The sequence below is a fragment of the Lichenostomus cassidix genome, chromosome 1 (genome assembly GCF_008360975.1).
Source record: "Lichenostomus cassidix isolate B80296 chromosome 1, HeHo_3.0, whole genome shotgun sequence".
In the NCBI taxonomy this organism is placed as follows: Eukaryota; Metazoa; Chordata; class Aves; order Passeriformes; family Meliphagidae; genus Lichenostomus; species Lichenostomus cassidix.
In genome coordinates, this window is record NC_139479.1 from 100,215,562 (window position 1) to 100,498,376 (window position 282,815).

The 282,815-nt window shown below is 41.8% G+C and overlaps 1 protein-coding gene, 1 long non-coding RNA gene and 1 pseudogene across 6 annotated transcripts; 2 read left to right on the plus strand and 1 right to left on the minus strand.

Moving 5' to 3' along the window:
* Positions 1-4,369: 4,369 nt before the first annotated feature.
* On the minus strand, positions 4,370-8,122 carry LOC146445452 (uncharacterized). The gene is made up of 2 exons (XR_014855101.1): positions 7,927-8,122; positions 4,370-6,159 (listed from the first exon to the last, which is right to left on the minus strand). It is a non-coding gene; the product is annotated as an uncharacterized LOC146445452 (long non-coding RNA).
* Positions 8,123-8,343: 221 nt separating this feature from the next.
* APP (amyloid beta precursor protein) lies at positions 8,344-240,600 on the plus strand. 5 transcript variants are annotated; one of them, XM_085074611.1, is made up of 17 exons: positions 8,347-8,451; positions 53,414-53,581; positions 91,131-91,260; positions 121,818-121,930; positions 123,390-123,583; positions 141,377-141,570; positions 151,429-151,596; positions 157,906-158,039; positions 174,938-175,012; positions 176,159-176,317; positions 186,299-186,427; positions 188,511-188,610; positions 212,454-212,675; positions 218,624-218,677; positions 230,095-230,195; positions 233,246-233,392; positions 239,347-240,600. In XM_085074611.1, exons 1-17 carry the CDS (start codon positions 8,395-8,397, stop codon positions 239,446-239,448), a joined length of 2,247 nt encoding a protein of 748 aa, XP_084930737.1. In that variant the 5' UTR covers positions 8,347-8,394; the 3' UTR covers positions 239,449-240,600. The 5 variants fall into 5 exon arrangements, with proteins under 5 accessions (XP_084930747.1, XP_084930756.1, XP_084930737.1 ...); XM_085074635.1 differs by lacking the exon at positions 8,347-8,451 and adding an exon at positions 9,327-9,461; XM_085074621.1 differs by lacking the exon at positions 218,624-218,677 and having other exon boundaries at positions 8,344-8,451.
* Positions 82,444-84,355, plus strand: LOC146445454 (dnaJ homolog subfamily A member 4 pseudogene; annotated as a pseudogene).
* Positions 240,601-282,815: the final 42,215 nt, after the last annotated feature.

Sequence of the window (282,815 nt, forward strand, 5' to 3'; positions counted from 1 at the left end):
CCAAGGGAGAAGGAAATTTCACCTATTCTCCTACTCTCAGAATGTTTTGGTGTCTTTGCTATAAGTCAGAGAACAGTGCGTCCAATTTTTTGTATGTAAAGGCAAAAGACACATGTATGCCAAATCAACTTGAACAAATATTATTAATTCCTTGTGCTGAGAGAAATTGTAGGGTGATTACAAAACACAGAGGCTCTAAGGATAGCATTGCTCTTAAATACAGAACAGGCTGTGGTTCTTCATTGCAACTTCCCTTCCCCCTTTTTCCCCCACAAAACCATCCATTACAAAGCTCCTGTAGTCACTGATTTATGTACTTGTGATCAAACTTTCCTGCTTCAAATACTGTGAGTGTTTTATAAAAGATGGTTGCAATTTTAGATGAACTGAGCATATCTGTTCCTGTGCTGTTGTGAAGCTGCTTTGTTATGCCCCTGGCCTCTCATCAGTGATTTCAGTCTTACTATGAGACTCTACAGAAATTATTCTCTTAGAAGGGTTCATTTATACTTTGATGATTGCCAGATCTTCATTGCTGCACTATCCACTATGCTTTTGATAACAGTCCATGATACCAAAATCCTGATAACTGCCCTACAGCCAATTTTTGAGGGCCCATGAGATTATAAGGGTCCTTGTCCAAGAACAGTATCAACTGTCTCACCAAGCTATCTGATATATACTTTCTAATGTGTGCATATTAGCCCAGGCACATTATTTTGAGCACCAGCTAATAGATGAGAAAATGCCTCATGTTTCACATTTGCATGTGAATTTCTGAGGACACTGAGTCAGCTTGCCTGGCAAATGTGAACTATGGCTGCAGAAGGGTCCGTAAAAAGACTCAGCAAACTATGTGATATTCTGAAGCTTCCTTCTCCTCCTCTTCCTCCTCTCTTCTTACATTTTATTTTGCAAAATAATTTTGCTTCTGGTTGATAACCATGGGAGGCATTTGCAATCTCTATAGCATGTAAAAATATAGAAAGCCAATAAGAAGCAATACTTTTAATTTAAAACAAGTATGTTTCCTTTATTTTCAGGTCTACCACTTGGCTTGAACGATACATCTTGAGGAAAAAGACCTACCAGAATTTGGGAATAGGAAAGGAGGGAGAATTATTTTTCTTTCCACTTTGTTTTCTTGTTAATAACAACCTCTCACATACAGGCACTGCAGGCTGCCCCATAACACTTTCACAGTCTCTTAAAGTGAATTTCCAAACAGCGAGCTAAGAGAGTTACAAATGCACACTTTATCTTCTGTCTCCTTCTTCTCTCACTTTGAATGCTGCTGCAGCCCAGTACTGGGAATGCAAGCATACCGTCGCTGTGGAGGGTGATGTTAATTGTCAGAATGAAAGCCCCAGTTGCGTACAGAGTGAGCATATGGAGCTACAGCAGCATCACCATTCATAGCTCCCATTGTGCTCCGCTGGAACCAGAGACTTTGAGACAATGCCTGTAGTCTTTTGAATGGCTATACAGGGAATGAAGAGACAGAAAACTGTGGCACCTACACACTCCACTTCTGCCGAAATATTTGGTATGGAGTGATGTCCGTGTATATTCACATCCTAATCACTGGAGCAATTACTGTTGCTCACATCTCCATTTCATTTCCTTGGCTGAGCATGCCTGGGATTTTGGACTGTGATTTCATTATTCACTTGGCTCTGCCATTTGTATTGTGTACCTGCAGCAGGTATCATCAACTCCTAATACTCCTGGGCTATGCAGAACAAATCATTTGCATTTGACAAGGTCACTATGGCTACTGGTTACTTAACTGTGTACTGCATCTGTAAAAGCCAAAACTAAAGGTGCTATGCAGAATTCAGAAAATGACCAACTGTTCACTATTTGAAATCATATCTATATCCATTGCTGTGGCTAACAGCATGTACTTTTGTAGGGTTGATTAGGTACAATTTCTCTCTTCCTATTTTGGATTAATATTTAGACAGCCTTTTTCTCAGGGCCGCAGGCTGACTCTAAAGGAAAAAAGTGTCTCTTGAGGACACTTGCATAACAGTGAGCACATTAGTTATACCTGCAGTGGTTCAAGGTGTAGCATAAACCCAAAAGGTTTTCCATTAAAAATATTGTTGTGCTATTCGAAAATACAATTCCTCCTGGAGCTGTCTGAAATAAATTTGGTCATTGCCGTAGGTTACAGAAGGAGAGTGCCAATATGGGGTGTAACTGAACTGTGTATTCTTCTCCGCCCCCCCCATGCCATTTCTGACAAACTCTTAATGATGGATGGTTTGCAGTAGCTGCCCAGTGCACCTTCAACCCCTCAGGCAACAAGCTGGGTATTAAATAAGAGGCAAACCCTGCAAGACAGGGAAGTGTTTCTTTGTCTTTACAAATGACTCAGCCTTGATAACTCCCTCCAGGGAAGCACCAGCATAGTTACACCCATCCTGAGGGGGTCATCTCTGGTAATGGGCCATAATGACTCAATGGCACCAGCAGAACAGGGAGCTGTAACGACTTAGACCATCAAGGACTCCCAAAAATATCCTATGACTCACAGCATGACATCTTTCCATTCTGAAACTCCCTGCCTTGGGGGAGGTACTGAGCATTCCCACCTGAGCCTGACAATATATAATTGAGGACTTGGGACACCATCAGCACCACCACTGGACAGATCCAGAGGAGAACCACAACTTCCACAGGACTGCTGCTTTTCAACCACTTGACAGGACTGTGACCACTACCCTGACCAACAGGGTGACAAGTTGTGCACTGTGGGTTTAAGCTAGTTTCTGCTTATCATCACATTTATTGTAATCTTTCCATTAAATTGTAACTCTGACCTGAAATTTCTCTCAAGGTAATTGTGTGGGGTTCATTTCTCTCACTGGTTCACTTTCAAACCAGCACAGTCATTAATGCTGTAGTAGTTTTCAGAGTACAGAAAAACTCCTTAACTGGGACTAACACAGAAAGTGTCAGCTCAGTAGGATCTGAGCCTTTAGCTTGCAGAGGTTTATTCAGAAATACTAACCCTAGTGCTTTGTTCTGTTCTGTACATGCATCACAAAAGCAGGCAAACAGTATTATCCCCTGTGAAGAAAATGATGAGCACTGAAATGAAGCAACTTCAGAAGGAGACAGTGAGTCAGCAAAGTCTGGACTAAAAATCAAGTTTGCCAACTTGGAGCTCTCTTTCAGAGATGAGAACAAATGTAGAAATTGTCTCAATGAAAGCACTCACTGCAGCATTGTTCCAAAAGGATCTGAGGAGGTATTTCCCATACAAATAAAATATAGCTGACAAATGCAGTAATAACTTATATTTTGTTGGTGTTGTGAAAAACTCTTCTGTTAGGATTTTAAAAGTTTAATAAAGGAAAATGGGGGGCAAAGATAATAAAGCAAAGTAACAGAGATGGGTGCTTGGCCCTCAGCCAAAAGCACACAGTGATTACAGGGTTCAGGCTTTACATAGTTAACTATTGCATCATCCAAATGCATATTCATAGACAATTATTCATATTCAAACATTTCTTCAAACTAGTTTGCATGTTCCAGGAACATTTTAGCATGGCTCCTCCTCTGGAGGACTCTGCCTCTTTGGAGCATACGTGGTCCTTTTGGAGAATCGTCTATCTCCCCTCAGTTCCATGATTTCAGCAGGTGACTGTCGCTGATAGAAATGTCAGAGGCAGAGATCCTTGTCACACCTGCTTTTCAGATGTTATCCAACTAAGCAGGTGGTTTAATTATTGTAGACTAACTATAAGTATTCTCAAAAAACTATATTAGCTGTTTTAACAATGTATCTAAGTTAGTTGCAGAGAAAAATAAAGGTATTTAGTTATTATATAATAAAGCTACTTCTATAAGAATCAACACCGTACACATAGCATCCATCTCGACATTTGCGAAAAGCCAACACTATAATATATATTTATCACAATGTGAATGAAACAAGTCTCGAACATCAGAAAATTCAGTTAACATGGGTAAATGGTAGGTATTCTGTAAAGGCACTTGCACATATTCAGAGATATCTGGCAATGCTGTAATTTTGTCCCTGCTACAGGCTGCCTGTCCTTCTTCAGAAACCATGGTCAAGTTCTATTCTCTAATTCATTGGGTTATGAAGCAGTCTGAGGTGGTTTATTACCTATTTTAGAGTAATATCAGCATTTGTGGTTAAGGTCATGAACCATTTGCTTCATGAGTATTCAATGAGAAACTGAATGGCTGACTACTGTTTGCATATACATGTCTTGGTTTGAAAGGCAGGTGTCTGCTGAGGAAGGCAGGAGCCTCCTTTGCAGTGGAGAATATGACCCCTCTTTTCTCCAAATTATTATAACTTTGAAATTAAAGGTCTTTCAGGTAAAGATATTGGTAAAGAAATAACAGTTCTTTACTAGTATTTATACCAAAGAAATCAAGCAACGACAACGGCAGCAACAAACAAAACCAGAAATCCAGTAACAGCCTTCTCTGGGCTGTCAGGCACCCTCCTCTTTGGTGCAGTTACTGTCACAGCCGGCAGGGGCGCTGTGGGCTCCCGGCTGGGGAGGGCAGGTGCGATGATTCCCTCGCTGCTGCAGGGGGCGCTGTGGCGCGAGTCCCGTGGAGTCTTCCACGCAGTAATGGCGGGCGGGCTGGAAAGCAAGATGGGCTATAGCTGGGACCTCAGAAGGTCCCAGCTGGAAGGGCAGGGCTGGCTCACCCGGGGCAGCAAGCAAGAGATAGCAGGAAACTTCGCGGCTGTGGCAGGAGCTGTAGGCATCCAGGCATGGGGTGTTGGGTTACAGCGTAACAAAAAAGTCCCTAAAACAGCGGAAGAGAATAGCTGGTGCTGGACAGAGGATCGCTCCCTGGGTGGTTTCACTGGTGATGGCTGGTCCCTGGGTCTGGACTGTGAACAAGGGGTGGCCCCCTGGTGGGGAACGGGGTATTCCCGGGTCCCGGCGCTCCACGCAGTGGCTCCGGGCTCCCAAGCAATGGAGAAGCAGGGAAGCAAGCCAGTAAGTTCTAGTTACAGTATCAAAGGGAAAAGGAAGAAAAAACGGGTAAAACCCAAGCGGCAGTAGTAGTGCTCAGAGAGACCTGTGCTGCCTCGCTGCCCGAAATTGCCCATGAGGATGGACGAGGCGGAGCTCCCTTTGTCTCCACGCCAACTCTCACAGGAAATTCCTGGCTGGCTCGGAATTGTTGCGATATCCCTGGAGCCGGGGCGGGCGGGGAGGGGAGGGTGGCAGTGACCATCCCGGACACCAAATAAAAAGAACAAAAACCCAAAGTTGGGATGGGATAACAAGATATCCTCAAGACAATACATAATATATTAAAATGACGAGGCTGTAAAATAATACTAGACATAATTTGTGCAAAAAGATTCACAGGCAGAGCACAGAAGTGGCAAAAAAATGAAACATGAAATGCATGTTTGCTCATCACTGGAAAGTTATCACATTAAGATTGAAGAATAAAGCAGTTAAAGGCAAAACCACATCTGGGTATAGTTTGGAATTGTTTGCATTGTATTAGATTCGAATGTAAGCCCTATCATTTTGTGAGCCAACCTGTGCTGCCTTCTTCTCCAGGAAGATGATTTCCATTGTTGGCCATTCTGTGAGGCAATAGTGGGTTTTGTTGCACTCCAACAATGACAGCTTCTGAGGTCTGGTAAGAATAGATTTCTATACTAAGATGACAAGTAGAGAAAGCAAGGAAAAAAGTGTATTGGACCTTCTGTGCAGATGCTGAAAAATGATAAAGAGTGGAAAATAGGACACAATCTCTGTTCTCTATCAGCAGGTCATCTCCAAATTTTGTAGACCTTAGAAACAGCTTTCAAAAGCGTCTTTATTTATGACCTTTCAGAGGTTAACTTAATGAAGTATTAAGCAAAGTGTCACTGTATTTTGGATATACTGTATTTTGGATATAACTGGTGTTTAGTGGCTGTAAATGGAAACACCTGTTTCATAGAGGTCTCCTCGTACCGTTGATTTTTCCCCATCTTTTCACTTGAGTCTCTCCTGCTCTCCTTGAAGGTGTGCAATCCCATGGGACTGCCCTACTCCTAGCCATAGGTGAAAGAGACCTCCAGCCTTCTTGCACATCCACTGTGACAAAAGAAGCAGGCTTGGCTGATCCAGAGAAGCAGCAGTTGAAATACTGTTTGATTTTAGCAGATTACAAAGAGCTTTTAGAGATTTTAGAGATTACAAAGAGCTATCAAGCCAACTTATAATAAAAGACTTATGTGAATCTATTTTGGTTTTCCATCCATCCCATCTGGAAGTTTAACTTTTTTTTTTCCCCAGAAACTTGTAAAGAGCTTCCTTCTGATTGCCTCCATTGTTTCAGGGAAGAATTGTTTTCAAATGATTTCCATCAGCTTTAACAGGATGTTGCTTATTTACAGCCATGGAGTTGCCTTTCCAACTCAGTTGGCTGAGTTTGGAAGCCAACTGGTTAGAAAATTTGCACAGCAAATCCTTTGTGATCATTATCCTAACAAGCAGAAAACAGTGTCAAGTTATTGCAGCTAAGCCTGCCATTGCTACTGTTCAATTAATTTCAATTTACAGGTTGTGTCACTGGTGTGTTTCCGAAGCTCAGCTGTTATCTGCCTGTCAGAGATCTGTCAAGTTCATCAAGTATGATTCAAGAAATTCCCCAAAAACCTCCATACATAGCCAGTTCATAAGCTCGTGTAAGAAGATTCACGCTTGTATGAGACGAGTCTTCTAACTATAGGGCTTAGCTGTAGAGGTGAAATGCTACAGCATTACGGTCTGTTGCTGCATGTTATGGCCCACCTGACAGGCAGCTCCGGTTGCTTTCACCTGGAAAGCATCCTTCCATGTCTGGACATGGCTTTAGCCATGAGTCTCAGTAGATTACAGTTCTGACTTCAATGGATGATGAGTGTGAGAGCCACAGTGAGCACAACACTGCGCTTCTGTAGTGAGCCATACACCAAGGCCATGTCATAGAATCATACCACAGAATCAATTAGGTTGGAAAATAACCCTAAGATCATCAAGTCCAATCATTAACCCAGCACTACCAAGTCCACCACTGAACCATGTCCCCAAAGTGCCACGAAATACCATATCTATTTTAAATACCTGCAGGCTTCATAAGTCAATTAGTTCCCTGGGCAGCTTGATCCAGCCTAGATCTCCCCTGTTGCAGTTTGAGGCCATTTCCACCTGTCCTACCACTTATGACTAGGGAGAAGAGACTGACCCCTGCCTTTCTTCAACCTCCTGCCAGGTAGTTGCAGAAAGTGAGAAAGTTCCTTCTGAGACTCCTTTTCTCCAGGCTGAACACCCCAGGTTCCTTCAGCTGCTCCTCATCAGACTCATGCTTCAGATTGTCAGCACGTGCCCCTCACACGGCCTGGCTGCAGGTTTCTGTAACAGGGTGAGCCAATTAGCTGCTGTCTCGGGATCCTTGGTGGGAGCAGAGATCCTCCCACAGAGTTTGGGCATCAGTGGCAGAATGGGTCAGGCTCTGTCACACTGAATTTTGGCTACAATAGCAGCTGTTTCAACATGAAGCTCCTAATACTCCTTTTTAAGTTCTCCTTACAGATTTGCTATACCAATTATAACCAATTATTACAGCGCTATTGAGAGGGTGAAGACTGAGTTTTCACTGGCCTCCTGATTTGATGGTATTTGATGAAGTCCTACATTTTAATTTGATTTCTTCCTCATTCATCTGCTATAAGCCCCAACTCTTCCAATGTTCCTGCATATCTTTATTATGGACTGTGGGTGTGGTGTGTGAAATGGCTGTGCTGACTCATCACCTCCACCTCGAAGGGAAGGGGAGATCCCGGGTTCCTGTGCAACCTTGCGAAAAGGCAGAGTGTGTTAAATAGCCTCTAAATAACACAACACGGTTAGATTTGGATGTTTTTGTGAGCACCTTGCAACGATGGGGGTTGAGTTTCTGAACGCAGTGCTTTAGCGAGGGTGGACAGCACATGGAGGCGTCGCGGTCCCTGCAGACGCGGGCGACGAACAGGCGATGCGGTGCGTTCGAGGAAAGTTATCGGTGGTACCCGAGCGGCCGAGGAGGGAACGGGAGCTGCAACTGAGAACCACCAAGGGCACGGAAGTGTCGGCCCGCCTGCCCCGAGTCGCGGCCGTACCGCCCGGGCGCCACCGCCAGGGGTCCCCACGGGCCGGGCGGGCGCACCGCCCTCTCGGGGGCGGGCCAGGCCATCAGCTGACCGGCTCCGCCGCGCCGCTCCCGGAGCCGCTGCAGATCCGTCGCTTTCCTCGGCAGCGGCTTCGAGGATTTACAGTCGGACCCCGCCGCGTCTCGCCGGCCGGCATCCCTCCCTCCTTCCTTCCTTCTTTCCTTCCTCCCTCCCCGCTCCCGGCCGCCACGATGCTGCCCCACTTAGTCGTCCTGCTGCTGGCCGCCAGCGCCGCTCAGGCTCTGGAGGTAAGGGGGTAAGGAGGCGGCCGGGCGGGGGCTTCCCCGCCACCCTCTGCCCCTTCGCCGAGGCATAGTCTGTCCGCAGTCACCCCCGCGGCGTGGGCTTGGCCGTGGCGAGGTGGGCGGGGGGTTCCCTTCCCGGGTGCTCCATCCCTAGCTGCCGCCGCTTTCCTTCCGCTGAACAATAGGAGCGGTGAGCCGGGGGGTGGCGGAGACGTCGGGTAAGGAGCTCGCGAGGCTGACGCCCCCGGTCCTACCGCGCGTGTCCGGCTCTCTGCGCTGGTTCGGCCGCCGCCTGCCTGCGGCCGCCGCGGGCAGGAATCGGCGGGCAGTGCTGCGTGGGGAGGGCAGGGGTGCCGGCTCTGCCTTGGGGTTGTTTTCGCCGGGGGCGGGGGAAGGGAAACCTCGCCCGCAAGCGGGCACGCCGCGGGCGGGTGACCCGGTGGCATCTCCCGATGAGGTGGGGGCTAGGGGTGCGGAGCTAGGCTGCCAGCGGGGGACCCGAGGGCGTCCCCCTGGGGGTAGCAGAGCAGCTGGCATCCCCCCGATGGGGTGGGGGATGCGGGCGGGGGCGGTGTAGGTGTGCGGGGTGGCGGCGGGAGCTTCCCGCCAGTTGGCGCAGTGGCCCCGCGGGAAGGTGGTGCCCAGGGGGCGGTGGCCAGGGCCGGTTCGAGCCCCCCCGCATGCTGGCGGCGCGGGAAGATGGCGCCTCTGCAGTGCAGCAGAGAGGAGGTGCCGGCAGCCCGCGCCCCTCCACCGCCGCCTCTGCCCGCCCTCTTTCCTTCTATCCTTGGGCGCGGCTCCGCCCGCCCCAGCGGGGCGCTATCTCCTCCGGGTTCCCCTCTGGGTGGGGCGGGGGCTGGAGGTCCCTCTGTGCCCTCCGTCCCGGAGTGTATGCGCACCGCGGTTCCTGTGGGGTGGGCTGAGCGCAAGCTCGGACCCTAGAGGAGGAGCTGGCGCGGCTGGGTGTCGGTTCTTCCCTGCTGCCAGATCTCAAAAAAGAAGGCGTGGGAGGGGTGAGTCACCTCCTGGTCTCCTTGGCTCCCTGTTTACCATACTAAGACCTGAAGACCTCAGCTTCTGTTCTCCGTTGTTAATCTCACCTTCTCTCGGAGGGTCAGGGGCTGGGTAGGGGTGAGGTGGATGACAGTATTAAGTCTGATAGCAGAGACGATGCTCACGGTCCCCCCCAGGGCATGGGGATGCAGGTCTGTGGCTCAGGTGCCCTTCCTAGGAGGGACCCAGTACTTGATGAATAAGAGGAGACAGCTTCCTACCAGCTCTGTTCCTGCAGCCAGCGTTGCCAGTCACAGGCTCTTGCTTTGAGGCATGATCTTGCCAATATGGAGCAGGATGTATCAAGCCGAGCAGTTCAACAAACGCTCAGACGTTTAAAGCTTCCAGTTATAGGACTTGTTGGGGTTTTAGCAGCTTCTTGCAACCATTTATTATCTGAATGCAATAGAAGGAATAGAAGGAAATGTCTGCCTTGGGTGTTTAGCTTAAGTAAACAATGAGATTTTAGGATTGAGACCATGCTTCAGGATAGACCACAGAAGGATGGACGTTTTTGTTGGGTTCCTGTAGCCCTGGCCTTGCAGATAGGTGTGTAGGTGTTACCACTGTAAAGGTGCTGGAAGAGAGGTGGCTTGGCTTTTGCACCAAAACTGTTCAGGAGGACTCAGAGACCTCTGTAATGGTGTCTGCCTTAGTGATTGCCAGAATTTTGAGAGACATCCTCTGCCTGGAAGCATTTACTGAAATGGGCACTGATGTTTCTGCAGAAGCTTTCTGTCTTGTTCTGTCATTCTGTATGAATGTTTAGGGCTTGGCATTTTTCCCTTTTCTTTATGTTTGATGGTGGAGTAGGTTATAACATCTGGTCTTCTTGTGAGAAGGCATTTGTCAGTCTTGATACTGTAAGAATAATGCTTTGAGTAAGCCATTTGTTTTTATAGCACTAAAATGTTTCATAATTGCATGTGTGCATATTCTGCACTTGAACTATCTTTTTATGCTAAAGGGTGAAATTTTTGTGTTTGAATTAGGTTTTCTGTAGATCTCTTTTCTGAAATGAAATGCTTTTCCTGCCATTTTAACAAATGTTTTCTGGAAAGTAGCAAAGAACCTGTACTTTGCTTTCCTTGGGAAATGGTATAAGGTAGAGAGAAAGCAGGAGCGTAACAAATTCTTTCTACGTTACACATGAAGAATTTCTAAAATTACAGATAGATTAATGGTGATTTAGCACCTTTGAAGGAAATGTTCTGTGGTGATGTCTTGGTGATGCCATGGTTGCTTAGCATATTACTTGTGACACTCATGTGAATCATACTCACTGGAGTTAGGAAATCCATTGGCTGAGAGCTATCATGATTTGTGAAGCTGCCATATTCTGCAGCAGCTATTTTTGCATTTAATCACTTTAAGTAATTGTCTGATTTTAGGTGATAAATGCAACAGACGGTAACTATCCTTGTGAATTTGTGTGAATGATTCTGGTTTGTAAATCAAGATTTCCTCTCGGTAGCACTCTGGGTTCTAAGCAAGACTCCTTTACTAGCAGACTGAAATGAAGTTGTTAAGATACTGGTATCATACAAGCTGACCCTCAGAAAAAAGACAAAAAGGATGTTGCTTTACAGGATTTTTCTTTAAACTGGATAATGTAGTACTTTGTAGTTCTTACTTTTGTTATTTTGGCATTTTTGTTTGTGTTTGTTTTTTAGTAGAAGACCCCAAATATTTGTTTCTTCATTGTTTAGTTTCTTAGTAGATCTTCTGAGAAATGACATTTAAATGTGGGAAGAGGAGTGAAGCCTTTACTTTGCTTCTGTTACAGACTTTCAGTTCCTTTTTCTGTAGATTCTGTTCCCAAATTCCCTTGGAAAAGGTTTGCATTTTTTGCAGGGTCCTTTTTGCACTTTTTTTTAAGATGCTGCCATGGGGTGGATAGCTGAGTGAGTACACAGGACAGGTTCTCTGGGCTCTGGTGCACCATTAGGATCCTTGGCAGACAGGTGGTCAAATGAGTGAGTAAAAAAAGGAAGCTTCTCCCTTCGCTTTGTCATTTGTCTTTTGTTTGATATATGAGCCACAGATGATTTTGAGACTTGCATGATTTTCTGATGCCTTTTCTGTGGAAAAAATGTGATCAACTACAGTGCTTCTTCACAAAACCTGAGGAAGCTGACAAGAACTTCATGTCTTTACATTCTAATTTTTTTTTCCCCGTGAGCTGTTTGTGTGACAGATGTAAACCATCTCCCTTATCCATTTTTAATTGATCAGTGCTGAATTATAGGGCAGACCCACAAGAAACATAGATCTCTTTTGGATGTTCATGACTTGCTCTTTGCATGTGTTTAATATAAACTGTGAAGGATAATAAACAGTTTGATTTATAAGTTGTATGAAGAAAAGGTGTGATGATTTCTTTTAATTAGTAGTTCTTTTCCAATACAAAGCTTAGCAAAATAGCTGAAGAGTGTAGTAACTTCATCTGAATGCTTCACAAAATGACAGCTGTTTCTCTGAGCAGAATAATTATTTTTAGTGACTCAGTAAAATAATTAACACAAGCTGCTGGGTGTGGAGGCTTGGTCAAGAAATTGGTAGATAGGGTCATGTGAAGGTGGTCTCTGGTCTGACCCTGTGCCCAAAGCAGGGCCAGCTCTGGGATCAGACCAGCCTGCATAGGGCCTTCTGTAGTTGTGTCTTGAAAATGGAGCTCTAAGGACAGGGCCTGGGCCACCTCTCTGGGTAGCCTGCTCCATCCACTGTTTGGTTGGTTCACCTGTGTTGAAATTCTCTAGGCTTAATTGGCATCCTTAATCCTGAATATGCTGAAGGATGTAATTTTGACACATTCCAAAAAAGGTATGCAGTAACCAGAAGTTGAAAAAAAAAAGTGTTTGGGTTTAATAAATAAAAATCATATTTTTCAAATGTCCATGTATATGTATATACATGTATACATCCACATAATGCATTTAAAACACCTTATGTATCAAGGTAATGTATGCAAAGATATTTAATCCCTGAATATATTTGCATGTATAATGTATTACATCTAACATTACTATATGCATACATCTGTGTCTTATTAGTGCATAGAATGTGTTAAACCAGAAGGTGCTTACATACCTCCTTACATCCAGGCAACGAAGCGATGAAGACTGGTGCTGATAAAAATATAATTGGGTTTATATATGGTAATAGATTCATTGAAGTTATTAGGTGAGATGTCTGGTGTGGTTTTAACAAGTAAGTCTAGTGCTGTGTTTTGTTGGATTTAAATTCTGAAGATTTTGAAAAAAATTCCTGTGGTATAAGAAGATTAAAAGTAAAGCAAATTGAAAAGACACTGAATGAGGACTTTCTGTAAGCGTGACTAACTCTTAGAACGTCCTCTTGTGATGAGAGTTTACAACAGTTGCTGCCAGGCTGAGGAATGCGAGGAGCAATGTTGATAGCAAGCTTGAGCCTGGAATAATTTGGAGTCAAATGACTTAAGAGAAGTTAAACTTTCACTGTGACCTGGTTTTTGTTTAAAACTGAATGCAGTCTGATGAGTTGTCATTCTCACCACCTGATCTGGAGTCTGCCTGCTGTCCCTTAACTGTCTTCAACCTATAGTTGAGGTTTTGAAAGCACATTTTCTGCTGTTTGGAGATACAGGCCAGCTGAGAATATCAGCCAGTAATGGCTGTGTCTGGCTTTGAGTCTTAAGCCCTAAATAAATCACTTTTCTGCCCTTGATTGTAATGTGACATTGGTTCTGAAAGCTAGGTATTAATATTTTTTTCTTCACTTGGACTAAGAAACCTTTAGAGAGCTACCTGATTATTAAATCATGATGTAGATTCCAAAAGCTCTCCAGGTGCTTCCAGTCACTGAAAATACTTATCTTTCTGTGTGAGAATTTACTCGTAGAACAAAAGAGAAATAAAATAGGTGGGGGTAATGGCCTCTGTTCAAGGAGATCAATTTGAATTACAGCAAATTAGTATGTTTGTGTGCATATATATATATATATGAATGCCACTGCTCAAGCTCCTTGCTGTATGGAGGGTATAGGACTGTTTTGATTCTGCACTTTTTATGAGAACAATGATTCAGGTAATTACAAACCAAAAATTTCACATGATGGAAATTAGGGTAAGGGGCAGTATGCTTCACAGGTTGTAATCAGTGCAGTGGCTTGCAAAATAGGCTTTACAGGTGAAAAGTACATCTTTGGGTTTAAAAGTTAAGATATTAAAGTAAGTGATGTTTGTTAGAACGGTGGAAAACCTTACACCAGGTACTGACAGTGAGGACACCACTGTTCTGTGGTTGTGTGCTGCAGGTTTCTTGCCCTGCATTGATTAACAGAAACAGGACTGAGTAGTGTGGATGTTGCTGGTTTCTTTACTGGAGTTCCCAGTGTAACAGCTTTGTGAGTGCTCTGATTTCTTCGACTGGGACACAGGACTTCTGAAGACACCATTGTTTTCCTGATGGTCCTTCCAGCAAGTTCAGGAGAACTTCATCCTCTCTTGGGTGTTGAATATTAAAGGATAAGTAAGTATAGATCAAGGCTTTCCTAAAGAATCAAAGCTTCTGGCATTCCATGGACCATGGGACAGCCAAGCTTTAAACAGAGGAGCACATGAGCCAGGGTGTGTTGTGGTATTGTAGTCCAGCTGCTCTTTCCAGACACTAATTAACCACTGGTCTGCAAGTGAGCTCACTCAGGAGCTGGCTGGAAAGAGCTTCTCCTCCAGTGGCCACCACTCTGTAGGTGCTCTGTGACCCCACTGTAGGCTGGTTTTACAATCCTGTGCTGTGCTGAAAGGAATGAGCTGTATGTTTTTTGGTAGGTTGTCATCTTCTGGTTGAATGTTTCAGAAACTGGAAACAGGCCACAAGCAGTCAAGCTGGCCCAGCTGAAAGAGCAGGCAGCTGCTTTGGGGAAGCGGGCAGTCTCCAAAACCACATTTACTGAAGTGTGTGCAGTAGCATTTAATTAAGGCGTTGGCTCCTTTGCCTCCGTCTGGTGACTTGCAACAGGGTATTAACAGTCTTTTCACATATCACTCTTCTTGCGTGTCTGGTTGTTAAAATTTAGTGTCAAGTTACTGCAAAAAGGCAGAAATCTCCAAGGGAGGCAGGGATGGATAACTCCACTCAGTTCCTACTGACCCATTTTGAGCTAATCCAGATAGGAATTCCCTGTTCTTCATCTGGTCTTGTATTCCTCCAGAGCAGAGCTTATCTATTCAAGCACAGCAGATAGCATATGTCAGGAATGGGCAAAAGTGGTTGTACCTGTTAGTAAAAGCATTTTAAAGTGGTTCGTTTTCAAAGCAGACTACTGAAGTGATCCAGTATGACAATTTGTGTGATTTACAAAATCTGTTTGGAATTGCAATAATCAAGGAAAGCACATGTTTAATAGGAGTTCAAGATGAGGGAGGGTGAGAAATTCCTGTATTTTTGTGGGACTGTATTAATACTGGACTTCAAGCTTTTTGAAACTATGCAACAGGAGTTTACATGTACACAGCTTAAATTTAGGTAACAGTTACTTGATTCTAATAGAGTTGAAGTATACCATCAGCTTGTTGCGGTGAGATTGCGGTGAAAATTGCCACCTCATGCACCTCTAAAAGTTAGTGTTCAGTGGACACAATTATTAAAAAAATAGTGATGGGGCAGGATTCTGGAATTGTTTCCAATTTCCGTGTCATGCTATTACATTGTCTTTGAGCCTGCAGCAAACCTTCTTTTACCTTATCAGCACAATTTTAATGTAGAGATTGCTCATTCTGAAGATTTAACCCTGTAAAATTGAGTTTACTCTAAATTATGGTCTCTGGAAAGGGGTGGGTTTTTTCCCCCTAGTCAGATACCATGATACAGTTTTGTGACAAACGACTGATGGCTAATTTACTCTCTTTTCTATGCTTAGTTATGTATATTTATTTGTAGCTGCAATTTTGGATCTGAAATATGGAGTCCTGAATTGATAGAATTATTGCATTCTGCTTTCTCATCATTCAAATGGTAACTACAAGCTATATGATCCCTGTGCCTTACCTGAAGACAAGGGGTGAGAAGATTTTTTTGAAGTATTGTTGTTAAAGGTTTGATTGCATTGTAGTTATTTTTTAAAGCTCCTCATAAACTAAGTCATGGCTTCTAGTTGTCTTTTCCCTTGGAAAAATCTCACTTATATATATATATAATATGTACATGTTTGTTTATGTAAACAGTGGAAAATACAATATTATTAGGGGAAGGTAAACTGAGGAAGGAAGAAAATGCAATGCAATAAAAAGGCTGTGGCTTTAAAAGACCATTAATTATTTTGGGTGTTTTCTTTTGTTTTTCTCTATAGGTGTTGTAAATTTAAATGTACTAAATGTTGATTGATTGTTGTCTAATTGCTGAATGCTTCCAATATGGAAATATGAGGGGTTTGTGCATGCATGGTATTAGTGAGCATCTAGACCTGTCACATGCATTTAGCTGTTGGGTTGTTTTAAAGTTTGATACTCTTTTGCAGCTCTGCCTTGTCTGTTCTCTGCCCAGTTCTTTTAATCATGAAGTGGAATAAAATTGCTTTTAATTTTAAGACACATATTTCAGCATCGATGTCGCTGTTGAGCAGCTAGCAGAGTAATGAAGGCACCAGTTCTCAGTGGCAAGAAGGAATGACCTTTATTGTTTTGATTTCATCACATATATAGAGTTCTCAAAAGTCACCCAGATTGGTCAGTCAGAAGCCTTCCCCCAGGCCTGATTGGCCAGGCCTGCACTGTCCAAGTTCTGGGACACTGTTCCAACAACATGCAAACTTTATTTATAAAACACAAGAAAATTTCTCATGGGAAAAACCTGTGCTAGCCACAGATCATAATTTCATTGTTTTCTTTTGCCAGTTCTGTCCTCTATTCCATCACGTTTTAAAAGGATGATGGTGCTGAAGATGCTTCAGAACAAGCTTTTTAAACAGAATTTTGGAACTCCAAAATTATCTTTCTTTCAGTGTGGCTTATCTCTTAGTACTTGATTGCCAGCAATTTGCAGATGACAATTTGTCTGTAATCCCAACATTCAGATTTATCATGAGGCTGTCAGTTTTACTTCATTAAAAAAAAGACAAAACAAAATAAAACAAAACAACCCCCTCCAAATTACAATTTAATACTTAAATTTTATGCAGAAGGGTAAGGCGGGCAATTAGAAAGCCTAAAAGACCAAATAAGAGGCTCAGAAACACAAACATATGTGTGAGAGAATTGTGAAGTCTTCTGAAGGGATCTGAACACTGGCAGTTTCTTTCACTTTTGTGTAGATTCGTTTCTACTTTGATATAGTCTTCTTTTGTTCTCATAGTGGTAATATAAGTTGTCAGTATTCTTTTCCTTTTTCCTGTCAGTTGTAGCATCTGAAAAGCTAGTTTCTCATTTTCCATGTGCAGTGTTCTTCGTAGTCATGGTCACGTCTCTGAGCTGTGGAGGTGGAATGCCTCACCTTTCCCTTCCAACCTCCTGCTGGAATCCAGGCTGAAGCAATATTTCTGACAGAAGTCTGCACTTGCCTGCATGGGTTTTATTTGGTGAATGGCCAAGATGAGATGGGTGGGTGGGAGAGGGGCAGATGCTGTTCCTGCTGTGCCATCAGGGAAGGAGGTTTGCTGGCTTGCCCTGGCTGACTGTCTTCATTACATTCCACCTCCAGTTCAGGAAGTGTTCATTTGGTCAGAGGAACTGTTGCCTTTCTGAAGGTATTTGCAAGAAAATCTAGTGGACAGCTGAGCCTGGAGAGAAAATGTGATTGCAGAGCATTTTACTTTGAAATTGGTCTAAACTATTTCTGAAAACATGGTCAAAAGAAACTTAGGCTTTGTCAAACACCTTTAAATTAATTCATAGCTATAATACAAATGCTAAACTGTTTACAGAATTGCTATGGGTAGTGGCAAAAATACTGAAGGTCGAGGTTCAGGCTCTAAAAATTGAGACTGGCATAGGTTGCTTGCCTCATCTGAAGCATCCGCTCTGATTTGAGTGAGGCTTGGCATGCTTGAATATCAATGCACGGGTAAATGTTTGTAACATTGTTTGTAACAATGTGTTTTAAGGAAATTGTATCTCTTAACTGATAAGAGAAAGAAAGCTTTAATTAATCTCTGTCGCTTGAAAGAAAACTTTGAAGTAACGAAAGGTTGTTATATACTCCATTTATGAGCGGAGAGAGAAAATGTGACATATACAGTGCTGTTGACTTGTGAGGCTCAGTAGAAGTGAATGGAAGCCTTGAGTTTTCTGTTGTTGCTGTAAAACTTGTGTTTGATATTGAGTCTGATTGATAATCAATTGACTGCCGCCTTTTTAAGAGGGATGTTGGGGCTTGGAGGCTGTATTGAGAGTAGGCCATCCTCTCTGGGAAGGGCATGGGAAAATAATGGGTCAGAAATTGGTGTCTCTGATGGATAGAAGTAATTAAAAAAAAAGTTTTTGAATTCCAACTCTGGAGGTAAAACCAGATGAGAAAAACAGTCTGATTTATCAAAATGAAGACTGAAAAGTGCCTTATTTGCCTCCACAAAGAAGAAATACCAGGCAAGAAAAGATATGCCAAGTACCCTGTCTGGAAGACCTGCAGATAGGAAACTGGGGACATGTTTTTGGCAGTACAGGCTTGGGGCAAGCTGAGAAGATAAATAGATTTTTTGCCTTCAGATGTGAAGACTGCAGAATTAATTTTCCAAGGAGGTAAATACAAGATGTTTGGCTTCATCATTGTAAACAGGAGAAATGTAATAATAACCTGTAATGTGGAAGAGGTCAGATCACATGTCTCTGTTCTAATAATGGGATTTGAATTCTGTTCCCACCTGGAACTCCCAATGCCTTAACCACACATCCTGAGGGGAATACCATATTTTATAGACAATAAGACTGCTTGCAAATACCGCATAATTTTTTTTAATTGATTTTAGGATATGAGATTTAGTATTATAACATAATTAAGCCTTAAATTTGATGTATTTCTTTTTTTAAGCCTGTTGCAAGCAAGCATTTTCCTTGAAAAACTGGTTACTATAGTTAGGGATTTCACAGATAAAAATGCAATAATATTTGCAGAACTATTAAAGGAGACAGTTTGAAAGTGTCTGTTGATGGTATTAAATTGTGATAAAAAGTGAGTGATAAGTTTTTTGTACTCTTTGAAAGATTTTGTTTCAGTAGGACTGGTAAATAAACGAAAGACCCTGGATGCTGCTGGCTAGCGCTGAGCAAGTTTGCATTTTATCTACTTATGGTTGTCTTTGCTCCATGTGTTCAGCACAGCTCTGTGGCTCTTCAAAACAGAAATTTTCAAGAAAGAAAGAAACAGTTTTTAAGAAACTGGCTCTAGTTTTAAATGGCCTTAACAGATAAGGAGTACTTAATGCATTTTCATATCTTCTCATGTTTTTAGATGACTGAGTCTGCAGAGGAAGATCACTAAATAATGTGATAGGAATGACAGCTACCATGTTCCTGTGACAGCTGAGGCTGGTGTACAAGGCCGCAGGAGCCTTTGGGGAATACTGTGTTTAAACTGGAGAGCAGGCTTTGTTTATGTCCATTACTTGCTGCTTTTTAATTCCAGAGAATAGTTCCAGAGAAATCTGCAACTTAAATTTCAGTATGATACCCTTGCCTTGGCTACCAGCAGTTTTTGCTGGAATTAGGCTTCTGGCAAGGTATGAGCTTGTCAGGGGGATGAAAGAAAACAGAAGTAATTGTGGGTGTCTGCACCACTCCATCAGAGTATAATTTGTTTTGTTTGTATTGTGCTTGTCCAGAGTCTTCAGATTTGTTTGAATTCTTGCCTTTACTTTGCCCTTTGCAGAAGTGTGGGTGGGGAGACCTCCTGGGATCTCCGTCCCCTTGCCAAGCTCTGCGGTTCTGGTGCCTCTCCGCTGCGGTTGTCCTGCCTGTCTGGGTTGACGGGTTGCCAGGATCCATCACACCGGGTCCAGAGGGGCTTGTGAGTGTCTTCTACATCAACGAAAAATCCTGTTCTCACTTACCGTGCAGTCAGTATATACTCTTATAATTCTTGTGAGGTTTGTTTTCATGTCTGTGTTGTCTGTCAAGTCTTTTTTGGCATTCAGCTACTTTTATCTTACTCCAGCGGTTTTAATTCTTATTTCAGGAGGATCAATGCAATATAAGATTCACTTAGAAAAAAAATCAACTACACCCATCAACAAATCCCCAAAGAAATACCACCACCACCCCTAATTCTCACTCAGCCATCTCTCTCTCAGCCATCTTACTTTGAGAAGCATTGTGTCACTGGTTTCCTAGCTCAAAGACAGCTTTTAGTTGTGTCAGCAGCTAAGTTTCTGGTCTGTCTGAAGGTGATCTTCCAGGGTAAGAAAATGGAAGATTTTACTTGCTGCTCTGTGGCAGGTGTTGTAAGAACCAGATTTGAATGGTTTTCCCGAGTTGATGAGAAGAAGCAATAAACAACTTAATTGTGTGTTTCTCGAAAACTAGTGATTCTCTTCTAAGAATCAAGGGACAGAATAGAGAGAATGTCTTACAAATTAATTTCTAGGTGGTTTAGAATTTTCTCATTAAAAAGCCTATAAATTTTGGTAGTGTGTATCTTCCAGATTCATCTTTGGCTTTATTGTGATGAACAGTATATGTCACAGGATACAAGTTTTCTTCCTAAGCCAGGTGGTACAGAAATCTAGAATTGATGTGTTTTTTTTGAGTCAAAGTGTTCAGAAAAGAAAGGAGGAGTATGTTGAGCCAACTGTTCCCATGACTTCAATTACATATGATAAAAAGCACATAGAAATTCCATTGGGAAGCGTGTCAACATTTCTAGCCTTATGCAGCCAAATCACTTAATGACATCTAAATTGGTATGGTGTCGAGAACATGGAAGGTTTTGAATTTAGTGTGCCATGACCCCCTTGTTGTTCTGCTTGTGCTTTGAAGGGAGAAAATGCACTTGGGGCAAGAAGGGCATGCAGGGCAGTAGAGGCCTGCCCGCCTTGTTGGGATGTGGCTCTTGAAGTCCATAGGAGATGCTGTGCTATGTATGAATTTTACCTTTTCCTTTATGAAAGTGGGGAGGTCACAGCTTTCTGGAGATCTTCCTTTACAATAATGTTTATTGTTTCTGTGTTACTTTGGAGACTTTATTTAAATTGTAGGTGAGGATGGGCGTGGGTGTCACTAATTGCATATGGGGAATTCTGTCTATACAGGTATATCTTTCAAAGAGGATTTATCTTTGGTCAGTGGGTGAGTATCAGAGCCAGAAGATAAAAGAATGTAGAATTGAAATAGGAGTTAAACTAAAGAGAGTTCAACTAAAATTGTGCATGTCTTTAAAAAAATAATTGTACAGATTTGTGCTGGTGGTTTGTTTTAGTCTGTTTAGAAACTTTCTTTCCCCTCTGTTTTTTCTTGTGTCAGACCTCAAATAATGCTTAGTTTCTTAATTAAAAAATCAACTGTGAATTTTTTTTTTTGAGGGGGGTGGTTTCTTTTTTTTGAGTGATTTTGTGTGTGTGTGTTTGTATGTTTCTGTTTTTATTTTTACAGAACCCTTGGTTCCCTTGGTACCCTTCTTCAATGTACTTTTAAGAGATATTCTTGAAACTTCCCATATTGAGTCTCCCATTTTTTGGTGCTTAGAATAGTGACTGTTGGTCTTTCTGTTTTTGGTATTAGGACGTTTATATACAGTATGGGGTGTTAGTTACGTGCAGTGCTTAGATTCAGTTTAAGGATGCAAGATTAGATTCTCTAATAAGGAACAATAATGGGCAAGTGGCTTGTAAAGCAACAGTTGACAAGTTAATTGCATGAGTTCCATATTGCTTTAAAAAATCCCTGCAAGCAGCCAAGAAATGGAAAGGATGTAATGGCTTTATTTTTAAAAGCAGCACACCAGTTATGAATTTGTGTTTGCGGAACAAAGTCAGTAATGCAGTTCTACAGCTTGTGTTGTTTTGATTAGGTACTCAGAAATGCTTATCATAATTGCTGGCTCACTGGCACTCACCACACACAGCTGGGATTTTTTGGGAAAGTGCTTGCTTAGAGCATACCACAGGAGTGCTGGAAAATTGAAATTTTGTTTTGACATAGCTAAAAATGCAGTGTTAAAAAAAGAGATGGTAATTTAGAATGAGTGTTTCATCTCAGTGTCGCCTCAATTTTCAGTAAACTTTTTAGTTTTGTAGTTGGTTTACTTGCTAATGGGAGGCATATTATGGCTTGTGTGACGAAACGTTTTGGTATACACACAGATTTATTTCTTTTTAATAAAATGTATGCTTTTATGTAATGGTGGTAGTTACTGTGTTTTTTTATTTATTTTTCTGCTAGTGGGTTGTTAGATCCATGTACTACATAAATCGTTAACACCCTCCTGCCGCTGACACATTTAGTAGTTGGAGTAATCTGCAGAACTAATTCTGAGTTAGAAAATGGGTTTGGTTGCCTGAAACTGTTTGAAATATGTAGCCCATTTATACTTGAAGGTACACATACAGCAAATATTTTATTAATGCTGGCTTAGCAGACACACCTGTTATCTGGGTGGATTTCTCTCTCTTCCCAGTTAATGATGGGTGGCGATGAGAAAGGAGAATAAAAATTACATGCTTTGGTTGCAATGATTCTCTAGTTAAGGTGATGCTTCCTAGGTGCTGGTGTTGGCTTTGATGGTGGAAAGTCTTACAGACTCATATTCAGTCTTGTGTTTAGCATTTCCCCCACACCATCACTGCTGCGCCCCCCCCACCTCTGCTTATTGGTCTTTGCTGCCCTTCTTCAGTCCTCGTCCTTGAAGCTGCAGTGCCAGACATGGGGTTCAGCTGCATGTGATAGTTATCTTCCAGAAGCAGCTCTTCTGGGCCCTCTGCTGGGATGGTATTTGCCATCCTGCTTTAATTTTTGGTTTGCAGTAGCATATGGGTATATTTGACATGGGCTGTTGTTTTCCTGTCTCTGTGCAGGAGTATGTACAGTTCCTACACAGATGATTTTTCTGAGGGGTCAGAAGGAAACAGTTTTCTCTGAATGAAGTTTAGCTCTTAAGATGATGATCTTCTGGAGTGGTGGTGAGTGAGTGTCTGCTGATGCCCTTGTCTCTCCTAGGGAGGTCATGACATACCAAAGAATAGGCTCTGGGAAGGCACGGCAGTTCCCATATTAGCCACGTCTTTTTGTCAGCTTTGCCCACACCTTTATGAGGTGAGGCACTCCCAATAGTTTTGAACAATTATTATGGCTTTGAGGGACATATCCCCCTCTCCTCTGCAACTGATTCCAGTTTTGAATGAGTTCATACTTCAAGTCAGTGGTGGTTGGTCTGCTAGCAGTTTAATAGGTCTGTGGACTATTTCTAATAACTGCCAAAGTAAGTGAGGAAAAAACACCAGCTTCCATAAGCCTAGCCTTTCTGGGCTAGGATGTCCATTTTGTACACCTATTTTTAGAGCCTCTTGGAACATGGAAGCAGTCATGCTGAGCCTTGTTTGGCTGTGTGTCATGTGCTGCTATCAGTTGATAAACCCCGGTAAAAAGGCTTGTTAAGTCTTGAAGGGGAAAATACCATAGTGAAACCTTGAAGATGAAGATAGCGCAGTGAGTGCACATGATGGAGTAGGTTGATGTTGTGGTATGGGGAGGATTGGTGCAGCACTTTGGTTTCAAGAAACTGTTGCAGCCTCACCTCAAGTCCTGTGTGCAGCTTTGGGCACCCCAATATAAGAAAGATCTAAAGCTTTGGAGAGCATCCAGTAGCTGGGATGAGGGCTGTGAAGATGCTGAAGGTTCTGGAGAGTAAGCCATGTGAGGAACAGCTGAGGGCACTTGATCTGTTCAGACTAGAGAAGAAGATACTGAGGAGAGGCCTCACTGCAGTCAACAGCTTCCTCAGGAGGGGAAGATCACTTCTCTGTGGTTGACCATTGACAGGACCTGAGGGAATGGCTGGAGCTGTGTCAAGGAAGGTTTAGGTTGGATATTAAGAAAAGGTTTTTCACCGAGAGGTGGTTGGGCACTGGAACACACTCCCCAGGGAAGTGGTCATGGCCCCAAGGCTGCCAGAGTGCAGGAAAGATTTGGACAATGCTCTTAGGCACATGGTGGGATTCTTGGGGCTGTTCTGTGCAGGCACAGTAGTTGGACTTTGATGATTCTATGATTTGGTATTTCCTTTTGATTAAAGTTGGTGACTTTATGCTGTGCCTACACTGTCATTTATGCTTGAATCATGAGCATGTGTGAGGAAAAGGTACTGTTGAGCTGGTGCTGGGCTTGAATGCTGTGCTGCAGAGCACTTGGGATCACATCTTCCACGATGGAACTCAGCTCTTTAGGAACACACCTGAAACACGCTGGCCCTTCACAGGTGCCAATGGCACATGGCTGGACTGTGATTGGAAATGAAGCTCACTGAGGACTGGTGGAAGTAGTTCTGCTTTGCACATCCTCTCCATGTCTAATGAAGTTGTAGCTGCAAGGTGGTAGGATGGTCAATGCCTTTATAGCTGTGACAGCTTGTACAGGTATTCTCTTTGTCTGAGGTAGTGTACCTGCCACACTGTAGTCAGAAATGTAACACTGCATGCTGAAAGAAAAACGTTAGTATCAAACTCTTTCGGAAAGTTCCTTTTGATGGCTTGGTTATTGTAAGGAGCTGCTGGCTCTCCTGTTTCCCAGTCTCACCCGTCTAATAAAGGCACTAGGTTCGCTGTCCCCATGGCCAGAACCTGTGGTTACACACCACTGTCCTTGTGCTAAGGCTACAAATAAAGGAGATGAGGGTATAAATAGTGTTTGCAAAGAGAGAAGTTCAGCTTGAAGAGAATGTTTCTTGGTTTTTCTTCATCACTCCCCTTTTTATAGGTGAAAAAATGGTATGCAGCCATTTGGGGAAGACTGATTAAAGCAATCCACATTTCTTACAAAGCACGTCGTTGACTCCTTCGTGTAATTTATGAGCACATTCCTCCAAGGGCATGGTAACATCTGCTGTTGCAAATGAAAGTGTGCTGAGCTGAGTGTGTGTCTGGGACCCAGGCTCCCCAAGCATCCCTTCCGAGCCTTAGGGGCTTTGAGATTGTCTGTTGCTTAAAGGAGCAGTGCAAGAGCAAGGAACAGTTCTCTGCTTTGCGGTAGCTATTGCATGTCTTCTGGCTGCGAAGCAGGTGTTTAAAGGTGTGGTTTGTGTGTTATGGTTGGATGTAGGATATAGCTGGCAAAGCTTGATGCCTAACCTGCCCCTATGTGTGTGGTTTTGGTTGGGTTTTTGGTTTTTATTTTCTCATAAGTGCTGATTACTTAGAATTGAATGAAATCCAGAGAAATTATTAATCAAAACACAGAAAGTAGGTAAAGTTTTCTTGTGCAGTTTGTTTTTGATGAAAATACTGGACATAGATGTCAAAATAAAATGACCCTTGCTAAAAGGGGTAATGATCGTACAGTAAATATGAAATAGGTGAAATCCAAGTCTGAAATGGCACTGCAGGCTGTTGAGGTAGCAGGTTGTGTGCTTGTGTGTTGTGTATGCATATTAAAGATAACTAATACTAATTATGATTAGCTGTCTAGTGCATGTCTGAGGAGAGAGTCAGATGGACAGGGCTCATTAGTACCTCTGAATCTGTATTTGCTTGAGTGGAGAATGGAAGTTTGGGGTTATCTTACACTCCCGTCCCTTTTAATAAACATTGTTATATTCATCCTGCTAATATTATCCTAAAGTTTACCTCTAGAGTAACAGAATGAAAGGTGGAGAGTAGCAGCTAGGGTAATACTGCGATCTGACTTTATTTCCTTTGATTGTCTCTGCACGAGAAAATGTAATGTCAGCTCCCTGGCGTCAGGCAAGATCACAATAGTGACAGCTCATGTGTAGGGCTGAACACTCCAGCTCTTGGTGGTAAAACCAGCAAGCAAAAACATCTCTAGAAAAGGAAAATATGACACAATTAGAAAAATAAATAGAATCCACATTGACACTTTTATATAGGTCAGTAAAGATTTCAAAGACTATGTCTGTATTTTCATGCTCTTTTGCTGAAATTTGTGGTGCTTATAAATTACTATCCAATATTATGCTGTTAAGTCTTCTTCACTCGGCACTTGAATAATTTTTTAGTTTTTATCTTTTACTTCCTAGGAACAATACAATTAGATTTAGCAGCAGAGTTCAGATGTTATGCTTGAGGTAGTTCTTAATAATTTTTTATAAGAATCACCAATTTATAATTAAATTAATTCGTGGTCAAATACTCTGGTGACTTGTAGAAGGGCTATTGCTCTAGCATCATGTATTTTTCAGAATTTTTATGAGACTAATTTAAATGCTACTCTTGTATTCTTACATTTTTCTCAAACAATTTGTTAAGGGTTTCCAGCTGTCTATTATTTTTTCTCTTAGATTTAATTAAAATAAGAATTAAGAAGAAGTATAACTATTGTAGTTTCTCTAATTTCAAGAACTTTTAATGAGCAGCTCACTTATGGCCCTTTATTAGAAGTGTTTTTTAGCATTGCATAAAAATTTTACAATCTTGAAAAAAGAAGTTTGGACAGAACTGCAATGTCTTCTTTCAGCAACTGCTGAAGTATTTCCCACCGTGATTCTCAAAAGTGCAAAAATAATCAAGGTACACAATGCAAGAAGAGAAAACCATGGTCAGCTATTGTCATATAGGTGATAGTCCCAGTTTGATGTTTCACTGGTATGCTCATTTTTTCTTGATTAGCTGGAGAGCTTCACTTTTTATTCTGCTGGGAATAGTGAATGAATGTGCATTATGTGGGATGCTGTTCTCTCAGTGCAGAGTATTTCTCTGCTAATTATCTGTTCAGTCAACCAGTGGTACGTATTTTAAAATAGTGAAATTAAATGAATGGCAGTTAGAAATCTGGTCTTGCAGATGGAATAAATGATCAAGTATAATTGAAGCAAATACTGCTTTGACTACTCATTTTGCATATCTTGACGCTGAATGTACTTAGAGGAGCAGTGACTGTGTACAGTACATGTACCTCTCTAGCCAGTGCAAAACTGATTGCAAACGTGTCTTCCTCAGTCATTGTTATTGCTGGAAAAGATACTCCCTTTTACCTGTAATTGCAAATAAATCAGGCTGACAGAGATGCCACTACACTGAGCTCTGCTATGTGTCAGGGCCTTAGAAGCAAGAAAAGGTTGGAGCTGTAAGGGTATGAAGAGGAAGACCTGGATATGGCAGCTCACATCTGAACAGCAGGTTTTTCTTTTGCAGAGAGCAAGCAATGTTTTCAGAAGTGTAATGAACCTTAATGGGTAGCACTAATATTCTCACCAAAGCATTACATGTGGCTTTCAGATGTTTGCTGAAATTGCTGTTCCAGTGTTAGGTTGGCAGCAGAGGGGAAATGTATGGAGGTGGCTGACAAAAACCCAAGTGTTGAGTTGCTGCTCTTGAATGAGAATGAGAGGACAAGTAAAATGTTCTGCCCGTCGTGGAGGGAGATGGCTTAATTCTTTGGCATTGAAAGCTAGGCTGCTGGCCTTGGTCTGAGGTTGGTTCTGTAGAGGGTGATCTTTTGTCTCCACAAGTTCATAGGGGCAGAAAATGTGTGTAAACCCAAGTTCATGTAGTAGCTGTTGTATGAATAGCATGAAGTTATTAAGGTTTTATGTTGATAGGCGATGATGCATTATTGCAGGGATGAAGAGACTGAGGCATGGGCTTTATGCAGTAGTTGTGATGGGTTTATATGTGTGTCCCTCTGTCATCTGCCACAATTAGATTTGGAGAGCCTCGTGTAACATAGACTGAGGTTGCTTGTGATTCAGGATACAGAAAAAGCAGATATGAAATTTGATGACAGAGGAAATGTTTGACTGTGATAGCAGGACTCCGAAACCTACATGTACTGAAATGTCATCACTCTGACGTGAAAACACTTCCTATTTATATTACATTTTAGGCTTTACTGTGTCACTTGATACTATGTGCTTGCACCTTCAGCACTTACAATTTATTGATGTTACCATTCCACATTTTATAGTAATGTCAAGTCAGGCAAATAGCATCAGTCGTGCTCTGATGGACACAGGCCTGGAAGCAGGGCAGGGTGTGTGGGCCCGGGGTGGTCCCAGCCTGTGTGGTTCAGCTTCAGAGCTCTACTGCGTGAAGAGTGAAGACTATTATATGCGGGCCATCTGGGAACATAGACTACAGGCAGCTAGTTTTGGGGTTTAGGATAAATAAGCATGTTGGCTTTTTGGTCAAGGGAGAATCCTGCCAGCCTGGGAGTCATCTTTTTTTTTCCTGCACTTCTACTGCAGCAAGTTCATCCTGAAATGGAAGAAAACTGCCCTGAAAATAAATACAGCATTGTTGTGTGCAAGATTATATGCTGTGCTTAAACTTGGGAGTCTTAGGGTCCTGTGTTATGCAGTAAATTATGCAAGAGGAAGAATTCAAGGTATTTTAAGTTTTTAGGTTTTAACTAGCCAACACTTGTATAGTAGTCACTACTAATAATTTTATTATTCTGTCATAACTGAAGTTAAAATGAGTGTAAATGAGAAGTACTAGGAGCCATTTGAATTTTTCTGCCTATCAGGCACTCAAAATAATTCTGTTTAAAAGGTGGGTGGGGTTTTATGTGGCTGCTTGGCCTTTAAGGATTATAGTTCTTAGAAAGAACATCTGTTATTGCTCTGTCCTTACAATTTCTGTTGATTTAGGATAAAAATTAAGTGCTGGAGTTGTGTTTATAACCAGGAGTAGTAATAAAAAGAGCAGCCAAAATCAGGCTTTTTTTGTCATTGACTTCACTTTCAGTGCTGTAGTTATTAAAAACCCACAATATACTTGTTTTCAGTTATTTTCAGTCAGTGTTGCATCTGCACAAGAAGGGAAAAGAGGTTTCTTTTATAATATACTGTGCATTTCCATGTGTGCTTGCTAACAGTTCCCACAGAAATGCCCCAGTTCCCAGGTGTCCTGTCATAAGAAGGACAAGGCTCTGTGAAGGCAACTGAATAATGAGGATAATAGCTCATCTAGCATGGAGGTGTTGCTGAGGTGGAGTTGGCCTATGCTGTGTGTCAAAATTTGTTCCATAAAGGAAAAGACATGGGACAATTATCCTCTAAGTGCAGGAACAGGCTGTCCCAATGTGCTGGAAGATGAGCAGGTGGGGAAGATCAGCCAGATGGAACAGAACAGCTGGAACTCAGGTGGAAACAAAAAGAGTTTATGACCTTTTGAAGAAAGGGACGGCAACTCAGGAAGACTGCAAGGATGTCATTATGGGAACAAAATTAGAAGGGACACAGCCCAACTAGAGCTTAATCTGGCTACTGCCATAAAGACAATAACAAATGTTTTTATAAATATATTCACAAGAAAACAGAGGTTACAGAGAATTTTCATCCTTTATTGGATATACAGGGAAGCATGGTTAGAAAGGATGAGAAAAGGCTGAGGTACTTAATGCCTTCTTTACCACAGTCTGTAATAGTGAGATTCATTGTTCTCTGAGTACCCCCAGCCCCTGGAGCTGGAAGATGGGGAGGGGGAGCAGAATGAAGCCCTGTAATCCAAGGGTCACTAAGCTGCTACACCCCTTAGAAATACACAGCTATGGCACCAGATGGGATCCAGGGGAGGTTCAGGGGAGGCCTTGACACTCTGCCTTTACAGGAGGTTGTAGCCGGGTGGGGGTTGGGCTCATCTCCCAGTAACAAGCCATACAACAAGAGGAAATGGCTTCAAGTTGAACCAGGGGATGTTTAGATTGGGTGTAGGAAAAATTTCTTCATTGAAAGGGCTGTCAAGCACTGGAACAGACTGTTCAGGGCAGTGGTGGAGGCATCGTCCTGGAGGGATTTAAAAGATCTTATGTTGTGCTTTAGGAATGATATCCCCCAATTTAGTGCTCCCATCAAGACTCTCAAATCAGATACAACTCACTGGCTCCCCCCTTCCACTCTGTTCTTGCTCTGGGGTGGAATTGAGAATTGGAGCCACAAAAAGGTGAAAATTGTGGGTTGAGATAAGAACAATTTACTGGAAAGAGCAATGAGATAAGAAATATAAGCAGTAACAGCAACATTATTAATATCAAAAGGTATTAGGACAAATGATTTACATGAAAAGTAGAACAATACTGGACCATTTCCCCTGTCACGATGTGAGATGGTATCAAGTAACAATAGTCTATCCATGCCCTCTTCCTGGTTACTGTAAAAAAAAAACACTGTCCTGACTGAAACTAGAACATGTGTAGATGGATGTAGCACTCAGGGGATCATTCAGTGGTAGACTTGGCAGTGCTGGTGGAATGGTTGAACTTGATGATTTTGCAGGTCTTTTCCAACTTAATTGATTCTGAGATTTTATAAGCACTTACATCTTATGCCAGTGTGTTAAGGGACGATGCCACAGCCAGTTACTGTCTGGAAGCCTGTCCTTAGATTAATTTGGTGGATTTGATTGATTTTTCCGCAGAAAATCCCCACTTCCGTAGCAAAATAAGCTTAGAGTATGCATATTAATCAACGCATACTCTTCTGTTTGTCCTCGTTGCAGTTGGTGATAATTAGGCCATGGCTCTATGTCATTGTTGCTGACAAACAGGTTTTGCACAGACTCTAGAAGTGTGTTGCTGTGCTGTGGCTGTTCAATGTCATGTACTGCCAGCTTGGGTGCTTGTGGATGCCTCTTAATCGATTCAGCCTCAATGTGACCCAGATCAAATGTTGCATTCTGTGATCTTGTTGTGTCTGCACCCTGTAGCTTGCATCGAGTGTTTCGATGCTTTTCTGACCACACACCAGTTTATTTTTTGATTTTTGTGAATTGTTTGTGATAAACTGAATGGAGAATTAGAAAACGGGTTAACATTTCTGTTAAAAAAATAAAACTCCATGTTATCCATGGGCATGTGTACCTCAGTTATGATTCAGTTAGGTTTGTGTGGTAGTTGAAAATTGGTTATCTTGGCCCTTCACTGTGCTGGTGGAAGGAAGGCCAGGCTCTCAGGCTGATCTGGTGGCCCAGTTCATCACTGTATTGACTTTTAGAAGCTGGCAGTCCCTGGGATTCTCTAATAATCTACATTGTTTTTCAAAACAAGAGGTCAACAGAACATCCTCTTGGTGTTGGTCTGTCTTGTGAGTATTCTGTTTTATAAGTAGTTTCTGTGGCTTCAATGGTAACTGGTTTTGCAGGAAGGCATCATTCTGCTCCAGGGAAATGAGAGACACTCCTCACCAGCGCATTGATCTGGTTGGGTGAGCATCATTTCACACTTCTCGTGTGGGTCTTTGTGAGACACTATCCTGAATTTACTGTTTGTTTTGTTCGTGAGAAAATAAATCCTGCTTTTACTATTTAAATTGTGTCCTTGGCAAACTGGCTAGAGGTCTGTATTCCCCAGTGGATTTAGCTGGTGTATGAGATGAAATTGTCATTGCTGTACCAGTATATACATAGTATACAGTACTGCAGTCTTTTTTGTGCAGGAAAAATAAAAGGCTTGTTTTTCTTTACCTCTTCTCACCTCCTCAGAATTCAGAGATAGGTGTTGTAAACAGCCTATGTACTGTTTTTAATAAGGAGTAATTGTGCTTTGCATTCTTTCATTGATTTTGTGTTACTTGAAACTTGGTAGGCATTTACATTGAAACTGTCTTTGTGAATGGTTTCCAAAACTGAATGCAGTATTTTGCATTGACAAGTAGCAAATGCTTTCCGTGATGCTTTAATCTTATATTTCCACTTTTCAACAGTCAGGAGAATTGTCTGGGTAAGGCTTGCAGATGGAGTGGACTAAAAGGCAACAAAAGTGGGAGTCCTTCCCCTCATTTGGCAGCCCCGCATTCTTGTGCCCCTCTTCCTTATAGCATTTTTTCTCTTAGAAGAGCCAGATTTGATTTCTTCTGAAGGAACCTTGTGTTGTAGAGGGTATCTTTTGTTACATATTATCCCATATTACTAATGGCAAGAAAAGAAATTTCCTCTTGTGGTAGAAGGATCTGATTTCCATCCCTTGTGAGCTGTCCTAGGCAAAGAAAGAGGAAGAATTTGTTACCTTGCCTTCGCACATATTCATTTTTTTACATAATAGTGTAAACAAATTGCCTGTGCAGGCTCAGAATGAAAGCATCAGGCATGTAACACTGATCCCTTCCAGGAATAAATGCTTGAGTGTTTTTGTATTGTGCTGGAGATCTGGAATTCATGAAGGACTGAATGGGAGCTGGGACAATGCAGGTTTTGTAGCCATGTGCTGTTTTCAGTAGAATAAAGAATGAGGGAAGGAGTGCTCAAATGGTGGTATGAAGAACGTATTTGGTAAACAGAATTGATTTGGGATGTTTGCTTTTCTAATAATTTGCTGTTAACTCTCAAGTGAGTTTCTCATAAAATTTTAGCAATAGTAAATTGCATCATAACTTTGATTATTTTTTTCCTGACAGACTTTACAAGCAGTTTAATGTACAGATAGCACAATAATAATAACAACTCCATATCCTCAAATACAGATTTACAGAAGTTGGGGTTTTTTCAGATTTTTCAGTTCTTAAAGTTTCTGTCTTCCTCAGTTGTGTGTTTGGAGTGAAGTGATGCCAGTGTTGGGTAAAGGCTCTGATTATTTTTAACAAGCTTGCTACCTGACTGAGAAAAGAAAGGGAAGAAGAAAGCTGAGTAATGTACTTTCTCAAACATTATTTTACAGTACCATGTTAATGCAGGGTGTCTGCATTGCTGCATCTCTCAGGGATGCCCCTCCTGGGAGAGAGAGTGGAGAGAGCCCTGCATGGCAATGTTCCCAGCCTCTACAGTGGCCCTGACACTTGGTGCTGTTAGGACTTCTAAAAATGACTACCTAATTTTTCTAGTAAAAGATAATGTTTTGAGGGAGCAGGAAGGAATTCCCTGTAAGGACTCTCACTGTAGGAGCATTTTTAGATCTGTCCACCTTGCAGCTCTGACCCAGATTTTCAACATACTTTGGTAATACTTAAACATAGAAAGTATGATTTAAACTCTTGAAGGTCTTTAATTCAGTCTCCTCGTCAGTGGTAATGATGGCTCTTCAATGGTGTTGTTTGGACATCTCTTAACACAGTAATCTCTTAACAATGCAAACAAACCATCTCTTAACAATGCAAAAGTACTTGGCCAGTGACCTGAATGGTGCTGAACCTAGAAAAGAAACTTCATGGTGGTTTTGACTTTCCCTTGTAACTGCGTCTGAAACCATCTTTGTATTGCTGTCCTGTACCTTGTTATTTCATGCAAGCCCTAGTGCAGGAGGTAAACCACGTTTTTAGTGCTTCAGGTTTTGCTGGTTGTGTAACCATATACATAGGTTGTGTATCACCGAAATGGATTTATAGGGTTTGTTTATTCAGGGTAATTGCGTTTGGCAGATGTTAATAAAAATTTTTGAATCATCAGTTGGTAGATGCATGTTTGATAGCTCATATCTTATTTCTAAGAAAGTTCCCAGAGCTAGAGGCAGAATGTAGTATCTGTGTGAGGAAGAGAGTTTTGCAAGTCCTGTGAAAACAGGCCAAAAAGGTCTGATCACGCGACCACCCTGAAACTTTGCAAGCTCCAGAAAAAAAGCTTTAAATCCCTTAATTGTTTGAAAAAGCTAAGAACTGATGGTTTGACATTTAAAACAAATCAGCATTTAATTTATTCTTCTCTGTAATGTGGGAAGAAATATATGTTGTAGACTCTAAACTTGTCAGGCAAACATATTCTGAAGATTTACTGAGATGGTAGAACGCATGGGTATATGGAATCTAATTCACAGTGAATGTGGAGGAAAAACATTAACTGTGTTTTTCCTGTTAAAAGATGAGCAATTGTTGTAGGAGTACTAAAATTCTCAAAATAGTTTGCATTTGTAAATCAGTACGGTGAACAGATGTTTGCTAAAGTCAGCAGATGTTTAGAGGAAGAAAAACGCCTTTGTGTCAATTTACCAGTATTCTTTATGAGCCTGGGATGAGCTCATTGTTAGTATAGATACTTATTTTCTACCTTTCTGTTGCAAAGGAAAAAGTAAAGTGTATCTGAAACTAAGTATGTCTGCTTCTGATGATACTCGTGGTTACCTTGAAAGAACTTCAGCTGTCCTCATGGTTCTACAGTGCAAGTAAAACTGTTGTGATAATAGCTTCAGGTCCCCTGCCTATTTCATAATGAGTGTACTTGTCACCTATTGCCCTGCCTTCCCCACCCCATGTGGTCCTGGCCACGCCCTTGGGTTTTCCCTATTGATTCCTGTACCCTAACTCAGCCCATGTACCTCCCCTGTGCCCAGAGATCATTGGGCCAGTGTGCTTTCTCCACCCCTCTTTGTTTCCCTATAAAACCCCTCACCCTCCTCTATCTTCTTGTCTATGCAGCACATGTGTCTATGTATGTGGCTGTCTATGCAGCATGTGGTCTATGCACCCTGTGTCTCTGGTGCAGCCATGCGAATAAACATCTTCCATGGACACGACGCATAGACCCTCCTCGCCTCCTTTATCATCGCCAGTTGCGGAAGCGGACAAACCAGAGCAAGCCTTATGGCTCCCCTGCTGGTGAGAGCGCAGTGGCCAGGAGAGTTTGGTGCACTGAGGCACTGAACCGGGCTGGGCAGAGAGCTCTTGGGTAAGGTCTGCTATACCATTCCTTTAAACCGCAACATAAAACCAGTGCTGGTGGTAATGGATGATATTCTGTATTATGTTAGCGGAGGAAAGAACCATGTAAGGTGTACACTGGCTGACTGCAGAGGGTGGGGATGAAAGGCCATGTGGCCTTGTCAGCAAAATGGAGAGCTCTGTTACTAGCTGAAATGAGTTGAGGAACTCTTAAAAATGCTCAGTTCTCAAAATATTGTGGTTGTGGGTGATTTGCTGATGTAGAAGTATACCATTAGTAAAGTCCCCTTGGTATGTATGTACATACTGTGAGTGTAATACTAAGAATTGCTTTATTTTGAGTGAATCCTCAGTTTGGGGCCCGGTGTGTGGAGTGCCTCACCACTGCAGACTGAGCATGATGAGGAGCACTTACCTTGGCTAAGCCTAGGCTGGGCACAAGTAAGGGAACTGCTGTGTTTTCTCCTGATGGTTTGCAGGGCCTCTGGAGCCAGACACTGTTGCTGCTGCTTCTGCTGTGCTGTTTTAAGCTGAACCTTCCTGACATCTTGGGAAATGCTGGGAACTGTGCCCATGTTGCTGAGCTTGTGGACAGGAAGGGGGGAGCTGGGAGAAGGTTGCTTTCTTATAGCTCACTGACAAGCTTGTCTCTTGCTGGGAGGTGGTTGTTGCCAGCTGGAAGGATGTCTTGGTTTGAAAGACAGGTGTCTGCCAAGAGAGGTTGACCCCTCCCCTAGAGCAGAGGATGTGATTTTCCTTCCCCTCCTCCCTCCGAATTATTTAATTTTGTAAATCAAGGGCTTTCAGGCAAAGGTATGGGAAAAAGGAGTATCAGTTCTTTACTAGTATCTATAAACAAACAATAACAATAATAGCAAACCACAACTAGAACCAGAAAACCAAACAGCAGATAACGTGAGCTGCTGAGCCTTCTCCTGTGTGGTGCAATCACGGTTGCAAGCAGCAGGGGCGCTGTTGAGCTCCCGGCCGGCCAGGGCAGGTGCGATGACTGCCAAGCAGCTGCAGGTGGCGCTGTGGCGCAGGGTCAAGTCACCGTCCGGCAGCTAGTAATGGCGGACAGGCTGAGAAAACATGCAGCGCAGCAGGAAACAGCTCAGGGCAGCGAGAGAACAGGGCAGTAGGAGCGGGCGCTCTCTCTCTCTCCGGCCAGCGAGAATTTCTGCAGTCACAGCAGACGCCGCGGTCTCGTGCGGCAGAGGGCAGGGGCAGGCAGCAGGGGCTGCGGGACTCTCCCGGCAGCAGCCACGAGGGAACGCAGCCCGGGGGGGGAAAACGTGCCCTTCCCCGTGAGGAGAAAAGTTGAATCAAAGCTCACCCAGCCAGGAGAGAAGAGAAACAGGGCACAGTTGGATTTCCTCTGGTAGCAGCTGGAAAGCAAAGAGCCAGCAGCCTCTACCCTCAGCGTCCGAACCACGAGAGAGTGTTCCCAGGGCCGGCTCTTCCCTTACCTTGCCCTGCCCAAAAACCTAGCTTTTGTCTTTTACAAAAGCCTTGATCGCTCTGAACATCGGACTATTTGTTGCTTAGTAACAGGAATGGGAAGAAATTCTCAACCCCCGACAAAGGAGGACCATAAGCTCCTGTGCAGATCTCTGGCCTTTTCCCCTGTGTTGGGTTGAAAGCACTAGGTAATTCTTGGTGTCTTTCTTTATGAAGGTAGTGCTTGAGATGATCCCAAGGCTCACATTAAGATGGATTCTTCCCTACTTGGACTTTTCAGCTCTGTGGTGTATTTTCAGGTAGTCTTTTTACTGTTTTCTTAATTTTGCTGTGCCATGCTCAAGGAATCCTGCCAAAATTACTGTGGCTGCTGAGCATGGCTACTGCTGCTTTCCACAGCAGAACAGGGTAGGAAATAGAAGGTGAACTTGAAGGTAGCCTTCTGAAGGTGGGAATAGGAAGGCAGATGTAGGTTGCCTTGGATTACCTTAGCCTGTACATGGAATAAGAGTAGGATATTAAGGTAATTAATGATGTCAGCTGTATTTTGTGCTATGTTTTTAGTGGTACCGTTTCTTTCAATGTCTCAGCATAACAAGTGAAATGAAGTTGTGTAAGACATCTTGGGTTTAAAGGTTTTTGCTCTGAGTGTGAAAAAGAATATGTGCAACTTTCAGAGAGCATGTTCTTTCAGAAGAGGAAGAAACATACATAAAAGAGGCTTTGTTGCAGCTTGGGGCAACTTTTGCCAATGTAGGTTGTAAGCACCTTTTAATATCTGCAGATAAATCTGTGTGGAGAATTGGAAGAGAAATAAACTGTTGTGTTGTTGCTCTGTAGTGTTTGGATTGTGGGCAAGTTGTGTTGCAGTCTGTGCTCCACATTCAGTACTCTATGTCAGGGGTCAGCATCCCTGCTTATAGTCCTTGGATGTTGCATCAAGCAAAATAAAACACATTATTTCTGCTTTCACTGCACACTGTGACCTAGCTAGTCTTAAATAAAAGTTGATAGCCGTTGTGGATGTTTCTCATTAGTGTATGGAAATTAAGGCTTCCCTGTACTCCCCGCACGCGGCATTATTAGTGTTCAGTGGGATTTTCTGTAGTAGAGCACAGGGCTCAGTAATCAGATAAAAATTTTTCTTCTCTTCCATTGTTATAGTGTGTATGACATCTTTCATGGTGTAACTCTTTCTTGCTACATCTCAATAAAGCAACAAGTGGGAGGTGGGAAAGCATGGTATTGTTTTCCCTTTCGTGGTGATGGTTTATCAGGATACTATAGCTGACGAGTGTCAAAAGAAGATGATGTTTTAATCTTCCAGATTATTAATTTAAAAGACAAATGAAAAAAATCCCCAAAAGTAAGTCATTCTTGAAGGATTTATGTGTTTTAAGCAGCAAAAATACAATGGTGCTATTTAGGACAAAAAATGCTCACTTTTCAAGTATGTAGTTTGAACGTGATGAAAAAACTGGAGGGTTTGTTGCTCTTTTTAGCAGAGGGCTAATGCTTTGGGGGCTTTTTATGTAGTCTACTTCTTGGTAAGGACACAGCACTTCGTCTTTGTTATATCATCTTCTTTGGATCAGTTCTCTTGTATCTGGCAGTAGTAGTTACATGAGATTATCCATTGTTATCTTTGTCATTTGAGGATCTGAAAGTTGCCTCCAAGTTCATCTTAATCTTTTTCATGGAAATCTGTTAAATTCAATTAATACAAATTTGAAATATAGTCTTTAAGGATGCTGTGTTTGAATGCAGTACTTCTCATGAGCCTTCAAATCAAACACGTGTGAGCATGTCTATTCTGCTATGACTGTTGTCAAGCCAGAGAGCAGCTGCTGTTAGTGGGTGGACCTAGAAGAGGACTCTAAGGACTAACTGTAGTTGAAAAATCCAGAAACTTATATTCTGAATTTTTGGCTTCTGGTTCACCTCTTTAATCACTTGATTTCTCTATCCTTGTCTGAATGAGAGATGTTTGTGTAAGATTCTGGCAACCACAATAACAGCATGTTTTCCCATAGAAAAGCAAGAGTTGTCAGGCCCAGTTTTTCTTTTGTTTCAATGTTTTGCATAGCTAAACTTTCATGTGGTACCTACTCCTCTGTTATTAGAAAATTACTGTAAGAATACCACACTGGAAGAAAGTTCTTGGATTGACAGGATCTAGTTTCCCTGGCCCCCACACCTAACCAACAGTCAGAGTATTTCAAAACACTCAATAAGATCAGAAATCTAGAACTCACAGTGGGAGTATACCTTCTGAATAGGAAAGAGTGGGAAAATAAACAGTTACTCTGCTGTCGTTTCCGTTAACATTCCAAATATTGAAATCAGTAAAGCTTTTGCTAATGACAGTGTATAGGGTCTGATTCAGGTAAAGCTCACAGCCCTCCCTGTGCTGTTCTTTGCATTAGTGGCTGGAAGGGTGCTGGTAATGGAGCAGTGTTTTGGCTACTGCTGAGGAGTGTCCCTCTGACATTCCTTTCCCCATCAAAGGGATAGGAGTGGGCAAGACCCTGGGAGGGGACACAACCAGGCCAGCTGACCCAAATCAACCAGAGGGGTATTCCATACCATTTAATGTCAACTTAGATATATAAGCTAAGAGAGAAAGGAGGAAAGGGGAGCATTCAAGAGTTTTCAGTGTTTGCCTTGTGGAGCAACCATTGCACATGCTGAAGCCCCACTTCCCAGGAAGTGCCTGAACATTGCAGCTAATGGGAAGTAGAGATTGACCTCTTTTTCCCTTTAGCTTTTGCATGTGCAAATCTCTGTTTATTCCTTTCCTTTTACTGTAATAAAACTGCTTTATCTCACCCTGCTGGCTGTTGTCCATCTTACTCTCTCCCCTGTCCCAAATGGAAAGGGAGTGATAGAGCGACTTAGTGGGCTCCCAGCACTTGCAGTCAATCTGCTACAGACAGTCTGTGGAAGAATTCAGATGAAGGCTATGTCTTTAGAGAGAACAAAATTTGCTGTAAGATACCAGAGGTAGGGTTTGACATTTTAAATGTATATATTGGAAAAACCAGTGTGCTTCCTTAGGGTAGCCTTCATGTATTGGGAAGAGTGACTTGATAGTTTTATTTTGCCTTGCCTCATTGCTTCCTGCATATGTTGTTTTCTTGAATCTCATAATGGATTTTGGAAAGTCATAGGCTTAAAATAACTGTCTTTCTGATAATTGTGTCATTAGAGATTTATTTTATTTGAGGCTGACTGAATTCCTTTAAGTCCAGTTTTGTGTGGTTTTGCTTAGCTTTTTAAACTGAAGGGTTGTGTTCTATAGAACACAGAATAACTGGCTTGTGCGGTCAAGCCGGTAACACATTTGGTTTGTTATTTCCAATAAAATTGAGACTCCTGGCTTGTATAATCTGTTTTTGTTTGTCTATCATGATTGTATGTATGTATGTATGTCTATCATGATGCAGAGGGGTATGTATGTAACGTACCTGGTGTGTGATCCCTGCTGAAGGGAGAATTGGTGCATTCCCATTATATATTACTGCCGTGCAGCCTGATGAACAAAGTTGCTGGGTTGTTTCTGTGAGGACTTCACTCTTTCTTCACATACTTGGCTTTTTCCTTACTCTTTTTTCTTGTTCTTAGGTCCTGAAAAGGAAAATATTCTTGGTTTTGAGCGTTAGCACAATGGTATGAAGGTCATGTACAATAGCATTTAAACAGTATAAGAACATGCAGGATGCAAACTGTATAGGTGAAACCTGAAATGTTCCCAGTTGAGAGAAAGAATATATTAATTCTTCCCCAAACTGAGGAATCCTCTACCTTTTTCTGCTAAGGACTTCTGAAGGTCTTTTTCTTTATTACTTAAATTTCTATTGTTAATATTTTATGTGTGCAATAATGATGGTCTAGTCTTTGGTCTGGTGGATGAAATTAAATAAGCTGTCCGTGTCTGCTAGGGCCAGGAAGCAGAGAGATGGAGAAATGGCTTCATCTTGGAGACCATGGAAGTATGGCATAGCATCACAGGTTGAAAGCCAGACTTTGTTTTGAATGTGCTATGTGAATATTATGAAAAAAAACTCATGGACATGGACTAGCTGCTCAAAAATCCACAGCTGGGTGCACAGTGATACAAAAATAGCTTGTATCCAGTGGGACAGTGAGGTTTGGGTGGTAGTTTTTGAGGTTTTTTTTGTTTGTTTGGGTTGTTTTGATTTTTGTTTTTATTAACAGATGACTCAAGTACCCTAAAAAGAGATCCAGGGCAGGATATGTTTCAGCATGGGATGCCTAGTAAAGCTGTATTAATTCTCTCATCACAGTTCTCATCACAGTGTTATGGAGAGATAAAATTTCACAGATTTTTATAGAGGAAGGATTGAAGAACTGGCCCTTCAACTTAATATGAATCAAGTCTGTCAACCATCTACTTGACTCTGTCAGGCTTTTGTATATGCCTTGAAAGTCGTCCAGGTAATGTTACGTTGTTTAGTCCTGGTGTTGATAGATTAGTTTCTTCTGGCTTGCTTATAGTGGTGTTTTTGTGTGCTAAAAAAAGTTTGTCTAATTGGAGATGTGTTGGCATCTTGGGCAGCATGAATATTTCAGGAAGGATCTTCTGGACATGTTCTTCCTTGTAGCAGTCAGCGAGTCCTCATCATGCCAAACACTTGATGGTTAAAGTCAGCAAATGCCAGAAATGTCTTGTTATTTCATCTTCACATTGTTTGTGAAATGAAATTGGTAAACTGTTATTTTTCTTAATGTAATAATAATAATAATAATTCTAGGAATCCAGCTAGTCAGGCAGCTTGTAGAGAGGACTGAGTCACAGACTCACTGCTTGAGCAGAGAATAGTTCTGCATCAAAAGAAGATGAGAGGGACCTTTGGCATAAATGTGGAGTGTTGTCATAGTGCAAAATAGTTGAAACACTTCATGTTAAAACTGGTGAATTACATCAGACTTCTCACATGGCTCTATTCAGATGTTTGTGGCTCAGCCCAATAGCAGCAGAGGACGATTCCATTCTGCAGCATTTGGAGAATGTAAGTAATGTGGTACATGGAAGAGTTGCTTTAGCAGTGTAGATGATGCCTCTGTATCAAGGGTGGATAAAGAACTGTATGCAAGATAAGTAATAATGAGAATAAAATATCCATCTCAGAGCTTCCTTTGAAATCCAGTTGATGCAGGGCGTAGGCCCTATTTCACAAGGGAAAATCAGCTCTTCTGGGTGTGGTGAATTTTACGCAGGTAGAGAAGGCTTTGTTCAGACTGGAACGTAAGAAAATTGAGCAGTTTGGTTTCAGCTTCCGTTTTTTCTTGGAGAAGCTTGCAAATGCGTTGTATAGCTGCTGCACTGCAGTAATAATTCTGCAGTAGATTTAGAGTAATTAGTTCAGTTATCTAGTGTTGTATTTCTACAATAAGGAAATGATGCAAGCCCACAGGATTTTCCAAATCTGCAAAATTCGGTATCTCATTTTCAAGAAGTTTCTTTAGGAAAACTCATGTGCCTTGTATACTTTAACTCACTTGGCCTAATTACTGTATTGTCAAAAATGTAGGATGTTAGCACTGTGTAATGAATCAGTCATACAAGAGTCATTCTTGGAAGTATAACTGCAGTGTTGTGGGTTTTGTACTGTTTTTTTAATTGTTATTGTTAGTATTTATTTTATTTAGAAAGTTTCAAGTCCAATTACTTAAAACAGAGGTCTTTGAAATCATATTGTCATCTGTACTGTAAGCAAAGTTTACTAATTTGCCCATAGGCATCTAAAAGGATAAAAGAGTGCTGAAGAGGTAGATACCTAATTTCCTTTCTTCCTTTTTTCCTCCTTCAAAATGCTTCTAAAGATCCTTCTAGAACCTGTGCTAAGGCACGCGGAAGACAGGGAGGTGATTCAAGACCACCAGCATGGCTTCACCAAGTCAAAGTCCTGCCTGACCAACCCAGTGGCTTTCTGTGGTGGAAAGATTGTATCAGTAGATGAGGGGAGGGTTACAGATGTTGTTTATCTAAACTACTGTAAAGCCTTTAAATTTGTCCTCCCCCTTCTCTCTAAATTGGAGAGACATGGATTCAATCAGTGGACTAGTAGATGGATAAGAAAGAGATTGGATGGTCACATCCAGAGAGTGGTGGTCAATGGCTCAGAGTCCCCAGTGGACATCAGTGACTAGTGATGTCCCTCAGGGGTCTGTATTGGGATGAGTGATACTCAATATCTTCAGTAATGACATAGCGGGATGGAGTGCACTCTCAGAAAATTAGGTGATCACACCAACTTGAGTGGTGCTGTTGCCACACCTGAAGGCTGGGATGTCATCCAGAGGGACCTGGACAAGCTTGAGAAGTGGCCCATGGGAGTCTCACGAGGTTTAACAAACCAAGTGGAAGGTGCTTCACCTGGGTCAGGGCAACTCCCCATATCAATCCAGGCTGGGGATGAACAAATCCAGAGCAGCCCTGCAAGAAGGACTTGGGGATGCTGGTGGGTGAGAGGCTTGACATGCCTCAGTCTTATGCACTAAGAGCCCAGAAACCTGTCATGTGCTGGGCTGCATCCAAAGCCCTATGGACAGCAGGGGAGGGAGGTGATTCTGCTGCTCTTCTCTGCTCTGGTGAGACTCCACCTGCAGTGCTGCACAGGAAGGACATGGACCTGTTGTGGCAAGTCCAGAGGAGGGCCACAAAAGTGATCACAGGAATGGGACACCTCTCCTATGACATAGTTTGAGAGAATTGAGATTGTTCAGCCTGGGGAACAGAAGGCTTCAGGCTGAACTTACTGTGCCCTTTCAGTACCTGAAGGGATCTTGCAAGAGAGATGGAGAGAGACTATTTACAAGGGCCTGGAGTGGCAGGACAAGGGGGAATGGCTTTGAACTGACAAGAGAGTAGGTTTAGATTAGATATGAGGAAGAAATTCTTCCCTATGAAGGTGGTAAGGCACTGGCATAGGTTGCCCAGAGAAGCTTTGACTGCCCCATTCCTGGAAGTGTTCAAGGCCAAGTTGGATGTGGCTCTGAGCAGCCTGCTCTAGTGGAGGGTGTCCCTGGTTGTCCTCAAGGTTGTTCATGGCATGGGTTTTGGAGCGAGATGGTCCTTAAAGGTCCCTTTCAACACTAGCTTTTCTATGATAAGTTAAAGAAATGACTCTGTAAGAGGTTGAGTAACAATGAATATTTTGGGATGGAGGCAAAATGTAAGCATCCCTGAAATGGAATGCCATCCTTGTACAAACTATCCTTTTGCATCCCAGTTTTAGCAGGAAAAGTTGGAAAACAAATAGCTTAAAAAAGGAGTGAGGGTACTATACAGAAAAATTCTTTTTCCATGAGATGCATAAGCATGATAGTAGAAATGTGATAAAAGAGTTGTGGGGCTATCTTACAGTCATCAGCTACTTTGAATTAAAAGTAAGTCAATAAATTACTGAGCACTGACATTTCAGAGATAAAGTTCATTTAAGAAGCTGACATTGCTGAAATGTTAACCTCTTTATCAAGTTCATTGAACTAGGATTTTTTTTCAGTTTTTGACTGAACAGATTGAATTTCAATTTGTTTCATGTTACTGAGTCTGGTTCTGCGCGTAGTAATCTTCCTTTTCTCATCCTTCCGAGGTACACATGTATTGAAATAGGCTTAAAATATAATTTACACCACCAGAAAAAAGGTGCTTTAACATAAATGCAAACTAGAAGTTAGGGCTTTTTTTTTAATACTTACTCTCACCTTGCTTTCAGTTTTGCAGCCGTGAGTTTCATGGGTGTGATAGGACCCCAGAAGTTATTACTGAGCCTGGGGTAGTTCTGTGGTCTGTTGCATTGCTGTGAAATGTGCTCTTACTTTTCTTCTACTTCATGTATTTATAAGTGATAGTGGCTTTGAGTGTTGGAACAGAAAATACCATGCTGGAATTAGATGGTTTACAGTGTTTTATTTCAGTGCAAAACCTTGATTTGCCCTGTAAAACAGTCTTGTGTTTGTTTTGAGGTAATGACAGCCTTGCAGGTGATGAAATTTAAATGCAGTATCATTAGCATCTCTGCATGTGTAGACATACAAAAAGAAATCATAACACTTGTCATATTTATTGGTATCATTAAACACTTTGTCACACTTGCACACTTGCTGAATTTAATCTTTTTTTTCTTTCTATTTTTCCAAATGAATAAAAGATCATTAATTCTGACAGGATTTGTCTTTTTCTTGTTTACCCTACTGCTTTTAGTCAACACATATAGCTGCGTAAATGACCAAAGACTGTTTCAAAGTCTAAATGAATAGATTGGGAGCAGTATTAGCTTTTTGGTTTTTTAAACTTTCATCTTCTTAATACACTTTTTATTCAGCTTGTAAAATCTTGGTTTTATTCCACCCCTTCTACCTCAGCGTCCCCTATGTTAATGGTTAGCTGGTGCTGCACTAGATTTAATGCTTCCTGAAGGTCATTCCAGTCTTGGGGATAATTTTGGTCAATCTGCTTGTTATAATTTTTCTTCCTGCCAAAATGGCAGTTTTTATTAAAAAAATGTGACTAAACTGTGTAGAGATACCTGCAGGCTGGGGACATCTGTTAGCTGTGAGGGTTTTCAGTTACTGTTATATCGATGGCTAGCTGCAAGATCTGTAAATTTACCTAGGGACTCTTAAGGTAACTCCAGAGAAGACCTGATTTGGTTGTAAGTTGTCCCTGTTCCTCCCATTATCCTCCTGCCCTTGGTCGTGCGCATCATTATCGTACCAAACTGTTGGTGCTTCTGGTCTGGTTGTGACCACAGTGACATAGAGGCTAGAATGGAAAACAGCTGCCTGACCAAGTTACTGCCTGTTACCTAAGGGCATTGCTCAGTTGCTACAGACAGGCTTGGGGCATTGCTGACTTCTCCAGGAAGCGTGTTCCCAGAGTTTTACTATCTTCTTGTTAAAAGAATGCTTCCTAATGCTCAGTCTGAACCTCCCCTGGCACAGGGTTGAACCATTCCCATGCATCCCATCACTGGATGCTAAGGAGAAGAGTTCAGCACTTCCCTCCTCAGGATGCAGTGAGGTCACCCCTCAGTCTCCTTCCCTCCAAACTAGATAAGCCCAGAGTCCTCAGATGTTCCTTATGGGATGTCATTTCTTTCAGCCCTTTCAGCAGCTTTGTTGCTCTCCTCTGGATGCATTCAAGCACCTTCTCATCTTAAATTAAGACATTCAACTTGGAGATTGTGAGAGTGTGGCTTTTAGGGGATTTTTTTTGGAAGCAGATGTGTTACTGATAGGCTCCTTAATGTTGGTGACAGGTAAGAAACTCTTGACTCTTGTCACACTTGTAGATGCATGTATTTTTCTTATGTTCATGTATCTGATTCCAAGATCTACTTGCTGGGGTACTCCCCCATGATACTTTCTCACATTTATAACCACATTCAGAGATGTCAATTTTTGTAGCTAAATTTTAGTTTTTAGTCACTCTCACAGAACCATGGAAATGTGCGCAGGACGATGCCAGAGAGGTTCAGCACAGGAGCTAGGCTTCTACTGCTCTTGTGGTTCTCCTCATTGCTTCCTAGTGATTCCAGGGATCTGAGGGAGGAAAATCTCTTTGCTCTTGTGTGTGTGTTCACACATGCACATGCAGCTCTGCTGTTCATACAGACACTTCTGCTCAAGTCTTGTAGATATCTCTTGTATGCACTTGGTTGCTGGTTCACTCAGGTATTTGGAGAGGGGAGCACTCACCTCCCTGTTGCTCCACAAGATAGCCATGTGAACTCAATCCTGGCATATTTTTGTTTTACTTTTGATGCTTCATTTCAGAGTAGACAAATGCCTGGGGCTGGTTGGGGTGTCACTTGACAAGTAATGGGAACATGACCTGAGGGAAGCATGAAAACTTAAGATGTATAGAAGAAATACAACCTGTATCTCAGGACCTTGTGAAGAGTGTGGGTGAGGAGAATAGTTGACTGCCAGAAGATAGTCTTGGAATACTATATGTTCCTCTGCAGACTTGCTTTTAATTTATTTCTGGAGCAGTTGATCCTTAAGCTGCTCTGGAGATGTGGGTATTGTGCTGTTGTGATGCATTTTGGCATCACTGTTTATGAAGCAGGCCAGGAGGACAGTGCACAGATATTTAGGTTAAATAGGTTGTAGTCAGGGCAAATAAACTTCTCTAGTTTTCCAGAAGCTTTTTGATGGAATCTGTTTCTCAACCAAATTTTGGATGATGGCTTTTTGTAAATTAGATATGGGTCTTCCCAGGGTTTTCTGCAGGTTAGGAAGGTGGTTCTGTCTGCAACTGTTTGCGATAAATGTTTGTCTTCCAGGAGAAGCAACTGTACTGAACAATATTACTGAGTAATCAGTAAAACATTTTTCTGACCTGTTTCTATAGACTGTTGGCAGCAGTAATTGGAGCTGCTGTTTCTATATGAACATTATACAATAAAATACTGTTTCTAAATTATTCATGTTGATTTTGACAACGTCTTGCTCTTTTTCATCTCTAAGGAAAAGTGAGAATATGGAATATTTTCCTTGGTTTGACAAACAGCCATCCTAAAGTTGTGAGGAGACAATAATTTGGTATTTCCCCTCTTCTTATTTGGGTGGTGCTTTATTTTTTTAAAATCTGATTGCATTTTTAAGAAAGGAAGAGATTTTTTCGTTTTTTATCTACATGAACAGGTTTTTAAGTATAAATAGTCTTTAAAGGATTTGTGTTCTGTGTGAATCTTAACGAACCTAGGAGGAGAAATATCTTATGGCTTAAATAAGTTGTCTAGAGCAGAGTGTAACAGAATACAGTCTGCCAGACTTGATAGCTAACCAATGTGCAAGAAGTCATGGATTTGTGTGGTGACTTCTAGAACTGAGCAACAGTCTTCACTTGTAGGGTGCAGCAGACCATACAGTCCAGTGGAACAAATTTGGTCTTTCCATGGGGAATAACAAGTCTCTCTATCATGTTTTGCTTACTGAATGTGTAAGGCAAGCAGAGAGTCCTTTTATACTAACTCTGTTTTCACCTTTGTTCTTTATAGGAAAATTAGTTATGAGTGGCTTCAAAGACAGAATTTCTTTTATTTTGTTAATAGTCATACAGGAAGAAAACTGCTATGTATGCAAGTTGGTGCTGCTTTAGTTAATGAGAAACCTCAGATTTCAACCCAAATTTGATAAAGTTTGGAGGAACACAGCCATGGGTTGGAAGGGTGATGATGATTGGATATGCTAAATTGTTCATATTATTTGAGCCCGTTTTACTGTTATAATCAGCAGAAGTTGTTAAACCTTAAAACTGTATTCGCTGACTTGGTTGAAGGTTTGAACTGGTGTTGGCATTAAAAATGAAAATCAGAGAGGGATTATTTAAATAATCTCCTAAAATAAGGAGGACATTTGTTTTTCTTGAGCAAGTTGGGGTTGTCATTGAATGTCCTCTCCTTGAAAGTAATTGCAAATGAAGTAATTAATGCAAATTAGATACACTTTAAATGTTTATAAAATGGCTTCAGGTTAGTGTTTACAGAATATAGCAATACAAATCACGGAAGCTGTCTTAGGGACTTCTGGGGAATGATTTTTGATGTTTCAATGGTTAATAACAGCGCATAAAAGGTCTGATGCTTATTTCCCTGTTATTCCTTAATTATAAGTCAATAGCAGAGCTATCTGAAGTGGTGCTACTTTGGTTCCTTGATGGAAAACCTCTTGAGGGTAAAACCTTGCAGTCTGTGTTTTCTGAATATAATGTGGATTGTGAAAAAAAGCCAACACTTGTTGGTTAAATAGGGATTATGAAGAGATATTAGTAAAAACAAAGGCCTTTTGATATTATGATGGAATGGCAGTGAGCTAAAAAAACTCCACACGCTTTTGTTAATATAAAGTATTACTTGTTATAATTTTGCAATTAGATAAACTTCTTCCAGCTCTCTATATTCTGCTATCAAAACACTTTTTGAGTGTCTCAGAAATGGTATAAATGGCATCCAGCATCCCTTGTGGATGTGCATCTCTCCTCCAATAGATGTGTTAAACTGCCAGGCCTGGAAAACAGGAAAGCAGGGACATCTCTACTATATCTTAGCATGGAAAGGAAATAGACTTCCTACATCTTAGTCTTTTAATGCTTGTATGATTTCTTACTTTTTTTTCTGTAATGTATATAAGTCAACATTTTGAAATAAATGAAATACTTACTACTACTACTAATATGAATAAATGAAATAAATACTTGTAATGACTGTCTTCTCTCTAAAAACAAACAGAAAGATACTATGAAACACCTATTTCTAAAGACAGGCTCCAGTAATTAAACAATGCCATTCAAGTGGTCTTGCTGCGACTGACCTTGTTTAGGCCTAAATTGACCGATCTGAGCAGAAAACAGCTGAATTATGCCCCTCTTCTTTCCATATCCAAAGCAGTGATACACTGGGTTTTTCTTAGCCCAGTTTTTGCTAGTGGGTTGAGGGGGGTACAAAGATGGCTCCTGTGTGTCCTTTGTGAAGGTTCTGGAAGTTTTACCATGTCCAGCAGAGCCAATCTCTGATGGCTCTGAAGATGATGGACATTCTGCTGGCCAAGTTTGGGCCAATTAGAGATCTTAGTTACGCCTCTGTGAAAACATATTTAAGAAGAAATCAAAACAATGTAAGCATGCACTTCTTTTTAGCTGGAGGAGGAGGAGGTGAGAATATGTGAGGGGAAAACAACATGGAGACACCAAGGTCAGTGGAGGAGGAGGTGCTCCAGGTGCTGGAGCTGACAATCCTCTGCCAGCTGTGGTGAAGTCCATGGTGGAGCAGGTGGTCCCCCTGCAGCCCATGGGGTCCACGGGGGGTGCAGAGATCCACCCGCAGCCTGTGGGGAGGTGCTCACGCCAAAACAGGTAAATGCCTGAAAGAAGTTATAATCCAGTAAGAGTCCCATTAAAAAAAACCAAAACCTTGCTCCCGAAATAAAACAGCCTGGCCTCAGCTCGAAAGTCTGCACCTGGTGGACAAAAGACTCATGCTACAGTAGATTCGGGTGGGCTGGTGCTCATAAGATTTGGACCTATGCCAAAGAAGTTTGCAGGAGACTGTCTCCCGTAGGAGGGACCTATGGCTACACAAAAAACTAGTCTTCTCCCTGAGCAGCAGAAAAAAGCCTCAGTGATAGACTAACCAAACCCCCATATAGTATCCCTCTGCACTGCTAGGAAAAAAAAAAAAGGGACGGGTGGATGGAGAAAGAGTGTCTTAAAAGCTTATTTTTACTTCTCATTGTCTTTCTCTGACTCTGTTTAAAGTTGTTAGCAATAAATCACTTTACAGCTTTTAAGTTTTCATCCTGTTTTGCCCTTAGTGTGTCTATCTCCCAGTTCCTTATCAAAACTCATGAGCTGTGTGTGTGTGAACTTTTTTCCCCTCTCCTCTACACAGCTATGACAGGGGAGGGCAGAGAGAGCAGATGTCATATGTGCCTGGCATTTAGCCGAAGTAAAGCCCACCAGATGTATGTTGTGGTTTGATCTTACAGAGTTGTCTTCTGATTTCAGTCTTCAGTGTTGGTTGCATTTTCCTTTCTTTAATATCCTCACCTATAAGAGTATGCAAAATACTGAAACCTATCCTTGAAAGGTATTTTAAATTTGTTTCCTTTAAAACAATGTTTTAAGCACTTTATCATTTATCTGCTCCTAAGAAAGAAATGTAGCAGAGGATCATGCAGGAAGATGCACTCAGCTGGAGGTGAAATGAGTCTTGAAACTGGAAGACAGGCCTCTGATATGCTGGAATTCTTTCAGGATTGAGTTTTACTACAGCTATGGAACTTTTCTTTCAGAACTTGTACCCTTATACTTTTAAATGTTAATAATTCTGTTTTCTGTATGCAAATATGTCAGGCTGGTGCTTGAATGTCTTGTGACATAGTAGACTAATGTAGAGATCTAAATAGTGTACCATCAATTGAGGTAACATTTTCCAGAGTCTTGTAGATGTCATTTTTCAAATTCAGGTAGTTCCCATTACAGAAATGGCTCCCTGATCCATATGTCTTATGGAAGTTGATGAGTAGTGCTCTTACTTGGTCTTTGAAAACAGGATATACTGAGAAAACCTGAGCATAACATCTGAAGTTACCTTGAGACGCTGTGCTAACTGGTCTGTTACTTAATGATTTGCCAAGAGGCAGGAAAAAAAGCACTTGCTGCTATTTCGAGGTCATATGCAAAGTAGAGAAAATAATATATGATTACAGTTCCATTAATACACTTGGAGTTTTTGCTTTTGCAGAATACCAATAAAGTAAATAGTTGCTGTTAATGTAACTTGTGTTGCATGAGTTAGTCTTTGGGAGACTAATCTGCCTGAGAGTTTTAGGATTAGTCAAGGAGAGATTTGCAGGTGTTATAAGAGGTGTTATTGTAACAAACTGGACTGTAGCTTTATGTTATTCAGCATTACTTCTCTAGAAGCTGCTTATTGGTGCAGATTGGTGCTCTAGATTATTTAATTGCATTGTAATGTAGATATCTTTTTCTTGTCAGGGTATGAACGTAAATGAATTAAACCATTGGTTATGAAGAAAACTTGAATGATACATAAAATTTGTCACCAGCTCACTTATTTTGGCTGGATATACTTTAGATGTTACCAGCGATTAATTCATCCAAATGTTTAAAATGTTATGATAGTATTAGTCTGTGACAAATCACATATCACCATGTTGGTTTTACTAACATTTTAGTCTCCTGGGGTTTTTTTGAGTTTTTAATCTTTGTAAGTGTGTGTGTTTTACAGGAAGGGCAACATTTTCCCCACCCCTTCCCCAAAACACTGCTGTTAGTCCCTTTTGTGATCAAACTACTGTTCAATGTTTCTTAAAATCAGTAATATTTCATGAGGTTTTACGTTATCAGGAGCTTGCACTGCATAAAGTTAGTTCTCTCAGCTAAATTTTATCTTTTATTTTTGGCTTTTATTTTGGTTTAACTTGGCAGTGTTAGATTTACAGTTGGACTCAAAGTCTCATTCTGTTGCAATGTGGAGTGTTAGGATTCCATGTGCTCCTTTGTCCCTCTGCTTTGTATACCATTGGTTCATTTTGAAATATGCTTTGCTGCACCTCAAAACCTATTGGTGTGTACCCTCCTGCCCATCTTCCCTTCATCCTCCTGGGACTGGCTCAGAGAGAGCCAGCCCCTGCCCCCTCTCCTTCCCCTTAAAAGGCAGAGCCTGGACCAGCTCGAGGTCTGCATCTTTGGGCTGGCACCCCTTATCCCGTCCCTGCCTTTCCTCCCCCCTTCTCCTCCCCTGCAACCCCCTTTTCCCCGTTACCCCAAATAAACCTTCGTGCTAGAAAAGAGATGGAGTCCAGTTCTTCCTTCATCTCACGATATTCCTGCTTGAATTGACGTGGTTTGAAGACTGCCGCCATGCTGCAGAACCTCGGGGGCCGCCTGCCCCGAATTCGGTGGGATTACACGAACCAGAGACCCGGTCCGGGGGGGCAGCCGGCCTGTGCCATCCTCCTGGACCGTGATACTACATCATTCAAACTAAATGAATCTTTGATTCTATGATTCAAATATTTTAGTTTGGTTTAAAATATCTGTTAATTGCTCTAGTATTTCTTTATAATTAGGAACATTTAGCAGTCCTAATCAATAAGATGAAGTACTATGCCGAGCAGGTCATTAGGCCCCGACAGCTCAAAATATAGAAGGCTAAATGAGATCATGACTTGCTCTGGTAATTTCACTGAGGTGGGAGATGTCATGGGTTTTCTGAAGGCAGTGGGGTTTTAAGTAGACAGGCATAGGTTGTTGTGTTTTTAGAGTTAAATTGATCGCACTTTAAATTTCCCCCAAACTTTGTCTTTCTAGCTAGGACAAAAAAAAAAAAACTGCAAAAGCTCTCTGTTATAAAACTGCAAGGCAAGTTCTTGATAAATTTACGAATTATGATTTTGAGTGAATAAAATTTAAAATCTGCCACAGTGTGACTACTGTGTGCTTTATTAATTTAATAAAGATCTCAGTTGGAGGAGCGGAGTGGGAATAGAGTTCTCATCCACACATCACCTGTGGAATGGCTCACTTCTATTTTTATTGAAATTTTGATAGGGTTATGTTGCATGTATAAAGAAAAATAAAATAATTAATTTGGAGGATATTTTGCAGATTGTTATAGATGCATCACATTTGAGTTGCTCTCCAGAGTTTCTGAAAGTATTAGGAGTAAGCATATGATAGTTTTCCTGATCAAGGCATGCCAAGACAAAGTGTCATGCCAGCTATTGAAAAATTCTCTGATTATCCAGTAGAACAACAATGATAGTTGACTGTTAAATTGTACAGAATGTACTCGTTTCACAGGAGAAGAAAAATTGAGATAGTAAAGGGAGATCTCTGCGAGTTGAGGTGTTCCTGTCTTTTTTTTTTTTTTTGAGCTGAATTGCACTAACAAGTTAACATCTTATGAAAGCAGGAAAAGAAATGTTCTCTCCTTTGTCTAAAAAATCCCAAATGAAACCTTTTTTAGATTTGCACTTTCAATGCAAATACCATGGGTACTTAGATGTTTGCTCCTGCAATGTTTCTTTGTGTGGAGTTTGGGGTTCTTTTTAGTACTGTAGGCACATAAAATTCTTTAAGTCTTTTTTGTGTTTGTTTAAACAAAGAGTGTTGAAACGAATATCCTGGGTTTGCATACCTCCCATAATACCGTAATTGTGTTTCTTCAGGATTTTGTGACTTTTAGTAATGTTTTTAATTTTCGTCAATATGCCTTCTAGCTAAGAAGGCGTCTCAAGGGCAATGTTAACTTGTTAAAAGTTACAAACAGATATTTAAACCTAAATTAATACTCTGCTGTACCTTGAAAGTGAAGGACTGGCCTTTGGAGCATGAGGAGCAATGGACAGCTGTAGACTTGTCTCTTGAGGTACCTAACCCAGAGAGAAGGTTTCTCTTTGTGTCTTGTTCCTCAGATGTGAAACAGGAGTCCCTTCAGCTTATATCTTCAGGGGTTGGCTCTTGATTTGCTGTCAGTGCTGTGGTCCCATGGAAGAAATTTAAACCTGTGCTGAGGGTGCCTCTGATGTCTGGCTCTGTGCCTCAGCAGCGCTTGGTTTGGGTGTCGTAGGCAATGCATCTGTGGTTCAAGAGGAGCAGTACCTCTCTTGAGCCTGGTATTTTAATGCTTGTTGGGAGATAATATTCTGTAATTCTTGGTTGTGAGCTAGAACTTTAGCAGACCCATTTTGATGCCTCCCCAGCCCCTCTGCATTTTGAGGTTCAGTCCAAACAAAGCTAGGTGGAAGCTGCTTTTAACCCATCATCTTTGTAAAATATGATGAAATAGAGCCTGTGTGCTCAACAAGATGAGCTACTGAGAGGCCTGAAAAAAGATACACTGTGAGTTTTTTTAGGAAACTCTTGCTAAAAACTTGTTACTTTTTTGTTTAGTTGTTAGTAAACCTGTCTCCCCACAGTTTAACAGCTATGTTTGGAAAATTAAACATCTGTAATTGTGCTCAACTCTGCTTGTTGTTCCGTGTTTAGCCCAAGCGAGTAAGAAGACAGTTTTGTGCCACAAAACAGTATGGTTATAGCTTTAAAATTGCACTGTTGTAATCTGTATTTCTATGAAGACCCCATTTACATTTCTCTTATTTCCTTGAATCAAAAATTTTGGTTGTTGCTGCAATGAGTGGATGAATCTGGAGTTTGTTTCAGGCTTGCTTGACCTGTTGCTGCTTAGGCTGGACTGAAATGTCAGATGTGAGATCAAAGCTTTTCTTCTCCTTGCAGGTACCTGCTGATGGAAATGCAGGGCTGTTGGCAGAGCCTCAGATCGCCATGTTCTGTGGCAAACTCAACATGCACATGAATGTGCAGAACGGAAAGTGGGAATCGGACCCCTCTGGCACCAAGACCTGCATTGGGACGAAAGAAGGGATTCTTCAGTACTGCCAGGAAGTAAGTGCTGTCTCAGAAATAACTGTAGTGGTTGATCTTTTGAAAGCCTAAGTGCAGGCATGTGCTGGAGAGCTTAGTCTGTAGGGATCTTATCTTTCTTTTTTGACCTCTTCTTAATTGCCTTTTTGTCCTTTCTGAAGAGGTTCTCTCCAGCACCTGTTAAAACAGCTTCAAGAACAGATTGCTGAGGGAGTCATTGGGACTGTTGGACAATTTTGTCTCTCTCTTGTACCCTTGGGGGATAATTTTTGTTTTGTGTGTGTTCAATGGACTTGTTTCTTATAAAGTGTTTTGAATAAATCTGAGGTGACAGTTCATTATTTAAAATGCCCTTGGTTTTTTTGGGCTGATTTGGAAAAATCAGCTGTAACATGTCTTCTGTCATTCTCCCATGACACTGAAAAGCTCTTGGGCAGTCCAGAGTTACTAGCCTCTGCTGCACACTGAACCATTCAGAGTTTGTTAATAGAAAAGCTTCCCTTACAGACGAAGTCACAATGACCGATTTCATATTTGAGAGCAGAAACTTCTTACCCACTTGTTTATATCCTAAGAACAGATTGTGGATAGAATTTTGTTTTGTCTCCATGATGTGATAGTGTGATAACTTCATACCAGTATGTGACAATTATAAAAGAAAATGCATTATTTCATGCAATGAAACAAAAGGGCATGGTTTGAGTTGCTTAGTCCTTACATTTGCTATGCCATCTCTTTTTTTTTTTTTTTTTTTTTTTTTTTTTTTTCTTTTTTAAGTGAAGGCTATTGCATATTGCCATAGCAATAGCTGCTTTGTTTCCTTAAGTTCCTGTGGAAATGTTTTTTTAGAAAGCGAGATAATTTATTTTTCAGGTCTTTGCTCTCTTAGCATCTTTATTCCTATCCTTTCACCCACTGATTGTTCTTTCTGGTTTTTGCAGTGCTTTGTTTAGTTTTTATTGCATTTAGGCAAAATACTCATTTTAAAGATGATATTGTAATGGCAATTGAAATTGATTCTTCATCAGTAGCTTTGACTCTTTACTAAGAAAATTGCTTTGTGAAACTGATATTTTTGTTTGTAGGATTTCTTCTGGTTTTCTGTTGTTTTCTTTGATTTATCTAAATAAAGTAGATTTATGCATAATGAAATTATTGAGGATGTGGAAAATAATAATAAAAGAAAAGAAAAGCATCAGTGACTAAAAATGCACAAGGTTGTAGGGCTGTCTAAAGTTACAGAAGTAAATATGTGAATTTATGGAAATAAGGTTAGAAAGTTGGGGGGTTTTTAAGGCATGAATATCTCAGTATGTTGGGGGTTTAACCACAAATGCTGCAGGTAGGGAGGGATTCTGGAACAAAGTCTCAGAGCTGTAACTGTCAACTAACTGTCAGGTGATTTTGAAATTTGGGTTGGCATTTAAAAAAAAAAGCCCTCTCAAAAGTAAAGGGAGGAGGTAAGCAGAGCAGTTAGAAGGTAATAGACATAGATTGTTAAATGACAAAGAGAACAGTAAGAAAAATTTTGACTCCCTAAGAAAAAAATTTGTTTGCCATGCATGGAGACTGGGAGATCTTAACTGGGCAAGGGCCTAAGCCTTTGGTCTGGCATAGATGTGAGTCTTGGCTAGAGCTGAGGAAGGTCTAAGTGACCACAACAGGTCCCTTAACCTGAATTTTTTTGCAAATCTGAAATTTTCTTATGACTGAAACAGAGGAGAGACCTTGTTTTACTTGGGTTTTTAATGGCAAATATTTAAACTCCAGTGTGTTAAGCCCTATTTTGTGTGCTTGACAGTTTAGTAGCTTAGTATTAGAGGATAGTCACAATTTTAGAGTGTCTCCAGCTCCAGTTAAAATTATGGCTTACGGGGTTCTGCTCTGTTGTGGGGCAAAGTGCAGGCAAGTCTACTTCCTAAAATGGGGTGGGCATTTTACAGATTTTAGTTAATCTCTGTTAATCACTGATTTGAAGCAGTGTGCTCTCACCAACTTGAAGTGAGCAATTCTGCTGCGGTGTGCTGAAACCATGGGAGTCTGGCAAAAATCCCATCTCTTCTTGCTCTGCTCACCAGTATGCTTTTGATTTGTTTGCTGGAACTGCTGATGTCCTGCTGTGTGCTTCCCACACTCCCCCTTGAGATGCACAGTGCAGCTGCTGTAGGCTGCTTATGGAGAAGGGACAAGGTGGTATGGAGTGTAAGAGCATGAGGCAGCAATGGGGTCTCTGCCAGCAAGTGTTTTGGGGTGGGGTGGAATAATGTGAGCCCCAGGTTTTTAAATGCTGGTAATAAATTTAAAAGTGGATATAAAATATTAGGAAGTTCAGATCTGTTAAAAGCAATTAAAAAAGCCACGTGTAAGTTGATCCAACCCAGCAACTTGAAGAGAAGCTTCCAGTTCTGTATGACTCTTGCCCACGGTCCTCTCTGCTTCCCCACGCCCCTTTGGCCAGGTCTATGGCATGCTAGGCTTTTGCTTTGGCCAGGGAATGGTACTGATGCTTTGCTGTTATTAAACTTGCTCATGACCCCACAAGAGAAATGAAGATTTGGACAACAGCACCCACTTCTACAAAAATACATTAATTTGTAGAGGATTGCTAGTAAGTGCAATTCAAACTGGCTTCTTAGCTTTGGGGAACTCTTTGTTACTGTGGTTGGTATTCCAAATGTGCCTTGTATTTCCCTTGCTTTCTGTTTACCTTGGCTGCAAGATAGTGCTTGCTATCAGGGCATGGGACAAATTTGTGTTTTCCCATTAGCAGGAAGCAATAAGCAGCAAGGCTGAGATGTGGTACTTCTTATGTTGGAATAGTATGCAGGTAAAAATGAATGCTGCCTTCCAGCTTCCTTGACTTCAGTTGAACTCTGACACTGAACTCACAGAAAGTGGTCCTGGAGGCACATCTGCATGTTCTCCTGTGTTCAGTACAAGCTGGTGACTTCTTCTGTTTTTTTTTTTTAATGTCACAAAATGAAACTTTCTTGGGTGCAATGAAGTGCTGGTTAGGAAGTACAATTTATTAGTGGTTTCTTTTACTGTCAGGCTACCTGGTGTGCTGCTATATGGATTGTACCTATTGCTGGGAATTAAAACTGCATGGGCTTGATCTGCAAACAGCTGTCAAGTGCAAGTGCTGCAGGTGCTAGAACAATGGGCCGTTGATGTAAATGGGATGGTTTACAGTTCTGTGTGTGCCAAAATCTCTAAGATGTTGAGTGATCTAGGTGACACTTCAGATCAAGCCATTGGTCAGCGACTCCTGCTGCTGACACTGCAGCACCAGCTTATTCAGAGGAATGTTGGGAAAACCCTACCTTACTATGCGGTTACCTGGTAACTACCCCTGGGGAAAGTTTCTTCCTAACAGAGCCTGATGGGTGGTTAGCTGATGTCCCAAAGCAGGTGGGGCCTGATGGATGGTTAGCTAATGGCAGGTGGGGACCACTGCTCCTGGATTTGCCTTTTGTTGTTTTAAGGAAGGAGCTGGGTTGCCCCCACCTACAGATATTGAAGTGCTGGGGTTGAGAAAGATATGGTCAAATAGAAAACCCAAATCTATTTGCACTTCAATCATCCTTGTTTCTCTGAGCTTTTGCCCCCCTTCCACAGTGCCTGTCCGAGCTGAGGGCTGAACTCTTGATTCAAATTCAAATTGTAGGTAAGAGCTCTGGCCTGATGGCTTATCAGCTAAACATGCATTTGAAACCAGCACAGAAACCTTCACCCTGGAGGGGTCTTTGGGGGTCTCCAAAGACCACCACGACATATTAATGACTCCCAAGAAATGATTTGTATAACCACTCCTATCCTGAAGAATGTAATGAATATTCATGAATTTTACCTATAACACTGTGTCTGGGGGTACTGAGATGTGTGTGTTCGGTGGAAACAATTCCCACACAGCTGGTGCATCGAATAAAGCAAATACCCACTTCTCTGACTTGGTCTCTGAAGTGTCTCTGGGCTCGATTGGGGCGAATCAGGGTGGCACATTTTTGTCGTTGGAAGGTGCCTTTGGAGGTCAGTCAGCTCCTGTCTTCCTAAATAGTGCTCATAAAAACCGAACTGGAGCCTGCCCTTTGGCAAAGTGTGCTTTCAGAGTGTGAAAAACAAGGTCCACTCCTGTTAGGATTAAAAAGGTTTAATAAAAGACAGTAGGGGACAGATAAAAGCAAAAGGTCAGTGCTGGGTGCTCTGGCATTCAGCCAAAAAAAGCACACCTGGTATGGACAGAGACACCCTTTACATACTCTTCAGCCTAATGCATATTCATAAACAGTTATACATATTCATATTTTTCTCCAAACTATTTTGCATGTTCTGGGAACTGATCCGCCTCCTCGGAGCATGCGCAGTCGTCTGCCATTGATCCTGTTATCGCTCCCAGATTGTGGTTCTTGCAGGCAACAGGTGCTGATAGTTGGAATGTCAGAGGCAGGGTCCATTCGTGGGATGTTATCCAGTTCAAGCACACAGTTCAAGCATTCTAATAAAACTATAACAGCCATTTTACTACTATTAAACTCAGCTAGTACTAGAAAGAAAGACCTTAGTCATCATTACACAGCAATTTTTCACAACCAGGCTACCTCTATAAGAAAAGAATTAAAACAATACACATAGTATCCATTGTAATATTTGCGAAAAGCCAACATTATGACATGTATTTGTCACAAGAGTAACATGAATATGTATAGTAGGAAGTTAATTTAGGTGTGCTCCATTCCCTGTTTAAAGGGAAAGACTGTTCAGATGGAAGATATTGGCAATTTAGAGCATCTACTATGTGCAGATTTTTATGTCTAGTAATTAGAATATGCTATATGAGTTCCTTGAAGGACTGAAATTATTTTGCTATCTGTGCTGAACTCACATTCCAAAATGGATTGTAAAACAGTCACAGCTGGCAAAAAAAGATTTTGTCTAATGCATGTTTTTTTTCCCAGTTAGTTTCGTTTGGAGGTGCTTATTTTAATTTTAAGTATGCATATAACCGTTGGCTTTTTTCTTTTCCCCCAAGACCAAACCACAACTATAATAAAATAAGTTTGGGTCTGGATATTGTGAGGATGAATGAAACCTGGGAGTTTGGAGATCTAGTGCACTTTGTAATCAGCAGCTTAGTTGCTTTGCCATATTTAGCTAGATGCTTAGAGTAACTTTCAGATGTAAAGTGAGTGTTGGGTTTGGGAGGTGTTACACTTGGCATCTCTGAAACCACATCGTGACTGCTTGGTTCTTTTTGAAAAGTCATAGCACGTGTCTGCTTTCTTTTTAAACATCACTGATATGCAAGAGTGTCTTGTGGTCAGTGTGTGTTTCTTACAAGAGTCCTCCCCAGAAATAACAAAATTGTAAGTGCATGTTACAACATTCTTTACTATTATCTTTGTGTTACACGGAACAGAAAATAGTAGGGTAACACGTAACAGGTAATTCATTATAACTGTTGACAGAACACTGTTGACATTTCTAATCTCTAGTCATAATGCTTCCAGAAATTATCATCTTGTCATTTTGTCAAATCTCCTGGGCTTGTGCCATGTGTTTAGGTATGTTGCTGGTGAAACCCAAAAGCCACTTTTAGCCAGGCCCAGTAAAAGCTGGGGTATGACCATACTAAAGCTTTGACATTAATTTACCCCACCCCAGATGTCCCCTGTTCTGTAGATGGGCTAAAAGGGCCACCAGATTACTGTTCCATCTCTTTTTTTATTTACTTGCTTGGCTCCCTCTTGTCACCATGTCTGATAATCCTACTGTGCTTGTTGTCCTGGGGCCTACACCAGGCAGCACTGGTGACAGCAGTTCTCTCCCTCTAGTCTTTGTCTTCTGGCTGAAGAGTTCGTTGAACTGCCAGTTGCTGTTGTTTTTTGAAAGGAGAAAAATTGTTTGGCTTTTTTTTTTTTGAGAATTTGAGACACAATGACAATGGTCTTGCTGCTTTGATAGTGGTTTCTCTACACCTTGTAATTTTCATTGTAATATGAATTACTGTTTTCATCTAGGCTGCATAATGTGCCCTTTCTAGTTTCTCAAAGCAAATAGCCGCAGTATTGAAGGTGAAAATGAATTTGAAACCTGCACTACTTGAAATTCAGCGGACTAAAAAGCCATACATTTTGCTCTGAGGAGAATGATCTGTTTAATGAAACGTCGTGGAAAACATACAGGTTTTTGGCAGCACAAAATGTCCTTAAAAACAAATGACATTTTCAACAGAGATGGGTGTTGGTATATTCTGAAATGTGTACAGTCACGCTTCAAAGTTTGTCTGAATGGTATCTTAGCAGTCTTTGCACTGATTATTGAGGTCTTTGGTTTTACTTAGATTTTGGTCCACAACAAAGGTTGAGCTAGTTAACTCTTTCTGCCGGTGCTTAAATTTAATTTGCTTGGAAATAGAGGGACTACTATTGATGATATATTTGTCCTGCAGTTAAATCGGAGTATACTCACCTTCTTGAGAAAGAAGGCTGGGATTTTTAGGCCAGACTGTAGTCTACCACTGAAATATATTTCAAATCAAATGAACTAATAAAACTTGGAGCGTATGTTGCAAGAGGAGTCCTGTCTTTCTTTTGTTAATAATAAAAAATCCCCGCTTGTTTTTCCCTACACTGATTTTTTTTGCATGTCTCAAAAAGAAATGAAAAGAAAAAAATGAGAACTTTTCCAAAGAGTGCTTCTGCTTTGAGGCTGAGGGAGGAAAAAGGATGAAAAGGGATGAGGATTATCTGCATAAATAAATATTTAGGTAAATATGTACTGCAGTGTTTAATGAAGCTGCAATGCTGCATTTCCCCCTAGATTAATTTTGAATTCCACAGATATGATGGACAAGATTAATCAATGGGTTCCATCAGCATAATGTTTGTGCCAAGAGTACAGTAGTTTATTCTATCTTCTGAAAGACACGAATGCAATGCATGAATGAATGTAAAGTATGCAGGGCAGCCCACTTGCCTTGCTTGGTTCATAGCTGAGACTACCATTTAGCACATGATTGAGAAAAAGTTCTACTTTATCGTTAGCAAGCTGTGTTCTGTGGTTGTGGTTTGCTCCTTCAGGGTATAGAAGGACCAGCCACACTTGCACTAGATGCTCAGCATGCCCAGCCAAAGGACCAAAGCTGAACTGACCCAACTCTTGGCCCAAGATACTTCTGAGAGGGCTGCGTGGTGTTGGATGTGGTCTGTAGAGACGTTGCCTTTCCCACAGAGGTGGTATCCTGGTGGGGACAACACAGCTGACCTTTACTGATGCATTTCACATTCTTTTTTCTGTCTTACATAAGGACTTATCATAATATGTGATCTGTTATTTTCTTTACAGACACATCTCCCAGTCTTTCACTGTGTAACTCTGAGATGGGCTTGTAGCAGCTGTTGCTTTAATAAATAATAAGCCTAAGACATAATAGGCATAAAGTGTGATGGTTACCTTAAGTAAAGAAGAATTTATTATAAATATACAGCTGTTATGTTTCAGCCATTTTGAGGAGGATAGAGAAACTATTTGCAAGAGCATATAGTAACAGGATAAGAGGAAATGGCTTCAAACTGACAGAGTGGGTTTAGATTAGATATTAGGAAAAAATTCTTCCCTGTGAGGGTGGTGAGGCACTGTCGCAGGTTGCCCAGAGAAGCTGTGACTGTCCCATCCGTGGACATATCCAAGGCCAGGGAGGTTGGAACAAGATGATCTTTAAGGTCCCTTCCAACCCAGGCAATTCTATGGTTCTTTTAATGCACCTTTTTTGAGACAATAGTTGCATGGGCGCTTCAGTCTGGCACAGATTTATCCCGCTTTTGATAAGGATCAGTCTGGGTCCTCTTGAAGTCCTGGCACTCTCCACTGTGATGCAGTTTTTATTCTTAGGGGAATGTTTTCAGAGATAGGTCAGTTCCTTGATCCAGCTTCTGTGCTAGTAGTGACTCTTGGAGGGATTTTAACAGTAAATGGACAAGAGATTGAATAATGCAGGAATTGTGCCCTGGCAGTGTCAGACTCGTGTCCAATTCAAGGCACTGAAACCACAGCCCTGGCATCTGCAAGTGTACCTCTGCAGATGGATGGGTGATGTCTCCTGGCAATGGTGCTCCTGAGAACTGGAAGGCTGCCTTCAGGGTTCAGGTGGTTCAATGGTTTTGAGTGTTGAGGGGCTTCATTTCCTTCTGGTCTTCCTCGAGTCTCTGTGCATGTTTGTATCTGTATGAGTAGGTAGTATGCTTTGTGTCATGTTCTGTATTTTTTTAATCATCCCCATCCCTTATGGATGGGTTTATAGCTTTCCTGTGCTATAGCATGTTATTGTCTTAATCTTAACTTGTTATTGTCTTCTTATCTTGCGTTTTTTGTGCTGATAGTGTTACTGTATTCTGGTTTGGTTTTGGACCATTTTTGTGGAGGCAAGTTTCTTTTTACTTTTTCCTTCCCATTTCACCCTTGTCCATCTATTTTGGAAGATATGGAAATGAAAAAATACTGGCTACGGTGGTGATTGTTTCTCTATAGCAGTGTCTGCAGCTTGTAGTAGGAGCAGTGATAGGCATCACAAATCAAGGTCATGTTCAGAGGTCTCTCGGTCGTTACTCACAGAGTTTCAGTTACTAGTTCTGCAGGCAAAAATAAAAAATGGAAAAAACAGTTTCTCTTATTCCATAGCTTTGACTTTGTCAGGAAGTACCTGTTTGCTTGAATTCATAGCAGGGCAATGACCCAAGGTTGGATGAGGGAAGTATTTCCATATGGCAACATTATCATCCAGTTAGCTTTTAGCCAATTAAAATTATTCTGTAGCACTGTATTGAGTGGCTGCTTTAATCTTCCAAATACTGTATGCCTCTAGCTAATAAAAAGTCCTGCTGATAATCTTTTTTTTATAGATGTGTGCTCCTTACAGAAAATTGTTCTAGATTGTTGTGGATTAATTACAATCATGGAAAGGTTTCAGAATGTCTGTCCAATTATTAATGGTTTTAACCACCTTTTCCCCTTACAAGTATATAACATGTTTTTAACAATTTAGGCAGAATTTTAGCTGTTAATTCTCGGGTTTTTTTTTACTTGAGTGGGACAAGATTTTCACTAGAGGGGTGTTACTGCAAACAAAACTAACAAAAAAGTTTGAAAGGTGAGGATTTTTGATTTTTACTTTTTTTTTTTTCCAGAATTCTTGAGGCATTGTATTGATTCTGCATGGCCTGGTTTTTGGTAGTGGGGGACCATAGAGGTGGCTTCTGTGAGAAGCTGCTAGAAGCTTCTGTCATGTCTGGCAGAGCCAATTCCTGATGGCTTCAAAGATGGACATACCACTGGCCAAGGCTGGACCAATTAGAAATGGTGATAATGCCTCTGTGATAACTTATTTAAGAAGAGAGAAAAACAAAGGTTGTTGCACAGTTTTAATTGTAGTCAAAGGGTGGAGTGAGAATATATGAAGCAACTGTGCAGACACCAAGTTCAGTGGGGAAGGAGGAGAAAGAGGTGCTCCAGGAACCAGAGCTGAGATTCCTCTGCAAGCCATGGTGATGACCATGATGAAGCAGGTTGTTGGAGATTCACAGGGATGCAGAGATCCACTTGCAGCCCATGGAGAAGCCCATGCCAGAGCAGGCGGATGCCTGGGAGGAGGCTCTGAACCTGGGGGAGACACGTGGGGAGAGGGGCCCTGTGCCCATGCTGGAGCAGCCTGTCCTTGAAGGACTGCACCCTGTGGAAGAGTGACTCATGCTGCAGCAGTTTTGGGAGAACTGTTGCCCGTGGGATGGACTCATGTTGCAGTAGTTCACAGAGGGCTGTTGCTTGTGAGATGGAGCCACCTCAGAGAAGTTCATGGAGAACTGTCTCCTGTGGGAGGGACCCCACGATGCAGCATAGGAACGACTCCTCTCCCTGAGAAGTGGGGAAAGCCTCAGGTGATGAACTGACCATAACCACCATTCTCTGCCTCCTTGTGCCAATGGGAAGTGGGGGGAAAGGTGTTTTTAAGGGCTGTTTTTACATCCCATTATCCTGCTCTGATTTTGTTAGTAATAAATTCACCTTATATCTCAAAGCTGAGTCTGTTTTGCCTGTGATGGTATTTAATGAGTAATCTCTCTCCTGGTCCCTGTCTCAACCCATTAACCCTTTGTTAAATATTCTTCCCTGTGTCTAGCTGCAGAGGGGAGTGAGTGAGTGGCTTTCATGGGTGCCTGGCATCTGGCCAGTGTCGACCCATGACAAACATCTGGCTTCGTGTTGAGATTAAAACCAACATTGGATTTAAGGTCCCCAAGACTGTTCCAAATTGTTTTGAATCCTTGTATGGAAAGGGAGACTGTTCCTTCTCTTGATCTAAGACAGGAGATTGTACTAGAAAAACATTGTATAGTGTTTAGAAGATGCATCACAGTATCTATTAAACATCAGCTTTGTATTTTGTGAGTGCCAATAGCTGTTGCATATATTAACAGAAAAAAAGATTATTTATTTGTACAGTAATGACAATACCATGTTTAATTTTGTCTTCTGCCCAGATATGAATATCGAAACATGAATGCTTTTCATCTGCATATGAGGAGGTATTTTCCAATATAACATTTGTTTTACCAGCATAGTTTCTTCATATAAGTATCATTGTAGGTTAGGAAAGCACTGATCCCATGGGAATGTAATAATATTCAAGATATCAAATTCCAGCTGTGTGAAGAAACCACACAATGTTTCCAAGCCAATGCAATTTGTTTTCTTTGATTCATATCCTGAGTCACAGGTTTTCTTGAAGACCAATGATTAGGCATTTATAAAACAGCTGATTTGTCCATTCATTACTCACTTCCACTTGGCCTGAGAAGACATCTCTGCCAGAATTGTGGTCAATAAGTGGCCTCCTTGTAAATTCAGGTTCTGAGGAACTATAATTTTATTACGGCACTATCAAGATCCTTCAGTATTTTTTGGCTTTTTTTGTTTGAGCCAATTGCAGGCTTTAAAAAAAAAATTGATTTTGATGCGTGTTTGCTAAAACATCTGTGAAGTTTTGCAGGTAACGTTGCTTTTCCAAGTTCCCACATGGCTTGGCCAGTCTGTACAGTCCATCTAAAAAATAAAAAAGATTAATCTAAAAATCAGGAATTACATTTATGTAACTCCTACTAAATAAGGAATCTAGGAGGATTTGATTAGACTAGTCTTATTAAAGCTAAACTTGTAATAAATACCATGTAAGTTAGTATTGTTATAGATTGGACTCACAGAACCAATACAATTGGAGTCAAGCCAGTTAAGAATTTGTAATTTATTAGGCAAGCGATAGCAAGGGCAGCCAGGCTCTGCTAACGGTGCACCCCCCCCCCCCCAGTATTTTATAGGCCTTATCTTCTGGGTTACATGTACTCTGCGCTCTGTGCCTCTCTTGTGGCTGAGGCCTGCTTCTGTCTTCTGCTGAGACAGTACATCTTGCGGAATGCCAAGGTTACAGATTACTCTCTATTCCCCCCTGCTAGCGAATATTTTCCCACCCAAAACAACTTCCCCTTTGTGTAAGCAGTGTTAGCAAGATTTGCAATTTCCTTTTGTCCAAGCTGCGTTAGCAAGATTTGATTAACAAACAGTATCTCTTCTATTACAGTATGAGTATATTTTTTAGTATTTTAGAGGAGATTGTCATAGAAACTTATTTTAAGCTATTGCTGAGAGCACATCTGTGGATATGCTGGATATGCTAACAGACAGTTACTTGCTTAAGTCTGGAAGATGACTTCTAGTATTTTGGAGCCAGTGTGGATTGGAGTCATTCTTGAATAGTGGTATGATGTGTTCCTATCAATTTTGTTCCTTTAACCCAGGCATTTCTTACAAGAGCATTGCTCTGGTTTGGAGTTTGGAGTAACACAGAAGACTGAGGAGTCTCCCATATTGAGCCGGGCTTGAAGTTTCTGAATGTCCCTGCATTTGCAGACTTTCAGCTTAAATGTCTTGAGCTGTTGTAGCTTAGGATCTGTAGCCAGATCAGAGATGGTCAGATTTTGTGAGCTGATTTTAGAGTTTCTTACCAAAGCAGGAGGAGTGCTGCTACAGAGTGGTTTAGCACAAGTATTAACCTTAAGCAGCACATGCTGTTGCAGAAAGAGTCAGTTTTCTTATCTTCTTCCTCCTCATTTCTTCTCCACTAAATTTTAGCATATGTATGATCTTACAGTGAGGAAGTTTAGGGAGCTGAAATGGCACAAAGCAGGCCCCCCAGCAAATAGAAAAAGAGTTGGTTTTCCTCTTAGACCGTCTCCTCAGATGAACTGGATTGGTAATGTTGGAGGAGGTGTGAGGGCAGGACTTCTCATGACAGCTGACCAGAGGATGGCTTTGCTGTGATCTTTAATCAGCCTGTGAAGAGATTTCTAAATATTTCTGAAGGCACTACATCTTTCTGCTACTTGATCCTATGTGTTTTCAGAGGAACACATGCTGTTAATTCCTTAATTTCCCCAGCAAGCTTTCTCTGGCAATAGAAAAAGACAGCACAAGCAATTTGAAACGGAAAAAGCTCCTGATATTATTAGGTCAAGAAGACAGATGTCAAATCAAGTCTATAATGAAGAGCGGGCCACATGTTAATGAGAGATGCAAATGTGGATTTGAAATTTGAATGTGAAATGTGTCCAATTTCATTTTGGGCAGCAGTAGAAACATAAGTGGAGAGCAAATACATTCAAAATACCAGAATCTGTGCAGAAAATGAGGAAAAAGGCAGGTGAAAATAAAGAAATATGGAAAAGACTGGTGGGTTTAGGCAGAGTGATGACAGCAGGAAGGACAGAGAATTGACAGGTGAATGAAAGACTGAGAAATTTGATGTAATACGGTATCCTTGTAGTGGTTATCTTACCTGAAATTTAGTGTTCTTGGGTCATTTGCTGAACAGTTCCACAGACTTGCCATAAAGATTTTGAGAAAAAGCATGTGGACCCTCCATCTCAAGTACAGAATCCTAATTGCTGCTGATTTTGCTGTAACTTTGGTTTCTGCCAGGGTTTTGCAGCTGGAGGTACAGGAAGAGCATCAGTATTGCATGCTGGTTTCTAAGATAAGGATTCTTTGTTGCTGTTGTTTAACAAACTAAAATCCTGTCTTTTTTGTAACAAATGGATTTGATATTTGTAAATTAATTTATCATGTTCTCTAGCTGTGTCATGGGATTTCTGGTTTATGGGATGTAAGATTGTCAGAGGGTCAGCCTAGTGTTTGTCACCGGGCTTCAGCAACAGAGCAGTGCCAAAGTGCTTGCACTGTGCTGTAAGTTAAATACAGAAATCTGTGCAAATTCTTACCCTGACTTTGTTGCTTAAATTGATCTTTGGAGAAGGAACTTCATTCTAGTTTACTGTTTAACTTTTTTAAATACTAAAGTAAAGGTTATCTCAGTTACCTCACTAAAAAACAGAAACTAGTAAGCCACACAGCGCAGTAATAAAGTAGATTGCATCATAACATAATCCTGAAGATAAGAGCATTTAAAGCTTTGATCTGCTTTTTTTGGTTTCTGAAAGTTTCAAGAGAAACGTGGTGCAGTAGGTGCAGTTCTGAGAGGCAAGAAGTAATTTCTTTCCCAGGATAGGCCAAGGTAGTATGGAATGTTAAGGATTTCTTGTTTGTTTTTCAGCAATTTGAAAATCCTTTCAGTCAAGAAGTCCTTGATTAGAATGGTCATATTTCATTTATTTCTGTTTACTTCAGTCCAGTTCAGTGAAATTGATTCATATTGGAGAAAGGGTGCCAAAGATAATTTTAATTTAAATGTATTGTTTGCTAGCATTACTGTGAAACAAAAGTTTAAAAATACAATAAATTATCATAATTACTTTGAATATTAAAGTATTCTTTCTGGTTTTTGAGGAACTGTCAATCTTGATGATTCTGTGAGTAGGCTGGGATATGTGCTGGCAAGATGCAGGGTGAAGGGGGACATGTACATGGGCAGGTTCCAGCTTTGCAGTGGTTTGTATTGGAAAGCAGATGCAGGGTTACAGTCCTACTCTGTCCTTTGAAATTCAGGATCAACACATCTCAGAAGATTTATAATTGACTTGGACTTCAGTTTATTCTGACCTTCTTTTTGCTCAGTGTGCCTTTGAATGCACATCCCGTTTCTGAGAATAAGATCTTAAATTTATTGGTATGGTAGTTTTGTGGTGTATAATTGGACTTCGTTGCACTACAACAGCGTTGTTCCCTAGGGATTGGCATCACCATGGTCAGTTGAGTCATTGGGAGCAATTTGAAGTGGTTTCTCCATTTGGCAACCATCCTAATCCTTTTGGGACTGTTCTTTTGTAGAAGGAGGAGAGAAAAAGCTTTTCATTTTTCAGGTTTTCTTGGAGTTGGATTGAATCTTTCTGTTAGAGAAATTGGTGTCAGGGTTCCCATGGACTTCAGTGGAGCATGCAATACCAAGCCTCAAAAATTGTTTTGCTGTTTGTATGGGAGCAGACTGCCGGAAGAAGAAAGCTGGCAAGAAAATGTACAGCTTCTTTTTTGATGGGGAATAAAGCACGAAGACAGTATGTTCTTTGGTTTGCAGGCTTCTGGGCTGCTTGTGGTAAATGTACAGATGCCTCTAGTCAACCCGGTGACTAGCAACTTTGTGCACATGGAGAGTTGGTGCTTATGTGAGTTTGTTGATGTCAGAACCTTTCTCCTACCTTGTGTGCACAAGGTTCAGTAGCCAGCTCTACAGCAGTATTTCTTACCTGCAAGTGGAAAATATGACCCAAAAACTTTGGCAGCTAACCTCTCCTCTACTTGCATGTGCACAGCTTGGAGCCTGTGAGTAGTAGGGCTTGCTGAGGAAGTGCAGAGGTGAACCGTGGGCCTGAGAGAAAACCCTCTGCATGGTCTCACTGCTGGAAGATAGACCAAGGTGGGTGGGTCTAATGTGGTAGTGCAGCAAAAGAGAAGGACTTTGTGGTGCATGTTTTTCATTCTGAAAAAAACATATGGTTTTACTAAAAAAGAGTGTATAGTGAGTGTTTAGTAGCTAAATGACCCTGGGAGATGCGTCATGTGTACTCCTGTTTCAGCCCTAGGGCTAACACAGTCTGCCATTACAGACCTTGTGCTTGTGTGTGTGTGTGCAGTCCATCAGTCTTAGAAGTCTGGTGTAGGAGGATGGTAGGATTTTGCTGCGTAATGCACATTTGATGATGCCCACTTCATTTCTTGCTTTCCTTTCAAACTGGCGTTTGCTGGTGGACTCCAGGGCACAGCTTCACTGGAAGGATCATAGCCAAAAGCCCTTGTTTTCAAAAGTGAGGAATGACTGGGAGGTCCTCCTGATAAATACCCACATAGACATCATTCAGGGGCTCAGGATGATGGCTTACTTCTTTTAGCAGCCACAGTTTTCAGCAGAAAATTTGGATTAGTTGAATTTTCAGTCCAATTTTGTTACTGGAAATGAAGACATCAAGCAGTTTACTAGTATAAAACAGAAGTTTTACATGTTTTGTGGATAAATTTTCAAACTTTGTTGCAAAGATCTTTGCAGGTGGCAGTCTTGATGAGCTCTCTATATCTTCCTTCTCTTTGACCATGAAGCAAAATTGGAGAAACACTAAGTGCAATTTGTGAGTAAAAGTGAATGGTAGGTGATCTGCAGAGCTTTGATGCTTTTACTGGTTAATGAAGACTTCTTAATATCCTGTTGAGACATCAGCTTTCAGTAATGCTTGTGAGTGGTATCATGACATGAGCAGTAGATATTGCTCCCTATAAAACAGGATTTGCGCCATGTATGTACAAACTGCTCCTTGGCAGATTCTCTTTGTGTAACCCTGCTGAGGCCTCTGTTGCCTGATGCTCCCACTGCCTTTTGCTGAGTTATCCCCTTTCTCTTTCCCTGCAATGTGGGAATGTGAAACAAATTGCTGCGGAAGTCTGTCCTGGTTTAAATAGAAGGTGGGAACCTTCCTGGAATGGAGATGACCCACTCCGTCCGAATTATTATAACTTTGAAATTACCGGGTTTGCAGGCAAGGATATGAGAAAAAGAGTAACATTTTTTTTAATACATGTGTATGTATAAAACTAGGCAGACAAACAACAACGACAACAGCAACAACAACAAAACAGAAAAAAACCCAGTAACAACCTTTTTCCCACCCAACAAGCGATTTCCCCTTTGGTGCAGTTATGATCACAACCGCCAGGGGGCCTGTTAGCTCCCGGCGAGGCTGTAGGGCTGTGACTCCCCCACAGCTGCAGGGGGCGCTGTTGGCTCAGGCGGCTTCAGAGGGCAACTGATGAAAGCTCTGAGCCTCCCTAGGAGGTAATGGCAGCCTCAGGGAGAGAAGGCAGGGGGTGGGGGGGTGGTGTTTCGGTTTTCCCCTCGCTCTCACTTGTCCTGAGGTTGTCTTGGCGATGAGGCAGCAGCCGAGGATCCAGTAAGCAGCTGGGAGGTGTTGCCTCTGGAGGGAGGGAGGAGGTGGGGGGCACGTGTTTCCCCTTAGGCACCCATGCAGATGGTGAGGATCTCTCTCCCAGAAGGGGCCGGTGTTGAAAAGTCCCAGTCCAATGGTTGCTCCTGTGAGCAGTGGCGCACCAATGGCAAGGAAGGCTCAGCTGTAGCAGGAAGTCTCCTGGGCAGTAGAAGTCCAGCACCAAAACCCACTGCCATCCACCCTGCAAGCCCGGAAAAGATGGAACCACCCCCAGCTAAAAGCTTCTCCCCCTCCCCCAGAACCATTCCAATGGTATGCCAAGGCCCTGGCTACATCTTTTAAATCAATGTCCATTCATCATCTCTATGACAACAAATGGAAGGAAAATTCCCTAAAGAAAAAAAGAAAACCTAACCCCCAACAAAGTCTCCGCAATGTTTATGATTCATCATATTATTCTTCTTTTACGAAGTTGTCAGTTTCCTTAGAAAAGAATTGTGAAAACTCAGTCAAAGGAAAGAAGAAGATGGTTCTTTGAAAATATTCCTACTTTGAACCTGAATACATGAAGCAATTTGAAGTGTAGAAGTTTTTTTGTCTCCTGGAGTGTGGTATCCAAATTTCTGAAATGTTTCCAGTATTTTTTTTCAGGGAATTTCTTTAAGGGTGGGAGGGGGCACGTCTTCAAATACATTTGTATCATAAGGGGTTTTCTGCATTTGAAAGTTACTTCAGTATAATGCAAGTTTAACATGAAGTCCTGAGTAAGTTCATTTGGGTCTGATTAGAAAGAAATAGTTTTTTAAAGCTCATTCAGGTTTTGGAATGGAATTAATTGCCTGTGTTTTGGAGCATTGTTACTTTGTAGCATCTTCAGTTTGAACACTGACACATGAAACTAGAAAGACTAATGAACTTCTGTCTTGGTAGTAGCTCCAAATTTCAGTTCACTTGAGTAGACAGGGCTTCAGAAAATGCTTAGTAGCAATTTTTATTGATAAGCTTTCATGGTGAACATCATTTAATCTGAGATATAGTTAATAACGGTAATGAACATAGTGAGGCGTGGATTGACTCCAAAACTCAAATAGTTATGAAGTAGGTATGTGTTTATTCCAGCTGGGGTGCATGGGGGGTAGCCAGTCCAAAGGCATGCACACCGTCAGCAGCACTTCACTTGGTTTATATTAGGTTACAGGTTACATATGCACAAAGTTACACAATGCTCCTATACATATTCATTACCTATCCACGCTTCGTATTATAATGACTTCAAAGTTTATTTAAATATGTTCCTGCAAATGCAGTGTCACAGATTAATTGTGGGCAAGGGTCCCAAACATGAAGTTAGTAGTCTTCCTCAGGATGAACTCTTCACCCTGTTCCCTTGTGCATGCTCCCTTGGTTCTTGGTCCAAGTCCAAGCCTTAGAACTAACTTGTACCAATTCTGGGGTCCGAGGGCAGGATGTTCAGTCACACTCAGTAGTTTTTCTCAATTATTTGACTCTCTTCTCTCTATCCTCCCTGATACTAGGTAGGCACAAAATCATTAAGCAAATAATAAATTGTCTTCAGCAAGCAAATCTTAGTAAATCATTATCCAATGTCTGGCCTTCTCAATCAGTTCAAAAATTATTATTATTATCCAGCTTCTAGTTCTCCTGAATTAATAAATTCTAGCCCTCCTAAATCAATAGGAAATGCCTGATTTTTCTTCAGTCATATATTCTGCAGGTTCTGTCCTAAGAGAGCAGTTTCCAGGCTAAATTGTTATGTCTGTGCAAGGCAATGAATGGTAAGGCAATTCTGATTATTGTGGACAAAAAAAGGTTTGAGAAAAAATTGGAGGAAAACACGTTTATAAATATTTCTCAATTACTGATTTATTTCTTAAGAAAGGAAATTTATATCCTGTTTTTTTCTTGACACTAAATATTCTCTGAATGTATTTTAAAACTACAGTCTGTATAATGTATATCTCGTCCACGAGAACAAGAATGATTAAAAACCATTGTTAATTGATTATATTACAAAGGAAAAGAATGCAGTGTCATCTTACAGCTGCTTAGGTAATTACCATAGGTATCTTGTTTAAAGGACCAAGACATGCAAATATGAGACACTCAATGCATGTTTCTTTTCCGTGTTGTTCACAAACAATAAATGTTACTGATCTGAATGTTTTCTGCAGGTGCCCTCCCTATAGCTTCATTCCTCATTCCTTCGCTCAACTTCTGATTTTCTTCCTTTCCCCTCCCCCCCCTCTTTTGAGGTCAACTTTTATTTTAGAACATCAGGTAGTCCATTTTAACTTGCAGACTTCCCTGACTTTTTCTGTATAGCTTTCACTACTGGAACCATGTGTTGTGTTCATTTGCTGGCTATGGTGCTAATGAGCAATGCAGAGACCCCAGAGGGTGCCAAAGGAGAACCGTTTATTGGAAAAAACCTGATCTTTTAAAGCAGTTAACTGGTTATCAGCTTACATAGTTTTAAGGCACAAGCCCAAGTCAACCAACCACCAAACACCATGAGGTGGACACGTGAATGTCATGCAGCAGTCTCTCAGGTTCTCACGCAGTAATCTCTCAGGTTCTCACATCCCTCTATTCCAGCTGAATCATTCTCCCATAGTTCCCTTCTACTTAGCCTAAGTGACAGGCTGGAGCCATGTTACAAGGCTTTTTCCTTTACAAAGGAAGGCTTTACAAAGCCTTACCTATCACTAACAACCGTGCATGATTTTAATGTGTCCTGGATGATGGAGTACAACTACTGTTTCAGAATATGACCTTGTATTACCACTTTGCATTCTTGGTACTAGAGCCTAAAGTTGATTTCATGGAAAGGGAGATCACAGCAATGTTGGTCTCTTGGGACATGTGTACAAGTGAATCTAGGCTCTTAGATTAATAAATTACCCTTTGGCTAGATCTGCAGTAAACTCAAGAATGCATAAATGAATTAGATTATGAAAAATGAGTTCCTGGGCCTGTTAATTTGTGACAGTTCTTGCATGGCCTCAAAGACAACTTTGACATAAAGTAGGTCATTTTGTAAGAAGTAGAACTTGGAAATATTTCAATAGAGAACAATTAGGTTTTTTCAAGTATATTTTCATAAATTTTCTGCTACAGCTTAGGTGTATTTTGTACTGTGATTTCCTCAACAAGCATAACTAACAACTCAGCCACATATGTTCCCATTTTATAGAAAGGTGGGAGGCTTTTTCAGGTAAGGTTTCAGTGAAAGTAATTCAGGTGGACGATTTGATGATTTAAAATATGCATATTATAGCTCACTTGTATTGATGATTTCTTTGGAAAACTGGGGAGAGGGAAATAGTAACTTCCTATCTGTGGTGATTTTCACAAAGCAGTTACATTCTTTATTTCATGCCTTCAGAATGGTACCCCATCCTTAGGCAGAAACTGCTGGCAGCTCTGGGGCAGATCTGCTTCTTTTCCTGCCAGCCCTTTTTGAAACATACCATACTTGAGATGAAATGCAATGTTTCATCTTCATTATGATAATATCACAAAAAGAAAGCTCAGACTTTGTTTGTTGTGTCTTTGTGGGTTTGTTGTGGTGTTTTGGTTTTGGGGTTTTTTTTTTTGTTTGTTTGTTCTTTTTTTTTGGTGGTTGTTGTTTGGGGTTTTTTTCCTTTTTTTTTTTCCTTCTCATATTTCCTTTTTTAAAAGAATAGTAAAGATTGTTCCTGAAGATCTGCATCAGGTAGCTGAGCCTTTATTGCAGTTCCCAGGATGCTGGCGCTGTAGCCAGCATAATTTTGTTTAGGCACTTTCTTTGTGCATTAGCTGTCTTATATGGTTCACTGGCATTTCATATAGTGATGTGACTTAGGAGCTGCTGCCAGGAGAGCATTATTCCTGACCTTCCTCCCATGGACTATGCTGTTGGAGGGATGGCAGCCTGCAGGGGAACTTGGAAAACCAGACCTTGGCTCTCTCGCTGATTACACTGTCCCACCTTCCTTGATCTGGTGCCACAGTGCCTGAGGCAACCCTTAACGAGGGAATTGGGTGGATGAAATATTGTATCATGCCTAAAGAAGGAGATTTTTATTATTATTTTTAAATTATTTCTGGGTGCCTTTCCACTTTCCCCTCCACCCCTTTTTTGGGAGGACAGAAGTCCTTGTCCTTTGTTATGTTATGATATGTTACTTTGAGATAAAAATACCCTGTTAGCTTGATTAGGTATTGTACTGTCTCACTGCTCCAATACTTAACCTTATTCATAGAGAAATTCAATTTAAAAGTGCAAGCACAGAAGCAAAAAAGAGCAAGAAAACCCCCAAAACCCCCAATCCCCAAATGGTTAGTTGCTTCTGTTAATGGTGTAGAGTAACAGGTGTATAAGGTTGCAACTCAGGCAGAGTGAATCCATGAACAGGCTTGTGGTGTCGTGACACGGTGGACTTTGCTGACTTTCTGTGAATAAAATACTCTGCTTGTGGAGATGTAGAAGTGCTTGTTGTGCTTCAGGGGGTTAGGGAAGCAGCTTAGAAGAGGCTGTAAGTCCAGCCTTGTTAACGCTGCGATTTTACAGTATGAGAAGCTGGATATCTTCTGTAATTACACAAGAGAGGCTTGAGAGACCTGATGTGGTATACAGAATATTCTTGTCAGGGCTCAGGTTTTGGCTTGGTTTTCTTACTGCATACAGATACTAGTGCTGTAAAATCAAGAACTTGAAAGGCAGTGAGGAGAATGTGTTTGACCATGCAGCCTTATTTCTGCTTTCATAGGCTTCTGCCTTCCCAGTGTGCAGAGAAAAACATTCTGAGAAAGCCAAGTACGAGTGTTCAGTTTAAGTCTGTGGTTTAAGCATGGAGCCCAGTGCATGGACTAGGGTCAAGCAGGCTGCCTTGCAGATGGCAGTCTTTCTGAACAATTTAATTATAGCATAAGTGGCAGACTTGCATGAAATTCCAGATAAAAGCACATTAGGGGATTTTAAGAGAAGAGATCATGTATATATGAAGCTTCATATAGGTGAACCAACCCAACCTGTCACTTCATTAAAACCAGCTCCTGTTTCCACCACTCTCAATACCCAAGGCCATTGGGGTGATATACCAAGAAGTTGTATGTGCCCTGCTCACAGAGTAAAGCAGTGAGTGCATGTTCTCATGACCAGGAGTAAAAACTGCAGCAACATCTTTTCCCCCATCTGTGGTTAATGCCTAGAAGGTTCATCATCTCCCCTCTTTCTCTCACACATACACTCACACCTGCATGTTTTGTTTTGCTTTGCTTTCCTTTTCATAGGAAAGGATCAGTAAGGAAGGAAACTAATTGGAGTGTTGAAATGTTTGCTGACTTTGTATGCCTAGAGAAAAAAGGAAGAGGACTTGAGAGGACAGCATTTGGCTCCTAGCATGGAATTTAAGAGTCATTGTGTGGGCAGAGAGAACGGAAATTAGAACTAACGTGATGCCAGGATGAGTGGATTGGAGATGCAAGAGTAGGGGTGAAAGGAGTTGAAATAGTCGGGTGTTTTGTTGCAGGAAACTCTTGGACAGCAACTCTGTCTGTGAAGCAGCTGAGATGTTGGAAAGGAGGATGGCTTATTAGCTGGTCCCAAAGAATTAAGAGCAGTATGTGAAACTGCTAGGTGAGGCTGAGGGTTGACTGCAATAGCTAGTGAGGCTGGAGCTATTAAACATAAAAGGATGTTGTGGATGGATGCAAGAGGATGTGGCTGAAGATAAGAAATAGTATGTCTCTGGAAACTTGTCCTCAGGATTTAATTAAAAGAAAAAATTTCCTGGCTGGTTTGGAAGACATTCAGCCTGGGATTATTTGTTTATGCTAAGTATTTTGGTGGGGGTTTTAGGAATTTTAGTTTAGGAATTGATTATTTTTAATCCTTTTCTTCTAACCTGCAGGGTTAGAAGGGTATTTGCATACACTCTTCCCAAGTGGTAGTTGGAAATTAGTGCAAATACCTGAGTGTTATTTGCAGCAGCAGATGGCTGGGAATTGTGGAACTAGGGTAGAGCTCTTCCTTCTTGGTTGCCTTGCTATTTCTCATGTTGGCCCATGACAGAGAATTTCGAAAGTGCAGCTAATGCTAGGTTTGGCTCTCATAATTCTCTTTGAGCATGTGAAGGCATTACTTGGATTACAGAGAGTGACAGGAAAAGCTTGGATGCCAGCTTCAGCTAGCCCTGTACCCTTGCTTCTGTGTGTAGAAGAGCCTGATGGTGGAGGAAGCCAGGAGCAAGTGGCTGAGCATGATCAGACATAACAGGACATAGCTTAAGCCACAGAGACGTGGCAGAGAAGGAAAGGTATTCTGCCAGTGATGGGAGTGTGCTGGGTTGGAGGGGTGTTGGTTCCTGGGCAGGGGGCTTCCACAGGGAGAGCGATGGAGCTACTGTAAAGTATATGTAGAATAGTTGTCGTTAAAAACAGTAGTAAACTAGGATATTTTTACATGAGAAATAGGATAACTTTATTCTGCATATGACTGTCTATTTTCCAGACACAGACTGCAAGACTGAGAACAGGACATTTGTTTCAGGGTTGATGGTGTGTGGTAAGATAGGAAAAGGCTGCGGGCAGCCTAGACCTAAATAAGTTACAGCTGTGCCCTTAAACAAGCGAGATAAACAACTTCGTGAGAAAAAGAAGCAGAGAATGCAACTGTGTATGACTAATTAGAAAAGGCACCTGCAGATAATGTGCTAACCAACTGTAATGTAATAAGGAATACCTGTTACGCATGTGAAGAAAGGGTATAAAAGAGTGTACTGAGGGATAATAAATGGTTGATGCCTGCCACCATCTACGGTGTCAGCCTTGAGTCCACCATCAAATAGTGACCCCGATGTGATAAGGGTTGAGACCACAGATCAGAGAGTGGCCGGTGGTGGAGCCCAGCCAAGAAAACAGGTGGAATGAGAGGCTGAAGAAGTGTGGACGATTTAAGAGAGGAGGAAAAAAAACGACACACCTGACCCCAGGTGAGCGGCTGGTAACATAGAAGTGGGGGCTCAAATGTCAGCAGAAGAAAACTCTATTTTGGAAATTTTGCTGCGATCTTTACAAAAGAGAAGCATTATATATGAAGACCGGGTATTATGCGCCCTGCTCATTTGGTGTAGAAGAAACAAGTTAAGAGCAGATGTACAGACTGCCCCTTTGGTTGAAAGGTGGGAGGAAATAAGACAAGTGTTCTAGGAGGCAGCTACAAGGGAGGATGAGATAGCCACAAAATCATTAACGCCGTGGTGCTCGGTTCGGAACTCGTTGCCGCAAATTGCCGAGATACGGAAGACTTGAACGCCCAATATGAGTGTACAGCAAGCTTCGTTTATTGGGTTTCAGCATACATACTTATAGTGTGGCTAATTAGATAATGCATATTCTGTAACCGCGCATCACTATTGGCTATTTGTTTCAACGCCCTAAGTTTGGCTGTTTGCCCTATATATGGATACATACTAACTTTTATGTCTGATTTCTGCATTCTTGCTGGCTATTCTACATTCCATTTAACTACTACTATCTTAATGTTTCAGCAAGGGCATCATGTCCTTGCCACTGATTGGGCATAGGGTTGCCATTCGAATAATGGTTGCTTACTGAATCAGTTATACTAGCTGAGTACGACTATTGTTAAAAGACAGCTTGTCTAAGTCTACATGTCCCTTTTCTATTAGCCATTCTTCAACAACATCTCCCCCGTTTTCTTTACGGGTCTGTGCAAGCCAAAGTTGGTTTACTGTCTGCGAGAGTGATTTCTTTAAGCATTGCAAAGCACAAGGTAAGATGATAGCTATGCCAACAAAAATAAGCAAGGCCACTAATCGTATTTGCATGATATAGTGAAGCCATCCCGTTATACCCCAATCAGCCCAGGGAATTCCGAATAGGCCATCGTCGTCTTGCATGGTTATCTTTGCTGTATGCTCTTTAAGCCATTGTAGCTGTCTATGGATTGACTCACCATGATTGCTGAGGTTAAAGCAACATATGCCTTCAAATTCATCACAGCCATGCCCCTGAGCAAGGAGCAGAAAATCTATGGCAGCACGGTTCTGCAGTATGGAATGCCTTAAGCTATCCATGTCTGCGGATAGCTTTTCTATTATTTCTGTGGTAACATTCGACTGCTTGCTTACCCAGCAGGCCAATTTCCCTAAGGTATTTAATGCGTGTGCGACTCCAATGTGTGGTATAATGGACGCAAAGACCCGAGATGTTGGATTCCACAGTGCTACCTTGTCTTTGCAGTTTGCATCCAAATTAAGACTGCGTCTCTTTCTGGAGCGTGTTAAGTTGGCCGCGATGGTTTTGTTCATGGCAAGCAAGGTGAGTTTGCCCAAATAACATGGTCCCCCGTGAGCACCTTTAGGGATTCCCTGCCATGCACGGTCTCCACAAATGAGAAATATACCTGGGGGAAGGGCAAGGGTGCTTTTATTAGCCCAAATCCGTACATGACCGTTGCCCCAGCCATAGCTTCCATGCTGGCCACACTGGGCAGAGATGTTGGCAAATACTGCCGTGTGGGGAGTCCGCCAGGTGCTGTTAAAAATTACTGTGGAGCTCCCAAAAGATATGCAGCCTGTTTCATTGCCACTTACATTAAGGGCTCGGCTTCCCAAGAGATCCAGCTCTTGAGGGTCCCATGGCAACGATGTGTTGAGACCAGACAGCAAAAGAGTAGTACAATGGCTAACATTGACAGCCTTCAAGCAGTTGTTAGTTGAGTATCGTGCAAAACTAGTATTGTCAAAGCCTGGGATACCGATTAAGCATGTGTGAAAGGGGTCAGTAGCTGATGCAAGTGCAAGGCAAAAAGCACTAGTATGCATCTGATTTGCCCAAGTAACCCACAAATTTTTCCTGGGCTCAATTGAATGGAGGGGGCTGCTGATGGTGGCTATGGTGGCATCTGTTAGCACAACCCCTAGGGTGCACAGGAGCGTGCACAGGAGCGGGAGCAAAACGCCTTTTAGTGCGCTCCCATTCATTTTCTGCAATAACCCAATACCTTGGGATCTTTGCTAAAGGCGATTGAGAAGGGGAGCACACTGCTCTCAAAATTTGGGACCCAGAATTTGATATAGCCCAATCTACAGCCTCTTGGGCCTCCCAACGTATCCAGGCTACAATTTTTTGCTCCTCAGCTTCAAATAATTGTAAGCCTTGCCAATCAGGCAGCCCTGTATATGCAGCTAAAGCTCGTTGTAGCGCAATAGGTGACCAAGTAACTTGGGCTGTCCGTGTATTGACACAACTTAAACAACAAATAGTGTACACCTCCTGATGGACCCACCAACGTTTTTTACAAATACCACACTTAATAAGCAACCACGCCTGACACCACGGCTCAGTACAGCTCTTGCAAGGGGATCTGGTCGGGGTTGGTAGAGTGCCCAGTCTATTTATGATTTGTACCAATTCCGGTAAGGTTTGCCAAGGTCCGACTCGAATCCCAGCTCGCTGGAAGATTGGATCGATAGCACAGTGTAGAAGTCGGAGCAGTCGTGGCGTCTCAACGAGCTGTGGTACTGGGGCTATCTGAATCTGCGCCAGGTTGATCGAGTGCAGGCTTCACCCAATGGCTAGGAACCCAAAGGGGGCCTGTAGAGGAAGACACACAAAAATAACCTCTGCCAGAATATATGACCTCTACTGGACCCTCCCATATGCCTGTCTTGGGGTCCTTATACAGGACCTTCATGCGTGGTACCGGTGGCTGTGCCACTCCCTGGTGATGCATTAAGATAGGCGGTAGATCCTGATCACCAAATATGCACAAGTGATTTAGTACAAACAGGGTTTTAGAAAGCCTTTCTCTACTATCTGTAACCTCTTTATGTTTAGCCAGATAACCTTTTAATGTCGCATTTGCTTGTTCTACCATTGCCTGCCCTGTCGGGGAGTGAGGAATTCCTGTGGTATGCTTTATGTCCCAGAGTTGCATGTATTTTTTCAATAAGGCACTACAATAAGCTGGTCCATTGTCTGTTTTGATAGCCTTAGGTTTGCCTAATACTGCAAAGCAACTAGTAAGGTGCCTTGTAACATCCCGGGCTCTTTCGCCGGGCTGTAATGTTGCCCATATCATGTGGCTATATGTGTCAATGCAGACATGGACATATTTTAGTCTACCAAATTCAGGGAAATGTGTTACATCCATCTGCCATAGCTCATTAGCTTGTAGCCCTTTGGGGTTTACTCCCATGCCTAAGCCAACACCCTGAATATTGAAGCTACAGATAGGACAGGCCCACGCTATGGCCTTGGCTTCTGCCAATGGTATTCCAAAACCCTTATGGAGACCCCTTGCGTTCTGATGGAAGTTCATATGGGTGTGGCGAGCCTTCTCAAAAGAGGACACTGGAGCTTCTGCCACCGCTACCAATCGATCTGCTCTGGCGTTGCCTTCTCCAAGGCCCTCTGACCATTGATGGCTCCTTATATGTAGCACGGCATACAGGTCTGTCCTTTGGTCAATGGTGCGCTTAAGTGCCATTAGGAGTTCCGCTAGTCGGTGCTTTTGAACATCTTTAATCATCGCTGCCTCAATTCTGTTGGCAATATCTGCAACGTAAAGTGAGTCCGTGACGATGTTAACAGGTTGGCTTGTCCAGTTGGTAAAGACCCAAACCACTGCCGACAGTTCTAGGGTTTATAACGAGTCCTCTGGTGTTGCGGGAATGATTTTGTGTCACCATTGCTTCTCCTCCATCCACGTCGCAGCAGCTGTACGGGAGCGTTTGCCAGCATCTGTATAGACAGTCACTGCTCCTGAGAGTGGAGAGGCTGACCGCAATGGCTTTACTAACCATCGGTGGTTGGACATCCATGCCAGCGTAGGAGGCTGGAGAGGTCGGATACTGATGAGTGTTCCCTCTTCCAGCAGCGCTGCTTGGAGTTCTACAGAATTCTGTAAGTACCAATTCAGGTCATCCAGCTTCAATGGTACCTGTATTTCCCCTGGCGATGTTCCTAGGATCTCCCTTATCCTTTGGCGGCCGCGTTTGATGAGATTTGCCATTGTAATGATATCTTCTTGAATTGTTTTCCATGGTTGAAGGGGAGGTGCTAACCATTCCAGCACCAAAACATCATATTCGTTCTTGCTGGTGGGGGTGTTTTCCCCCATTTTCTTTTTATGCTGGGTGATGGCACCTAAAAGGTACTGAGGGCCAGTTACCACAGTTATGTTCAGTGGCAGTTCAAGAAGGCAACGAGATGTATGGTTTTGTACAACACGTTCAGAAATAGTTTGTATCGCTGCCAGCTGTGCTGTAGATAGAGTGACCCTTGTAGCTGGATCAGTACCTTTTAGTAGGGGCCGCAGGACATTCAACAGTTCATTAGGAATACCAATGACAGGCCGAAGCCATTATAGATCACCCATCAGTTTCTGAGCATCATGCAGGGTTTGGATGTTTACATGAACTTGTAGTTTTTGAGGACGGACTTGATGGTCCATTATTGTCCATCCTAAGTATCGCCATGGCGATGTGCGCTGCACTTTTTCTGGGGCAATCACAAGGCCCTGAGCACGCAGGTGATGAGTCAGGGTATGTAACTGTTCCTCTGTAAAGGGTGCACTCTGTGCCAGTAGTATATCACCCATGTAGTGATAGATAATTACTTCCGGCCAGGCCTTCCAAAGGGGCCTGAGAGCTGTATCCACATACAGTTGACAAAGTGTTGGCGAGTTCCGCATTCCCTGTGGCAGTACAGTCCATTCAAAACGCTGTGCTGGTGCCTCACGGTTAATTGAGGGCAGCGTAAAGGCAAAACGCTGCATGTCGTCTGGATGTAATCCAATAGTGAAAAAACAATCTTTTAAATCCACAATAAGTAAAGACCATTCGTCTGGTAGCATGCTGGGACTGGGGAGTCCTGGTTGTAAGGCTCCCATAGCTTGCATTTGCTCATTTACAGCACGTAAATCATGGAGCAGTCTGTATTTTCCAGATTTTTTCTTTATTACAAAAATTGGAGTATTCCAGGGGCTGGTGGATAAACGCAAGTGACCCTGTTGGAATTGTTCTTGTACTAAGCAATGTGCTCGTTCTAGACTTTCCTTTTTTAGAGGCCATTGCTCCATCCATCTGGGCTCATTTGTGTTCCAGGTGAGACGGATGGGGAAAGTCCATGCAATGGCTTTATTATTAGCCATTCTTCAACAACAGCAAATGAAAGCCAATAGAGAGGGGGGAGCCGCCGCCATGGCCCCAGCAGCCGGCCCCCTGCTGCGGCCGCTTCCCCTTCGTCTCCTTGTCCTCCCACTCCTCCCTGCGCCGAGGCTGCTCCTATGCAAAAACCTGTTTTACCAGTATCGCCTAAGAGCTACCCTCTCACCCCGGACTTCAATGACAACTCTCTAATGCCTCCAGAGATGGCACAAACAGTGCGGCCCCAGGACAAAGCCCCTGAGCCTGTTTTGATCAATCTGTTGCCACCAGTGGGGTCGGGAGGGGTGGGCTATTGGCTAGCCGCCACTCCACTGCGGGATATGTTCACACTGGAGCAAGTGACCATCTTGGTGGGGGGGGCGGATCCAAACAAGTTTTGGACAAGATTGTATGAACGTGCTAGGGAAGCAGGAGAGTTGAATTTGGTAGACCGAATTCTAACATGCCCTATGAGTCGAAAAAATGGCAACAGCCCTGATGAGCGGGACCCTTTTCATTATAATGGTATTACAAGAAAACTAGCTCTGCAAAAGATTGTTATTTGTGCATGGTGTGGAAGTTATGGTGGAAAGAGAGGGGCAATAGAAAAATGTTCTATGTGTAAAAGAAGAGGGATGCAAGTTATAGTTCAGCAGATTGGACCTAGCATGGTGCAGCAAATCCAAATGGAATTTGGATTTGTCCAGAATGCAAAGACTAAGGTGAAAGAATAAATCTAAAGGACAGGTGTGACAATTACAATGGCTATAAGGTTGTAAGAGAGAAAAAGATCATAGAAGTTCACATTGACAAAGCTATGAAAGATGGTCAGAAGATAATATTTCATTGAAAAAGTGACCAAGAGCCTGATCTGGAATCTAATAATGTTATAATTGTGCTTGATCAACAAGATCACAGTGTCTTTCAGAAACATGAGAGCATGACAGTCACGGAAATGAGAATTCAACTCTCAAAGGCTTTATGTAGTTTCCAAAAGACAATTGATACTCGGGACAACAAAGTTCTTGTCATATCTACTAGGCCAGGTGAAGTGATGGGACATGATGACCTAAAGTGTATCTACAATGAAAGAATGTCTGTCTACAAATCTCCAGTGGACGAAAGCAGCCTAATGATACACGTTTTGGTTCAGTTTCCAGAGCACTACTGGCTTCCAAAGGAGCAACTGGTGGGAATGGATGTCATGTAACATGTAAATTTTCACAATGAAAACTGCATGGCTGTAATAGCCACTGCTAGTGGGTTTTATGTTCAGCAAATTGAGTTGTTACACTGTCAGTATCACCTTTTTGTAATTAATTTATATTGTGTTCTTGTAGTCTTTCCATATAAAGCAAATGCTATACAGCTGAGAACCAACTAAGTTAGTATACATTTTCCTTGCTGTGAAAGTTCTCAATTTATTGGAGTCTAATGTCACAAAACCGCAGCTATTGATTTTTTTGTTATTATCCCATGAGCACAGGGGTGAGGATTTTAATGGCGTGTTCCATATGAATTTGGAAAACGAATCAGTGTTGATTCATGAATGCATTCAGGAATTGGTGGAAATTACATAGAAGGTGCTTGTACCGTGTTTGCTATTTTTTCTGCAAGGGCCCTGCAGAGAATGGTAAACACGGCATTTGTGGTTGAAAAGCAAAAAGGGGGAATTGTGGTAAGATAGAAAAAGGCTGCAGGCAGGCTAGACCTAAGTAAGTTACAGCTGTGCCCTTAAACAAGAGAGATAAACAACTTCGTGAGAAAAAGAAGCAGAGAATGCAACTGTGTATGACTAATTAGAAAAGGCACCTGCAGATAATGTGCTAACCAACTGTAATGTAATAAGGAATACCTGTTACGCATGTGAAGAAAGGGTATAAAAGAGTGTACTGAGGGATAATAAATGGTTGATGCCTGCCACCATCTACGGTGTCAGCCTTGAGTCCACCATCAATGGTGCTTGTGTCACTGCTTCTCATGTGACACCACTCCTGCTGTGGCTAATCTGGGACTCTGCAGTGTCACTGCTTTCCAAGTTGTAGATTGGAAAGCTTGCAGAGACAGTGTACATGGACATACAGAAATAATTATCCTATCCTTCTTCATGGATATGCCAAACAGTTGGAAATAAATGTGGCATGTCTGCTTGATGCTGCTCTTCAACACATTGGTGCAAAATTCTGGGAAGCAGAATATTTGTAGATTCTATATATACCTTTAGAAAGGAATAGACACAGTTTTTGATCCAACTGTAGTTTGTTAATCTGGAATTGAAAGCTTATTTTCATAGTTGAAGCATTGTTTAGTTATCCTTCAGATGCCATTGCTGTCAAAGGATCTTTTCCACAAGCAATTTTAAGACTCTAGTCTTCCTAAACACTGGTTATTAAATGTGTAAATCTATTTTTGTGCTTGTAGTAACTGTCTGCAGATTACTTCACTGAAGTGATAAAACCTTCCTTTGTCCATTTAAAGCAGTGAGGTAAATAGCTAGCTGTGTCACGTCCGTGATTAAAAAGTAGATTTTCTGATAATTTCTGTGAATGGTTCTTTTTATTAAAGTAGTGTTGATACTTTAAGTATAGAATATTCAACACATGAATTGAAGTGTTCAGATGAGAGTAAACTTGTCCACAGACCAACTTGTTTGGTTGTTTGTTTTCTTATTTAAGGAAAGCTGGGGAGGACATCAGTCAAGGAAAGTCTGGATGTAATCAAACTCCATCCTACTTTGATCTGTCTTCCCTTTAAGTAAATCAAAGTATTCAAATAATTCCAGTTGCTAAAGGTGCAACTGCTGAAAATGCCCTTATTTTTGTTCTGTCTATTTACTGTTGTAATTTTTTCATCACTTCTTTTATCTGTATGAATATTCCTTTCTAGCATTTCTGTAGTCACTCTTGGATTTAGTTTTTTGTGTAGATACTGTCACTGACTGCCTGAGACAGACTTCAAGCAGAATTCTAGCTCATAAATTCCTGTCAGATACAGGGTGCGTCAGCAGGAATTGTTCAGTGGTGTGCTGCAGGGAGTCTGGACATTGTGCTTTCTGAAAGACTGAGCAGCCTTTTCTCCTTGTGACAGCAGAGAGTTAAATATTACATTTGAATTCAGTCTGACTTAAAAGTCTTGGCTGTGCCAGATGCTGAAGCTTACGGTAGAAGAAAGATTCAATACTCACAAATGTATGATGTAATTTAAGCCAGAATATCATGAGTAAGTAGAGCAAACAACTGGAGGATAAAGGAGAAAGAATAGAAGGAAACAATAAGAAAATATGTCCACTTTAGATTGGCAATTAAATGAATACATATCTCTGATTTAGAGCAGTCAGAATTCAAACTGATGTGGGATGTAAATTGGAGAAAAATACTAGGGAGTTTAATTTAAAAAATAGTAATTGATTATGTGTTAATTTTCCACCTTAATTTTAAATAATTTTTTCTTGCCTCTTGCCGGGTTGTCTGTTATTTCAAACTGTTGGTGAAGATGTATTCCAATTCCTGATTATGCTTTACATTCTGTGAGATACTGGTTTTGTTTTGTTTTCTTTTCTTTTTCCATTAAATTCATTTTAAGGTGTAATGCCTCCCTGTATTTCACAAGGGGTGCATGTACGTGTGTTTTTGTGCAAGTGTGTGTATGTGTAGGTGTGTTCCATTTTACAGTTTCCATGGATGGAGCATACTCCATTAGGAATTCATACCATTTGTTACTCTGAATCTTGTTCTCTTCTCTATGATGATTCTGCTTTTAGAATATACAGGAAAAGATTATATGCAAGAAGTAAGAGCAAATCTGTACCGCTAATTCCAATCATATACATTTATAGTTCTTTGAGATTTACGTATAGTTATTTCTATTGCTACTGTTTTGATTGTCTAACTAAAACTGAAGGTCTAAGTTGAAATAGCTTTGCTATTTCAATTTGTGACTAGTCCCTGAATAATCAGCTAATCTTGAAAACCTTTTAAAATTTTATTTTATGAAAATATGTTAAAAGGAGCAATACTCTGAATAGTCAGTTACGCTAGCAGATGAGGGACATGATGATATCAATAGGTGAAATACTAAGCTTTTGAATTTAAATGTCTTTTAGTATCAGAGATGGCTGCCTCATGATTACGCTCAAGTATTCAAGATTGAACCAAGATGTGCTGAGCATGTGTGACTGGGTGGAGAAACTTATTTATATAATTATGTATCAGAGATTAATTGAAAACACAAAAATTACCTCTCTTAAAGATTTCAGTTGTGTATAATGCTGGTAATTTGAATGCTGGCAGAGGTTGTCCAGAAAGCTCTGGAGTCTCCATCCCTGGCGATATTCAAAAGCTGTCTGGACATAGTCCTGGGTAGCAAGCTCTTGGTGGCCTGCTTGAGCAGGGAGGTTGGACCTGATGAACCCCAGAGCTCACTTCCAATCTTAACTAGTCTGTGATTCTATAGGGATCAGGGCAATTCTCAAAGATGGCTAGCTAGAGGAGAGGTTTGGGGATTCACCTGCCTGCAGTGAGCATGCCAAGAGGCCTCTCAGCTGCAAGAGTGGCAGCTGTGGTTGTGGCCTGGCTGCTTCTTTGCTTTAGTGTTGTCCTCTGTTGTACCCTCTTTGGTTTTCTCAGATTTGTTTCAAAATAGTCTTTGATCTCCATTTGGGTAACATATGTCCAGCTAGTGGTATCATCAACACCTTTGTATATAGACAAATACAAACACCATTTCATAGAATCATAGATTATCCTGAGGTGGAAGGAACCCACAGGGATCAGCAAAGTCCAACTCCTGGCCCTGCACAGAACAGCTCCAATGATGACAGCGCGTGCCTGAGAGCATTGTCCAAACACTCAATGTCTTGTCAGGTTTGGTTCTACCTGCTAGGGAGTCTGTTCCAGTGCCCAGCTACCATCTGGATGAAGAACCTTTTCCCAATACCCAACCTAAACCTTCCCTGACTCAGCTTCATGCTGTTTCCACTGGACAGAGATCAGTACTTGTCTCACTACTTCCCCTTTAAGTTACTTGAATTGGGAATTAAAAATATTTTTACCCAAGTTGAGTCTCTCTTGCCTAAGACAGTAATTGGTAAAGATTTTCTCTATCTCTATCCAAAAGCTTTCTCATCTCATTTTCTCCACTTCTTCTATTAAGGATGTCTACATTTTAGTTCCAAATCCTGTATGTCATCAGATCTGGTAGTGGTAAACACGAGTTTTAGCAAGATTATATGAAATTCTGAGTAGCCTGAGTGGCTTTTTAGATTTTTGTTTCTGCAGTTGGTATATAAGGAGACCTGGTAATGAAAATGGAAGTAAATGATGATATAGCTGTAGCTGTTGATTGCCGGTTAAGTATTCTAGATTACACTGATCTCTGTTTCCTCTAAGATTAATTAGAGGAATCTCTGTTTCTGTTTCTCTGTTAATCTCTGTTTCTTTTAAGATTAATTAAGGGAATTTCTCTACAGCAGGTTACAATAATGTTGAAAGTTTAGGTATCGAAACTTTCCTAGCGCTGCTTGCACTGACGTTGTAGAAGGAGCAGTGGCTCATTAGGGACACTATAAATAAATACAAGGCTCGTTTTTCTGTGCCAGTAAGTAGGTCCCACTTCAATTCAGAGCAAATATGTTAGATAAGCCTAGTGAGGGGAGCTCTCCTCGGCATGTACAGTGGTGTTAACCTAATGATAATGAAATTCAAAGCCTGTTATCTCTCCTAAAGGATGGGCCAAGCTTTGTGTGAGCTTTCAGCAGAAATTAGGAGCTTAGTAACTGATGTAGAAGAGGCTTCTTTGTATTTCTTTGTCCTTGTGTATTTTTGACAAGTACTGCTAACTACTTATCATTTGCTCTACTTTACTGACCAGCAGTTAAAATGGTGGATTTGGGTAATAGTAAAAATAAAAATAGTACAAGAACTTGTTTTTCCCTCTGATACTATTGTTTCAATGAGGCCCTACAGTAAGAGTGCACTCTTAGTCTTTAGAAATTCATCTCTGGAAAGCAACTAAGTGTGTCTTTGTTGTTGTGGATGAGAAAGGAGCAGTTATTAGATAAGGCAGAATATGTAAATTCTAAAAACCCAGAAAAACAGGATTCCCATAATCTTATCAAGATAAGAGGGGCAAAAGAATCCATTTGAAGCCAGCACAAGAAACTGCTGAATCATCTCACAAAGGACTACGCATGCTCCAGACAGAAAGGTGAAAAGTGCATTGTGATGAAGACTACTGGGACCTTCATCCTGGAGGGGTTTTTGGGGTTCTCCAAAGACCACTGGGACATACGGAGCATGAGTGATGCATATGCTAATAATATTAATGACTTCGGAGAAATAGTTTGTACAACCACTCCTATTCCAGGGAATGTGATGAATATTTATGAATTTTATCTGTAACACCGTGTCTTTGGAGGTACCGAGGTGTGTGTGTTTGGAGGAGTGAATCCCCCACACCCGGTGCACCGAATAAAAACAAATACCCACTTCTCTGACTTTTTCTCTGAAGTGTCTCCAGGCTCGCTTGGAGCGAATCATGGATCAGAATCCTATTTTCTGTTGCTTTAAAGCTATGTACATGTTCATGTGGGTGAATACATTGTTTTGAGTTTTTTGTCGTAATTTTCTTTTTTAAATGTTCCAGTATATCCATTTTGAAATTTCTTTAGTTGTCTTCATTTAAGACATTTACTTCCTCTGCCGCTGACAAATGACACTTAAACCTGGGCAATGTTAAATATGCCTGATGAGAACATGTCAGTTGACACTGTGATGAGAACGTGTCAGTTGACACTGTGTCACAAGCACATAGCTTGTGACAGCACCCAGTATTACATAACTATGGGCTGCAGTTACTTTAGTGTGACATTTGTGGCAATGTGAACTGGAAGAGTTCAGCATGACAATGCTAAAGGAATTATCTGAAGAAAATCAGATCTTCCTCTCACATCATGCTTGTTAGCTCTTGAGGCAGCTATGGAGCCTTGCAGCGTAATATTTACACAGCAGTTAAGGTATGAAGTTTCCTGCTAATCCATTTTGGCAGTGCTGTTACAGGAGTCATAAGCATGTGCAAGAGCTTTCTGTGAACCTTGATGTTTCAGTTCGGAGTTAAGTTTTTGGAGCACTGATGAAGCAGGAGGAGCAAGTTCCTCTGGAGCCACTTTCTGCAAGCAGTGTGAAAATGGTTGTCTGTATGTAATGTGAACAATCACCATCAACCTTGGCCACCTGCTGACAAAAGGAAGAAAGTAAAACTTCAAACTTTCACTCTTTGCAGTTCTGTCTTGTGGGCTTTCTTGAGGTCACTGTATGTTGTGTGCTGGGTTAACATCCCAGGCTGCTCCTTCAGCCTCTGCACTGCTTCTTCAGCCATCAGTTGTGGTTAGCTGAGGGTGCTTTTGAAGCTGGCAAAGATCTGAAAGATAGATTCTATAAAGTACTTGCACAAGGCAAGAAGTATCTGATTAATAAATTATATTTTGGAATAGGAGGCAGGGTTGATATTCAAGATCTTTAGCATAAAGTGCTTTGTTTAGGCAGTGTTTCTTTTTGTAGTAATTTCCTTGGTGTTATTGTACCTGTCCTTGTTTTGTGCATTAAGTTGTTAATACAGTTCAATTTTAAAACTGTACTAGCCTGTTCGTGTCTCTTAATGAAAGTAGAAATTATTTCCAATTATTTCCAGTCATGCTTTGATTGCTTTCTGGTTGTTTGCATGTGTATGGACCAGGCCACATTCATTTAAAAACTACTGATCTCAAATCTGAGAAGGCTATGTTGTTGTTAGGGTCTTTTAAAGTTTAAGACTTTAGCTCAAGCTGCTTGACTCATTTTTGCCATGGTTATATTTTAAACCTTCAATCAGGGGAGTGCCAGGAGGCACTGGTTCTCAGATGCCATGACCTCAGTGGAGATCCATGATCAAAACAAATCTTTTTTACTTGAGGCAGGACTGTCAAGATTCTTAGACTGGTTTTCCAAGCACCAGTCTTGGACTCTCAGAATTCTCTCTATCTAAACCCAGCTTTCCTTTGTTGGGGTTGCGTTCCTTCTCTGCAGGATGTTTTCGGACCATCTCCAGTTACTTCAGTTCCTATTTTTGTTTTTGTTTTCTGTTGGTGAGTATGAGTAGACAGTAGTTTTCAGTGCACCTAAATCCTCAGATCTGACAAAGTTGGAGATTGGTTCATATTGCTTGAGGAAAGGTAAAGGAAAATTAGTACTTTCTGAGTTTCATGTTAGGGCTGCTAGGTTCCTAATTTGAAAAATCAAAAGTCAGAGCTATAGGCTGTGCTAGCATAGAAAAGGGGGATGGGATAAAGGGACTGAGGGGCATAAAAATGAAGTTGTGGTTCGCCAATAAATTAGTCAGCAAGTTTGCTGGTGTCATGGTTGTAGGTGTGGATGTGTGTTGTGGTATTAAAGCAGACAGAATTTTGATCTCAGCAATTTAGAAATTGGTGATGCAAACCTGAATATAAATAACTGTTTCAACAGACCATTAGTACTATGCAGACTGCAGCAGGAAGGACTTGTGATGTTTGTTAAAATGATTGAGACAAACATAAAGACATGCTGTTAATTTTAGTTGTACGGAGATTATGACCTGTATATGGAGTTTTGCAATAGCCTAGACACAGAGAAGAAGGTATTTAACTGTGAGACACCTGTTTAGCTGATCTTTACCTTAGTCATGTATAACTGGCCAAGTTATAATTTTGACAGTCAGCTGTTACCACCATGATTTTTCTGAACTGGCAGCCACATGTTTTCACTGATGAGCTGACACACCAGCTTTCCAGGTATGTGTGCACAGTCATACTGTGACATAAATATTTTACACAGCAGAAGAGGGAGAAGAGAGGGAAAATAAATATTGTGTAGTTACATATATGTGTGACAGTGACCCAGAGTACATATTTGTGATAACATTTTTCTTTTTCTAAACTTTTAATGCTAGGTCTACCCTGAATTGCAAATCACCAATGTTGTTGAAGCTAACCAGCCAGTTACAATACAGAACTGGTGCAAGAGGGGATGGAAGCAGTGCAATAGTCACCCGCATATTGTGGTTCCGTACCGATGTTTGGGTAAGTGACTCAGTTTTTGTCTGGTTTTTCCTGCTCTATTTTTTTCAGTCTCTTCATGAAAAAGATAGAGAGTCTACATAAATATCTTCTGTACCTCAGACTTATTGTCTTTTCTGAAGGGAGTTTTGTCCAGTTGTTCAGTCCTTTGAAACTGCATTATCTAGAAAGAAAGTAGTCCTGCCCTTCCCTAAATAAATCCTTCTTTTTCACATTAATTTTTTTAATATCTAGTACTTAGACTCTTACCACGAAAGACTGGGAATCTTTATTTGTTGAAACAGAGCACAAGATAGTTTATTAATTCCCCCATTTCATTTTGCAACTTTTATTTTTGCAGCAGTTGCTTTGTGTGTCTGTGGTGCTTTTAATCAATTAAAAGGGTGGTTTGGGCCCTCATTTTTTTTGTTTACCATTACTTTTGTCTGCATTCAGAAAATGGAATTCATAGTTTGCTGTTTTCATTAATATTCTAGGCACAACATTTTCTTGATGTTATTCCATGAGTTATGTTGCTTTATATATATTGCTTTATGTATGTTGCTTTACCACTGCCATTTGAATTGTGATAAATGCTGGAGTTCAGAGTTTGACTTGCTTTTCTAGTAAGCCAGGACAGCTAAAAGGCATGTAAACCAGCTCAGACCAGCTATTCTATGAAATAAATAATGAAAGAAATTTAAAAAAATATATGCAAAGTTTCTAGAATTTTGGTTCATTTCTGTAGAGTAGGTAAAACACAGGGCATGATCTGCCCTTAACAAAGCTGGGACTGAAGAGTAACCAACAGTAATGCTACCAGTGTGGCCAAAACAGCAGGTGTGTAAAATCAGGGAAATTTTTTTTTTGGTAAAGTTTCAAGGTCTGATGTTCGTTTGTATAAATATAAAATAGGTGCTTCTAAATCTGCATTATATCATTGTTGATGCTACTGAGGCTCTGCTGAGGACTAGTTTATTCTGAGCAAAAATCATCAAGGAGAGCCCAAATTCAAGACGTTTGGTGAGGAGAAGGTCCTGCGTCTAGGAATTATGAATTCTGACTCTAGGAAGGAATCTACTGGTTTTTGTGTTTTTCCAGACTTCTATGTGACTTGAGTTGGTCGGTTCCACCAAAAGCTTTAATGCTAAAAGGGACATGCTCTTTTACCCATTTCTTGCCGTGTTTTCTTTAGTTTTTCATAGGATAGAAACATCAGCTTGTAGTGTTGATATATATATGTAAAGACAGATAAGCAACTTGTTAGAGGTGAGGCAGAGCTGCAGTCTGACCTAGAACTCATCACGATATGTTTGATCAGACTCCATTAGTTCACTTGCACTAATTAGAGATGTGGCAGAAGAACATCATACTAGTGGTACTATAAAAACTAATTTTTATTATTTATTTTATGATCACCACAAGCAAAATGCTGAATTAAGAAAAGGGAACTCTTAGGTTCAGGACTCTATCCTTACGTAGATTTGATCAGTGCCCTGGAGGTCTTAGAACCTAATTTAAGCTAGAAGACAATTTCATCATGAGAGCAAATGAATATAAAGTGGCCATGAATAAATTTGATCTGCAAGTATAAGGAGCTCCAATAGTCTTCTGGTAAAGGAGTAAGAAGTCTAATCATGTGAAAGGAAGTTCATCAATTTTTGGACAGGACTATATTCAGTTCTGTGCAGGAGTGAGGAACTGGACTTGGACTTTTAAGGTGTCTTCCCTGAGTTGCAGTTTTGAAAGAAAAATCATTGCAAGTTGTATGTCTGCTGTCTTAGGTAGCAAGGTAGGCTTTGGAGGCAAAAATTTTAAAGATGTTTAAGCATTTCACTCCCATTAGCCCTTAGCTCTTATTTTCTGTTTTAAAACCCCTGCATATGCTATTTTTTGTCTGATTTCCTTGACGCTTACGTAGTTGTGTCTGACACATTGTTGTCTTTGTTACCCTTCTTGTATGCTGACATTAATCTTTTGACCCTGACTAGAATAAGCCTTAGACACTGGTATTCTCAAGGGTTTACTGAGGGATAGGTGGCCACATAATTATTTCCTCTGGAGGAAAAGTGGTTGTGTCTGACACATTGTTGTCTTTGTTACCCTTCTTGTATGCTGACATTAATCTTTTGACCCTGACTAGAATAAGCCTTAGACACTGGTATTCTCAAGGGTTTACTGAGGGATAGGTGGCCACATAATTATTTCCTCTGGAGGAAAAGTGGTGACAGTGGCCATTATCTAATTTCTCTGTCAACCAGCCCTCTGCTTGTTGTGTACTATGTCTGTCTTGGAATACTTTTTCCTAAATCTTGTTTTTTTACAGAACTAAGGAGTCCAGAGAGCTTTTTAAGTTTCTTTCTCTCCTAGTACTTCTTCAGTGTTAGATATTTTTTTAAGAGTTGCATCTTGCCTGTCAGCTCTGTGTGTGCCTCAGCTGTTCTTAGTGCTGTAGCTATTAGTGGGCATTGCCAGAAGTTGGACATTGCCAATGCCCATTCCGCTGTAATTTTAGTGCAAATGGACCCTTGCCCTAGACCACTTTTAAATCCATCTGGTAAGAATTAAGATACCAACAGAAAGTGTGTCAGTGGGCAGCTGATTTCAGGGTTAATTTTGAGTTGCTCTGAGGATCACTTCAAGTATCTTGAGTCAGATCAGTAGTTGCTTCCATCATGACATTTATTTTTCACAGTTGAGAAACAATGAATGACAGAAGTATGGCTACTTTCAGGCCAGAGCATCTTCGCTGTCTGTTGGCTGCTCCAGGAGTTTTTTTCTCTTTGAGACTTGTGCAGGGCGGTAGTTACAGGAGTTATTTGTAGTAGTATAGTTTAGTAACATCCGTCAGATTTACTAGATTACACAGCTTCATATTTTCTTAAGAAAATGCAACCAGAGCATGAAAACTAATTTAAACGAGGCAAAATGAAAGCCCCTTATTTGAGTCAGCCATGTGTCTTTGCACTGACGACAGAAATATTCCGCCTAGAAGTGTTCTAATTGAATCTAAAGCTTAAAGAGTTGAATTATGTTTTTTGAGTGAGGGGTGTGGTGCTTAACATAGAGCTACAAATGTGTTTGGGTACACACCAAAGATGAGGAGCTGTGAGATGTGCTGCTGGAAGATCTGCTGAACTCCCTTCTCCTGGTCTCTGGTGCATATGCTATCCTCACACCTGCACCACTTGCTGTGTGGCAAAGCTGCAGGGTTACACCAGACTGTGCCAAGAAACCAGTGATTTCTGCTTTGCTTTACAGAAACTGTTTTTGGGAAAATACAATGGCTGGAAACCCATCCGTTTAAGGGTTGGTGGGAGCTCTGCCCATGGCTGCAGCAGGAGGGCAGGATTTTTGCCACGGCTGGGGCAGTGTAGACAATAAACAGTTCTAGTTTGCACTTTCTTCTGTCTTCACTGCTTGCCTGACGAAAAGCAGCTGGTGAATCTGTGCAGTGTGTGCTGTGAAATGCGGTAATTCACGCTGTGTTCCTTGCTGGTGGTGGGAGAAGGCATTTGTGTCTCAATTATGTGATTCTTTGCATACCTTGGATAAATGTATGGCTATGCTTTTCTGAATAGATGAAATTTAATTTTCTGTTGGTGAAATACACCTTGAACCCTGGATAGAGAGGAGAAGCTCAGTTATGTGTGTGTTTGTGGATCACTATACGGGCGTGGCAGGCAGGATATACCTAGGTGTGGCAAAGGGGGGATTAACAGGGGATTACCTGCTGTGTAAATTATTTTTTTGGTTACTCAAAAAAAAATAATTCAGGAGTGGCTCTGCCTCATTATCCTGTTAATGTATGCTGCTAAGCACTGCATTCCCAGTGTTGGAAGGATCCAGATGTATTGGCATCTCATTGTGTATATAGCCTCTGTCCATCAAAATGTGATTACTTGCAGTTGTTTGTTCATAAACAAGCGGACTAGGTTATATGGCAAATATATTTTGTTGTTTGGTTATGTAGGGAAAAGCTGGCTTTTGTTTCTGGTTTTAACAAAAAGATATTTGAAAATATTTATAAACTTGTCATCCTTTATTACTCTGGCAATTTGTGAAGTTACCCACTTGTTGATGTCAGAAGAAAAGGCACACACAAGTTTTGACATGCATGCCTAGCCAGTTATATCAAAGAAAACACCAAGGTTATGCCTGGAATGAATCATTTAAGTAGAGATACATGAAATTGGTAGTTCTTCTAGTAGCTTACTTTCAACTTCAGTGGTGGAATTTTCTCACACAAGCATGTGAAGTGCCTGTATATTTCTGTTACATGGCAAAACTTGCTGTTTTTTCCTCTTCTAAACTCACATTGCACCTATTTCTATTGCAATGGTAGAGCTTCTCTTCTGGGTAATTGGAAACACTTTCCACTGTTTCTTCCATGCAGTGCTTAATCAACAAAGACATTAAATGATTGTCCTGGAGTTTTTCTGTCCCTGTTTAGTTTAGCTATTTGCCTCCAGCTTGCCTCAGTCTCTGCTCAGCCATGTAAGTGATGCAGACACACCTCACACCACACTGTTCCTGAAATAAAAATAAAAAAATCACTCCGTTTCAGCCTACACAACTACAACATGACTAGTTCCACTGACAGGAAGAAGAGGATCTCCATAAATACTGACAATCTGAATTACTCAGTGGAGAGGCCATAGGGAGAGAAATCCTAGGCACAGTGAAAGTCATAACTCTTCACCGGGGGAAATATTTCAGCTCTCTTTGCTCTCTCGCAGACAGAATTCCTATCTACTAGTGGTATATTTAGTAGAGTGCTGGCAGGTGGATGAGAAAACCAGGCTTTTTTTTTTGTGAAACTGCAACCTCTGCAGGGTTAGTGAGGTGTCCACATTGGCTTCCTCCCACTGCAGCAAAGCCTTGCACAAGCTCTCCAGCCAGGTCCCTGTCTGGGTCCGGCTCTGCTGGTTGCATGTCAACAGCTTTTCAGTGTTGTACTGGCAGTCAGAGCTTTCTCTGGGTCCTGGGTCCTCATGGTTGAGCTTGTTGCCGCAAGTTTTCAGGGCCTCAATCCTTAACATATGTTCTTAAATGCACTTCTCTGCAGTGGTGTAATTAGGAGCATGCCCTTATATGCTTTAGTGAATAGAAATGGTTTTATGTTATACCTGAACTCTTCTGGCCTGGATTTTATGTTAGCTTTAGTAACAGAGAAAAAAGTGGCTGTTAAGTATCAGTTGAGTTACTGATCATTCATAGAAGCAATAACAAATGTATTGGTTTATTACAATTCTAAGAAGCTCTATTGCCTCATGGTTTATAACTGTGTCTTTTCAAGTATTTGCTTCTCAAAGCAGGACTATAAACCATTACAGTGGCCTTTGGCATGTTTCAGGGGATGAAATACTGTCAGCTAGACAAAGAAGTAGGGAGCAGGCAGAGAAATCCTGAATGAGATCGCCCACCAGCAGCACGAAAACTTCCTTGGGCAGTCTCAACTCTGTTTCTGGAGGCTTCCACCTCTTCACTCAAGCTAAACATTGGTTCAGCTGTTGGGTTAGCCAGATCCTAGCTGAAGGCATAGAAACCCTGAAGTGCAGAGATAAAGCAAAATTAACATTCTCCTGATGACCAGAATGTACCTTGACGTATGACTAAGAGCAAATGTAAACCATCTAGTTTTTGTATAGTTAGACCAGAAAAAGAAAGAATTCTGAACTTGTATATTTCTGTGCATTCCTAGGATGGACATATGTTTTACTTGTTTGGTGGTTGCAGTAAGGTTTTATTAAGAACATGTCACAACACAAAAGCTTTTTGAGATCTCAAACATCACAGCTCTGCAGATCTACTCCTAAAGCAGTAAAATAATTTCTTATAGGTAAGCATGGAAAACTATATGTTTATTTGTCTCTTTACAATGGACAAAGGAAACCAAAACAGGTAGTGTACACATTTCAGGAACAGTTCACAGGGAGTGGTCACCAGCATGTGTTACTTTTTTATAGCTATCTACTAAAGACAGTGTAAGACATTGTAGTAAATCTTTTTATGTTTAGGAGCTTAAGAAGAAAAATCAGTTTTCCTGCTTGAATGACCAAAGCTAGTTTGACTAAGTTTTCTGTGACTTGTAACTGCCTATGCTGAGGTATTGGGGATTAAAAGCAGGTGTTCCTGCTTTTTCTGCCGTGCTTTATATAGAAAGAGTTAACCTCAAAAAGTAGTGCTGAAAGACTATTGGTAAAGTTAAAAAGAGCTCAAAACTTAGAAAAAGGGGAAGCTAAGGTGCCCCTCTGACCACAGTTCAACCCTTCCTGTGCCAGAGGCTTCCAGGGAGGCTATGATTGTGGGGCTACTCTGTCTGCCTGCCCTGTTCCACTGAGGACTTTCTCATGCAGTTGTATTTGATGTTTTGTTTTAATCAGAATTCCATCCATTCCAAATTCCATCAATTCATAGTTTTGATAACCTTTTTTGGCTATGACTTCTTCAGGGCTTTTTTTGTTTGGGTTTTTTGATTGTTTGGTTTAAGTTTACTTCTCTTGAAGCTCTTTAAAGCTGGACATGTGGTTTGTCAACAGCACTGAAAACTGAGAGCTGAATAGACTACAGCTATCAGCCCTCTATCCAGGTCTTCTGCCAAAACAAATGGAGCAGTAGTGTATATTTTAAAGGAACCATTTTGACTGTATGTGAGGTTTTTGTCCTTGGAAAGCTGTGTGAAGGTCAGGCAGAGGGTAAGTGGTCGGGATGGGGGTGGATGTTCTGAGGAGCCACTCACTTGGCCTCAGGAAGCTAGGGAACTGCTGATGGGTAGGTGTTCTGTCCCCTCCAGAGTGAGCTCTTATTTTTCTCCTACCACCACCATTTGCCTGCCAGTCTTTGCCTGTTAGCACAGGAGGTGTCATAAATTTCTGTAGGTTACTTATCCCTATTGTTACAGGAAGCTAAAGAAAGAACAATGGTGGTACCCAGGGGTGGAAATACAGACATTCACTTACCAAAGCAAGCATTTGATGGGAATGTCTGGGTGTTATTGTTTAATCCTATGCTCTTATTTATTTATTTATTTATTCTCCATAAGAAAACTTGCATTGGTTTATTTGAAAGGGACTATGCTCTTCTCCACTTCTGCCTTCATTGGGTTAAAAGTGGGAAAAAATGCCGGTGTAGGAGTTGCAAAATCGTGGAAAGGAAAAATCTGGTTCTGCAGAGCAGTTGTCTATGGCCAGTTTGGTTTTAAAATTCTAGATTTGATCTATTTATAAATAGATCATGCCAGCCCTGGAATCCCAGCTTGCCATTTCATGGGAATGCTGCTGTGTCTGAGACTGGACAATGTGAGGTCATATCTTAATGATACCCACAGCCTCTTTGTTAACAAAATCAACCCAATAGCTTTGATACTCTGTTAGCGGGAAGGACTGCTGATTCACTGATTGCAGTATAGCCTTTCCTGATGAGTGATTACGTGTGTATTAATGCATGTATAAGCAGTTCTGCATTTTTTTGAGTTAAACTTCATTCTTACATCTTGAAGTTTCTTACTGGCCCTCAAGTTGAGAAGTGTTTTAGTATGTTCAGAATCACATGGAAACTTAATGATCATTAAGGGATCTTAAAGGGGAATTTGTTCCAGTTAAATATGTGAAAATGAAGCTAATACAAAGTCCTTCAGTTTTAGTAGAACATGAGTGTGCTTCAAAAAAGAAAAACAACTTTAGTAATAATCCTTCTTCTTAACTTCCTGAATTTCTGTTTTTGTTCTCTAGTAATGAATTGTTTTGTATGTATCTAAAAAATTAGAATTGATAGGTAAGAGTTGTATCTTAAGAGTTTGTAGTTCTGTAGTCAAGCTGATGTACTTAATCCAGCCATTAAAAATGCTTCCTAATTGCTCAGTTTGAAATACTGAAAGATGGCAAAAAACTGTATTAGGGATAATGAAAGAGGATCATGATTACTGGAAGTTATTTACTTTATGCATTGCTGTGTTTGATCTTCAATTCCCAGTGGCTTTGTCAGTGAGTTCTTGATGTGTAAAATATTTTAATTACCCAATTCTTCTATTAGATCATTGCAGCTAGGTCAACAGAAAATTGAATCTTAACCACTTGATATCAAAGTTAGTTTTGGTAACATGAAATAATGTTGACTCTGTAGTAGTATTGGCTTCTACTTCTTTTTCCGGAAGGTACTCAGGTGAGTACATAAGCAGCATCTTCTTAGTAAGTCTGAGCCTCCATGCTTTGAAGGAAGCTGGTTTTTATTTTAGTTTTAGCTGTTCCTAATTGAGTTGATCTTATATGTGATATGTTTTTATTCCTTTTTATTATAGTTTAACCTAGGGCACGATTTCTGAATATCTGTTATTTTGTCAAGTTCTTTCCCATGTTAATGTTCTCAATATGTTAGAAGATTACTGACTATTCATTATGAACTTCTGTGACTGCAGATGTCTGGATCTACCCAACAGAGATTACAAACCCTCTGGGAAAAGGACTACCTTATATACATTGCTTAAAACAGTAGCACCCTGCCCTATAATCATAGAATATCCTGAGTTGGAAGGGGCCCATCAGGATCATTGAGTCCAACTCCTGGCCTTGCACAAAACAGCCCCAACGATGTCACCATGTGCCTGAGAATATTGTCTAAACACTTCTGGAACTCTGTCAGCCTTGGTGCTGTGACCACTGCCCTGGGGAGCCTGTTCCAGTGCCCAGGCACCTGTGGTTGACAAACCTTTTCCTAATATCCAACCTAAACCTCCCCTGACACAGCTTCCTATGATTGAAAAGCCTGTATTCACAATTTAGTGAAAACGTAAGCTCCTGGGCTCATCAATGACCCATGAAACATTTGGCTACCCAGGTTGGTTTTTTTTCTAGTTCTCTTGGGTTTTATGTTCTAAAATACTGGGTTAACTTCGAGTACAGTAAACATAGCATATGTAAATCACAATGAATGTTGTATTGTTAGTGTAGAAAACTGAGGTAATAAATCTTTCATGTTCTTTTCTTTCTAAATCTTCATGTTTTGGCCAAAAAAAAAAAAAAGTCAAGCTTCGTTCTAGTTACAGTGTGAACTTCCTCTCCTCATGACCTTTTGCTCCGTTCTGTAGATAAGAAACACTTTGTATGTCACTTTGTTCTTAGTGTGGGAAACAAGGATTTTAGAATTAATATCTAATTGAATCTTAATCTAGTATTTTTCTGTAGCCCACCCAGAGCCTTTTTACTGCTTCCTTTGCTCTCCTTTATTAACTAACAATGATACCCTAAGTTAATTTGACGTCATAAAGACGTAATACTGAATTCTCATGCACCTTTCCTTTTTGTGAAATTCTCTGAAATGATAGGCAGCTGTAGGATTTTATGTAAATTTTCATATATGTAACTGCCCTCAGTTTACACAATGTCTCTTATGTCAAGGTGTTTCAAGAATAACTTTTATATTCTAATAAAAAATGGACAGTGTAATTTCAAGTTATGCTTATGCCATTTTACTGTGTGAGCAATTGCCTGCGTACAGTTACTGTTATCTGGTCTGTTAAAACAGAGCCAGTTTACAGCAGGGTTTTGCATGTTATCAGAGCTAAAGCTCTGAAGTGAAATGTTCTCTAACATAGCATGCACTGTGTTATGTTCAGCTACTTTAGTTAAGGATGTTGGAGGACTGGGAGGATGCCTTTCAGATTCTTCCAAGTGCTTTGAGGAGCCGCTTCTTCCTGTTTGTCCCTCTCCCTTCCTTCTGCAATATGGCTTGTAGGGAAGGTGTCTATGAGACTGCTCATTGGCCAAAAGTCCTTTTGTTGTCAACTGCATGTCACAGGACAAAGTCTGAACAGTGTCTTCATTGTGTTTTGGCCTGTGTGTCACACCAGGAGATGTGAAATAACTCATGCCCAAACATTCCTCTTAGAAATTTGGTCTCAGTAGATGATACCTTATTGTGGCACTGATGCCTAGAATTACCCTTTTTTATCATCTGTCTCTCTCCCATAGAATTTCCAATTATTCTCTAAAGATTTCTCCTTATCACATGACAATTGTAGCTGAGGATGAAATGAGATAAAATAGCAGTTTTGGGGAAAACTTGATGAAGAACTCATTGATGTGGCCTTTCATTTGGCAAAGCTGGTTTTTTGGGGGGTTTTTTTGAGTACCGCTAGAAGGAAAGTATTTGTTTCGCTAAACTGGAAAATCAACTTGTTTGACTCTTTTTGTCTGATGGTGGCAGGTTCAGATTTCTTTCTGAGCAAGAAGGGCTACGCTGCAATAAAAGTGCGTAAATACCTGCTTTGGCAGCTGTGGTCTGAAGTTTTGGTTAGGCAGGGTATCTTAGAATGACTTTTTAACCATGACAGTCCTAACAGACTTCTTATTTGAATAATTAAATCCTGTTTACAGAATCACAGACTGGTTGGCCACAGTGGATCCTCTGGTCCAATCTCCCTACTCAAGTATGATCATCCCAGAGCACAATATACAGGATTGCATCCAGGTGATTCTGGAATATCTCTAGTGAGGGAGACTCCACACGCTCTCTGGGTGATATGTTCCAGTGCTCAGTCACTGCATAGTAAAGAAGTTCTTCCTCATGTTCAGGTGGAATTTCCTGTGCATGAGTTTCTTTCTGTTGCCCTTTGTCTCATTGCTTGGCACCACCGAGCAGAGCCTGGTCCATGCTCTGACCCCTCCCTGCAGATACTGACAGACATGGATGAGGTGCCCTCTCAGCCATCTCATCTTGAGGCTGAACAGCCCCAGCTCCTTCAGCCTTTCCTGGTAAGGAAGATGCTCCTGTCCCTTCATCATCTTCATCCCCTTAAAAGGTGAAGTACTTCATGGTAGCAATTTGACTTCGAAAGCAAGCAAGGCTCTTGCTGTCCTGTTGAGTCAATCTTGGCCTGAGTATGTTATGAGTTTGTTGACAAGTCTGTGTGACTTTTAAGAGGAGCATTGAGAGAGAAGTTCAGCTTCCTGGGCAGTTAGGGCGGAGCCATTTGGGAGAGGAAGCAGCACCACCAACAGATGTTACAGTGGAGCACATTTTGTGTCTATTCTCTACTTGTAGTTACCAACAAAGCTTGAGGTTTATCTGCAATGTTGCCTTGCTGCTGATGTCAGAGGAACTGCACAGTACAATGTCAATTTTCACCTGCTCTTTTGAAAGTTTTAGCTTTTGCTTGTTTGCTAACTTGTTATTTAAAGCTGTCTGCTTCCCAGTATTGTGTGTCACTCTGTCCAAATGGAATTTGGGGTCTTCTGAGCAGTGCCCACTTAAGCTAACTTAATGTTTTCTCTGTGTGGAACTCATAAGGTAGATTTCAGCTCATATACACATTGTCAAACATACACATAAAAATATATGATGCACTGACTTTAATTTCTTTAATATAATTCTTGTGTTGTCTTACACATTTGGGATAGATGCTTTGCCGTTAAATTCTTTTCAGTGGTGGTTCAACTACACACTTTGACTAGGGGCAGATGTCTGCAAAGGATTTCATTATAAAAATAAGCTTTTATAGACCTTTTAGATACATTACAAAATATTCCACTCCATTGGTTAATCTTGATGCATTCCATCTTATTGGGTCATCCTTACTGTATGCTTAAATATGATATATTTAGTGTTCTTGTAGAGTTTAATGTACTCCTTAGTGTTACTCACCTTACTCCATTTACTTTCTCAATTATTTTTTATCTGTTGATGTGATACAAGGTATTTGAATTTTTATTTAAAAAAATCTCCATTCTAATACTATGGGTTAGACTATGACACCATGCAGTCTTTCTGAGCATAAATTTTTTTATATTTCTGTGCTAATAGCAAATATTATTCTATATCCTTCAGTATTTGCATGGAAAATACTGTTTATATTATTCCTTAAGGGCAGGATTCAGTTTTCAATAGAACGTGATCTCACGTATTAATTGTGACTTGGTTTTTGTCCATAATGATTCTAACAACAAAGAGAAAAAAATGAAACAGGTTGGAATTAATCACTTGATAAAATATGAACATCTTCTACCAGCCCTCAGTAACTACTCTTGTGTTCACTCAGTTAATTCTTACAATGATAACTGGAGAGGAGCAATTTTGTTAGAAGGAAGGTGAGGTTTTTTTGTAGGTAATAATATTTGTATTAAATATTTATGTGGCATTGTGCATTCAAAGAAATTGTTGACTTTCACTGAATACAGAAAGCGTGCTACACTGACTTGTGGATTATTAGGTGCTCTCATGAGAGGGTTAGTGACCTTATGTAATATAGAGCTTTTGTTTCTTAGCTATTTGGAGAAATTCTGCCCCATCATTAGTAACAGCCATTACTTTCACATCCTACCCTTGAAGGCAGGATGTTTATGGAGAGTTGGGTCTTGGTCAACGGAGTACTGTCCCATTTCCTCTCTTAGCATGTTTAATGACAGAAGCCAGAAATTGTATTTGCGCCGTGATTCTTCTAAAAACTATTTTTTAATATCTGGAGTGGGTCCAAAAAATTGCCTACTCAGTGAGGCAGGTGATTTCTCTAATCTAATGTACTGTCTTCTCCTCATTGATAGATCATGTTAAACAAAACAGGTGCCAAAAAGAAGCCCTGAGATATGTGATACTTTTTATTTCCTTCCAGGCAGAATATGGCTGTGAGTACATTACAGCCGTGAGCCATTAGCTGTTGAGCTCCATAGCACAGTTTTTCACCCAACTAGGACTGCATCCGTGAAAACCATAACATTCCAACTTGGATACAAAGATGTTTCAAGGGGGAGATGGTGTTGCATGCTGTCTCGGTTTAGAGACAAGTTTTAGGAGAAAACACTCTGGAATGAGTGTTTCCTCTAAGAAAAGAGGTTTTAGCAATCCATTCCTGCTGATATGAAATAAATATTGGTCGGTGAAAATGAAAAAAAAAATTGATGAAGTGCCCACACAACACAAAAGAAATTAATAACTTAGATATTGAACCTTCAGAACCTTGCCCACACCCACACATCTACACCCACACCCACAGCAGAACAAAGAAACCCAAAAAAATGCCAGGAGAAGGGGTAAAAAAACTTCGCCGGCCATGTGCTAGGGAAAAACAAAATGGCCAATGGTTCAGAGTCCACACAGCAGGTCGGGGATGAGAAAAACAGATGGGAACCTGGTGAACTCTGATGTTGTTAGTCTCCTCTTTGCTGCAGATGAAGCTGGTGGATTTTAAAGTCCCTTCTTTCGCTGTTTCAGCTTTTCTTGAGGTCTGGCTGAGATGGGGTGTCCCCATGGCTTCCCTGCTGGTGGGTGCCTGATGGCCCCTGCTGATGATACAATCTCAGACAAAAGCTAAGCTGAAGAGTTTTGGAAGAAACCACAGAAGCTGCTGGAAGATTGATGTATCTGACTGCGGGAAGGCGGCAGGACCCGGCAGCTCCCCGAATCGAGGCCCCTGGGGCGCGTATCTCCGCCAAGTTCGGGGCAGGGGGCTCCCAGGGTGCGCTCAGTCTGGCACCCTGTCTCCGGTCACATAAATTCTGCAGGAAACGTAGTGGGACGAAAGAACAAACTGGAATCCATCTCCATTCTACCAAGGAAGTTTATTTTGGGGTCTTTAGGTGGGGTGCAGGGACGGGAAAAGGGGAGGAGAGCAGGGGATGGGAGGAAGGGCTGACAGCTCAAAGATGGAGACCCCAAACTGACGCAGGCATTGGCTTATAAAGGAAAGGAAGGGGGCGGGACTAGCTCTCCTGGAGCCAGTTCCAGGAGGCCTGAAGGAAAGACAGGCAACGGAACACACCAATAGATTCCAGGTAAAGCAGGATGCATATTTCAAAAAGAACCAATAACATACAGAGCAGGGGGACAAAGGGAAGCCACATGGGATCCTAAAAAACCACATTGCTATAGAAGATTATTGTTGCAGTCCAGGGAAAACTTTTTCCCTTAGATAGCAAGAACCAAGCTAGCTAAGAGCAACAATGTAACACGTGTCTGCAGCACGCACACTGTGTGCCCCAGAAGTGAGGATTTGTAGAAAACCTGCAGAGCTCCCCTGGCTCCTGCCCTGCCCCCGAAATCAGCTTGTGAGAAACTGTTGTAAAATTTTAAACATTTATTAACAAAAAGATAATAGAGGACAAAACAAAAAAAATTCGTTCCACAAAGTAGAGGGTACAGCGCTGGGTGCTTAGCGTCCGATGGGGGGAAGCCAGAGGCACCACCTTCTGGCTAGGGGATTCAGTTTCTATAACCCCCTAACCCCACCTCCTCCAGGTGCTCCAATTGGCTCTTTGTCTTCAGTCTTCATTGGCTCATCCTTTCTAGGGTCTTCTGATAGGTTAGCTGCTAGCCCAGCTCTCCCCTTTCTTAACCATAACATTTAAGTTAGCCACAACAAATTAACAATTAGACATAACAAACCTATAGAGGTAACCATAACATTTATCAGTTAGCCCCAACAAATCCATAGAGGTAGCCATAATATTTCTCAGTTAGCCCCAACTAATCTATAGAGATAATCATAACATTTCTCAGTTAGGCCCAACAAATCTGTAGAGGTAGCCATAACGTATACACAACCATTAACAAACAACCATAACAAATACCTCATAACCCTTTACAAAAGCCAACTCCACGACTTCATTTATAACAGCTTAAAATGACAGGACCCATTTCTGGGCATAAAATAGACAATCAGCAATAGAATGTCATCTTTAAATCACCCCGAGACACATGCCTTGCTAAAGTTAAGGTACTGCTCTGTTCTTAACTCACCAATTTTGCTGTTTCATCCTAGAGGGCAAGTCACGTTGATCAAGCATGATTTACCATTGTTAGATCTGTTTTGGCTATTGCTAACATCATCATCTCCATCTCATTCTCCAGAAATGGCTTACAGTACAACTTGGTTCATGATTTTCCCAGAAACTGAACTGAGGTAAACTGACCTGTAATTCTCCAAAGCATCTTTCTGCAATGTGGTTGCAGCTTCTGCCTTTTTCCAGATATCAAGAAAAACTCCCTCAGACTCTGTGATTTTAAACTATGTAAATAAGTCAGATTTTGCTTTAAACCTTGTGTTTTAATCTGGTTTATAAATCAGAGAACTTAAAACTTCTAACTATGAAGGTGTTCTTTGGAAAACTAGTCTGTGGTAGCCATAGACAAGTTTCAATAAGTTTTCTATTGCCCTAATACTTAAAAACCTGGCTTACTAAGCATTCAGAACTGTCCTCAACATGAAGAAATGCCAGTGTTCATCAGTTGTCTGTTGCTAATAATTAGTATTTTATTTCTAAAAAATGTTGCTGGCTGAATGCAGATTGTGACCTTACATTCAGTCTGTGTGGCTGCTGCTTTTATCTTCCTTGAGTTACACCTGAAAGCTGTTGGCATCCCACTTGCCTTGTGACTGAGCTGCCAGACCACACCGCCATCCTTCCAATGAAATGAGTAAAGACTTTGCTCTGTATAAAACAAAATCACATTTTGTCAGGTAATTGTTAACTTGATTGCTTATAAACTTTGCAAAGCCTCAAAGCAGGTTTTTGTTTTTCCATGTAACTGGTAATCTGGCATAGTCCTTCTCCCACAGGTAGTAACAATTTCAGTGAAAGTTTGGTCAGGACTAAGCAGTGCTACAGGAAGTGATTGCTTAGGGCATTAATAATCAACCAAGTATTTCTGCAAAGCTGATGTTCAGCTGCTGATTATGGAGTTATTTATTTCAACTACTGCTTATAGAGTTACTTGTTCACTCATGATAGCCTTTGCACAAGATGGTATTGCAGAAACATTTACTGCCTGAACTGGATTTCATACTGATTTCTGTTCTTTGTCAGAAGAGAGAGAAGGAGGGCAACAACTGGATTAAATTATTACTGAAGAAAAAGGAATCAAAATTTTTATAAAAAATCATGCCATATGAAGGTGTTTCGGAAGGGGAAGCAGGGCACCCAACTGAAATACTGCTAAAACAAACATGTCCTTGTTTAAAATGTGTTATATTCCTCATTGGAATGTTAGCATTTGAAATGGCTTTTGATGGCCAGACCTTAAATGTTTTGTAGCATTTTCATTCATTCCACCTGTCTATGGTCATTACTCCCTCTAGAGATCAATGACTAGCAGGCCCTTCTCTAGCCTTACTCCTAATACCAGATGCTTTACTCCAATTATCAATAATTGCCCATGAGAAACATCTTATCATATAATAATACAAAGCACAGCAGGATTACTGGTTCAAGTTGTACTGAATTATTCCCAAGCATCTTATCTTTATGCCATCATTCTGTTTGATTGGTGTCTTTAGCAAGTCACTGGTATGAATACATAAAGTATTAAAGAATTCATTAATCCAGATTGCTTCTCACTGGATGTTGTTGCCCATTTTTCAAATACATCTTATGTAGTGCCTACTTTTCAAGTGCATCTTACATAGTGAAGTGCATTAAGTGTCCCTTCAGCCAGGGGTACGGCACAAAATTTTGAACTGCTTGGAGATTTGCATTTGCAGGTCTTGATGCAAAACATGTCTGCTGCCTTCTGTGAGAGGGGGAGCAGGAATACTGACAGCTGGTGTGCAGCTCCTTGTGCAGCTCAGCAGTAACAGAGTGTGATGTTAATAGCTGGAGTGTTAAAATTTGTGCATTTGGTGGCATTTATGAAGCCTAATACATTTTGAAATTTAGACACATTACAGCTTGTGAAAACCTGAAGGCAGCTGGGGGAAAAGAAATATTCACAAATATAAGATTCCTGAAGGCTTAGAATGTATCTGCTCTTTAGAAATACCACTAAGTCTTATTTGGTGTTAATATTTAAATATAAGGAAGGGCACTAAAATGGGTCCTGAAGTATGAGTCATCTTGATCAAATTATGGTATACTGTTTTGTTAATAATTTCTGTAAAGGTTCTTAGAAATGTTTTTATTTTTTAAAAGCTGTTGTCTTTGTTCTGTCTTGAGATTTTTTGAAATTAGCTTCATTAAAAACTCACTGAGTGCAGAGGAGAGTGCCTTGAATAACCTAATTCTTTTCCTGCTGTAAGAGCTGGCATGTGCAAGTGGGCTCTTTTCTTTCTCCTCAGCTTGAGTCATGCCATGCTCTGCTATTTATTATCCTGCCTGTACAGGACAGAGCTGTACAGGAGCTCATCAGTCATGAAAAAATGTGTAATTGGAAGAGAACTGAAGTACATGAGTACAGGGAATAAAGGGAATCTCAGTAAAGTTGGAAGACTACAACACAGGAGGCAATTAATATTTTGAGATGTGCACACAAAAAAAAATCAGTGTACTTTATATAAGAGCCTGAAAATGATGAAGAGAATGTGTTTCTGCAAAATAATCCACACCACCTGAGGCTTTTTCTTGGAATCCATGATTTTTTAAAGTAACAGTATCTCAACACTAGACTGATGATGCTGGCATAAAGACTGTTTCAGTGGTGTACAGTTGACATTTTTCTGTCCTGAGAATGAAGTAAGTCCTTTCTTGAGGTAATAGCTGTCTTTTACTAAGAATACATGTAGCACCCATATATGTGACATTCCTGTTTTCTCCTCTTGAGCCTTCTTGGGCTAGCGAGTCCAGATAGTGTTTTCGACTTCTGATGCAGGGGTACTTGGGAAATGTGGCTCTTTAGAATAAAACCTGTCTTTCAGTCAGTTCCCCAAATACCTTTTGTGTCCATATTGGAATACTTTGTTTTACCTGGCTGACTCAGCAGCTGCTGACTTTGAGGTCCTGGGACATGCTTGATATGGTTTTTGTTGCTAAGCACTATGGAAAGAAATAGATGTGGAGCATAAAAGGTCTTTGGTGGATTTATACACTGGATGATGGAGATTTGCTCTGTATAAAGCACTGTCACAAAAAGAGGGATCGGACTAGAAGAATCTTACCTTGGTAAAAGGAACATTTCCAAATATCTGGAGTCTTCTGCACCATTCTCAACATATGAGTCCTCAGCATATGAGTCCTCAACATATGAGGTAGGGTTCAGAAATCTTTTGGGTCTTTTTCCTTTTGTTGCCTATTTCTTGCAGTATTGCACCATCAATGTCCCCCTAAGTACTTGACAGGGATGTGTGCACTTCATTGTGGAAGAAAAAGAATTCTACCTGTTTTGGAGGAGAAGAATTATTTATGAAGAAAACATCTCAGGTTTCGTTTCTTGTGACAATTTTCAGGGACATGGAGGTCCAGATACTCTTACTTCTTGTCCCTTGCACTTCCTTTCCCAGCTGGGGGCGTCAGTGCTTTGAGGAGTATTTCTGTGTTTCTTTTACTGCACCTTTCTGTACAAAGCTATACAGGGTCAGGATGTTTTGCAAACAGAATGGCAGTGGCATGTAATGGCAGGGATATAGTTGCACCTCTTAGACAGTACTGTGTAAGGAGCCTCTGAGGGCGCATACTTTGTTTGGAGTAAAAGTGCTGTTACCTTTGAGGGTTCCACTGTCCTATACTCTTCATGGCTTTTTTTTTTTCCCACTGGGTTGTGGCTGGCATTCTGCCTAGGGATCTTGACAAAATCTTAGTAAATCTTAACAAAAATGGTGCCGTTAAGCCTTTCATGTTTCAGGTCTGTTCCTTAGAGTTTTATGGTACTGTTCTTTTTTCAGGCTTATTTCTTTATGTGAGTTTTACTGACTTTGCTGTAGATCAAAAAATTTCCAGTAACTTTTTTGGTTATTCTGTCCTCCCATTTGAGGAGTCCAGTAATTCCCTCTGTTACTCGGTATGCAGGATCAAGCAGTCTTTTCTGACTTACCTTGGCTTTCAGCACTGTGTTGGTTTTGCTTGGCCTGGTTTTTGGTAGCGGGGGAACCACAAAGATGGCTCTGGTGAGAAGCTGTTAAAAGCTTCTACCATGTCCAGCAGAGCAAATCCCTGATGGCTCTGAAGATGGACATGCTGCTGGCCAAGACTGGGCCAATTAGAGATGGTGGTAACGCCTCTGTGATGATGTATTTAAGAAGAAATGAAAACAAAGTGCACAGGCAGTTGTTTCTAGCCAGAGGAGGAGGAGGTGAGAACATGTGAGGGAAACAACATGGAGACACCAAGGTCAGTGGAGAAGGAGGGGGAGGAGGTGCTCCAGGCACCAGTGAGATTCCTCTGCAGGCCATGGTGAGGACCATGGTGGAGCAGGCTGTCCCCCTGCAGCCCATGGGGTCCACGGGGGATGCAGAGGTCCACTTGCAGCCTGTGGGAGAGGTGCCCCATGTTGGAGCAGGTGGATACCTGGAGGAGGCTGTGGTCCAGTGGGAGTCCCAGTGGAGAGAGAGGACCCTTGCTTCCAGGCTGGAACAGCTTGTTCTTGGGAGGACTACACCCCATGGACGAGGGACCCACACCACAGCAGTTTTGGGAGGACTGTCTGCCCATGGGAGGACTCACATTGCAGCAGGTTTGGGTGGACTGCTGCTTGTGAGATGGACCCATGCTGGAGAGGTTCATGGGGAACTGTCTTCCATGGGAGGGACCCCACGGCACAGCAGGGGAAGGGCTCCTCTCCCTAAGCAGTGGAAGAAGATCCTCATGATGGGCTGACCCACACCCCCACACTGTGTCCCCCCTGTGGTGTTAGTGGGAAGGAGGGAGGGGGTGGAGGGAAGGATGGTGTCTTTAAGGGCTTATTTTACTTCTCATTACCCTCCTCTGACTGTGTTAATAATAAATTCACTGCAACTCTTAAGTTGAGCCTGTTTTGCCCTTGGAATGTTTTCTCCTGTTCCTTTACCTTGAGTCATGAACCCTTCATTAATTGTTTTCTTTTTTTTCTCTGCTCTGCCCAGCTGTGACAGGTAAGAGAATGAGTGAGCAGCTGCCATGGGTGCCTGGTATTTGGCCAGGGTCAAACCACAACAAGCACCTTCCAACTTCTTACGGGCAGCTCTTTTTATAGCACTACAGTAGACCTGTTTTAGCCGAACATGCTGCTATCAGTTTAGGGTAGGGCCTGGAATCTCAAGAAGCCAACCTCCGTACTTGAAAAACCACCAAAACTCTCCACCAATTACTCTGCAGCAAGCACCCACTCATGGCATCCTTCACTTTATGACCTTTATTACCACTGTAAGCAGCTATGCTTCAGTCACCATGTGTTCACCAGCCCTCCAGAGCAGCTGAGCATGTTCTCCTACAGATGTGTCAGAGAGAACTACTGCTATGATGGAGTGGAAAGGAAAAAGTGGATCTAAAGGGTCTATTGAGGTTGTAGAGAAGAGAGGGGAAGAAGCAATAAACAAGTACAGTAAGGGAGGAGAAGAAAGGTTTTTACTCAGGCAGAATCATACAGGAGCTCTGTGACTGAGGCAGGGTGGAGTCAGGCTTTCCAGACTTCATTATTCCTGCTGTTTTCTAACTCAAGAATTCCAATAAATTAGGCAGGATTATGTAATTGTGAGGGAAGGGGCTGTGTCTGCAACAAATACTCTCTCATCTGTGTGAGAAGCTTTGCAGATACAACCTGTGCACTGTGGAATTGTAAGGGAGAGCAACTCAATCCTGAAATTTCTCATCTTCCCAAGGTGAATTTTGCAGCCTGCTTTTGGGCCTGTTTCTTGGTAAACTGTCTTTGAGGGGCAAACTCTTGATTTGTGGTGCAGGGCACATTTGCTAGTGAATAGTGGGTACCTAGAGGAAGAAAACGGAAGGAAAAATCCCTCAGGGAGTCTTTTTTTGGGCTGACCTTTGCTGCTGGTCACATTGATAACTTCTGGGATGATGTTTTTTGACCTTGTAGGCCTTTTAGGAAGGTGGGACAGGAGCAGGAATCCATGTAGGAATCCATGTGTTAGGGTGATGTGCTTTAGCACAGCTTTTTCATGTTGCATTACTGAGCAAGAGAGGGACAGAAGAGGCATCTTACTGAACTCACAGCAAAAGTTTTCCTTGAAGATTAAGGACACAAGTAAAAAGCAGGAGACAAGTAAATGAACTTACAGTTGCAATAAAGTGTTGAGCTGCTGTGGGCTTTTAAATAATTTTATTTGCTTTATCTATAAAGACGCCAGTGTATGATGAGGTGCATTTAAATCTTCTTGCATGTAAACAGATGTATCTGTCAGTGGCATAATGCATCAAATCTGATCTTGCGTTCTATCTGGGAAGTGAGACAATTGTATCAGAAAATTCACCCAGGCAAAAAATAGCAAAGTGAGCAGAAATTACATTTATGTCTGTGGTGGAAGAACTACAGAAGGAGGGAGGATGAGGGTTTGAGAAATAACCTTTTTTAAAGTATGTGTTGGAGATTAGGATTTTTCCCTTTTTTCTCAGGGAATTTTTCACTCATTTGTTGTCTAGGAGATGATGATGATACTTTAGAGACAAAAGATGTGGCTGGGTGCGGGGAGGGGCAAAGGGTGCAGTTTGCTAATGTCTCTTAGCTGGGGGGGGTCTTCTCTTGGGAAGTACAGAGATACCTTGAGATATGGCTGGGGTCAGGGGGTGGGCTCAGCTCTCTAGCCCGCTCTCACTCTCTCTCAGGATCGGAGTGGAGACTGTCCTAGGTTGCAATATAGATGTAGTTAAGTATTCTATTACCACCAGCTGTGGGCCGTTAGCTGCTATCACCTGCTAATGGCCCACTCTGGATGACAGGCAATGGGCCATCCGTTAGCTGTTACCAGCTGCTAATGACCCACCCCGGATGACAGACAATGGGCCATCAGGGACCCACCGTGTGACTCATGGACTTATCTCATCCCATTGTGGGATGCTCTGCCCAGGAGGGAGGAGCCAGGTGTTCCCACCTGGATATAACCTGGCCTTGGAACTGCCTGAGGTAGCCCTGTCTACTGGGTTCCCAGAGGACAAGCGCTACCACTGGATCTTCAGCTGGAGACTAGACCTTCACAGGATCACAGCTTCAACTGGACTACTTCAGTTGGACTGCTACCACCACCCTAACAGGGTGTTAGGTTGTATCTGACTTTGTCAGTGCTTTTTCCTTGTATTATTTCACTTGTTTTTACTTTCAGTCTTGACTTGTGATCTCCCACTGGTTTGTTTTCAAACCAATACAAAACAGTTGTGGTTTTGGTGCGAGACTGTTGATGCCCAGAGGATTCGCTGCCACTGCAGAGTTTTTGTCCTTCTGTGCTTCTCCTTATCGTGGGTGAGCATCTGCTCGCAGGAACAGCTGTTGAACTGTACCTTTTCAGCACCTGACCTCACTGGGAAGGGGACCCTGACCCCCTCCCTTTTTCTGGCGGGAGTGTCTCCTGGCTGCCTGTGGCAGCTGCTTGCGGCAGCCTGTCGGCCACTGCTCAGGCCTGCTCTTTTCTGCCTCTGCCTCGACCTTTTTCCTACACTTTAACCCAACACCCTGCATCTGCCTGGACACCACCCCCCCACCCCCCATGGCTCCTGCTACTGTCTCTCTCTCTTTCTCTCTCTCTCTGTTTCTCTTCATGGTGGAGTTGCCATTACCAGGTAGAGAGGTGTACCACAGGGCCCCCTGCAGCCGCAGAGGGATCAGCGTAGCTGCCCAGCCTGGCTGGGAGCCAACAGCGCCTCTGCCAGCTGTGGCCATAACTACACCAAAAGGGAAAGTGCTTGGCAGTGGAGAGAAGGCTGTTATTGGGTCTCTCTTTTTTTCTGTTTTTTGTTGCTGCTGCTGCTGCTGTTGTTGTTTGTTTGCCTTATTATATCTATATATGTATATATTCCAGTAAAGCACTGTTATTCCTTTTCCCCTATCTTTGTCAGACAGCCCTGTAAATTCAAAGTTACAGTAATTTGGAAGGGTCACATTTTCCATTCCAAGGGAGGTTCCCACCTTCCTTGGCAGGCACCTGTCTTTCAAACCAAGACAGTATAGTACCCTATGAAAATGAAGACATTATAATCACCATTAATTAATTACATGTGTATTTCTTTGTATATAGCTGAATGTTTTAGTCCAGACAAATGTACTTTGATGGATTGTACCTAAAGGGTTTAGCCCTTTGACTCCAGAGTTCCATGTGAAGTATTTGGACTTGCCAAAAATCACAGTAGATCATGTGATGTATCAAGGCTGCAGCTCCTTGTAGTGCACGTGTGAATATTTAGATGTCAATGAGTCCATTACAGTGAGGTTTTCCTTTACTTTGATCTTGTGTCTGAAGCATGTTGCATTTTGTGTGGCATCCCATTTGTGGAAAGTACTTTAATTGCCATGATTTCTTAACATTGTTGTAAGAGCATAAAGATGCTAACATATAGTGCAACTGGAATTACTAGTCAGTGCCTAATCTAATGGAAGAGCTTTGCTCATCCCAAATAATTGCCTTTCATAGCCGGCAATAGTGTGAAGGTATTTTACTTGAGAGTCATTGTATCAGGGTGTATTTGTTACTATGCCTGCTGAGGAACAGAATAATAAACCACTTTTTGGGGATGTACTCTTTATCTTTTCAAGTTTGGTTGAAAGCAGGAGTACAGAAATATTCAAGAACTTCTTTGAAGGAGAAAAGAATAGTAAAGATACCCTTGCTTTGATGCTGGGAAAATGTCATTTGGAGACTCACCAGCCTCACTTTCAGATGCGTAAAGTGCAGTGGATGGCTTTGCTCAAAAAATAATAATCTTTCCCCCCTTCATCTATAGTTAAAAAATAATTCCTTGGTACTTTAAGGATGAAGGGTCAGTATTGAGATCAGTGGTGGCCAGGCCTCTGGAAGACAGAAGAGTTGTAGTTATTCCTACTTCATGCACCAGAGATGGTTGCGCAGGTCATGCTGTCACTTCTGCTCCTACCCTTCAAATTCGGGTCTGCATTGCTGTCTCTCTTTGATGCTGTGGGTCTCTAACTGAGATTCATGTTACAGGCCACAGATAAAATGGGGAAGTGGAGACAGTTTTGCTACAGAGCTGGTTTTGGAGGCAGTGTTATGGGCAGGAGTTAAGCCTCTTCTCATCAGAAAAATTCAGATGTTTCAGGCTGCTGGGGCACAGACACATTTTATCAGCACCACCTTGCCTTCATGTTGCCTCATGGATGAGTTTTAGGGAGACGCCTTAAACTTCTATTCAAAATTAAATTTGAAATTGAAAACACCTACAAATTCCTTGTTTACTATAGGCTGTTTAAGTCCTTCAAACTAGAGTGAAGATCTTCAACCATATGGCTTAACATGTGTCATGCCCAAGTTCAGAGGACAGCCATGCTGGGGGCTGGCGCAGGCATCCATCCCTGCCAGTGGCTGGGCACAGCAGCAAACTCTCTTTCAAACCAGGTTTTGACAGGCGCAGCCTCTTCCTCTTCATCTGTAGCTACTGAGTCAAATATTGTGAAGCACACTATGACTGGTTCATTTTATCGCTTGGTAATTATGCTTACTGAATCCTTTTACTGAGAAAATTGTAAAGTATCTAGGTGCTTTACATCTTCCCTGCTTTTCTTGACTTCTGAAAAAAAGAAAAAGCATTTTCAACAAAGCATTGTTTCCTTGAACTTGACCAAGTGCATTTGGCTGGCACTGTGATGCAGATTGCAGCTTACTTTTAATTGCCACTGTTATAAATGAGAAAGCATCACACATAAAGACTTAGGTAAACATCACACTTAACAAAAGTTCTTAAAGCTTCATGTCTGCTTAAATAGATGTAATAGTGTATGTGTAACATACTACGTACTAAAGAAATGTGGCTGTTTGGGCACAAGAGCTGGCAGAGGTGTTGGAGCTGAGGAGCAGGGCAGAGCAAAGCCCCAGGGCACCGACACAGGGAAAGAGTTGGTCTGTTCTTTGGTGCACTATGCCAGGTGTGGAATGGCTCTGGATAATCTATCCAAAGTCACAGGGAAGTGACACATTTCTCTGAATGTGCTCTAATATGTACTGTGCAGGCGACTTGAGCTTGTCCATTTGTTTTAGCAAGGTCTTTGTTCTCATTGGCGACATGAAAATGAAGCCTTGAGCCCTAGAGCCTCAGCATGTGTGCTGCCTTCTCATGCAAAATTTAGCACAGGCTTTGTTTGGGAGTACTTCTGTGAACGTGCTTACTTTTTGGTTTGGAGCCTAACCAGCTGCAGCCATTCGCTAGCAGGTGTTTTGTTTTGTTATGGATTTTCTTTTATTACCTTTATCATCTTTGCTTACTTTCTGTGCAGTGTTGGAAGGATCTTCACATTGCATCTAGTTTATGCAGTGGCTGGAAAATCTGCTGATCAGGACCACGTCTCACATCATGCTTTTATTTTGCACTACTTTGTCCTGATATCTTCCATTACACAGATAGGGCAATCATCTTATTAGGGGTGTGCCCAGTTGCTGAGCCTTTTTGTTTTTGGAGAAGATTTTAAAGATTTTATGAATGGTTGCCTTTACTAATCCTAATTCTTTTATTAGAGGTCGATTCTTAATTCTTTCCTTAGTATTTGCTATGTTGAAAAATGAAATTTCTGGACCAGAACTTCCAATCTTACAGCAAAAAATCTGTTGTTGTTCCAATAGTATTTTTCAGATGATAGAATGTCCTTGACTTAAATAAAATTATCACATACTAAAATGTAGCATTATAACCTCCGGTAAAACTGTTTTTGAACGATGTGAGCCACTAGCCTGTTATAATAGACCAGGATGACACAATAGAAGAAGTCTGTTACAAATGCAGTGGAGAACTGAGTATCAAGAGGGGGATTACTGACATTGTTGAGGGGCAAAGATTATATTTCTAAAATGAAATTAAAATGTAACTTAGTACATTGGAACAATTGTTGTGGTGATATACAATTAAAAGTGAAAAGTTTAGCAAGAAGTAACTTGCAGGGTGTTGGTAGCCTTCAGCTAAATGAGTATAGGCACGCGGTAGTGGGTTTTAACGTTGTAACACAGCCTCTACTCAGAATTCCCCTTCAGGGCTGTTTTCTCCAGATGGCCAGAAATCCATAAGCTGGCAGGGTCTGGTTTTGTCCAGCCCTTCTCTTCAAGTGCGGGTGAGCAGCTTACTGGAACACATGTAGCTGTTATATTGGTGTGTTAGATAACCTGAGGCAATGTAGTGATTTATGACGGCATAAACAGACAAGTGGTGTCATTGTGGTTTATTATTAGTACCTCTACACAGGACAGATTTCCAGTTGTAATCAAAATACCAGGAGATCTTGAAGAAGGCAGAAAAGTACAGTAAAATAGCGATAAATATAAGGCAAACAGAGGTAGTGTTGTGATGGTAGAGATACCAACCCTTTGCAGTTGGTACAAATTTTGCAAGCCCCCCCTTTCCCCCCCGATCCATGATGTGGTCAGGGTTTACCATGGCTTGCTAGGGGAACAGAGAAAAGGTATTGGTAAGGACAAGGGGACAGCTTTGGGCCAGGGAGGCTTTTGAGGCAGTGCTGCTACCTGGGGATATGCTTATCCAACCTAAGTATCACAGGCAGGGTGGTGAAGGCCAGCAAAGGATGCAAAGTCAGTATGCTGCTGTGTTGGAATTAAAAGTAATGGAGTTGAATTGGAGTTGTAATGGAATGAATGTGCAATCTCAGCACATGGTAGTAGCAACTACAACCAGCACTGGGCTGGGTTGCTCCATGAGTCAAAGAAATGTAGTAATGCATAGCTCTCTGAATCATGGCACATACTGGCAAAGAAAAGTAGTATTACAACTTCTTATTTTTAGAGCCTCTCTTTGGAGGCAGGATTGCTCTCTCTTCACGTGTGCTTGTTTCCCCAGTGTATTCTGCGGGTTCCTCATTCAAAAAAGCAAAGAAGCCTTGAAATCTTATGACTCAGCATCATTGAAAGTTAAATGTGTACAGAAATGATACAGTTGCAAGCTTGCCTGCAAGCCTAAAGTTCTGGAAGTGCTTTTTTCGGATGGATTTGTGTTTCTATTAGACTAGTCCAAGCAAATTAAACATTACAGTTGTCAACTGATTTCAGTCTAGTTCTTCAAACTGCTACTTGAACATTAATGTATTTAAAAAAGAAACAACCAAAGTAGAACAAAAGTTCAAAGCTTTGTATTTAAACTTCAATAGTAATTATCATTAAAGGAATGAAAAAGGTTTCTAGAACATGAGCTCTGTGTATGTCTAAATAATGGACAGTTAAATTTTATTTGTAATAAAAATAGAATTGAAGGCAATAGAAATCACCTGTAAAGTTGCAAGTGATTGGTGTTGCCCAGATTTTCACACACTTAATTTTCTATAATTCTATATAATGGAGTATTACAATGAACAGCCATCCTTCTGCCCAGATCCTCCATTCCTCCCAAAAAGCAGAGGAGGGCTTGTTCCAATGGATTGTTTGTTTCTGTGAAATTCAACAATTGTTTTCAAAATGGAGCCTCATTTAAAATGAGAATTTGGGTGACTAAGGATGCTTTTGCCTTATTGTCAAGTAATATGATTCTATAAAGCAGTGCACACTTCCTGTGTAAAAGTCAAATCTAACGCTTACACCTGAACAGCTAATATTTCTGTAGTGTATTGTTATGAGTTGGTTGATACAATTAGATGCTCAAAAACTAACATGCTTTATTTTAAATGAATGCATGCTTTTAATGACACTGCAGCTGAAGCTGCATTGCTCAAAACTTTGGACATACAGCTTTCCATCTTTCATTTGGTTGCTGTAACTGAGTGGTACATCTGATTATGTTACTTTTCACAGAATGATAGAGTGGATCACGTTAGAATGGACTACAGTGGGTCATCTGATCCAACCTTCCTGCTCAAGCAGGGTCATCTCAGAGCAATGGCACACCTCTCTGAGTGATCTGATCCAGTGCCTGGTCAATGCACAGTAAAGAAGTTCTTCCTCATGTTCAAGTGGAATTTCCTGTGTGTCTGTTTCTGCCCATTGCCTCTTGTCCTTTTACTGGGCACTACTGAGCAGAGCCTGGTCCATGGTGTGACCCCTCCCTGCAGACACTGACAGGGGATTTGATGAGGTCCCCTTTCACTCGTCTCTCCTCCAGGCTTAACAAACCCAGCTCCTTCAGCCTTTCCTCATAACAGAGATGCTCCAGTCCATCATCTATGTAACCTCCACTGGACCCACTCCAATATCTGTATGTCTCTCTTGTCCTGTGGAGCTCAAAACTGCACGCAGCACTCTGATGTGCCCCACCAGGGCTGGGTAGATGGGCAGAATCACCTCCTTTACCTGCTAGCAATGCTCTTCCTAATTCACCCCAGGATCCCACTGGCCTCCTTGGTCCCCAGGGCACTGCTGGCTCAGGGACAGCTTGTTGTCCACTGGGACCCCCAGGTCCTTCTCCACATACCTTCTCTTTGGCAGGTTTTGGCTCCCAGCCTGTGATGGTGCCCAGGGTTATTCTTCCTCAGGTGCAGGACACTGGAGTTCTGCATGAAGTCATCATACTCTTGAGTCTTCAGCAAAGCGCCTGTGTGCTTGCCTAGTGCTCAGGCACTTGATTAAATTAGCAGTTGCCGTAATTTAACATGGCCTGAGAAAGTTCAGGTATGTGTCAGGCTAGTCCCCAAAAAGGCGCAAATTGATGTGTATTTCACTACAGGGTTTGTGTGTGGTACCACTGGAAACTGAGACTTTGTTAAATGAAAGTGCAAACTTTGTATTTTGGGTTACCAGAAAGTGTACTTATTATTTTTCCAAGTTTATTTTGTACACCCCTAGAAAGCATTTCTGTTAATTTGTAGACATTAGGCTGTGCTAGGGAAAGATAAAAATAACAAGATACTGTTTTTTCCTAGTTAATTAACTGAGTTAAGTGTTGCGGTTTAGAGGATGTTATAGCAGACCTGACCCTCGAGCGTCTCTACCCAGCCCGGTTCAGCGCCTCAGTGCTCCAAACTCTCTGTCCCAGGGTTGGAGACTGCGCTCTCACTGGCTGGGGAGCCATAAGGTTAGCTCTGGTTCATCTGCTTCCACAACCAGCGGTGATAACGGAGGCGAGGAGGGTCTATGCGTTGTGTCCATGGAAGATGTTTATTCGCATGGTGCAGCAGAGGCCAACGACCTCCCCGAGGCAGAGATGCCTCGTGGGCGAAGGCTTCACATGCACAGACACATGTGGTGCATAAACATGTGCTATATAGACACACGTGGAGCATAGACTGCAAGATGGCGGAGGGTAAGGGGTTTTATAGGGAAACAGAGAGGGGCAGGGACAGCACACTGGCCCAGTGACCTCTGGGTACAGGGGAGGTACAGGGGCGGAGTTAGGAGTACAGGAACCAATAGGGGAAACCCGAGGGAGTGGCCAGGGCCACGTGGGATGGGGAAGGCAGGACAATAGGTGACATGTACAGTCATTAAGAAAGGGGTGTGGGGAACTTGCAGCTATTATCACAATAGTTAAGGAAGCTAGTTACTGGTTTCTGGCTGGCTAATTGACCTTAAGGGCTTCAGATTAAAAGCACTGAAATATAGCAAGGAATTAAATGCAAAATATAAATCTTAGGGATTAGCAAAGATATTTGTTGAATTCTGCTTTCTTCCAATGCATTGGGTGTTGGTTATTTTTACAACTGACTTATTCATTGTAAGCCTTAAGGGCCGCTTCATCAGCTCCCTGAGATGACTCTCTACTCAAGAGTGAACTTGTAGTCATCTCATTTTGATCAATTATTCTGTTATTACATCCTAGTAGCCACTGGACTACCTTGTTTCCTTCATTTAACACAGACTGTAGTTTTTGGAGGCTACAGACAAATGGACTTCAGGGAGCTGATGATTTATGCCAGCTGAGTCATGTGCTTTCACAATCTATTCAGTATGTACACTTCTCTAAAATACTCTGTAATTTTTCCTTTAAAAATATATTTGAGAGCGTTTGGGTTATTTAATTGCAATGCCAGAATTGTACAGAATTGTAGTGATTTTAGTATTATAAATTATGTTACTTATCAGCTGAGTTTCTTCTTACTTGTCAGTACCGATGCTGTGAGCAGTGTTTATTTCATGAGCATGTAAATTTTTGTTCTGCTGTTGAAGACAGAACAATCTCTTTGGTCAGGTATGTCCTTGGGAAAAAAAGCTCTTCATCCACTTCAATCTGACCAGATATTCTGGTGATCATTACTCACCTTGTTCCCTGGCTGATGAGCTCTACTTGCTTATCAGCCTTCTGGGCTAACCCAAATTCATCTGGCTGATTAAATGAGGATGCAATGAAGAGACTGCATCAGCGAAGATAACTAAGTTGACTTTGTTGCTGTTAGCACTGTAATTCAGTGGAAATATTCTCAGATGCTTTGAAACAAGGTGCTGGTGTCATTTGTGTTATGTGGAATACCCAAGTGTTTCAGAACACTTCATACCTTCTCCCTGCTGCTATTAAGATGCAAAATGTGGTTGTCCCTTCCTTTCCCTGTAGTCCCCTTCCTGGAACTCGATCTGCCAACTCATGATTTCATGTTACACCACACATGTCTGCAATGGGTCCTGCAAGTTTTATTATACTGATGTTTTCATAACCTAAGACATCTGAGGTCAAAGATAGGAGCTCCTTTCCAAGGCAAGCTGGAAAAAGGTCATAGTTGAAGCACCATCTAGAAGCCATTCCATTCTCTGCAAACAGACCCTGCCACTGATTCACAAAAGCTGCTAGGAGTAGCTAGCGGTTTAACAGAATGGGGTATTGGAACCAAAATCAATATTTCTTGTGTGATTTTTTCTTTTTTTTTTCCCTTTGCAGTGGGTGAGTTTGTGAGTGATGCCCTTCTGGTGCCAGACAAGTGCAAGTTTCTTCACCAGGAAAGGATGGATGTATGTGAAACTCACCTGCACTGGCATACTGTTGCTAAAGAGGTACATTCATCTGTCTTAAAATTTCCTGCCTTCCTTCTTTAAAGCTGCATCACTCTTCTATGGATGACTTTAAATATAGCAGTGACGTGGAAACAAAAATCAATACTTTGGAATGTCTGAGTGAATAGCATTTTGGGTTTATTTATAAAGTAGGAAATGGTAGTCAGAGCAATTAGAGTCTATGATTGAATACATACAATTGACCTTTAAACATTAACCCTCTTTAATAGCACTGTTTTTTCCTCACAATCATTCACATACTCACTGTGTTTTTTGCCTCCTCCAGTTTCCTGTGTTAGCACTGGAACTAAATGCCTAGGATTTGTCTTGAATCATTGTCCTGGGTGGACATTATCCATTATTTAACATGGATATGGCTATGCTAGGTGCCCACAGGAAACAAACAGGCCTCAGGGCCTGTTGATATCACTGTGTGATATTCAGCAGAAAAGAGTAGGAGAGCTGATCAAACTAGGACTAGCCAAAGGCATTTTGCAGTCAGGCACAGAGTTTTTACAATTTAATAGAGTTTTATGGAAACTAGAAATTAACTTAATGTTACAATTGCTAATGTGGTTTTGACTTTTTTCCTTATGTAGAGAGGTTTTAGGAATAAAAGCTTGAGATGAGCTTCCAAGATTTCTGACTGCTGTTTTTTTGGAATCTCTTGGTTTATATGTTGTCCCACCTTCTGGAGATGAGATTTGAAATGTGCTCAGCAGCTTTTCAGATTTTCAGTTCTTATTTGAATCATACTCGAATGAAGCATTTAAGGCTCAACCTTCACACAGAGAAATTCTAGTTAATTTTGCCTACTCGCAAACTTGAAATGTCAATAGCCAGGAAGATCATCACTGTGCACCACTGAACTATTTTCATTTCTTCACCTGTCATACATCACTGTATCATTAAGGTATAATTGTGCATGACTGGCTATTTTCCAAACAAGGCTTAGAAGTACTGTACTGGCAGAGGTGTCAGCCGAGACACAGTGCGTTTCCAGTGTAATAGGTATTTCACATGTTGATTTACCTTGCAGTGAAGTCTTCAATAGCATAAATGCATCAGGATTGGGATTAATACATCAAATAATTATTCTGTCTTCAAGTTTCCTGTTTATGAGGCAGAGCCTGTGAGGATTTTAGACAGGAAGATAGGGAGTTATCATGTATATGAGAGGAGACAAGTCTTTTATTGTGGGAAGGACTGATAGGGGAGCTTGTTGCTTACTGATAGGAGAGCTTGTTGCTTACAGTGGACAGAGGTGGGGAGCTGTCTACAGTCAGGTAGTGAATGCAAGTGTGACCTTTCTAAATTGTGTTTCAAATTTCAGAAATCATGCAGTTCACCAGCTTTAGCTTCGTATGACAGTATGCAGCCTGTTCATGTTTTCTCAAAGTCTGTTGCATCTTTTAGTCTTCATGACAATATTGTTGCTGCTTTTTTTTCCTCTTTGTAGTCCTGTAGTGAGAAGAGCATGAATCTGCATGACTATGGCATGCTGCTGCCCTGTGGAATCGACAAGTTTCGTGGTGTGGAGTTTGTCTGCTGCCCATTAGCAGAGGAGAGCGACAATCTTGATTCAGCTGATGCTGAAGATGATGATTCAGATGTCTGGTGGGGAGGTGCAGATGCAGACTACGCAGATGGAAGGTACAGTGACTTTGTACCCTTCAATTTGTTATTAAGGTGCCAAAAATCTGTCTAAAAGGCCTTGGCATGGAAGAGTCTCTGCACCTTATACATGAACTTGGACCTACAGTGGTTGAAAGCATCAGTGTTCTACTCTTTTTTTTTTTAGCTTTGTACAGAAAAGTTTACTTTTAAAATAGTATGCTTTTTAATGCCTTTATAATTTCTTCAGTGAGAAGTATTGCCATATTTGCAACACAAATGCTTAAATGCATAATTTTTTACAAAATGCATAATTTTTGGCAAATACATAAATGGTGTACTCCTAAGAAACTGCATGTGCAGTCTGGGGTACGGCAGCAGATATCAGCCAATGTAACCAGTGTAGGTTTTGAAATACTTTCATTCGTAAAAGGCATTAGCTATGTGCTGTTATTGCTGTAAGAATATTTTTCTGCTGATAATTAGTTTCTAAACATGATCTCAAAGAAAATGTGTTTTAGTATCTAGCCTTTGACAGATTCATTAATATGCTGCTGTTGAGAAGGAACATGGAAGTTTCCTTTGAAAGGCAATGGTAGATGGGAATATACAATCCCTGTCTGCTGCTTTGACCCCCGAAAAACTGCCAGCTGCCCCAAAAGCAGCAACGGAAAGGCGGCTGGCAGCGCTGAACATGGCCCGGGTGCACAGTCGCGGTGAAGCAATCAGGCGAGTGTGGCTTCCAGGAGAACGGTAGCGCTTTAGGAAAGCGGCAAATATGAAAGAGGCGTAGACTCCTGCGTTTGGGATTCTAGAGGGTTTATTATAGGAACGGGGGTGGAGGACAAGGTAAAGGATAAGGTAGCCTAGAATCCAGAAACCCAGAAGCCCCGAGCCCGGTTCTGCACGGTGTTAAAAGGGCGGCGAGCACGGGGCGTGTCCAGACCCAGAGGACCTATCAGGAAGGGTCTTAGGGTGAAGGGCAGGCTTACAAACCTGTAACAGTATTGCAGGGGACGGTACATGACTTTTAACCAATGGGATGTTTTAGTTGGGGGAAAATTCTGGAACAGAAATTATAAATTTAAGGCTAATTCACTGCCACACCTGTCCTTACCCTTCCCATCCTGTGTGCACATAGGCTAATTTTGAGCCAGATATGGATTGTGACAGTTTTGTAACTCTCAGCTGAAACTGAGTGGTCGGGTGCTCTTAAAGCCTTTTCATATCACTCTTCTGAACATGTCAGACAGCAGTTTTAAGAGCAGAATACCATGTCATGTCCTTGCAAACATGGATGCCAACAACTCTCAAAGATGGCTTTCTTCATAAACTAAGATCAATTCTGTGTGTCCTCCCCAGGCTTTCATCACTTCATACTGTTCTAATGCAGTGTTTCTACTTCTTTTCTTGTACAAATAATGCACAAAATCTAAAACTTGGGGCTTATTGCAAGTGGCTTCAAGTACCACCCTGAAAATAAATGGGAACCGAATTACGTGAATAATGTGGAAAGTTAATAGGTCTGAATTGTGTTATGTTTGGACTTGTTAATAATCCAGATGGAAACAATTTGAAGAACAGTGCAGAGATGAAGGACAGAGACTGAATTGCAATTTGATGCAATAAGATGGCATTAAGACCTAGAATAACTAGAAACAGTATCATGGTAGGTATCTAAATCTTTCCTGTCAAAGCATTAGTAAATGTTGCGAGGAAGAGCCCTTTGTGAATAATGGAATAGTTGTAAAATAAGTATTTCCCTGTTGTTGCAGTGGCCTTGGCTCAGATGAGCTTGGAGACAGATGAACCTGAGGAAGTGCCCTGGGTCTGAGGAGACCTTTAGCTTAGGGTGACAAAACGATGCTCGCCCAAGACACCTTGTAGCCAGCATCCTTAATATGCATCAGAGAACAAGAGTATTGGTTTTGGATGTCTCCTCCTCTTTATCCCATATGGAGTTAATAGCTAGAACGTTCTACTCTGTTCCTTCTAGCCAAGTTTCACCATTGGTTTTCAAAATTCTGTACCCTCCCTCCTTGCGTCCCCATTCCCTGGTGTCCCTGCCAATCCTGCTCCCCTCGCATTCTGGTTGGTTCTCCCATGTAAACCCCTCCCATCCTGCACCTCCTTCTTAACCCCGTGTTCAGCATTGATCTGGGCTCTTTTCGTCCCAGATCCAGCCGCCTCCTTTCCATCGCCCCTTCCCGGTTCTGTCTGCCTTCTCCGACCCGCCGTTCCTACCTAATAAACCACTGGATCTCGACCTGAGAGACTACATCTATTTTAATCATCTTGTCTCTTGCTCGGCCTCTGTCTCCGAGGCACTCCACACCTGCGCCCATAGCACTCACGGCAGCACCTGGTCTAGCATGTGAGGTTCGTGGTGGCAGCCTCCTTTCGTGTGGTTTCAAGGCTCGCCACCTGTCCCAGAGCGAGAAACCGCACCCTGTGATAATTTCCAGTTTTCTGTCATAAACAGGAGTGAATGGTCAGACTATTTGATGCAAAAGCCTGCATCAAAGAGCTTTGCATATTCCATATTGATACCTTTGGACTTTCTTCTGACTTGTACTTCTAACATCTGTCAGTGTCACTATTTATAACCCTTTTAAAGTGCCTTTAGACTGTTGCTGTGTCATTTCTGTATAGTTAATTTAGATTTTGATAGGGTGTTTAAACGTTCCTGTATTCTAAGAAATGAGTGCAGACCTTGTTCTAACTGAAATGTTTGTTTTTTTCATTAAATATATATATACACACATGCAGGATAGATTGCTCCGTCTATCTTATTGTCTTGGTTTGAAAGACAGGTGCTTGCTAAGAGAGGTGGAACCCTCCCTTAGGACAGAGAATGTGATTTCCCCTCCCTCCAAATTATTTTAATTTTGAAATCAAGGGCTTTCAGGCATAGGTATGGGAAAAGGAATAACAGTTCTTTACTAGTATCTATAAACAAGCAATGACAATAATAGCAATCACAAATAAAACTAGAAACCAATAGGAGATGACTTTTCGAGCTGGTGAGCACTTTCCTGCGTGGTGTAATTACGGCTGAGAAGCATGCAGGGCAGCTCTGAGCAGCAAAACAGGGCGGCAAGGGCTGGGGCTGGCTCTCCCCGGCTAGCCAGCGAGGTAGCAAGGATTTCTGCAGTCACAGCAGATGCCACAGCCTTGCGTGGCAAAGCGGGACAGGCAGCAGGAACAGCCAGACTCCCTGACAGCTGCTGCAGAAATGCAGCCAGGAACAAATGTGCACTTCCCAGTGGGAAAGAGGTTGAATCAAAGCTCACCCAGCCAGGAGGAGAAAACAGAGCACAGCTGAATCTCCTGCAGTCACAGCCAGAAGCAAAGAGCAGCTCCTCCTCCCGGTGTCCGATGACGAGAGTACCAGTTCCAACAGCCGGCTGCCTCTGTTCCCTCGTCCACTCAGCACACCCTTCTGTCTCTTACAAAAGACTTGACTTGGCTCTAATCACCCATATACTTGTTGCTTAGTAACAGGGATGGAGAAAAAATTGCAATGCCCCCCAACCTCCGACACTTATATATCTATTATGTGTCTTATATAGGTAACATTTATTATATACACCTATATATAAAATACATGCCTTATATGTATAAGATCAAAGATTCCAAAATTATTTTAAGTAAAAGAGCTCACAGGGGTATACAGTACTTGTGTTTGTAAGACAGATATTGGCTTTATTTCTGTTTTTTTTGTTTTTGTCACTGAACATTTAATTTACTATTCTAATCCATTTTTTTCCTCCTAAGTGAGTTTTATATCTGAAGCAGTGAGTTCAAGAATAACTTAATACATTTTGTGTTCTCTAGGAATGGGAGCTCTAATTGCATTTCAATCAATTTCTAAAGTTACAAGCAAATTCGGATTTATTTTTTTTAACCTCCTCTCCCACAGAAATACTTGAAAAAGGAAAATGAAAGATCCTTTTGTGGGACACTTGTATTTCATCTGCAGAGCCAAGCAATTGGTAGTTCTTCTAGACTGACTCAGTCATATTTCTTGCTGCCTCTTCAGCTTTCCAGCTACATTTAAACTGTGTGTATTTGAGCCAGAAATACTTTTGAACTTTAGTTTTATATATATATATATTGTTAGGCAGCAGTAGGTGGAAATTCAAATTTTGTGTGTGTATATTTATTCGTATCTGAGCGTATGTTTGTGTGGCTACCGATACATGTATGCCTTAGTCCTAAACTGATTGTGTGGGAGAAAGGAAGTGTAAGGTAGGGGAACTCTTTGCTAATGCTAAATTGCCAATGTTCTCTGCTATTAAAGCACCTCTGCTTGAAGTCCTTACACAAGTCTACATTGTTCACTTTATGTGGTTATACAAGTCAAAGTGAAGGTGACATGTTTGAGGCAGAGGTGACAAGCTGAAAACCAGATGATTGTAATCTCATTTCTCAAAACTATGACAGACCAGAATCCAACAAATGTGGGTGATCTATTTTTAACTTTATATCTCAAGATATCAGATCTAAATTTAAAAATATTTGCATTTATGATTCTGAATGTGTAGAGGAAAGCACATTGCAGCCATTCAGTTAATAAATTATCTTTTTCAGACTCTTGCATTTTCACCCCCAACAGTTGTCCTTGAAGCACTGTATTTTTTTTTCCTTTGTCAAGAGTGTTTTCTTCTCAACAGGGGGAAGAAAAGCTCTGCAGCATGTTGTAGCTACACTGTTAGAGGGCATGTGGAGGAAGCTTGGGCTGCAGTGCTTCATAGTTGGATGTCCTTCCTGCCCAATATCTGACCACCACCTGGGTCTGGATCTAAAAGGATGTGACTTGCTTGTGTTGTGGCTTGTTGGCAGTACTTGGAGGAAGGTGGGAGGGTGTATTTTGGTGACTGATGATACGTATACCCGTTTTGTTCATGAGGCCAAGAGGCAGGATCCACAAGTGCTTTTGAAATAGTCTTTAACGCTGACAAAGAGGTCACAAGCATTTTTCAGCAGTGCTGTTCCTTGTTGATACCCACGCCTTTAATAAAATTTACCTTGAAGTCTGCCTGAGGTAGAGTCAAGTGTAGGTGCTGACTTTCAATATAACTGCAGATCTCTCCCTGCATAGCTACAGCTCAGTCAAGTGACCTGCAAGCTCTGGCTGCCCTTGTGACTCAGCACAGCCTGGTGGCCCTCCTGCCTCTGTGTAGGAACTTGCTGGAGGCTTTGGTGTCTTTGATGTCCAAAGTTGAGCATCTTTAGGAGTGATGGCCAAGCTGGAAACTGAAAACAGGTTTTCTCTGTCTACATCTATCTAATATCTGTCTCTCCTTGTCCTCCTGTCAGTGTATATCAGACCATACAGGCTTTCCTTTCCACTAGGAAAGCAGTCTTGCTGTCATTTTCCTTCTTTCGAAGCAGGGAAACTGAAGCACCGTAAGTCTCACTATTGAGAGTTGTATGGAAAGCCTTTCTTAAAGTCCTGTAGATCAGGAGCAGAAGATAATGCTTTGACTTCATCCAAGTCTCATTTTTCTAGACTGTTTAAATATATTTTCAAGACCCAAAATAGGAGATTTCATTTCTCATTGTTTTCCCCTCAGCAAGTTAGACCAAATTAATTTTGTCTGTTTGGTGAAAAAAAGATATAAAATGCTGATGTGATGATGGGATAGTTATAAGTGTCTCATTGTGGGGAGTAGTGTACTTTTTATAATGGTTTGGTTTACAGTTTATGAGAAACTTCTGCCAAGCAAGTCTTTATGGTTTGTTCATACTTTCCATTAGCATAATAAATACAGTATTTTTTTACTACAATAATCCAAAAGAATACAGTCTATTTTGTGCTGAAAATCAGGCATCTGTGAAGTAAAACTAAAATAAATTTGTACTATATAACATGATAATCATATTATTCTCTGATTTTGGAACCCTATAGCAGACTGAACTTAAGGATGAGTGCTCCTTTCCCAGACGATAAAAAAAATGTATTTGAAATTATGTATCTTTTTGTCTCAATGAAGAGCTTTGGTGGTTTTTTGTCAGTAGTATCTGTAAAAAGTTACTTCTTTCATACCTGCTTCTTTCAACTCTAATCCAAGAAATCCTGAAAAGCATTTAAAGCTGGTCAATTTTTGTAGCGGTGAAAGCAGCGTTGTGTATGTGCCTGTTATGCTGAACACCTTCCAGGTGGGACACTGTGCTTCTGTGGGGAAGAGGAGTCACAGGGCCCAGCAGAATTGCTTTGCTTAATAATTTGTTGTAAAATCCTCACTTAACGTGGAGGAAGTGTATATTTAATTTCTTTTGCTTTCTAGCTCTTTATACATCTTCATCTATGACTTAAATGTTACAAAGATATCAACCCATGTGTTACCCAATGTCCTCCCTTCAGAAACATCTGCAGGTTAACCTCAGCATCAAGTTAGTTACAATCTAAATTCTCCAGAGTGCTGCCATTAAATCACACTGTCACAAGGTGTGGCTAAATTGGTCACTGTTGTACAGTGCTGTGACTTGTTATAACAACACACAGACTCCTGTCCCGCTGCTGCCTTGATAGAAAGTAGGTGTACAGGCAGCAGGCATGTCTTCCTGTGGCACAGGTATCTTGGGGTGACATAATGAAGCTACTTTATTCCCTAACCGCCTGCGTAATGCCCAGAGCTTCTGTACCTTGAGGATGGACTGGGGGGAAGGGTGGGGGAGGCAGAGCGAGGGGTCAGTTCAACCGAACGGTCAGTTCAGCTGAACCTGTGGGTTGGTTAAACGCCTCGGTCCAACGGCCCTGGCTATAAAAGCGGCCCGGTCCAATGGCCTGGGGAGAGCCTGCGGGGAAGACGGCTCTCTGCCGGGCTTCGGGAGGGAGTGCGCCGGTGACACGGCACTGCTCTCTTCACTGCTCTTCCTGTTAGCTTAGAAAAAGGTTTTGTTTCATTTCCTTTTCCTTCCCCTGGCCTCCCTACCTTCCTTCCCTTCTCTTCAGCCCGGGGAGCCTGCAGGGTGGCCCTGGCTGGTCAGAGCTCAAGGAAGGCCACGTCTGTCACTGAGGGGGCAGAGTCCACCAGTGAAATCCACCAGCTTCGCCTGCTGTGCTGTTGGCTCCTGTGGGTGTCCTTTTCCCTGTTTTTTTTCCTTTTTTCTTCCCAGTTTCAGTCTGTCATAATAAATAGTTCAGGTTTTTTTCCACTTTCACTTGCTGTTTTTGTTTCATTGGCAGAGGAAAGGGGAAAGCCCTTTTCCCTTGGGAGGAGGCGCTCATCCCAGAGCGTTTCCTCCAGAAACTTTGGCTCCAAAACTGGGACAACAAGTTTATGAAAAATGCTTAAAAGTCTAAAGACTGACGCATAAGCAAGTAAATGTAATAATATACAAGAGTTCACGTAAGAATTTTAAAAGTCAGATCTAATGGGGTTTAGTCATTTCACTTCACACTTGAGGAAAATTCTCTTTCCTTTTGTGTTATCTTGACAAGCTCTTTTTGTTTGAGCCTCTGCATGCCAAAGCAGTGGGAGATGTATTGCAGGCAAGAGTCAGGAAGATGTTGATGTTTTAATTGCAAATACACTTAAAAGCAAGTAATGCCGCAAACTCCATGGTGTTCTCCATGCTTATGGTGTTCATTGGCAAGGACTGTCCAAAATACGAAATCCTCTTGCACTGTTTTCTCCCCATTACATCTCCCTGTGTTCCCCACACCCTTTTTTCCCCCCCCCTGCTATCTCTCCATTCACCCCCAGGAAAATGTATTTGAAATACAGCACAAAAAGAGAGCCATTAGGGGAGAATTGTTTGACCCAGGTATATATTATACTGTCTGACCAGGGATATAAGTAATCAAAATGCTCTAATCTTCCTTATCTATTTCTTTGATGGATACTCTATTTTCTTTGGCATTTCCTGGACGAAGCAAACTCGGCTTGAACATGGAGGAAAAAAGGCTAAACTGGGAAGAATCAGATGGTGGTGGTGGTGTTTAAGTACAACTGGAGGGAGAAGGCCATCTTGGATACATGAAGTAAAGCTGTGCTGTGGCTATGTGAGCCCTGGGATGTTACAGTCCTGCAGTGGGAAGGGCTGCATGGCTGAGGACCTGGCTGGATAATAGAGGGTTGTGAGGGAAGAAATTAAGGGGGAGGACCAGATCTTTCAGAGATTCTTACTGCTTAACTCCTTCACTTTCTGTGCATTTCCTCATGCTTGTATCTAATATGCAGTGACATTGTGTATCTTCTCTCCAACCTCCTTCTTTACCATTGTTCATAATGTTGTCTTGTGACACTTGAGTCAAAAATCAGAGCCTTAATTGGAAGTCCAGCTCAGGGTCCAAAAGATTTGCCTGAAAAATGTAGGATCACTGAATGATCCAAATTGGAAGAGACCACCAAGATCATCTATTCCAGCTGTAAACACCATAACCAACAGCACCATCATAATCACCCCTAAACTAAATCCCCAAGTGCCACATCCAGATGTCTCTTGATCAGTTCCAGGGATGGTGACTCTAATACCTCCCTTATTTCAATGCCTGACTGGTCTTTCAGTGATTTCTTTTTTCTAATAGCTAACCTGAACCTCCCATGGTGAAACTTACAATCATTTCCTCTCATCTTTTACTTGAGACATGGCAGAAGAGACCCAGCCCCACCTCACTATCCCCTCCTTTCAGGGAGTTGTAGAGAGAGAAGGTCCTCCCTGAGCCTCCTTTTATCCAGGCTGAGCCCTGCCCAGCTCCCTCAACCATTCTCCACAAGACTTGTGCAACAGACAGTTCCCCATCTTTGTTGTCCTTCCTTTTGAAATTTTTGCTGTTGTAAAGCTAAAAGTATTATTGATCAAGAAAAAGAAAGGTGTTGAGGCTAAATTCTTCATTGGAAACATTGTCACTGGAGGAAAGAAAAAAATTAATGTTTTGTGTCTAGATTGTTCCGTTGTTTTCAAGCCATCTTGCTACTCATGTTAAACAATAAGTTCTCATTGATGTAAGCTTTTTCATTAAATTGGAAAGCTAATTCCTAAAATTTCAGTGAGGAGTGCTGCAGTAGGAATCTCCTATATGATTCTTTCAGAAAGTATAACATGAAAAAAGCCCCCATCCCAGCCCTAATCCCCTACATTGAGCTGCTGAATCTGAACCAGATGGACAAAGGGTCTGTTCTGCAGGTTCTGTCTTAGAAGTTACTTTCATTTAGATGGATAAAAAGATTTCCATTTTTGTATGCTGTGCAGGCTGAACTGTAGGCTGTTCATAGCCCTGAAAATTTACGGAAAACTGAGCCTTGTGCCTGTTGCAGTGATTCACAATCTGCTTGATGGGGAGCTCAGTTGTCTGTGACAAAAAAGCAGGATGGAGTGCAGCCGGAGGCAGTGTTTTCATCAGCTGTCCTAATACAAATTTTTCTTAACTGGGGATCAATGCCCTAAAATGAACACTAAGAATTAAAAACTTGCTTTGTTGTTCTTACTTTCCACCCCCCCTTCCTGAAGTTTTCTGTGAGTAGAGGTTAACACCAATTATTGAGATAGGTAGATTTTGCAGTGCAAGAGTTATCCGTCACTAAATTGCTATTTCAGAGAAATAATTCGTTTAGGGAGATAGGGTAGAAGGTGTTTTGCAATATAATGTTTCAGCTAATTGCTCAGAAGTTTACATCATCTTGATTTTTGTGGTAGAACTGTTGGAAACTGAAATAGTTTTATATCTGCTCTAAACAGATCTATCTATAAATGGTAGAGCTTATCTGAAAACTTTCACGTTTTTATAAATATTTTAATGATAAAACTTAATCACTTGTCTTCATAAATTAAACTAAGGCATCACTAAATTGTATCATGTGCAGTATAATTGCATAATGTTACTGCTTATGTTGAAGAACTCTAGAAGTATTTTGTCCTATTTGCTTGTTTTGTATGCTGACAGCATAGCCTGTGTCTCACATTCTTACATTAATTGGGTTTGTCACTCATGTTGGCTGCTACTTATTTTTTAGCTAGCTTATTACATATATTTTTAATAACCCTTTTAAAACTTTTTTTCTTGGAGGTGAGGTTGTTAAAATTCTGAAAGCATAGAAACACCAGAACAGTTATGACTAGCAAGACTGGTAAGTGCTGGATTTCTTCTTAGGACAAGAAAAATTAGAATGTAATTGATGTAACAGCACATTGCTTTAAGAGGTAATTGCAGTGGTTGCTGAGCTGGCATATTCAATCACCATTTCATTATAAAGCATTAACTGAAGTGATGGATGAGGCTCTGGGAGTTGGGAATGAATCTAGTTGAGGAAGTAGTGAGTAGACGGTAGCCAGGCTTTCCTGACCCTTGATGAAAGCAGTTCTAGCTATGCAGGCTACCTATATGACTTCAGTGAATGCTGAGCTTGTTTCAGGAGGCATCAAAAATACACATTTGGTAGGCGGTTCACTTGCAGAAAAGTGTTACATTTTTTTGACCTCACAAAAGAGAGCCATCAGCTGCCGGGCTTCCCTTAAATACCAGGCAACAACTTAGCAAAAATTTTGTTGCTTAAAATGACTCGTGGTTACTAAAATGTGGGAGAGAAAGTTTCGTGTATTAATCAGCTTAAGAAACTTTGCTGATAAACCTGCAGAAGGTTCTCAGAAGTTCTTGTGACATTATGATAAATACCGCCCCATTTTAAGAGCTGTACTACTTAAAATGCATGAAAAAGGGGATGTTTAGAAATTTGAGTCCTGGGTTTTCAACACATACTGTCACACCAGCATGACTATGTGCTGGAGGATGCATAGCATGATATGCCTTCATAAAGTTATCCAGCACTTCCTGCTCTGCTTTACCTTTCAGAGATACTTGTGGTCTGTACTAGAAGTAAGAGTTTGGCATTGGAGTGGTTTGTAGACATTTCAGAATTCCGTTCTTGCAAAGCTGTGCTTTAACAGCACAATGGAATGAAGGGTCTTCTGTAGTACTTCTTTCGCTTTGCCTTCTAACAAAGGCTACGTGGGATACGTGGATGAAACACCAAAACCATCCAGGTTGTTTTTTTCTTGGCAGAAAGGTTTTCTAATCTTGCATGCAAATGTGTCAGCTTGATTAGGTGATGACAAACCCTTCCTTTGCGTGAGATCCCTAGTTCGATCACTGCTGATAGAAAAAATAACACTGAAATTGTAACCTCAGTGAAGAAGAAAAGGTCTAAACGATAAAATGGTGACCTAGAGAACTCGATCTGTACTTGTTTCTGCCATAGAAGTCTTTTGCCAGGCTTGGCATGCTGTAGCCACCATAAAAAATTTAGTATGAAAAGTGCCCCTTTTTATTCTGGCTGTGTGAGTGGAAATAATCTGCTTTGCAGAAGTCCTGGTCCCTTGCAGCTGCTGCTGATGGCAACCGTATTTAAGAAGTTTAAGATGGTACATTCTTGAAAAAATGTTTTTCACTGCCTTAAATTGAACATCCAGAATTATTGCATGCTTCTGGTATTTTTCTTTTTTTTGTGATTTTGTTTTGTTTGGGTTTTTTTTTTTTTCTCAGTTATAGACCAAAATTACTCTTCCAGTTTTCCCCTGTTGTCCTTGTGTGAGGCTAGCAAGATGATGAATTCCACAAACAGGGCAAGTACTTGGTTTAGTACAGATTTCACACCGTGTGCCCCAGATAAGCAGTAGGATAGCAAGTTGAACAAAGAAGCTCTGACTGTTTCATTCTGAGTACAGCAGAAATTTTGTGGAAAGAAATGTATTGTAACAGATCCAGATTTTTCTGCTGATTTCAAGCTGGCTCAAACAAAGCTGTGCAGATGATCTTCCGTCTGCCCTCTTCCATCACATTCACTTTTAATGCATTTCTGATGTCAGGATTTTGATCATATTTATTCATTGTCATCAGGCTCACAAAGACTGATTTTGTGTGTTTGCAGCTATTCTAATTTTCTAGTTTCTAAGTTTCTCTTCAGCAAAAATAAGCAAAGCAAGAAAGCATATGGGTTAAATGCATTATTATTCTCTTCTCTAAAAATTACGTGCTTCCTGCTGAATCCTTCATCTTCTGAAGAGAAGTGTCGGAACAGTAATACCAGCAACAACTTTTTTTCAGAGAGAAAACTAGGTCAGTTTTGAAAGTTTGCTTTCCTGTTAGTCAACAGGTACCTTCTGTGAGATGAAATGCTACCTTATACCTGTGGCTTTTTAAGCAGCTCAGTTATGAAATTTCTAATTGTATAAAATATGCTATTTAATTATGGGGAGAAAGGATAAATGTATCTGTCAGAGGCGGTAGGGCAAGGAATTTGTGTTTGATTTGTGTAAGTGTTCTACTTAAAAATTGGATTGAAAGATTCGTAGTGCAATTTTTCTTATTTTCTACACATTTAATGGAAACAGGCACATATTTTGGTATTTTTTTTGTATAAAAGCTTAGTTACAGTGAAAGGGGAGTGAGAGAGTCTGAAGCACATAGTTGGGTTGCTTTTTCTGTCTGAGAACTCAGAAGCAGCCTTTGAAACAGCTTATTTGATTTTTTTTTCTTACTAAACATGAAAATAAAGATCATTCCAACCTCTGCAGTAAAGGAAAACAGAACAGAAAATTATTAGCGTGACAACATGAATGTCTGAAAAATGCTATGAATATGAATTGTCTATCCAAACTTGCTGTGCAATGGAAGGTGCCCATTTGAGTTCTTTAAAGTCTAAAATTTATGTGTCCAAATGTGATATTATTTCTACTTTGTCTGAGATACCCTATTTCCTAATATATAATCCAAACCTAATGAAAATAACCAAGGCAGTTTTGGAGCATTTTTTGATTTTGTGATCATTTTAACAGGCAGCCCAGAAACACTGCTGTGGGTCAGACTTTCAGTTTTGTAATTTTTCAGACTTTGATACCAATAAGCCATTAAAAAAATGAGTTTCATAGACTGGGCATCTGACATAACCCTTTTTTTTCCTGGCTCTGTGCCTTATCTCACAACTGCAGTGCAGTTTAATTCTTGCCCTGTTGTGTATTCCCACCTCCCTGATGCTCCAAAAATACAAATGTCTTTGTTAAAATCCCTTACTCATAGTCTTTAAAAGTGAGTGTTGAGATCTCCATTTCATACTTGTCATTGACTTCCTTTCCTTTATCTACCCCATGCAAAAGTACCTTGGTAGGTGTTGGGATGATGGCATCTGCAGTGGTAAAGTTTATGGATGCATAAATTACCATTGGCTCAGGCTGTTAGACTGAAAGAGCGCAGGCAGGAATTGCTTCTCCTTTATTAGTTCCCACAGCTGTCTGGAGCCAACATTGGCCTTGCTCTGTGTGCCCAGGCAGCAGCTTATTGGTGCTATTCCTATCCTGGAATTAGCTTTCCCCCAGCTATTGGCTCAGGCTTGGTGGCTGGTAAAAAACACAGTGAAGATGGATGGACTCAGTCTGCAATAAAATACAGTTGCAAAGTGTAGTGAATGCTAATCTTTCCAGATATTAAAACCCGTGTTTTGAACACCTTTGCATTCTTTCTTTTACCCACTGTTGAAGTATACATTCTTTTTCAAGTTGCTTGGCAAAGTTGTGGTAAAAATACATCAAAATGGATGAGCATTTATTCTAGACAGGCAGGAAACACTTCCCAATACTGGTAATTAGTCCAATTATTTACTATCCTAAATTGAAAGCTTTGCATGAAGTTAGTAGTTGCAGAGAGGAACTTCTTAAAATGTAGCTTATGCTGCAGCCCCATTATTTCTGAAATGTCATTAGAAAGGAAAACTCATTGTTCCTGTCATCTGTTTTCTCCCTTTGTCACTCTTGCAGGTTACTAGAATACAGAAAGAAAATTTTCATTTACTAATGTTTTCTTATTTCTTGAACAGCAAGAAGTAACATTGTTGACTTTCCTTCACTCTCTTTTACCTTTCCTTCAGTTTTACCTTCCTGAAATAACAGAATAATGCATGCTTCTGTGTGAAAGGAATAAGTAATACATTGGTGCCAGCTCTTACTGCAATGATGGATGGGGAAAAGGAAGTTACTAGAGACACATTTAAAGGTCCATGGTTTAAACATTGCTTGTAATTATGTGCTTAAATGCATACTAACAGGAGCTGTATGCATTTCTGGTTTATGTTTTAAAACCAGAAATAGGCCCAATGGAGTGGTTAGTATATTCCTGTTTGAGTCATGAAGGAACTGAGTAGGACTTAAGGCTGCCTGGGAGCCCAGTGTTTTTGTGGCATCAGAAATAGGACTGAAACCACCAAACTTCAAATACCCTATTTCACCACACACAGGACTAGAGATGATTTGTACTAATGACCCATTGTGCTACTTGGACTCAAGGGGCACATAATTTCCATGATGGGGGAAATGGATCTTAATATCCCTTATGTGAGCAAGTTGAAGCAGAAGGTTCAAAACCATGATGACCTCTGTGTCCATGTGAAAGGGAAGTGCTGGCCCTCCTTGCTGGCAAGTCTCCACAGACAGGAGATTGAGATGTTGGGAGGGGTTGCACGTGTATTCAAGACTAAAAATTTCCCTTTGTTGTTTACTGCTGAACTGGTAAATTCAGACAATGGCTGAATGGCTTTACAAATCTGTGAATTTGTCAGTGCATCAAGTAATTTTTTTGAGCAGCCTTTGAAAAATCCTGTCACTAGCACCACTAAGCTAAGGTGAATGTCAACAAATTCTTGTAAACGAGACTACGCTCTCTGGTGCCATTAAGCGTTCGCTGGCATGGTATCAAGAGAATAGACAGAAAAAGCTGTCAAAGTATTGTGCTTCCAGGAGAAACAAGTATGACTTGAGTCACACTTGTTTACAGAAGATAAAATGTAATAATAATAATAGTAATACCAGGAAGGAAGCACACCTGCTACATACATTACATAAAGCTCCAAGATTTCTGAGAAAAGTACTGGTGTCCACACTCATTTGGTAGTAACTGTTTGCTTGAAAACAGTGGATTTAAAATTATAACTGAGGTAAAAGGTACACAGAAGTGAGATGTGCTGTCTGGGAAACACTGCTGGGGTACTCCTAATTGAGAAATGTAAATGGAATCAGAGAATTTAGCATGATGGGGAGAAGCAGCTCTGCAGGCTGAGAGAGGGAGGGATTTATCCCCGTTTGAAAAGTTCATGCCATAATTCCAGATGTTGTAGATGTTCATTCCCTTCCCTATTATTCTGTCATTCCTCTCATGTGCATGCTCTTTGAAGAAGAGCCAGGGTGATAAGAGTGATTAAATCCAAGGAAAAACACCCAAGTGTATTTTGTCGTGTTTCTGACAAGATATAGTACCTTTACCAATACTAAAAATAGGCAAAATCACTTCCATTTTGGTAAATCTAAATCTGAGGTAAACCGGTTTCCATTTCCATTGTTCCTTTTTCTTGAAGCATGGAATAAAACATAATTCTGTGAAATATGACCATTGTGACTGAGTCTTGCAGAATAGCTACCAGAAATAGGATTTTTCTAGGAGTGATCGAAATTGTAGAAAGAATGTTCTAGTAATATTGTGGTACATTTCTGTGCAAGTTTTTTAGACTATTTTCAGGAGCCTGATCCCATAAACTGATGTAATCTCCCACCACTTGAGGCTTTTTTTTTGCATTCTCAGATGTCTAGTTTTTTGGCTAGCAGCAAGTCATAATGAGGAGGCAGGTGAGTGCTACCCTTTAAGCAATTGCTTCTGTTAAGTTACTGGAGAGGGATCAGGACCCACTGTAATGGCAGGCACAGCCAGCTAGAGAACACAGAGAACTGTCCTCTTTCATCCCCTCATGGTGCTTTTCACCACTGTGCCCCCTAACAGTAATGATAATAATAAATCCAAAACAAACAACAACAACAAAAAAAGCTCGGCCTTCATGATGAAAATTTCATAGCAAAATGCTGTGGACTGACAACTGAGTTGATGACTTTTACATAGCTAAAAAGAAGATGGATATTGGATGCACACATGCAAATTATTTTTTAAATGCTTGCCATGTGTCTAATTTACTTTCCTTTGTTTCATTAGATTGTTCTTCTTGTCCTTTTTTAACATTATGAGCTTGCCATATCTGAAAGTGATCATTCATGAGAAAGGAAGAGGAAAAATAATTGTAATTTTTTTTAAAACATGTTGTGTTTGCAGCTTAGGTGGGAGAAAGACGGAGAGTATCTTTAATGTTGATAGGCATATGGTAGCTGATGCTCTTGATCAAGATTTGTATGTCTTATACTCAGCATGCCTAGTTTAAATGTCTGAAGTGAGCCAAGACTGGAAGCCCCATAACCTGGACACCACCTGCAGATACTGGATGTGACAAATCCACCTCATTCTTGCAGCTCAAAGGTGATGATATATGTATAGTATTTATTTCATGCTTGTAAAAAGGAAAAATACCTGACAAAAAAAATAAAGACAGAAGATAGACATTTTTCATAAAACAGTTACTTAAAATGAAGTTGGAAATTTCAGACATAATGAAATCAGTTATTCAGGGAAAACAGTACAGTATAGTGGAGATGGTGAAATTTCCAAGACAGTTTTTAGAAATCAAGAAAAATTGAGATAAGGACCAAGTGGGTTTGTGCCCTTTTTTAACTTTTTCTCTTTTGTAAATGGAAACAAGTAATCTTTTGTGCAGACTCTTCTGTGAGGTGTCTTTAACCACATCTATTGATATAACCTACCTTGGTTTCTCCCAGTGCAAAACTTCAGTATTATTTTAAGTCTTTGTTGTGTTTCTGGAGGCCAGATATTTTGGGAAGAAGGGAACAGGGAAGTCATTCTTATTTGTATGGAGGCTTAACTTGCTCCTAGTAGAGTCAAGTTGGTGGCATACAAATATTTTATTGATGTGTTTTAACTTCTTAATGCCCTATTAAAAAGGAATCCTAATGTCTTCCTTTTGGCTAAGTTCACTTTCAAAGTTGTAGTAGGCAACATAATATAAAATGAAATATTAAAGACTTGGTCTCCAAAACGGGTTGAAGAAGTTGTTAACTTCACCTAGAAGGCTGTTCAAGCATATGTGATGCTATGAAAAAGATTCACACTCAGTGGTGCATGAAGGTGACAAACAGTCACTGCATGTTTAAGTATTTAAAGATAATTTATTCATTAGTTGTAAGTTTCTAGTAGAAGATCAGAAAGAAACCTGACACCTTGCCACAGCTGGGCTCTGATCTTAGGAAGCACTTCAAAGGCAGCAATAGCAGCAGTAAAGCATACATTTTTTGACCTGTTGTCTGTATCACTCAGAACTAAGAATGATCCCAGAAGATTCTTGACATATTAATTCACAAAATGCATTTGATAATCAACTTCAGTATTTTCTCCTCTTGTCCTGTAGAAGTGTTCTTTCCATTCACATAGCACTTATAACAGCAGAAGTAAAAACTCTGAAGTCAGTGTAGGTAATTTGAGGTCAGTTCAACACTTGGTAGTCCTCTATGAAAGACACGCAGGTAGTCCACAGGGAGCCTCTAGATAAGCTGTCTCCTGAGTGAGGAGAACAAGTTCCTGAGGAACTTTCTTGCTTCTTTCACATCAACTGAGTGCCTTTTTTTGCAAATTTCATCTTCTTTCAAAATAAAAATCAATTGGTTGATGGTATCACAGAGTGAGCATGTTTACAGTATTATTCAGCTGTCAAAATACGGTGTGCTAATGTAGACTCTTTTTTTTTTTTTTTTAATACATTTGTTTAGCATTTCTTACTGTTTGGGACATTCTAGAGATCCTGATTCGTTCTTTTCTGTTTAAAGGGAAGGGAGGGAGATTGAGAAACAGGAACTGTTTTCCTTATAGAGTTTTTGAATAAAATGTTCTCTCGCATTACCTTGAAGTAATTTTGTTGCTGACGCCGCATGATCATTTTCTTCATTTAGTGATGATAAGGCAGTGGAAGAACAAGCAGAGGAAGATGAGGAGCTAACTGTTGTGGAAGATGATGATGCTGATGACGATGATGATGATGGTGATGAAATTGAAGAAGAGACAGAGTATGAGGAGGCAACTGAAAGAACTACCAGTATTGCCACCACTACCACAACTACAGAGTCTGTGGAAGAGGTTGTCAGAGGTAAATTCATGGGCATCAGGCTTGGGGCTGAAAAACTAATCCTGCTGCTTTGCATATTTGCCCTTTATGACAAAAAAAAATGTTCCAAACAGCAAAATATCCAAAGTTACAATATTGTTGTGCTGTGGCTCCTGTAATTTGCGTGTTTAATCCCCTCACCTTTCCCTGTCCAATTACAAATATTCTTTGGAGTGAGTTCTATCACAGCCCTTTGAGTTTTCTGACCTCCAGCGCTACACCCACAGATGGTGCAGGGACTGTCTGTCCTTAAAATGTGTTTTTTGTGTGTGGTGTGGATGGGAGCAGAAGGTTTTATTTTAAAGTAACTTTAAATAAAATTCAGCTGCCATATGTAGCAAATAGGACAGGAAAGTGTGTATGGTTTATCATGCACATGTGTTGCAGATGGATAGGGAGTATCAGTTCCAAGAAGGAGGTAGCATGAACTAGTTTGGTCTCTCATATTAACAGCAGTGGTGAGTCATTTTGTGTGGTTCTGTTAGATATCTGTTTGCTATGTTTCCCCATGAATTAGTAATTCAGTGGAATTGGATGAATTTAAAATAACTGCAGAAAAATGAATCTAACCTAATGAGTTTTATTGGGTGGGGAAGAAGGAAACAGGAAAAAGTAGAATACATGGAGTGAGAAAGAATTCTTCATTTCTAAAACTTAATTTCCATTATATATTTTACTTATTAACAGGACTGCATTTTAAACTTTGAATTTTACCCTAGTTCGTGGGCAGCATAGCAACATAGTATTTTTAAATGCCATGCATCTCCTACAAAGCATATTGGAATTAATTATCTTTATTTTTCTATTTTAATAATACAGTTTGGTGTAAATCTCGGTAAGATAGATCCTAATTTTACTACAGTACTTACATCTTTACTGATAAGTGCTGCAGATGGTGGCAGGAAATTAAATTAAAGACTATGCTTGAAAAGAAATGAGTTGTAACTCATTGCAGGAAGCAGAGGGAAAATGGTAGAAATTGGCCCAGTTGTGAAATGAAGCAGAAAACATCTGGCCTGGCTCCTTTCCCCATGCTAACCTATCCCCTGCCGCTGGGGATTCTTGGGACTCCAATGCCAGTGGAGTCCCACATTCTGCATGTGGCAGTGTCTCTTTCTCTTGAGCTGTGGTTCCGATGTTTGTCAGAGCAGAGGATGCTGGCAACAATTTATCACACCAGATACAGAAGGATGCCCAGGGGATGCTTTGGGAAAAGCGGAATTACTTGGTTGTGTTTTTCTGTTGAGTTTACAAGGAGCTCTTTGCTTTGCTAAAATCACTTGTAAATGTTTCTAAGACTAGCAATGCAGTCTCATGCGTTTCTGTCTTATCTGACTGTTTCAGTGTTTTGCTCAGTTGTTTGAGAGCCTTTCCAGTGAGGAGGGGGTGGGAAGAGATTGTTTAAATCTTTAAACCAATTAAATGTATTTCCATATGTGAGCTTTTACCACCTGGAGATAAAATTACCTGTTCTTGCTGGTAAATAAACATTGAGGCTGGGGAAAAAAGCCCAGAAAAGGACACTTGACTTCAGTGGAATTTTGGATGAGTGTAAAGGAGGACAAATTCAGTAGAACGTGTATCTCTACTGAGGGTGCTGTTTCAAAGAGCTTAAGATGTTTAGCTTTCAGGAGAGTAATGTACAATCACCTGAATATAAAACATAACATGTAAAAGATGATGTAAACTATTGAAGTGACCTTTTAGAAGTGCTTTAGAAATGTGTATATTTGCTGATCATGAAATGGGAGCATATGATTTTTCTCAAGTCTAAAATTTCCCACCTTGGGTGACCGGGAGGGAAATATTCATTGACGCAAGTGAAATGAGGGCAATCTGTTACCAATACAAGTTCTCAGCACAGTTCTGCCACAAGCCTTTTGGCTTCCCTGACCTTCAGCCTTCCTGGGCCACAGATGGTGTAGGGACTGTCCTGGGGAGTGTATAAGTGGTATCTGACAGAGCTGTGTATGCAAAGTGCTTGCTTATTTATTAACATTTAAGTGTCGAAATGACATAACCTTGAGCCTTGCTTTTGCTTCCCTTGCTACACACAAGAGAAAGCTTCCTACAGGGGTCCCTGTCCTCCCAGTGCAGGCAGCAGATCCAGCATAAGAACTTGTGTGGTGAGCATCTTGCTGATGCAAACAGAAAAGTTTGTCACTGTCATTGTAAATGAAAGAGGCAGAGGGACCTTGTTGAGAGCGTATGTATTTAGAAGAGGTCCTTACTATGGAGACACCTTGGAAGCCTTTCTGGAAGGATTGAAGTATCAGAGCTTCATCCATGTTGACTGAGCTCTGTTCCAGGCTGCCTTGAGCAAGCATTAGTCATAAAACATATCCTAGGATGCTCTTCACAACCCTTTACAGCTAGTTTTGTGAAGCTGTAACTAATATTATGTCTTTAGCATTAAAGAACACAGAGAGTGGGTTTAACCTATTTGAGAGGAGTTGCTTTTCAAATGTGAAATCAACAAGGAGCAACTATTCTAAAGCCATAACTTAGGATTTTATTGTGGGCTAGTACTGAGCCCTTTCTCTGCCAGATCAGTGGAATGGTTGCCATCAGCCATAAATAAGTAAAAAACATAAATGCAGTGTTATACTTTAAAGACAGTTGAGCTATATTAGGATTAATTTTTCAAGCAGTTTTATTTCTGTGGATATTTTAATGAATCATGACCAAAATAGTAATAGTAGAACCACTTGCAAACTTACTTTCAGTGAAAAGGGAATTAGTCTTGCCTAGAGAATGAGAGAGGTCCATTGGCAGGTGGATAGTATTTTCATTCATTTTCTGCAGCAGCTGCATTTCTATGTGTTTATTAAAAAATGTGAATAAACTTTCCGTAGCCCAGTATTTGCTAGTATTCAGTTTCCTACCTTTTATGAGACATGTTTACTCTGAATTCATAGCATAGGAGTATAGCAGCAGACCCAGTTTAAACTTTTAGATATGCTCTAGCTGGGCTTCAGATGTTAAATCCAGATGATTGTGGGTCTGAGATTACAGGAATTCAGATGGTAAAATTAGTCTCAAATCTTCATTTTTCGCCTTTGATTACGGGGACATGTTAGCATTGAATTTGTGCTGAAGAAAATATGGCTCATTTATGAAGCCCTGCTCTTGATTTTTGTCTCTATGTGGAGCAGGGGAAGTTACTCTGCTGGCCAGGTTTTAGGCAAGAGAGTGGTTTCATTTCTGATATAATTGCCATGGTGTCATGGGTCATTGCAGAGCTGCTCTTGAGGATCCAGGTTTCCAGCATGTGATGGAGGCAAGCAGGAGCACTGCTTCCCCCATCATGTGCAGTTTGTGATTTTGTTTCTGCAGTCCTTCAGCACAGGACAGCAGGAGGACACAGGAGAGTACAAGAAAAATCAGTCACTATTGGCTTAGTGCTTCCCATCAATGTCACAATCAGTCAGACCTCATTAGACGAGAGCAGCGGGCTCAGCACAGCAGCCTGACACAAAACACTTGGCAGCTTCTCTGCACACCTGCCAGCAGATCGGCAGCATAGGCCTCATCTGACTCCTCTAGCCAGTGTAATATTGGCCTTTATCAATTGGTTTTGCTTTCTCTGATCGAGATGGATTTCTTTAGGCAGTTGGGGAAGAATCTAAGCAGTGCTGCTTCACATGACATTTTAACTGTGTTTTCAGTCTGGAGTTGCAAGTGAGAGACTATATGCTGGTTTCCTAACAAGAGAAAAGTAGCCTGATGTTTGTATGGTAGGTCTTACTGTCATTGATCCATCATGAGTGGTTTTTTCTGAAGATTTTTATCTGGAAGACTTAAAATCCATTCAGTGACACCTACCACATACTTTAAAGCAAGGGAGATTAACCCCGATTATCAGACCTATCAGCTGGGAATTTTGGGACAATGTTAGTAGAGTATGCTACATTAATTGGGTATTTTGTTTTCCACACTCCATAGTTTTGTCCCACTTTCATAGAATAAATCCACTGGGTTCTTTTTGCTATGAGATCTTCATTAAGAATGATCATCTACTCTGATTTATGAACCAGAGCTGATAAAATTAACCTAATGGATTTGCATTTTTAGCTTTTAATTAGACATTATAATTAAAAGCACAGCTATTCTGCCATAATATAATATTTTATTATATATTGCAATTGGAGGAAATATTTTTTTAAATTCTGGTAATCTTGTTGATGGAGACATAGTATACTATTACATTTTTGGGTTGAGGGCAAAAGTACTGAAATACTAAACACAGTAATAGTGTTATTTTATGTAAAGTGTGAAGGTGGAGAGTAGTTTAAGATGAAATATATCCTGCCACCAGAAATTACCAAGATTCTGTTTCCATAGAGAAAATGTCATTTTATTATATTGAAGCAGTAATTAATTGCTTATTTTGTTTTGCTGTATAAAAAGACTGGAACGCACTTTGGGGCTAATCCTCAATACTCACTGTCATGCCATATTAGCAGAATTGTGATGTTATGTGGAAGTACTACCTTTTTTAAAACATAAATTCATGAAACTATGTTAACCTAGATTTAAAATCAGTCTGGGTTTTTTGTTTGCATTATGGCTGTCAGTGGTAATTTTATGGCACCTTAGTTCCAAATGTAGTTCTGTTGTGCACAAGGAATAGAAAATGTATGTTCACATACTTGTTCTGCTTCAGAATTATAAGGCTTTGTATTCTAGCCAAATATACCATTAAGGTTTTTTTTTTAATTCTAAAAATGCCCTTGCAGTAGCTTAAGAATAATGATTATAGAGAGAAATTGAATCTTGATTACAGAGGATGGAAATCACAATTATAGGGTATTTAACAGTTATAGAAGAGCTGTCCTCAGTATTGCAATGAGAAGTCATCATTCTGCTTTTTTAACTTTTTTCTGTAAAAAGGTATTTTAGCAATTGTGTAGCTTGTGCACCAACTTTAGTCCTAGAGCATGTGCCAGCTTCACAGCTGTCTTCTCCTCATTCCAAAAACATCTTCTGAAATTAGCTCTTCTCTTTGAATACACAAACTAAAATTTGGTTGCCTCTTCTAACCATATATTCAGAATGAGGAAGTTTTGTTTCAGTGAAATTATCTTTAAATATTCCCTTTTGATTAATTCATTGAATAAAAACAGTTGTGCCTTTTTAGAACATAAAGAGTATAACTAAAAGAAAAACATTGCATTTGCTCTTGCCTAATTTTTCTCAGCTAGTTTAAAAATAGACTAATATAGATGCATTTATATTAATATCCTCAAACTATAGCTCAATTCCTGAAGGCATGGAAGCCAGAATTATTCCAGTTGTGTTACTTTATATACAAGTGTGTGAAGGAGAGCGTATACCTCATTATATATATTTGAGAGGTTTATTCCTTTGCCCTCTCTTGCTTTTATCAGTTATTTACTCTGTTCTTTAGTGAGATAAAAATGGTAAAATAAAATATTTGATCCCATATTCTTAAGCATCTGAGTGTTTCAGGTCCCCATTTAAGAGGTGTTCTGTTTCTGTGTGATTGCAACACAGTTTGAATGGACAGCAAAGACACACCAGTACTAGTGGGCTGCATATCATAGGGGGTTCAGGCCCCCAGTATGATTTAGTTTTGTGTACTTCTTCAAACTTGCAGGGCTGGGTGTACAGAAAGGCTTATCAGTACAATATATTTTCCATTATTGGGGCTATATTTTCCAAGACCTTGCAATATTTATAAGCCAGCATGATGGTAGCTTTCTTCTGTAGCATTAAGGCAAATAGGTTTCTCAGAGGTGTAAACTAGACGTGGAAAACCAATTTCCAAGACAGGTCAGAGTTAGTAATCTAACTCCTCCTGTTGGGCCTTTTTTTCTTAGATACCTTCAATTTTGATTTCTGATTTAAGGTTTGGGGTTGACTGCCAGCATTAAATGAGCTTAGTTTTCATGATTATGTAAATAAACTCAAATCCTGAAAAAATAATGAGTAAACTTGATAATTACAGTGACAGAAATATGTGAATGTAGCTTTTTCCCTGATAGAAGTTTACATTTTATTTCCAATTCCTCAATTGAAAATGTTGTTGTTAAGAATTTAAGTCCCATATGGGGAAAAAAAGCATGGAGTTGAGATTTTGAAATAAAGCAATTTCACTTTGATTTGGAATTGGTTTTCTTCAAGTAACAGGAATAAAATTGTAATGAAAAATTTAAACTGCCATTCAGAACCGTATTTTGTATTTTGTTCTGTAAAAATTGATTATCAAAAGTATTTAAAATGTTTGCACATAAATTCTAATGAGTTCTACTTACATCATATCAGTAAATGAGTGCTTATGGAAGTACTTTGTATAAAGCCAGTAAAAATCAATGTGCGCATACTTGAAGACTGCGTTTCCTAGGGTGCTGAAGTCTGTGCTTTGCAAACAAAAAATAACACAGTCAGTGCCGATATTTAATGTAACTGATTAGTTTTCAGTATTCAACTACTTAATTTAAAAGCAAATCAACAAGCTTTGCCAGAGCCTTATCCTTCAGGGAGTGGTGCTTGCATGGCTAGAAACAAATGGGTTTGCCCCGACATGCTGGAATAAGTACAAGAAGCTTGGAATGGGGAAAGTTGAATTACACTTTCCTGGTTACCTAAAAAGTAATTTGCCACGCCCAAGGTTTTGGAGAACAGAGATATTTGGCACCTGTGGTTTAGGACACAGGATGAGAGAAATTTGACTATTGGAGTAGTAAGGTTTGAAAACTCTAAAGTGTCTAAAAGCAACTGTTCATGAACCTGGGTTGTGGCAAAGGCTGGTCCTCTTTAATTTTATCCAGTTTCTTGAAGCTAAAGGCTAAAGTCTGTCTTTGGAGGTGGAAGAGTGAGCAAGTGCTTTAAACAAAGCAAAGCTCACTATTGAGCTGTACTGGATACAAATTATTTGTGGTATCAAGTAAAATTGAATTTCACATTGGCAAAACATAACTCATTTTTTGCCTCGGTTTTCGGCAACAGAATTAAAATATCAAGAAAAGACAGCTTTTAATTTTTTGATGAATCATTCAGCAGCGCATGCTGCCTGCCTGCTCCTAATATCTGTTAAAATACCGTAGTTCACACCTCGTATGCATTAACTGCTGTACTTGGCAGCAGCAGAAGGAAGGGGAAGGGGTGTTTGGATTAATAGCTCAAGAAAACCTTCAATTTCCCATCTCAGCACTTCATTTCCCTATCTTCTCAGCAGAGATGGTACAGCTACCAAATGCAGTGGCTTTTTCTTGTGAAGACAAGTGATGGATGGGGATATGGAGAGGCATGGGAGGAGTGTCTGGCCCACGAACAGGAGTGATGGGACTATTGTCCAGACGTTGAAGCTGGTTTAAAAATGTACCTTTGCCCCAAAGCAGGGCTGAAGGAATGCTACTCTGAGCTCTTCACAGAGAATGGCAGACAGGGATGGAGCCATCAAGAGAGGGATGAATGACAGCAGTAACAAGTTTCCTAGACTGGACTGGCATCACGCTTCTATTAGAAAGAGTCATGAAATAGTAAAGCAGAGCGCTTCCCCATCTCTTGCTTACTCTCCATTTAGGTCATAAACATTAGAAGACAATACAGTATGTCTCTCTGTGGTTACCTAAGTACTATGTAGGTCTCACCAAGAGCACTAAGGTTGGCAGAGTAGGCTGGAGGGGAAGGATGTCTCTCGCCTGGTGGGAGGTGACAGGTCAGGAAAGTGGCCTGCTCACAGCCACAACATTAGGCTGCAAAGCTTCAGGCTTGCTCTTTTAAATATGTTGCTCTGTGGTTTCCCAAATGCTTGTTCAAATGCATCTTCATGTGTATAAATTACTTAATTCACCAAAGAGCCAATTCCAATGTCCAATCTGATGGGCAGTTACCTTTGCTTTTACACATTCAAATGTCCGTTGCTATTTTTGTGAGAGAGATACTTGCAGGAAATTTCAGATTAAATCTGTAAGCAGTTTCCATCTTGATAACACTTAACAGTGGAAAATAAATCAGGGTTTATAGCAAGACAAATATTTTGAGGGAAACATAGAAGGCACTTACTGTGTGGCTAGAGGCTGGCCCATAATCATCATTAAATAAGAAAGACTAAATTGTTGAGACCTTTGTATTTTCAGAAATGACATTTCCTCTCAGTAAAAATTCTTGTGATTGTATTTGTCCATTTAATATCAGTAGTCACTATTTAATTTTTAATTGACATGTGGCAGCTCTTCCACAACTGTGCAAAGTTAGCTTTTTGTCAGGATTTGATTATATAATTGGGTGGCATTGCTGGATTTGATTTTAAAATAAGTCAGGACAAATACTTGTATACTAAATATTGGTCTATAATTAATCATATGGTAATACACAATTAATTGTAATTAATGTGCTGTGCAATGAATGACACTTATTTTGTTTTTTCTTCAATTTTATTCCTTTCCCCCTGATTTCTTGGTACAGAAGTGCAACATTTTAGCACATCCTTGATGGTTGCATACTCTTGAATCTGTTTCTCTCAGACTAAATGTATGCTCCTAAAATTGATTCTTGATGTTATTTATAGTTAGAATACATGAATAAGTTAAACACATGTAAAATTGTACCTATATTGTATGTAAGGAAATGTGGATTGTATTGCCAGTGACAATTGGACATAAAAACCTATTTATAAATAATGGTGCTTCTGAGGGTAGTGAGTTGATGGGTCAGGACAAACACTGAAAAGCAGGACTCTTTGTAACCAGCCATCTGAGAGGTGATGAGCATGCAGGGGATTTCCAGTGCTAATGTACTGATTTCTTCCTACCTTTCAACCCTTAGGAATCTGCCACAAAATTCAAATTTTTGCAGAGAATTTAGAAGCCTCTAGTTGAATATGGCAGTTTGTTTGCCAGGTAGTGTATGGGATGAAAGTAAATGAGGGGTTTATGGGGTTTAATATTATGTGTATTTGAAATTACTTGTGCAGCACATTGAAAGATAAAACTGTTTTTGTCTGTTTGGAACATTATTGGTAAAGGGCTATATGTTTACCTGTGTAATTGGCTGAACTCCAAATTGCAGGCAGAATTTGCTTTGTCTTTAATTTGTGTGGTTTGGTTCTTCCCTCAGGTTTCCATGTGTTGTAGGATGTAGGCAGAGACTGTGGCAGCTCACAGTGAACACCAGCACAAACCATTTTAATTTTTTTCCTGTATGTATATTCACTGGGAATGAGATTTCCTCCCACGGATGGTTCAAGCTACAGCAGCAATTTTATATATGTGAGCCCTCAAACTGTGCATTAAAAGCCCTGTGCTGGGTGGCTTGCAACAGGGAGTTTCTTCATCACTGCCTACATTTTAAATAGGTGTCTGAAGAGAATTTGTTTTCCACTAAAATGCATAAATAATTGTTTGTTTGTTTTCTTTTGTATAATTTTGTCAGGGAGGCTATATAGAGCTAAAAAAGAACAAGAGAAAATGTTTCTTTTTCTGCTTTCAGATGTTTCCTTTCAGATACCAAGTAAGCTGCTTGGGCAGGAATCTGCCCAGCGCTGTCAGCAAACCTGCCAGTCAGTTAGTGGTTGTACTCCTCTGGCCTGGAAGCAGATGAAATTCCACATTTGTTTTAGAGCAACACCTCTCAGTGTGTGCAGATAAAGTCATAAGGTATAGGCAGGCTAAGAAGACTTTATGGCAGGAATCTGAGTCAGTTCAAAATTTACGTTCATTATCTCTGGGGAAGGTTTTCCTGTTCCCCAAAACATCTTCTTGGTGCATCTCCTGCTCCTATTGAGTGTGTGGACACAGAGAGACACCTAATTAAGAAGCCAAGATGATACCATTTCCATGCTAAATGTGGTTCCTCTGGGTCTCCTGTGACTAGAGGTGTGCTCTGAGCAAGCTGAGACTGGGCCCTGCCGCGCGATGATCTCCCGCTGGTACTTTGATGTGGCTGAAGGAAAGTGCGTGCCCTTCTTTTACGGCGGCTGTGGTGGGAACCGGAACAACTTTGACTCGGAGGAATACTGCATGGCGGTCTGTGGCAGCATCAGTAAGTGCCCTCCACGGCATCCGCCGTGCGGGGGGTGAGCCTGGGCTCACGCTAACACCAGCCGCGGTCTGTCCACACCTCTGCTCACCGCTCGGGCCTCCTTGGCCTTTTGCTAACCCAGCATGGTAGTGGGTGACTTCTTGGCACTGTAGGTGGGCTCTGAGTAGGGGGCTGAGTGCTTAACACCTCCTCAGCCGACGCCTTCACCCCCAGATTCTCTCTATTCTCTGTCAAAGCGTACTGACATTTTGTGTGCCTGTGTGCATGCACATACAATGCATATGCAGGAAAAAACACTAACTTTAGGGAAACCTCAGGTAAGTTTAAAAATAGCTCAAATAGCTCATAGGTTTTACAGTATATTCTCATGTATTTATGACCTATTTTATCAAAGCTAAAAAATGTAAGAATGTTTATTTCCAGGTTTTCTTGGCTTTGTTTGGTTTTAGTTTGGTTGAATTCTTTGTGTGTGTTTGCAATGAAAAGCGGAGAAGAAGCGTTTTATTTTTTGTTTCCCTAAGGGCTCTGGTGCACATGGATGTGAATCACCTCCCACTTTAACTCAACCGTATGTTTTAATGACTATTTTTGCTGAAAAAAGGCTGTTTGCACTGTTTGAGATTGGTGGCTTTCTCCACCATACACCATTGAAGTGGATAAATTAGGTGCTAGTTTTATGAGATATGTTCTGTTTTGAGAGCCTGTTGTATACTCCCCTCCCAAGCTGCCTTGCAAGCAGATACTCCTGGGGTAGCATCCACTGACATTTACATCTGACACATTAAAGAGTGAGTACATCTCACTGCCTTGCCTGCTCACAGGGCATGGAGGAGCAGAACACAAACAGCATCTCAGGGCTCCTTTTAGTACAGTATTTTCCAAAATGGGCCTAGGAGCGTTTTCAGTAAGTACAAGGCTTTAAAATGCGCACAAATGAGGAGCCCTAGCAAGGCCGTGTGTGTTATGGAGCAGAGTAGCTGACCTGTATTTTATTGGAGCGGAAGCAAGAGCAGTCCTGGAGGCAAGATTGCTGCACTGCTGCTCCAGCTGCATTTTATCTCAGCATCTTCTAGAGCTGTTCATGGCAAAGCTCCAGGGAAGGGACGTGGAGAAATCTGCCACAATGGGAATGAGGAGAATACTTCATGAACCGTGATCAGCTTCTGCAACAAGACAGAAGATGTAGTGAAGACATAGATCTGTACAGGAGGCTGGAGTGAGGTCTAGTGCATTTAATATCAGAAGAGCATTTTGAACCATTAAGTTCCTGTGTTAGGTAAGATGTTTCCAGAGATCCAAAACACAGTTTATCTCTGATTGCATCCTCTCTTTGGGAGGATAAATGATCTTTTCTTCTAATACTGAAAGTTGTCTTGCAGCATGTGAGGTTAGAAATGAAATAAGAAACAATTTCTAAATTTGCTATAGATGATAATCATTAGAATCTTCAGATAAGCCCAGGAGATTCTGCTCTGTCTCATGGAAGTTGTTGTCTGGCTGGCTGTTTTTTTCCTCAGATTCTTTTCAATAAAACAGTGACTCAGCCGTTACCATTTCCATGATTCTCTTGGTTTATTTTGGGATTCCAAATTTTTTGCCTAAGTAATTTTCTCTTTAAGGGCAATGGAGTTAGGTTGAGTGCTTGAGCTTGCTTGACTTTATTTGCACAACTCAACCTGATTTTGTATCTCCCAGAGGGGTTTTGTCTGATTTTTTTTTCTTCAGTAGCTTCTCAAGCAACAGTTGAGTCTATGAGGGTACACTTTCCAAACTATTTCAGTTATGGTTTTATTCCAGGTTTTTAATGTTATGTAGTGTGTTCTGTGTCCTTATCTATACACTTGTTATTTCTGTTCCTAAAGTAACTTTGTTTTCTTCTAATTTCATGTACTGTTTCAGTCTCACCATGCTATTTCTCCTTATTCTTCATATTTTTGCTGAATAGAAATTGTAATGAAAATAATTGAAAGTGCTTAACATAGTTTCACCCCTGAACTGACATCTTGTGTTTAGTACTAATCTGATGTTGCTGAAAGAGGCAGCACAGACACCACTCTCTTCCCAGTCCCACAGAAGAAAAGAAAAACAGTGGAGAAAAATTTCCATCAAGGCCACTCCTGTTCTCTCCTGCCATTTCTTCCTCCTCCTCTCCCACCCCTTAGCTTAGTCTTTCTCTTTGATCTTTGTGTCTTCTCCTCCCCACTTCATTAATATTAATGTTTTTATTCCGTTCTTTATTTCTTTTCTCTCTAAGGTTCACATTGTTATTGCTCCCTTTTGACCTATTTTTAAAAAAAATCATGTTTCTGTTAGGCAGGAGGCAAGACAGATGCTAAAACACGCCTTTCCTTTATCTAGCTATTGTTTGCTTTTCAGGATAACCTAGTCAGATTTTACAGAGCAATATGAAATAGTGGATAGCACTGGGTTTCTCTTGTATAGGGGCAAAGGGCAAAAGTGTGGGATGTGAGTCAGTTTCTCTGGTAATGAATTGGAAATGGACTAAAGCAAAACGTGAGGATGTTCTGTTGTCAAAATATTCATATACTGTGAAATCTCAATACTTCATCTGAAGTAAACCTGAACACTTTATCTTAAAAAAAAAGTTAAGAAGTTATGTTTTATTCTGCTTTCTTGCTAAAGCTCTTTGCCTTGATTTGGAAAGGTGGGTCTGTCCTGTCGTGCAAAGCCTTAGACTCTCTCAATACTTGGTGGATTTGACTGGTGCTCTGAGGTCTGACAGAAATGATTTATCTGTTGGATAGGAGCTACTGCTGTCACTTTTTTTTTTTTTCCACTTATCATGCAGCTCCATGGAAATTGATATATAATTGCCTTAGAAGTTGAAGGCTTTAAGGATGATGTTACCAATTCCTTCAGCCTATCAGACCACATGCTCAGTCTCTGTTGATTTTTAATAAGAATGTCCAGTACTGCCTGTGGTTTCTGTTCAATATAATAATTCAACCTTCTACCATGTGACTGTCCATAATGACTCCTTTGAAGTCATTGAATCTGTCAGGCAGTTAATTTGGATTTAATGGCCTCAAAATGAGTATATATTGGCAAAAATAAGCAAAAATTGTCTATTGCTGCTATCAAAGAAAAGATTTCTGTCTTACTATTGTACTAAAAAGCAATCTATTCTACTACTTCTTTTACTTGTCTGTTAATTGTTGCATTTTAAACATCCTTAAAGCTACAGGAAATGTATTTTTTTAATGAGTGCTATTTTGAAATTACATTAATTTTTAATTCTTAACTTGGAGACCTAAAGGTGGGAAAATCCATTCTCTTTAATGTGCTTCATTTGTCAGGCAGCTATCCAAGCAGCTCCTGCAGCCTTCAGAGCCAAATGGAATTCATGGTGCTGTGTTTTCATTTGTTCCTCATTCAAAGTGGGAGTGAGTTGTACTCAGGTGGCAAAATCAGTTTTTAAAACTTTTGACATATTATTAAAATGACCCTTTTATCAATAGGATATATTTTTTTAATGATAGTACTGAATTTCTGTGGCTCACAACAGAGAGAACCAACAGGGTTCAGTGTTGTCAATTCCCTCCTTCCTTGCATAAACCCTGAAACTTAGTTTAAATGTTGACACATGCGGCTTTATTTTTGATCATTTTAGAGCACTGTCGCAGGTTTTTGTGTGCATTTAGGTACAGTAGTATTTATTCGCTAGACTAAATACTGTGAATGTCCAAACTTGCTAAATCTCTTGGTGATTTTTAAGCGGCAGATACTGTCCACTTTAATTTTTCTTCAGAGTTGTATTTCAAATAAAGATCTGTAGCTTTTTGTGCTAGTTTGAAAGCAAACCAGTGGAGGAATTAACCCCACACAAATATGTTGTGAGAGATTCCGAGTCAGAACTACAATTTAATAGAAAAATTAAAATAAAGACAATAGTAGAGAAACACTGTCTTAAATGGACAGTCAGAATATGACCTGAAGCCCTGTTGGTCAGGGTGGTGGTAGCAGTCCAGTTAAATGGTGGCTGCAGTCCCATTGGAGTGATGGATGTGGTCTTGTCAAAGTGGTGATCCTGTAGAGAAGTCTGGTCTTTCTCCGGAGGTCCAGTGGTGGCTAGTGAGCTCTTGTCCTCTTGGAATCCAATGGTTGTGCCCCCGTGGTGTTTCAAGCCTCAGATTATATGCAGGTAGGAATGTTCAGGTCCTCCTCTCAGGGTGGGGCATCTCACGATGGGATGATGTGATTCTATGAGTCATCCCAGAGGACCTTGATGGCTTATTAGTAACATGGCCCCCCACAGAGTGGCTGTTGCTTCTCCAGAGGGTGTTATCAGGGCTGAGAGGATAAAGAGTACTGCCCCATCTATCGTAACAGTTTATGGAAATGGGAATAGAATACATACTTTTGGTTACCTGTTCCATGTAACCCAAGACACTTTTACAGCAGCAGCTTACAGGATGATACTCCTGTTAGTAATTTCCTTTATCCATTGGTTGCTTGTTTGGGATGTTGGCATCTCCCTAGTTAGCAAGAAGTAAAATGCTTTGGCAGCTAAGCTTGCATGCATAATGTGTCTAAGGCATTTAGAACTGTGACTTCTAATATCATCTATTTAAGTCATTAATTTTGAATACAACCTTTAGTGGATGCAAGTGACTAATTTTTCTTTCCGTAGTCTCTTACCTATATAAAATTTGCACTTTTATTTCACCTTTGAACCACACATGTTGTACTGGACATTTTAATAAGTAAGTGGGTGAAGTTTAGGATTCAAAAAGGAAATAATGCAAATATTTTCATATCCAAGAGCTAGACTACTACTAATTTCAAACACTTAGAATTTTATTAATATAAGGTATTGTTGTGAGCAGTGTTTGCTGTAACTTGTTTTGCTGGGTCTAACCACAGCATATTTTGTTTTGGTTCTTTTTACTTTGTGGAACTTGATAACTCTTGTTTACAACCTTGGCAGAAGTCATGTTCAGGAAAATACTTCTGACTTGTGTTTGTTCCATTTGGTGCAAGATGCGAAGAATGTAATGTTTTTTTCCTCTCATAAATATTTAAACTTATGAGAAGCTGAAAGAGAATGACCTTGCCACAGAGTATTTCAAAGATGCTTGAGGAAGTTTTGCTTTGGGGACCTCCTCCCAGTCATGAAGTGCATCAAGGAACTCGGAGAGGCATGATCTGAGCCGTTAATGGATGAATGCTGAATGGATATCAGCAAGGCAAAATTGTATTTGTCAGGGTTGGTGAAAGGGAAGTTACATTCATGGAAGGCCTGACTGCCAAGTTCTAGCTGTGCAGAGGTAGGAAATGTATCTTGAAGTTCTTACACAGGAGGCTTTTTGTATGAGAAAATTCAACTTAAACCTAGTTTAGGTGGCAAGTATCACCTTTAATTAAAGTAATGGATGAGGAATAATAGGAGTATGGTATGTTTTGTTCGGTGGTATTTTTTTCTTTCCAAGGAGTCTCTGAGAGATTTCACTAAATTCTTTCATGCTGCCTATTGTTTGATGCCATACCAACTACTTAAATACTAACATATTAAACAAAAACAGAATCGGTCTGTGCAAAGTAGGGATCGGGTATCACTGCATAGTGAGGGAACTATTGCTCACTTTGCTTGAATTACCCCAAATACAAATCTTTCCACTGCCAGTGTCACAGCTATCTCCTAGGTATCCAACAGGAATGGCTGGCAATTAGTGCAAATTCACTGATTATTTCCAGCCTTTGTGAGGGGTTTTGTTAATCAAAGTTGTTACAAATAAAATAACTATCTGTGAAGCCAAACTGTCTCTAAGGGAAGGATTGGAGGTGTTTCATTACGTACTTTGGAGTCCATAAGTGCTTTAAAATGGATTTTCATTCACACTTATATGTTACAATTTATCTTTTAGAAACAAACTTATGTACAAAGCATATATAAATTTGCAAAGGGCTTTTTGCTGGCTTCTGGACTTTATTCATTGCCAGGCTTTTTTTTTTGTACTTGGAATTTTTCCTTTAGCAGCAGTTTCTAACCTGTTCAAGAGCATTGTTTTGTTCACTCTTCAGAGCTTCTTCTGGTTTATAAAATGGGGTGAGGGAGAGGGAAAAATCCTGATATATTTATATGTATTTATATGTATTTGCTGTGTGTAACACATTCATCTAAACCCTGTTTCTGTGTCTTCCTCTGAGGCTAAATAGATGGCTGTGTTCCAATGGAAATTAGAACAAATGCTTCTTTCTTAGTCCAACTAAATTTTTCCCATACTAAAGTAGAAATTCTGCTTTTCTTCTCCCTCCCCTCCCTCTCTCTACCTCCAAATTTTGCCTCAGTTCCTACCACAGCTGCTAGTACTCCTGATGCTGTTGACAAATATTTAGAGACACCTGGAGATGAGAATGAACATGCCCATTTCCAGAAAGCCAAGGAGAGGCTTGAAGCTAAGCATCGTGAAAGAATGTCTCAGGTAAGGGAAGATTTTTTTATTCCTAAATGTAGGAGTTTGTCTGTCAAGTGGTAAGTGATCCTTCATCTTCTTTCCCAAGACTTCATCTACGTGCCCTGCCAATTTGCAGTGCTGTAAACACGCCATTTACTGCCTTTCTGACTCTCATCTAAGAATTCAGCTGACTGACACACATTTGTGGTTGGGTCGCCACTGCAGTCATAAGTTGCTACAGTTACTAGCGCAGGCTTAAAAAAAAAAATCTGCAAAAAAAATCTGTCATTTTTGTGGAAGAATGTATGTTTTGTGAGATTACTCATGTTTCTAAGTAAAGAACTTGGCCACCAGATTAGTCATCCTTCTCTTGGGGCAGCTGAGGGAGATGGTTTGTGTTGAGCTTCATTTTCTGTGAGTGGCCTGGGGTAATGTAAGATCACATATGTTCATCTAATGGTCTTGAGCCTCAATGTAACATGAAATGCATCTAAAGTCAAAGAAAAGAGGAAAAATTGGTGCTTTTGAACTGAAAATACAAACTGAATCAACCCTTTTCTTTCCCTTCAACCAAACAGATTTGTGTAGCCTGAAACTGTACACTAATTTTAATCCTGTAAAGAGATGAGTTACCCATTCTCTTAGAAATAGGGCTTATAACAGCAATACCAATAAATAATGGTCACAGTTCTACTTTAATAACAACAGAGGAAAAATAGAAAAGGTTTGAAGGAAAGCCTGTGATGCATATTTCTTGAGAATGAAACAACCACAAAAAATGAATGTAGCATAATTCAGATGCACTTCTTATATCTGTGCAGCTAATTTACTGTATTTTTTCATTATGACTTTGTTCCCCTGAGGGGATTTCTGTATGTCTGTCTGTTACTGATACATTAACCTTTAGCTCTGTGCTAAAAAGTTGCTCCAAAACTGAAAATTTTTGTGAATGAAAATGAAATTAAGTTCTTACTGTAAGTCCCTGTCTATTGGTACCATAGCTGTGCTTGGCACTTACCTAATAAATTGGGCAGGGCATCTCACCTGAAGCACTCATCTGACTGGTGCAAGCCACATACTGAGAATATGACACATTATAGATAGGAAGATAGGTGCTCCTCATCTGCCTGGGAAGTGTTGAAGCACAAATAAGTGGTCTCCTCTTTAAATAGACAAGATAAAACAAATTTAATGGGCAGGGAATCTGGAGTATAAAAAAGGCACACAGCCTGCCTAGAAGAGGAGAGATCCTGCCCTGGCTAGGCATGCAGAGGGTTGGTGCATAATAGAGTCACCACCCTGTCATTCCTTCCCCTTGAAATAACCTTTTTGTAAAAAATGGTGTTGAGGTGGGTCTCCTGAAAGGAAAGGATAGTCAGTGCAGATTTCCATGGCATAGTCTTCAGATTCTTGCTGCAGTTCCAGGTTTGTCTCCAAAATCCAGGTATGTTAGCATTAAGCTGAGTAATTAAGGGCAGTATTTGGGTGAACTGTGTATTTTCTGTTTTAACATGAGCATTTGGAGGACGCTCCCAACTGAAGGCTGTGGTTCAAGGTTTTGACTGAATTTGGAACTGGTGCCCTCATTCACACGTTCCTAGCCATCCTTCCTGTCTATGATAATGAGCACACAGGGGGTGAGGCAGGTCAGCTCCCTGTCAGTCCTCCAAAAACAAGTCAAATAACCAGCTCTGGGCAGTACAGCAACCTAAATCGGCCCTGGGAAACAGCAGCATGATAGGTACATTTAAAAAAATATTAATCATTAAATTGCCTAAGCTGCTTATAAAATCATATCTTAAAGGACATATATCTTGAAGTATGCAGACCCCCTGCAGCACTTTGAAGATCAGAGTTTAGTCGTAGAAGGGCAAGGTAATTTTTAGAAACTTAAGTTATGATTTGTACAGTATTGAACTAGCCTCTCCATGTTAACTTGTCAAGTGTTTAAAAGATAGTAGATGCTATGGGCAAGTAGAAAAGCCACCTAGTTCACCATTCTGTGCTTTCTCACATGAACATCTATGTCCAATACCATTGGTTTCCTTTTCTGGCAATTTATTTTCAAATTGCTTTTTACATTTTCTTAAAATCACGTATGTTCTTAATGGAAACTTAAAATATATACATAACTGAGAATTAATCTGGAACTCTTACTTGTTACGTTAAAAACAGTGCTGAATAAATTACCTCAGCCTTTGCTGTCAATGCTTTTCTCATTAAAAAGAAAAGGTAATAAGTGAGAGTCGCTAGCCAAATCTTCCACCTGCACCAAACTTTTTTTTTAAATTTAAAGTCCAGTTCTTTCAAAGCTGAAAAATGGAGGCTTATAAAGCAGCAGAAATGCCCATTTTTCTTCTATTAAAAAGAGAGAAAATGATCAAGTAATTCTTTAATCTTGATAAATGTCATAATCTGAAATAGATTGGTTTGTTCACAAAACACAGATATTTATTTCATTTAATGAAAATGCTAGTTTTAAAATAGTCTTGGGTTTGGTGCACACCTTATTTTGCAACAGCTGTTTAATAAAAATATCAGATGCATTCTAGTTGACATGCAAAATGTAATCATCTAAGGAGTAAGGAAGTTTATCACTAAAAAATGATATCAAAGTGAAATATTTTAAAACATATCATCATGAAAAATGTAAATACTCTGCATATCCTCTTTCTGAGATTTCCCTTTGTTTACCATGAAATTCTGACAACTCGTGTTTCTTTTTCTCTTGTATAAAGATGTGCACACGAGCAGAGACCAACCTTCTGTCAGTGGTTATGTCACATCATAGTTCACAGCTCATAGAAGACTTATACTAGGGAAGTCTGTTTCTGTGATGACCTGATGCACCTCTGGTTTAGACTCTTTTAATCCCTTGAGCTCTAAAGTGTCCACCACTTTAGACTACAGATCATGAAAGTTTTTCTGCATCCACACCTGGAGCAACAAGGCTTATAAACTTCCCTGGGAAGTACTGTAAGGAGACTTACATTAACAAAAAATAAGCTTTTCCTAAGAACTATTGATGTGACCCTGATAGCAGGAAAACTGCGTTCCCATGCAAACAGCAACAGTCATTCAGAGATGCATGCATAATTGTTAAATGTTTGATGTTCTCCAACAGAGACAGGTTATGCTAACTGGCTGCAAGGTGCCGAGGTTCTTGTTTCTTGTTTTGGTATAATTCCCCTTTTTCTCTTTTCAAGTTTGTTAATGCCTGTACAGCTCCCTTACTTAATTAGTTGCTGCTAAATAGCCTGATGAAGCAGATATTGAACCTTACTCGAGGAAGCAGTATATTTATACATTTATCTCCTCAGACATTTTGTGACATCCTTGTGTCTTAAATTTGCTCTTCCTCTGGCTGTTTACTATATTTTTTGAATTTGTAGCATGTAGAATACTTATGATAGGAACTTAATGGTACCTTGTGTCCTAGAATAATTTTGTTTCTTGAAAGTTTGTTTCCAAAGCAAACATCTGAAAATACTGCCGTTCTCAACCAGCCTAAACAGGTCTGGTGTTAAGTTCAAGATTTTATTATGTCTCCTTGCGTGCCACTTGTTCCAACATCCTAGAGAGCTCTTCAGCTGATTTTTAGTCTGAGTGAAACTATAGAATCACAGAATCATTTGGGTTGGAAGGGACCTTAAAGATAATTTAGTTCTATTCCCTTGCCATGGGCAGGGGCACTTTGCACTACATCAGATTGCTCAAAATGCTGTCCACCCTGGCCTTGAACATTTTTAGGAATGAGGCATCCACAACTTCTGTGGGCAACCTATGCCAGGGCCTCACCACCCTCACAGTAAAGAATGTCTTTCTAATTTTTGATCTAAACCTACTCCCTTTCAGTTTAGAGCCATTCCTCCTTATCGCTATACACTCTTGTGAAAAGTCCCTCTCCTGCCTCGTTGAAGGCTCCCTTTTTAGGCAATGGAGGACTGCTATAAGGTCTCCTTGAAGTCTTCTCCAGACTGAACAACCCCAAATATCTCAACCTGGCCTCACCAAGGAGGTGCTCCAATCCTTGATCATCTTGAAGGTCCTCTAGACCCATTCAAGCTGGTTGATGTGCTTCTTGTGCTGGGCCCCAGAGCTGGATGCAGCACTGCAGGTGGGGTCACACAAGAGTGGAGCAGAGGGACTGAGGAATCCCTTCCTGAACCTGCTGTCCATGGTGCTTGGGATGCAGGATACAATGGACTTCCTGGGCTCTGAGCACACATGGCCAACTCATATTTGGGTTTTCATCCACCGGGACACTCACGTCCTTTTCCCAGGGCTACTCTTAGTCTACTCATTACCCAGCCTGTGTTGATGTGGGGGGATTGCCCCAACCCAGGTGCAGGAGCGCACACATGGTGCTGTTGAACTTGAACCTGAGGTTTTCCCAGGCCTGCTTCTTGAGCCTGTCCAGGTCCCTCGGAATGACATCCCTTCCTTCTAGAGTATCGATCACATCACTGAGCTTGATGTCACCTAGCTGAAATTGCTCTCAGTCCTACTGTCCATGTCCCCAACAAAGATGTTAAATAATACTGGTTCATATATTCCCTAGATTCCACCATCTCTTTGGGAAGCCTGTTTCCTTCCTTAAAACAATCCGATTAATAGTATTACCCTGTGTTGAAGGTTGGTGGGGGGGGGGTGTTGAAATCTTTTCCATCCCTGTTACTAGGAAACCAATGACCAGGTGCTCAGAGCCATTAATTCTTTTGTAAGAGACAAAGACTGTGGCTTGGGTGTGGTGAAGGGAGGAGGCACTCTGGCCCTTGGGACCAGCACTTGCTTGTGGGACACCGGGAGGAAAGCTGCTGCTTTTGCTTCTGGCTGTGACCGCGGGACGTCCAACTGTGCTCTGCCTTCTCCTCCTGGCTCGGTGAGCTCTTGCTTGGGAAAAGGCACAGGATCCAACCCTTTTTTTGTCCCCGCCGAGAGCATGTGCCTTCCCGGCTGTGCTTTTGCAACAAGTGCAGAGGAGTCCAGGTGTCACTGCCTCCACCCCGCTCGCCGGAACACACTGTGGCGTCTGCTGAACCTGCGGACTTCCTGCCACCTTGCTGGCTAGCCTGGGAGAGACAGCCCCTGCCACTCCAGCTCCCGCTCCAAGCTCTCTGCTGCGCACTGCCCCTGCCGCCTGGCCCACCCACCATTACCAGCCATGTGAGACCAACGTGACCTCGTGCCACAGCGCCACCTGCAGCTGCTCAGGAGTCACCGCACCTGCCCTGCCTGGCTGGGAGCTCAACAGCGCCCCTGCTGGTTGTGACCATGACTGCACCAAATGGGAAAGTGCTTGGCAGCCCAGGGACATCTGTCACTGGCTTTCTGGTTTTTGTTTGTTGTTGCAATTCTTGTTGTTGCTTGTTTACTTCATTATAGATACTAGTAAAGAACTATTATTCCTTTTCCCATATCTTTGCCTGAAAGCCCTTGATTCCAAAGTGAAAATAATTCGGAGGGAAGTGGGATCACATTCTCTATTCTAAGGGAGGGTTCCACCTCTCTTAACAGACACCTGTCTTGCAAACCAAGACACCCTCTCAGTTGTAGTCAGGCTTCTTTGGAGAGGTTTAATAATGTTATTACCAGAAAAAGGGTCAAGACTTAAGTGTGCAACAAAAGCCCTTGAGAAAGATAGGGACCTTTTTGGCACAACTCTGACCTTCTCACTAAGCCAGCCTTCAGCAAGTACCTCTGCTGGTCTGATTGTGCTATCCCAAATATCTGCCTTAAATTCTTCGCTTACAAGTCTGCCAGTGTAAAAAATGGGAGTGAATTCTTCTGCCTTTCAATACATAATGAAATTTTTGTATTTAGCATCTCTTAATAATGAATTACATTTTTCATACTGCCTCTTTCCCTCTTGCTGCCCCCTACAGCCCAATATCAAAAGGTATATGGCAGCCACTAAGTCCTGAGTTTTGAAGAAATTTGACTTTGAAATGGCATGCTGCTTAAATCTCAATCATTTTCCCTCTACATGCTCACACGCTGTCATTTTCCCTATACAAAGCCTCCACCCCTTGAAGAGCCATAAATCTGTATGTTTTTCATAGGTTTATGCTGTCAGCAGGGAAGAATAGGTTTATAAGTGCAGATGCCAAGTTCAGCCTTTTTCTGCACATTTGTATCTGGGGAATTTTTTCTTGTCCTTGCTCTTTGGGTTCCTCCATAGCACTATGGCATATTTCTCTCACAATTCCCTGAAGTGATGACCTTTGATGGGAGCAGGAGCTCCCTGTAGGTGGTAGTGTGGCCCATGTATCTTCAGCCGTATCTTCAGTTGGTTAGCACACACACACTCACAGATGCTCTCAACCACTGAAGTCTTCTCAGTTACAAAAATCAGGTCACAGCAGTCTTTACAGGAATATTGTTTCTACAAACAGGCATGTTACTCTGTTTCTTTTTAAAACCTTTCTGGTTTGTGGCACCAGAGCTGAACTCTGAGGCCCCTAATTTACATCCCTCCCAACTAGCTGTGTAGGCTGTCAGTTTATCATCCTGCCTTCCAAGCCTTAAAAAGTTGAAAGAAATAAAATGGACAGAGGCAGACGTGGTCTAGGCAAAGGTCCCCTTATCACATTACCCACAGTTCTTGTTTTTGTCATGTGGATTAACAGAGGGTTGGTTTGGGAGATAACAATGGCAAGGGAACTATTGTTCTGAAAATCTGTAACTGCTCTTTCAGAGTCAAAAAATTAGATTAGATGTCAGAGATGTGGTTTTAAGACAAAAAGTGAGAAGAGAGAAGAAAATCATAAAGTTGCTAATCTAGGCCAATGTTCAAGCTTGAGCACATCATTGTTGTTTATGATTGGGTTACTGCCATAATTTCTGGGCCTTCTTCTAGTTCACATCCTGTTACAATCTGCTCTAATCACAGAACAGCAAAGAGAACTAACTCGCAGTGAATAAATCAGAAAGAGCCCTGAAAGTTCGAATATTCCCCAAAATGAGATAAAAACCAAAGGAGGTTTGATGTTGATACCAAAAATTTTATGTATTTTATTTAATAGTAAAAGAGGCAAAGAGAAAGAAAGAGAAAAAGAAAGGAAAAGAAAGAATGAAATAGAAAAAGAAAAGGGCAGGGGGCGGTGGCAGGGAGAGTGACAGAGAAAGATTAAGTAGAAGCATATCATCCTTCCGTGGGTGCTGATGATGTCTCATTGTTCCTTTCCATCTGGTCTTGGTGGTGAGGGTCCCCCGCCAAAAAGTATAGAATCCAATGGATTAATATACATTTGGACTGGTGGGAAGATCCAGGTACTTCCCTGGGGGGGACCAGTTTGACACAGTTCCTTGCAAGATTCTGTTGCATCATATAGCATCATGTGCAATGCTGTGCTGCAGGGTCTAGGGACCCTTTTGGTGGGGGGCCTTTGATGGGCCATGACACCCCTTAACTGCACCCCATGTGAATGTCCCATAGATGTGATTTTCCTGGGGTGGGGGTCCCTGCAGTTGGGTTAGTTTGCACAGTTCAGTGCTGCTGACCAGAGGCTTTTTCGCCACACACGCAAAATCCTCCTCTTCTCCCCTTGTGGCAAGGGGTCTGTACAAGCCTGGCGGCACATAAGTCTGGGGCTATAGCCTCCATCTTGAAGGTGCTGGGCTGGGCTCTGCCATGGATGCTCTTCAAGATGCTTTGAACAGTAATGTCACTTTCCTTAAACCCTTAGGTGGTTTAACTCACAATTCAGGGTTTCAGTCAGGAGGCCCATTCAGGGTGGGCTTCAGTGGTCTTCTGTGCAGCTTTTGTTATGTAGTTTTGCTATAATAGGCAAAAGTCTTTCATAAAAATGTTTGAGCCATAAACCATAACATTTCAGTCTCTGATACATCCTGACACCAGTGGCACGTCAGATCTCTAGAAAGGTGCTGCCTATGTACATGAATTAAGTTTTCTCAGCCCCCCACTGTCATATGGCCTAAGCACAATTAAGAGCGGAATGCTTAATGTGCACTGAATACACAGTAGCACTCTGAGCATTAATAAGTTTTCCCAGAACACATCACTGTGCTCTAAATTGTGGTGTCAGTTTGTGTCACCTAGTCCTGTTTTGTCAGAGAATCAGTGAAATCTCTTGTGCCAAAGTATTGTGATAGTAGCAGGTGGGGGGTGACCTGTAACTTCAGTGCACTGCCCATCCATCATGTTCTCTGTCCTCAGCTCCTTGCTACAAACCCTGGCAAATGACTTTTCATGTCTCCTTGTAAAGTTTTGTTTTCCTGCTGCCTTAAAGCTTGGCTTCAATTTACACATCCATGGGCATTGTCTCATGAGAAGATAATGTAAACTGACGAGGCAGTTTTAGGCTGCCAGTTACGTAGGTTGGAGTACAGTTCTTGGGACTTAGATTTCAGCTTAAAATTCCCAGTAAAAGCGTGGGGTGAAATAAAGACTGTGATTTCTAAGTATTGAATTTCAGGACTTTGCTTGTAACTGCTGCTTAACCATGTGCCTGCTGAAACCCAAAAGCAGGCAAAACAATTTCCACTTGAAAGTTTTCAGCACCCCATTAGCTTCCCAAAGGATAAGCCTCCCTTCTTTTGGGCTGTTACTAAGACCAGAATCTCTTACAGATAAATAATTTCGCTGACAGTTAGTTGATCTATTTTACTATGACTGATATACTGCTGTCTTGAGATACACTCTAGGTTTCGGGGTGGAAAGAAAGATGAAAACTTGACAACAAAATTCCATACATTGATGTCTTGGATTGATGATATGATAATCCTTTATCCCCTATCGTTGGCTTATATGCCCAAGAAAGAAAAAAAAATGTGTGGTCCTGTCTCTTTAACTGCACCCAGCCGCAGAGAGAAACGCGGGTTTTTTTGAAAACATTTTCCCCAAGCCTCGCTCCGGGGGAGGATTCGTCGCCCGGCAGAGACTGCGTGCTGGACGGGGGGTCGGAGTGAGCTCTGTTCCCGTTTTTTCCATTCTTCTTCTTTTTTTCCTCGTTTGGACCCCTTCTCTTCGATCTGCTTTGCCACCCGGAGACCCAGGAGGGCCAGAGGACAGCAGAGCTCTCCAGGGAGCTCCACCCGGCCCCGGGGGGGCGAGGAGGAGAGGGACTGCGTCGGAGAAAAGGACTTTTTATTCAGGTTGAATAACTGCCTTTCACCTTGTTTTTTCCCCTTCCCCTGTGCCTTGTAGGGCACCCTGCGTGGTTTTGTTAAATAAATAGTTTTTCTTCACTTTCATCTGAGAGGTTCTGTTGTGGGTGGGGGAGGGGGTGTCGGGGCCCTTCGCTCTCGGAGGAGAGAGTCTTATCATTAACCCGGGACATATTTGGCGCCCAACGTGGGGCCTCGATTACTTGTTCTACACCTTTTGTGGGGTTAGAGAAAGTGAAGAAAAAACCCTAATAATTGCATTCTAGTTTTAATCGCTTGGTATTGAATTACAGCCATCAGTAGTCACTATGCTGTTTGATGGGAGGTTGTTTGATGTAATACTGTCTGTTTGGCACATAGGTTTGTTTCCCTACCAACAGGTAGGGGCAATCCTGTCCCTAATGTATAATTTCCACCAATCAGGGACACGACTCCGGCTTGTTATAGTAATGTGTGTGATACTGACGATCTGTAAGAAGGTATGAGAAACAGTTAAAGATGTACATGCTCTATTAGTTTCCTCCTCTAGTTTTAGTAACCTGTTTTGGAGTTTTGTTAGTAATATTACCCAACCTGTTAGAGAAGTAGAGGGTGAAGCTTCCTGGCTCCTCACCCATCTCTTTCCCTTTAAATCTGGTATATCAGCTTTTGAGAATATTCAGTTTCCCCTGGATGTTAAAGAGACCATTAACTTGGTAGTACAGGTGCTTTACCTAGGAGTTTCCGTGTATATGATGTTCAGTGTTACCAGAATGAGGGCTGAGAAGTCCAGAGGGGCTGAGCAGGAGCAGGCACCTAATCCAGATGTGAAGAAATTTGAATGGTGTGGAGTATGAGAGAACATAGGTAAAACTTTAAAGAAATTCTCTGATCCAATAGACTGGGAATTTCCCCCTGGACAAATCCCGAGACCAGCTGAGGTGGGGAAGTATCTGAAAGAGAAGTGCAGAGACAACTGCAGTGCAATATGTTGGGCCCTGGCATATGCTTATCGTACACTGTCAGATATTATAGAACAGGAAGTAAGGGAGCCTAAGCCAATGGCAGTTGCTCCTATTACAAGGAGCAGGAAAGCCCAATTTAAGACTGATCGCCCAGATGACAGTGGGGAGGGACCCTCAAGGCCAGCAACTGAGTCAGAGGTCATTGTTGAATCCATGAATGTGAGAGACCTTCACAGCCTAAGAAAAGATTATGTCCAACGAGATGATGAATCTGTGATTAGTTGGTTAGTCCGTCTTTGGGATGCTGCAGGCGATGTTACACTTCTAGATGCTACTGAGGCAAGGCATTTAGGGACTGTGTCACGTGACCCAGATATCAACCAAACTATACGAGATGAGCCTGACTGCAGCAGCCTCTGGAGACAAGCTATCAGAGCTGCGAGGGACAGATACCTACATCCCGACGATCTCTATTCGCAACAAACCCAGTGGAGAACCATAGAACAAGAGATTCAACGCTTGAGAGAAATGGCAGTGGTAGAAATTATCTTCCCAGAAGACATAGCAAACCCAGATCCGATTATAGACCCAGATAGGATAGAATGTACACCTGTGATGTGGCGGAAACTCCTAAAGCTTGGGCCATCAGGGTATGCTTCTGCTTTAGCCATTATGAAGCAAGATGACGGGCATGAGACTGTGCGTGATATGACAAGGAAACTCCGAGCGTATGCAGATGTTGTGCATAGCCCAATGAATGCAAGAATCTCAGCTGTGGAAACAAATCTGCAGAAACTAGAAAATAAGATAGAGAAGAATCATGAGAAACTCAGTAAAGAGATTAAAGACAGCCTTCTCCAAATCTCAGCAGTACAGACCAGAGGTTCTGCTACCCCACGCAGACACTCCTCAGCTATGAGAACTGGATATATCCCTCGACATGAGTTGTAGTATTTCCTGTGTGACAGTGGAGAAAACATGAACAGGTGGGATGGACAACCCACTGCTGTCCTGGCACGACGAGTGCGTGAATTGAAAGAGGGCAAGACTCAGAGAAGGAACTCCACCAGAAGGGAAGTAGCTCTACTCAATATGTCTGATTCCGTTGAAGGAACCTCTAACACAAATACCCACCATGGTTAGAGGGGCCCTGCCTCTAGCCAGGTAGAGGCCAGGGAAAACCGAATTTTTTGGACAGTGTGGATTCGGTGGCCTGGCACATCAGAGCCACCAGAATACGAGGCTTTAGTTGACACTGGTGCACAATGCACGATAATCCCATCGAGACATGTGGAGACAGAACCTATTTCTATTTCCGGCGTTACAGGAGGATCACAAGACTTGACCCTCGTGAAAGCTGAGGTGAGCCTGACTGGAAGAGAGTGGAAAGAACATTCCATTGTGACTGGCCCAGAGGCTCCATGTATTTTGGGTATAGACTTCCTCCGAAATGGATATTTCAAAGACCCAAAGGGACTCAAGTGGGCATTTGGGATAGCTGCTGTGGAGACAGAGGGCATAAAACAATTGAACACCTTGCCTGGACTGTCAGAGAACCCATCTGCAGTAGGACTCCTGAAAGGGGAAGAGCAACAAGTACCAATTGCAACCTCGATTGTGCACCGCCGACAGTACCGGACACCTCGTGATGCCGTGATTCCCATTCACAAACTAATCCGTGAGCTGGAGAGCCAAGGGGTGGTCAGCAGGACCCATTCATCCTTTAACAGCCCCATCTGGCCTGTGCGAAAATCTGAAGGAGAATGGAGATTGACTGTGGACTATCGTGCCTTGAATGAGGTGACTCCACCTCTGAGTGCTGCTGTGCCAGACATGCTGGAGCTCCAGTATGAGCTAGAGTCCAAGGCAGCAAAGTGGTATGCTACTATTGACATTGCAAATGCATTTTTCTCCATTCCTCTGGCAGCAGAGTGCAGACCTCAGTTTGCTTTCACCTGGAGGGGCGTGCAGTACACCTAGAACCGATTGCCCCAGGGGTGGAAACACAGTCCCACCATCTGCCATGGACTGATCCAGGCTGCACTAGAAAAGGGTGGGGCTCCAGAACATTTGCAATACATTGATGACATCATTGTGTGGGGAGACACAGCAGAAGAAGTATTTGAGAAAGGAAAGGAAGTAATCCAGATTCTCCTGGAAGCCGGTTTCGCTATAAAAAAGAACAAAGTCAAAGGGCCTGCCAAAGAGATCCAGTTCCTAGGAGTGAAGTGGCAAGATGGACGGCGTCAGATTCCTACTGAGGTTATCAATAAAATCATCACAATGTCCCCCCCAACCAACAAGAAGGAGACGCAAGCTTTCCTAGGTGCCATAAGCTTTTAGAGAATGCACATCCCTGAGTACAGCCAGATCGTGAGTCCTCTCTACCTCATAACCCGCAAAAAGAACAATTTCCATTGGGGCCCTGAACAGCAGCAAGCCTTCACCCAGATCAAGCAGGAGATTGCTCATGCAGTAGCCCTTGGCCCAGTCAGGACAGGGCCAGAAGTAAAGAATGTGCTTTACTCTGCAGCTGGGAGCCATGGCCTGTCCTGGAGCCTTTGGCAGAAGGTGCCTGGTGAGACCCGAGGTCGACCACTGGGATTTTGGGGCCGAAGTTACAGAGGGTCTGAAGCCAACTACACCCCAACAGAGAAAGAAATCCTAGCAGCATATGAAGGAGTCCAAGCTGCCTCAGAGGTAATTGGCACAGAAGCACAACTCCTCCTGGCACCTCGACTACCGGTGCTGGGGTGGATGTTTAAAGCAGAGGTTCCCTCTACTCATCATGCCACCAATGGCACATAGAGCAAATGGATTGCCCTTATCACACAGCGTGCCCGTATGGGAAATCTAAATCGCCCTGGGATTTTGGAAATAATTACAAATTGGCCTGAAGGTGAAAATTTTAGTCTGACTGAGGAAGAGGAGCTGGAACAGGTGACCCGTGCAGAGGAAGCCCCACCATACAACCAACTGCCAGCAGATGAAACACGCTACGCTCTTTTCACTGATGGTTCCTGTCGTCTTGTAGGGACAAAAAGAAAATGGAAAGCAGCTGTGTGGAGCCCCACACGACGGGTTGCAGAAGCTAGGGAAGAAGAGGGGGGATCGAGCCAATTCGCTGAGCTCAAAGCCGTTCAGTTAGCCCTAGACATTGCTGAAAGAAAGAAATGGCCAAAGCTCTACCTTTATACTGATTCATAGATGGTAGCCAATGCTCTGTGGAGTTGGCTAGAAAAGTGAAAGAAAGCTGGTTGGCAGCGTAGGGGAAAACCAATTTGGGCAGCTGAAGAGTGGAAAGACATCGCTAGTCGGGCAGAGAGACTACCTGTTAAGGTCCGCCATGTAGACGCCCATGTCCCCAAGAGTCGAGCTAATGAGAAACACCGAAACAACGAACAGGTAGATCAGGCTGCAAAGATAAAGGTGTCCCAGGTAGACTTAGATTGGCAGCATAAAGGAGATTTATTCCTAACTCGATGGGCCCATGATGCCTCAGGCCATCAGGGCAGAGATGCCACCTATAAGTGGGCACGAGACCGAGGAGTAGATCTAACCATGGACTGCATCTCTCAAGTTATCCATGACTGTGAAACATGTGCTGCCATCAAGCAAGCCAAGCGGGTGAAACCCCTGTGGTATGGTAGAAGGTGGTCAAAATATAAGTTTGGAGAGGCCTGGCAGATTGATTACATCACACTGCCTCAAACCCGCCATGGCAAGCGCTATGTGCTCACAATGGTAGAAGCCACCACTGGGTGGCTGGAAACCTACCCTGTGCCTCATGCCACTGCTCGTAACACCATCCTGGGCCTTGAGAACCAAGTCCTGTGGAGGCATGGTACCCCTGAGAGAATTGAGTCAGATAACGGAACTCATTTTAAAAATAGCCTCATAAACAACTGAGCTAGAGACCATGGCATTGAGTGGGTGTACCACATTCCCTATCATGCACCAGCCGCTGGCAAAGTGGAACGGTATAATGGATTGTTAAAAACCACCCTAAAGGCATTGGGTGGGGGAACTTATAAGAATTAAGAGCGACATTTAGCAGAGGCCACCTGGTTAGTCAATACCCGAAGCTCCATCAACCGAGCAGGTCCTGCCCAATCTGAGCTTCTACATACAGTGGATAGAAATAAGGTCCCAGCAGTACATGCCAGAGGCTTGTTAGGGAAAACTGTCTGGATTGATTCTGCCTCACATAAAGACAAACCCATCCGTGGGGTTGTCTTTGCTCAGGAACCAGGGTGTACTTGGTAGATAATGCAAGAAAATGGAAAAACACAATGTGTCCCTCAGGGAAATTTAATTTTGGGTGAAGGCCACATGTAAGGTTGAGATGGCAACATACCACCGTTCACCGTTCGTGACATTATTTGTACATAGTTATGTGTATATATGTATATATGTATATATGTATATATGTGTATATATATATGTGTGTGTTTGAAGTTGGAAGATGTTAAGGTGGGCCTTAAGCCAACGCTATGGAATAAGGGGTAGAATGTCTTGGATTGATGATATGATAATCCTTTATCCCCTATCGTTGGCTTATATGCCCAAGAAAGAAAAAAAAATGTGTGGTCCTGTCTCTTTAACTGCACCCAGCCGCAGAGAGAAACGCGGGTTTTTTTGAAAACATTTTCCCCAAGCCTCGCTCCGGGGGAGGATTGGTCGCTCGGCAGAGACTGCGTGCTGGACGGGGGTCGGAGTGAGCTCTGTTCCCGTTTTTTCCATTCTTCTTCTCTTTTCCTCGTTTGGACCCCTTCTCTTCGATCTGCTTTGCCACCCGGAGACCCAGGAGGGCCAGAGGACAGCAGAGCTCTCCAGGGAGCTCCACCCGGCCCCGGGTGGGGGGCGAGGAGGAGAGGGACTGCGTCTGAGAAAAGGACTTTTTATTCAGGTTGAATAACTGCCTTTCACCTTGTTTTTCCCCTTCCCCTGTGCCTTGTAGGGCACTCTGCGTGGTTTTGTTAAATAAATAGTTTTTTTCTTCACTTTCATCTGAGAGGTTCTGTTGTGGGTGGGGGAGGGGGTGTCGGGGCCCTTCGCTCTCGGAGGAGAGAGTCTTATCATTAACCCGGGACAATTGAGTTGTTTTGGAGTGCAGGTGTCAGCATGCTGGGTAATCCTACAACCCAGTATGGATCTGAGAGGTATTACATTTCAAGGCCTTTTTACAGTCTTTTACAAGACTGTAAAAGTCTTCTTTGAGCCTAGGTTTGTGTGTTTCATTTTTTTTTTAAAGGCACAGGCTCAACCAGGTACTCTCAGGCACCACCAGCACTTTCCAGTCTGTCCATCAAAAAGCCTGATTAGCAATGTCTGGTGTCGTGTGTGTGAAAATGGGAAGCCTGAGATAGGAGCTGAGTGCTGGAGGCCCAATTTGCAAACACAAGACGCAGCAGGTCCTATTTCTCCTTTTTTTCTTTGGTATTGATCATTGTGGAAAGCTGGCTTCTAGAGAAGGGACACGCAGATGTAGATAGATTGCTTCTTAACAAGCCGCTTCTTAACAATAGCCATATTCAGCCAACTATTAATTAGATACCTTCGTCCAATCAGCGATCTAAGGTCACCATGACTTTCTGCAACATAGAAGTCGTGGGGGCCGTCTAGAATGCGTTAATTGGTAGCAAGAATGCTGAAATCAGGCATTATAGATAAACATAGATACATGTTAAGGCAAGTAGCCAAACTTAGGGCGTGGAAGTATATAACCAATAATATTGTACGATTACAGAATATGCATGATCTAGTTAACTACATTATAAAACTGTAAACTGTAAATCAATAAACTGAAGCTTGTAGTAAATCCATATTGGATTGTCAAGCCTCCGTGTCTCGGCAGATCATGGTAAAATTTCCGTTGTCCATGTGGACTCAGAGATTTTTTTTTTAATTATCTTTAACTATGTCTATTAAATGGTTTGAAAGCACGTGTTTTCTTGAGAAAGGAAGGAAAGGAAATGCACATTGTGAGTAATTGCTTATAGGTTTCTTATTGTGCTAATCCTGTACATAAACAAGTCACCTGTTTGTGAGTACTGTGTTCAGTGGGAACAGTTGTTCCTGTGTAAAATGTGTTATCTGAAGAGGTTGCTGTCTAGGTGTGAAATGAGTGAAGGCCTTAAGTAAGACCACAGGCAGGTTTCAGATCGAATGGATAAATTAAGAGTAACCCATTCCCTGACTATTGAAATACTGCTTTGTGTTACACGGGGAGGGGGCTTCTCACATTGCTGAAAGAAATTACACTGAAAGATCTCCTATGTTATTTTTCTGTGTTGTAGTTGAGATATATATTCAGTTCTTGGAGTGGTGCTGCAACCCCTGTTTCTGGACAAATAGCTGGACTAGCACAAATTATATTTAATTTTTTATCTGCCCTACTCAAGCCAGTGATGCAGCCTGAATAAATTAAAAGGTTTTGTGTTGTGAAAAAAAAGTGACGCTTGGAATGAGTTGAAATTCACTCATTTTGTCCAAGGATGTACAATAGGTGGAATTGTACTGAATTTTCTTTCTCTCTGAGATGAAAAAGGGTTGGTGTGTTCATCCATAGAGATCTCCATTTCCCTTGCTTGAGGGCTGGCTAACAGCTGTGTTCTTCAGAGCAGAGTTGTGAGAGCTTGGCACAGTGTTCAGACACATAAGTACTGTCTTTGTTTAATTTAATAACAGGATCCTACCTTTGTTAAATGTTGTAGCTGCCTTTTTTTATGGAGATAAAAGGAGGAGAGCAATGTAAAAATACTACTTTTGGAGCTGCAGTGCTTGGCTACTGCTAAGCCCTGGGACAAGAGAGGAAAATAGGAAAGTCACACTCCTTGTTTTGTTCATTAGGTCATGAGAGAGTGGGAAGAGGCAGAACGCCAAGCAAAGAATTTGCCAAAGGCTGACAAGAAAGCTGTTATCCAGGTAAAGGAAAATGCAACTGCAAGCTTACCAGCTCAGGCCCCAGTTAAGATGAAAGGGGTGCTGGGTGTGATGTAATTTTATAACCTACTTTATGGAGATTTAATGTTATTCTCTGCTCTTTTCTTCTCTTGCTGTTTTCGTTTACAGCTGTTAGTGGCTGCTGAGTGTCTCTGTACTTTGTAGCCAATCCCTGGAACAGCAGTACAGGACATTGCTCCTGACTGCATGGAGAGGTAGAATTCCACTTGAATTTCGATTTACATTCAGTGAGAACTGAAAACTCGGTTCCCACAGGCTCCTATCAAAATTTAGGCCATGATAGACTAATACAAGCTGCAGGACCTGAGCTCCAAGCAGAGGTAGAAAATGTGATTTAAGGAAGGAGTCACCATCAGTTTTATCTGAAAGAAACCCTCAGCCAAAAATTATTTTATCCAAAATTACACTATGCTTATTAATACTTAATAATATATATTTTATCCAAAATTATACTGTTATTCCAAAATTCTGACAAGCCAAACACTCCTTGAATCCCATTGTCAAGTATTAATCAGTACTGCTAATGCACAACTATAAAAAGGAAATGTTCAGAACCAGATTGGTGTGCACATTAGATCCCACAGCTTTGCTCTCTGTGCATTTTATCCAGTCAATCTTTTCCTCTATTGGAGTAAGGTCTGGGCTCAATTTTTCTTCCTAGTGGCCAGTTTACAAGAAATTACAGTGACTCTATTCAGGCTGGATATCTTTTTCTCGCTATGTGGATTTGTTCGTGAAGTCGTGTTGGTGTCTCTCAATAGCAGGGGTGTACACTTGCCAAACTTCACCCTCCCCCAGGCACAATTCTGTGATTCTGAACCTCTGTCTCAGGGCAAACAAAGGTAGTTGTTCAGCACACTGGTGGTTGTGCTGAACATGTCAGGAATATATTTATTAGATTAATAAAACATGGCTGTGTGTTCCTGAATACAGGGCACTGCAATTCCCACTGAAATCAGTAAAAGGTCTGTGCAGTGCAGAGTTTCTGGGGGCCAAACTTGATGAATATGGAGAAAGATTTTGATGGCTTGCCGACAGAGGTGATCACATATGCTAGTCTGCACTGATGTATTCTCTGTTTCTGTTGTGATGGATGTTTTTTCTCAGCATTTCCAGGAGAAAGTGGAATCACTGGAACAAGAAGCAGCAAATGAAAGACAGCAGCTGGTGGAGACTCACATGGCACGAGTGGAAGCCATGCTGAATGACCGCCGTCGCATTGCCCTGGAGAACTACATCACAGCCCTGCAGACTGTCCCACCCAGGGTGAGTGTGATGCCACAAGCTCTGCCAGCTGTGCCTAAATCATTGTAATTGTCCTGGGGAAAAAGTAGGTGTGTCCAGATACAGTCCAGCTTTGCAGCAGGGAGTGTGCTCACTGTGCAAGAGCTATGACAGAAGTCAGCCAGTGTGCATAAATGCAGACACAAGCTCCCCATGTATATATCAGTAGATGGATAGATACATACATAAAGATACTTAAGCAAATCACGTGGAAGGATTTAGTTGTCAAAAATTGTAGCTGTTCACAGATCCTGCAGGATGAGGATGAAGTGTCCCTCCAAGTGATGCACACTATGATACTTCATCATGACAACGTGGAGCTTAAAGATAGGATGGTTGTGATTTTTCATTTTGTTTGTTGAACTGTTGAAGTGTCTGGTGAATGATCTTGTGAGGATTATTGGATGGCATGGTGTTAGCACACTAGCAATTCAAAGTTGTCTGCTTTGGATGTGATGGCTATTGGTGGGTGTAAACATGTACATTCAGAATGCAGATTGAATGGAATTTAATGACTCTGTATTTCTGATACTTGTTTTCAATTACACAGTATCTGATCAGTGACCTGCAGAGGAAGAGAATTTGCAGAAAGACTGGGGAAAAGCAGTAAAGTATTTTACTGCTCCAAGAACTGGCCTCTTGGACAGTTCCTAGATGGAAAAAACATTATTTCACTGCTCAGTCTTTTAGTGAATTTGACCTCACAGGGAATTACACCAATATGGCTAACATGATTAAATTACATATTTTCAGTAAATTTCCTTCTGAGGAGAAACCTGCATGTTTTCTGACGATGGAAAAGTGATCATCCTAGTTCTTTATCATCGTTATTGAACTTCTTTCTGCACCCTCTTTTTGGTATAAAACTCTCTTGCTTTTACAGTGTATGCCAAGTAAAAGTTAAAACCTTTCACTTAGGGAAAAGTGTCATGGTGTGACTTCAGGGTAGTTGTGTGAAGAGTTATCATGTATTTTGCAATACAGTAAATCATGAAAAATGAAGCTAGTCTGTGTAAAATGCATAGAGGATGTTATTTGGCCTGAGTGTGAGTTGCATGTTATAACCTCTGACCATCGTGAGGGTAGTGAAAGGCTTGAACTCATTAGGAGACAGATTAGCAAGTTATAAATTGGGATGCTACTCCTTTTAGGAAACTGGAGTCTGTGGCTCCAATCTGAGGTGAGGTGAGTGCATGGACTGGCAGCAGGTCATGTTTGGTGTCTTACGGTGTGGATTTAGGTAGTTCACCAAAGGTAGGGTTTCACGTTCGGCTTTGGAGCCAAGCTTTCCTGCATTGAAGTTGAGCCTTGTACAAATGTAATCCTGTCTGAAAAGTACCCCAGTAAAATGATTTGATTTCAAGCTCTGTGTGTGTGTGTCAGGCTGGCAGCTTGATTCTGCAGGTATGTGCAGTTGTGGAAAGGTGTGATGGGGACCACACACAACAGTAGAATGGCCTCTACAGCTGTCAAAGTGTGGAATGCAGAGGACACAAAGTGAACTTCAGCTGCAGAGCTCTAAGGGGCAAAAATGTTAACAGGGACTCTGGGACCAGAAAAACTTGCATTTTGTTCTTGTTTTGCTTGTAGTCAGCTCCCATGACAGTTAAAATACTGATGCATTTCCTCTATCATGGGGAGAGCAGCAGGTCTGAAATGTGACATGAGTCCAGTAAAAGTAAATTTTGAAGGTACTATTTAAAAAGACTGAAGTGCATCCTATATTGAATATATATCCTATATATGTCCTACAAAAGCTTATAATTTTGAAAGGAGCAGGCAGCAAGCATTGAGTTAGCATCACCTAAAGGTGCTACCAGGCAGGGACTCATCTCAAAATAACAGGGGTGAACATTTTAAAAAATAATGTCTTTAAACAACTCCTTGGTCAGTCTTGTATTTATGGTCCTGTCCTTTCCTCAGCATTTTTTGGTTGTGTGCTCTGTAGCTGGTAACAGTTGAGGTGCTGAACTGCTGGTCAGGTGTGTGCCAAAATGCTTGAAAACAATGATCTTGAATTCAGCAGGAGGATTTGTCTGGTTGTATTGAGACAGAGGGTGAAACCTGAGGAGTGATTGATGATAGCTGAATGACCTAATGGGTTAGTCCAGTCCATTCACTGCTTTGCAGAATATGGAGCCAGAAATCTGAATACACTATGGATGCAAACTTTGGCTGCCTGGCCAAAGAGAAAACAGAGAAAACAAAAGAGAAAACAAAATTGAACTCTGATACTCTAGTTGCATCTACCTGCTCTTGCGGTTCCCTAGTAAACTAAAAGCGCATTTGATGCTGTTGTGTTATCTTTGGGAAAGTAATTCATAACCTTACGGATAACTTGTTAAATAATATTACAAAAGGTGTGGAAGTGGGGGCTTCTGGAGTTCTCAGATTATTTTTAAGAGCCCCCTTCACAGCCTACTTCAAGTCACATGGCTTGCTATAAGTATGATTACTACAAAAATAGATTCTGAATATTTTAAGTGATGGAGTCTCGCTAAAGTTGTGAGGAAGAATTTGGATTTAAATTAAAAAAATAAATTAGACTTTTTTTATTGAAGCGATGCACACAGTTAGGAGGGTTAAGAAAGTCTGAGAATCCTTTGTGAATACCCTCTGTGCCAGATTAAAAACTGTAACTGTAGGGGTTTTTTTCAAGTGTTACATGAATGATTGCCCAGTGCCAGTGTCAGAGGTGTGCCTCTGAGTACCACTCAGGGCAGCAAGGGAGACAGGGAGCACACAGAGATGAAATCGCATTGTTTCAAGGTCTACAAGAAAATAAATTTAAGCAAAATCAAATATTTGTATTCTTGTCCTGTTCTCAGAAGCACTACCATGCACACTGCCCAAACCCTCAAAATTTTATGCTCATTCTTGATTCCTGATACAGCTTAGCTGTACTGCTGTACTTTGTTGCCTTTGCAAATGGGGTGCAGCTGTTCAGTATCCAGTGTCAAAATACTGCATTGTTTCATCCTGCTTGATGGGCTTACTACAGGAAAGGAGGATTAGTGGCAGCTGGAAGCAATGTGCCTCTAGCTTTTAAAACAAAAAATTTTGGAAATTTTCCCCTTCATTTTGCATGATAAATAGGGGAATTCAAAGTCATCCTTCTCTGTGTGCAGCTTGATTCTGTAATTTGCTTGTATTCCCTCTTTATTGTGTATGTCAAATTTTTGTGGATTTATGTCTCTCTTTTTGATCTTTGTTGGTAAGAGAGGCACATTCTCTGTGGGAAGCTGGTGGTGGGGGACAAAGACAAGCAGAAAAGAAAATTGATGAAATAAAGGGTTTCAGAGGAGGGAAACACACAGGAAAACTTTGTAAAGTAATTAATTAACCTCTTTACCTTGAGCATAGATTAAAGTGAGCATATAATCATTAAAATCAGTTTTAAATCCTTCTCTTCTAATTCAGCACTATTTTACTGAAATGTAAATTCTTGCTGAGAAGAGCAGGATCACTGAGATCAACCCTAGCATGTACATTAATCTGTCTTTTCCCATGTGTTTTTTTTACTTCAGAATTTGGTACTTTTTATGCTTGGGAGTAGTGTCTGTTCACAGAGAGAGCACAGTACAGGTTGAATCTAGTCAGGTTTGGCTCTTTGGACAACGAAGAGGAATCTGCAGAAGGGCCTCAGTGCCTCAGTGTTTGGGAAGCTCAAAGCATTTACTGAGTCCAAGGAGGTTGCTGTGGAAATATACAGTTGGATGCAGGCAAAAGTGTTACTCTTGTATTGGTGATAAATTAAATTGGTGATAAAAATCCTCCTGTGCAGCAGGAAACAACAGTCCAGCTCTTATACTCCACCCTTTAGCTCTACTCCTCCAAACTCATAAACTTCCTGCTATGGAATTCTTCACACTTAATTTTGTATGTTTTTTGTGAAATAGCATGGATTTCAGCTCTGTTTTTTAAAAAAGTGAGATTTAAAGAAATGTGGTCACCTGATTCCATTTTCCACTGCCTTCGGAAGCTTTTATGTGAATAAATTCAGAATGGCTTGCTTTAAACCCTGGCAGGTTTGTTAATATCCAGAATTTAGAGTTTTAAAAAGGTGAGCAGAAACAAACTTTGTCTTAATTTGTAAAAGTTAAGTAAGTTGAAATACTGAAAAACAAATAATGAGATTGAATCAAATAATTTTCTTTTTATTTGGTCCCCGGAGGAGTTCTTGAGAAGGGAGGCAAATCTAAGTTTTGGGGCACCATTATAGCCATATGATTTTGATATGTGCAATAACATGTCTTGTTACAAATTAGCAGAAATTATGAGAAGTCATCTTCAGCTCCGCAGGCAGGTATCTGGATGGGGATTTATGTCTTGCCCATGAGTATAAGTGTTGCATTCATGCTGTACAACTTTTCTTGAATGTTTCTAAATTGAGCTACTTCTCCTTGGTGAAACATGAATTGCAAGTTAATAACGTAGCAAGGGAAATATGTACTGAATGTGTTACACAAGGTATTCAGAATAATGAATGAAAAGAAGCAATTGTGCATTGCAAGAACCGTAATTGAAGGGACTGATGATTGATTTTTCTCTAAAGGCAAGATTAAATCGCACAATACAGCATTGTGAAAGTTTCCTCCCTGATTTAGAGTAAATTTTTATCAAAATGACAAGCCAGCTCAGAGCTTCCCATGGAAGTTCCATGGCACAGAGCCAGCAAGTCGTATTTTCAGTACACAGAAGTGCTTTAATATGGTTTTTGTGTGGTTTCTCTGTAGTAAGATTTTTGGATTTCGACAAGAAGAGATCCTTTTTTCCGTGAGAATAGATTTTAGCCATGCAAACTATATTTGTTTCCACTTTCCAAGCTCAATGAAACTGTGCTGTTTCTTCACTCCCTTAAAATCTGAAATAACAGACTAGGATTGGTATAGCAATCATGGTGGGGGGCATCTGCATGGTTAAATATTCATGTTTGTCTCTGTGTGTTTATATGTAACTTGCTAGAAACTGGATTTTGGGCATTTTAGATCTCATATATGAGATGACAGAAAGAACCGTCTTCCAAATAAGAGACAAGGCATATTCTCTACAGGTTCAGGTAGAACATTAGTTTTTAATGGCACGTCACCCTCTGTAGTCTATGTAGCCCGTATACATTGTGAACCTGTCTATTTTGTACCAAATGTGTTGAATGCATTCAAGTCCCCGTGTACTCAGGAAAGCTATATAAAATAGTACGTCGACAACATTCTCCAGCATAAAACAGGATTTTAAACCAAAAACTATAAAATACCCGAAGACACGAGCACATCTGTTGGACTGTCACAATAGCTTGTAAAAAGTGCTATGATCAATCTGTGCTCAGTTGTAGATAAAAAACAGGTGTTTGAATCTGCTGAGCAAGGGGAGCTTTGGAATGAGTTTGATGGGAGGAAACAGTGTTACAGTATGTGCTTAAAATAGTTGGTAGGTTCACATCTTATTAGGTATGTCCTTTTTGCTGTGTTTGCCTAATAGTGAGTGTGTGCCATGAGACTGTGGATTTAAGCTTCTTGCCAGCTAGTCCAGAGTTTTGGAGTACTCCGTAGCCATATGTTGCAAATGGAGAAAAGAGCTTAGATAAATCTTTGCTTTTTGCCTAGGCAGACAGTAGTTCTTATTGGGGTGGTCAGCACCCCAAGACCTGGTCTCGTTCGCAAGTTCTTAATTAATAGCCAATTGGGTCTAATATTACATAAATTATTATTTTTTAGACACAGAAAATAGCAGACGTAAGACTTGGGACAAAACCACATACTACACAGGAATAAAATAAAAGTAGCTACTAGTAGAGACAATTCAGCATGCGAAAAGGTACCTATTATTAGAGCTAGCAAGAAATAATGTAACCTAGGAACCAATGTATCTTACCAACACCAATTTGGTGGTGAACTATACCTTGGAATCCTTTCACTCAATCACCAGGAAAGTAACCAGCAGAGCCTGCATCCAGACTCCAGGGAGAAGCCTTTGCACATTTCCAGAGTGTGTGTAGGAGACTTCTGCCTCTGTGATATTTCATGTGTCTTTTATAGCGTAAAAGTGTGCCTTTCAGTCACGTACTTATTCTTTTCATCTCTTTCCACATCTGCTCTCCATACCAAGATGTGTATTCTGGGTTGGAGGCTCCAGACTCTCGGGCACCAAGAGATAACCTCTTGCTGGGCTTTTGACCCAACCTGGGTTGTCTGTACACCAGCCATGAAGATAGAGACGGTGTGGGGGGGGAGACAACAGGGACATCCTGTCACACCATATTATTCCTAACTGAACAGCATAGTTAATGAAATAAAATGCATTTGGAATTTGGTGCTGGAAGCTGTTGCCTAGGAAGTCATTAGCCATTCTTGTCACTGCCTAAATGAAAGTCACCAAGGTCGTCAGTATTATCCTAGTTGCCTTCAGAGGAAGACCAAAACAAAAAAAAAAAAAAACGGGGAAACAAGCCAACAGATCAGGTACAGATCACTGAAAACAGTGGAATTATTTAATGAGGTTTAGGTAGCCACTGGTGGCTGATCCAAGTTAGTTATTCTGTGAGGTGTTTTTTACTAAGATGACTACAGATCTAAACATGCAGTTTTCCCAGGCAAAACACACAGAAGAATTTCAAGTGTTAGACCCAGAATTTTTTAATGAAGTTTAGTGGTAGGTACATTATTTTTGAAGAGTAAGAGGTTCCAAGCTGGTCCAGAGATGTGTCAGCCATTTATTCTTTTGCCACAGACCGTGTCAGAACTGAGGCTTTGGAAACTTAATTTAGCTAATAATAGCACCACTTCAATTTATAATTTAGTCTGAAGGTTCCGGCCTAGGGTCAAAGTAATAGATGACTGTGGATATAATGGCTTCAGACACAGTGTCTGAGTGCATCTCCTCAGCCTGTGGTGCCTTTTCCTACCTCTGTGCTTGACCTACACCATTCCTTGTGGCCCCTCTAGTCTACCATCACAGGAGTTCATATCAGCGCTTGGTGTACTGTATTTGGGCGTGAATCCTGCTGAAAGTGTTACCAAAAATCAGTAAAAATAAAAACTCCTTAGTGTAACATTAAGAAACAGGCATTCTTTATTCAGCCAGATTCATGAGGGGATAGTTCCTCCAAAATATTGTGCACGCTGAGTAAAGAAACCCCTCCTGTTTAGATACTGTTTTTTACATACATATTCATAGGTTTTCCCAGAAGAAACACATAGTGATTTCCCAAAATGTCATAACTGGGCTGGTTGCTTTCCAGTTCTCCTTCCTACAGAATAAGCATTTTGCAATTGTACAGGCCAGTGGTTTTTTAAGAATAAGCATTGTATTAACCCAACAGTTGCAAACAATTTTTCATCAGGCAGCAAAAGTACCTCTGCAAAAAGTGTCTGTATATGTGGGGCTTTTAAGTAGAACCAGTTCACTCAACAATGTCATTTAAAAGAAAACAGGTATGAAGTACAGTGCAGAAGTGGGACTTGAGGTGAGGTACTTCCGGCAAGGAAACAGAGCTGTTTTAGTTCATGTCAGATGTTTGAGGGATACCACCACCTTTTGGGTTTTTTTTATCCATGTGGCAGTGACCTACTATATTGCCTTAAGATCTGAGGCAGGGCATGTTTCGTGAAGGTTACAATAAAGACATTTTTGGCAATAAAAAGTCTATGTGGAAAGTCTTATTCATTTCAACTTCGACATCAGGGGATCCTGGGAACATACATATCTCAGGTCTCAGTGTACCATTCACGGAATCCTGTTGTTTCCACAGATGCCTGCATATACCCTAGGAGCTTGCATGTAGTGCAATGGCCCTGCTGACCAGGAAAACCTTGTGTGTCTGTGCCAGGTGATTCAGTGCTTCACAAGGACTTCTTAGCTCTGGATCACTTGTTGTTAAAGCAATGTCACAAGCTTTTAGGCCATGTGAGATCACCAGATCAGGGTTAAAGTGTGCATATGGATAGTTTTAAAATCAAAGCACTGAAACTCCCTAGGTTTGTATTCCTACACACAGTGAATTTCTAGTGTTGGGGTTCTTTTCCTGCTTGCGAAAAAGCAGTCTTTGCCCCTCCAAGAAAACACCTTGCATTAAATATTCTTTCATTGTCATAAACTAGAATTACGGATTTCTGCTGCCAGCACAGGAAGATTTCTTGGTCAGACATGCTGGAGAAATGCATCTCAATTTCTCCTTTATAGTGATAAGTGTGGTACATTTCTCAGTGTTAGAAAAAGCACTGAAAGTGGGCTGCCAGTATACCCAAGTGATTACTACTGTTGTTAGTGGTATTTGATAGGTATTTTCAAGATTGTTGTCCTATTAACAAGTCTGCTTGTAAAGTCTCATTCATACATTACAGCAAATACAGACACACTATGGGAAAACAAAAGCTATATCCTTCTGGTTTTAGACATGATACTTGACTTGGACTATCTCTTGGGAAAAAAAATAATCCTTTTCTGCATAGAGTGCCCTAGCCTGTTACCTTGATGTGTCTTTGGGACAAGGAAAGTTGAATTATCAGGAAAGGTAGCTATATTTTCTGTCTTCAAGATTTTCTTCTTGTTGTTAAACTTTCTGGTCTTCTAGCTGTCATTCCGATTAAGCTTTAGAGTTGACATTTCCGTTGTTCAGTGGCCATTACCACAAGGTTATGAGTATTACTCGCTTTCCAGCATTTGCCCGCAGTTTCTTGCAACTTCAGCTGAGAGTACATGGTTTTGGGGACTTGGAGTTATTTTCCTCATGAATGAATTTTCAGCAATGGAGACACTGACTCTGGCAGGAAATGGCTTCACATCTCTCTATTTCTGTCTGACATACCTTCTCCAAATAACCCTTGGTTTACTTTCCTCAGACATTTTTTAATCTGTTGCTTCTCTTAAACTGAAGAGATTCTGAAATCTTTGGACTCCATAGCTTAGTATTCATCTCTTGTGTAAATGTTAAATCAGTTTAGGCTCTATATTTGTCCATGAATCTAAGTCTTCTTAAAACTCCACCTTCGCCCACAGTTCTTCCTGCTTTGGAAAGCTGTGCACAGAGCTTCTGACACATTTTTTGTCACTTTCACACCTTCTTCCCTGTGTCACTGTTAGTGCTTAGACAACTGTTTACCACTTCTGCTCATTCTTTAATCTGCCACATAGTAAGGTCACCTTTCTATTTCTTCTCACTGCTCAGCAGCTTCAGGTAGGATGCATAAGCACAGCACCACAAGTGGGCATGGAGGGAAGGGGAGTGCATTTCCAGAATCCATCATAATCTCTGAGTTAAAAATGGTTATCTTAGCTGGATGCTGGAGAGCACTTCCTGTTTTGGCACTGTATTATTGTGCAGAGCAGGAAAGTACATAGGAATACGTCTTAGGCGTCACTGGTCTGCCATCACTGTGTATATTTTCAAGTTCCCTTCAGTTGCTGATTTTTTCTTTCTTTATATTCAATTACATGTCTGAGGGCATATGTGTAATAGATTTTACTAATTAAAATTACTTGCAATAGACTTCAGATTTTTACAAAATCTGGCATCTAAACAGAGAAATTTCAGAAGACTGGGCAGATGTCTCCTTTTTTCTTGTGGGTTTTCAGTGAGTTGTGTGTTCTGGATGGGTATGTTCTGTACCTTAGCTCAGTGGTTCTTTTCTGCTTTGTTTTCTCCTCTGGTGGAGTAGCAACAGTGACAGGGTAGGAAAGTTGTGATTTTTTTTTCTTTAAAAGTTTTGCAGTCGAGTCTGGGGACTGATTATTCATAGAAACATAGAAAATCTGAACACCCTCCTCTGAAACATTATCTACTGCCTACAACTACTATTTAATGGTGCATCCTGATGATGTTCAGTGAGAGGATGTTCCTTGTAGTAGTCAGACCTGCCTTCAGAAGATAGCACCGAGGGCTTTTGGCTTGGGACACATCTCCAGGGCACGAAATGAAAACATGTGTTGTTCTAAACTCATGTTTTTTTCTTCATTTTCTTCCCTTAGCCTCGTCATGTATTCAACATGCTGAAGAAATATGTGCGTGCTGAGCAGAAAGACAGACAGCACACTCTCAAACACTTCGAACACGTCCGCATGGTAGACCCAAAGAAAGCTGCCCAAATCAGATCCCAGGTAATCCCCACTGATGAGGTCGTGTTAATTCATAACTATTGTGAAATGTCTGTCAACCAATTTTTTAAAAAATACCCAACTCCTTTCTGTGGACAGCTTTAAATGCAATCAAAAATAATCTGCTTTTCGTCAGAAGATTAAGGCAAAGTGATATAGTAGTATGGGTATGATTTTTCTTCTGAGAAGAACTGGAATATAGACTTTCTGTCTATCTGTACAGTGAGTCAGACATGGGCATGTCCCGAGGAGCCTTCCAGAGCATTAATGCTGCGAACCTTTGTTAGTGCTTTGGTAAATAATACCTCTGGGAAAACACCAGTATTAGATTTAGCAACATGGTTGTGCTTCCCTCAGCTGAGGTAGCAGAACCAGAACTGGTGTAGTCAACTGACTGTGACCAGCCTTTCTACAGTCATTGCAGAGGCACTTGTAATGTCTATAAATGTGATTACTGTGATGCACTAGAGTTTAATGTGTTCTTTTAAAGTAGATGCTATAGTTCACGGCATTTTAATTACTGAATGTTACTGCAGTCCTCAATGTGTATGTTTTGGAAGAGCTTTTATGTTGCCTTCAAAAATCATAGAGGGTGAGAAAGCAAAAACAAAACACTTGAGATTGAAGATGTAGCTGGCTTTCAAAACAATTAAAATTGGAGACACAATGGATAACCTGTAAAAACAGTGTGCTGTAATCTGTGGAATCTGCTGCTGTTCCCTCTGTAGGAGTCAATGGCAGGCACTGTTCCAGACACAGTTTTTGAATGGACTTGATTCCACTAAAAGAAAAATCAAAACCATGTGCCTTCCTGGATGGCAGATTAGATTTTCAAACTTCTGTTCCAGCCAAATGTGTACATTGAGATCCTGCTGTCTTGGAATTGCTGGAGTGAGAAATACACTCTTCTAAAAGCCTTCTGCAGTGACCGTTGTCGTTGCCTTGTCTTACGCATTTAACATGACTTATTTTTCTTCTTGCGTCACTGACTTATTTAGTAGCAAAAATCAGTGAAATTTTGCAGAGTGCAGGTTGTGTGGCAGCACTGGTTAAGAATGGAAACTGACTTTTAAATACAAGAAGTGCAGTGTATTGCCTAACATGTCATTGTACGAATGAGTATTGATATAGCATCTTTGCATTTTGAATTGGTCAGAAGGCTGGGGAAATGTAGCCTGGAAGTTCTGTTTGTGAACTGTTTTTCAGTGGAAAATGGAAAACAAAGTATTTGGTTCAAAAGCGTAAATACTTCAAAAGCATGAATATTTTATTTCGATTTGAAGACATCATGCTGCTCTTGCATTAAAATTGCTGTCTGCAACTCATTCTTTTTGATAGGGCTAATTATCCTGTCAGTCTGCTAAGTCTTTTAAGAGGCACCTCAATTTCTCCTTCTGCTGAAGAAAGGTGATACTTGCAAAGAGTATCCTGAGGGAGCACATATCATGTGATGTCTTGACTCAGCCCGTAACAATGTGCGGGCACTTTAGGCTATAGAGCTGTAACTGCATGAGAGGATGCAGTAATTCGTCTGGGTGGGAATATTTTTGTTTTCAGGTAAAAATGCTGGCAAATGTTTTTACAAACCTTTCTTTTTCTTCTTCTTTGGAGAGCTGTTTCTTTTTGCAATATTGGGATTAGAAAATAATAAGTAAAAGGAAATAGCTGAAATATTTTGATGCAGTAATCACTGTGCCTCACTTAGTTTATGTGTTATGTGAAAACTTATGAGTATGGGCAAATGTAAATGTTGCTGAAAGAAGAGCAAGGCTGTGGATTTCTGCCACAATAGCTGCTTGTGTGCATGTTCTGCCCCACAGCAAATGTAGACTCCTGCTTTAAATTACTGCATTTCCGTGAGATTTCAGGTGGTTACTGTTGAGGAGCATCTAGAATGCTATTTTTGTAGCAGCTGTAGGAGAGAGGTGAGTTTTGTAATGGGTTCTACAGTTTTGGTACATAAAGCATACTGAAATCTTACACCTACACAAGTGAAAACTGTGTTGCTTCCTATAACCTATAAAATTTGTGATAATATCAAATTATCCATAGTATTCCCCTCCTTAAAATACTTTTGTTTCCGTAGGTTATGACACATCTACGTGTGATATATGAACGCATGAACCAGTCTCTCTCCTTCCTCTACAATGTGCCTGCTGTGGCAGAGGAGATCCAGGATGAAGTTGGTATGCAAACTACTAATGTAGAAAAAGACAAATATTTCTGTGATGAGAAATTACTACAAAAAGCAAAAATACATCATCTCACTTTTCCTATTAATAAACTATTTCAGTTGAAAGATAGGAGAGTAAACTTGCCAACATTCTTAAATTTTGAATTAAATTATTATGAACCCTTGGAAGACAAATCCTGTATAACCCATGCAGTGGCATCATCATATTGTTGTAAATGTCTTCCCTGAAATATGTTAATTTACATTTGGAGCCTTCAATGCTATAGGGATGCAGCAATGAACAATGAGATTTAGAAAATCCTTCCTGGGCTTGGATATTTAATTTACATGGTAAGTATTTACACAATGTAGACAGTTTGGAAATCCCTCAGCTAAAAAATTGGTTGCAGAGCCAAGCATCTCAGAAAAGTGTAGGTATCAACTTGGCAGTATCCTAGTGGTCACACACTTAGTTGTTAGTTATCAAATTGATATCTCTGCTCCTCCCTATACTTCCAGCATGCAAGCTGGTCTGTGGATGAATCAGGTAGCAACAGTCCCATGTTTGCCTCTTCCCCAAGGGGTATAATGGCAGGTAGCTGTGAGGGAGAATGGCTTTTGCTTCCGTCCAGATTTCTGCCCTTGGCTGTGGCATTGGTGCAGCACAGAGATCTCCAGCACAGCACTCAGACTCAGCCATGTGCTGCTATTGCAGCAAGGCAGCTGCACTCAACCACAGTTTTGCACATCACATTGCTAATGTGTGTGTTTAAGAAAAATGGCACGTGATTAAATGTAAAGGGCAGAGATGGGACAGTCATGGTTTTGGAGCAGCTTTTTTCACAGGTTGTAATACTCTGCCAAATGGCAGTTAATGTATTAGTTTCACTAATAACCAACTTCAGCTGACTAAATAAGTCACTGATTTCTTTAAAACACAAGGGACAGAGGCCTGCCACCTGCAGTAAGAATTAGGATGCATTTAGGACACAGGGAGTAGTGGTGGATTCATTTCCCCAAAGTATAAGTTTGGGCAAATGAATGGACAGAGATGTGCTTCTGTTTGAGAGGGCTGGGAATGAGATCAAGAAATAGTGGAAGGGATTAGGAGACAGCTAAAAGGTAACTGGTTAGTAATTGTCCTTAACCATGTGTTTCTATGCTCCACAATTAAAAGGCACAATCAACAGTCTTAGTCTGTGAGTGCAGAGTCAGTCAGAGAGGAACATTTTACTGATAATCTGAAAGCATATAATTTCTGTAGAAAGAAGATGTTGGTGCTGGCAGGTCTTTGAGATGCTCAGTTTTTCATTTTGCACTGCCTGCTATCATTCCCTTGGGATTTTTGCTTCAAATTTCAATTTCTTCTATTCTTGCTAATGTTAATGCTTGTTGCCGAGGACATTCTTGTAAATTTTCTTCTCTTTTCTAAGTACTAAAATGGAACAGGAATTTCAGAATCTTTGAAGTGACATGAGACCAAAAGTGTATTAACTGCTGAGTGATTTACAAAAATCTGACTCCTAATCTCAAATTAGTAATACTAATTTTTAGGGGGAAAAAAGAGCCTAAAATTAGTAGGATATTATTTCCTAGTAAGTTGAGTGCAGCTAAGAAATCACAAAGAAAATGTTTGTCACAGTGTCTTGAGTAGTTTTTCCTTACCTTAATTTTTTTTTGTGCTTTACGCTGTGCTAAAAACTATTCAAAGCATTGCAAAGTTTAAAGCAATTAAAACAAAGTTCTCATAACTGGAAGTTACTAAGCAGCACGACTTAAAGTACTATCTTTTCTGGGTAAAATATCAGATCTAGATAAAATAGTTTTCCATAATGAGAAATAAGCTTAATGTCTTTCAGTATCAACATGCTTCTTGTTGATAACATTGTCTGTATACTTGGTTTTGCATGTTGGTTTTCATGAAAGTTTGTGGAGGTCATTCCCATCTGTTCAAGGAGACAATATCCTTCTAGCTTTGAGCACTGATCAGCCTGTTTCAAGTTCTGTTCTGAAATTACTGCATTTCTTAGTTTCTCTACTCTTCCTAAACCCATGGAAAATGACATCTCTTACAGCTGCAGAATCTGTGGAGAAGTAAACTTCTAATAAAACTTCACTTTGTAGCATTCCCAAGAAATATTACAACTCTCATTAAAAAGACAAATGTTTCATTAAATACCTTTTTTGGAACCATTGACTTAGAAACTCTGAGTCAGTAGCAAAGTTGAAAAATAACTGAGGTAAGAAAATCTCACAAATAGTATGAATAATAAATTACATGTAAGGAGGCATGATTGAAAATAATTTTAGTTCATTTTCTTTGTTCATTATAGTTTCAGTTGCTAGCTCAACTCTGCTGCAGAGTTCTTCATGAACAGTTTTCACCTTGAGGAATGGATAATCTTTGCTTTAGACAACAGAGCTCTGACAAAGGTAGCTTTTCCCTAAATCAAACAAGTAGCTCTATGAGCATCAATATAAATGAGATCTAGTTTGCTGTGGATTTGTACTATGGATTTAATTCCTCTTATATCTAATATGGTGCTGGTTTTCACTCATTTTTTCTCATTGCTAGAAACATTATGACCTATTTTTGCACAGTCATCGGATAAATCACAGTCTAGCAGTTGGACATTTGAAATTTCCTTAAAATACAGACTGTTTGAAATTCCTACCTTAAAAGGCAGGCTTACAGCTGTGGTTTTAATGTACAAAATCCCAAATTAAAAAAAATCTAGCTTCTATAGTAAAAGTGGGCTTTTATGCCTTTTAAGAGCAGCATTTTCTTGTTATTTTCATAGGTTCAGCAGAGATGGTGGCAGGAATTTAGGGTAAAATTTAAAAGAGTTGTAGTCCTTACCTGCAGATATCCATTGCCAGCTGATGTCCTCCAGCTTTAACAGTGGGTGTCATAGGAGTACATATGTAGTACTTGTACATACACTGGAAGACCCACAGCATTCCAGAGAGTAGAAAGCAGCACTTAAGTGAGGGCTTTCTTCTTAAGTGTTTGACCAATGTTTAATGTGCAAATGCCCCGTTAGGGTTTCAGGCACCATATTGTAGCAGCAAATTCCAGATGTGTGAGGAAGGATACTGCTGGCTGTGTCTTGTTCATGTTGGGGCAGGGGAAAAAGAGCCAGTCTGAGAATTTCAGAAAGAGGTCATCTGACCATGGCTGTTCTGGCAAAGCTTGGAAAGCATAAGCACGTCATTTGGGTGAGAGACTGTTTGGTGTTCTGGCTGCAAATGATTTCTCAAGGGGCAGTGATGCAAGTGTGCTAAAAAACAGGTCACTCTTAGAAATTGATGTAGTTCTTGGTGTTAAGTGGGGTTTCTTATGAGCCAGAATATGCCCCATGAATAGGAGAGTGGCACAAAAAAAAATCTGAGCAGATTATTTGCCTGCCTAAGTATTTCTAATCAACTTTTTCCTATGATAAATCTCATATACTATTTAATATGTATGGAAACCCAGAAAAAGCAATAGCAGGCTTTAAGAGAAATCAGCATTTCTTTGAGCACATCCTTCTTTACATCCTTATTTGATTACTTTTCCATGTATGTAAAAGCCAATTTGTTGTAGAGAGTGGTACAGCAGGCACAGCTTCTGAATCAGAAACTGTCAGTGCTTTGTTCATCAGTCATGTGGGTAGGCAGTGAGCTGAATTTTTAATTCTGTCTTTGCTACTTGTTTCCAAACTAATGTCCTCAGCTTCATCTTTTCTAGTCCACCACTGAGGACATATTAAGCACTGTAGAAATACCACAGCAGTATTGTACCTAAGCTCAGAAGCGTTCAGTTACGAGCAGTAAGTAAAAGAATATTATTTCATTTGTCCCTTGACTAATAAAATCAAGCTATTGTTATTTTATTATTCTGTTCCACTCTACTTGTCCTGCTCTGCTGCAGCATGTCTTGGATGCCACACTCACGTACCTAGAAGAGAAGGTAAACCAAGGCCGACCCCAGATCAGTGCCTGCTTTCAGATATATATGGTGTGCTGTGGGTCAGATGCTATTTCAAGCATTTGTGTGCTCCAGCTTAGCATGACAAAATTTGAAACAAGAGACATTTGCCTCTTAATGTTTGCCTTACAATGTCCCTTGAAGATTTTTATAAGTGTTTTTAAACAGGACAAGCTGCAGACTCAAGATGTCTGAAGACTTACTTTCTTGTAACGCTTCCTCTTTAATCATCAGGCTCCAATACCTGTCTGAGTGGAGGGCTAAGCTAGCGCTACCTCAGTTGGTTCTGGTCTTTCAGCATTTATTAGATTAATTTTTGATTCCTTGTTTCTAGCTTGTAATTTTGACCTGTCGTCAATCCACAGCTTTGCTGCATTTCTTGCCATGAGTTGAATTAGGATACTGTTCCCAGTCATTCTGTGGTATCCTTCTTAAGAGATTTAAGGGCATTAGTTTCTTGCTGCAGGCTGACAGTTAAAAACAACAACCAGCGTGGTTTGGGGACTGATACTGCAAAACCATAACATGCCCCTGGGGGCTTTGCAGAAGCAAATTCTGTGTCTTGTCTTGTTTGGGGCCATTCCTTTTGTGATTGTTTTCTTCATCCTCTCCCTTAAAATGCTACGTTTTGAATATGTAATTAGTATTGTCTTTCAGACTGCAATGGGACTCCTCAGTGTCTTGTTTTTCTGGTAAAGTAAAACAGTGTTGTTGAAGCGTGGGTAAATGAATTGGTACTCTAGGATTTCTCTGCACAAGAACAGACCACGTTCAGTGAATTGGCATAGAGAAAGATAAAAATAACCAGTGGTGCTCATCCTCAGGGCAGTTGGGTTTTGCACCAGTTGACAAACGTGCTTTGTGCAATGTAAATCTGGTAAGCAGTTACAGTAGTTGCAAAAACACATAGCTGAGGAAGGTTGGATGATTCCTGTTCAGTTTTATACTTCGTGCCATTCTGGAGGTCAATGGAATTGTGATTTTTAAATTCCCCTGGGTACTTGGCTAGTACTGTGTAGGGGAGTGTTCAGGTTTGGATGCAAGGAAACATCATCTTTGCCAAAGCAGAAGTACCGAATTTCCACCCTCATCTCTTTAAAACCAGTATTTTTTTCTGTGACTGCAAGTCTTCCATTGAGATTTGTTGGATATATCTACAGCCCACAGAAATTTCTCTGTAAACTTTAAACAGAGTTTCTGGAAGAAGGACAATTGTATGTAGGTCTTACCAAAGGTTCTGTAAAACCTGCCTTCTAGTTTTCAAAAGCCTGTTTGGTGTGTCTGTGCTGGATCCTAAAAGCCCATGTTCCTGCCCTTTAGCTCTGCCCTTTGTGCCCAGAAGGATTACGAAACTGTGGCAAGCAGTCAAACACAGCTTTCAGAGAATGTGTATTTGCACATTCAGGTACCCTGAAGTGACTTGCAGCACTAACTGTGCCTGTACTTTCTCCCCATAATTGATTTGACATACTTATGTGTATCCACTAACCCCAGATTTTTGATGAAAAATTTGAATTTTCTGTGGTTATTTAACTTTAATACTCTCCCTTGAAGGGCTATAGCGTTCAGTCAAAAAGATTTCATAGGTTTCTAGCAAAAAATATATTGCTGGGCCAGTGGTTAAAAATAGAAGAGTTCTTCCACAAAAGCAAATGAATTCTGTTTTAAACATTCTACAGCAACATTGAGGTAGATTTTGAGTGCTTAAATATTGACATATGGCCCAGCTAGAGTGCCTGAGGAGCAATTAAGACCTTTTCCACCCAAGGACATTGTTTTTTAAAGCGTTTGACTAATTCATATACATATATATACACACACACTCTTAAGCTTTTTTTTTTTTCCCTAAATGTTTTTTTTTCTTTAATCATCACAAGCCTATGGTCTTTAAGCTATCAGTTGTTTTGCCACTTTGTTGTCTCTATAAAGTATTACAATTATTTAAATACCACAAATAATAAGATGCTATTTGTTGGAGCAATGTTTATGTAGGGAATCAGCCAATGTCACAGAAGCACAGAATGGCTGAGGTTGGAAGAAGCCTCTGGCGGATAGAGGACATCTGGTCCATTCCCTTTGCTAAAGCAGGGCTACCCAAAGCCAATTGCCAGTGCTTTGTCACCCTCACAGTGAAAGAATATTTTTAATGTTTATGTTTAAGAGAGTCAGCTCTGTCTGCTAGTAAAATATGTCCTTTGCTTTAGCCTAGGAGAGAAGGGAAAAAATCCTAGAAATAGATCCACCATTTTCTTCTTTTAAGCATCTCTTCTGTCAAGATTATTTAACTATCATAGAAAATTGGGTGTAGAATTGTAGATTGTTAAAATAGATATAAATGCATTTCACTGACACTGGTGTTCTGAAATGCTTTCATGAGCAATGTACTTTATCCTCCACGTCTTTTGTACCTAAATGGGCTATTGTGTCCTGTCATGGGCACTAATGTTCTCCAGAAAAGATCTGAATCCTGATTTCTGTGTGCACAAGACCTCTTTCCATCTTATAAATATTGTGAACGTGACTTCAGTCAGTAACAGAGCCAGCTTCCTCCAGGGCTCACAGATACTGGGAAAAGGATAAATGGCTTTTGGTCGCTTTGGATTGGGGTGGCTTTTTAATGCAGGAAAGATATGGGACATCTTGTTTTCCAGTTCAGAAATTTAATCAGAATAAAAAGTTAATAGAAGTGACTAAGTATTGAGAAATATATTAAGAAAATATATATAAAGAAAAGAAAATATTAAGAAAATATTTTCCTCTGGTTTGAATAATGCTGTTCTGTTTCATTTGCACCTCTAAAAAATCTGGTCTCATGATCCATGGTTTGGAACTGAAAACTGATAATTGTGGACCTGTAATTTATAAACAAAGTAATGTTTTAATTGTCTGAGCATCTGCTATTTCAGTGAGTACTGAAATCTTTAAATAATTCATCTATTTGCAGGAGAGATTTAAAGGTCTTGCCTTGATTTTCTTCAGGAGCTGATCCAAGAGCACTCTGCCCTGCATTGATAGATCCTTCTTGAAGACCCGATTCTGTGTTCTTTCCATTACTCTAGCCTGAAGTATTTTTTCACAGACACTTCTAATAGAAAGCTGCCATCCCCACTACAGATCCCACAGGGAGTTAATGATCATGAGACTACTCTGGGCTCACAGTGACAACAGGCTGAGGCTGAAACAGTGTCCATTTAACAACTGCTTTTGGTACCCCTCTGGAAGAGTCTACAGGTCACATTGTGCAAAATGGAAAAAGTGCATTAAACTTTGAATAGTTGTCCAATTATTGGTTTTATTCTTTCTTCTTTTTGCTTATTTGATTGGATACACATAGAAATGCAGATTTGATTAGGATTTTCTTCTAAATCACTAGTCATCTTCTGGTGCCATGAAGACATCAGACTGGGAAATTCCATCTTGAAGAGCCTTGTTTCTGCTAGTAGTAGGGTTACAATTGTATGAAAATGTATTTATAGGAGTGTGTCCATTATTTTAAATTGGTATACTGGATATATTTGATTTTAAAAAGCATTATAGGTCAGGATTACTTTATAGCTACAGATTTGCTTATAAACATCTAGTTGAGTTGATTTCCTGTTTTTTATGTCTTCAGTGAAACGTCAAAAGCCAAGCACTCACTTTTGAGATGATACAGATAAAACACGTGGTGATACCAAAAATTTTTTTTAAGTCTGCTTTTACTGTTTTATGAAGCAGAATGGCTTCTCAGCCTTTCTCATTAGTATTTCCTGATAATTGCTTCTAGCATTACACTTTGAGGAACTCATGTTAGTTCATCATGTGCTATCATGTGCCCAACTTAAGGTGTCCTTTTTTTTTATTCTTGCGTAGATAACAGAAGTCTGAAAACTACTTCCAGTTGTCCAGCTTTCAAATACGATCTAGGATCAGGTGACTTTCTCAGTGCATAGCTCCAGTCAGAGGAGAGGTTCTGGCTCGCTAAAATTTTGCCTGCTTATGGAAATGTCATTATGCTGAGCTATTGTAGATTTTCCTGATACACTGAAATATGTGTAATTTTTTTCATAAATATGTCATCTTAAATCAAGTTCATGATGTCAATGTCCACAAGTACTGAAGCAGCCCAAAACTGTGGGATCACAGACACTCCAACATCTTCTGCTTAGTTTGAGTGCACTGTTGAGTGATGGATTTTCTTTTCCCAATTAATGTGTTTTGGAAACACAGCTGTGTCATTCTGTGTGATTCACTGTAAGATCAGATTCATAGTAGAAAATGTTTGATTATGAAAGAAACAAAGGAATCGTCTTAATTCTTACCTGCTGGCAAATTGCAAGTGTCCAGTGAGAACCACTTACAGCCTGTCTACACAAACTAATATAGTTTTATATATAATATAGTACAGAGCTAGTATGTCAGTCTCTGGAACTGCTCTCCAGAGGAATTTCACTGAGGTCTGAACTGCATCACTGTGGGCACATATCCTGTGGGGGCTAACTAAATAAGCCTCTAATGCCAATGATGTACTAAGTTTTGCTTTATTCAAGCATAGCTTTGTTTCCAGAAGTGCAGAGGGAAAATTCACAGGTGTTTATTATGGTCAAGAGTATCTGTGGTGTTCTTGCTTGGCAAATTCTTACTGTTGGGATAAAAAGGGAAAAAATTACTGAGGATGTGTGATTTTACAGAATGGCTGGGTTCATGGAGATGTTGCAGTAATGTCCTGTTAGTTCCCATGCATGTGGGATTACAAATGAAGTGACCTTTCATCAATGTAACTTTCTCCCGCCTGTGATTCTCATATACCCAGTTTCACTGAAACATGCATTTTTCTGTATAGAGATGCCAGCGCAGAGTTCCAGTTCTCACTCTGTTCTGCTTCCTTCTTTTAGATCATGCATATGAAAAACAGCGTAAAAGCCATCAGAACTGGCCACATCCCACTTCATAGATAAATGAACGAATAAATAATTCAATAATAGACCAATAAATAATTTATAAATAAAGTAAATAATTATTTTCATAAAATAAGACAATAAAATCCTGTAGCAATGTTTCATATAAATGGTTTTTTGCACAGGAGCTTCACTTACAAGCCTTATAAGCTACTTAAGATGGAAAAGTACTTGGCTTTTTCTACTTCACACTGGCCTGAGAAGGACTAATGATTGCTGATTCACCTGGCAGTTAATATCAATGATGATTGGTTGGGCTGTTTATTTGTTTTCATTTTTACTCTTCAGCCTATTTTAAATCACTTGTTGATATGTTGATTTGGAATTAAATGTGGAGTTAAATTTAAACTTGGGGAGTTTGTCACAGTTCCTTCTGTGGATCAGGATGATGACATGCAATGTATGTTCTGGATTATGGTGTAATTTCAATTCAATTTTTTCTCCAAGTATTTTTTAATGTTATCTTGTCTACCTTGATTTTAGGTTGTTGCCATGTCTTACTTGGAGAGGAACTGTCTAACCAAATTGAATGAGGAGAGGATGAGAAGAAGGGAAAGAGACCACAGAAACTGATTAAAAGGCATGCTGGGAAAGGGAAGAGCAGGGTCTTTAATTTCTGTTAAATAACTCTCACAGATGACACAAACTTTTGGGTTTGGACTTACTTTATCCCACGAACATCCTTCAATACTCTCTGCTTTGAACTGAGGAAGAAATGCAGTCATTAATTAGATGACTAGCTGTTAAATACTAAAAATATTATTAATGTGCACATAGCAATAGCCATATATTGAGATTTAATTTTGGTTAGTAGCTAATTCGTATAGTTGTCAGGAAACTAAGGGTCTGTAGTAATTACAGTGTTCTGTCAGTGAAGGCAAAAAGTGTCATAGCAGCCTTCTTGGAAAATTAAACAAAATTTCTAACCTTGACTTTCATAGCAGGCTGCTGATTAGGGGTGGAAATTGTCATGAACCTTTCCTCAGGGTGCTCAGTGATTGCACAGCCACGTACAAAACTAAATTTGCATTGAAGTCCATCCCTAATGAAAAAGACACTGAGGTCAGTTTGAAATCAGTCATTACTTGGTAATAAGTGTTTTCCTGAATTGGATCACCCAAGCTTTAAAGATTGTTGTATACCAGAAAACCTGTGATTTACCTGCAAGACGACAATCGCTTTGTATATAAATTTAAATATCTTTGGGGCTTTTAGTGATTTAAGACAAAATGTCTGCAAGGTAGTTCTAACTGAAACATTATTCCATGTACCAGCTGACAGGAGGAGACTCACTTGGTTTGTTTTTATGATGTGATTCAGGAAACAGCAAAATCCACATGTGCTGAAATAGAGGGAGCAAGAAATGGGAAAGAAAGGGAAGTGCTAAAGTTGTGATTTTTTTTCTTTTAAATTTATTAGAAGTGTGGGGTTTTTAGCATGGGTCTAGTTATTGCAGCTATTCTCAAGTTCAAATGTATACTTTTTGTAAAGTTAGCTTCTTAGCAATCAAGGTATTGTCTAAGGGTATGGATTTCTTATTCTCTTATTAACTTCTAGGAAAAATCTCTTAGGTCAACTATTTCATGATACCTTAAATGTTTTTTAGTGTTCTAAATGTTCTGAGAACTTGAAAAAGGCACATTCTTTTCGCCTAATTGAACGAGATTTTCATACACATAAGGAATTTCTGAAATGTGGAGGGTTTTGGCTCCTACTTGTCTTGCCCTAGTGGTGATGTCTGAAGGACAGAAAGTAAGAACTATGAAATGCTATTTTCCATGGTTCTTGCTCTTTCTGTCTCCCTTTAGCCCTGAGGGAGTGACATATTGCATTGAGAAAGGTTCCAGACAAAAAGACCCATGGCATAATTTCACAGGCTGACCAGGAGGTAAGAAGAAAGCTTAGATCAGATGGGGTGGTCATGTTTCTCTGTCAGTATGGATCTAAGCACTGAAGGTTGGGTTCATTTCCAGTATTTCATAGGAATGATCTACCATATCAGTCCTCTGTCATCATCTTCAAAGCATGCAGGCAACAAAGTCACTCCTCCACCCTCAGCAGGCAGGTCCCTTTCAATAAAATTCTCGTCGGAGTCTCTCTGATTTATATTTGACTTGTACTATACAAATGAATTAGTTCAGCACTGAATACCACATAATTGTGTTTTTCACCTTGATAATGTTATAATTATGACTCATAGCAGTTTGTAACACTATGATCGTACAGTGCTTTGATTCAGCAAAACATCTTAGAATAACAATATGCTTGAAATTCGGTGGAGCTTCACTCTTTGTGGTAAGGCACCGCAGGTCTTGTTTTTGTGTTTACCAATTTGGGGGAGTTTTGATTCATACAACTGACAAGATGCAGACATTCAAAGTTAGTTAAAACCTGACTGCATAACATCAGTGCAACTGCTTTAGAAGACAACATGACATATTAAATAAGCCCATAAAATAGGCATATAATTGGAAGCTGTAGCTAAACATGTTACCTCTTTCCATATGCGCTGTAGTAAATTATTGTTTTGGTGTTCTTAGTGAATCCTAATTGAGACATACTGCATGTGCATGATTTAAGTTGCCTTCAGAAGGCAATATGTATGCCAGTGCTAATGAAGCTGTGACTGTAATTTCTGCTGTTAAGAAGAACAAGGAGGTTGCTGACATTTTCTAGGTTTGTCATTTTGAAAGCACAGGCTCAAAAGCAACTAACTTTGGGAAAACACATGTTCCATTCAGAGTGATGGTAACTGAGACAATAAAACTCTGCATTTGTACCAGTTTATTTGAGCTGGTTCCAAGCCCATCTTTGTTGTATCAGTGTATGTTCTACCATGTACTTGGCATTTTACAAAGGAAGTTTGGTGTTCAATCAAAACTATGGCATATAATTTGGTGTTATTTTTACTAGTCCTAATGAGAGGCATTTTGTGTGCACTTCATTTCTAATCTTAAGGCCTTAAATTGTTTTCTAGAGCTTCCACAATTATAGTTGCTAATTTTAAAGCTGCTTTTCAAGTAAATTCAGTAGTCTTACACATAATAGTGATTGGAGAACTTTTCATCTAGTAGATGGGCTCCTTGAAAACATAATAAACAAATATTATAATTATTTTTTTAAATTTTAAATAATAAACTATGAACTAAATATAAAAATCAGGGTTTGGAAGGTAGCTAATGGGTTGCTGGCATTTAAGGACAGCAAGAGAAGCTATCTCATATGAAATTCTTGTCATTATAGCTGTGCCAGTTAAGGGCTGGGAAGGACTGTCCCGGAGTTCAACATCGGAAACAATGTTACATGACAGTAAGAGTAGATAAGGCTACGACATAACATGGCATTTGCCACTCCAAGATTCCATCAACTTTGTTGGAATTTGTCATATCTTTTCTAGCACAGTGCTATTTGCAAAGATTTGCAAATAGAACTGTGGTCTTGGGGCATTGTAGACAAATAGCTTCAAATAATCCAGCATCTACCAGAAGATTTTGTAGTAAATTTTATTTATTTTCTTCAGCTCCTTCTTTGCTTTTGGCTCTGTGTGCCTGTCTCTGAGATAAGAGAATAGTCTTGAAAGGAGTGGTATTACACTTTCATCCAGTTCCCCAAACATATTTCCCTTCAATATTTTTTAGATGCTGTTCTTGAGGGTATTGACCCATGAGAAAATGCCTGCAGTGAGCCCAAGAATGAGTGAAACTTGCTTAGGTGTTACGAGAAGTCCAAGAGACATCTTATTAAAATACTAGAAGTGGATCTGTCTCTCACCCCAAGAAAGATATGGTTTAGGTGCCTGAAGGAGCATTTTGAGTGTCTGGAGGAGAAGCAGCAATTGTGCACCCTCACACCAAATCCAGAGCCTGGTGGGGGGTCTGAGGTCCCAGCTGAGTGTGGGCTTTTCCCAAGGTCATGGTTGCTCTTGAGCACATGCTCTTAAAAGGACAAAACGTTTTGCCATCCTCTTTATTTTTCTCCGTGGCATGGCTTAGCAGAGTAATACATAGATAATGAGCCAAGCAGAAAACATTTAGTATAGGAAGGTTCGCAGAGAGTTTTGGTCCTGTTGATTTTATGTGAGATGAAATTTTGAGGAACAACCTAGAATTTCTCTATTTTCAGCAACTAATAGTAAGATATTCACAATACAAATAAAACCCCTGAAACAGTCCTGAATGCACATCCTAACCTCTAGCTGTGTTTGTACTCTGTGCTTATTTAGGGATTTATCTTTTGGAGAGCGGGGGAATTGAATTGGCAGCTGCAGAAGGGAGGAAGTACTGTGTCGATGGGTAGATGTATGGCTTTCCATTAGTGGAACTGATGGTTCAAGTAGCGATCGACACTTGGAATAAAATCAACCCTGGAAAATTGATCTTGGATTTTGCCAGTAATGTCAATAGCTAGAAATCATACAGCAAACTTTTTTTAACAGTTCGGAGGTTGAAGCAATTGTTTGCAAATCAGTGTGATGGACTCCAGCACTTTCTGTGCTAGGCACTTCCAATTTCTCACTGTCATTCAGTGTCTGATTCCTCCTGTCAGATGGGCTTGACTCATGTGGCCATTGTTCCCCCACTTGTAAAATGGATGTGATCATAATCTGCTGGTTCTGATATCTGTCTGCCTCACTTGAGCTATTGTGCGGGTCAGTTCCTCTCCATGCTGTGCGCCACAGCTGAGTGGAATAGAGCCGGCAATGACATGCTTCCACTTGGGTAGCCTTGAGAGAGACTTTGTGTGTGGATCCCTCCCAGCCCTCACAAATTTGGATATAGCCATAGTATCATGATGGTAGTTTGGTGCCCCTCTCTGTCAGCCTGACAGGCCCAGGCACGTCTGCACCATGGCCTCTTCTGAGTGCTGTGCCAGTCCTGGTGCCGCTCCTCCACTGCCAGAGCTCAGGTCCTTCCTTCCCGTCCGTGCACCATTTGTCCTTTTCCAAGGGCAGGAGCTCTCTTCTGGTGACAATGAGTGTGTCAGCAGCAGGCTATGGACAGGATTTGTGCAGAATTGGCACGACCCAGGGCAAAGGGGTGGCTGGGACACACCTTCCCCAGCACCATCCCCTGCCTCTGCTGCCTGAGCTCCAGGTCTCCACAGCTGTCCCACACCATTTCCTGGGGATGGGGAGAACAGTGGGAATAAGGGGAGCTGTGCCTCAAAACCATTCCTGTGCCCAGGTTTTGAAAGGTCTGCAGTCACTAAGATGCTCAGCAGTGCTGTAACACTCTCTCCTGTGCTCCATGATGATACGGTATTACAGTGTGCTCAGCTGCTTCCATCTGTGGCTCCCTGCAAGACACATTGACCCCAGACTCCTCCTTCCAGCCACTAAAATCCAGCTCCTTTTTGAAAAGCCTCTTCATCCCTGTCTAATTAAAATTAACATCTGCCATGTGATGGTGTCTGTTCAGAATACCAAGGTGCTTTGCCTGTCTCTCTTCTGATAAAAGGAGGTGGTTTGATTTTTAAAAGGAGTAGTGTAAGTGCAGTTTGAAGACAGAAAGCAGAAACCAGACTTGCCTTCTATGCTGAAGATTTAGCAGGTGTCTTAAAATAATACCATTTTCAGTGAAATGAACATGAAAAGAAACACAATTCAGTATGACTGACATAGGCTTGCTATACTGTCCTAGTAAGTCATTCTAATGGACAGATTAAATCACAGAATTAAATTTTGTATACGCATTAGTCTTACCATCTGCTCAAGCAATTGCTGTTTAAATTGGAAAATTTGTTTTAAAACATTATTTTAACACATTCAGAACTCCTGTTTACCCCAGAGCTGAGGTTGCAACATTTTGTTTATTTTTGATGTACTGAATTCAGGGTGTTATAGGATGGCAGAGAGTTTCATCAGCTATCTCAAAGTGACATTTAAGAGATGTATTACAGAGCAGAACTCTTACTGCACCATCGTTGATAGAGGCACTGAAGCAGTGCCTATGAAGCAGTGGCAGCTCTAATGCTCATGACGTGGTGAGGGTCCTTACTGAGAGTGCTGCACGGTTACAGTGTACTTGTGTGGTATGAAGCTTCATGGTGTAAAGCTGGGAGGAACATAACATTCAAAAGATTTTGCTAAGGGGTCTAAAGCTCTGATGTGTATAGAAAATTAAATGCCCTTCATCACTGATGCTACTAGGAAATGAGTGAGCCCCTATGAAGTGGCATAAAGGGTTTAGCAGCAGAGTGGTGATTCATGTCGCTGATTTGCTACATGGGTGAGATGTGGGTGTGAAGTAGTGACAGTCAGAGGGTCCTTATGAAGTGCAGAGAAGAGAGTCTTAATAAAAGTTGTTGTATCATCAGCTGCCATGTGTGTGTTCATGTGCGCACTTGCATTCTAGTAATACAACCTTTACAGTCTCCTATTATGAGCTCTCTCTTATTATGCTCTGTGGCACCTGCTCACTATTGGTGCCGTATTAGCAGTTACTGGTCTTTGTTGCAATTGCTTACTTGAATGTGCTCTTGTGCGGCAAGTTCTCTCAAAGTACTTGCAAACAGTATGTTGTTCCTCCAAAAACAGGTGTCAGTGAAGGGGGGGATTAAGAATGGAATTGTAGAATTGTTTTGATTGAAAGGGACCTTTAAAGGTCATCTAGTCCAACCCCCCTTGCAATGAGCAGGGACATACTCAACTAGATCAGCTTGGTCAGAGCCCTGTCCAGCGTGGCCTTGAATGCTGCCAGGTACAGGGCATCTACCACTGCGGCGGCTACTTCTGAAGTCATGACCAGAAGTGCTTTAAATGCCACAGGAAAGTTCATTCAGTGGGGAGAAGGGCTGTTTTGAGCTACACAGGAGATGAATTTGGGCTTCTGGAAGTCGACTCAGGCGAGAGCACGAGATGAGGTCTCTTCAGCTTTATTGGGTGTTACATAGGGGATAGGAGAGTTTGGAGAGACATCTGAAGAGCCCTGAACAAAGGCTCTACAACAGTTTATAAGGGTACATAACTGGGTGGGTTTACAAGTTTTCAGAACAAATAGAAAAGTGAATACAAGTAATTTACAGTCTAAATTTACCAATGTCTAACTCTGAGATATGCAGGCGTCGAGTGGTTGGGGAGAGATAACGGCTTATACTATCTGTAATACTTTTCTGGGAGGTTGCTGGGATAATCCATTTCTTCTTCACTTTCTTCTGGCACTTCTCCCATTTCATCCCAATCCTCCACATTCTCAAGGGCACTGAGTTCTATCTCAGCTGCTTGGGCCGTAACATCTCCCCGTTTGTTTTCAAATAAAAAGGATAAAACTGCTTTTACAATGATAGATTTGCATATACACAAACAGCAAAGAACAAACGTGACAATGAGAACAACTGACACCAAGGTTTTCACGAGGGAGGCATCGTGAAACGTACAAAACAAACATGATTAAACAAAAATAACATTTTGAAACTTAAAAGGGTCTTCCCAATACTGAAGAATTTTTGGTTTCGGGAAGTCAAAATTCGCTAGGGAATATATGTATGATTCAAGAGGTATTTTAACTAAAGGGGGATCTTTGAGTCTGATTTTTTTCTGTTGTTTCCAGTTGAGGATTGAAAGTCGTTCCCAACTGGGTTTGAATTTTTGTTTTGGTTTCGCGAAATTCACTCGAGGGGGATGGTGTTTGAAATCTTCAGCTGTGTACGGCTTGACGCATTTTGCTGGAACCCACCTGGGCCCGGTAGGCGTGGATACGCACGCGTAACCACGTCCCCAGGTTACCAGGGGAAATGGTCCTTCAATGTTTAAAGTTTCCAAATTCCGAACCAACACAGGTGGTTGTATTTTCAATTTTCCTCTCTTGTCGTTCATGAAGTGCCTAAATATAGGCGGCATGGGCTCGTCGGCCGAGGCATTTAAAAAGTTGATGACATAGAGCGCTTTGGCCAGCCGGAGGTGAGGTGTGGTGACTTCTGTTGTGGTCCCCAGCTGTCTGTAAAGTGTCGTTTTGAGGGTCCGATGGGCCCTCTCGACAATTGCTTGGCCTGTCGGCGAGTGAGGGATGCCGGTGACATGGCTGATCCCCCATTCTTCGAGGAATTGATTGAATCGTTTGGATGAGTATGCAGGGCCATTGTCAGTTTTGATTTGCCCCGGGATGCCCAGTGTGGCGAATGCTTGGGTGAGATGCCTGATGCAGTCTGTTGTTTTCTCCCCAGAGTGGGCTGATGCAAACATTGCTCCTGAAAATGTGTCCATTGACACATGGACGTATTTCAATCGTCCAAATTCGGGAACATGTGTGACGTCGGTTTGCCACACCTGACAACTCTCAGTTCCTCGAGGGTTAACACCCATAGGGTAAGTGGGCAGATCGTCGGTGGCACGGTTAGGGCATGCCCTAGTTATTGCTCTTGCTTGTTCTCGAGAGATTCCGAATAGCCTGGCCAAGGCGTGAGCATTTTGATGGAAAAATTGATGGCTCAACTTTGCCTGGCTGAAGTGGTCTGGCGTATTCGGTTTCAGGGCAGAAGCTGCCAATTGATCAGCCCTACTGTTTCCATCGGCGATGGGTCCTGGCAGGTCGGAGTGTGACCTTACATGCATCACAAAATAGGGATGCTCCCGGTGGGACAAGGCTGTCACAAGCCTCAGGAGTAAAGAAAAGATTTTCGGATTGTCAATTTGTTTTAGGACCGAATTTTCTGCTCTCAATGTCACTCCTGCCACATAGGCAGAGTCTGTGACAACATTGACAGGTTCTTTAAATTTTTCAAACAATCTCACCACTGCAGCAAGCTCGGCAACTTGTGGGGACCCCTCGATTATTTGCACATCGGACTCCCACTGTCCTGTGGCGGGGTTCCTCCAAGTCATAACAGACTTTTTGGAAGTGCCTGAGCCATCTGTAAATACAGTCAAGGCGTTGGGAATTGGTTTTTGTGACAGTTTTGGTTTTTCAAACCAATTAAATGCTGTACTTAGAAGTTTGTGTTTTTGATGGCTTGATGTTATTTGGCCAGAGAACCCTTCGAGAGCCATTTGCAGAGGTTCATTGAATTGCATTTCAAAATCCAATTGTTCAGCTTTGTAAGGCACACGTATGAAAACAAAGTCCTGACCTGCTAAGGCACGGAGCCTTAACCTACCCTTTTTGATCACTTTGGATACAAATTCATCTCGGGTAGTTAACGTTTTCGCCAACTGGTGGGGGAGGAAGATCCACTCGATGATAAGCAGTGGATCAGGTTGGTCTACACTCCACTGGTAAATTAACCCGTGGATGTATCGGCCTTCCCCCAGGACCACAAGCTCAAAAGGTAGGTCTGGGTCATATCGGTGGGCTTGCCTTTCCGATATGGCCTTTTCCACCTTTCCCAGTGCAGCCACAGCCTCTGGTGTTAATTCTCTTGGGGAGTCTAGCTCCCCCCCTCCGATTAAACAGTTGAAAAGGGGGGCCATTTCCTCAGTTGTGATACCCAGGAGAGGCCTTACCCAATTCACGGAGCCACACAGTTGATGTAAATCACGCAATGTGCGTGGGAGGTTTCCAATTTTCAAACATTGAGGACGGATAGTACGATCATTAATGGTACAACCCAGGTATTTCACTGGTGTTGTTTTTTGGATTTTGTCTGGTCTTATATCAAAACCTGCTTTTGTGAAAACATGTGAGACAATTGTGAGTACTTTTTCAACTTCTGGGCTTGTTGGAGCACACACCAGAATGTCATCCATGTAATGCAGAATGCGGACTTCAGGAAACTGTCGTCTCACAGGGGCGAGAACTCGTGCAATATATTGCTGACAAATTGCAGGTGAGTTTTTCATCCCCTGAGGGAGAACAGTCCACTGAAACCTTTGGAGTGGTTCTGAGTTGTTCAGAGAAGGCACTGAAAATGCAAATTTGGCTTGATCTGCAGGGTGGAGTGGAATGCTAAAGAAAGCATCTTTCAGATCAAGGACAGCCAATTTCCAGTCTGAGGGTAAAAGGGCCGGAGATGGTAATCCGGGTTGGAGAGATCCCATGTCCTCCATGGCCTTGTTAATTTCTCGAAGGTCATGGAGAAGTCTCCATTCGTCTTTACCAGGTTTTCTGATAACAAAGATTGGAGAGTTCCACGGGCTTGTTGAAGGAACAATTCGTTCTTTTGCAAGTTGCTCTGCCACTAGGGTTTTGAGGGCTTTCAATTTTTCAAGGGGCAGGGGCCATGGATCAATCCACACAGGTTCTTCTTTCAGCCAATTAAGACGTGGGATAGCGCCCTCCACCACGGCCCCGGTGGAAAAAACCTGCTCTTTAGGAGATGGAATGATAATTTTTGCTCCCCATTGGCAGAGCAAATCTCTCCCCCACAGACTGTATGAGAGGTCCGCCACAAAGGGACGGACAGTGCCTTTTGCTCCTTCTACATTTACACAAACAACTGTTTGGGCACTTTGACGTGCCCGTGCATTTCCTCCCACTCCCATAATGGGTGTAGTGGAATCAGTGAGAGGCCATTGGGAAGGCCAATCTCGGCGTGCAATGATGGTAATGTCAGCTCCAGAGTCCACCAGTCCAGTAAGAGTAATTGTCTTTTCATTTAATGTTAAGGATGCTGTCAGCAAAGGACGAGATTTTGCTAGGTTTTCTGACCAGAATACAGATGTTGCATGTCCTTGGTCAGGGTCTGTTGGCAGCAAATGCTGGAACGTGTCATCATCGGTGTCTGAGTCAGATGTCCAGTTCAGTTCTCGGGTCTCACTATTTTTTTCTGCACGCGGTGAGTGTTCGCGTTCATAATTTAGTTTTTTGATGACTCATTTGCGGCTGGATTAAAACGAATGGAGGGTTTTCTGGCGATTTGAGGTGTAGATTGTTGTGACGCAGGGCGCGAGGTGTTTGGGGTTCCAGTGTGGGATTCCGTAGGTGTTCTCGGAGGAAAAGGAGAAGAACGTGAGAGGGAAATATTGGGACAGTTTCTTGCCAAATGGCCAGGCTGGCCACATTTGTGGCAGGTATACTGTAATTGTGGATTGGAATGGGATCGAGGTCGGGAAGTATAGGCTTTAGGGAATTGTGGTACTCGGAGAGGGGGTTCTAAAGACGGACGTGAACAGGCTTCGATCAGTAATGATAAGGTAATTTCTGTGCTTGGGGGTAAAGATGAGATGATTTGTCTGCATCTGGGATTTGCATTCACAGAGGCTGTTTGAATTATGACTTCTTCTTGCTGTTCAGGATTTTTAAATTGTTTTTCAATGGCTGCTGTTAGTCTGTCAATAAAATCAGTAAATAATTCAGTTTGGCCTTGTTTGATATACATGAAAGGTACTAAGGTTTCTGGTTTTGAAGGAACAGCCTTTAAGGCATGAAGTGCTGCTGTTATTAAATCTAATTGAATTGATTTTGTAATGATTTTCACTTGTTCAATTGGATTATTAAATCCTTCTTCTGATCCAATGAGAATTGACATTGTTAGGTGTTGCAAGTTGGGGTTTGTTTTATAATTTGTTAAAAGAGATTGGACTCTCCGTTTAAAATGTGATTCCCAGAGTGTCATTTGTGCTGGTGTTAATAGCACTGCTATAATGCTTCGAATGTCCACTGGACAACGGGTTTCTGATTGGAGTATTGAATCTAAATATGAATTAAAATAGGTTGAATTTTGGCCAAAATTTTTTGCAGCTTTTAAAACTTTTTCTCTCACTGAATGTGGAATTGGAAACCAAGTAACAGCTTGGGTGTTGCCTCTGTGGATGCTCATCGGGGGTGGTGAGGGACTGGGGGAACTGTGATTAGAATTAGGAGAGAGTTGGGATTGAGAGGGGTGTTGGGGTGAAGGAGGTGGCTGCTTTTTCCGCCTCCGGGCGGGCGCAGCTATGAGGGTCTGACCACCGGAAGTTGACATGCTGAAGTTCCTGTCAAGATGGCTGCGTCCATGAAAAACTTCTCCGGAGGTGTTTTGTCGGGGTTTGGACCGCCCCTCTGGCGTCATGGAGGAGGCGGTGGACAGGGCTGGGAGAGGGAGTGAAGGGGGTGGATCTAGGGAGAGGGAGGAGGGAGTGAGATCATGGTAGGAGTGGGTTCTGTTCCCGTGGCGAAAGCCGCGGGAGGCTTTTGCGGGTAAACATGGAGGAGTAGATAGGAGGAAGTCATGACGCGATTGGGCGGAAGGAGAGGAGGAAGGGGAATGCTGGGAAGAAGATGCTCGCGACGAATGCTGGGAAGGGGAACGTCGGGCACGCCCACGGACACCGGCATGATCGCGGCCATAATTCTTTTGTGTGAATTCCGCGCGGTCCGGGGTGGATTTTTCAGCGTTTTTTGGCGCGGACTTGGTTTTATTTTTCCGAGATCGGGGAAAGCGCGGACTAGGGGTAAGAGGGGTTGAGGGAGGAGTAGAAACAGAGCTGCAGTCTCTGTCTGGGGTTCGGGGGGAGAGAGAAACCCGCGGGTCCCAGCGCAGGCAGCTCCTGGGCGCACTTTTACGGTTTACCTGGGGATTTCTCGCTCCTTTTAGGATAGAGGGGTAAGGAGAAGGGTGTTGGGATAATAAAGGGGAACTGGGGAAAGAAAGCTTTTCAGCAGCAGTTACTAAACTGTGAGTTTTGGAGACCAGGGGGTACAATCGGAGGGCTAGTTTTTCATGTAAACGGCATTGAAAGGAGATTTTTTCGGACAGTTCGTCCCAGAAATCCCCTGAAAGGATGTCTTGTGGGTTTTCGGGGGGACAATATTTTAAAATAAAACGTATTAAAGATGTTAAATGGCTTTTCTTAAAGAAAACTTCGTTCTGAACTAAAAGTGTGGTTAATTTGGACTCAATCTCGCCTCTCAGATTCGCGACTTTAGAAAAAGAGCAGCCCATGATTTCCAAGCGGGGGGGGTGGTCTTTTTCTAAGCCGAAAAACAAAAAACAAAAACTAAAACAGTTCCTCTGACCCTCCCCCTACAGCGAGACTCGTTCTCTGCCCTGCAGGGGCACTGGGTGGGGATTCCCTCTGCCCACTCCCACAATGTCACGGGGGACTTACACCACGCGTGGGTCCTCTTCCGTGAGGAGGTCAGGGGCAAAGGAATGTCGGTGTCGCGAGGTCGCGTTCCAGGCGTCTACGCTCGCTCCGGTCGGGCGTAGGCTCCCACAAAAGCTGGAAAGTTTTGGTGTTGCTCTCAGGTGGAAATTTCACGCGTGGCTGCGGGTGTTTTGGGCTCTCCCTCCTCCGCTCGGCGGCGGCGCGGCGCGGCGGCGCTCGGCGGCAGGCTGCAGCCGCGGCTTTTCGGAGGGGTTTGAAATCCGGTTTTTTGCTGTTTCTCCCGGTTTCTTCTTTTCACGCGGTTTCAGCGTCTTCTCCCACGATGTTCCTCACACGATGATCTGTGGTTTTCCTCACACGGGAGCACCATCTGCGGCGGCTACTTCTGAAGTCATGACCAGAAGTGCTTTAAATGCCACAGGAAAGTTCATTCAGTGGGGAGAAGGGCTGTTTTGAGCTACACAGGAGATGAATTTGGGCTTCTGGAAGTCGACTCAGGCGAGAGCACGAGATGAGGTCTCTTCAGCTTTATTGGGTGTTACATAGGGGATAGGAGAGTTTGGAGAGACATCTGAAGAGCCCTGAACAAAGGCTCTACAACAGTTTATAAGGGTACATAACTGGGTGGGTTTACAAGTTTTCAGAACAAATAGAAAAGTGAATACAAGTAATTTACAGTCTAAATTTACCAATGTCTAACTCTGAGATATGCAGGCGTCGAGTGGTTGGGGAGAGATAACAGCTTATACTATCTGTAATACTTTTCTGGGAGGTTGCTGGGATAATCCATTTCTTTTTCACTTTCTTCTGGCACTTCTCCCATTTCATCCCAATCCTCCACATTCTCAAGGGCACTGAGTTCTATCTCAGCTGCTTGGGCCGTAACAACCACCACCCTCATTATAAAAAATTTATTCATTGTTTCTTACATAAATTGACTCTTCTTCAGTTTAAAAGCAGCACCCTGTGTCCTATCACAAAAGGCCCTGATAACAAGTTTGGTCCATCTTTCTTATAGGCCCCCATTGAAGTATTGAAAGGCCACAGTAAGGTATTCTTGGACCTTTCTCTTCCCCAGGCTGAACAGCCCCAGCTCTCTCAGCCTGTCTTCATAGCAGAGCTACTCTAGCCTTCTAATCAACTCAGTGGCCTTCTGGACTCACTCCAACAAGTCCATGTCTTTCCTGTGCTGAGAGTAGGAGAACTTTGATGTTAGAAGGGAGCAGGAATAATGAAGCATGCACAACCCCTGGGCTTATTTTTAAGCCTGAGTTGAATGGTCTGTCATATACACCTAATGGAGCTGAAAAGTGCTTTGATTGTTCTCACCTTGCTTCAAGAAAAAAAGAAAACTCCACAGTATAGATAATACTGCGCAGCTTTAGGTGCTACTAGCTTTTAAAATAATTTGGCTGCAGATGTCCATTACTGCTTTTTAAGAAAGAACTACTTCAGTGTTATGATGAAGTTATATATGTTAAAAAAATCAAATGTTTCTTCAGATTCGATATGTTATAGTAAACCAAATTTAGTACAGTGACTGCTGTGGAGATTTAGGATTTAAGAGCTGTGATGAGTTTTGGCAGCGAGCATTTAAGAGAAAGAAGAAATTACAAAGACTTTCCTTCTGGTGGCTCTCTCACCAGTTGACTTACAGCAGCATGTTCAGTTGAAGGGAATTGTTTTGTGCTTCCTTTCGAAGTAGTTGGGAAGAGCCAAGGAATGTATATAGCACAGACCTGTGATCTGTTGTGTGGTGGAAATGTGGGTGGGAAACAGTATTGAACAATTCTGGTTGATGTTTTAAAAAAATGGCTTACTTAGCTGCAGTGGTTATGGAGTTTGGACTATTCCAAGCCTTAATGTTTTTCTTTACCCTAAGAAAACAGAATCTCACAACAGTGTATTCTTACTTTAACAGCATTGAAAATAGGTTCTTAGAAATGCTGGCTCCTTCCGATAATTTCTGCATTGAAATTTCCTTGCAGATGAATTGCTTCAGAAAGAACAAAACTACTCTGATGATGTTTTGGCCAATATGATCAGCGAACCCAGAATCAGCTATGGAAATGATGCTCTCATGCCTTCATTGACAGAAACTAAGACTACAGTTGAACTTCTTCCAGTGGATGGAGACTTCAGCCTAGATGACCTTCAGCCATGGCATCCATTTGGAGTTGATTCTGTTCCAGCCAATACTGAAAATGAAGGTAAGTCCAATAAGCAGAGAAACCACAGAATATTCTGAGCTGAGCTTTGTGGTTTCTCTTCAATTTGTTCCCTGAAAATTTATATTTTTCTTATGTAAGTAGGATAGGGATTCTGAAATATGCATTTGGAACTGGTCTGCCATGTCAGTTGTGTCTTTTTAATGGAACAGAAAGTCCTGAATAAAATCTGTAATTTAGACACAATAAATTTCAGAGCTGAGCTTACTTGCCTTCAGAAACAAACAATAATAAATTATAGGATATTATGAGTAACAATCTTATAAGATACACGACAATGACCAAAGGGAGATAGATAGATAGATAAATTGTTAGATAGATAAGTTGTTAGATTTGTGCCATGAAGAAATGAGTGTTTTATTTAAGGTAGAACTTTTTATTTGCTGGCATGAAAATGATCGCAGTTCCAGCATAATCTTAGCAGACAGATGATGTTATTTCACTCCATACACTGGTTGTCTGGAATGTACTGCAGAAATGTTCCTACGTACTCATCAATGCAACTGGCTAGTGAAAAGGTTTTTCCTGAGGAGTATTTTATGTTGCTCATGGACTACTTCATTGAAGTGAGTGCATGCTACTTGAATAATCCCAGGTATACTGTGAATTTGGTAGTTCGTTTAGGCGCTGGAGCCAATAAATCAGAAACCTGAGGGACTTTGGTCATGTCATTCAAGTTCCTCTTCTTGCCTTTGTTTTCCTTTATTATAGTTCAACCGCATCGTTACTAGTGCTAAGTTAATCACATCAGTGAAAGTTTGTTACTGCAAAGGCACAGTACACACAGAGCCTGGAACTGCAGAAGTCCTCTCAGGCAAATCTGTGATTTATAGCTAAACTGTACAGACATTAACATCCTCCTCAAGTCTTTTGAAACCACTGGCTTAGGCTGTACCTGCTCGCAGAATGAGTTCTGAGATCATCCTTACACAGTTAAGGATGTTACACACTGCACAGTGTGTGAGTGACTGTGAGCAACTGCATGTTTGGGAGATGAAATATGTGACACGGACATGGATTTGCCAGGTCTGGTGTTGGTGCCAGGTGAAATCAGTGAAGTCAGAAATAGTTTTGTGATCGAAGTGGATTGTCCCAAGGAGTCAGAGAAGCCTAGGATCAGGCAAAAGAAAAGAGTTCCACAAAGGTCAGTGAGGCAGATGTTGGGGATCTGAGGGGAAGAGGAGAGACTGGTCAGGAGTGGGGCTAAAATCAGAGTGCCAGTGAGTCAGCACTGCAAGTTAGGGACCAAGTAAAAGAGCAAACTCAACAGACCAGCCAGCAGGAAAAACCAGAAGGTGCGAGATGGTGACAAGGGCCCCAGCTGTGTCTGAAGGGCACTTGCAGCCAATTAGCATACGAGGCAGTGACAGCAGCTGGCTGGAGCACATCAGGCACTGGTGAGTGGCACAGAAAGCTCACAGGCTGGCAGGCTGTACCTCATTTTCCTAGGGAAGGAGAGGCAGCTTGCTCTAGCTCTAGTGCATGTATCAAGGCTGTCTGCCAGGAGCAGGTCACAGTCTGCCTTGTGTTGTCTGTGCAGCAGGAATTTTCAAGTGCAGCTCTTGCTCCAGTTTTTTTCCATAGCTGAGGCATCCAGGGCATCAGTTTCTGCTGCCTGCTTTCGTGAAACTTGGGGGGGGAATTAATTATTTTTGATGTCTGTCCTCCCAACTTTCAAAATATATTGATTTCAGTCACCAGGTTTAGAAGTTACTAGGTAGACAGGTGCACCCAGACATACCCATAGTTTAATCACGCAAGCATATTTTTCCTTCAAAAACCTGGCTAAGCTCAGAATCTAATAATGAAAGGTGCTTCAAAGTGACACTGAATTCCCGTAGGCAACTGTATTGAGCATGTTTCTCCTTTTCAAATGTATGGCAGCAAATAAGAAACAAAAACTCTCCTGCCTGGAATAACATAGAATAACATACTGTTTAATTATTATTCCTATGTGTTTTAATGCAGCATGTGTTTTGTTGCAGGACTTACTCTTTCATGCCTTCAAGTTGCTGGGGTTTAGTTTTGATTTTTTTTATACCAGGATTGTATTTATCATGAACTTACAGCAACAGTCAGTTCTGTTAGGCCAACCATTATAATTGTTCAAGTCTGCACAGTTAGAAATGGAAATAATTTGGTGACTTAAACCTCTTCAAGTTCTTCTTGTTTCCCATTAAACTTCTCTGTCCTCTACCCAAACCACGATGTTCTTAACATGATCACGCCTACAGTACCTTCTTTCTTTAGAGTCCCTTCCTATGCCTTTGCCCATAGCATCAAAGGGGAATTTCACAGCTTTATTTTTTTCCTTTGTGTTTGTCTCATTGTTCCAGAATCCCAGGACTGACTGAGCCATTTGTCTTCACTTCCTAGGCCTATTTTCTTCTTTCACTGTGGTCTTACTTCAGGCTCTATCTATATTGCTTCCAAAACACGTTTCTGTCTTCTTATAATATGGTTTGGAAGTAGCAAGAAGTAAACAACAATTGACCTATTTTCTCCTGCTGTTTTTTTCTAATGAAGTTAAAATACTACAAACACCCCCACCCCACCCTCCCTTAAAATTTGTTATTATTAGTTCCCAAGCCTGTTTCCTTCCTTGGCCATGATCTAATCCCAGGTTTCACGCAGAGATTTTAATAATGTGTTGGATTAGTATGTTGCCATGTAATCTTAAGGTTTCATAACTCTACATGAAATTTTCCCATTCTAAACTGCATGTTTAAAAGGATAGGTTTTATGGAAAGAATTATTTTTCCTAGAATTGCTTTTATTGATGAAAAAGTGAAAAACAGTCCAAAAATAAATAGACTTTAAAAGTCTAGCATAGCTCAGTATTTTCTGTGTTTCCTTCCTTGTTTTTCCCTGAGGTAATTTCCCTGGAAATGTCCACAGAAATTAATCCAAAGCAGTAGGTAATATACTACACTACTTGCATGGCTGTATGGATGTCCAGCATGCGGCAACACAAATTAGGTTGACAAAAAACATTTTCTGATGACCCTGTAGAGACACCATGAAAAATGTCAGGAAACTGTATTTCAAAAATGCAAAATGCATCTTCCCAGGTGACCCTCAACAAATGCCCAATAGCTATAAAGCTCTGACACTGCCAAGCCTGCTGGGCATTTTGCCAGTGACTAACTGGGTTTGATGATTTACCCTTTGTATTTTAGCTTGCACATTATAGGAGTCTATATCTAGTATTTCTCTAAAGTGAGGTTCCTATAAATATACTGTATTATCCACGTGATTTGTCTAGTTGCTCCCTTCAACAGTGTTCTTGATAGGTGATCATCACATAGCACTCCTCACCTGCTGGTTTGTACCAGCTTTTGATGCACTTTTCTTTTACTTTTGAAAAGAGAAGCAAGCATGTTCTCTCTTGCTCTTCTGAGATGTATTAATATTAGGTAAAGGTGGGATGTGTGGCCTCTGTGAAGCCTGAGTAGTGAGTGTAAACAAACATGTACCAATTTAGTGTGATGAGTCTATCTGGACAATGCATTTTCAGTCTTATTTCTGTGCACATGGAATTATATTCAAAAGAAATATAATTCTGGAGCATCAAAATTAATGCACTTTTTATAATAATACATGGTACATATTTGAGTTTTGATTATTGATAAGTGCTATAGTGGGTTTAAATTTCTCCTCTCTTCATTAGCTGTTGTAATGATGTGGTCCAGTGAGGCAGACAGTGAGAAAACCCACAGACAAGATTTTCAGAGTTAACTGCTGTTTGTGCATACATCAGTAATGGGGCACTTACTGGGGCAGAGCAAACGGGTTTTAAAATGCAACTGAAATTCAAAAGATGGTTGCTCAGGGTTCTCCAGAAACCAGCCTTTCTTTATATCATGCTGCCTGGCATCACAGTCTGCTTTTAAGACCCTTCACTCTTATCATTTGCCTCCAGTTTTTGCTCTGCAGCTGGTTTATGACCTTGACCAGGTCTTTACACTTCTGCATCAGTTATGAAATGTGTCAGTGGTGTTTACCTTTCCCCCCTGTAAAGTGCTTCCAAACTTATAGATGACAAGAGGAATTATTCATTAGTAATACTTTCACCTAACCACAAATAATGCATTACTCTGAGGTCAGATCCATACTACTGTACAACAGAACTTCCTCTATCCTTTTCCCCTTCACCTACTCCCATTTCTGTTGCTATCCACAGGCTTCTCTCTCAGTTCTCAATAGCTGTGGCCATGTAGGATTACAGAGCAGGAGGTAAATAAAACTCTTCAGCCTTCTAGGGAGGAGGCAAGGGCCAAGGCAACAGAGGAGGGGTCTGCAAGGACAGTGTGGGTAGTATTTGCTCATAGTTGTTTCTTCCCTTGGGTCCTTGCCACTGAAAATTACTGCTGACCTGCCTGAGGGTTGGTGCTGACAATATTGTAAAACCTAGCAGAAGACATAAATAGGAAAATACTCAAAACTGTAGTTTCTAGTTAAGGATGGAAATTGCATTTTGTATAGAGCTATGTAAGGAAAGCAATTACACGGTCTGCTAGTGCCACTCTAAACTGCTGTGAAGGAAAGTGCCCTGATGGCTTGTCTGCAGCACCAGACCAGCAAGCTCCGTGAAAGTCTGCCTTTCTGGAGACACAAGTGAGTCAGATGCACTGATGTGCTTTTAGTCTGCAGCTGCTCTAAAGCTGATATACTGTATTTTTCAGAGCCAGGAGCTCTTGCAGTCATCTCTTGTGTGCAAAGGACCAGGGAGCCACTTAGGCTTTCAATTACAAGCATGATAGGTTGTTTGTCAGACCCACAGGAACACTAAGCCAGTGACGGTGACACAGACTTCCTGAGAAGATGGGCAGTTCCATTGCTCAAATCAGCAGTATCATCTGGTTTGTGTGATTTTCTGATGAGCAGTATTTCGTGATTGAAAACTGTGGGTCTGTCAGATTTCCTGTGTTATTGCTGCTCACTTACTGCTGATGAAGGCTTATACCTAAATCCAGAAGTTCAAATGAATGAGTATATCATGTGTTAAAAATTCTGAATTCTAAGGCACAGTGTAACACCTCATTTTTGAATTTAAGTTCTTTGACACTGTCACTTGAGTAGATAAGGAAGGCAACACAATTGGAGCAAAAGATAGAAACAACCAAAAAAGAGGGTTAAAATCGGAATGTTTTAATAAACATTTCCAGTATGTTCAAACTTAACTGAGGCTGTAGGCAGTGACTTAAATAGCTCTAAGTTTTGCAAATCCTGCTTTTCTATAAGTGCCAGTGAGCTTCATCAACCTGAGGTTTCAGCTGATACAGCCTTAGTAATATAATAAAAGTGTTTTGTAAAACTGTGTATGGCACTCAGTTGGATAGAAATTTCTGTTTCTTCTTTGTTTCCCTTTCAAAAACTGAAAGACAAATATGCTGTTCACAAATCAGAACATATAGGAATGAAGTATTGATTGTATTTGCAAAATGCAGTTTACTTTGTTTAAATGTTATAGCTGGTGCTGTAAAGAATCCCTGTTGGAAGGAAAATTGAGGGATTCAGTAGGCCTTAAAGTCAATATTGATAAAGAGCAGCTGCAGGAACTTATCATGTCCATTCTGGCTGCCAGTTTTGATGAAACAATGGGAAGACGTTTGCATGTAATGAATATAGTTTTGTTTTATTGACAGAAATTCTTTGGTCTTAATGGTTTCTCACTTAAAGGAGTAACCCGAATATGATGTAAAATTGGCACATCAGCTCTGAAGCATTCCTTGTGAAGTCATGTCCTCCTTTCCTTTTACTTTCAGGATTAACTGAAGGCAGATATTTTCTAGCTGTTGCTTTAGCAACCTTGTGTATGTGGTATGTCTCTCCTTCACTGTCCCAACAGAAGAGCAGTTGACTTTTTAATTTTGGGGGATTTTGTTTATTTTTGTTTGCTTTTTTGTTTCCTTATTGCACATGCCTAGTTGAGCCCGTTGATGCCCGCCCAGCTGCAGACAGAGGACTCACCACACGACCAGGTATATGACTTGCATGGCTTTTACCTAACCTGTATTTTTCTGGCATGCATGTGGTCTGCTGGAGCTGACCTGATGATTTACCTTTGCTTAGATGTACCCTTCTCATAAAATGTAATGCTCTTCCATGAATGAGGGAAGCATCAGTCCCTCACAAATTCCCCCTGTGTGAGTGCTGTCCTTGTCAAAGGGCATTTGGGATGTGTGCTTGCAGTGGGAGTGCCCAGACCCAGAACTGGTTTGTATCAAAGGTCTCATCTCTTCCAGCAATAACACTTTGGCAGGTGCAGAAGATGGTAAATTTGGTAACGCCTAGTACAGACACTACTTCTAATTTGGAAATTTATGATAGAAATGTCAAATCCTCTATGTAGAGTGAGCAGGTCTAATAAAGAATTAATGTGTGCAATTTCAGAACTGCAGGGCGCATTTATATTTCTTGCTGCAGTACTTTTCTTACTTACCTCCAGATATCTAAAAATTGGTATTATCCCTCTGGATTCCCTGAGGACACCTGAGGACACGGCTATTGATTCCATTCTAGGACAGAGCAGGGTGATTGTTTCTCCTCTGTAGGTACCTCTGTCTTTGTATTGATTTCAGAATAATAGCAGTTCACTAGGTTGAGTCAGGCTGCTATAAATGTTTGGAAAAGTTAAAATGGGATGATTCCAGTTTCCAAAAGGAAAAAAGACTTTAGCTTCTCATACTAACTTTTTTTTTTTCTTTTGGGGTTGTTTTTCCTCTGTTTTTTGTTCAGAATTATCTGGAAACTGCTGATTCCATTGAGAGGAAACAGCCTTTTATTTCAGAAGAGGTTACTTGCTGACTGTCCAACATAGTGAGAATATATTTCAGTGTCACATCATAATTGTGTTTTCTTTCTTTGGATCAGATTAAACTGACCAGTCCTTTTTCCCTTCATGCCTTCGTCTTGTCTTCCAAACATCCATTATATAGCATCATGGACAGCACCTTCCTAGTGTTTTTAAATCTTTCAGATAACTCACCCATGTTTAGCAACTACAGAAATTGCTGAAATTTCTATAGTTGAGAGGTAAAATAAGCTCATATGTTGCAGCAATTGGGCTATGGGAACTGGCCAGGTAATGTGCTCCTAGCACTGTTTTGGGAATCTGACATCTTTACTTGTGTTTGGAGTCTTAATGCAGTCCACGAAGAGAGCCTGGAATCAGGTATAGAGCTACAATGCCAAAAATCTTGGGATCAGGGGAAATCCCTTCAGTACTACGTTATCTACTTTCTTCCCCAAGTGCAGTAGAAATATCACAGATGAAACATGCATATTTTTAATCCAAATTTTGTAATTTTAATTCATAACAAAGAATAATTAATATTAACAATAATATAAATATATATAATAATACTAAAATCTGTGATTATTTACAATTTTCATTTCAGTCATCTTGAAAAATCTCATGTTATGCAGCCCATATTTATTATTAAAGATTATTCCTTCCTCTCTTCAGTTCCCTCACACATAGACACACGTTTCAGAAATCCTCAGTGTCCCATCTCTAGAGGAAGGATTTTCTCACACTGCCACACTCTAGTTTCAGAGTGAAACACTTATGTTTTAGTCAACTGCATCAGGGCGCTTTGTTGGTTGGGGTGATACAAATAGTTTTAAAAGTAAGCTTAGAATAAGTCATGAGTGATCTTGGTGAATGTGTGCAATAGACTACTAAGGACAGGTAAAAACTATTTCAGCATGTGAACATTATGGCTTGAAATTTCCAGCAGATGCTGTAACTTTTGCATAGTGAAAATCACGTGGAGTATATCCTCAGTGTTCTGTTTAAGTGCAAAAGTAGTGCACTTCCCTATGTTTTCAATCACCATTTCCAGATTTAGAAAAAAATTTTCTTACTGGCAGAGATTCTGTCTATAAATGTCCATGTGGTTTTTCATCATCCATCAAAAGCAATTTATATGAGATAAAATTTCAGTTTAACTGAGAAATTTTTCCAATCTGAGTGTCTTCATGTACCAGGGAATAGAGGATGCTTATTTAAACTGTGAAGTACAAAAGGGACTCTGATAGTTTAAAAATGTGTGCTTTAAAACCATTTTACTTGGTAATTACAAATAAAATTTCTATATTAGATATTCAAAAAGGCAAAGAAATACTTTTTGTGCAGTCGCTGTCCTTTTGGGATAGTCTGTTTTTACAATTTGGGGCTATTATTGAAAAAAAATCTAAAAAAATAGAGTAAAATAGAGATGAGAGTAAAAAAGTATAAACAAAAGACCTGCAGATTAATACATGCAGCTGCTTGTAAATTTTTGTTTTAATTGCCTAGCTTCTTGTTGGTTTCCCGAAAGGTTTGCCCTTTCCATGGGACTGACTTTCCAGTTGGTGCTCTGCTTGCTTGGCTCAAGTGACCTGCTTCTTCAGGGTGAAAATATTGGTGTCATGTCAACTTGCAACACTTCAAGCCTGAAAAACTGAATGTTTTGTTGCTGTTTAAAGTCCTCGAAGAAAATGAGCTCTGAAAGGACTAAGACAAACATGCAAACGTGTGCCTTTTGTCTTTCATTTTATTTTTGGTACTTTTTGCTCAGACAACATTCTTATAATGATCACTATGTTTTTCTTAAAGGCAGGTCAAAATCATGCGGATCATCTTTGTCATTTTCTCATGAGAGAGACTGTTTGGTCACAGAACAGAACAGAGTCAGAGAATCATAGAATACTAGGTCGAAAGGGGACCTCAAGGATCATCTGATCCAGCAAGTATTTAGTTGGCAGTATTTGTGATACCTAGAATCTTTTTCCTTCACCACATCATTCTCTTTCAAAAAATAAAGTCTGTGAGCAGGAAAGCTTATGAGTAAGGACCAAGTTTAAAGCATTTGTTGAAATTTATGCTAGTTGTCTAAACCCTCACCTCTGTTACGCTTCAGTTTGGCTGTCCGGTTAAAGCTTGAATTGGAATTTGATCTACATCAGTGCTAGGGAAAGAATATTGTCTGGATGAACCCCATTTTCTAGTATGGATAAAACATCTGTGTAATTCACCTGGGTGTTATAAAAGGACTCTAGTGCCTCATCTTACTGTCTTTCTCCTTCTTAATTCACAAATGGGCAAACAAAAGTAAGAATTATGCTTAAAACCCTTTCTTATCATCTCCTTCCCGTAAAGGAAGTAAATGAGATGGTAAAAGGTCAAAGGGAAGAAAAATACCTAGATGTACTAAGTAGTCATCAGTGAGCTAGTCTTTAATACAGCAAAAAATTATAACACATTTATGACATATTTCTTGCTAATTATAAATTGCTTTGTACAGGGAGATGTTAGATGTTAGAAGGCTCCAGCCCAGCCTGAGAACTTCCATAGCAAGAGCTTCAGATAGAACAAGTACCTCTTTCCTTGATAGTCTCACTGTAACAACGTCTTCAGTAGTGTTTCTTTCTCTCCTGTGCTCCAGCGGTCACTTTTTCGTGATGAATTCTTAATTTCTTGCTACTGAATTTTGGGTATCTGTTTATTAGTAACTTTTTCTTTGTGTGTGTGTGCATGTACATATAGAGACATATACACATAAAAATACATAAAAAAACATCTTTAGATGCTCATAAGTAAGCTCATTTTACTTACATTAATTCAGCAGGTCTAATCTGTGGAAATTGAGTGAAGATTAAAAAACATGGCATCAGAAGGGATGTTAATATTAGCATATTTTCTGTAGCTCAAGGTGATAAACAACAAATGCTCTGTTCAGGGCATACCATATTTTCATCTGTTGCTGAGTTGCAGCTGTAAGTATACACTCACAGCTGTAATTGCATCACTTACAGGATGCCCATAATTCACAATGCAAGGATTTTATGATATTAACTATGTCACTTCCTTCCATGTAGTATAGTTTGGACATGTTGGGGCTTTTTGCATTAGTCCAACTCTATGTCAGTTGATCATTTTTGCAAACATTTAATTATTTTGAGGAAACATTGCATATAAAGCTACTTCTCTGTCTTTGGCCCTTCTGCTAATAAACCACGATAATGTCTGTCTTTATGACATTACATAAAAAGCTGAGGGGTTTTTTTCCTCATGCTTGCAGAAGCTCTGTAAGCCTCATGGCTCTTCTGCAGAATTATTAGCACACATGCTGCAGTCTATATAAGGGGAGGGCATAGAGCAGCTTAGTGAATTATTTATGATTTTCTTGCCAGAAACTGCTAACATATTTTTTTCCTGTCTTTGTGATGTTAGTTGAATATAGTTGCCTTAAAAAAAACTATCTGCAGCTACCAAATAAAAATCATTAATGGATTTTTTTTCCATTAGATTGTTTTGGGTTATTTTATAAATGAGATCATTGCTAACTGTGAATGCAATTATAGGTGCATATGCACAGCATCTTGATTGACATGCCGAGAAGATCATGAAACCAGATTTTAGTTGTTTTGTTTATTAATTTCTACACACATATATTCCAAAAAAAATTACTTTATATTCCATTCCAATGAGATTCTTTTGTAAAAAAGATAACACTTTTCTTGCACTTACTCTCTGCTTTGTTCAATTTGAGAGCCCCATCATCATCCATGAAGTAAAAGTGAACCAGCTTTTCACTGATGTCGAAGGAGAGATCAGAAAGTTTTATTTCCACGCAGTCCTAAAAGTCCATATTCCTCAAAGAGTTGTCCTTGCAAAATTGAGTATATAGTCTTCATTTTCATCTTGATGAGTGCACAATCTTCATTCTTCTTTCATTTCAAAATTAAGTGACCTGCACAAAGTCACAGGGTCATATGGAACTAATATTTGAACTTCTAGTTAGAACAGGCAGCTGTCTACCCCGGGGGGTGTTGTTCAAAGACTGCATTCATGCCCTTCCACCCTTTTTATCTTAGATGAAGCTTAACCCAGATAAAGCTGTTTGCCACACTTGGAACAGGCTTTGATTCAACAATTCTTTTTTTCTTGTTCTTGCTGTGACTCAAGCACAGTTCATGGACATGGAGCCAAATGTTTTCCTGAATGCAGTCAGTCCTGAATGCAGTCCTGAATGCACTCTAACTGCTACTTGGTTTTCTCTGTGTAGTGACCGCCCAGGGTCTAGTTGTTTCAACAACTTGCTACACTTAGAGATTTAATTTTTAATTCTAGATGTAACCTCAGGCGCAGTTAACTATATCAGATAATGCAAAACAATATCACAAAACCTTTTTAGCTGTTTATGTAACCAGTATATAAAGCAGTTGCAAGCAGTATAGTAGATAATGTGCACCTAATTATATTCTGGTGGAACTCACAGTATCCTTTTTTAGTCTTCTGAAAGCATAAATATATATATTTACACAAACACAGAAGCTCATCAATGTGAGTGTAAAGTGTTCCCCGAAGCAGCTACATGGTTTTTATTTCATATTAGTTGTTTTTCACTCCATATTATTATTTTTTTCCCTTTAGGGCAAGGAAAAATAAGGATTTCATACTCTCTATTTTTTGATGTTTGGAAATACATGTGTGCATACAGGCCTGTGTACACATGTATGTATAAATGCAGTCAATATTGCTAATTAAAAGCAATATCAATAAAAGCGTGTCATAGTTAGCTCATTTTGTTGAATTTCACTGGAAGCTTTTAAGCCTATGATTTTTATAACAAAACAGTTTTGTCAGTTTTTCTAAGGAGCTGTGAATTAATGTATTTGCCAGCTGAATCGAAGCATTTTTAAAGCACAGCAGTTAGGCATGCAACCCCCTAAAGATGGTATGTAATTCAGAAGAAAAGCTCTTGAAAATAATCATTATTTGTGAATTTGCAATGTGGCTGTTGCTCTTACTTTTCATCTTATGTATTGGCTTTTGTGTTTGGGTTGTGTATTTTAGAATTGGTAGTGAAAAAACGTCATTTTATGTCAGGATTGAAGTTCTAGTCAGAGAGAGAACTTTTCCTTGTATGCTTGTCTTCAATGCAAGGGTAGAGAGGTATTAGGAATCCCTTGACTGTTTTCATCTTACCTCTGGTCAAAATTTTAGCAAGACCCTGAATTTTTCCTTCTTCAGTTACTACCTTTGAAAAGTATATCTTTGATTTTAGCATGCAAGTCTAAAGGTGTGGTCACCAGATCAGTAAAGTGAATGAACTGGTAATTAAGAACCTCTTAAGAAAAAAGGCTCAATTCCATAATGTAACATTGTGGAAAGACATATATGACCCCATATACATTTATATCTCGTACCAGATATTTAATTGATTCCAGTACAATGTCATACTTCTCCTTACTATATAACCATTTATTTGCAGAAGACCAGCAGTTTGCCCTAGTTGAAGTCTTTTTCCTCCCTTGTAAGGGAGATAGAAGGAAGGAAACAGTTACTATTGGGTTTCTTAGTGCAACAGCTAAAAAAAAGATTTTTCTGTTTCTGACCTTTTTCTGGTGCAAGTTGCCGAAAACAAGTTTCAGAAGCCTTAACATCATTAACTTCCTATTATCAGGTCCTACCTTCTGTTCAGATTCCATGGCATTTTCACGGGAGCTTTGTTACTTGGCCCAAACCAAAAAATTTCTGCCTGATCTCAAGGCAAAAAACCATGGTTTAGCCTGCTACATGCTGAAAGCATGGCTCCCATGCTACTATTTGATTGGAATGGGAGGAGGAAAGGGAATCAGACAAGAAATGTTGCTCTAGGGAAGCCTGAGCCTGCATTTTTCCACTAGCTGAGGCTACTGGTGAACTTACCACCACCTTCTGTTGCTCATTGAGATGACCTGTTCTGCCCCAAAAATGCTGCTGTAACTCCTGCCTGTGGCGTTTGGCTGTTATACAGAAGCTGACAAAGATGCATAGTCTCAGCTATTGCAGCCTTGCTTTAAGTAAAAGTGGTCAGACCCCAAGAGCAGAAGTGCTTGTGTCCATTTTCCTATCTCTATGGACAGATTTCACCTCTGCCATATACCCTGGCACATCCACTGTGCTTTTGGCAGCTATCATTTGGTACGTACCAGGACTGAAGGAGCCTTTTCTTCTTCGCATTTGTTCATTTGTGTTTTGAGCATCTGTATGATTTGTGCCAGCGAGTTCCACAGTCCAATTTTGCATTGTGCTGAATTATAGACATATACACACACATTCTTGTGTTACTTTCAATTTACTGTGTTGTAGCTGTGTTGGTGTCCTGTACTTTCTTGGGAGAAATAATGAATGACCATTTCCTGTAGACTTTCCCCTTATCATGTGCAGTCACACAACTCTGTTGTTTCACCTCCTTTGCCTCTTCTAGTCTGAAGACTCCTAGTTTTAGTCATTCATGTACAGAAACCATTCCATACCTGTGATAATCTGTGTCTCCCTGCATTATATCCTTTGTAGTTCTTCTGCTTTTGTGTGAGGTGGGGTGACCAGAACAAAGAGCCTGATTTAAAACGAGGGTGCATCATTTATACAGCAGTGTAACAATGTTTTCTGTTTTCTCTATTTTCTCATAATTGCCCCTGCCTTTTTGACTTCTCTTTGCCTTTTTGACTTCTCTTTGCCTTTTTGACTGCTACTGAGCCAAGTGCCTACAGAGTTACTACCCTCAGTGACTGCAAGGTCTCTGTCCTGGGTGGAAGAGAGCTAAATTAGAGTCTTTATAACTAGCTATATGTATAGTTAGGGCTGTGTATACTCACAAACACCACTTTGCATTATATCAACATTGAATATCATTTCCCTTCTATTGTGCCCTTGGAATTTGTAAGATCCTTCTGCATTTCTCCATTGTGAAAAACAGATTGGCATTTACGCTTCATTTCCTTCTCTTAGTCAGTTACGGAAAGTCATGTAGGATTTTCCCTTCTAATCCTTGGCATTTTAGCTTCTGACAGAGCTTTGATCAGGGACCTTTTCAAAAGCTTTTTGGAAATCTAGATTCACAGCAAGCAGAATCACTGTTTCCCATGTGACTCCTACCTCTTCTAGTGACCTCTAAGAGGTTTGGGAGGCAGGACTTCCCTCAAAAAAAGACAAGTAGATTTTTCACTGATTTGTCGTATATGTGTGTGGATATGTTCTAATCAATATTTATAGCTTCAGTGGATTTGCCAGCTGTAGCAGCCAAGTTGTGAAGTTCCTCAGGCCTTTGCCTTGGAGGAATTTCCATGTGGTGCTTTTGCCAGGGTGTCTATTAGGGGCAACAAGCATGGCCATGGACAGTGGTGAGCAGCCAGGAGCAGCCTCTTCTTCAGCCACTGCAGCTGTGGGCTGTGAAGAAAATCCTGGGAAAGCCCTTTCCCCCCAGCTACTGCACTGGTACTCCACTACTGGAATTTTCCTCCTTCCCTTTTAATCCTAAACCCAAAAAGGCAGGAGGGGTTGACAGGGCAAGCCTCCGTGCAGGCAGATACATGTTCTCCTTTGTTGTGATCTGCTCTAATCACAGAGGAGCAAAACTCTCTGTGAAAAACATTGAATGAACCTGTGGGTTTGGAATATTCTCCAAAATATGATTAAAACCAAATGCGGTTAGATGTTGATACCAAAAAATTGGTATCAATTGATATATTTTATTTAATATTAGAAGAGGCAAAGAGGAAGGAAAGGAAGGAAGGAAGGAAGGAAGGAAGGAAGGAAGGAAGGAAGGAAGGAAGGAAGGAAGGAAGGAAGGAAGGAAGGAAGGAAGGAAGGAAGGAAGGAAGGAAGGAAGGAAGGAAGGAAGGAAGGAAGGAAGGAAGGAAGGAAGGAAGGAAGGAAGGAAGGAAAGGAAGGAAAGGAAGGAAGGGAGGGAGGGGGTGGGGTGGGGTGGGGTGGGCAGGGAGAGTGACAGAGACAGATTAAGTAGAAGCATATCACTCCACCATGGGTCCCAACAATGTCTCCATCGTTCCCCTCCATCTGGTCTTGGTGGTGAGGGTCCCCTGCCAAAAAGTATAGCATCCAATGGATTAATACACATTTGAACTGGTGGGAAGACCCAGTTTCCTCCCGAGGTGGGGAGAGGGGGGCAGTTTGACACTGTCCCTTGCAAGACTCTGGATCTGTTGCATCATGTGCAGTGCTGTGTTGCAGGGTCTGGGGACCTCTTCGGGAGGGCTTTTGATGGGCCATGACACCCCCTCAACTGCACCCCATGTGGATGTCCAGTAGATGCAGCTTTCTCGGGGTGGGGGTCCCTGCAGCTGGGCTAGTTTGCACAGTGGAGGATGGGCATTAACTGCCTCTGACCAGAGGCTGTGTCACACACCCAAAATCTCTCCTCCTCCCCTCATTGGTGTCCGGGTCTGTAGAAGCCTGGCAGCAGATAAGCCTGGGGCTATAGCCTCCACCCTGAAGGTGCTGGGCTTAATCTTCCTGTGAAAGAATTCTTTTCCCCAAGCCCAGACCTGAGAAGAGTGTCACTTAAATCAGCTTACAGTCTGGGGCCTCAGTCAGGAGGCCCATTCAGGTTGTGGTGGTCTTCAGTGCAGGTTTTGTTACAAGGTTTTGCTATAATAGGCCAGAGTGCTTTGTAAAAATGTGTAAGCCATAAACCATAACATTTCAGTCTCCGACTTCCTTTTCCTCACTTCCCATGCATGCAGGTGTATGGGGTACTTTTTGAGATGATGCACAAAAGAGAGTAAATTGTACTCTTAATTTGGAAAAATAGCCGTAGATGCTTCAGGGATGGAAAGTTAAACCTGTTTTCAGGGACCATGTGGGCTTTATTTCCTGCAATTCCATTTCCTCCTGCTTTTCATTGACAGACTGCAATTCCTTAAGTACTTTACAGTTCTTGCATTTAGAAATGGTCTCCCATATATAAATGTCATAATATATTTGTGTCAGTACTGTGATGTAGCATCAAAAATCAGGAATTTAGTAAAGAAATTTGAGGGGTTGAAGTGCTTAATTCCTTAAAATAAGAAACAACCAAAAAAACCCCCAGAAATATAGTAATGTAAACTCTGTGGGGCAGTCAGGCTCTTCAAGAAAATAACCGTAAATTCTTTATAGCATGAAGATGATTCTTGTTCTCTTCTTTGCATGGTTTCCTATGAAAAGAAAGATCAGAACCTTAGAGTGGGATGTCTGTACAGTCCAGAGAAGTTCTTGGGAAGGTCTGTTCTTGCTGGTTCATAATTCAAAAATAAACCAGCACTTAATGAAAAAAGAAATTGCACTTTCAAAGGCAATAAAAGGGCAATAATTCTTGGATTGAGTACTATTTTGTTCTGTGGAGCTCACTGGCACATGGGAGTCTTAAAGAATTAATATTGGAGTCTAGCAAGACAGTGGAGCACAGGAGCACTCAGTAGTGTTGGGAATTTTAAAAGAGGTTCTTCGTCTTCATCAAAGCTTTAAGTTCAGCCCAGGATTCTCAGATTTAAGCCTTGGAGAGAGGAATTGGGGGCGAGAAAATGCTGAAATAAATACAAACAAGGAATATGAACCAGTTTGTTCTTATTATATTCAGTAGAGAGAGGAAATAACATCTCGTAAACATCATTCTTCTGCAGTATTTGTACCTCCAAGAAATACAAATGGCAGTGCATAGGTACTGAGAAGGAAAACAACCAGCTCTATGAATACCCATGTATTGTCTATAAGCCAGAGCCAGCTCTTCAGTATTCCTAGACGCACATACAGGACACACTGCTCCGCTGCTGTCATTCTCCTAAGGCTGTTTTCCAGGAGGAAATCTTGGCCTTCCTCCCAGTTACATGAGTGTAGCATGTCCCCTTCACACCCATAAGACAACAGGACTTCAAACTATGTACAGTTATAATTGTTGCAAGCTGTGCTCACTTGCTTTTCTGTATGTTTCTAATCAAGAGAGACAGTTATCTCTCAGAGAGATGAGAAGAAGAAGGAGAAGAAGAAGAAGAATCATTAACTCTGAGCAGTATGAAATCTGAAAACAAGAACTCTGTAAACTTCACAAACATTTTAGTAACTTGTGCATGTTTGTGGGAAAGGTACAGACTTGCAGGAAGCAAGAAAATAAGATATCTGGAATTCTCCTACTCACACCATCAGTATTTTGGTCTTTCCTCACAGCAGCCTTAGCATAGGGAGGAGGAAGATTTTGGCCTCAACAACAAATTTTCTTGACATTGTTAAAGAGGCTGTCAGAGCAGATCTGTCTGCAGCCTGTGAGCCAATTCAGGAGGCCTCTGTTGGTCCCTCACAGCTTGGTTCATGCAGAGTTTCATGCTGGAAGCCTTTGATGCTTGTACCAATATAGCTGCCATCAATTAAGGACCGTTTAACAGCAGAGAAATTTTACTAGCTCATTCTGTGTTGCCTTAGTGGGACTGAAACACCAGATGTACCTCACTTTCCTCCCAGTTCCCTTTCACGTTGCATCATACCTCCTCCATGTGAATGGCAGTGTTACCTTCTGCTCTTCAGCAGTGGGGTTAAGCAGAATCTTTCTGAATCCTGAGTTTAATGAATTGTCTTTGTGGTGTGATACAGGTTCCGGGTTGACCAATGTTAAGACAGAAGAGATAGCTGAGGTGAAGATGGATGCGGAGTTCCGGCATGACTCAGGATATGAAGTTCATCATCAAAAGCTGGTGAGTGAACAAAGAGTGCTTTCCACACATGCATTTTGAGTTGCTGATTCAATTTTGAACTAGTAAGTTAGTTACGGCCGTGTTTCACTTGGGTGATGTGGATGCTTAAAGTGCCAACAAAAAGTTATCATGTGAACAGATTATTTTTTTTCTTGTTCTCTCTTCAATGAGCGTAAACCTGGAACAATTTCAGCAGAGAGGATGGAAAATCACTGAGCCTCACATGAGAGGAAATTCTGTCAGTTGCTCTCCTTGCACTGCCACGTCACTGGATGTGCTTATATGGAGAATACTTGCCCCACAGTCCATCTGTCTCCTACCTAAAGAGAAGGGATACAGAGGAAGGAAAATGCTAAGTTTAAAAAAAGAAAAGAAAAAGAGTTTGAGACACGTAGCACAGTGCAGCAAGAAATAGAACAGCACCATTTCAGGAATAGAGTCCTTTCTCATCAAAACAAGTGGTCGTGGTGTATGCATGGAGCATAACCTTTCACAAAAATGGATGCTTGGGATAAAAGGAAATTTTCCACTAGCCTTGATTTTAGTTTGTGTTTGGCTGTATCTGTGTGTTTTGTTCCTTGAGATATATTAAATTATTATTAACAGGGGAAGGGCAGGTAGGAGCAAAATATTGTTTCCCATTTGAGCTGTGCTTCTTCTGAACGTAAAGATGACAACCCAAAGCACTGTAGGTAAGAAAAGCAACTCCTAAAAGCTTTTTTTGTCCCTTAATAAGCAATGAAGAGCCCATACAGCTATGCTAACGATAAACCTGTTCTGCTTCTTTTTTTTAAAGGTATATTATGTGATGAGATTTCAGTTCCATGGCTTTCAGTATCCTGATATTAAACTTGAGAGCTTTTTTCCTTAATATATTCTTAAAGCTAAGTAGTGCTTAAAATCAAAATTTATATGGGACTCAAATTTGCATTTGAACTAGGCAGTCATTCTGTGAAAATATATTCTGCCATCTCTTTGATGCTGAGAACTGAGAATTCTCAATTTGGTGAATTAATCCAGATTGCATTAGCACTAATTTGGTAACGTCTGACGTGCTTAGCTCAGATGGGTTAAACATCCCAATGAAGCAAACCTGTGCAGGGTGCAGAAGGGGAGGAACTTGCAGGAACGTGTGCTAGACGCAGTAGTTACTGGTTGTCAGCAGCACCCTTCAATGTCTTAAGTAGTTTGATACCATCCAACAAGGAATTTGGTGCTGGGAAGTACCCTCCCTATGGCTGATGGGGAGGGCATTGCAGTCCCTACACATGGTAATAATGTTTAAAATGAGACCTTTCCAGGTTTTCGCAGCATTTTTTGCCATATTTCTGACTGATACGTACAACCACTATTTAAAAATTAGTGAACTGTCTTCTAGGTTATCTTTTCAATTGAGACTGAGCAGGGATTCTGGTACTGCTGAGAAAGTACTGGACTGATGCTTACAGGGCATTGCTTCCCTGCCGTACACCATCTCCTGTCCAATGCCCCTCTCCATTTAGCATTAACTTGAAATCAGGGAGCAGAAAACACTTTGATCTGTGCTTCCCTTCTGTGCCATGGTAGAATTTCCTGGAGCAGTCTCCTAAGGATATTGCTTTGAATTCAGCGGCATATATTTTACATGCAGACTTCTGAATTGGGCTGAAATTGCAGTTATTTTCTCCTTTATGGAGGTTTGCATTTGAACTGTGCATTAAGTTGATTTTCATGGCACAGAGTGCTTAAGGCCTTCCCCTCTTGCACATGTATATTAGCTAGGACAATTTCACAGTGCTCTGAAATAGCATAGTAACAGAATTTCAGCCCTAGGCAGCTAAAATTGATGGAAGAAATTACTACTTTGCATTAGCTCATGCCAACACTATCCATTGGGTGTACTTTCTAATGAATTTTTAGCTTTGTTTAAACACATTTCTTGCTTGTGACTAGGAACAATATAAATATTTATACTTTATGCTTCAATACCTTACTGAGGAAGGTTGTGTTTCTTAAAGAGTGCATATGTTGTATAGCTCATAATTCTCAGCTGGTTTCTTGCTTCCCTCTACATTTTTGTTAAATACTTGTCAAAGTATTTAGTCTTTCAGTGTGAGGTAGTCATACAATTCTGTGAATGTAATTTATTCTCTAATCATTTTTGCTCATTTTGGTTAAAAATAATAATAATAAAAGCCTGCTACTGAGAAGCAGACAAAAGGGTTGTAATATATGCTCAGATGTAAAATAATCAAATGTGTTCTTTGAATACAGAACAGGGCAGTGAAAATAATCACCCATTTTTCATACCTGCTCCTGCTGATAAAAGTCAGTGTTATTAAATGCACAGCAAAGCCTCTTGCTGTCCTCTGTTTCGCCTCATCCACTTGCATATAATTCAAGTGAATTTTCTCTGGTTTTCACACAACTGTTAGCTCCTAGATCTCACATGAGTACATCATGCAGGTACAGCTCATTCTCTTTGTCCTGCACAATCTTGAAGCATTCGGTGATGGTCACTTAAATCAGTGATAGCTTTTGTTGGCTTGTCTCCTTTGATGTGAGAATTTTCTCCCAGCTGGCTGCGTGCAAATTTCACTGTTGTCCTACAGGTCCTTCACTACTCTTTTATCAAAGAAATGCGTTGTAGTCCAGACAAGCCACACAGATGTAAATTTTTGACCACACTCATGATTAGCATGCTGAAAATAAAGAAATGTGTGTGTGCTCCTGGGTTACTCCATTCAAGCCTGTCATTCAGTAATTACCTTGACTTGGCTTACTCAAGGCAGCTACTGTCTGAGACCTGTGTGAAGCTGAACATGGAGCTGAGTCCCCCTTTAGCACAGCACTGGTACACCACAGACCATATATATTTCTCAAACTGGCTCTTCTCCAGCTTTCAGAGCTTTGTGGCACAGCGATCCAATGTTTGAGCAATTAGGAAGACATGCAGTACTGTTTAATTACTGATGCCTCAATAGCCTTTATATTGCTGTGGCAGTGGGGCAGGTTAATCAAATGTACAGGGAGTCTTTTATTAGCCATCTTCCTTTATTTTTCTTTTGTAGGTGTTCTTTGCTGAAGATGTGGGTTCAAATAAAGGTGCCATCATTGGACTAATGGTGGGAGGTGTTGTCATAGCAACAGTGATTGTCATTACTTTGGTGATGCTGAAGAAGAAGCAGTACACATCTATTCATCATGGGGTTGTGGAGGTAAGAAAAGACTTCCAAGCACGACTGGTGTGACCTGTGAAACACAACACACTGCTCTATAAATATTAATTATAGAGGAAGAAACTGTGGGTTTAGCTATATAGGCGTGGTTACATCCAGCAGTGTGGAATCAAATTGCTTTATTTAGTTAATGCAAATACAATGTTGAAGTGGGTGTAAAACCACAGAACTTTCTTCTGTAACTATTGCAGACCAATCACATCATAATGGGAAAGTTTCTTTTATAAGAAATTAGACAGTAGTCAATGAGCAGAGACTGCACAAGAGGAAAATCTGGTTTTACTGTTGGGAATTCACATACCAATTTCTTTATTTAGCTTCAACATTTGGCCTTCCATAGCTTGTGCTGTGTGTGCACTGCAAGGATTTTCCCTAGACAGATATTTTATTACTCTCTCTTCTCTAAATAACGTTTTTTGTTACCACCAACAGCTTTTGATTTATGGCTAATCTGAAACTCACCGTTTTGAGAAACAAATAGTATACAAGACTCTTATATAGGATTTTCAAGATTAAAATCCTTGTCTCTTCTCAGTCTGCCAAGGAAATTTGTGGTCAATTTACAGTAATTTAAAATACTTAATCTATTTCATGGCTTTAACATAAGATCTCTGGAAGTAGAAAAACTTCATTATGAGAACTGGAAGGAGGTTCATGTAACTCTTTTTTTCCTTTTTTAGTTTACTGTGTGAGTGTATGGTTTGCAGATAGTACTTGTATTAGTAAGCACTTGAGACATTTGTATATTTTTGCCATTCAGAATTGGTATTTTACATTTTTGATTAAAACAGAAGACTTGATCAAGTCCATAGTTGATCTTGGTTTCACCTTGAGTCAAATGAGCCTTGCTTTGGTCTTGCTGGAGACACACGTGCTTTGTGACGCATTTATTCCACTGTCTGGGATAATGAAGGTCTTAAGAATTGTTTGTGTTAAGCCTTCGTCTTAAGCCTGTGCTTGTGCATCCTTGTGTCCACACTGTGGTTATCCATGGGGTTTGAAACCTTCCAAAGAGACATGGATAGAAGAACACCAAGAGTGTGGGGTGATTTGTACAGATAGCAACCTGTGCAGAATTTTTGACCAAGAGATAGAAAACAGCAAACAGGAATCTCAGCTTTAGCTTTCAACGTGATAGCTTTCAGCCCATTTTGTAGAAAATTGAAGCAGATTTTAGTATTAAACCACCAAGCTGATATCTGCTGCCAACAGTTGTGCCACCAGAGACTCTCCTTTGGGTGAATTTAGTGGGAATGTAAAAGCCAGGAGCCTTGGTAGGCCAAAGCCCCCAATCAGACATTGGATGTGGACATACCATTATTGCAGTGCAGCCTTAAAATTCCAGGTGGGCTTTGCCTGATAGAATGACATGGCAAAGGTGATCCTGGACTTCTGCAAGCTTTCTTTGGTGACAGTGAACTTGGAAATGGCCTAGAAATAATATGCACAAGCTGAATAAGTAATTAATGTCAAAATGACAGCATGACTTAGGGAATAAAAAATTTTACAGATAAAACCATGAAGCTTTAGCATGCAGATATACCAAGAATATTAGTGGATTTATAGTATCACACTGTAAATGATGTTGCCTTGTGGATTTGCTGGCATTGGCAGCCAGGATTCCTCCTTCTGCCAGACTTGCTCTGTGGTCTTGGCAGACTGCACAGCCTCACTGTCTGAGCTTCTGGCCTGCGAGAAAGGCATAACACTTGTTTTTGTCCTAAGCTGGCAAAAGTTTTGTAGCACTTGTACTGGGGACAAAAAAACCCATACACAATTGATGTTTAATACCAAAATGTCTTCAAAATTAAGCTGTTCACTTCTAAAGAGAATTAATTTATTTAGCTACAGCACACCTCTAGTATACTGTGCACAAAAAGCATGGAAGAGCAAAATCACTTGATATAAAAATAACTGTACATCAGCTCTAGCTTGGCTGAGTGTATTTTAACAAGTTTGCCACCTCTTTGTTGTGTGTCAGAAGTTACTGTGTGAATTTAACTTCGTGATAATGCAAGATTACAAAGCAGGTTTTGTTCCACCTGTGTTCTTGTCTTCCAAAAAGTCACCTCTGTTGTACTCTCTCATTTTGCTATGATTTTTTTAACAATATAAGTTATTAAAAATCCTGTTAGCCTTTTTGTAAGCCTTGAGGATGGATATACTTGTCCTGTGTAGAAGTATCATTTTTTCTCTACTCTGAGAATAAAAATGTTCCAAAGTTGTTCAGCCTCCCCAGGAAAAGAATTTTCATAGTTAAGTAAATAAATGACTGAGAGATTGAAAATTACTTATTTTGGGGCTTTGGAGATTTACTGATAAGGAGATAATTGGGTTCAAAGCATGTAGTTTGGCAGAGTGGTACCTAGGGCAGAGGTTGTAGGGAATGTGAAGAGTTTGGCAGCATCAAAATGTGTAAAAGAGAGTAGAAAAGTAGACATTCAGGATGAATGATAGCACATGCAAGTTGATGGTTAGATGAATTATCCAGCAGCAGAGAGCTACTGGAAGGAAAGAAAGTAAAGGCATTAAAAAACCAGTCTTTTTTTTTTCTGACCTTCCGTTTTTTTTTCTAATCTCCTTCTCTTCCTTGATTTTCTTCCAAGTGTCTCATCAATTCTTTGGTCTCTTCTGCCTTGCAGTTTCCTTGATTCCTTTTTAATTTGTGGTGGTATCTCACTCCATTTCTTTCTCACAAGCAGGTTATGCTGTGTACTGACTACATTTTCTAGTCATGAATAAGAAAAGCTGTGTCAGAGGCTTAAACTAAAATGGGTAGCTGAGTTCAATACAGTGTGGTTTGGAGCTTAAAGACAGAAGTCCAGCACATGTTTTGGCATCCCCCTCGTTTGCATTCTGGTCTACTGGGGGAGCCACCTAGAAATGAACATGCTCTCGGGCAGGTAATAATACACATGGAACCCTGGTCTGTCAACCCCAGAACTTCATACTGAGTTTTAACTTTATGCTAGAAGAGAGTCTGTTAGTGGGATTAGTTGTGAATTGTGAGACTCTCACTTCATGTTTTGAAGAAGCACTGGATGCTCTGAGATAGTAGTGATACAGTGTCCAAGATCCAGGGCTGACTTGGTGCATCACTTCAAGAGTGAAGTGTGGCTTTTCCTCTGCACTTGCTTTTATTCTCATTTTCTGTAAATGCTGAAAATACTGCAAGAACGTTTGCCATGTTCCTGCTTTGTTCTTGCCCTCATAGCCATGTTCACAACAACTTCAGCAGTGGCAGAATGCTGTTAATGCTGTTAAATTCATGGGTTGTCAGGGAAGGGATTAGGCCTTTGGCACATTTGTACAAAATCTATATGGAATGGGTTTGTTAGTCCCTACTGCTATTAAATTGCTGGCATAACAAGTGCTCTACTGAACAGCAACAGCGTAGAGGGATTGCCAGTCAAAGATTCATTGCATATGGATCTAGATGGTGTGTTTTTATGGAGGGAGAAATTGGCAGCTCCCAGAAAGGACAGGTAAAGCAGCAGAATGCAGCCTAGCCCCTGGGGTAGTGGCAAAGATGAGTGCTGTGAGGTGCAGCCCATCTCTCCCCCAGCCCTGCTGCCTGTGTAGGGGACACAGAGCAGCAGGCATGGACCCTTCTTCAAAATGCAAGCACACAGCTGTACCCTGGCTGCTGAGCACATGGTTGTACAGGAATATCTTGAGATTTGGGAGCAGGGGTTGAAGAGGAGACAGGCTGTGAAAATCCCAGGGGTTCTTTTGTCCCTGATGGATCAAAATCCATCAAGCTGAGCACTCAGCACACACATGGGCTGGCCAGGGGAAGTTTCCATCCTTCAGAAGAAAAAGTTTGTCACTTTTGGAGAGGGAGGGGCCAGGGAAAGGAAAACACTATTCCCTCTTTGCTCCAGTTTCTCAAACAAGGGAGATAAAGCAAGAATGACCTCTAAACATGATCTTGCTACCTAAAACCATGTCACAGGAGTTGAAGAAATAAAAGGCTTTGGAGATTGTTGCATAAGAGAATTACTACATGCAAATGCAATTTAAAAAGAAAGAAAGAGGAAGAAAGCCTGTGAATGTGAAGTCCGAGTTATATTGCAGAATTTGAAACACAGGAAGCACAGCTCAGTGATGATTTCTGCCTAGCCTTCTGTTCCTTGCCCACAGGAGTCAAGGGCTTGCTGAAAGTCTCAGGGTTCCCAGCTGTTTTACAAAAGCTTGTGAGCGACATATATAGAGTGATATATAACATTTAAAGTTGGATATTTCACAAAAATATCTAATTATTGTGTAAGAAAGAGACATCTGTTGGGAGATACAATGTTGATTTAAAATGCAATTTGAGAGTCAGGACATGGACAAGGAGATTTAGAAGGGGCACAGATATGAAAATGGATCTGATTTGGGATTAGCAGTTCATCTGAGCTATCCAATGCATGTGCCACACACAAAACCATTTCTTCTCCTAAACTGCAAATAAAAGAGGACATGGCTCAGAGAGGAGCCATTTTATGGTGGTACTGTGGGAAAGGTGGTCAGTACTGTGTTGTAACCTGCTGCAATGAAAGAACAGCTGCAAAAATAAGCTGAACAGCCTGTTTTTGTCCCAAGCATGGGAAGAACATGCCATCAGCCTTTCTCCAGGGTATCCGGGAACAACTCACCAACATCTTCTCACCTGACTAAGCTATTTCCAGTATTGCAGAGTAGATTTAAAAGTGATATCAGACATCGATACTTCTCCTTTGCTTTTTTATTAAAAGGTTAGATAGAGTAAGTTAGGGTTTCTTGAGAGAATACACTTTCCATTATCCCAAAGGCTATTTTGATGCTGAAAGCAAATTGCTGTATTTCCTAGAGGTTACTGCTTACAGGAATCCACAGGAAAATGTTCATACCTAATATTTAATGGTAGAATTTTAGGCGCCTTCCTGATTTTAAATTTCTGACACTGTAAAAATGCACTTTTAACCTTTGCTTTTAAGAGCTGTCAAACACTGGAGACATCAGGTTGCAAATGAAATCAACTGACAAGCAGTTCATAGGTGCTTAGCAGGATATCCAGGATGCAGTAGATTTTGAATACACAACTATTGAGGTCATACAGTAGAGGTAAAATACCTAATTAAGATTTAAAGGCTGTTCTCAGCCACTCTAATTTGATGGAGTTATATATTACTGTAATGTTCAGTGAAGGAAGAAAATAATTTGTGGAGATGCAGGTATTCAATGGAGAAGTCTTGACTGAGCTTTGTGCCTGTCTTCCAAGTAATCAGGAAAGGTCAATTTTTGTTAAGTATAAATACTTAAACTAGTGCAAGCACATCAAGTTTTTTTGTCACTAAAGTGAACCAAACTCAGCCTTGGAGCTAGAGGAGATCTGTGTCCTTGAGTGCAATGGGATTTTTTACTCACCTTGTGCCTGGCTGCTCTGGCATTTCCTTGCTACCCTCATTTTATTTTTTCCAATTAATTTTTTATTTTGAGACCAGCACACCTGCAACAAATCTGAGAGCACAATGCAGACAGAAGGCAGCCTCAAGCCACTGCCTTCAGCTTTTTTGTGAGCTTTTCCTTTTCTTTTGAGACCCAACTGATCCCAAGTATAAATATTGATATATATGCTGGGGGGAAAAAATCCGATAATGAGGGACTAGCAAGGAGAGGCAAACTCCTTCCCCCTTTTTTGTCTGGGGAGTTGTTTCCCAAGCCAGACAACAAATTCCAAAGCTGGTACTGCTGGCTTTGGTCAGCTGATTTTGAAATTCTGCAGCAATAAAATGAGTTACAGAGTTGTTCTTGACATATTGTCATCTTCTGTCCAAAGGGTGAGACAGAGAATGCTTTCTACCCAAACACACGGTACAAAGTACATTGGATGGCCTTAAAGTGGGGAAGTATGGGGTATGTTGCGAATTAAGCAGAAATGTGACCCTGGTTGTCCCCTCTCCTGACAGGTGGATGCTGCAGTGACACCAGAGGAGCGCCACCTTTCCAAGATGCAGCAAAATGGCTATGAAAATCCCACCTACAAGTTCTTTGAACAGATGCAGAACTAGGACACCATAGCAGCCTGATGAGCTGGACAGCAGAATGATTGCTTCACTGCCCATTGGTGTTCAGTTATAGAGTAATGTGGAAAGAAAGAAAAACGCTCTGTTTTATTATTTACTCATTCTCGCCTTTTGACAGCTGTGCTGTAACACAAGTAGATGCCTGAACTTGAATTAATAAAATCAGTAATGTATTTTCTCTCTTTCTCTTTACATTTCAGTCTTTACACTACATTATTAATGAATGTTTTTTGTGTACTGTAAAGAGATTAGCTGTATTTAACTAGTGCATGGATAGATTCTCTTTCCCAATTATTTATCATGTAGCTCCTTAGCCAGTTGTATATTATTCTTGTGATTTGTGACAGAAATTAAGTCCTAATTGAAATATGCTTTAAGAATTGATGGGGGATGCTTTCTGTGTCTGTGGGGTTTAGCCGCTTCTCTTTGCTGAGAATTTTTTTCTGATTACTATGCATTTGAAAGTAAACCAACATTTTTTAAAAAGTATTTCAGATGAGTTATTGAAATTCTTTTCCTCTGCAGCTGCATTTTATTGTACAGGTTGTTGCTCCTGCTGTATTAGTGATGTAGAAATCATGGGACTACACATTTGTTTCTTTGTGCCTGTTTTATGTGCACACTTTAGGCATTGAAAGGTAAACTTTATTTTCTTTTCCATGTATCTTTTTGATCTTAAAAAAAAAGTTATTAAAAAGAGTCCCTGTTAATTGTGAGCACTTCTAGGGGAAGAAGTGCCTGCTGGCCGAAAATTAACAGGGGTCCTCTGCAGGATGATTGTTCAGAGCCATTGCTTATGAATTGATAGCTTTCTACACTGTGTTACATAAATAAATTAAGAAAAGAACGTGTGGGCAAGAGTTTTCTTTGGAGGCAGAAAACAAAGTGTTCTGAAAGCCATTTAAACAGAATACATAGATGTTCACACTAAGGGAGGGTTGGGATCCTAGAGATCGTCGCACTGACAATTGGACCAGAGCAGAAGGAAGGCAACAGTGAGACAGGGCAGGAAGTGGAGTGTGCCAACTTTGGAACAGCTACCCCTCTAAGATGTTGTCTCTTTTCTTTGTTCTCCTTTTCTTTTACTTTCAGTTTGTATAATAGTGTTTTAATGTAAATAAATACATTCCTGGAGGAGCCCTCTTGGAGTGGTGTGTTTCTGCACCAACCAGCCACCCTCACTCATGCAGAGGAGCGTGATGTGGATGACTAACCAACTTCCCCTTTTTCCTGTCCATCCCCTTGGAGTGATTTACCAGCAAGCTCTTCCGTCTCCTCTCCGCACCTCTGCTGGCTTTCTGGCAAGATCCATACCCTGCGATATGCTATATTGGTGAAGGCGAGGAAGAGCCTCCCAGTCTGCATCCAGCCTGGTTCTGCTGCCTCTCAGCAAGTGTCCAGGAAGGTTAGGACAGCAGCACCAGGATTTTTTCCCCAAAAGCTGCAGAAAGAGGGCAAAGCCATTGGTGAGCTGGGATACATAAACCCCAGACCAGCACCTTCTCTCCATTGCCTAACTGAGAGCTTCCTTCAGCTCTTGGCCCTCTGGAAGCACTCCTGTGGCATAGAGAGAGCGCAGTAACTCACACCACAGGGCTCATCTGCTGAGAGAGATAAGACCACAGTGGGTGAGTGGATCTGGGGATCTTCAAGATGGCATTTGTACCCAGCCCAGAATAAGGACTCCTCAGTTTGAACTTGGAGATGGGTTGATGGAGCTGCTGAAATGGGTTATGGAATAAAACTGTAGGGGTTTGTTTGTGAAAAAGAAAGTGAATTACTGTTTCTCTACAGCAAATGGGTTAAATAAAGCAGGAGTGAGAGAAGAACTAGGAGCAGAGTAAAGATAGCCTGATCTCTCCAGGGGAAGCCTCTTGTAACTCAGTTTGTGTGCAAGCCATGGCAGCCTCTTCTTCAGCCTCACTGGCAGTTTTTGTCTTGGCAGCAAGATGAGACATGGCTGCTGTGGGGCTGCACAGCTCAGGCAAGCGGCTGAGCCACTCCAGACCTCAGCAAGGAGAAAACAGCAGTTTCCAGTACTGTTACTCACTAGTCCTTCCCCATGATCTTCCACAAAACCTCACCTGTTCAGGTAATTAACCTGCTGGCTTTAAATGCAGCCATGCTGGCTGCCTGACGTGGAAAAACCTTTAGTCAGTGAGGAGACAGCAGGGGCAGGGAGTTTCAGAAGCCATCTGTGGAGATTTAGGAGGATGAGGTGTTACCTACTACTCTGAACCAGTAGTGGGAAAAACTGCCCAGCTTCCCATTGCCTGTTGCAAAACAAGTGTTTATTCCTTTTGCTCTTCCATCCCTACCGTGTCAAGAGAATTCAGCTCAAGGGATCAAAGCCCTGGAAGCAGTTGGTGTTATTTGCAAGCCCTGGAGTATCACTGTGTTAGGAAGAATTTACAAAATATCCCTAGAGGATTTACCATTTCCAGTTTTAAAACTGAACTGGTTGGGCCAGAATAATGTGTGATGGTGAGCAGAGGCTTTCAGGCCCCAAAGGGCTCAATTTATTTTTTCTTTTACAAATATTTAGGTTTAGATTTGTATCTGTTTGCTTAGGTGTTGTTATATAAGCCACACATATCACCTAGAAAGGAATACATAAGACTGTCTTCTATGCACATTACAGTATCATAGAAGAACATCCCACTTCAGGGAGAAGGCAGGATGTAATTCAATTTAGCCCAGTCTCATTAAAGAAGAATTACCAAAATTCTTTTTGAGGAAGCTGGAGTAATGACAAGATATAGAGAGCCACTAGCCCCTAGAGCAAATCCCACTTATAATACCATAATCATATGCAATCCCAGTTATAGAAAAATTCAATTGCTTTGAACACTAATTCCCAGACAGTCAAGCCTCCCAGTGTGGGGTTATGTGTCCAGTGAGATGTTGGTACTGCTCTTGCCCCTTGTGGACAAGCTGTTCATACATCACTGTTTTATGCACTAAGTGATCAGGTTTTATGATTCCCTTCACACACACTCTTCTGAAAGAAAGGCAATAAATGCACACCGTGAAATGCATGGCAAGCACAAGGTGTGAACAAACTTCCTGAAACTTCAAGAGAAACACTCCCACAACTGCAGCAACCCTGGAAGCTGATGAACAGTTCATCACAGTTCCCAGGTAATAGTGGCAGCATCCTGCCCATCTCTAGTCATGCAAGCTCTTTATTGTGGAAAGATTATACTATGTATGAATAAAAACAGTTCGACAGGCTCATAAAGTAGAAAAGCAGACAGAGGACAGTAGCTGAGTGCCTTGCTTCTAAGTGTGGAATTGACTGGGTATCACCCTCTTCAGCAATAAACTGGGCAGGACCACTGCATTCAGCTATGGGCTAGAAAAAAATTTGTATTCCCTAGCCCTGAGTAAATTACTCTTGGAGGGATGGGGGAATAAATAAAATAAAAATATTCTTGGCTGTTGAGTTGATACATTAAATGGGAAAATTTTCTAGCCTGTGCCATTTAAACAGAATGTGATTAGAGAGTGTTTGCACTGCAGGTTCATCAGCAGAGCTGGTGAGGGTGGTCCCTGGCAAGGGAGAGTGGTGCTGGGCAGGGATAAGGACCAGCCCCAGCCTTTTTAGCCCTTGCGGGGGGCTGGTGGTGCTGCCTTGCCTGGTTTGCACTAGCTCACTCAGGTTAATGAGTACTAGGTACAAGAAGAAGCTACAGACATTTTCAGGCACATACTAGTGGAGCCATCCTAAAAAATGTGCCATGCTCTGCATTCAGTACCTGCCTCCAAATCAAAATGGAGAACCCCCATTTGGGGATAGTTTAGGGGTGATTATGGTGGTGCTGCGTTGACAGTTGGACTAGATGATCTTTGAGGGTGTCTTCCAACCTTGATGATGCTGTGTTTGTCTGGTACAGGACAATCTAGGGAAAACAAACCAAGGCTAGGTGTTGCCCTTGCAGAGAACTGCTCACAGCAGCTGTATTTTCCTCTACGTCTGTTGTGATCTTTGCGTAGCTCCAAAGTGTCCATCCTCATTTTATCTGCACTTACCAAAGCAATTTCAGGGCCTTCACTGTGTGGCCAAATGGCTCATTTTTATTGTTTAAACTAATGGATTTTGTGGGTGGTAGGCAAGCTGCTGTTAAAATGCCTCCAGGCAGTGAGACTGAAAATACTCTAATGATATATGAGAACAGGTTACTAATAACGCTGCATGCAGTGTCCTGCTTGTATTTCTCTGCAATTTTTTCACCACTTGAAAATGAGTGGTTCAATTAAGTCAGGCCAGCATGGCTCTTCTCTCTTATTGCTCTCCAGTAATTATCCCACCTCCTTCCTAGGAGAATCAAGCACTGAATCTTCCCCACAGCTTTCTACAGTCCTGGGAAATTTATTTGGCTGACTATACAGAAAAATCTTTCAAGGTTCCAAGTAGAAGTATTGCGATTTATATAGAAGTGTCTTAGGTTACATGGAAGGTGCAACCAAAAGTATGTATTCTATCACCATCTTCGTAAGCTGTTAAGAGTAGGTAGGGCAGTGACCTTTATCTTCAGCATAAGTCATCCCTGATAACACCATTGCGGGGGGAGGGGGGCGGGTGGAGCTATCTCCGCTAATGGGCCATCAAGGTCTCTGGCAATGACTCATAAGATTACATCATCCCATTGTGAGATGCCCTGCCCAGAGGTGAGGAACATTCCCACCTGCATATAAACTGAGACTCTGGAACACTGGGCTATGTCTTCCACTGGATTCCCAGAGAAGAGCTCGAGAGTCACCATCTGACCTCCAGAGACCAACCAGATCTTCCTGCAGGATCAGCATTTCAGCAAGACCAAATCCATCACTCCAGCAGGACTGCAACCACCATTTAACTGGACTGCTACCACCACCCTAACTAACAGGGTGTCAGGTTGTATTCTGACTTTATTGGTCTAAATTGTTGTTTCTGTATTATTGCCTTGTTGTAAATACTAGTAAAGAACTGTTATTTCTTTTCCCATATCTTCTGCCTGAAAGCCGCTTGATTTCAAAGTTATAATAATTTGGAGGGGAAGGGGGGTCATATTGTCTATTCTAAGGGAGGTTCCTGCCTTTCTTGGCAGACACCTGTCTTTCAAACCAAGGCAAGAACTAATGAAATATTCTGGCTTTAATAGGATTCTTACTTAAAGCTTAATTTGGACACTGAATTAGAAAGCAAGTCTCGCAAACTAGTGCCACCCATGTATGGTCTGCAGCACCTCTTGTGAGGAGAGACCATGGGAGCTGGGCCTGGTTAGACTGGAGAAGAGAGGACTGAGAGGATATCTCATCAATATATACAAATATCTCAAAGGAGGTTGTCAGGAAGGTGGTGGCAGACTATTTTCAGTGGTGCCCAGTGACAGGATGAGGAGTAATTGCTATAACTAAAACACGAGAAGATCCACCTCAAAATGAGTAAGACCTTCTTTCCGTGGAGGGAGAGCAGAGCACTGGAACAGGCTGCCCAGAGAGGTCCTGGGTTCTCCCTCTCCGGAGACATTCCAAATCCACCTGGACACATTCCCTGTGTCACCTGCCTGAGGTGACCCTGCCTGGCCAGGTAGGTTGGACTGGATGATCTCCAGATGTCCCTTCCAGCCCTTGACAATTTTGTGGTTCTGTGTTTGTAACCTAGATTCTCTAAGGAAGATCATTGGAGAAAAGCATCCACAGCAGTTTCAGATAGGATACCACCTAGATCAAAGGGTGATTGTGATTTAGGCTAAAATAGAAATTACTAATGTAAAAGAACTAGAAGCTGGATAATAGTAATAATAATATTTTTGAGCTGATTTAGAGAGCCAGAGATTGGATAATGATTTACTAAGATATGCCAGCTGCAATCCATTTATTATTCACTTAATGAATTTGTGCCTACCTGGTATCAGGGAGGATGGAGAGAGGAGAGCCAAATAATTGAGAGAAACCACCAAGTGTAACCGACCATCCCGCCCTTGGACCCCAGGACCGGTACGAGTTGGTTCTAAGGCTTGGACTTGGACCAAGAACCAAGGGAGCATGCACAAGGGAACAGGGTGAACAGTTCATCGTGATGAAGAGTATGGATCATGTCATAATTAATCATCAGGACCCTTGCCCACAATTAATCTGAAGACACTGCGCTTGCACGGGCATATTTGAATGAACTTTGAACTCATTAGAATACGAAACGGGGATAGATGATGAATATGTATAGGGGCTTTGTCTAACTTTATGCATATGTAATCTGTAACCTAATATAAACCTAGTGAAGTTCTGCTGAGGGTGTGCATGCCTTTGGAGGGGCTACCCCCCATGCACCCCAGCTGGAATAAACACATACCTACTTCATAACTATCTGAGTTGTGGAGTCAATTCCATGCTTCAATTGGTCTTTTAAAGTGCTGCTAATTAATAAATAAATGAAAGACAGAGAGAGGGAGAAAACCTAGCTGGCACATGGCAAGACACCCCTCAGCAGAGGTTGACCAGCACTTGCAGGAAGCAGATATTTGGAATAGCTGTGACACTGCTGCTGGTCCAAAACAGGTTGTGGTAGTTACGGCTAATTTGAGTCCCTGATCACCACCACACCAAGTCCTTCTAACTGTGCCTAAGCACTACTTCAGGCTGTAGCTCTGGTGTGGGTTTCAAGAGGAGAATCTTTTTTCCATGTAATTAGGATGAGAGGGCTGGGAAGAAACAGACAAAATCCTATTTATCCCATATGCTGCTCCTCTAAGAATGGTTTATAGAAAATGGTCTGCACCCTTCCAGCCACTGCACAGAGGAGATGAGAGCAAACCCAAGCTATGGCCAGTAGCAGTCCCTGCCAGGAAAGCAACTGAGCTCTGTAGTCTTAATTTGATTTTTAGAGTCCCTTGAGAAGAAAAAATCCCAAACTTTAAACAAATAAATACTAGGGGAGTGGGGGTTATTTTCCTTTCAACAGCCTTGTCCCTCAACCTACTTTATGAATAAAAGAGAGAAGTGTATTTTTAAATTTTTTTGTGTGTATGTGTTAACTAGCTGCCTCTTGGGCAACAGCTGGAGGCTGTGCCCCCATACTCCACTGGAATGAAACTGCAGGCCCAGGGCACTAATCTGGGGCTGCCTGGAGGGAGCATTCCAAGCCCTGTATCAGCCCCTGCTGTGGGGCTGTGCCAGCCCACGCCAACTATGTTGAACTGTCTGCAACTTCACTGCATGTTCCTGGCCCAGGGTACAGCCAAGAATGTGTCTGTAATGTTCACGCTACTCAGGGATGCACCCATGTTGTATGTTAGCCGGGATCCAGCCCACTTGTGACAAGTTTGGTGTTACAGAATCACATCAGCAGCAGTGAGGGGTGGAACCCTACTCCATGTCAGTGTCCTGGGTTACAATATAGATGTATTTAAGTATTCTATTACCACCAGCTGTGGGCCGTTAGCTGTTATCACCTGCTAATGACCCACCCCAGATAACAGACAATAGGCCATCAAGAAACCACCACATGACTCCTGGACTTCTCTCATCCATTGTGAGATGCTCTGCCCAGGAGGGAGGAGCCAAGCCACCTGGATATAACCTGGCCTTGGAACTACCTAAGTTAGCTATGTCTACTGGATTCCCAGAGGACAAGAGCTACCACTGGATCTTTCATCTAGAGACCAGACCTTCCCCAGGATCACAGCTTCAACTGAACCACTTCATTTGGACTGCTACCACCACCCTAACAGGGTGTCAGGTTGTATCTGATTTTGTCAGTGCTTTTCCTTGTTTTATTTCACTTATTTTAAATTTTTCCTATTAAATTTTAATCCTGACTTGCAATCTCCCACTGTTTTTTTTCAAACCAATACAGTCTGACACACATGCTGCCCACTGACCTCCTGGGGAAACAGTGCTTGTCAGCACTGTAAGGGTTGGATCTGGAAAGCTGATTTAGCATGTGGATTTAACACCTAGAGAGTCAGGACGAAGCCCCTGGCCTGTTGCCAGAGCAGTCTTTACACAGTGCTACAACAGATGTTCATCACCTGCCTTGCAGGTACCTTCATTAGAAACCCTTTATTTGCAGCAGCATAAAGTCTCCCCAGGAGTCACATAAACAATGAGCAAAAAAAGACTGAGCTGCAAGTAGCCAAATATTTTTTTAAAATATGATTTGTACCCATTACCTATACAAAGTGTTGTAGTACAGTTTGTCTTTTGTTTCTCTGGCACAGAAAAAAACCAAAGGTACTTGGCTGGTTCTGACAACAGGGTCGCTAGAAAACCTGCTGTGAAAGTCTGTGGGCTTCCAAAATTCAGTAGCCAAAAGAGTATTGCTGTCAACAGCCTGCATTTTGCAAAGCCTAAATTTTACATGGTTGATAACTAGCTATAGAGAAGGAAATTCTCCATTCAATGCCCCAAGAGAGGTGTTATCTTTAAAAATCCCCATAAATGAAGGGGAAGGCAGGACTAGCAACCCCGTGACAGGCCCTGAAGAAGAGCTGCTCTCCCCCAAGCAGGACTGGCCAAGCCTCTCTCTGCTGCTTGCCCAGAACAGCTGTAATGCTGAAGTTCTGGCCTGGTCCAGAGAAAGTGTCAGGATATCACCATCAAAGGTGTGTTGACACTGGGGCACACTAAATTTTCATGTGCCCACAGAGAGCAGAGCAATTCACAGCCTAAGAGAAAGAAGCACCTGGAGCCAAAAAATATTTCATCCATGATGCAAATCCCACTTACAATCTTCAGTTTATCCAGAAACATTCACATCCCCACTGTGATTCTTTCCAATGCATATTCAATTCCCCAGGCAGGGACCAGAGAACACCTTTCAAAGGGTGTAGGACACACCAATGGAGTCACAAAGTAGAGAGAGAAAATTCTGATTGGCACTGCATAGTACTGGCATGACTAATGCAAAGAAAAATGGAAGAGCAGATAGATATAGAGTGTGAGAGCAAAGGTCCACCTAAGCCCAGCATTCTGCTTCGCCATGGTGCATTTTGCAAAAATGCAAAGCTGGGGAAGGGTGTAAGAGGTTCCTAGATATCCACTGTGTTCCACTCCAGATATCTCACTTTGTCCAGATGTCTCACTTTAAGAAGGACATTGATATGCTGGAGCATGTCCAGAGAAGGGCAACATGACTGGGGAACAGTCTGGAGCACAAGTCTTGTGAAAATCGGCTGAGGGAGGTGGGGGTGTTCAGCCTGGAGAAAAGGGAAGCATGGGGTACCTTAATAATGTTTAGAGTGTCCGTTTCCCGTGCCTGGTCCTCTACGGGCTTCTCGGGGCTCCGGCGTGGTCAGTGAGGGACCTCGCAGGCTCCCCGGGCAGGCGGTCCCGATCCTTCCAGCCGCAGCCGGGCGGCAGTGGGGTTTTGCCTCAGGGTCACCCAATTGGGAGAGGAGACCCCGGCGCAATGGCCAGTGCCAGCCGCGCGAGTTAGACGAATTGGGCCGGATGCCCTCGGAGTGAAAGCAGTCCCAGATAGGCGAAGGCGAGTAAGGCACCAGTTTATTGATGAGAAAGCAGGCGGGGGAGGTGCGTCACTCGAGCCCTCGAGGCAACTCAGCAGGGAGTCCCGGTGCGAAGCACGAGAGGGTGTTCCCTAGCAACAGGGTTGCTGTGCTGAGCAGCCCCGAGCACGGGCAGGACACGACCTTTTAAGGGGGGCTACGGGGTTTCTCGGGGCGGAGATCAGGGGCGGGACCAACCGGGGAAGGGAATACATCATGGGGAGCAAATCAGGTATAACTGGGCGGGGAGTACAGAGAACCAATGGGCGCGGGGCAGCAACAGAACTTTCTGGGGGTAGGCGGCAACAGGGGAGGAGCAGGGGAAGGGACAGCAAACTTAGAACCAATAAACTTAACACAAACTTTTGGAGGGAGGGAGAGCACAGCCTACAGCCCGGCCTCCTCCAAGTCCCATGAGATGTTATCAGGAGAGACATCCGCTTGTACGGGATGAAGCTCTATGTTTTGGGACTTGGGATCAGCAGCCTCGGGCTGCTGTACTACTACACCTCCCCCTTTCTTTTTAAATAAAGAACGAAGGTAATTAACTAAATATCGCCGAATAAGCGCAAAAGAAACGATAATTAGCACAAGGGCAACTAAAACAATCAAACAGTCCTTGAGCAGGGTGGCTCCCCACTCTGGCAGTCCGAGTCCCTTGAGGACCTTGTGGGCCCATCCTCCCACGGTCGAGATGGTGCTGTTGATGATGCGCTTGACTCCGTCGACCGTATTTTCGAACCAGAGGCTCGATTCAAAGGTGATATTATTGATGAGAGAGTTCATGTCCTGGAGCCTCTGGTGAATGGAGCAACTTCGGGAGGATATGTTGAAGCAGCACATGCCTTCGAATTGTTGGCAACCGTGGCCATGAGCAAGGAGGAGAAAGTCAATGGCCGCTCTGTTCTGCAAAGTGGCCTGCCTGGTCAGCTGCTCATCTTTCAGGAGGTCCGCAATGGCCTCTGAAGTAAGCCGCGCCTGTTTCGACACCCAACATTCTAAGTTGCCAACCTCTCCTAAAGCCTTGGCTGCAGCAACCCAAGGCAGGAAGGCAGAGACTGCGATTCTTTTTCCCTTGGACCAATGATAAATTTCGGTGCTGCAATCCTGATCAATATATCGATTTGGGATCGAATAGTTGACCCCCGCTGGAAGGTGGGTCATGTTAGGTGTCGACAGGGTCAGATGGCCAAAGGTACATGGGCCTCCCACAAGGTGAGAGGAAACGCCTGCCCAAGTGCGCTCCCCGCAAATAAGGAAAAGTCCCTCAGGAAGCCGAATCGGGTGAGGATTATGCCAATCAGGAGACGAAGGCGCTTTTACATGGGCGATATGGATGCACCAATTTGCTGCTTGATAGTTCGGATTGCCTTGTCTCAGCCCCTGGTACAATTTTTTGTCTGAAGGATAGGGTGTTTGGTAATCGAATTGGATGCATGCATTTGCTTTTAGGGAGCCAATCAGTTGAAATTCGTGGGGCTCTTTGTCCATCTTCGGCTGACCCATAGCCCACTTCTGCCACATGAGGAGTGGGTTACGGATAGGAAGAGGGAGCTTGAACAGCTGGCGGTCCTTATAAAACTCATAAAAATTTCCTTTCAAATCAAAAGTTGATCTCCACAAGGAGACGAGGGACAGCGGGAAGGCATCTACCTGAACCGGTGCCCCGACCAAGGCAGACGAGAGCGGATCTCGGACCGCATCGGTGGACAAACAAAGGTTGTCATTTTTCATTGCTTTGGCCAGGGTTACCCACACATTCGCGGATGGCTGCCTCACGACCCACGTGGTCACGGGACTGGCGATGGTGAGCAGGAGCAGCAGCGCAGAGATGATTCGGGCGCGCATTCTGGAACTGCTAGGTGGGAAGCAAACACAAACAGATTAACACAAGCAAAAGGTTTTTGGGGAGGGAGAGAAGGGGAATAGGAAAGGCCATAGGGAAAAGGGGGTAGGGAAGTGGGAGGCTGGCTCAGGGTCATTGCACACGATGTCCACAAGCGAGATGGAGCGCTTGTGGGGACACGGACGGAGCCTTCTGGGTGATGGTGGTGGTGGCGTGGTGACCTTCCGCTTCCTGCGCCACTGCGCCTCGGTGACTTCTTTCTTCGGTGGTCTCGGTGAAAGCGGACCTGATCTGAGGAAAGGCTTCACAAATTTACCTGGGACCCATCGTGGCCCTTCGGGAGTGGAGACGCAGCAATAGCCACACCCCCAGATGACCAAAGGGAAGGGGCCGACGATCTTGAGGGAGTCCGGTTCCTTGACCAGGACAAGGGGGCGCTCCTTCAACTTGGCTCGCTTGCTGTTCACAAAATGGCGAACCACCGGGGGGTCTGGCTCCTTGTCGGAGCAATTTAGGAAATTTAAGGTAAAAAGAGCTCTCGCCAGCCGATTTGCGGGAGACTCTGTCTCTGGTCCCCCCTTCTGTTGAAGAAGCACTCTCTTGAGGGACCGATGAGCCCTTTCCACCAGGGCCTGACCCGTGGCTGAGTGGGGAATCCCGGTGGTATGGGAAATGCCCCACTGGAGGAAAAACTTCCTCAGAGGTCCGGAGATGTAACACGGACCGTTGTCCGTCTTAATCTCCCGAGGAATACCCAGGACAGCGAAGGCCTGCAGGAAGTGCGAAATCGCATCCTTCGCTTTCTCACCCGAATGCGTGGTGGCAAAGATCGCGCCAGAAAAGGTATCAACGCTCACATGTATGTACTTTTGGCGTCCGAATTCAGGGAAATGGGTCACATCTGCCTGCCAGAGCTCTCCACTGTTAAGCCCTCTGGGATTGATTCCAGATCCCATGGATGTAATGCCGAGGGGTTGACAGTGGGGACAGGCTGCCACAATGGCCTTGGCTTGGTCCACAGTTAATTCAAACATGCGCCTCAAGGCTGGGACATTTTGATGAAAGAGTGCATGGCTCAACGATGCCTGCTGGAATCGATCAGGCACGTTGGCAACATGCACAGGCGCAGCGAGCGCGTCTGCCATCCTATTCCCTTCCGTGATGGGACCCGGAAGGTCAGTGTGTGAGCGTACATGCATGACATAGAAGGGTTGGTCACGCTGGGAAATGGCTTTTTGAAGCCGCTTGACCAAGCTATTAATTTTTGGGTTTGAGGAGCCGGACAGCCAACTGTCCTCTGCCCTAGAGACAATCCCCGCAACATAGGCCGAATCAGTTACCAAATTGAAGGGGCCAGGAAAGCGCTCGAATACCCTGACGGCGGCTGCAAGCTCGGCCACCTGAGCGGACCCCGAAACAATCTCGACATCACTCTCCCAACATTGAGTCGAGGGGTTCCACCAGGCGATTGCCGATTTTCCTGACGTGCCTGAGCCGTCTGTGAAAAAGGTCACGGCATCGAGGGGTTTCATGCTCTGGACCTGTTTTAAGACAATTTGGAATTGCGAGATTGAGAAGATTTTGTGTTTTGGGTACCAGGTGACTACCTGGCCGGTGAATGACTCTAGAGCTATTTGCATCTCCTCACTTTTCGCCAATGTGAACTCAAAGGATTTAGAGTCGAATGGGACATGGATGTACTTAAACTCACACCCTGCTAGGACGGACAGGCAGGACCTCGCTCGTCTAACGAGCTGCGCCGTCTTGTCCTGTGGTGTTACCATCACTCTGGGGGATGATGTGGGCAAAAAGACCCACTCGATGATAAGGAGTCTGTCCTCCTTATCAGCTTCATCCCACTGGAAGATGAGCCCAAATAGATGTGGCATTTTACCAAGGATGGCCAAATTAAAGGGTAATTTAGGGTCACATCGGTGAACGTGACACGTTTTGAGGCGGTTCTGTACCTTGACGATGGCTTCCCGCGCTTCCGGGGTGAGGGTCCTTGGGCTGGTCAGGTCGCGGTCTCCGCAGAGGAGTGAAAACAGCGGGATCAAGTCGTCTGTTGAGATTCCGATGAGAGGCCGAATCCAATTTATGGCACCACACAGTTGGTGGAGTTCCTGCAGGTTGGAAGGATTATCAAGAATTTTAATTGGACAAGGTCTAATTGTCCGCTCATCAATCTTTGCACCCAGGTACTTCCACGGCACTGTCACCTGTACCTTTTCGGGCTGAATCTCAAAGCCCTCACTTTCCAGAGCCCCCACGACCCTAGAAAGCGTCGCTTTCAAGATGGACTCGGTAGGAGAACAGACCAATACATCGTCCATGTAGTGGACGATGATTGACTCCGTTGCGACCTCTCTCACCGGTGACAGAATGCCATCGACATACCACTGGCAGATGGTGGGGGAGTTTTTCATCCCTTGAGGGAGCACCGTCCAGTGGTAGCGACGCATCGGGCGGTGCCTGTTGACAGAAGGCACTGAAAAGGCAAACCTGGGTGCATCCGCTGGGTGCAGGGGGATCTGGAAGAAGCAGTCTTTGATGTCCACCACTGCTATCTTCCAGTCCCGCGGGAGCATGGAAGGGGAGGGCAATCCGGGTTGGAGAGGTCCCATGTCCTCAATGACCTCGTTAATTTTGCGCAGGTCGTGGAGGAGCCTCCATTTGGTCCCTCCCGCCTTCTTGATAACGAAGACGGGCGAGTTCCATGGACTGGTTGAGGGCACGATGTGCCCCTTCTCCAGTTGCTCCTCCACAAGCTGTTCGAGCGCTCTTAATTTATCGATGGGAAGGGGCCACTGTTCGACCCAGACCGGTTTGTCTGTCAGCCAATTCAAGGGCTGGGTCGGGCGCTCTCCAGTGACCCCTAGGAAAAATCCCGAGCCGGAGCCAATTCAACTCGGGTCCCCCATTGGGACATGGTGTCTCTCCCCCACAGATTGATCCCTGCATTAATGATGTAGGGACGTACGGTGGCAATGCGCCCCTCAGGCCCTTCGATGGAAATGAGCTGAGAGCTCTGCTCCGCGGGAGTGTATCCTCCCACACCTTTTAGCGCATGCGACACAGGCTCCTTGGCCCACGCCTTCGGCCAACTCGCAGCGGAGATGACCGTGACGTCTGCCCCGGTGTCTAACATGCCAGAAAGAGAGACGCTAGCTCCCCCTTTCTGGGAAAGGCCGCAAGTGAGCATTGGCCTATTATGTCCTACCGACCACGACCAGGCGACGAGCGGGTTGTCCGTGCAACTAGCTGTGTGCGGCACGACTTTGACCCTTGCCACGTCCTGTTCCTTGGAGAGACTAAGAGGGGGGTCGGCGATGGAAACCTGGACCGGAAAGACCCCATCTTGGTCCACTCTGGTCAGGGAAGGGAGGATGGTAAATCCCTCAGGTCCGCTGTCCGCGTCTGGAAGAACAAGAATTGTCTCGTCAGGAAATTGGCATGTCAAGTGTAGAATGGAAAATCCGTGTGCGAGAAAAGTGATGTCATCCTTGACCCGGGCAGGATGGATATTGGTGTAAGGGTCATCCTTGGGGTCAAGGCCGGCCTCGGTCATGCAACGCGTGACGGCCGGCGTCATGCGCCGCTCGTTCAGTTTCCCTGGCCAGCAGGGGAAGGAAACTGGAGGGAGGTAGGGTCACGAAGGGAAGAGGGGTTAGGAACCTGGGCGCGGGCAGGGGCAGGAGAACGGGAGAATTTAGGGATTTCCTCTGCCGGCGTGGGGCAGTCCACGGCATAGTGCCCCCTTTTGCCGCAGCGATTACAGGTCGCGTATGGGCTGCGGAGGGCCAGCGCTTGAGAGGTGTTAACGTTAAGTGCTTTCACGGCGGCCAGCCGCCGGCAAGCGCTGACCATTTGGGCGATGGTTGGCCTCGGATCATGGGGGAGGGATAAAATAATTTCTTTGCAGATGGTGTTTGCACGCGTGATGGCCCCGTCCACCAACAGCTGGTCCCGGATTGCATGATTGGGCACTTGATGATCAATGGCCTGCTTCAACCGATCGACGAAGGTCGGGAACGCCTCATCCGGGCCCTGGAAAATCTCTAAATAAGGGACAGTAGGGGCATCCCCTGGAGGGATACCAAGAAGGACCCTTTCAGCAGCACCGGCCAGGGACACGAGAATATCCATTGGAATCTCGCTAGCCTGTTTTTGGGGTTTGAAGTATTCCCCCTCGCCCAACAATAAATCAAAGGATGGGCCGTTCGGCGTGCCGTGCCCAGGAAGCAGTTGCTCTAATCCCCTAATTTGCTTTCTCCATTCTTCCTCCCATTCCTGGTATTCCACGGGAGTAAGAAGGCAGGACATGACCAATTTAATATCGGAGGGGATTAGAGGGACGCCCATTAGCGTGGCGTGAAGGACTGCTTTGAAGTAGTTAGAATCCCTGCCAAACTCTTTTTGCGTTTTGGCAAGGTCCTTAAGCACGGCGCGATTGAAGGGCTCATACTTTGGGCGACCGCTTGTCCACGAAAATTGAACCAGGGCTGCGAAAGGTGCCTGGAGGTCTCCCGGTTCCGATTCAAGAGGCTGCCCGTTCGGGACCGAGCCGGCGGATGCACCCAAGATGGTCTCCTTCCGGTCAGGGACCGGGGGAGGACCATCCAAGATGGCGTCCTTCCGGCAAGGACCGGAAGAGGAGCCGTGGGAAACCGGAAGACCCGCCTCCAGGGAGGGGTTTGGAAGGGGAGGAAAACGGGGGGGGTAACTGACAAAGGTTCCGGGGAGGAGTCTAGGAATAGGTGGGGTTTAGGTGTGGGAAAGGAAGTGGGAGGTGGTTGGGAAAAGGGGTTGGTCGCGGGGGCGGAGAAAACCGAGGAAGGGGTGTGCCCGCACGGAGATGGGAGAACCGCCCAGGGGGAGGGATCAGGGTAGGATGGCGGGAAAACTGAGGGAGAAGAAGCGGGAAAGGGAGGAATGGGGGATGGGGAAGCCACGCGGTCGGCGCCATTTTGGCACCGATCGCCGCCCTTTTGTGGCTCCCCGGGGAGGTTGAAAGTAACATGGCGGGGTGCACGGGGAACTACAGGGAAAGATTCAACCGGGAAAGCGGGGTTAGGGAAGGCAGAACTGGGGGTGCTCGAGAGGGGCGCGCGCTCTTCACCCTCCCGAGCGGGGCTAGAAATGACCGGGGGAGCGCCGGGAACTTGGCGAGAATCCCGAGCCCGCGGGCTTTCTGAGCTGCCACGGTCATCTCGCGCAGGATGGGGGCTAGGGTTAGTAGAGGACCGGAGAGAGGGGTTGGGGGAAACCGCGCCGCTTTTGGAGAAGGAGGGACGGAGGGCTAAAAGGATCTGGTGGAGTAAACCAAAAAATTGTGAGACCCTTGGGTCATTCCAATTGAACCCAGGCTGGAACATGAGGGCTCTCACCCGACGCCAAAAAGGGTAGGAGGTTGCGTCGGTGGGGGAAACATCAGGGATTTCGGAATAAATAAACTTAACAAAACGTTTCAAAAGCGGGCGGGAAAAAGGAAATTTGGCACTACGAAGAAGGGATTTAACATTAACATAAAAGTCCTGCTGGGGTTTAGTTAGTCTCACGCCCATGATTAACTGAGGGGGTGAAAGAAACTAGCTGCTACCCAACCACCACGAAGGAAAAAAATTAATAAAAGAAGGTGAGCCCAGGGACCCCTTCCCCAGCCCAACTCACCCGAACACAAAGCGCGATGGTTGGTCTCCGAGGCACCGGTGGGGCGAGGCGACGGTTTCAGTGAGGAGCACGCTCTCGAAATCGAGAGGTGCTGCGACTCACGCGGAGGCGACGTCCAGACGATATCCACTCCTCTCCGCAAAAGGGCGATGTGGGTTTGGAGGGACACGTTGGGCGCCACTTAATAATGTTTAGAGTGTCCGTTTCCCGCGCCTGGTCCTCTACGGGCTTCTCGGGGCTCCGGCGTGGTCAGTGAGGGACCTCGCAGGCTCCCCGGGCAGGCGGTCCCGATCCTTCCAGCCGCAGCCAGGCGGCAGTGGGGTTTTGCCTCAGGGTCACCCAATTGGGAGAGGAGACCCCGGCGCAATGGCCAGTGCCAGCCGCGCGAATTAGACGAATTGGGCCGGATGCCCTCGGAGTGAAAGCAGTCCCAGACAGGCGAAGGCGAGTAAGGCACCAGTTTATTGATGAGAAAGCAGGCGGGGGAGGTGCGTCACTCGAGCCCTCGAGGCAACTCAGCAGGGAGTCCCGGTGCGAAGCACGAGAGGGGGTTCCCTAGCAACAGGGTTGCTGTGCTGAGCAGCCCCGAGCACGGGCAGGACACGACCTTTTAAGGGGGGCTACGGGGTTTCTCGGGGCGGAGATCAGGGGCGGGACCAACCGGGGAAGGGAATACATCATGGGGAGCAAATCAGGTATAACTGGGCGGGGAGTACAGAGAACCAATGGGCGCGGGGCAGCAACAGAACTTTCTGGGGGTAGGCGGCAACAGGGGAGGAGCAGGGGAAGGGACAGCAAACTTAGAACCAATAAACTTAACACAAACTTTTGGAGGGAGGGAGAGCACAGCCTACAGCCCGGCCTCCTCCAAGTCCCATGAGATGTTATCGGGAGAGACATCCGCTTGTACGGGATGAAGCTCTATGTTTTGGGACTTGGGATCAGCAGCCTCGGGCTGCTGTACTACTACAGTACCTCATTGCTCTCTACAACTGCTTGAAAGGAGGGTGTACTGAGGAGTTGGTCTCTTTTCCCAAGCAATAAGAAGCTATTGCCTCAAGGTGTACCACAGGACATTTAGATTGAATTTAGGAAAGCTTTCTTCACTGGAAGGGTTGCCAAGCCCTGGCTCAGGCTGCCCAGAGCAGTGGTGGAGTCCTCATCCCTAGAGGGATTTAATAGATGTGTAGACGTGGCAGTTGGGGACATGGGTTAGTGATGGGCTTGGCAGTAGTGGGGGCACAGTTGGACTCAACAATCTCAGAAATGTTTTCCAACCTCAACAATTCTGTGTTTCTGTGACTGAGTGTATGTTGGCTGGTACTAACTTTGAAGAAGATTTAACATCCACAATGCCTGGTTCAGACAGGTCTATCTAGAATATGGCAGTGCAAGGTGGGGCTTTGATGGGATTCAGGAATGTAGGCTCTCCATATAAGAGAAATATCACAGCAAAGTGTGTCCAGCCAAGACAACTGTTGTACGGACATTTTAATGCAGAATCACTTGTGTGGCACAGAATCATTAGAGTGAAACCCAGAGCTTTTAGGAGAATGACACGTCTGAGAATAAACTGTTTAATCAGTAAACTTTAAACTTTTAGAGCAGTCCTGCCAAATGACTGAATCATCATTTTGAGCATGACTTTGATAAAATAATACAATGCTTAAACATAATGATTAAAAAACATAATGCAAATCAGAATTAGTATTTTGCAGATTCCTCAAAACTCTCACGTTCTCTAGCCTTCTGACTGTATTAAAAGATCAGGATTCAGTATGTTTCTAGTAAAGTTGCTACTGACATTACGGTTAAGCTAAACTGTGTAAATGCAGATTGAAGTGGCTTCAACTTTCAAATTTGAGCTCCAGACAGAAAAGTAATCTCAGTACTGTGGCAGTAAATGGCACTTTAAACTTCCCCCTGTAAAAACACATTTAACAAGTAGCAATTAGACATCTATAGGATGGCTGATTGTCACAGTTACAATAGACAAGCCTGTGTACACCAAGCCTCAGATCCTGGTGGAGGGAATGGGCTGGAGTTCGGTGAGCTCCCATGCCCCACTCACCTATCTTGCCACCCCAAGCTAAACTCTGTAGATCCCTTCTGCCTTTGCAGCAAAACCACATGAAACCCATTCTGGAAAGATGTCTGTGATTTCACATGACTGCTCCTGGGACAGAAGAAATACAAAGAGCCTGTGAGCCCAGGCAGTGCCCACCCTTCCCACCACACTTCAGGAAGCCAAGGAAGGCAGTTTGCCTTCCTATCTCTTCTAAAGTGTGGGGCTCAGCCCCACACCTACCTACCAACTTGGATCCATTCAATGTACCATAATGAAGAGATATGAAGAGTTGGTTAACCTCATCACAGTTTCAATTTTCTTGTGACAAGCCCAGCAACAGGAGCCTTCCTCAGAATACAGGGCACAAGACAGCTCAAGCCTTCCTCTGCAGAGGAAGAGGTCACAAACATGTTTTTCTTGTTTTCTGTAGCATAACAGCTACCTGCCCAGGGGGATGACTCTGCAGCACAGGGATGGGGTCTTCTGCTCAGCTTGTGCCATCTCATGGCCTCAAGTTAGCTAAGCCTAGAAGGAGAAAAAGAGACTAAGAAGGTTCCTGTAAGGTAGTCATGAAGGTTTTCTTTAAGGTAGCCATAAACAGTGAACAAACACCTTAATTGTATTTTATGAGCAGAAAAGTAAACCTTGCACAGTTTTTGGAAGGAGGAGACATACAAACCTACTTTCTGGAAAGGATTTATTGTCCTACTTTAAGAGTAAGCAGAGACAGAGCTCTGAAGCCCTGAGGATATGGAATAAACACTCACATTTCTGTGTTTTTCTTACTGGTTTGCTCTAAAGGACTTTGCAATCATTATCTGACTGTAAGACCTCATCTGAGCCTTGGAAACCAAACACATTAAAAAAAACCCCAACAACCCACAGCTTTTAGGTACATCAGTCATCTGCCTAAAATTATGAGCCCTGGTACACGGCTTTGATAGCCGTGTGTGAGAGCTGTAACAAGTTTAGTTGAAAGAAGGAGCATTCAACAGCTTTCACTCTCCTATGCATTGAAAACATGTGCTTGATCAATGCAGGATCCTTAGACTTTAATATATTATGTATTCTTAACTGTCCTATTTCAAGACCTTGAAGGTCCACTCACATCTCACTTCCAAGTGCTCAATTTCAGTCATGTGGATACAGCCTGCTTGTGATTCTGTGGTCAGAACATGAGGGCAGACACTGGTCAGATTAGTCTAGTCTATCAGCAGCACGAATGAAATCCCTAATACTTCTGAGGTTGACACAGAGCAAAAGATCATATTGCCCTTTCCTGATTATAAAATTGCCCTTTAAAAATCCCAAGCCACTTTCATAGCAGACTTGTTTCTCTGTCAGAAATCGTACCAAGTTACCATACCTAAAATACATACTTGTTCAAAATTCATTGCCTGTGTGCAGGTAAGACAACAGCAGTCAGGATTTTAGACTCAGAAACCATCAGAGAGATTAATTTTTCCTCCAATAAATTCCCTTTATTAGCCCTACAGTATGTAAATACACAGCTAATACCTTATCAAAATATATATTTTTTTCTTTTTGTGAAGAAAGATTGAAAATGCTGCTATTATTTATATTTTGAAATAATTTGGATCTCTTTGAGGCCTGCAGCTCCACAGAGCTTTATAAAATACACAAAGTTCTCATTAACTTGGACTTTCATATTTAAAATTCAAATTTAACTACACAACTCAAGAAATGTTGCAAGTCAAAAGCCATAATAAAAATAGGACTGTATCTCACAGTGAACCTCATTAAAAGCACACACTTGTAGATGTGTCTCACTCTAAAATTATAATAAACACAAAATATATGCACAGTGTAGGTAAGTTGGTGTTAGCCAAATGGCATTTTAAATGGCTCCATATGCTTTTGACTAAACTGCTTTGTAATGTACACAGTAAAGTCCTCAACATTTTGCTAATGCATAATGTTTCCTTCAGTTTTATAATGCTGCAAACCATTACACAACTCAAGAACAAACTCTGGCTTCATTAACACAAACCCATGCATTTTTTTATAAGGCTGCTCTGATTATTTTCCTCCAACCTGGCTGCAGACCATGTCAACCATAAACTCTTCCACAGTAGCTTTTTTAAATCTACTTTGATGGCACTCAGTTGAAGGAAGCTCTGATCCAAAATTAGATCTTCTCCAACAATAAACAATTACAGCTCAATAAGCACTGATAGCCTGTTCTTATCTGTGAGCAAAGGTTTTCATTAGATTGAAATCTGTAAACATGTAACATTTTTCATTTTGTTTTGCTTCCATCTCAGGACTTCATGAAACTGGGAAGTGTGTGGGTTTCAATTTTGCAAAAAATCCAGTATCTTTCCAGGCTGAGTAGGACAGAGCTCTTCAATGAACTGGAAAAGAGAGAAGGGGAGCAGGGAAAACGTAAAATATAAAAGCTGTTCTGCAGGGAATGACTGCTGAGATGCATTGGAAACTTCATGCTGCTGCTGCTTTTGATGAAGAGAAACCTGGTGTGACATCTGGCTCAGCCTATCTTAGCACTTAATGGATTGTAATAAGTGTGGATCTGCTGATCAAAGCACTTGGTCCTGAGGCATCTCACATCCTCACAACCTAAATTCAAGGTGTTTATGTCAGAGTTTCTACAACCCAGCCTTCAGGGCTAAACAATTTGACTGCACATCCAGTCTGGCACTTTCATGAGCCAACTGACCCCATCAAACCCTGTCTCACACATCACCCCTCCTAAAAAGTACTGCAGTGTGTTTTCCTCTGTCTTCTGTCACTGTGTCACTGCCCGCATCACTTTGTACTCACATCATCTCCCTTTTAAGGCTTAATGCCAGAAAAATCTCTGTTTCTGGTTTTCTTGGTGCAGCTTCAGAGGGGCACCACAAAGCTGGCTTATCCATTCATCCTGTTCATGTGTGGACAGAATGATCTCCAAAGGGCTGTGGGCCAAGGGTGGGAGATTAATCCAGAAGGCAGGAAGATACGTGATGTCTGTTGTCCTGGGCTGCTTTTTTCTGAAAGGGTGAAGATGGCAGGATTTCCTCCTGAGTGGCCACCATGACTTGTCTGAGTGTGACCAGGGCCTTGGGAACATGCCCAGCCTCATCACCCTTGGTGTGCCTGCCAAACATCCAGCTTCTCGATGTGAGTGGCCACAGTCAAGGTCATCACCTGTGAGTAGGCTCTGGTATTCCACGTAAATTTTTGGGAGCTTATGTCTGGGATCAGAAGATCTGGTGCCCTGGGGCTATTGCCTGGGGCAACTCACCATACCAGTCCTGCCAGCCAACCATTACCCAGTTTGGAGTGGGCAAGACTGCCAGAGTAAGGTGGTGCCCAGAGTTTGTCAGATAGTCCTACAGGCTCTCTTCCTTTGTGGGAGCTGCTGGTTGTGCTCACCTTCCTATCCCAAGCTTAGCTCAGGAAGTCTTTAGCGACACTGACCGCCAAGGCTGCCCAGCCATATGTAGTTTTCCATGGACCCTCACATTATAGTTATGGACATCTCTGTAGAAGACTCCTGTCACCCTGGGTATCTGGTCCCAGCTTTGGATTCCGTATCTTTGTCATTATCTCTCTTTTCAAGCCCTCACCACATTAATGGTGGAAGTCAAACGGATGTTTCTAGACCAAGGGGGGCCAGTCTTCTGGTGGCATCTGACATGTGGAGCTCATGGCTGTCACTGATAAGGGCCACAAACACACTGGTCACCAGGAGTGGACTGCATGGCAGGGTGGTTAGTGACCCATGCTTTTGTCATTGTAGTAGATGTATTGTCAATACAAAAGAATCCCAATGCTTCTTTCCATCATCTTTCTCTACTCCCTTTCCTCAGAGAAGGACTTCCCACACCCTCTTCTAAGATTTGCCTACTCTACTCTCTCACTCCTGAGTAATACTCAATCTACAAGGTTGGAGCAAGCAGAGGTACTTGGGTTACCCCTCCCCTGGTCCTTGGTGGTTTGGGCTCTTACGTCTCCATCAGGCACCGTGCACTTTTGAAACAGACCTGGCAGGTTCATGTCCTCTGAAAGGGATCTGTCTTACATGCGTCAAAATCTCTCTGAGAAACAAATATGTCAATAGGGAACATGGAAGCTCTCAGGGCTTTTTTTAACCATCTCCCCCCCCACCCCCCACCCCGCAGATCCTAACCAAACCATTAGAGTCAACAGTGTCTCTTTTTCAGGTGTGCGACACAGTCATTCCTGTCTTTCTTTCCTCTCTTTTTCCACCCCTCCCACCCACTCAGTAAGAAATGTTAGCACTACCCTCAAAATGCCAAGTGATTTTTCAGTAGTTTCCATCTTAAATCTACATCAAGCTAAAAGTAATAGAACCTAAGTTGACTCAGCAGGAACATAGACTTGCTTTTGCCTGACAAACAATTAGAAATTTTTATTAGATATTAACATTAGCCCTGAGTTTGCTAATGTTAACTACTTTCCCCATCTAACATGGGTACAGGACCACCCTCTGAATTCACTATACACACTACCAAGAAGCAAAAGCTGCATTAGATTTTATCACTATCCTGGTATTGTGAGTCCAGTTTGTCAGTGCTTCTATGCTTTTACACTGTGCATTACAGTCATCTGACATAAGTCATCTCAACCCAAAATGTATTCATTTGTTCACAGGAATTGCATGCTACATGAGAGAGATTTACAGTGAGGCAAGACACAGTGGAGCAGCAAAGGGTCCAGCTGAAGAGGCTGCTGGGTCTACAAGAAGGACTCTGGTTGAAAACTGGGAACAAGAGTGCCAAATCAGAGCATGTAGCTAGAAAAAAATCAGAGGCTTTGTAAGTAAGAGGAGCCCAGTTCAAGCATAAAAAAAGCAGGAATTCCTACAGGCACCAGTTTAAATCTTTTGCTCAAAACAGCTGGACAGTGAGGACATTTTTAAAGTTTTTGATAGCTGCCTCAGCTTCTTCATTCAGCAATAGACATTTAATGGTGCAAAGCTGCAGTGTTTGCCTCTTTCCCATTCTGGCAGTAAGATACCATCTTCATCTCTATGCCTAGAAGCAATTAATTAGACAGCTGGTGTGTGGATGCGGCTCATCACATGGGAGGGGAGCTGATATACACAAGGTTTGTGGTGTGAGTTAGCAGGCCAGCTTGCTCCATGGGCAAGGAGACAGAGGTTCTGGGTGGAGTCAGGGAAAGCAGGCTCAAACATGTATGTGTCCCAGTCATGGTTGTGTGCCACACAGATAAGATACAGACCTTTCCCAGGCAGAAACAATCTCTGAAGGCGCTGTGTAGACAGGCTCTGGGTTGCTCTGAACTAACTCCTTTGTTACTGAGTAGCAGCTGTATTTTGGAATTGCAGAAAAATATTTTCTGGCAGAATAGGTGCAAGGTGGTGTAAAGGTATCAAACATTAAGGCAGGAGGCCATTAAAGGCAATTAAACCAAAAACAGAGAGTTCAAGCTTACTGTCAGTGTGCTGCTGGAAGTGCCTGGAAAGGTCTTTCTCCCTCCCAGGGAATCCTGACTGTAACTTTGTAGAGAAAGACAGAAGTTTAGAAGAAAACACTGAGGCTGATTTGCAGTTCCCAAGACATCCCAGCTAATTGATGATCCACAATTTTGCCTTTACTACATAAAATATTCCGCCTGTTGGTACCTGTCCTCAAATGAGCCACTGGTGAGCCCTTCACCCAGCAGTGTGATGCACAGCTGGGGAGAGAGATAGGCAGAAGTTCTTGTTTCATTTGAGCATATCAAAACACAGTAGGAAAATAAAGTTTGTCTAAAACATCTACATTCTGCTGTCCCATTCATTAGAGGCAGAGTTTCAGACCAATGTGCTGTAACTTGACATTAATATGGAACTGAACCAGATATAGTCACACTTATGGAAACCTCGGTAAGGAGACAGACAAAGAAAAAAAATGTAATATGCACAACTTAAGATACCAACATTTCAGATTTTTTTTAAACTTCCTAAAAATGCATTTACACATCCCACATGTTAGCTACATATTCTCTTCCTAACACTATGTCTTGGTTTGAAAGACAGGTGTCTGCCAAGAGAGGTGGAACCCTCCCTTAGACCAGAGAATGTGATCTTCCTTCCCTCTGAATTATTTTAATTTTGAAATCAAGGGCTTTCAGGCAGAGTTATGGGAAAAGGAATAACAGTTCTTTACTAGTATCTATAGCGGAGTAAGCAAGGAATAACAAGAATAACAGCAAGAAATAGATCCAGAAAACCAGTAGTAGATGTCTTTTTGAGCTGCCAGGCACTTTCCTGTGTGGTGTAATCATGGTTGCAAGCAGCAGGGGCGCTGTTGAGCTCCTGTCCGGGCAGGGCAGGTGCAATGACTCCCAAGCAGCTGCAGGTGGCGCTGTGGTGCAGGGTCAGGTCAGCCTCACACAGCTGGTAATGGTGGACGGGCTGAGAAGCAGGCAGGCAGGCAGGCAGGCAGGCAGGCAGCTCAGAGCGGCGAGTGGGGCGGCAGGGGCTGGCTCTCCCAGGCTAGCCAGCGAGCTGGCAGGGACTCTGCAGTCACGGCAGATGCTGCGGTCTTGTGTGGCGAAAATGGGGCGGGAGGCAGGGACAGCCGGGCTACCCCCCAGCTGCTGCAAACTGCAGCCGGGAAAGCGTGCACTCTTGGTGGGGAAAGAGGTTGGATCCCACCTTTTTTTTTCCAGCCAAAAGCTCACCCAGCCAGAAGGAGAAGGCAGAGCACAGTTGGATCACCTGTGGTCGCAGCCAGAAACCAAAAGCTGTTGCTTTCCTCCCGGTGTCCCACAAACGAGTGCCAGTCCCAACGGCCGGCATGCCTCTTCCCCTTGCCCCACCCAGCCACAGCCTTTTGTCTCTTACAAAAGAATTGATGGCTCTGAGCACCCAGATAGTTGTTGCTTAGTAACAGGGATGGAGAAAAAAATTCCAATGCCTCCAACCTCTGACACACTAACAAGCTGACAACTTTCTCCATCATGTGGAATATAAAAAACTCACCAACCACTTGGAAAAAAGCAGAGATCATCATTTAGAGAGGATTTGGTGTGGACAGTGTGACCCAAGGTTTACAAAATTGTGATGCAGGATGCAGAACTGTTATCCACTGCCATGTGCACAGCCAGAGTTTGAGGGCACCTGCTGAAACTCACAGGCCATCAGTCCACAGGGAAAAGTAAGTTCATCTGTACACATCAGGTAGTCATCTTGGACTCACTGCATCAGGATCATCATCCAAAAAGGGGCTAGAAAAATTAACCTGCAACAGGTCTATAAATAAACAGCAATTTGACTAGGGAAGGACATGCCATCTAACAGCTCAAATACAGCATCTAGCAATGCTGGAAGAGCAAGGAGGAAGGACTACCTCTGGTACCTGGGCTCATGAGCTCACCTTAAGTGGCATCTCCTGCAGGCACTGCCAGAGTTGAGATGCTGGGCTGTAGCAATGGGGAACAAAGCACACAATCTCCTTTCTTGCTGGTTTGAAGAAAATCTCTTTATTGCAAAAAAACAAGCCTTTTTGTACTCTAAGCTTAAGCATGACAAGCATGGATTGGCTGCCTGCTGATGTGATGCCTGACTTCCCTGATTATGCATCTCACCAACCAACCACTGCTTCACACACGAGGTGACCACACGCCAGTCACACAACCCATTTTGGTGAGCAAGAGTGAACAGAAGTGAACAGAATTTAACAGAGGTGCGAAATCTTATTCTATAAGGCTTTTCTTTATCTCCCACACTGGGCAGCAGGAATGGCCTTTTAATCTGATTCAGGAGAGCATTTGTCACGTTACAAACAACCTTTTGGGCAGCGAAAGAAAAAAAAGCCTTTCCATGTGACTTCCTTTTTAAAAAAACAGCCGAAAGTGAGAAAGGCAAAGAAAGAGCTTACACTCCCTGGGAGCTTTGGCAGTGCTGGCCACAACAGGAGCTGTTTAATTGCAGTGTTAAGCCCATTCTCCCCAGAGCACTGTGCAGCCAACCAGCACTGGGAGGCACTGGGAGTAATTATTTGTGTGAGCTGGCAGCTAACGTCACTGGTGGTGTCATTTTGCTGCCCTCTTCTCCTGCTCTATTCTGGGGTAGGAATGGGTACTGAGACAGAGTAGTAATGTCACAGTGCTGACATGGAATAAACTCTGACCAGGGAGAGGTCAAGACTGTGCATGGTCAGTGCTCCCTTCACTAATCAAATTTAAATCCAGAGGTGTGGGAGCAATGGAAGCCCAGAAGCATACATCCCTAACACTGCCACAGGTGACCCTGCCTGGCCAGGGAGGTTGGACTGGATGATCTCCATAAGTTTCTTCCAATGTCAACCTTTCTGTGAATCTGTGATTGTGTGAGGTGCTACCACTGTTGGTGACAGGCTCAGCCTTGGCCATTAGCAGGTCCATCCTGGAGCCAGCTGGCATTGGCTCTGTTGGATGTGGGGGAAGCCTCTGGCACCTTCTCAGAGGAGCCACCCCAGTAGCCCCCCTGCTGCTACCAAAATCTTGCCATGAAAACTCAATACAACCTATCACCCTGTCACTCTCATCTGTAGAGGGGATACCACAGTACCCTGAAGCAAACAGACACCCTTAATGCGCTTTTTTTTCAAAAAAGGAACTGAGGAGCAATATGCTCAGGCTGTTGCCCCAGGTACAGGGGGTAATTCTCTGACTAAACAAAGGCAGCAGGTCAAGCAAAACGCATAGGCTGCAGCATATGTGAGTTTTCCCTGATCCCTGCATTGGGATGACCCACTTTTGAGATGGCGTGGGGACAGAGCTGCAGAGGGCTGATACATTTTTAGGCAAGCAGGGAGCACCTGAGAGGGTTTTCACTCAAGAACTTAGGAGAGACAATATACTTCCAGGGATCACATGCAAAAACCAAAGACAAAGGGGAGACTGCTGCTGGCAGCTGCGGCAGAGAATGCTGCTGCTGCCCTCTAAGCCCATTGCCTTAGAGGGAGAAAGACCCTCCTAACAAGAGAAGCAATGACCCTCCTATCTCTTCAGGCCTGTGTGTGTTCCTCCCTGCCATGTTGACCCTCCAAAGAGCAGGTAGCACCACAAAAAAATTGCAAAGGGAGATGGAAATGTAGTGGGTTGGCCTTGTCTGGCTACCAGATGTTCAACCAGTCGTTCTCTCACTCCCCTTCCTCAACAGGTCATGGGGAGAAAAGAAGATGAAAAATCTCATGGGACAAGATAAGGACAAGGGGATCACTTGTCAGTTACTGTCATGGACAAGCAGTAATATAATCTATTGATGATTAAAATAGAATTGGATTGTGAGGAACAAAGACAAAAATTAGAACATCCCCACCATTTATTCCCAGGATCAACTTCACTCCTTCATCCCCAACTCCTTTTTCTCCTCCCTCTCTCCACCCCAAGCAGTGGAGTGGAATAGGAAATAGGGGGCTGCAGTCAGTCCTTACTGGCTTCACTTTGCTACTCCTGTCTCTGTATAGTCTCCCCCTGCTCTAGTGCGGGGTCTCCATGGGCTGAAATCCTGCAGGAAACACCTACCTGCTCTGGCATGGCATTTCCCATGGCTGCAGGGGAGCCCTGATTGGGTGTGTGGAGCACACCCTCTCCAAGAGATGCTCCATATTTACCTTTATCTCAGAGCGCTGCAGAGAGGTGACAAAAGCCATTGAGAAGTCCAGATCAAGGTCTTCTTGAAAGTATTTCTATTCTTGGAAAACAAAAAAGAGATGTCATTAGACACCCAAGTCCATGTATTTTGTTCTGCCTTGGTTTAAAGACAAGTTTGGAAGAAAACATTCTGGAATGAGCATTTTCTCCAAAGAAAAGTATTTCAGCAATCCCTTCCCACTGATATGAAATGAGTATCAGTGGGTGAAAGTGAAAAATACCAACTGTTTATTGGCAAGCAAAGTGCCCACACGGCATGGGAAAAAGTGAATAACTGCTAGATATTGAATCATCAGAACCTTACCACACCCCCCCAACTCCACCCACAGCAGAACAAAAAAATACCCCAAAATACCAAGGAAGGAAAAAACCTCTGCTGACCATGTGACAAGAAAGAACAAAATGGCACTCAGCCTTTTTCTGGGGAAGGAAGGAAGGAAAATTCCCACAGCAGCTCAGGAAAAAACATATGGGAACCTGGTGAACCTCCCACGTTGGTCTCCTCCTCACAGCAGGCGAAGCTGGTGGATTCAGAGTACTTTCTTTTGTTGGTTCAGCCTTTGCCGAGGCCTAGGGCCAGGCGAATACAATACAACCTATCACCAGCTGGGCGTAGTGGCTGCCGCAGGTCCCCGCAGGTCGTGGCTGATTGCCTTCCATCAATTGTCTGATCTCAGACCAAAACCAAACTGAGCAGTTCAAGGAAAAAACACAGAACATGCCAAAGGATGGCTGCTGCAGTCAGGGAAAGGAAAAAATAAACTCCTTGCCTGAGCTAACAAAACACCAAGCTAGCCAAGCAACAAAGTAACACCTGTCCACACTGCAAACTGAACACATGGGAGAGTGAGGTTTTCGAGATCCAAGGCTCCCACCCCTGCCTGTAGCAGTGTATTTGATTGGCACTGCATATCTGCTTTCCCCTATCTCCTATTGAGTTAAGAGCCGGAACGTTCCTTTACCCGCAGCTTATTATTGGTTTTTAAAATTCTGTATCTTCCCTCCCTGCATCCCCATTCCCTGAAGCCCTTGTCAATCTGTATCCCCTGCGTCCCGGTTGGCTATCCTCTCAAAACCCTCCCATCTTTCCATCCCTCTTAACCCGATGTTCACTTCCGTTCGGCGCTTTCTGCTCCTCGGAACCCAGCTCTATCTTCCCTCGCGTTCTGTCCCGGTCCCAGCTGCCTTCTCCTCCCCGCTGTCCCACCAATAAACCCTGGATTCCAAAAGCTGAGAGACTGCATTTCTTTTATTCACCGAGGCTCATATTATCCTGCCTTCGAGAAGCCAGCCTGAGTCTCGCAGGTCCCGGATCCGCTCCGCCCACGGTAGCGTGGTAGGCACCCAGGGGGAATCTCTTTTTGTGGGGTTTTCGGGGTTCCCCTGCCTCCCCAGAGTGAGAAAACCTCATGGACCCACCTTAAAGTTACAGGAACCATTTTCAGGGCATAGAGCAGATGATAAGGGAATAGAGTATCATCATAAAATCACCCCAAGACATCTTCAGAAAATAAAACTTCTGTTCACAAAACTCTAAATATGACCAAAGCTCTGCCATCATTGATGCTGACATGGGTAAGTTTCTTCTTTGCTTTTTGGTCATGTCCTTTTATCCCATAACTCAGAAAAATGAAGTATAAAATGCCTCTCGCTCTGTACAGGCCTGAATAAATACCAGACAGATGTATAATGAGGTTTATTTAGCAGACCCTTTCATGCTTCAGATGTTTCCACAGCCAAGTGAGCATGTGGAATCCGTCTGTTTCACAGAAAGCCCATCATACCCACTTGAATTTTAAATGCACACTTGAGAAAAAATTGCACTGGATCTTAATAATTGCAGAGGACTTTGGAGGCCACAAACATGAGAAGACAAGTGGTTATGTTATCCTCAGGCATTAATTCCCTTTGGTAAGGTCTACCAACACACAGAGGTCCTTTACCTGATGCATCGAAATGTTGATTTTCTGATACGGAGTGGGGCTTTCCTGAACAGAAAAGAGCAGTTGTAACAAACTGTGTTGCAATTTCACTAATCAAGCAAACATACAGCTGAGGCTGTTATTTTGAGTAGCAACTTGTTAATGCCTTTCATCAAGTGCCAGGAGGGGATTAAATAGTAATTCAGAGTTCAAGCCAACACTCATTTGTGTACCATCAAGGTGACCCATGTAGCTGTCCAGTTTCACATCAGAATGAGGAGAAAAGGGAAAAGGAGTAGCCAGGTAAGCCTAGTCATTTGTGCATTGCTTTGGTCAAGAGGTTTCTGATGGCATCCCTTTATTTACAAAACTACTGATTTTCTCTCCTTGATGCTTGTAATGAAAGGTAGATATGGAAAAACACTCCTGACATTTCCATATGTCCACATGCCTTCCATTGGGGCTGAGATATGTGTGAACAATCCCTTATGGCAGGACACAGCTTTCACAGAGCTCCCAGTCACAGAAGCAGCCCAAGGGCACCTGCATTTTCCAGATGCAGAGTGCATTCTTAGGCTGAGGTAATTTCATTCACCCGCCTTGGCACTACCTGAAAACCTGCTCCGTTTGCAGACTGCAGAAATGTTCCCTGACCACACATTTCCAGGCTGCTGCCTGTGAGAAAGGAGTAGTCAAATAGAAAACCCAAATCTATTTGCACTTCAACCATTCTTGTTTCTTTGAGCTTTTGCCCCTTCCACCACCATGGCACCCATCAGTTCTGGCCTTGTGGATTCCCTTAATCTTATCAAGATAAAAGGATTGAGCACAAGAAATCGCTAGTAATATTAATGACTTATAAGAAGTAATTTGTATAACCACTCCATTCATTACTATCCTGGGGAATGTAATGAATATTCACGAATTTTACCTATAACACTGTGCCTTTGGAGGTACCGGTGTGTGTATTTGGTGGAAACAATTCCCACACATCTGGTGCATCGAATAAAGCAAATACCCACTTCTCTGACTTGGTCTCTGAAGTGTCTCTGGGCTCAATTGGGGCGAATCACCTGAGACCATGGCAGGGCTCTCGTATATGAGATGGAGGAAATGATGTTAGGAATAATTTCCACAGTAACTTGTATTTATTGTCCCATTTTCATGTGATTTACAGTCTTTTAAGCTTTATTCAGTCAATGCTCACTGTAATATAAACCTTTTACATATAAATAATTTGTATCTTTCTTTTTACTATTATAAACAAATTTCAAAGCAGGTATCACAGCATAATAATTATTATTACATGGGAAGCTTTTGTGTGTAGAATATTTCATTATGCCTTTAGCTTCTTTTTACGCTCAAGAGAAAAGATGAAAGGATCAGGCTATCCCAACGTTCTTTAGGAGGTGTCAAGAGCAAAGATTTTGCTGAGAAGCCTCTACTCAGGCATATGGCAGTAGGTTGCTAAGAAAAAATATTTGGGTTTCCCTTTTTAGCATATGCAGGTGAAGGCTCAGAAGTTTCAGGGACTTGCTGACTTTCATCCATGCATCAAATTTGTCAGAAATAATAGACTTGTAGGAAAATGGGATAACCTTGCCTGGATATTGCCTTCACTTTTAGGGTCAAGTACAGTAGTGATTGTTGTGTGTAGCAACGTGGGTTTTAGGATTCCATGTGCTCCTTTGTCCCTCTGCTTTGTATACCATTGGTTCATTTTGAAATATGCTCTGCTGTACCCCAAAATCTATTGGTGGGTTCCCTATGCCTGTCTTCCCTTCAGACTCCCCGGGACTGGCTCTGGGGGAGACAGTCCCTCCCCTTCCTTTCCCTTTATAAGGCGATGTCCAGATCTGCTCGAGGTCTTTACATCTCTGGGCTGGCAGCCCTTATCCCGTTCCTGCCTTTCCTCCCCCCTTCTCCTCCCCTGCAACCCCCTTTTCCCCGTTACCCCAAATAAACCAATCTGCCAGAACAGAGATGCAGTCCAGTTCCTTCCTTCATATCACTATATTCCTGCTGAATTGACGTGGTTAGAAGACTGCAGCCATGCCGCAGAACCTCGGGGGCTGCCCGCCCCAGATCTGGTGGGATTTACAAGAACCAGGGACCCCGGTTCGGGGGGGAGCCGGCCTGTGCCACCCTCCCGGACCACGATACAACAGTTGTGGGTAGAATAAGAGTTTCAGACAAAGTTTATTGGGGACACCCTCCTTTTGAGTCAAAAGGTACCCCCTTGCTTGCTTAAATCCTCAGAGAGGAGCCCAGTTGCAGTTGGATCCAATTCTAGTCCCAGACTTGTTTAAAAGGATTACATAGGTGCACTCAAACCTTTATGCAACTTGATTCCAAAGGACTAAAGATGGCAACCCAAATATATCAATATAAATAAAATACATTATTTAAATCGATCATGATAATGATTATTATTAGCCCAAAAGATCTTAATCAAAATCATTTGCTTCACAGTATAGCTATAATTGCTACTGTAGTGCACTATTTTTTAAGCAGCAGGAGACTAGTGTTTCACACCACTCTACTTCCTTAGTGGCTGCCTCTGCCCAGTCAGAGTCAAAGAGAAATAAGCTTCACCTTGACACCAGCAGCTCAGTCCTACAGATGCTGTGGGAACTCGTCCAAGTATCAGTTTTTCCATGCCACGGATGTTTGACATTGGAGCCGGGAACAGGTCTCTGATATGAGCCAAGTGGGAAGCAGCAGTGTAAGCAATGCACTGTTTGCTTGTCATCTGTTTGGGTTTGCTTGTCTTGAGAGATGGGATCCTTGAAAACCCATGATGTGCTGTCTTGAGATTTCAGCCTGATTGCAGATACTTGCAGGAAGCCGCTGAAAATGAAAAATACCATAGTTTTAACATAATTGAGCTCTAATATGGTGCTTGAAGGAAGGGGGGCACTTTCTTTTTCGTTAAACAACCTTGGTTACAAAATGTGAGACTCCTGTGCCTCTAAATTACTGCTTACTGAGGCACTTCAGTGAATCAATCTCTGCAAAGAGCTATCCCATTTTAACTTCTAACTACTAACCCAGCCTCCTACTCTGACTCTGAATGCAGGAAGTGGCTGCCACTGGCCACTGAATTGTAAGCTCCAGCATCATCACAGTGCTATTTCATAACAACAAAAATTAGCCTGGGACTAAAATGGGGAAAAATAAAGGGAAAACATCTGAGGAGTTGTTTTTTCCTTCCAACTGCTGTACATGTGACAGACAGCATGGCACCCTCCAATACAGTGTGAGTAGGACTTTGTGCCAACACACTCGGATGAGCCACCTACTATTTTTCATGAAACCAGAGGCTAGCAGGCTTCCCTCCAATTGTCGAGTAACACCACTGGTCCAGTTATTGAAGTTCAAGTGTAATTTTAGCAACTGCTGGCATTCCAGAGATGTGGGTGGTGGTGACATACTAATGACACATAGGGGTGTTGGCTGATCCTTTATTTATCTTTATAGCTCACACTTCCAGTAAACTGAGAAAGAAAAGTTTTAGGGATCAGGGCTAAGAGCTGTGAGTGCCTCAAGGCCTCAGCCCTGAACCACCTCTCAGGCACCAATCCCACAGACATTACTGCCAGTTGCACACCTAATTGAGAAGGTTTTGTCATGTTTTGCATGTTTCTGCCCCCATGCAATCTTCTCTGCTGAGTTTGTACAGCAGTTCATGGGGACACAACACTGAACTGACCCTGAAAATAAACCTACCAAAACATACTATGAAGATTGTTCTAAACAATTAATCAATTCTAGCCAAATATTAGATAAATGTAATCATATATTATGTCATATATAATTGTTATGCATATTTTCCTACATGGAAATCTTTATTTTTTTATTAAATCTGCCCCAACATCAAAACTTGTCATTTTGAAGTCAGATGAGTTTATTGCCATGGATAACCTTCCTGTGAAGCATAGCATTTTTAACACACTCATATTTCACAAAGTCTCTGCTATGCACTGTTGCTAGTTCTGATTGTCCTCTGGCACTGTTTTCCTGCTGGGGCTCCAGGTTGGATCCTGCTGCCTTATGAGTGCACAGCCCAGTAGCCAAGATACATAATTTCTCTTTCCAGGCGATGAGAAAAGCCCAGTGATGAAAACTGACAGCACCATTTGAGTCAGTGCTGCTGGCTGGTGTGGGACTTGGTGATGGAGACACGCAAAGTGCGGGGATGCTCCCTGTGAACCTCCAGGCTCTGCTTGAGCTCCTGCTCAGCTCTGCAGGTGAAGACAGGCAGAGGGGCAAAGCATGGAGTTGTTCCTTCTCATCCTCCCCGGAACAGAGCTGCAGAAGGCAGCAGGGCTGTGCCCTTGGCAGGGGTCTGGCCTCACTCAGGAGAAGCTGCAGCCTAGTGGAGCTGCAGCCCAGCCGGGCCACGGCATCTGTGCTGCTAAGGGAGCTGCAGCCCAAGGGGTCCCCTCGCTCACCAAAACATCAAGTTGTGCCATAACATAACAAGAACATTTTTTTATTAAAGATGGCCCTGCTTTTGAAGAGGTAAAAAGATCCTAAATCTTTAGACACAGCTGATTAGGAAGCGGGAATTTTGCACAATTGAGTAGGAATTTTAAAGATGATGTTCAAATTTTTTTAAATTATTGATACTCCAATCTTCTATTAATTTCCCTATAATCTGTATATGCTCTTAAGAGAACATAAACCCTCCATGCATCTTGTCAGGCACCTACACCCAGGATTTCACCAGCAAGAGACTGCAAGAACAACCCAAGGTTAGCAGAGAGAAAGCTGCAGCAACACTCGGTCACAGAGAATTCTGAGCATTTCTCCAGCAAATACATGGGAGCAGAGTCCTGTGACACAGGACAGGAGGCACACAGACCCTATAGCTTCACAGCTTCCCCCCCCCCCCCAATTCAGTGGAAGTGCTTCAATCACACAGGAAGCCAGGGAGAGCAGCTTGTCTCCTGAGGCTTTGCTGCTATGAATGCTACAGCCTGACACTTTTCCCCAAGTGAAGAGAGGAATGATTTTAGTCTTACTTCAGATGACCATCTTACTCTAACTCAGCTCAACGCTCAGAAACCATGACAAAGCATTTCCAGAGCATGTCACGGCAGGCAACCAAAGTGATTTTTTTTGAAAGGACAGGAGCAATTTTCATCTACTTCAAAAAACTCTGGGCTGAAAATAACAGTTTTCAGCTGATTAATTCAATTCACTACCTGCTGCCCCAGGAGACACATCTTGCCTGCAGCAAGGAAGGCAAAAGCTCTGTGCTCAGAACCAGCAGCTGGAAGTGGTGGAAAGGAGGAGGAGAGATGTTCATCTGCCCAGAAAGTGTAACCCAACCAGGCAGCTTTGGAAGAGTGAAGGTGCAGCAGCAGCAAATGGGAAGCTCTGTGCTGGGCTTTGGGACAAAACAGTGTGACGTGGCATCAAAAAAAATGCAGTAAAAACAAATGAGCAGTTGATGCTTCTCAGCACAGTTGTGTAAGACTCACTGCAAATTCAGACTGGGAGTCCTGAGAGTGCTTTGTCACTGTGGTCTCCAGCTCCCTGTCACTTTGTAGGCACACAGTAAAGCATATCTTTCTCACAGGAAAAAACCCCAAAGGGCCTTTCTTCAACAGAGAACTTTGCCATGTGGCATGGTCTCCTTTTGGTAACCTAGGAGGGAGCTTTGACAAGAGTCACAGACTAGAAGTTGCAGAAGAGCTTTTTTCTCCATTTTTTAACATCTTGATACTTGCCATTACTTGGCAGTCTTCTGTTATGCTTCCCTCACATGCTAAGCCTACCCATTTTTAACTACTTCTTTGCTTTTGACTTTATAAATACTTTTCACTTTCTTTTCAGTTTTTTTATGCGTCTTTGTGCATTCGCATGTTATCTTAGATTTTTCCTGGCCTTGTTCTGATGTGGAAAACAACACAGCTCCATGCAAAGCCTTGCAGCATATTCACCATTACCTCTATTCTGGACTTAATTTCTTCCACACCCTTTAGAGCATTATATTCATATGTTTCTTGGCAGGCAATAATATACTTGGCATGCAAATGCCTGGTGGTTCTACTGAGTGCTGGACTACAAGAAGCTTCCCCAAATCCCTGTGGCAATTCCAGGCCTCCTGTTTCTTGTGGAAGGGCTGGGCTGTCAGGCTGCTGGGATATGTCCTTGCACCAGCCCCTTCCCCACACCAGTTCTGCCCCCTCCCCGTGGGGCTCAGCCTCCCAGTGGTGCTCCTGCTCAGCCTTCAGCTCTACCATGTGTGGTAGTGCATATCCCTCCTGTGCCCTCAGGGATATGTTGTCTCTGTTCAGGAGTATCACTGGATTTTATAAAGAGTAATGGTGATCTCTGGTGTGCTTGAATCTATTGTCATAGTGACATCAGCTGGGAAATGCTGGTAGTGGAGCAGGACTTTTTTAAAAGAAGTTTCTTTCCACCCTAAAGTAATTTTCCCCCCTATGGTGCATAGAAAATCACCATAGTTCTTATAAAATCCAAAAATCCAAAGTAAATTATCACTTTCCACAACCTGAAAGCAAACAATGACCTCCCTCTTCAAGAGCATTACCCAGATAAATACCTAATGAAGTTGTATTTTAATTATTTATTGTCACTGTAAATTGTTTATAGATTAAATGAGCATGAGTGAAGTGGAGCACAGAAGTGCAGCTGAGGGACAGAGCTCGGCACAGTGGAGTTTTTCAGTCATGCAGGAAGGAAGCTTCAGCATCAGCTCTTGTGTGGGCTGGAGGTGACAACTGTCATACTGAAGGGCTGGCTGCTGGGAATGTTTTTTTCCTGGTCCTTCTGGTGATATTAATTGTATTTTAATTTACTGCTAAGACTACAGGCTCCTTATTAGAAGGCAAAGCAGTTGCAACATAACTCCAAGTGAGTTAACACGTTTATAATAATTGTTGTTTAGGGCTGCCAACATGTATTACTATGCAAGAACCTAATCTATTTCATATGATCAAGGCATGAAGCACAATTGTATTTCTTTCTGAAAGGTATCAAGAATTTCAGTAGAATACCATGGACAATTCTGGAATACACAGATAAGCAGGAAATATATCAGGATTTTTTCTTTGACAAGTAAGAATGCACATTATATTTCTGAATGTGTGATAGGTGTGGGTGGAGAAATTCTTCTCAAACAGGATGATAAGTAAAGAAACTCTCAGAGACTCAGATAAGCATTGAAAAAGGGTTTCTTTTCCTTGGGGCAGGAGATGGTTTATTAAATTTTTTTTTAGCCTAAAATTTCCATAGGTACAGTTGAGCTCATCTTTTGGGAAAAGAAGATGTATGAGATCTTACTCAGTAATATCTATGATGTTTGCTTCTCTTATACCTATTATTGGTTTGCTGAACCACCACAACCAGGGCTTCAATTAAGATTTTGTTTAATGACTAGATCCCTTTGGATCAGGTCATCTTATTAATTTATGGTTGTTAGCCAAACTGCTTTCCATCGGTTCTGCCACCCTCAGCACTTTTCACAGGACAAAGGCCAGGAACGACTCAAGTTTCACAATGCATCCTGATTGTCCCTAACCTCCCCTCACTGCTCTCGCTGGGGACATCAAAGTGGGTATTATGGATTCCCACATAGGGCACTCTCTGTGAAACCCAACAGGCTGGCACGCCATAGGATGTGGGAATAATAAAGCCTTGAGTTTCTGGAATAAAACACTGTTTTCGTGTAGGAAAAAAAATTAGTATCTTTTCTATCCTAACCCTGGTTTAAAGAACTGCACCCTGCAGTTAATGTCTAGTTAATCTCACTAAAACTCAGCTCTTGCATTCTCGCTCTTCCAGACTCATTTTTTCCATGCACAGTTACCAGCTTTCCCCCAATGAGATTTGTATAAAACATGCTGGCTGTTCATTGCCTTCCGCAGCTGAAGGTTTATGCAAACCAGTTCCTATGAAGCAGCTCCTGCAGAGTCCTTGAACACAAGAATATTGAGAAACCAAAGGTTACCAGGATGAAGGAGGAAGTAGCTAACTCACATTATTTCATCCTAAATTACCTTTCCCTAAGTGGAAGGAATTGCAAATAAACAATAAATCTTCTAAGAAACTGGTTTTTTACTGCCATCCAAGTTTGCTTCCACTATAATCAATAATTTATTATACTCATATATAATTTATATAATTTGCTTTGTGTCTACCAAGATGGGGATACTGTACCTTGATTAGTGAATTCTGAGAGATAGGTCCCATAGGACTAGAAATAGGGCTTCTAAATGCTAATTTCATACATTTAGGTTAAAAGGCAGGTTTGCACAGGTAAGAAAAAGGAAGTCTCTTAAGATTTCAGATCTATTATGGATGGACAGTGTGGGTTTTTTATTACCATCTCATTTAGATCATTAGTAACAAATACTTGAAGCAATTCAACAGACAAAATGAAACATCTCCACAAGGTTTCACACTCCCCAAAGTTGTGCTAAACTAAACAAGCATTTTATCTGCTCTTTCTGAACAACTATTTCTACTCTTGCAACATGAAAATTACTATAAATTGAATTTTTATTACACTCTGATGTCCAGTAACTCAAGAACTGCTGGACTATGAAAAACTAATGCTCTGCAGGGAAAGTTAGCTTTTTCTGGTAACAACTATTTACATGAGGATTCCAACTGTTTCTGATAGTTATCTTCTCTTTCAAACTCACTTAAGTTTTATTAAGTAGTTGCAGAAGTAAGTTGCTTAAAACTATGATCAATTACTTCTTTGGATTCTTTCTTTCCCATCACAGCTGGTTTCAGCGACATGACCTACAAAAAGAATTTACATGGACATGGTGTGCCACAAACCACAAACACAACTACTGATTCCTCTGTCTTTTCAAAGTAAATGAGACCTGTTCTGTGGCTTCCAGAGCCATCTTCTGATACAACTGCCATTTGCACCATTTCATTTTGGTTTTCAGAAGCCCAGTTTTACAAGTAAAAGACAAAAGCAGATTCTCAATATTTGTTTCTCCCTCCTCAGCATTTTTAACCTTAGTTTCAAGCTATTAGGTAAGGTGTCAATACTCTAAAATTACAAGACGGTAAAATTTCTGTTTGGTGCCTGATTAGATTCTGTGGGCCCCAACTCTGAAATAATGGATGCAAAATGGAGTCATATCTAATATATGGGGTTCCACATTACAACCCTCAAAACCAGTCAACCATTAATTCCTTTAATTAAGTCATTCCTTGTTTAGCATCATTCATATTAAAAATTACTTGTCCAAAAGAAAAAAAATATACAGTATCAACCCAAATACATTTTAGCAGCCCTGATATAGCTATATTAACCCACAACCTTAAAGAATATGTATGACCTTGAAGAACACCTCAGTCCAGTCAGTAAAAATATTCCCCACAAACCTGTGTTAATGGACCTTGTAACACAGTTTCTTGATCAGGCAGTAGAGTCCCATGTCAGTTTATCTTGATTGAGAAGGAAATTGCAAGCTGTTAACTGTAATTTCCTACATTGTTTCAATAACAACTTCTGTATGATAGGAATCCCAAATGAAACTCACACTGGATAAATATACTCATAGCTATAAATCCAAATGAAAGGTCCTTGATTAATACAATATTGGAACACTTGCAAGTGAACTTTAAAATCACAGATTCAATTAGGTTGGAAAAGACTTCTAAGATCGTCAAGTACAAGAAGTTACTGAAAAGTCTGAAAACCAGTATTTTCAGTCCATTACATGTTGTTGCTGCTAAGCTATATATAAACATTTTGAAATCAAGTGATGTGGTAGGTTTAAATATGACAAAATATTTCAGTCTTTAATTTGGCAGTCCAGATGGAGGAGTTCAGAGGTATAATAAGAATATTTTAAATCATGTCTCAGTAGAAGCAAAGTAAGGGCAGTATAATCAGAATTTTCTCTTTTTAACATGGACAGTACTAACAGTTTTGTTAGCAGGGCCACATGAAGTAAATGGGGCCATCTGCAGGAGTGAAAAAGTCCCAAGTTTACAGGTCAACATGAACCCTTCTGATTTAAACACTGCTAAAGACATAAACCGCATCATTTCACAGGGCTCCATTTTGTCTTACTATTGAGTTTTCATCATTTGTTTAATCAAAGTACCATTTTGAGATTTACAATAACAATAAAGATGTCAACGAAACCTACTACAGAAATAAAGGACACCAAGTGTGGTGGTTTTGCTTATCACAGAACATCAACAAGGTATCTAAGAGAAATTTAAACCCCTCAGAAGCTGTTATATTAGGCCTGAAAAGTGTCTGGGGGTGGGGGGTGGAGAGTGGCACAGAGATGGCTCCTGTGTGAAGGTTCTGGAAGTTTTTCATCACGTCCAGCAGAGCTCTGATGACTCTGAAGGTGATGGACATGCTGCTGCCCAAGTGTGGGCCAATTAGAGGTGCTAGCTAGAGGAGGACGAGGAGGTGAAAATATGTGAAGGGAGAACAACATGGAGACACCAAGGTCAGTGGAGAGGGTGGGGGAGGAGGTGCTCCAGGTGCCAGAGCTGAAAGCCCTCTGCTAGCTGTGGTGAAGACTATGGGTGGAGCAGGTGGTCCCCCCGCAGCCCATGGAATCCACAGGGGTCCAGAGATCCACCCACAGCCCACGCCAGAAGAGCAGGTGGATGCCTGGAAGAAGCTGTGATCTAGTGGGAGTCTCATCTAAAGAGTTAAAGCTGCAAAGGCCTTGCAAGGGAGAGAAAGGCCTTGCTCCTGGGATGGAAGCAGCCTGGCCTTGGCTTGGGAATCTGCACTTTATGGACAAGAGGACTCATGTTGCAGCAGAATTCAGGTGGGATGTTGCTCGTGAGATTGGACCCACACCAAAGAAGTTTGCAGAGGACTGTCTCTTGTGGGAGGGACCCCATGGCTAAGTAGAGGACCCCTCTTCCTGATGGACTGACCAGAGGAAAAAACCCCTTACTGTGCTCCCTGCCAGTGCTGTTGTTGGAAAGAGGGAGGGGGGTGAATGGAGAAACAGTGTATTAAGGGGGAGAGGGGTGAGCAGAGAAACTGTCTTGAGAGACAGATGAGCAGAGAAACAGTATTTGTAGTAGAAGAATTGTAGTGATGAATAGATTTATGGACTAAGAAAACACTCCATACCTTGCCCCCTACCCAAGCTGTTGGGTGGAAGGAAGGAGGGGGTTGAGTAGAAAAATGGTGTCTTAAGAGGGAGGGAGGGGGGTGAGTGAACAAATGGTGTCTGAAAAGATTATTTTTACTTCTCATTTATCCTCCGACTCTGTTAGGTAATTAAATCACTTTGCAACTTTAAGTTTGGAGCCTGTTTTCCCTTTTTCTGTGCGTCCCCTTATCAGTGTCCTATCTCAACTCATAAATCTGGTATGTGTTTAAGTTTTTTTCCCTTTTCCCTCTCCTGCATGTCTGCAGCAGGAGTGAGCAGAGGTGTCTCGCATTTAGTCAGGGTTAAACCCCGACACCAAGCTACAGCTTAAAAGCAGAAACACATAGCCAAATACTGAGTCAAAGAAGATGCATCTTCAGAACATAAGCCGAGTTTGCCTTCTTTGTGTACTGAGGTTCTGACTTTAAGAGAAAAGAGATAAAAGGGCAGGTATTCATCTTTGAACTGCTTGCCCCGAAAGACATTACAAATGTCTGAAAAATTGAGAAGGCAAATTAGTTGTATAACATTTTTATTTTACTATATTGACATTTTATGCACAAATACTTTATCAGAGTAAAAATAGAAAATAATTGTTTCATGTAAAATTACAAAAAAAAAAGCAAAACACAAAAGAAAAACATAACTATCAGCAGAGTATAAGTGTCTTTATTTAAAGAGTAAAAAGTATGCAAAAACCCTTCTGTTTTACAAAAACTCAAAATATTCTATGTTTTCCTTCTGGCAGCAACAGAAAATCCTTTGACAATATATTCTACATCTTTTGTTTTACTGAAGACATTAAGTTAGTCACAGATTTCTTTCTTGACTACAGAGAGTGTGATAGAATCTTTTAAGCAGGATGAAATTATTTTCTTTACTAATTAGAACACGGTGGAAAAGCAGATGGAGCCACAACAAAGAACTGCAAGGACCATTACTCCTACTGAAAGGCTGCAAAGTAACAACAGGATTTATTTACAAAGGGCAAGAGCAGAAGTTCCCCCATATCATGTAACAGGAAAGGTAGGGGAAGTAATTATTGATACTCGTTTTCAATACTGCTGTGTGTTTATCCTCCCACAGTCCACAGGTTTGATTGAGAAAGCTGGTATATTAAGCTTTTCTTTGATACTGTTTTTTAACTAAAAAGGCCTCTCAAGAACTCTGCTAACTGCAATCAGTGACTTGTACTGGACTTGCATTTAGTCATGGAGTGTTGCTAGATGCAGTGTTGCTGCCCTCAAATACCAACTTCACATAATTCTTGGTAAGGAAACCTGCATCTCCTGCACAAGCCACCTCCAACAGTTGTCAACCAGTGACATCAATTCTAACAGCAAGAAAAGGAGTGATGTTGACCTTTTGGGACAGATTCATTTGTATTTTTTGCTCAGGGCTTACAATTTTTTAAAATGCAAAGTGACACCAGCATGCTCAGCAGATGGAGTGCTGTAAGAGGTCAAGGATTAAAACAACAGTAAGAGTTACCAAAAGAATCCAGCAAAATACCTTTGATTTTATAATCATGTCAATGATGAAAAAACATGTTAGAACTATATGCAAGATTTCTAGCCAACCAAAAAC

Excerpts from the sequence above, each read along its gene's own strand:
- APP (XM_085074611.1), top strand. The coding sequence starts at position 8,395 with ATGCTGCCCCACTTAGTCGTCCTGCTGCTGGCCGCCAGCGCCGCTCAG. Across the intron at positions 121,931-123,389 it reads GGCATACTGTTGCTAAAGAG|TCCTGTAGTGAGAAGAGCAT; the intron begins GTACATTCATCT and ends TCCTCTTTGTAG. Across the intron at positions 176,318-186,298 it reads TGCAGACTGTCCCACCCAGG|CCTCGTCATGTATTCAACAT; the intron begins GTGAGTGTGATG and ends TTCTTCCCTTAG.